General features: G+C 42.8%; 1 protein-coding gene and 1 long non-coding RNA gene across 3 annotated transcripts; one reads left to right on the top strand and one right to left on the bottom strand.

Moving 5' to 3' along the window:
- The first annotated feature begins 28,447 nt into the window (after window positions 1-28,447).
- On the top strand, window positions 28,448-199,113 carry TMEM135 (transmembrane protein 135). 2 transcript variants are annotated; one of them, XM_032219345.1, is made up of 15 exons: window positions 28,448-28,782; window positions 47,836-47,963; window positions 49,454-49,546; window positions 69,219-69,252; window positions 97,026-97,091; window positions 142,640-142,686; window positions 174,271-174,312; window positions 175,997-176,143; window positions 180,777-180,846; window positions 187,360-187,527; window positions 190,187-190,250; window positions 191,403-191,479; window positions 193,237-193,335; window positions 196,081-196,148; window positions 197,862-199,113. In XM_032219345.1, exons 1-15 carry the CDS (start codon window positions 28,642-28,644, stop codon window positions 197,998-198,000), a joined length of 1,383 nt encoding a protein of 460 aa, XP_032075236.1. In that variant the 5' UTR covers window positions 28,448-28,641; the 3' UTR covers window positions 198,001-199,113. The 2 variants fall into 2 exon arrangements, with proteins under 2 accessions (XP_032075236.1, XP_032075237.1); XM_032219346.1 differs by lacking the exon at window positions 28,448-28,782 and adding an exon at window positions 29,676-29,708.
- On the bottom strand, window positions 53,195-67,879 carry LOC116510011. The gene is made up of 2 exons (XR_004255593.1): window positions 67,794-67,879; window positions 53,195-53,369 (listed from the first exon to the last, which is right to left on the bottom strand). It is a non-coding gene; the product is annotated as an uncharacterized LOC116510011 (long non-coding RNA).
- Window positions 199,114-288,358: the final 89,245 nt, after the last annotated feature.

A 288,358-nucleotide genomic window follows, 5' to 3' on the forward strand; every position in this document is an offset into this window, starting at 1 on the left:
GAGCATCGCGCAGGCGCTAAGACGCATGCGTGAACTGCACGCGTGCACGAGGACGCCGCCAGCCCCGTTCCAACTGAACCGGTTGGAACGGGATTAGCAACCCATCCCTGCGGGGCAGGATGAGCGGGGGTTCGGCGATCCAGATGTAAAATTAGCATCCGATTCGCCCGAACCAGTCCGAACCGGCTGAATCCCACCCCTTCACTTATGTCGATTATGGAACGGGTGTTCGTATATGGATGAAAATTTTTCTTATCTTTCCTGGCTGCGTTTTGGTTTTTTGGTTCTTTTATCAGAGCAATCGGTATCCGTTTAAGGAAAAAAAAAATAATCTATTCCTTGAGGAAATAACTCCCTTGCAAATCTCTGGGGGAACGATCCCATTTATCATTATCATCCACGTCTCCTGACCCTTGGGAGGTTAATTGCATTTCCCCTCAGAGGAATTCCAACTGTCAGTTGATCTTCCTTTTTACGCTGCCTTGAGCCGGAACTTTATTTATAGGATCAAACCATTATCTGCATGGTTGCCCGATCCTTGATGGAGCGGTCCTGGCGAGGAGCTTCCACGCATTGAAATGTCCCATTCCCCATAACTGAATCTCAAAATAAACTGTTAACGAAACAACCTACGGTTGCAGTATTTTTCCTAACGGGAGCCCGGCTAGAGGAAGGGGAAAAAAAAGACACCAACAAAAGCAGTTGGGGAAGATAGGAACGCCTGCATGCGGGTAGGAATATCGCCTTCTGTAGTGCAGATAAAACCCATGCTTAATTGCTTCTTTAAATAGATCAAAGCAGGGACAGTGAAGTTAAGCTGCACAATACTGAGGGCCAGGAAGTGTGCCACAGCCGCCCTCGACACATTTAATGCGCGCAGGAGCGGGGGGGGGGGGGATGCTTGGCTATCTCAGAAGACCATGGACGGAGCTCAAAGAGCTTGCTGGATTAATTGAGGGAGAGAGAGACACGGAGGTGATTGATGGCTGCTGATACGGCCTTCAATCTTTCCTTCTGGAACGTGCCAATAGCTTCATTTAGATCTTATCTATAGCTAGGAGAATTGACTTTAGTGGAGGGGGGCGGGGGCTGCCGACTGTTGGAACTTCAAACCTAGGTTGTAAAATCCCCTTTTTGGGGTCAGTCATAACTTGGAATGGTTGCTAAGCAACTGGCTGTAAGCCGGGCACTACCTATACCCCCTTTTTAATCATGCAGAATAGAATAGAATAGAATAGAAAAGAAAAGAAGTAGGAATAGTAGAATAGAATTATTAGAAGAGAAGAGGAAGAGTAGGAATAGAATAGAATAGAAATAGAGTTGAATAGAATTATGAATAGAATAGAATAGGAATTAGAATAGAAATAGAAATAGAGTAGAATAGAATTATGAATAGAAGAAAAGAGAAGAGAATAGAAATTAGAATAGAAATAGAAATAGAGTTGAATAGAATTATGACTAGAATAGAATAGGAATTAGAATAGAAATAGAAATAGAGTAGAATAGAATTATGAATAAAAGAAAAGAGAAGAGAATAGGAAGAGTAGAAATAGAATAGAATAGAAATAGAGTTGAATAGAATTATGACTAGAATAGAATAGGAATTAGAATAGAAATAGAAATAGAGTTGAATAGAACTATGACTAGAATAGAATAGGAATTAGAATAGAAATAGAAATAGAGTAGAATAGAATTATGAATAAAAGAAAAGAGAAGAGAATAGGAAGAGTAGAAATAGAATAGAATAGAAATAGAGTTGAATAGAATTATGACTAGAATAGAATAGGAATTAGAATAGAAATAGAAATAGAGTTGAATAGAACTATGACTAGAATAGAATAGGAATTAGAATAGAAATAGAAATAGAGTAGAATAGAATTATGAATAAAAGAAAAGAGAAGAGAATAGGAAGAGTAGAAATAGAATAGAATAGAAATAGAGTTGAATAGAATTATGACTAGAATAGAATAGGAATTAGAATAGAAATAGAAATAGAGTTGAATAGAACTATGACTAGAATAGAATAGGAATTAGAATAGAAATAGAAATAGAGTAGAATAGAATTATGAATAGAAGAAAAGAGAAGAGAATAGGAAGAGTAAAAATAGAATAGAATAGAAATAGAGTTGAATAGAATTATGACTAGAATAGAATAGGAATTAGAATAGAAATAGAAATAGAGTTGAATAGAACTATGACTAGAATAGAATAGGAATTAGAATAGAAATAGAAATAGAGTTGAATAGAATTATGACTAGAATAGAATAGGAATTAGAATAGAAATAGAAATAGAGTAGAATAGAATTATGAATAGAAGAAAAGAGAAGAGAATAGGAAGAGGAGGAATAGAATAGAAATAGAAATAGAGTTGAATAGAATTATGAATAGAATAGGAATTAGAATAGAATAGAATAATAGAGTAGAGCAGAGTGGAATAGAAATAGAATAGGAATGAGAATAGAAATAGGAATAGGAATAGAACAGAACAGAATAGGAATTAGAATAGAATAGAATAGAACAGAATAGAATAAACAGAGTTGGAAGGGACCTTGGAGGTACAGAGACAGAGGTAGATGGATCTTCATACGTTTCTTCAACTCATGTCAGCCTGGCATGGCCAGGAAGGGGCAGATTTGATTTCACTAGAAACTTCAAAGAACACTGAGCCACTTTCAATTACGTTTCGGTAAAATTGGCTGAAAAATCCTGGATTTCAGCATAGCTGCGATTCCAGACATCCCATTCCCGAAATATAAGAGCGCCATCGATTAAGGAAGATTTCCGGTTCCTTCTGACCCCTCCGTCTAAAAAGCCTTATCTAAATAATGTCATGGTTCAGCCTTCCTTTTTTTATATTTAATTTTAAACCATCTGATGTTTTACTACATTGTGTCCGTCTAATTGGATTTGCTTCACATGCAACGGTCGGTATTTTTAGCCAAGTGGGCAACGGGCCCAAGGGGGCAACAGTCCTGTTGCCCTTGGAGTAGTTGTGCAAGAAATTTAATCGGCGATAGGTTGCAGTTGAATTCAGTCCTTCTTTGGCATAAAGAGAAAATGTGCAAAAGCCTTACAGGTAGTCCTCAACTTACAACTATTCGTTTAGTGACTGTTCAAAGTTACAACGGCACTTTAAAAAGTGACTTAGGACCATTTTTCACACTTAGCAAACATTGTAGCATCCCCAAGATTCAAGTGACTTGCATTCAGATGCTTGACAACCGACTTTTACAAATATTTGTTTATTTTAAATACAAATAATACATAGTACCAGGGGTGGGTTTCTCGCCGGCGGCGTCCTCGTGCACGCATGCAGTGCACGCATGCATACTAGCGCCTGTGCAATGCTCCAGCTGCTCCTGGAGGATCGCGCAGGCGCTGTATGCGTTCTGCGCATGCGTGGAAGCGCAGAACTCGTCAAAACGGGGTAAGAAACGCGGGTGGGCGGGTGGATCCTTCGGCGTTCCCGGAAGTCACTTACTTCCGGGTTCGCCGACCAACCGGTTCGCGGGGACCGCCGCGAACCGCCTGAAACCCACCCCTGCATAGTACGTATATTTTTCAAAGTATAAGACGCACCTTTTTCCCCTCAAAAAAGAGGCTAAAAATCTGGGTGCGTCTTATACACTGAATACAGCATTTTTGGCCTCCTGAAACCCCGGCCCCTTCACCAAAATGGCCATGCAGAGCCTTTAGGAGGCTTCCCGAGTGCTCCTGGGGGCTGGGGAGGTCAGAAATGAGCGAAAAATGGGTGATTTTGCTCAATTCCCCCACCCCAGTCCCCAGGAGCGCTCTATAAGTCTCCTAAAGGCTATGCATGCAAATTTTTTTTGACAAAACGTTTTTGCGAAAAATGGGCCGTTTTTTGCCCCTTTACAGAGTCAGCATATCGCCCCCACAGTCTGGGTCCTCATTTCACCCACCTCAGAAGGATGGAAGGCTGAGTCAACCTTGAACCCGTGAGATTAGAACCGCTGAACTGCAGATAACAGTCAGCTGAAGTGGCCTGCAGTACCGCACCCTAACCACTGCGCCACCTCGGCTCTAGGGGTGGGTTCCTGCCAGTTCCAACCTCTTCTATAGAAGAGGTTCCACAAATCTATAATGCCGTTTAGAACTGGTTCCGGCTCCCTCCCCCTGCCCATCCTCACCACACTTGCCCCACCAACTGCTCACTGATTGGCTGGCTCACCAATAGCCCCGCCCACCTCTAAGAGTCCTATCTAAACCTTAAAATCTTAAAGCTGTCAGGTTTGAACACCCCTGGGGTTTTTTTTCCTAAAGGGTTAGGGGTGTGAGGGTCTTGTAACTTGACAGCTTTAAGACTTGCGTGCTTCAAATGCCAGAGTTCCTGAGCCAACATTACTGGAGGAGGAATTCTGGGAGTTGAAGTCCACAAGTCTTAAAGCTGTCAAGTTTGAACACCCCTGGGGTTTTTTTCCTAAAGGGTTAGGGGTGCAAAGGTCCTGTAACTTGACAGCTTTAAGACTTGCGTGCTTCAAATGCCAAAGTTCCTGAGCCAACATTTTGGTTGCTAAGCATGAGCGTTGTTAAGTGAGTTTCACCACATTTTACAAGTTGGCCACGCCCACCCAGTCACATGGCTGGCAAGCCACTCCCACCCAGTCACATGGCCGGCAAGCCACTCCCACAAAGCAGGCCACACCTACAGAAGAGGTTCTAAAAATTTTTGAAACCCACATCTGGCTCAGTAGGTCTGTTTTCGCTCTCTCCAGGCTCCAGAGGCTTTCTAGGAGCCCAGGAAGGCAAAAAGTGGCTTAACCCATAAACCGGAAGTTTGGGAACAAACTTCCAGGTTGCCCGTTGGGCTGTTTTTCTCCTTCTGGAGGTTTCAGGAAGCTTCCTTGAAGCCTCCAGAGGGCGAAAAACAGCCAAAAATAAGGCCTAAAATAAGCTGGAGCTGACAGGGCAACGCTCAGCATGCCCTTAGAAATGTCTTCATGTGCCATCTATGGCAGGGGTGGGTTTCAACCGGTTCGCGGTGGTCCCTGCGAACCGGTTGGTCGCCGAACCCGGAAGTAAGTAACTTCCGGGAACGGCGAAGGGCCCACCCGCGCCCGCGCGCGCTCGCACTCCCGCGCCCGCTCCTTACCCGGTTTTGACGAATTCTGCGCTTCCACGCATGAGCAGGACGCATACAGCGCCTGTGCAATCCTCCAGGAGCAGCTGGAGCATCGCACAGACGCTAGTACGCATGCGCGCGCTGCATGCGTGCACGCACACACCGTACGCATGCGCGAGGACGCCGCCGGACTCGTTCCAACCGAACCGGTTGGAACGGGGCGAGAAACCCACCCCTGATCTATGGCATGCGTGCCATAGGTTCGCCATTATGGGTCTAGGGTCACTTGAACTGCGACATGGGTGACAAATAAGTTTTATAAATTTGAAAGGGATGCATCTCCCCATCTCTTTTTTTAATGGTGTTTTGAAAGGGCATCCCTCCCAGAATTTCTCAGCTGCAGCAGGAATGGCTCTGCAGATCATTTTAACGTTTTAAAACGGCTCGGAAACGGCGTTTTTCCCACCTTGAGGCACAGAAAGCAAGAAAGCCAGCCAGCTTCGCCAGAGGAAATGATTTAATATTTTCGCTATGCAGATAATGACCCACGCAGGAGAAGTTTCCTGGCAGGAGCAGTTGGTGCGTGATGGAGAAATCATTGCCCTTCAACCGGCAGGAGACCCCCGTTAGACAGAGAGCCACAATTCTTGCTCCCCGCAGCTGAAGGAGATCAAAAACTGGATGACATTGCCTGGATTCACAGTCTCCTTTTCTGGAAGTTCAAAAGATCCCGGTTGTAAATCTGCAGGATTGTCAGGTTGCCAATATTTTTTTTTTTTTTAAAAACCCATCTCCAGTTCTTTGGTAGTGGCTTGATTTGTAGAGGTTAAAGGTAAAGGTTCCCTTCACACATTTTTGCTAGTTGTTCCCGACTCTAGGGGGCGGTGCTCATCTCTTTTTCAAAGCCGAAGAGCCAGCGTTGTCTAAAGACTTCTCTGTGGTCATGTGACTAAACGTCAAAGGCGCACAGAACGCTCTTACCTTCCCACCAAAGGTGGTTCCTATTTTTCTACTTGCATTTTTTTACGTGCTTTTGAACTGCTAGGTTGGCAGAAGCTGGGACAAGTATTGGGAGCTCACTCCATTATGCAGTGCTAGGGATTCGAACCGCCGAACTGCCAACTTTTCTGATCGACAAGCTCAGCGTCTTAACCACTGAGCCACTGTGTCCCTGTAGAGGTTAACAGATAAATAATAGTTGCTTGGGTGGGTGGGTGAATAGTTAGGGGGATCCCCAGGGGTGGGATTCAGCCAGTTAGGATCTGCTCGGGCAAACTGGTAGTGAATTCTGCCCCATGTTACAACCTTTGCTATCAATGCTGTCTTTGACTCTCATCAAACTCGTTGCACACCACTTTTTTCCCCATAGCTATGTTACAATGCTCCCTTACCATTTTTCAACTGAAAAAAAGAGTGAATTTGCTCATGGTTATTGCAGGTCCTGTCCTAGTTCATTCAATGACCATCCAGAGTCACAACCGACTGACAAAAGTGACTTATGACCACTTGTCACATTTACAATCATTGCAGCATTCCCTTGGTCGTGTGATCAAAATTCGGACACTTGACAAGTGACTTATATTTATGACGGTTACAGTGCGACCTTCCGGCAAGCAAAGTCAAGGGGAAGCCGGATTCACTTAACAACCGCGTTACCAACAACAGCTGGGGTTCGCTTAACAATTGGGGCAAGAAAGGTCGTAAAATGGGGGGAAACTTATTTAACTTGCTGTCTAGAAATTCTGGGCTCAACTGTGGTCGTAAGTCAAGGACTACCTGTAATGCCCTGATCACCTTCTGTCTGGATTACTGCAATGAGCTCTACATGGGGCTGCCCTTGCACACTATCCAGAAATTTCAACTGGTCCAGAATGCGGCAGTGTGCACAGCAATGGGGGTCCCTAGGTTTGCCCATGTAACACCTTTGTTAGTGAGCTAGATTGGCTTCCAGATTTTTTCCCTGGATGCAATTCAAGAATAGAGTAGAGGAGTAGAGTAGAGTAGAGCAGAGTAAAGTAGAGTAGAGTAGAAAGTAAAAAGTAGAATGTGGAATATAGAACATAGAACATAGAACATGGAATATGGAATATAGAATATAGATTAGATAGAGTAGACTAGAGTAGAGTAGAAAGTAGAAAGTAGAACATAGAACATAGAATATAGAATATAGAATACAGAATAAAGTAGACTAGAGTAGAAGTAGAAAGTAGAAAGTAGAAGGTAGAACGTAGAATAGAGAATAGACTAGAGTAGAATAGAAAGTAGAAAGTAGACCGTAGATTGTAGAATATAGAATATAGACTAGACTAGACTAGACTAGAGTAGAAAGTAGAAAGTAGAAAGTAGAATGTAGAATATAAGTAGACTAGAGTAGAGTAGAAAGTAGAAAGTAGAACATAGAACATGGAATATAGAATATAGTTATAGATTAGATAGAGTAGAATAGAGTAGAATAGAAAGTAGAAAGTAGAACGTAGAATGTAGAATGTAGAATGTAGAATGTAGAATATAGAATATAGACTAGACTAGAGTAGAGTAGAAAGTAGAACAGAACATAGAACATAGAATATAGTTATAGATTAGATAGAGTAGAATAGAGTAAAATAGAAAGTAGAACGTAGAATGTAGAATATAGAATATAGAGTAGACTAGAGTAGAGTAGAAAGTAGAATGTAGAATGTAAAATGTAGAATGTAGAATGTAGAACGTAGAAAATAGACATAGAACATAGAATATAGAATATAGATTAGATAGAGTAGATTAGAGTAGAGTAGAACGTAGAATGTAGAATATAGAGTATATAGACTAGAATAGACTAGTCTAGACAAGACAAGATAATTAGAATGGACCTTATACCTTTTCAGACAAATATGTATCTTCTTAAAAGCCTCCAGTGATGGAGCACCCACAACATCTGGAGGCAGGTTGTTCCACTGATTTTTCTAACTGTCAGGAAATTTCTCCTTAGTTTTAGGTTGGATCTCTCCATCTTTAAAGCCCCATATGGCACAGAGGCAGGTTATCTATAGGACCGCCGTTTTCTAAGGGCATCTACCCATCCTATCAGGCCAGATAAGGTGGCCACGGTCCTAATCCCTTCCCCTAAAATATTTGCCATCTGATGGGAGCTAGGAAGCTTGCCTTTTTCTGTAGCAGCCTCTGCCCTATGGAACATGCTGCCCTCTGAAGTTTGGCTGGCTTCCACCTTCAATAACATTTGAAAAGCTGGCTTATCCTCCCCCACCCACCATCCAAAAAAGACTTGCTTTAGTTTGACTTGGTGCCAGGTTTTCATTTTCCATGTTTTGATGTGTTTAGTTTTATAGTTTTTATCTGATTTTATATGTTGTTTTAACTTTTGATTGGGCCGCCCAGAGTTGATTAGTAGATGGGTGGCTATGTAAATGTTTTAAATGAATGAAGAATGATACCGGCATGAAGTTTCCTGACTCCACTTATGATCAGATCCTAGGTCCTATCCCTTCTTCTTTGATTCATTGGAAAATGGAGCTGATTTGATTGATTTGATTTTATTATATTTATATGCTGCCCTTTTCCTCCGAAGGGGACTCAGGGCGGCTCACAATTCAAATCAGGGAAGGGGGGTACAGACAGAAAATGAAAAACGAAACATAACAATACATAATTTAAAAACACGCAACAGTCTTACCATTCGAGACGGGGGCAACAGCTCTTTAGCCCCAGGCCTGTCGGAACAGCCAGGTTTTAAGGGCTATGCGGAAGGCCTGGAGGGTGGCGAGGGTTCGAATCTCCACGGGGAGTTCGTTCCAGAGGGTCGGAGCAGCCATAGAGAAGGCTCTCCTCCGGGTAGTCGCCAGTCGGCACTGGCCGGCGGATGGAATTCGGAGGAGGCCTAATCTGTGGGATCTGATCGGTCTAGTGGAGGTGATTGGCAGGAGGCGGTCTCTCAAGTACCCAGGTCCAATACCATGAAGGGCTTTATAAGTGACGACTAGCGCCTTGAAGCGTATCCAGAGACCAATAGGCAGACAGTGCAGCTCGCGGAGGATAGGTGTTACATGGGTGAACCGAGGTGCACCCACGATCGCTCGCGTGGCTGCATTCTGGACAAGCTGAAGTCTCCGAATGCTCTTCAAGGGCTGCCCCATGTAGAGCACGTTGCAGTAGTCCAGTCTAGAGGTCACAAGGGCACGAGTGACTGTTGTGAGGGCCTCCCAGTTCAGGTAGGGTCTGGTCTTGCGTGCACAATGCACATAAGCAAAGCAACAGTATGATGCTTTCAGCTTCCTGGTTTCCCTCTGCATGTCGTTGTCTTCTTCTTCTTCTTCTTCTTCTTCTTCTTCTTCTTCTTCTTCTTCTTCTTCTTCTTCTTCTTCTCCTCCTCCTCCTCCTCCTCCTCCTCCTCCTCCTCCTCCTCCTCCTCCTCCTCCTAGTACTTAGGATGAGACAGGGATTCTTCTTCTTTTCCTCTTCCTCCTCCTCCTCCTTTTCTTCTTCCTTTTTCTTTTTTCCTTCTTGTTCCTCTTTTTCTTCTCCCTTTCTTCTCCCTCTTCTTCTTCTCCCTTTCTTCTTTCTTTTCTTTTTCTCCTGCTCCATTTCTTCTTCTTTTCATCTTCCTCTTTTTCTTCTCCTCCCTCCCTCCTTCTCCTCCTTCTCCTTTTTTCTTCTTCTCCCCCCTCTTCTTCCTCTTCTCCCTCTCTTCTTCTCCTCCTTTTCTTCTTCTTCCTTTTTATTTTTTCCTTCTTTTTCCTGTTTTCCTCCCCCTCTCCTCCTCCTCCTCCTCCTCCTCCTTCCCCCCTCATTCTCCCCCTGTACAGGGTTCCTGCTACAACTTTCTTTTTTTAAAAAAAATAAAACTTTAAATCAAAGAAATGACATGCTCGCCATGGGATCCAATTTAGCAATAGCAATAGCAGTTAGCAATAGCAGTTAGACTTATATACCGCTTCATAGAGCTTTCAGCCCTCTCTAAGCGGTTTACAGAGTCAGCATATTGCCCCCAACAACAATCCAGGTCCTCATTTTACCCACCTCGGAAGGATGGAAGGCTGAGTCAACCTTGAGCCGGTGAGATTAGAACCGCTGAACTGCAGATAACAGTCAGCTGAAGTGGCCTGCAGTACTGCACCCTAACCACTGCGCCACCTCGGCTCAATTTATGATTAAGGAGGCTGCCCAATGGACCTCTTTGATCAGAGGAGGGTGATCTCTTTTCAATGGGCCCACTACTCAAAAAAATTAGAATTTTCTAAGTCAGAGCCACAATACAAAATCTTGATTTGCAGAGTCAATTTTAAGAACATGGGCTTGTCATCCTTTCAACACTGTACTGTTCTTGGACCTTTAAGACTAGCTGGAGGGGCCTTAAATGCAGAAGGACAGGAAGTGAACATTTTCCTGGTGTGGAAATAATAAAAAAAGACAACACTGTTCTTTACAGCCCCAGATTTGGGGATGGGTGGGTGAGGTTGGCAAGGAAGGGCTGGTGTGTGAGTCCAGTTAAAATAAACAAACAAACAGTTGTTAATTTAACACCCAGCCGATGGTGTTCCCCAAGAAGAGAAGCGTTTCACAGCTGAAGGGTGTAACTCATACTGACGTTAGAGGAATAAAGAGTTTATCAGGTGACTTAAGAGGGAAGCCATGCTTCAACTTAGCATGACACCAGCCCTTTGCATGTCAGAGGCGGGGAATGAAATGAAAGATCACACTTTAAATGCACAGGTAGATTCTGGCCATTTTAACAAAACAATGCTGCCTTTAATCCCTCCCTACACTTCCCTCACTGGATCCGTTCAACTGAGTTTTGGAGTGGTTGCACATCACTGGAGTGGTGCAAAGAACATGAAGTATATATACAGCTCTTTCCCTATAGGTCAGAGGGGGTATTCAGCAGGTTCTAACCAGCTCTGGAGAACCAGTAGCAGAAATTTTGAGTAGTTTGGAGAACCGGTAAATACCACCACTGGCTGGCCAAGCCCCTCTCTATTCTCTGCCTCCCGAGTCCCAGCTGATTGGAAGGAAATGGGGATTTTACAGTATCCTTCCCCTGGAGTGAGGAGGGAATGGAGATTTTGCAGTATCCTTCCCCTGGAGTGGGGAGGGAATGGAGATTTTACAGTATCCTTCCCCTGGAGTGAGGGGGGAATGGGGATTTTGCAGTATCCTTCCCCTGGAGTGGGGAGGGAATGGAGATTTTACAGTATCCTTCCCCTGGAGTGAGGAGGGAATGGGGATTTTGCAGTATCCTTCCCCTGGAGTGGGGAGGGAATGGAGATTTTACAGTATCCTTCCCCTGGAGTGAGGAGGGAATGGGGATTTTGCAGTATCCTTCCCCTGGAGTGAGGAGGGAATGGAGATTTTACAGTATCCTTCCCCTGGAGTGGGGAGGGAATGCGGATTTTGCCGTACCGTTCCCCTGGAGTGAGGAGGGAATGGGGATTTTGCAGTATCCTTCCCCTAGAGTGGGGAGGGAATGGAGATTTTACAGTATCCTTCCCCTGGAGTGAGGAGGGAATGGAGATTTTGCAGTATCCTTCCCCTGGAGTGAGGAGGGAATGGAGATTTTGTGCTCTACATGGGGCTGCCCTTGAAGAGCATCCGGCGACTTCAGCTAGTGCAGAATGCAGCCGCGCGAGTGATTGCGGGTGCACCCCGATTCACCCGCATTACACCTATCCTCCGCGAGCTGCGCTGGCTACCTGTTGATCTCCGGATGCGCTTCAAGGTGCTATTAATCACCCATAAAGCCCTACATGGCAGTGGATCTGGATACTTGAGAGACCGCCTTCTGCCAATTACATCCCTGCGACCGATAAGATCCCATAGATTAGGCCTCCTCCGCATTCCATCGGCCAGCCAGTGTCGGCTGGCAACTACAAGGAGGAGGGCCTTCTCAGCAGTAGCCCCGACCCTTTGGAACGAGCTCCCCGTGGAGATTCGTACCCTCTCCACCGTCCAGGCCTTCCGCATAGCCTTGAAGAACTGGCTCGCCCGTCAGGCCTGGGGATAGGATAGTTGCCCCTCCCGAATGATGAATGTATGTTGTTTGCTATTTTATTACATGTTGGCCTACTGTCTGTATTCCCCCCCTTCCCAGTTTTTGTGTGAGCCACCCTGAGTCCCCTCAGGGAAAAGGGCGGCCTACAAATTCTAATAAAATTCTTAAAAAAAAAATTCTTAAAAATTTTTACAGTATCCTTCCCCTGGAGTGAGGAGGGAATGGAGATTTTACAGTATCCTTCCCCTGGAGTGAGGAGGGAATGGAGATTTTACAGTATCCTTCCCCTGGAGTGAGGAGGGAATGGGGATTTTACAGTATCCTTCCCCTGGAGTGAGGAGGGAATGGGGATTTTGCAGTATCCTTCCCCTGGAGTGAGGAGGGAATGGAGATTTTACAGTATCCTTCCCCTGCCACGCCCACCAAGCCACGCCCACAGAACCAGTAGTAAAAATTTTGAATCCCACCACTGCTATAGGTTTATTTATTACAGTTTGACACAATAGTCACTTATGGGAGATTCCATTCTATACGCTATAATGGACGTCTCTGCATTTGTGGAGCGGTAGAGGTAGAAAACCTGGCTCACATCCTATTTGATTGTTGCCTGTATAAGAGGGAGAGACAGGTACCTCAGTCTATATCAGGGGTGTCAAACGCAACTTGCTGGCTGGGGAATTCTGGGAGTTGAAGTCCTCCACGCTTAAAGTTGCCAAGGTTGGAGACTCCTGTCCTAAATTGTCTTATTGGGACATTTCCATGGAGAGAAAAATGTCTGTCCAAATCTTTTCAGTATTGTAAAATTGAGAAAGTTGGTTTTCATTCTTGTGTCACCTTGTTTTTTTGTGATTCTTGCCTTTGGCCGGAGTCCATTGTTTTGCACCACAAACACAATGAAGAGCGACTCTCGGTCCAGGGTGCATTTTTCATCTTGCGTTGCATTTTCTTGTGAGAAGCTGACTTTTAATTTCCACTCTGTAAGTTGGGGAACTGTAAGTTGGGGACGCGGTGGCTAAGATGCTGAGCTTGTCGATCAGAAAGGTCGGCAGTTCGAATCCCTAGGGCTCACTTCTTCAGAGAATGTCTGGAGTTGATCTTTTGAATACACATACTGCCAAATGCACTCCATATCATTCCAATCCTTCACTATACCATGTTCCATTGGGTACCGTATAGAAAGAAGACCTCTATCCTGTTATTTGCTCCAGCTTCTGCCAACCTAGCAGTTCGAAAGCATGTAAAAATACAAGTAGAAAATTAGGAACCACCTTTGGTGGGAAGGGAACAGCGTTCCATGCGCCTTAGGCGTTTAGTCATGCTGGCCACATGGCCACGGAGATGTCTTTGGACAGCACTGGCTCTTCAGCTTTGAAATGGAGATGAGCACCACCCCCTAGAGTCAGGAAGACTAGCACATATGTGTGAGGGGAAACTTTACCTTTACCTTAAGTTGGGGAATGGTAGAAGGGATTACGGAATAAGAACAGAATGAATTCTTTCTCCTTTCTGGATTGCTCTTCTCTTGCTATTTCAGGACTCCAAGGAAAAACCAAAGAGAGTCCACCTGTCATTCCTCCCTCCATCTCTTTTTTTATCTTGCCTTTATTATTTTATAAGTAACTCAAGATGGCATTCATGATATACATAATGTCAGGGTTCCAAGTAATAGTTCCACATCAAACAAAACTCCAAGGCCGGTAGATTCCTCAAAGGATAGCTTTATTGGAAATATCTTACTGGCACAGATCTGGTGAAAACAGTTTTCACCTAATTAAAAGTTTCCCCTCAACCCCAAACAGTCACATGGTCCAATCAACTCGTTGTCTGGTAGTCTGGTGATAGCGCTCCTCTTTTCTCAGGTCAAAACGTCCTTGGTTCCCAAGAGGAAGTATTTTATTTTGACTACACAACCCCAACTATCTCGAATCACCTGCCCCTATCCCCCAGCTCCAGTGTGGCAGCATTGAAAGTCCAAGATGGCTTCAGCCAGGCCAGTTTCAGGCTTGGCATATTCCTCCTCCTCCTATTTTCCCCCACAATAACAACCCTTTTTTGTGTTGCGTTTGTGCTGATAAATAAATAAAGGGAGACTAGTATAGATCTATTTCAAACTATTTAGCTCTCATCAGCTAGCCATACCCTTACTGGGATTTGAACTTGGACTGTTTTTACATACTAGGCAGATGTATTAACCTCTAAGCCACAAGCTCTCCTCCCTTATCAGCTGAGCCTAGGAAATGATTAAGGGTTATGTCAAAGCACCAGGTGTGTCCAAATATGGGAGGGAGCATACTGCTTCCCTTTTGCCTTTCAGCTCCACCCTAGGAGCCTTCCAGGCAGGAAACCATTTTTGTGTTGCATTTGTGCTGATAAATAAATAAAGGGAGACTGGTATAGATCTATTTCAAGCTATTTTGCTCTCATCAGCTATCCAGGCTCTTTGGCTTTGAAACGGAGATGAATACCACCCCCTAGAGTCAGGAATGACTAGCACATCTGTGCGAGGGGAACCTATACCTTTACCTTAAGTCATACCCTTAAGGGAAGCAGGGGCAGCATATTTGGGCACACCGGGTACTTTGACATAACACTTAATTCCAACCCTATGAAGTGGTTAGATTGAGAGTGAATGAATCACCCAGTTGCCTAAGGCTGTACTAGAATTCACTGCCTCCTGGTGATTGGCCCAATGTCACCCAACCAGATTTTTCATGCCTAAGGAGGGACTAGAACTCACCATCTCCTGGTTGACACCATCTCCTCCTATATCAGCACCTTAATCACTACACCAAGCTGCTACAAAGGAATTTGCCAATAAGAGTTTCCTCCTATTTCTATTATTTGTGAGAAAGTTTTGGGGTTTTTTTGTTTTTAAATCAGGATTTCGAGCAACATGTTCATTCCCATTGCAGTCCGAATCCTTGGTTTAGTAAAGTAATGCATAACCTTTTTGTCGCCACATGCCAAAAATGTGCACCCATAATGCAATGCACATGCGCACCACACCCCATGCATGCACGCACATCTCCTGCATCCCCTGCGCATATGCGGCAGAGACCTGAAAACCAGCTGGCTGGCAGGAGGCGCCACGCATGTGCGGTGGACCTGAGCTGGGCCAACGGTTCATGTGCCCGCAGAGAGGGTTCTATGTGCCACCTGTGGCATGCATGCCATGGGTTTGCCATCACAGCTTTAGTATGCTCTTATTTAGTTCATTTGGGACTCAGCTTTGAAAGGAGGTAATGGTACTTTCAAATTTTCAGTATGGCATGCTAGAATTTTGGAACTCAGCCCCCCCCCCCCCAATTCTGTTTCATCTGGAAACTGTTGCGTGTTGACACATATCAGAATTCTGAACAACCTCTTATTTCGAAGAGAGTTTTATTTATGTCAGAAGATTTGGTAAGCCTGCCCAGGAGAATCGTGAATAATGCTGGTGGTGTACGTGAATTTCAGTGTTTGTTTGTCATATTTCTCACAGGAATGTTTAACTCTTCGGGGAGATAACTTTGCAGCCAAACTAATATGGGAAGTAGTAATTTAGATCCAGTATGCCAGAAAGTCAATTTCTTAGTTATTTTGGCCCCATGGATACATCTCTGGGGTATTTTTTTTTTTAAAGGAGCCTGGGAAAATTGTACACACAAAAATGGAAGGTTTGTGATTTGTAGACAAGAGGCATAAAATGTGTTACTCATTATCCCAAGCCGAGACCTGACTCTCAACGTAGGGGTAAAAGTGTTGAATTTAGGCCATTACTTCTCAACATTGGCAACTTTAAGAGGCATGGACTTCAACTCCCAGAATTCCCCAGCCAACCATGCTTAAAGTGTTAAAGTTGCTAAGATTGGATACACCTGTTTTAAATTGTACCACTTTACTATGCAGGTGGGAAAATGCTAGCATTACTCTTTAAAATAATATTATCTGTACAGCAAGAGATGTTGGGGAGATTCTCCCGGTGTGGAGTCCTAGGGCTTTGATATTTGTTTCTATGGACATATTTTATTATTTCTGGACAGCGTCTCTTCCTCTGATTCATTCCCATAGATCTGTGATGATGAACCTATGATGGCATGCACCTATGCAGAGCCCTCTCTGCGCACACGCCATCCATCGCCCCAGCCCAGCTCCACTGTACATGCGCGTGCGCCTCCTGCCGGGCCAGTTGGTCTTTTGGTCTCTGCAGCACATCAGTGGGGGGCAGGGCACATGCGCAGGGGTGCTTTCATTGCATTTTGGGGGCTATCGTACTGCCCCGTTTTGGCTTCCATGTGGGTGAAGGAGGGCTTCCAGTCCCCCTGCGCCCCCCCCCCCAGTTTTGGGCCTGGAAAGCCTCCTGTACCAACCTGGAAGCCAAAAAATGGGTGGGTGGGGGACAGAGGGCATGCACGGGGGAGGGGGTGTGTGGAGTCACATGCACATGGGGCGCAGGGTCTGTGTCATGCGTGCATTGCATTATGGGTGGGGCTTTTGGCACATGACGTCAAAAAGGTTAGCCATCACTGTCATAGGCCCTTAATTATATAGAAAAGATGGGGAAAAAATAGATAAACAATGAAGGGCAGCAGTTCTTCTATTTAATTAGCGAAAGTATTTCATCTGTTCTCAAAAATGGGAAAAAAATACGATTTGGAGAACGAGAGGGAGGCTCTTCACCATTCCTTTGTTGAAAAGGATACACATTTATCATTGGAGAAAATCCAGTTTTCTGCAAAACTACAGGATACTGCTGTGAATAACAATTCGGGCCCTTATTTATTTTGGAAAAACGACATCTGGAAAACGGGAACGGTTCCAGCTTAAATCCCTTACCTTGAAATATCATAGACACACAGGGGTATTTTGAGATCATATTCTACTTTTAAAAGGGAGAGAAAAGAGCAAATAACATACAGCTACTTGCCATAAAAACTGCCTTCCAACCATGTGAAAGGTCTTTGGGGCTTAATGCTGTTATTTGGAGGAAATTCCGAGCAAGGGCTGATTTCCCCCCCCCCCTCCTCAAAGACCCCTTGAATGTACAAGTTACTGGAAAACTACTCCCCAGTAGTGAGGTGCAACAGCCAAATAGCACATATTTTTTCCCTTAATACTATGCAGGTAGTCTTCAACTTATGACCACAATTGAGCCCAACATTTATGTTGCTAAGTGAGACGGCTGTCAAGTGAGCTTTGCCTCATGTTACAACCTTTCTTGCCAACGGTTGCTAAGTGAATCACTGCAGTTGTTAAGCTGGTTGTTAATTGAATCTGGTTTCCCTGTTGGCTCTGCTTGTCAGAAGGTGGCAAAAATGGGATTGCAAGACCACGGGACGCCATAAATACAAGCCAGTGGCCATGGTCAAGAATCATGGGGATGCTGCAATTGTTGTAAGGGTGAAAAATGCCCCTAAATCATTTTTCCCCAGTCCTGTTGTAACTTCAAACGGTCACAAGACAAAAGGTTGTAAAGCAAGGGCTATCTGTATAACGCCGGGATAAGCAATCAGGAGCCCTTCAGGTGTTTGAGACTTCCATAATTCTTATTTGCACAGCTAACGGTAAAAGGTTGCACAACCACATCTGGAATACACCTGGTTGTTTTCCTCTGGATAAAAATACCAATTTCTGTCATTCCTTTTGTCCAGATGTATCAGGGTGTTTTCTCCCAGAGTTTGTGCCTATGCGTTTCACAGTTGGCATTCTAGAAGCAATCATGTGGGGATGCCCCCTTGGGAGATGTCGGGCAAGCCTAACTATTTGTTTTTGGGCCAAAGGTCCCACACAGCCATTGGGTGGTGTGGGTCCTCCTGCAGGAAGTTAACACCCACCCCTCTCCTAGAAAAAGGAAATGTCCTGGGAAATATTGAAAAGGCAGAATATTACATTTCCCTGGATTAGAAATGGAGAAACATGTTTTTAGGCAGGAAACAGACTCACTCTTAATAGCCCCCATCTTTCTGAATGGGCCATTAGGGGCCCTGAACTAGTTTACTCTGCATAACAAAGATAGGATTAGCCTTCCAGAAGAAACTCACCACATGGCATCTGGGAACTCAACTAAACCTGGACTCAAAACACAGCCTAGAGCGTTGCCCCTGCATGTCCTCATGGGAGTCTGACAACCAATCAAACAACATTTCTTACACAGGAACAGGAAACAGAGATGTGGGGCTGAACAGAGTATAAAGCCAGGAACTTTCAGCATCTCGTTCTCTTCTTCACCCAACATCTGGAAGCATGTGATCCCCCTTTTCTGTTCAGGAGCTCAAGCCATGTGATCCTGTCCACCATTAAAACCATCTTTCCAAGTAGCCTCCATGTTTCCAGTGTCTTTTTCCCCACTTGGAGCCGAACCCAGAAAGACATTTCTTCCAACACTCCCAAATGAGCATGGCCAGGCCAAAGGAAAAACGAAATGTGACATAATTTAAGTGTTAATAAAAGTCATCTCCCCACAGTGAAATTAATTTTTAACATTGCTTGCCTCTTTTTGAATTTTATATAGTTTCTTATGTAACGTATATAGTATTTCATTCGTTATGGTGCCCAGAATCCCTCTGTGAGGCAAATGGCAGTTTTAAATTTGGTTAGATAAACAAACAAATAAAACTGCATCCAGTTTTATAAAAAAGATGTGGAGACTCTAGACAGAGTGCAGAGAAGAGCAACAAAGTTGATTAGAGGAAGCTAAAACATCTGAAGAACGGTTCCTGGAATTGGGTATGTCCAGTCTAGAGAAAAGAAGGACCAGGGGGTGACATGATAGAAGTGTTCCAATATATGAGGGGCTGCTACAAAGAAGAGACAGACAAGCTATTCTCCAAAGCACCTGAAGGCAAAACTGGAAGCAATGGATGGAAACTAATCAAGGAGAGAAGCAATCTAGAACTAAGGAGACATTTCCTGACATTTAGAATGATTAATCAGTGAAATGAATTGCCTTCAGAAGCTGTGGGTGTTCCATCACTGGAGGCTTTTAAGATGAGACTGGATAACTACTTGTCTGGAATGATACAGGGTCTCCTGCTTAAGTAGAGGGTTGGACTAGAAGGCCTCCAGGTGCCTTCCAACATAATGCAATGTTTTGTTAAATAAAAGTTCATATGAATTACTCATGTTCTCAATAACAGCTCCCTCATACTGCATTAACATTGCAATGTTTTTATACAAGAAGTAGGGATTTCACCTGATTTAGAGAGGTTTGAGCAATACTTTGGGGCATTAAATGATGAAAGACACAATTGCAGTAGCTGGGATTTCTGCTTTATTGTGCTGGGGCACTTATAAATACTCTAAAATTTAAATGTAAGGATCCGCTTTCCTGTTCTTTCTTCTTCAAAATGCAAGACATTAAGTAGAGAATTGTACATATATAGGAAGGTTGTAATAGCCTAAATAAGACACTATCAGTGCTTAGATAAATGAGGAAAAAGGTATAGTGGTATATATAAATAAATGCCTATATTTATAGTGTGTGTGGAGTGGGAAAGATGAGGCAGGGTGGGAGGGGCCAGCTAGGGGTGGGAATCTGTTCTCCCGAACCTGTGCGAACCCCCAGTAGCCCATCCCTGCTGTGAGGTCAGCTGTGCCAAGAGAGAACAACCCACCCAAAGTTATTTAGCCAGGTTTCAGAGGTGTGACCACTATTTCCAGTCTCCTGATTTCTATTCTGGTTCCTTAATTACTAGACCAAACTGGTACAACCTTAATTAATATCACAAGTTCCAGGAAGAATTAATGTTGGGATTATGTAATGAAGATGGAGCAATAAATACCTCGAGACTATGCTCAATCTTTCCAAGTTTCTCTGGGTTTATAATGTTTATTGTTTTATCAATGTGTAAAATACAAAGAAAAATAAAAATAGGAAATTAAGGGGAGAAAAAAGAAAGGGGGAAATAAAATATCAGGTACAAGGGAAGAAAGAAAAAAACGCTGACTTCCGACTCATTTTAACACAACAAATCTATGTAATTGGCAAAACAGTTTCATTTTTTTCCCTCACAAGCACAAAACCCAGAAGTGATATTCGAACAAAAAACATAAATATATTCTGTGTCATATATTATATGTGAGTATATACAGAGTTTTATATTTATTTTACTTATTTATTTTGTCATGTTTTTGTGGTGTATATTGGAGGTGGTGACCCTCTGAGAGCTTGTATGCAACAAAATTTCATTTTTTGCATGCTGAATTAGTGTACATTCAAAGTGACAATAAAGTATTCTATTCTATTCTATTCTTTCAATCGAACAATCAATTTAAAGTGAAGAGTCCTTGGTGTTCTCTGAGCTTGCTTGTTTTCTTGCAGATGTTTCATTACTCAACTAGGTAACATTATCAGTGCAATAAGGAGTACTGTTTGCTGTCAGTTTATATTCTGGTGGCTTTCCCTATCTCGGTGGGTGGGGGCGGTCTGTTTACTGATGGCTTCTTTGGCAGTTTCAGGCCAACAATCAAGTAAACAATACCTCAATCAAGAAACTGTCAAAAGAGCCATCAGTAAACAGCTCAACCAAAGAATCTCTCAGATTGCAACCCCCCCCCCACCCCACCCTGCCACACAGACAGGGCAAGCTGCTAGGATATAAACTGACAGCAAACAGCACTCCTTATAGAACTGATTATGTTACTGAGTTAGGTAATGAAACGTCTGCAAGAAAACAAGCAATCTCAGAGAGCACCAAGGACCCCTCATGTCAACCCTGAGCTACACATACTCTCATTTATGGGTAATAAGTAGGCGGTCAATTGTAAGCAGTCAATTGTAACTTTAATCATAAGTCGAGGACTATCTGTATTTACAGGTGTGTACAAAATTGGATACAGAACGTGGTAGAATGGTGTATGTGTTGTATGGGACATTTTTTATGTCTTCAAAGTCAGAGCCAAATCAGATGGACCTCACCTGGAAGAAAATGGAAGAGACGCAGGTGCTGAAAAATTTGCGGAATATTCTACATTTGCAGATACCATCTTGGTGGTTGGCGTGTCCATGGCGATTAGCGTGATGGCATATTTAAGAGTGGCAGGGCTTTGTTTGCAACACCCTATCCCTCTGGACATGTGGTGTGTCAATGAATGATGGGAATGATGGGATCAGGGGAAGGGATCCTCCCATCTCTTATTATAGGTAGTCCTCAATGTACAACAAATTGAGACCAAAGTGTATGTTGCTAGCTGAGAAACCTGTGAAGTGAGTCTTGCCCCATTTTATGACTTTTCTTGCCACATTTGTTAAGTGAATCACTGCAGGTGTTCAATTAGTAATACGGTTATTAAATGAATCTGGCTTCCCCATTGACTTTGCTTGCCAGAAGGCCGGAAAGGGGGAATCATGTGACCCTGGGATACTGCAACCGTCATAAATGTGAGTCAGTTGTCAAGCATCCAAATGTAAATCACGTGACTCTGGGGATGCTGCAACGGTTATGTGAAAATCATAAATCCACTTTTATTTGTGCCATCGTAACTTTGAACGGTCACTAAATGGACTGTTCTAAATCGAGGACTACCTGTAATATAACTGTATGCACGTGGAGCGTATACGGAGGGCAGGAGAAGGAATCAAAAGTCTATCAACCTTGCTCTGCAGCACATTATGGAAAGTGAGTGTTAGGTTTTCTCGCCACAGGTAAGCCTCGACTTACAACCATTCATTTAGTGACTATTTGAAATTGCAACAGCACTGAACTTTTGACCATTTTTCACATGACCGTTGCAGCATCCCCAGAGTCACGTGATCAAAGTTAGGATGCTTGGCATCACTTTAACAACCGTGTTACTCCCTTAATAACCGAAGAGATTCACTTAACAACTTTTCTTGCCCAGCCACAGAAATTTTGGGCTCAGTTGCGGTTGTACATTAAACACTACTGATGTGTTAAGAAATACTGACTAGAACAAAGTTTGTTTGGGAACCCATCCATCCCTGTGCTGAAACTATCCTACATTAAATCTTCTACAAGCCGCAACATTGCCTCAACTTGTTATTGAAGTGCCTCTTGGGAGAGGCACCCAATTTATGTTCACTTACTTTTCTGCCTGGTATGTATATGAAGAATGCACCTTAACACAGTCACCTTACGGAACAGCAATATTTAGAAGTTTCATTCATCTCATGAACAAAATTGCCAACATAGCTTACACTAGTGTGTAAAAGGGGGCTAAGTTTACTCAGCATAGATGAACTCCAAGGTTAACATCAGACCAACGATCAAGTGGAACAATACCCTAATCAAGAAACTGCCAAAGAGCCATCAGTAAACAGCCCAAGGAAATAATCTCTAAGACTGCCCCCACCAACACTGACAAGGCAAGTCACCAGAATATAAACTGACAGCAAACAGCACTCCTTGCCAGCACTGATGATGTTACCCAGTTGGATAATGAAATGTCTGCAAGAAAACAAGCAGCATCAAGGATCCCAAAGCAAAAAGTATCTAAAAGCTTCTTTAACTTCTTATAAGCACCTGCTTAGATCATTAGTGATAATATCAATAAAGGAAAATATCTGTGGCTCAGGATTGAAATGAAGAGGTCCTTGCTGTTCTCTGAGCTTGCTTGTTTTCTTGCAGACATTTCATTACCCAACTAGGGAACATCATCTGTGCTGGTAGGGAGTAGGGTTTGATCTGAGTTTATATTCTAGTGATTTGCCCTGCCAGTGTACCTGTCAAACACACACACCACCAGCAATCAGCACCCAGATGAGCAGAGATTAACAACAAGATTAACATCAGACAACAATCGAAAAATAAACAATACCCCAATCAAGCAACAGCTAAACAGCCTAACAGTAAACAGCCCAACCAAAGAACCTGTAAGACCACTTCTACCAACACTGACAGGGCAAGCTGCTAGGATATAAACTGAGAGCAAAGCCCACTCCTGATTAGCATTGATGATATTACCTAGGCAGGTAATGAAACGTCTGCAAGAAAACAAGCAAGCTCACAAGAGCACCAAGGACCCTTCATTTCAACCCTGAACTACAAATATTCTCCAGCTCATTGAAGGTGGTAAGTAGAACAACTGATGTATTTAAATAACCAGGGTGATTTGCATTTACTTGTCTGTTACTCTAAATCAGGGGTGTCAAACTAAAGATCTGTGAGCTGTATCTGGCCCACAGGATGCTTAGATCAGGCCCGTGCGGCTGCCCTGGAAGCAGCAAAGGACCGGCCAATGGGGCCTCTGCCAGGAAAAATGGAGCTCGGGAGGACCAGCCCTCTAGGCTGGTCCAGGGCTAGTAAAACAAACTAAAAACCAAAGGAGAAATGTTTCCCCTTTTGCATTTGAGCATGCAAGAAGGGGCAGGAAAGGAGAAAGGGAAAGAGAAAGAAGGAAAGAGGGGAAGAAAGAAGAATGAAGAGGGAAGGAAAAAGAAGAAAAGGAGATTATAATGAGAGGGAGAGAGGGACTAAGGCAGTGATGGCAAACCTTTTCGGCACCGAGTGCCCAACTGGAATGTGCACATGCGCATGCTGCAGCACCGGAAACCCAAAGACCAGTCGGCTGGTACACATGTATGTAGTAGTCACCTGGGGTTTCTGGCACACGCATTCAGACCGGCCAATTGGTCTTCTGGTTTCCAGCATGCGCATGCATGCTGGCAAACTGGTTTTTGCGTGCACCGGAGCGCTGGAAACCCGAAGATTAGCTGGCCTGTGTGCATGGGCGTTCCAGAAAGCCAAAGACCAGGTGGCTGGTGCCTGCTGGCCATCTGATCTTCAGGTTTTTGCGCTCCAATGCATGCAAAGACCAGCTGGCAAAGACCAGCTGGTGGCGGTGCACGTGTCCACAGAGAGAGCTCTTAGTACTTGGCCACCATAAGTACCCCTGACATGAGTGACTTTGAGTTGGCCACGCCCATCCTGGCCATGCCCCCCCCCCGGTCAAACACAACCTGATGCGGCCCTCAATGAAATGGAGCTGGACACCCCTGCTGATAATCTTAGTCCACTATTATACAGATAGCCCTTAACTTACAATTTGTTTACTGACTGTTTAAAAGTTACGGCAGCATTGAAGTGACTTATGACCTATGTTTTCACACTTATGACCATTGCAGCACCCTCATGTCCCGTAATCAAAGTTTGGATGCTTGGCCGCTGGCCCCATATTTATGACGGTTGCAGTGTCCTGGGGGTCAGGTGATCTCTTTTGGAGACCTTCCGGCAAGCAAAAATCAATGGGGAAGCCACATTCACTTTGCAACCGTGCTACTGCCTTAAAACAAGCGCGCTGATTCACTTCACAATCGTGGCAAGAAAGGCCGTGAAGTGAGGCAAAACTCACTTAACCACTATCTTGCTTAGCAAGAGAAATTTTGGTTGTAAATTGAGGACTAACTGCATTGTAAATTCTTCCCAGGAAAACTGCAGGAACCTGTCCAGGGAGATGCCAAAGTCAACACTGATTTGAAGGTATGCATAAATTGTATTATGGTGCAATGATGGAGAACAGTTCGCTTGGAAAATAAATCTGCTGTCACTGTATTTTAATTTGTATCCTTATGCTACCTTTCCCCAACATGGAACATTCTGGATGCTTCTACCTACACATTTTATCTTCCCCAGTCAGTGATTTGGAACCCACAATGGTTCCAGAGGGTGTGAAGAATTGTTAGAAAGAATTGTGAGTGGCCAGACAGATCACAATACCTTGAAATATTTATAGATTGTCCTTGCCTTACGACCACAATTGAGCCGAAAACTTATGTTGCTAAGCAAGGCAGTTATTGTGAGTTTTTCCCTATTTTATGACCTTTCTTGCCACAGTTAAGTTAGTAACACGGTTGTTAAGTGAATCTGGCTTTCCCCATTGACTTTGCTTGTCAGAAGGTCGCAAAAGGGGATCATGTGACCCTGGGTTACTGCAACCATCATAAATACACATCAGTTGCCAGGCATCCAAATTTTGATCACGTGACCCTGGGGATGCTGGAATGGTCATGTGAAAAACAGTCGTCACTTTTTTTTTATTGCCGTTGTAACTTCAAACGGTCACTAAATGAATGGGTGTAAGTTGTAGTTAAATTATTATTATATACTTTATTCATTAAACATGAAACTCAGCCAACTGAACATTCAAAAATGCATCACAAATACCATTTTCTGATGATATGGTTTGCTGCCAGCGTCCTAGGTATCAACCAAGTATCTTCTTAAAATATAAGATGTTCCGAGTAGCGCAGTTTTTTGCAGTTCCTCTGGGGTTTTTGCAGGAAGCTGCAATTTGTTGATGCATCTTGTAAAATTCTTGGACATGGTGCCAAGTGCCCCGATGACAATGGATATCACTGTTACATGCTTCATCCATAGCCGTGTAGTTTCGATGGCCAGGTCGCGATATTTCATGATTTTTTCTAGTTTTTTCTCTTCGACTCTGGCATCTCCCGGAACAGCGATAGCAATAAACGGTGCACTTCGGACCTCTACAACCGTGATACCTGGCATGTTGTGCTCCAAATGATGATCCGTTTGTATTCGAAAGTCCCACGAGATCTTCACCTTCTCATTTTCAATAACCTTCTCCACCTTATGTTCCCATATCCCACCTTTTCAAGCTTTAGGGTGAACATACCTAAGGATTTCTTCCTCCTCCTATTTTCTTCACAACCATGATTGTGAAGAAGTGAAGGCTGGACTGAGAGTGTGTGACTAGCCCAGCGGCTTTCATGCCTGAAATGGGATTAGAACTCTGTTTCCTAGTTTTTAGGCCAGCACCCAGGGGTGGGTTTCTCGCCCCGTTCCAACCGGTTCGGTTGGAACGGGGCCGGCGGCGTCCTCGTGCACGCGCATGGTGCACGCATGCATACTAGCTTCTGCGCGACGCTCCAGCTGCTCCTGGACGATCGCGCAGGCGCTGTATGCGTCCTGTGCAGGCACTGTATGCGTCCTGCGCATGCGTGGAAGCGCAGAACTCGTCAAAACCGGGTAAGGACCGCGGGCGGGCGCGCCCTTCGCCGTTCCCGGAAGTTACTTACTTCCGGGTTCGGTGACCAACCGGTTCGCAGGGACCACCGCAAACTGGTTGAAACCCACTCCTGCCAGCACCTATTAATGTTATCTATTACTCTGCTTAGACTTTGGATTACTGAAGGCTAAAACATATGAAGAACGGTTGCAGGAATTGAGTATGTCAGGTTTAATGAACAGAAGGACTAGGGCTGACATGATAGCAGTTACTCCAATATTTGAGGGGTTGCCACAAAGAAAAGACAGTCAAGCTATTTTCCAAAGCACCTGAAGGCAGGACAAGAAGCAATGGGTGGAAACTAATCAAGGAGAGAAGCAACCTAGAACTAAGGGGGAATTTCCTGAACAATTAATGAATGGAACAACTTGTCTCCAGAAGTTGTGAACGCTCCAACACTGGAAGTTTTTAAGAAGAGGTTGGATAACCATTTGTCTGAAGTGGTGTAGGGTTTGCTGCCTAAGCAGGGGGTTGGACTAGAAGACCTCCAAGGTCCCTGTCAGAGCTGAAGAAGCTTCTTGGATGAGAAATGAAACATCTGTAAAGAAAAAAAAGAAGACAGTCCCGTTGTCTCCTGAAAAAAAGCACTTTGGGGACTAGCACTGATGAGGTTACCTGACTGGGTAATGAAACATCTGGAAGATAAACTTCCAAGCTCAGAAAACCCCAAAGATAACCCCCCCCTTATTGTTTGTGCTTATTGCCTTCTTCTTTTCTCCTCCTTCTCCTCCTCCATTGTTGTTTGATGTTGTTATTTGTCTTTGATATTGTCTCTCCCTGACTTTCAACAATCTACCTCATGTTCTTTGGCCTTCGACTCTTTTTTGTACTTGCCTTGTATGAGATAGTATCCCAGGACATGGAACATATCAGCATTCTTCAATTCTCATACAAATGCAAGACAAAATTAACCTTGACCTAAAGGGCAAAAAATTAAAAAATAGCTTTGTTTTTAAGAGGTGGGATTCTAAATATTGGGAATAATAGAAAAATTAGATGTCTGGTAGAATGTAATGGAAGATGTATCAGAGGAGGGCCGAGCTGGCTGACTATATCAACTTTGAGGTGGCAAGCAGGAATTAGGGATGTCATTGGCCTTCTTTTTCGTCCTCTTCTTCTTTCTCCTCCTCTTCTTCCCCACCTCCTCCTCTTCTTCTTCCTCCTCTTCCCCTCCTTCCTCTTCTCTTCCTCTTCTTCATCTCCTCCTCCATTTCTTCAACTCTTCTTCCCCTTTTTCCTCCACTTCCTCCCCTCCTCTTCATCTCCTTCTCTTCTTCCTCCTCTTCCCCTTCCTCCTCTCTTCCTCTTCTTCATCTCCTCCATTTCTTCAACTCTTCTTCCCCTCTTTTCCTCTTCCTCCACTTCCTCCCCTCCTCTTCATCTCCTTCTCTTCTTCCCCTCTTCTTCTTCCTCCTCTTCCCCTCCTTCCTCCTCTCTTCCTCTTCTTCATCTCCTCCATTTCGTCAACTCTTCTTCCCCTCTTTTCCTCTTCCTCCACTTCCTCCCCTCCTCTTCATCTCCTTCTCTTCTTCCCCTCTTCTTCTTCCTCCTCTTCCCCTCCTTCCTCCTCTCTTCCTCTTCTTCATCTCCTCCTCCATTTCTTCAACTCTTCTTCCCCTCTTTTCCTCTTCCTCCACTTCCTCCCCTCCTCTTCATCTCCTTCTCTTCTTCCCCTCTTCTTCTTCCTCCTCTTCCCCTCCTTCCTCCTCTCTTCCTCTTCTTCATCTCCTCCTCCATTTCTTCAACTCTTCTTCCCCTCTTCCTCCCCTCCTCTTCATCTTCTCTTCTTCCCCCTTCTCCTCCTCCTCCTCTTTTCTTCTTCCTCTTCTTCTTCTCTTCTCCTCCTTCTCCTTCCTTGTTATTATTATTATGCTTCCTTGCTGGCAACCTATCAATTCCTCCCCCGCATCCCTCGTTCCCACGTTCATCGCGGGTAGAATTCAGCGCAAGGTCAACAAGCGATACCTTCTTCTTTTTGGGGGGCGGCACGTTTTCCGAGTTTGCTCCGCCCCCTCCGTCCCCCTGGCTTCCCCCGTCCCCCCCCCGACAATACAAAACCCACATCCCCGACGGCGGCGGCCGCAGCGGTTTTTCGCAAAACAACCGCATCCACGTGCCGTTCCCGGGCAGGGCAGCCTTAGGCGCCCTGAGGGAAGCGTGGGAGGGGGGGGAGAGGGCGGGGCGACGAAGCGGCGTTGGGAGCGCTCGCGCCAGCTCCTTTTTTATTTTTATTTTAATTTTCTTTCTCTCACTCTCCCCCCCTCCCCCTCGCCCCTTTCCAACCCGGCTGGGCGAAAGCTCGGCTCGGGATTGGCTGAGCGGGCTCACGCGAGCCGGCAAGGCCAAAAGGGGGCGGAGGGAGGAAAAGAGGTGGTTGATCTGGAGTAACCCCCGGGCAGCCGCAGTTGTCCTCCTCCTAGGCGCTCGCTCGCTCCCGCTCGCTCCCTCTCCCTCTCTGTCTCGCGCTGTCGTCCTTCTCGGCGTCGTCAAGCTTCGGGCCTGCCGGGGGCTGCGCGTGCGCGTTCGCGCGCGCCGGTCTCCCACACAACGCGCCCCCTCCCCTCTCCTCCCCCCACCCCCATCCTCCGGGTCCAGCCGCTGGGCCAAGATGGCGGCGCTGAGCAAATCCATCCCCCACAACTGCTACGAGATCGGGCACACCTGGCACCCCCACTGCGGGCGAGCCTTCGTGCACATCACCCAGGGGGCGTTTGGAGAGTCGCTCCGCATCTATGGGACCCTTTACCTGGTGAGAGGCCACCCCACCCCCCTGCCTTGCTGTACACCCTCCCTCCACTTCACGCCCTGGTTATGGAGATGAGAGAGAGAGGTGGGGGGATGAGGATGGACGTGGAGTGGGAGAAGAGGTTTTGTGTGTGTGTGTGTGTATGTGTGTGTGTGAAGGATCAGTGCCAGGTGTGATCCCTGCCACGGCAACCTAGGTGGTACCTGCACCTAGACTAGGAAAGTGGGATTGATCGTGACGGTCAAGGGCACCCCTTAAAGTGTGTGTGTGTGTGTGTGTGTGTGTATAATTACAAGCTTCATCGCTGGAGGATTTTTACAGAAGAGGCTGAACAGCCACCTGCCTGAAATGGTACATAGGGTCTCCTGCTTGAGCAGGGGGTTGGACTAGATGACCTCCGAGGGACCTTCCAGGTCTTATTCTGATTGACTGAAGCCTTGACTGCCACCTGAATTACTGTTCCTCTTCTCATTGTTCCTATTACTCATCTCCTCCCACTTACGGCTGCAGGAGTGTAACCTTGTGGCTTGTATCCTTACGATTTATATTGATATTGATTGTTTCCTGACTGCTTATTTGTACCCTATGGCTATCATTAAGTGTTGTGACTTATGGTTCTTGACGAATGTATCTTGCCTTTTTTTATCTACACTGAGAACATATGCACCAAAGACAAATTCCTTGTGTGTCCAATCACATGTGTCCAATCACATTTGGCCAACCTCTGCCTGCCTGCCTGCCTGCCTGCCTGCCTGCCTGTCTATCAATGTGCCCCCCCTCCCTCATTGTGTTATTCCTATTGGCTGCTATTTTCTAAAAAACGATGCTTCTGGTCATATTTAAGTAGAGACGGAATAGATGGAATCAACTATATCCAATTGTGCAATTCTATGCCCCGTAGCTCTGATAGAATGGCGTCTTTGCCAACGGTGTGTATATTTTTGCTGTATACCTGCATAGGACCAGGTGACTTGAGGGATTGCTTAATCAATCAGAATAAGAGCTGGAAGTGACCTTGGGGGTCATCTAGTCCAACCCCTTGCTCAAAGTAGGAGACCCTGTTTTTGCCCCACAGCTCCCACAGGGAGGGCATGCCACATGTTCTTTCTTTTAAGTCTTGTCACCTTGTGGGACTTGGAAAGTGTGTCTTTCCTGTGGTTGTCCCTGATGCTGCGTATGACAGGCCCTAACTTGCCTTAATTTTGGAAAGACCCCCATGCGTTTGGGATCAGTTGAGTGGAAATCTGCCCCCTCCCCCCATTTCAGAGGTGTGTTTGGTTGTGTGCTTGGTTGTTATTTTATATGACATTCTATGTGGCATTTTATGTTATACTGCTTGTTTGTTGTTAGTTATATTCCTGTTATTCTTACCATTATTGTATGTTTCTGTTTTACGCTGCCCATAGTTTGAATTGGGTGGTCTCATAAATCTGGAAATAAAATATGTCATATCAAGAAACTTAATTGAGGATATGGCTGGTTAATGTTATATTTAGTTGTTGACATGCTCTCTTGCTCTTTTCCCTAAAGGCACATTTAAAAAAAAACACAACCTTTTTTATTTAAGCTGCGCATGAGTCTACAGATTCCAAGGCAAAAAAGTACTTTGAGGTTGTGAAAATAACGCTATACCTGATTTAAAGAAAATATGTCTTTTTTCAGGATCAGTTTTGACAAGCAGCATAACTGCATTTATATCCCAGTGTCTTCCTAAGCATGTTCTCCCCTTGGGATTTGCAGTGCTGCAGAGTCCTTTTCTGAGGGATGCGGTGGCTCAGTGGCTAAGACGCTGAGCTTGTCGATCAGAAAGGTTGGCAGTTCGGCAGTTTCGAATCCCTAGCGCCGCGTAACAGAGTGAGCACCTGTTACTTGCCCCAGCTTCTGCCAACTTAGCAGTTTGAAAGATGTAAAAATGAAGTTGAAAAATAGGAATCACCTTTGGTGGGAAGGTAACAGCTTTCCGTATGCCTTCAGCATTTAGTCATGCCGGCCACATGACCACAGAGACGTCTTCGGACAGCGCTGGCTCTTTGGCTTTGAAACAGAGATGAGCACCGCCCCCTAGAGTCGGGAACAACTAGCACATATGTGTGAGAGGAGCCTTTAGCTTTACTTTAACCAGATTGCCATAGTGGTTAAAGCCTGAGGCTAGAAACCGGGAGACCTTGAGTTCTAGATCTGTCTTGGACACAAAGCCAGATGGGCAACCTTGGGCCAGTCACTTTCTGTAAACCCTGAGAAGGAGTCGATGTTCTGAAAAACCTTGCCAGGAAAATTGCAGAAACTTGCCCAGGCAGTTTTTGAGAATTGGACAAGACTGAACGGGAAGGGGGGGGGGGGGCAAAGGAGTCCTATTATGCTGTTGTTTCAATTTTCCTTCAAGGATGTCGATGTGATTTGGGGCTTCCAGGTGGAATCTGATCTTTTATTAAGCCTATAGCTATTCAGCTTCTATAAGACTACTACAGCAGATACACATGTATTCTTCCTTGTGTAAAAGATATTGAGCAATGTGGGGTGTATATACCAAGCATTTGAATTGAGAGGAGTAAGTAGCTGTTTCTGTGAGATGGACAACTATTTATTAGACAAAGTCACTGGTTATTGGAAGAAAACATACTATTGAAAGAGACAGTTTTGTGTAGTGGTTAAGGTGGTGGCCTAGAAACCAGGAGACTGAGTTCTAGTCTTCCTTTAGGCATGATAACTGGTGGGTGATTTGGGGTCAGTCGTACTGTCTCTCTCAGCCCAACTCACCTGGCAGGGTTGTTGTGGTAGAGGAAATAGGAGGAGGAAGGAGTATCCAGTACTGCGTGTAAGAACCATGGTGGTGCAGTGATTAGAATGCAGTACTGCAGACTGCTTCTGCTGACTGCCGGCTGCCAGCTGTTCAATCCTGACCGGCTCAAGGTTGACTCAGCCTTCCATCCTTCTGAGGTCGGTAAATGAGGACTCAGATTGTTGGGGGCAATAGGCTGATTCTGTAAACCACTTAGAGAGCGCTGTAAAGCCCTGTGAAGCAGAGTATAAGTCTAGATGTGAAGGAAGGAAGGAAGGAAGGAAGGCACCGGGGGGGTGCAGTGGTTAGAATACAGTATTGCAGGCTGACCCTACTCACTGCCAGCAGTCCGATCCTGACCGGCTCAAGGTTTACTCAGCCTTCCATCCTTCCGAGGTGGGTAAAATGAGGACCCAGATTCTTGGGGACAAGAGGCTGACGCTGTAAACCGCTTAGAGGGGGCTGGAAAGCACTGTGAAGCAGTGTATAAGTCTATGTGTGGAAGGCAGGCAGGCAGGCACCATGGTGGTGCAGTGGTTAGAATGCAGTATTGCAGGCTGACCCTACTCACTGCCAGCAGTCCGATCCCGACCGACTCAAGGTTGACTCAGCCTTCCATCCTTCCGAGGTGGGTAAAATGAGGACCCAGATTGTTGAAGGGGGGGGGGGCAATAGGCTGACTCTGTAAACTGCTTACAGCCTGCTTCACAGGCTGTAAAAACACTGTGAAGCAGTATATAAGTCTAAGGGCTATTGATTAGTGCTATTGCTATGTTCGCCACCAGGAGCTATTTATAAAATTGATAAAGATGGGATAAAAATAAAATAAATAATAAACAAGACCTGGTTGATAATGAAGAAATAAATGCGAATGTATCTCAGTTATGTCTGCAGGTTTATTCTTTGCTGCCTACCCCAGACCTTCCTAGGACGACTGTAACATTCCAGTCGACCTTTCCTTTCCTGTCTCTTATCTCTCAGTTTATCTTTGGCTAGCTCACGGGATATTCAAAGTTTAAAGGTATCACCAGATTCAACATTAGTTGTGTGCAAAGACCTTGACTGGATTCTATTTGGCTTCAGTTCATACAAGCAAGATTACGTGTTATAATGAGGACAGAATGTCATAGTGAAAAAGGTAAACTGAGAAATAAATACTGTGGTTAGGAAGATGTTCGGATTATTAATTCCGAAATGATTTATTCTAGCTAGGATCTGCTTCAGAACAATAAGCAAAAGCATTTACTATTTCCTACCTGATTTTTTGGCCATGGATATGCTAAAAATGAACTTTGAATGTAATTGTCAGCCCTTCTTCATTCAAAAATCAGGAAAGAAAACCACAGGACTCCATTGGTAGAAATCAAGTGTACTTTTACTAATTATAAATGAATAGAAGCGAAGCGAAGCGAAGTCTGATTATTTAGGCGCGAAAGTGAATAATATATTGTATAATTCATTCCCCTCCCCTTGGCATCCCGTGCACAGTCCAATCATAATTCTCCCAATTGTCAGGTGTGAGATAACTTCGAAAGGCATCACCAGGATGGAATGCTGGTTCCATTGGCCTTGGCGGGAAACACTCTTCCTCCACATGCGCAGTAAGGTGGACAGTTCAAAATCTAGAATCTTCCTCCAGCACAACAATGAGTCCCCTCCCAAATATCATGCTCCCCCTCCCCGTTTCAATGGCAGCCGAAGCAGCAGCAAAGCGGAGGCTGACAGTAATTTATACAACCTCCTATTTTAAAAAAAAAACTTCCCTCTGTAAAACATTAAAGGACTCAATGCTCGGAATAAAACATAAATACCAAATGATAATGATTGAAATGATGCCCTGCACCTTGAATTGCAACCAGAAAGAAACGGGAAGCCAGTATAGCTTGTGCAACAAATGTGTTCCATGGGCAAACCTACTGACTGCTATTATTGTGTGAGCTGCTGCATTCTGGACCTGCTAAAGTTTCGGATAGTCTTCAGGGGCAGGCAAATGTAGAGTGCATTGCAGTAATACTTTGCAGTAATTGCAATTGTTAGCTATATTGTAGTGGGCTTAGAGGAATTGTAACCTAAAAGAACTGGAAAAGAACAGTTTATAACCCATAATTATATACATACCAGTAGATATCTAGAAATAAGTTTCACCGCACTTGGATTCACACCCATATTAAGCCGTGTAGTTTATGAATTATAATAGCTCTGTTTGTGCAAAATAGCAGTGGAAGCCCAGCAAGCTGTACGAGATAAGAATCCAAACAATGGTTGAGGTTGGACAGCTTAGTGAGCTTTTTTCAGTCATTATGGGAACCGGATTTCCCATTTTGCTAAGGTGTGGAGCATAGCTTGCAAGTCACCGTGGAGGAATTGATGGAATACGTTTAGCTAAACCCAGACCTACTGCACAATGAGGAAGTGCAGCGCATGAACCTATTCTTCAAGATTTAATCTTGAACAAAATTCCCAAGGTTGAATAAATATGGTGAGCTTATTTTAATCGTGGGTTGTGACTTATATTTTGAAGAGAACCAGCACTTTTGAAGAATATATAGGAACCAGCATAGACTTGTGATAGGAGCCATTTCTCTGACTGTGGTTCTCTGAAGGGGATGAAAATAGTGTTGCACTGTCTCTTGAGAGAAAAGTATGGTTTGTGGGGGTGTAAGAGGTTATTCTATTACAATTGTCTAAATATTAATTGAATAGATCACTGTTAGTTGAGTTTTCATAGTCTCTGTCTGTCTCTGTCTCTGTCTCTCGCTATGTCCGTCCCTCCATCCATCTCTCCACCCACCCACCCACCCACCCTTCAGAGAGAGCCTTTGTGCACTGTGCAATATAATCAATCAATCAATTTATCTATCTATCTATCTATCTATCTATCTATCTATCTATCTATCTATCTATCTATCTATCTATCTATCTATTATCCATATATGTATCATATCTACCTATCTACCTATCTACCTATCTACCTACCTACCTACCTACCTACATATCATATCTATCTATCTATCTATCTATCTATCTATCTATCTATCTATCTATCTATCTATCTATCTATTATCCATATATGTATCATATCTACCTATCTACCTACCTACTACCTACCTACCTATCTATTATCCATATATGTATCATATCTACCTATCTACCTACTTACCTACCTATCATATCTATCTATCTATCTATCTATCTATCTATCTATCTATCTATCTATCTATCTATCTATCTATCACCTACCTACCTACCTACCTACCTACCTACCTACCTACCTACCTATCTATCTATCTAAACAAGGACAACAGCAAAGAATGCCCTTAAAGCAACATCGGACTGCACAACGTCATTCCTTGTGGATGAGCAGCCGAACCTGTGCTCGATAGGGGAGGAAGCAACAGGAACTAAACCTCCATCAATTAACATCTCTGAAGTAAAAAACGACAGAGCTAATTACAGGTGGGAGGCAGGCGGATGGGCCTATCACAGGTGCAATGGTCAAATTGATCAATGATGTATAGAGGCAAATATCTCTTCAATGGTAGTTTTTACATTCTGACGATATTAGCAGAGGCTAACGAAAGCTAAGTGGATAATATATTTTAAGTTCTGGAGATCACAATGTCTGTCTCATCTTTTATAACTAGAACTCGTATTTTTAGGATAATTCACAATAAACAAGGTATATAATTGACACTAAATATTTAAATTTAACACAGAGGGTGTGTGTGTGTACGCGCGCGCGCTTGCGCGCATGCCAGCCAGCCCCATGGTTGTATGGTCCTCTGTGCCTCCCACTCAAGGCCACAAAGCCAGGTTTTGACCTCTTTGTGGAAAGGCAAAAGAGTAGGATATGCTAAGACCAGTCAACATTAAGGCTGATGTTAACCAGCTTGTAGACAGTTATCTTCAGTAATCATTTTGCAAGAAATGAGATTACCAGGTGGGTGAAGTGACTTTAATGCTGTGACTTGTGGTGCTAATAGGCTTGCATTAATCTCTTCTCTATCAAACCATGGAGAAATGGCTGTTGGGCATGCATGTTATGATTGTGTTAAGACACATCCTGGAACTGTCAGGACTGTCGGCAATAGGAGTATTATTACATGCTATATCAAAACTGATCTTATACTCAGATCTGACAGCCACATCTGTTCAGTGGAATTGGCTCCTGTTAAGGAGTCTTGTTACTCAAACCTGGCCACTAAAAAGTTTCTTCACTTAACCGAAAAATGTAACAGCAGAGATGATTGAGATCTTTTGTAAAAGGCTTTTGGAATGCCTGTGTGTCCATGTTGAAATTTAGCTATGTAAAATATTTTCACCGCATTGAAGTACAGTAGCTGGCTCTATTCACATAATCTGATCAGATTTACAAAAGTTATTAGCAAAAGATCTGTATTACCAATAGAAGAGAATGATTGAAGCTCAGGGCTGAATTGTGGGAATGTGCTGTCTGAACTTGGTGGTTTTCTTGCAGGTGTTTCGTGACCCAACTAGGTAACATCATCAATTAGTAGGGAGTGGGGTTTGCTCTCTTTTATATATTAATAGCTTGCTCTGTCAGTGTTGGTGGGAGTGTTCCTGATTAGGCTGTTGTATACTGTTAGTCCGCTTGTCTTTAGTTAGTAGTTCCATGTTTGGGATATTGTATACTTGATTGTTGGTTTAGTTGTTGGTTACTTTTGGTGTTAATCTCTGCACAGCTTTATCAAATGGCATGTAGATGTTGTTTATGCCTAGCCTGTTGATGGCTGATTTGTCAGAGTGCCAGGCTTCCAGGAATTTTAGGGCTTGGCTTGATATAAGATGCTCACTGTTTCCCAATTGAAACTATACGTAAGTCTGTCCATGTGTTGTGAAATTAAGGAGTTTTCATCATGTCTTCTGACTACTAGTTGGTGTTCATGAATGTGCTAATCTTCTGTAGATCCCTTCTGCTTTTCTACTGGGAGTTCTGGGTCTTTTGATTTACTTAGGATGTTCTGGAGGACATTAGTTGGTTTTGTGCTACACCAATGTCATATGGTAGTAATAGTCCCTTGGTGGTTTCTGAGATGTATTTGGTGTAGGGCAGTGTTTTCACAGTTTGTATTGATTGCGCTATAGTGGGTTGAGTGGTCAGGCCGCTGTAGAAAACAGTGTATCCAGGTTTCACACTGGTCTGTTTTTCTAAAAAAATGGTAGAAAACAGCAAACGTTTGGTTATAACTTTTGAAAGTTTCTGGAGGTTTCTGTAACATATGATGGATATCGCATGCAGTTCCTATCTAATTTTGTAGGATGAGGCATGATATGCACTGGAATTATTGAGACTTCCCCCCCACAAAAAGAGAGCAAATGTTGTATATTGCAAGAAGCATTTGGGAACTTGCCTGTTAAGGATTTTGAAGAAATAATGGTTAAATAACCAGAAAGAATGCAACAAATTTTGAGGTTCCTTTGAATTGGAGAGATTTTAAAAATGTTTATCACTTTAAGAATAATTTGGAAATACTCAAAAGAGAGGAACCTTCACCTTGTTTAGTTTGCTTTTTCTCACTACCTAAGATGAGAACGGGAACAGGTGAACTTGACGTTTTGATTGGAAGCTTTGATTACAATCTCCTTGTGAATTTATGGAAAGGATAGTAGTACCTGGGTGGAGCCTTTTAATTTCTCCAACCTGTCTGTGAGAAACATTCAGTAAAGATGATCATGGCAGAGAGGTTGTCTAATATATTGTAGAGCTTTCTGGTAGTTTTTATATATGTTCAGCACAAATGTAGCATAGATGATGGTTCAGACCACTGTTTATTATAAACAGATAATTGTGCTCAGCAGGTATAATACTAATAAATTCATCTATAGCAGGGGTGTCAAACTGGATTTCTTCGAGGGCCGGATCAGCATTGTAGTTCTCTGCGGGCCGGGCAAGGATGGGGGAGATGGGACAGATGCCTCCTATAGCACCCTGCCAGACAAAATGGGGCTCGGGGTGCCTCTCACAGTCCCCCCGTGCTCCCTTTTTGGCCGGAATAGTGCTGCAGGAGGCTGTCCAGGCTGAAAATGAAGCCTATCCCTCCCGCATCCCGTTTGACTGTCAGAGGCACCACAGGCTGGTCCTTTGCTATTTCCAGGCTGGCCCTGCGGGCCAGATTCTGGCCCGTGGGCATTGAGTTTGATACCCCTGATCTGCAGTAAATGTTTATCAACATCCTGTGATTCAGGTGGTAGAACATACCAAATTGATAGCTGGATACTCTTCTAAATTATTAGGATGGGCACGGTAATTTTCCTTTTATTGCAAGGGCCAATACATTTTATTGGTGATTTTATATCAAGCCTCTATTTGCCTGCCATAAATATTCTCCAGGTAGTAGTGACATCAATAGCTAAATTGCAGGAAATCTTAATGCTTCTAAAGGAATCTATCACTTTTAAATGGAGGTTTCAGAGCAGGGGTCCTCAAACTTTTAAAACAGGGGGCCAATTCATGGTGCCTCAGGCTGTTGGGGGACCGGGCTGCGGGCTGGGCATGTCTAGATGGTCATGTGATGGAGTGGGCATGGCTAGGCGGTCATGTGACTGTGTGGGCATGACCAATTTAGCATCCCATTAAACAATACACACAAATTAAACTTTAATTTATTATGTTCCTGGGGGTAGAAAGCAGGTTAGTGAAGGGATGTGGCTGCCTTGGGTGTGTGTGAGGGACTTCTGATTGTGTGTATGTGCGTGCGTGCATGCGCGCATGTGGCTTTCTCCCTCCCTCCCTCCCTCCCTCCCTCCCCCCACTCTCTCTCGAGGCTGGGGAGGCAAAAAATGGGCCCGTTTTTGGCCGCCTCGGCCTCCAGAATCACTCTGCCACCCAAAAACGGACCCATTTTTGACCCCCTGTGGCTTCTGTGTGTCCTGTTTTTGACCTCCACAGTCTCCAGAAGGCGGGTGAGGGCTGGCGGGTAGGTGGGGTCATGTGGGCGGGGCAGCCTCATAGTCCTGCGCAGGCCGGATTAATGGCTTTGGGGGGCTGTATTTGGCCCACGGGCCGTACTTTGAGGGCCCCTGTTTCAGACGAACCAGGCTATGTTTAACCAGTGTCCAAATTGCTATGCAGGAGCCAGTGATTACTGCTCTGTAGCTGAATACTGGACAGACCTGTTTTTCAAACTCATAGGTAAAAGTGTGGGAAATAAGGAATTTGTAATAGGAGCAATGGCCTAAGGTCCCCAGCTGATTAGCCAAATATATTACACTATGAAGAGAAAAAAAAGTGTAAAAAAAATCTCCTAATCACAGTATTGGGTTATTTTTTCCACTACTTTTTATTAATTGTATTGAACAAGACTTTATTAAATAACTCCTCCTGATTTAGAATAGAAAGGAAAGCAATGGTGTGGCATATGGAAAGATGATGGACCAGGAAGATCCTGCAACTCATCTTCCTCAGTCCCTGTGAGAAGCTGGCTGATAAAAAGATGAGCAAGCAGTTATCTGTTTTGAATAAAACATTTTGTTCCATTTGCATATAAAAATATTTAAGTTAAAAATAACCTGCATAATAGGTTTACCACACATTATACTGTGAACCATGGATTTGTTCCTGAGGAAACAAATGCTTTACATAATCTCACTGAATTATTGGTTAAGATTCTGTGTTGTTGTAATATTAAAAATGGGATATTTTTCAGATCAGGATAAAGCTATTCATTTATTTATTTGAAGATATTTGCTTTTTTCATGAGCCCCCTTATTAATTAAATTAATTAATTAAATTAATTAAAATGTTTTCCAAGTAATCCTGAGAAAAATAAATTCTAGACATAGGTTGTTTTTTTTTTTGCCATTTCCTCTGAGACAGATATTGGCCTGTCAGCTCTCCAAGCCAGATATGGTCTGTGACTGTAAATACAATACAATACCAGAGTTGGAAGGGACCTTGGAGGTCTTCTAGTCCAACCCCCTGCCTAGGAAGGAAGCCCTGTACCATTTCAGACAAATGGCTATCCAACATCATCTTAAAGACTTCCAGTGTTGGGGCATTCACAACTTCTGGAGGCAAATTCTGTTCCACGGATTAATTGTCCTCACTATCAGGAAATTTCTCCTCAGTTCTACCTTCAGGTGCCTTGGAGAATAGCTTGACTCCCTCTTCTTTGTGGCAACCCCTGAGATATTAGAACACTACATCATGTCTCTCCTAGTCCTTCTTTTCATCAAACTAGACATACCCAGTTCCTGCAACCGTCCTTCATATGTTTTAGTCTCCAGTCCCCTAATCCTCTTGGTTGCCCTTCTCTGCACTCTTTCTAGAGACTTTCTAAATCCTTCTTTGAAAGACTTTGCTGAATGTGAATGAAGGGGATTCATAGTAAATTAATAAAAGGGGTTTTTGTCGTCTTGGGAAGCCTTGGTTAGAACAAGATCTAAGCACCCCATGAGCTGAATCTGGTCCCCGGGCCTTGAGTTAGACACCCCTGTTCTAACCTGATGCCTTAACCACAATTTCTTATTATAAGAAAAAAAAATTGAGGAAGGAAGGCCATTCTACAAATGTTCAGAGAAAATGTTTTTTCAGTGGTTGAACTTACATAATTAGCTGCTTTGTATCCTGAAAGTTTTATTCCATGTGATTATTATACCTAGTTAGAAGACTGTCAGTTGTGCAGGCGGAAATTGAATGTTACCAGGAATATTTTTTTCCTCTTCTCGTTATGCAATGTGAAGGAATTTTATTAAATGCATTTAATGTTTTGCCACAAACAAGAATCCGGGTATCTATTGTTTGAACCTGTGTTACAAGCAACAAGCTGTCCCTCTATGTTTACCTAAGTGATTCAGAAAGCTAGTGGCTTAAACAGTGTAGGGAACATAAATGTCCTTCTCCATTATCTTTGAATGGACAGGTCACGGACAAAGAAACTTAAAGTGATAAATTAGCATGTATATCGGGATAGTCTAAGATGGGAAAGTAATCCATCATTTAAAAATGCCATATAGGAAACAAAGTGCCCTTGTACATGCAAGAAATGTAAAGGTTAACTATGTGAGGCAAACGCTTATTTTAAACTAATGAGAAATGGAAGCATTCTGCTAGGCATGTTAAAAGTACTCTAACCCTCCCGGTGCTCGCATCTCTTTCCATAGAGCAGATCTAATGAGCCTTGCTGAATAATCTTCTCTTTACTTCTTTTCATTGGGTGTGGAATTGTTTCCTCCGCAACAGCTAAAAGAGGTATTGGAAATCATGGTAACTAGAAACGAGAAATAAAGAAATGAAATGATGGAATCAAGATCACGCAAAGTGTTTACACCACTTTATAATGCCTTGGTAAGGTCACACTTGGAATACTGCATCCAGTTTTGGTCGCCACTATATAAAAAAGATGTTGAGACTCTCAAAGAGTGCAGAGTGCAACAAGGATGATTAGGAGACTGGGAGACTAAAACACAGTGAACGATTGCAGGGACTGGGCATGGCTAGTCTAGTGAAGAGAAGGACCAGGGGAGACATGATAGCATCTTCCAATATTTGAGGAGCTCCACAGAGAGGAAGGGGTCAAGCTATTTTGCAAAGTATCCAAAGGCCAGACAAGGAACAATGGATGGAAACTGATCAAGGAGAGATTCAACTTGGAAATAAAGAGAAATTTTCTGACCATGAAAGCAATCAACCAATGGAACAGAAGTTGCCTTCAGAAGTTGTGGGAGCTTCATCACTTTCAAGAAGAGACTGGACTGCCATCAGTCAGAAATGGTGTAGAGTCTCCTTGCTTGGGCGGGGAATTGGACTACATGACCTACAAGGTCCCTTCCAACTCTGTTAAGCTAATCTAATAACTGCAAAGAATCACTTCACTCCAGTGATTGACTTCACTGAGGTAAAAAAAAAACAATTGTAAAATCAGGCATGCCTCACTTAACAACCACTTTGCTTAGCAACTGGTCCTAGTTGTTGAGGACTACTTGCATCCGGTTGGCCGTCATCCTGTAGCTCTGTAGGAAGGTATTAAAGACTAAACACTTTTAGGCATTGGGTCCTGCAATTCTAGGCATTCCTATCTGGAAACATGTAGTAGTACACATTGTGGATCTCTGATTGCTTATTAACAACTGTGATTATAGTTTAAATAATTTGTTTTGTATTGTTTTAAGGTTTCCATTTTGTTGCCACAACTTGCAATGTTTTAAGTTGGGTGGCCATGTAAGTCTCTTCAATAAAATAAATAAAAGTACCCATGTTTCCTTCAAAGTATTCCCTGTCTTATTCTCCCACCATCCCAATGTACGGGAGGATGACTTCTGCTTGCCCGCACCAGTTTACCTCAGGGCCCCTGCAGCCAGGCCACCCATGCCCCGACACCTGCCTTACATCAAGGCCATGGCCCCGGCACCAGCACATCACTCGGCCTCCTGCTCTGTTGCGGCCACGAGTAAGCAGAAGAAATGGGCCAGCGGCCACGTGGGCTCCTGCTGCATATGGCTGCTGGTGCTGCTGCCACAAGGTAGGTGTTAGGGCGTGGATGCATGTGGGACAGCTCCACCCCCGCCTTGCCTTGCGTGCCATGGCACTGCGAGCAACCATATGGAATGGGTGGCCAGCCGGCTCTTAAGTAGGGCTTATTTTGGAGGGGGGTTAGGGCTTATATGGAGATGGAAAAACATGCTAGGGTTTATATTTAGGATAGGTCTTATTTTCAGGAAAACAGTATTTAATTCTGATCAGGTAGTTTGTGAACTCTTAAAATTCAGTGAAATTACTATATTTTTCGGAGTATAAGACGCATTGGAGCATAAGACGCACCAAGGTTTTGAAGAGGCAATTTTTTTAAAAAAAAGTTTTTGCACTCTGCAAACCTCCCAAAAATGGCCCCGTTTTTTTCTTAAAAAAGGGCATGAATAGCCCTTAGGAGGCTTGTAGAGTGCTCCTGGGGGGTGCCCCCCCCAAATGAGCAAAAAACGGTCCGTATTTGTCAAAAAAAGGGGCATGGATAGCCTTTAGGAAGCTTATATAGAGTGCTCCTGGGGGTTTGGCGGGGGGTAAAAACGAGCAAAAAATGGCCTGTTTTTTGCAAAAACTGGCCTATTTTTTGTAAAAAAAAAAACATTAGGAAACTTATAGAGTGCTTCTGGGGGTTGGGGGTTGCCAAAATTGAGCAAAAATGGCCCGTTTTTCGTTCATTTCTGCCCTCCCAAGCCCCCAGGAGCACTCTATAAGCCTCCTACAAGCTATGCACAGCCATTTTTGCAAAGGGGGCAGGGTTTCAGGAGGCCAAAAATGCTATATTCAGTGTATAAGACGCATCCACATTTTCATCCTCTTTTTTGAGGAAAAAAAGTGCGTCTTGTACTCTGAAAAATACGGTACTCAGAATTAAATCAAACATGATTGTTAAATTTAAATAACTAAACTAATATGTCAGTTACTGGCCTGTGTAAGCCCTGTGTATGCCATTGGTGAGATGTTTACTCATAGGCTTTGATTGGGTTAAAATTAGCACTTGTGAAAGAACCTAGTAAAGCTATCCAAGAGTATTACAAACAGCTTTTAAACATGTTCGAACAACATTTAGGCATTCCCCGCACCATTACAAATTTCCCCGCAGTTTGTTAAGGCTGCCTTTTGTAAATTGTTTCTTTCCAGAAGTTGCCACTCAAATTTAACTCATCAAACTTAATTGGGAAACGTCATGCTATTGAGGGCTGCTATTCATTGTGCTAGATCATTGAAAACAACCAAACAACAACAACGATACTTCACGGCACTCCCAATCACATCCTTGTAACAAATAGGTTCTAACTTATTACCTCCCTCTGTAGGATGGTATACTTTCCTACAGTCCCTCCCTCCCTAGGTAGCATAGGAAAGTTTAGTAGCAAGGGGGCCAACACTGTTCCATCCGCCAGTCAGTGCCGACTGGCAACTACGCGGAGGAGAGCCTTTTCAGTAGTAGCTCCGACCCTTTGGAACGATCTCCCCGTGGAGATTCGTACCCTCACCACCCTCCAGACCTTCCGCACAGCCCTCAAGATCTGGCTATCCCGTCAGGCCTGGGGTTAAAGATCATAATCTGTCCCCACCCGAATGATGAATGAATGTTGCTTTTTATTTTTAATTATGTGTTGTTCTCTTTAACTGTCATTGTGTGTATTCCCTCCCTATATGTTGTAAGCCGCCCTGAGTCCCCCTAGGGAAAAGGGCGGCCTATAAATAAATTTAAACTCAAACTCAAACTGTAAAACAACATCTAAATGCAGACATGAATATGGTCACCATAGCTACTTTGTAGAATAGTTTTTGTGTTATTCTTCATCTTGGTGGAGATAGAATCCAGAATTGGACAAAGTCTGTCACAACTGTTAAACCATGCCCTTGTTGCCCCTCTTTTGACTCAGTCTCATCGTGGACAGTTATGGAGAATATAAATTTAATAAATTAAATTACATCTTATAAAACCAGACTGGATAATGATACTTTTCTCACTGATATCGTAAGTTACCCTTTTGAGGAAGTAGAAGAAGTGGAAATGTTAGGAAAAATAAAGGCCCCTTCTCCATTATCTCTTTATACTGGCAGGTTATTTACAAGATACCAAGGTAATAAATTGGTATGCAGGTCAGGATATTTTAGGATGGGGAAAATGACCAATCAGTGTTTTAAAATATGTAGGCAACAAATTTCCTTTGTATGAAAATTTAAAGGGAAAAAGGGCTATCTAAAAGCTTGGAATTTGAGCCATTATATGTTCAAAATGCCCCTTGGAAGTGTGCAGAAGCTCCACACATTTTGGAAATTGTGAGGTTTAAACAAAGCTATTTTGAACATGAAACATGTTAAAAAGGGATCAGAACCAGCCCATTTTTAATACAAACCGGGTTCCAAATACATTCCCCAGTTTGCATAGGAATTTGAAATGCTTTGTACCCTAAATTTGTATTTTCTGGAGACCCTGACTGGTTTGGATAAATGAATGATTCTGTTCTGACCGAGGCTTCCCAAGAGCATGAAGCAAACTCCTTGTCCTGACAAAAACCCCTTTTATTAATTTACTGTGAATTCTGCTCATTCACATCCAGCAAAGTCTTTCGAGGGAGGATTTACAGTCACAGACCTTATATGGCTTGGAGAGCTGCTAGGCCGATATCTGCAAAACATGGCAAGGAGTCTCGGAGAGTCACGAACCAATTAAACAAACTAATTGTCTCCTGCAAACTCCATTCCCCTTTCGCTCCTCTTTTAATTCCTCTTGAAGGTGCCATTCATCATCCACCTGTGGCCTTACTCCCAAGTCGACCCCCATTCTTTAGCTGTTCCCTTCATCTGGCAACTCTGTGCATGTGCACACTGGGAACAGGCTCCAGCTGTTTGTCTGCCTCACTGATGTCTGACTCTGAAGGCAGCTGATAATTGGCATATGGCCCTGGCCCCCTCTCTGCCTCTGACACAGAGCCCTCATCAGAGCCTTTCCCAGACTACAGGACTGGCTCATGTTCCTCCTCAACCGCCTAACTATTTGAATCTGCTGCTAGCTTTGCTGGTCGCTGGCAGGCCACAACAGATTCTTGAAGCCTGTTTTTTTCCCCACAGATGGGTTTTACAATTCAAGGAGAGGCATAAAAGAGTAGGGGAGGAGGAGGGGCCAACATCACGATGTCACAGCATGCGGTCTCAACACTTCGAGATCGCTGTTGATACTTTTGCCGCTGGACGGTCCATTACGACCTAAACCGTCCCGCAGAGATGGTAATCAGGAAGATGAAGCCTTGCTGGTCTCAGGGACATCGCAAAGTCCCTGATAGACCCAAGAGAAGCACTTCAAGCCGGCGGTAAACAGGCAGCTCTAGGCTGATGAAGTTGGGACGGCTCTGGAAGGAAGGAAGTGAAAAGAGAAAGTGAGTCCATTTGGAGAGGTATTTTTTCTATTTTGGGAAAGACTGCCCAAAGAAACTTTTTTTAAAAGCCAAATTAGATCTTTAAGCAAAGGAATTAAGCGGTGAAATTAACTTATTCTGGATTGCTTTGGAAAGCTTTTTTTTCTTTGTAATTATACTTTGTGGATTGAAGTGCTCGCAACGTTTCTTGTTTCTCCTCTTAAAGTGAACGGATTGATTTTTTTCTTCTTCTGCTTTTTGTTGCTTTATTTTTTTACTTTTGGATTAAAACCTTTTTATTTAACAATTCTTCCTTTTACTTATTATTAAATTCCATTAAAGAGATTTAAGGAAATTTGTTTCCTATAAGCCAGAGATAAATATTAGAAAGTGAAAAGTAGCAACACTGCCACTCGGAGGTCAGAGGCTGCAGTTTTTGAAACAACGTATCTCTTCTCTTTCCTTCTTTGATCTCACTGACTTTGTAGCTGAAAGGTTTGCAACTTGTTTACAGAAACTGATAAAGAGCCAAGGGTATGAATTGTTTTCACAGGTGCCTTTGAGAACCTTTTTGGCAGGGGAGAGAAAGTGGGGGGGAACCCTTCCCCTTTGAAGAGCATAAAAGATCTTGTGTTTAAGTCAACCTAAAATAAAAAATAAATAAAAGAGGCCTGTAAGGCTAAAGTGGCTGTGGTTATTAGTTTTTTTTTTCTTTCCTTCTTTTTTGGAAACATGGGTCAATATTCAGATGAGGAAACCTTAAAATTCCAAAATATCTTGGCTGGAATTCAAAATCTATTGGAAGGATATGGGAGAATTGAGAAGAAGTTGGAAAGACTAGTCTTCCCCAAAGCAAAAGATGATGGGGTTGGAGCCCCAAAAATTAAAGGGGAGAATGAAGATATAGAAGATAAAGATAAGACAATAGATGAATTTATTAATGGAGCAAATGTGGGTGAAAGTAGAAAAAGGGGAATATGGAAAAGGGAATTCGACAAACTGAAGCTCTACCCCAGATTCCAAGAAACAGAAGAAAAAGAAATGGTAATGATGATGGATTTAAGAGGAGAAATTCTTTCAGAAGCAGGATTGACAACCAAAGACAAGCTATTTTTAGTAACAGCTGGAGGGCAACGAGATTACCTGAGAGATCCTTCAAGCAACAAAGTGCAGAGAGAAGTTTATAAAATCCTTATAAAGGAGATAAAAAGAAGACTGACACCGCAATTGGCAAGAGAGAGAAGACTATTTTGTTACTGGAAAGATACAGGTTGAAAATGAATGTTGATAATAAAAAATAGTTGATTTTGGTGATCAATAAGTAGGAATTTAGTAATTCTTAGATTGTTTTAGATTGTTATTAAATGTTTATTTGTTAACAAATAATTAACTATAATAACAATAATGAAATTATAATGGATACAGCTTAATGATATATACATGTATTAGCAAACTAGTAAAAGAAATTTGGATTTAAATTACAAATTGCAATCTGGGAAAAAGATCTATAAATTTTGTTAAATTTTTATTTAGATCTTGTCATAAAGGCGTAAGGATTTTTTCCCCCTTGATCTGACAAGAGGAGATGGGATATAAATAGTAAATGATTTTTAGCCAATTATAATAACAACAAGGAAATGTAAATGGATATTTTTAATAATATATACATGCTCTGGTATTGGCAAAAACAACTTGGATACAAATCCTAAACAGCATGTTGGGGGGGGAAGGGAAAAAACGGTTTAGAAACTTTATTAATTGACTTACCTAGAAGATGTCATGAAGGTGTAATGTTATTGGAGGATTTTTTGAAATAGCTAATGAATGCCATTATGTAGTTGTGTTTTTAAGTATGAATAATTTGAGGTAAAAGCACATTCAAATAATTGTAGTCAAATGAGAATTGTGGTGCATTGATAGTAAGAGATACAAAGATTTTTGATTTAAAGTGTATAATCTAATATGAACTATCAGTAATGACTGTGGAAGAAATGCACGAAAGTTACCTGTAACCAATCGACATGCTTTCTACAAGATGTAATGAAGGATGATTCTTTTTTTGTGTTTTTGTTCAATTAAAATAAAAAAAACTTTTTTAAAAAAAAGAGTAGGGGAATAGCAGAAATGGAGGCACGAGAGTAACCATAACATTAATTTTAGTACTGGCTGACTAAGTCATGTTTCTGATTCATTGACCTCAGTTAGTGCTGTTGGAAAATTTGATTTGCTTTCTTGCTGAAGCAGTGTTTTTTTTAAAAAGGTTCATGAGGAATCTGTCTCAGGTATGAAATGGGGTAAGTTAATCTTGGGACAGGTTTTATCTCAATGTCATTTACAGTTTTATTTTTCTCATTTGTAAATAGGATTTGAAAGGGTAAACATGTAACATTTAAACAAATAATTTGAACTGATGCACTGATCTCTTTCAGATTGCTGCAATTCTCCGGAAACGAAAACTTGATTATTATTTGAACAAGCTGCTTCCTGAAATTCTTCAATCAACATCCTTCCTTACAGCAAATGGAAGCCTTTATATTATGTTTTTCTGCATTTTAAGGTGATTTGATTAAACATTTTTTGACTGAATCATTGGATGGTGAAATAACCAGGTTTCATCTTCCATCACACCCAGGCCTTTACTACAGGTAGTCCTCGGCTTACAACCGTAATTGAGCCCAAAATTTCTGTTGTTAAGTGAAACATTTGTTAATTGAGTTTTCTCCCATTTTACGACCTTTCTAGTCATAGTTGTTAAGTGAATTCTGCCCCATCTTACGACCTTTCTTTCTCCAATTCTTAAGTGAATCACTGCAGTTATTAAGTTAGTGACATGGTTGTTAAGTGAATCTGGCTTCTCCATTGACTTTGCTTGTGAGAAGGTAGCCAAACCCCGCAAACGTCATAAATATGAGCCAGTAGCCAAGCATCTGCATTTTGATCACATGACCATGGGCATTCTGCAATGGTTGTAAGTGTGAAAAATGGCCGTATGTCACTTTTTTCAATGATGTTGTAACTTTGAACGGTCACTAAATGGACCATTGTAAGTCAAGGACTACCTGTACTTACTGACTGCCTTATGCAAAACCATTATAGCAATTTTCTTATTTTGTTGCCCTGTTTTGGAAATGCCATCCTGAACAGGGGTACCTACATTTTAATAAATAGTGTAAATAAATAAGTAAATAAATAAATAAGGGCTGTGGTGGCTCAGTGGCTAAGACGCTGAGCTTGTCGATCAGAAAGGTTGACAGTTCGAATCCCTAGTGCTGCGTAATGGAGTGAGCTCCGGTGACTTGTCCCAGCTTCTGCCAACCTAGCAGTTCAAAAGCACGTAAACATGCAAGTAGAAAAATAGGAACCACTTTTGGTGGGAAGTAACAGCGTTCCATGCGCCTTCGGAGTTTAGTCATGCCGGCAACATGACCCCGGAGACAACTTCGGACAGTGCTGGCTCTTTGGCTTTGAAACGGAGATGAGCACCGCCCCCTAGAGTCGGGAACAACTAGCCTTTACGTTTAATTTCATTGAATGCAAATATAAACATTTGGTCAGCTTAGAGTCCCCCCCCCCCATGGTAACAGATATGACCCTATCACTATGCAGATGCTCACAGTCCTTTATATTAAGGCAAACCTTTGAAATATAAGGCAGTAAAACTGAGGTTCCTGCTGGAGGTGTTAGAACTATGAATGTCATGAGGTTCTTTGAAGTGTTGCGAACGGCACTCCTGATGGACCAAAGAGGAGGAAGAAAGCATACTTACTACTTTCCCACTACAGCCTCCCACCTTGTTTCCTAACCTAATCCTTTGCGGACAGTTTTGGGAGACACAAGCGACTGGCCAGGGAAAGGAGGCATCTGAAAATCACATCCTCCTCTTGCTTTCATAGGAGCATCTGCTGAGGATAGTTCTGCTCACGGGAACCTTTGATCCAAAGCATTTGCCACCTGCGGATGTTTATTTATTTATTTATTTAAGAAAATAGGACCTCTTTTTCCCTGCCATGTTGAATGTAACAACCTACCTACCTTTGATTGTTTTAGGCGAATACTGGGAAAATTCTATTTTTGGTCTCCTGGTTTCGGGGCTGCTCTCCCGGCGTCCTACTTAGCTATTCTTATTGAAAGGAAGAGCAGGTAGGTGTTTTTACATCCTTTACAAACTAAACAGAATTGTCTGATGACATAATGACGATGTTATCCATCTATTCGTGTCTGATTCTTGGCGATTCTGTGGGCCAGGTCTCTTCACAATGTCCGATCTTGCACTGCTTCTTATTTTGCTGTTCTATGCGCTGGCTGGTATGAGCTTGGATGGGTGTCCAGCCACCTTGTTTTTTTGGGAAGACCTGGCTCACATCCTATTTGATTGTTGCTTTTTCTAAAAAAATTGAAAAAGTTTTTTCATTTTCATTTTCATACATATAAGCACAAGTATACCATTACATCTTAACGATCACTATTTTATATTATCCAATATTATATCGATTCCTCTTCAATCTACCACCACTGTCATTCACTCTTCTGCTTTCCATACACCATATTATACCTTATTTTCATCTCCGCCCTATCTTCTCTCTCTTTCTCCTCTTCCCTACCTCCTTTCTTCCCTCTACCATCCCTCTTTTCTCTACTTCCCCATCCTCTCCTCCTCTCTCCTCTTTCCACTCCTTCTCTCTCTCCTACTCTTTCTCTCCCTTCCTATCTCCTCTCTTCCTCCTTTTCTCTCCCTTCCTCCTTTCCACTCTCTTCGCTTAGTTTGCATGGCGTATTTCGGCATCTGAACAAACTTTATTTAATATTGTTTGTATTAGTAATTGCATTCTAATAAACATCTTTCATATTAATAGCTTTACCTATGTCCTCCTTTTAACAGTATACATATATAAGAATTTCATTGTTATTCCTCCCCCCCCCCCCAGCATATTTTTTGGCCAAAGTGTGAGCTGAGTTCAAGTTTCCAGCTATCCTCATAGTAATATTTACATAGTTGTACATCGTTAAGCGCCCCAAATTTTTCTATTTGGTTGTTGTTTGTATCAGAAGGTGAGAGACGGGTACTTTGGTCTATATACCAAACGAATGACCCATTTGGATTTCCATATTGAAACAGCTTATCGTATTTTTCAGAGTATAAGATGCACCAGAGTATAAGATGCACCAAGGTTTTGAAGAGGCAAATTAAAAAAAAAAGTTTTTGTAGCAATAGCAATAGCAATAGCAATAGCAGTAGACTTATATACCGCTTCATAGGCCTTTCAGGCCTCTCTAAGCGGTTTACAGAGAGTCAGCATATTGCCCCCAACAATCTGGGTCCTCATTTTACCCACCTCGGAAGGATGGAAGGCTGAGTCAACCCTGAGCCGGTGAGATTTGAACCGCTGACCTGCTGATCTAGCAGTAGCCTGCAGTGCTGCATTTAACCACTGCGCCACCTTGTACCCTGCAAACCTCCCCAAAATGGCCTGTTTTTTCCCCCCAAAAAGGGCATGACACAGCCCTTAAGAGGCTTGTAGAGTGTTCCTTGGGGGGGGGGGAAACAAGCAAAAAACGGTCTGTTTTTCGCAAAAACTGGCCTATTTTTTGTCAATAAAAGGGCATTAGGAAGCTTATAGAGTACTCCTGGGGGCGGGGGGGGGGGGGCAAAATTGAGCAAAAAGCGGCCTGTTTTTCACTCATTTCTCCCTTCCCCAGCCCCCACGAGCTCTCTGAATGCCTCCTCCAAGCTAGGCACAGCCATTTTGGTGAAGGGGTGTGGTTTCAGGAGGCAAAAAATGCTGTATTCAGTGTATAAGACACACCCAGATTTTCAGCCTCTTTTTTGAGGGAAAAAGGTGCGTCTTATACTCTGAAAAATATGGTACCTTACATGGATCCAGAATCTGAAAATAACATTTAAGCACAGTACAGCAGAATACTTAAGCAAAATGGTTCAGTTGAGATTTGCATATGTGGGACTGATTGGGGTAGATTTCAGTTGTGGCCCCGAAATATGCTTTTATCATATTTTATCTATATCTTAAATCACTGTATTTTATTCCAGTTTCATTTTAGACTGTACTTTATTCCAATTTCATTTTTAATCGTATCTTATTCCGATTTCATTTTAAATTGCATTTTGTCAAATTGCATTTTAAATTGCTTTTATCAAACGTTAGCAATACTTTGTTTCTGGAACTTGGCACTTTGATATGGCCCAAGGGCTAATGAATAAAGTAAATGCTAGTGTTCTTTGGAGACCTTATTTCCTTTTATGTTTATGTAATATATCTCCCACTGGGGTGTGATTCAACTGTACTAATCAGTGAACGGGAATAAAACAGTACTTAAAATAATTCAGAATCATCACACTCAGTATATGCTGCAACGTTTTTATAGTTCCCATGAAAATGTTTGTTTGTAGTTCAGGGTTGACATGTGGGGTCCTTGGTGCTCTCTGAGCTTGCTTGTCTTGCAGACATTTCATTACCCAAACTAGGTAACATCATCAGTGCTAGGAAGGAGTGGGATTTGCTCCCAGTTCTTGCTAGCACTGTTGATGTTACTTAGTTTGGGTAATGAAACGTCTGCAAGAAAACAAGCAAGCTCAGAGAGCACCAAGGACCCCAAATGTTTCTCTGATTGTAAAATTCTAAAACCATCAGTTGTCTAACTTTATTAAGAAGGCCATTGGCTTCTGTTCTTCTTCTAGGTGGGACTTATTCTAATCAATTTCACTTTAACATATTCATATCAATTTTACAATTAATGAATAGATACTGCTGCAGGATAAGAGGTAGCATGATTATCAATATCAGATGTTAGGACATAACGATAGGTAGTTACCATCAGGTCCTCTTTGTGGACTTCTCAGAAGCATTGATTTATGGCAGGGGTGCCAAACTCAAAGCCCAGGGGCTGGATCCAGCCTGCGGGGTGCTTAGATCTGGTCCTTGGGGCTACCCTGGAAACAGCAAAGAACTGGCACGTGGTGCCTCTGCCAGCAAAATGGAGCTTGGGAGGGCACAGGTGGCCTTCCCAAGCTCCGCTTTTTCTGGCAGAGGGTTGCAGGATGCTGTTGCAACCAAAAACAGAGCTCGCGAGGGCTGTGGGCGGCCCTCCCAAGCTCTGTCTTCGCTGGCAGAGGGCTGCTGGAAGCTGTCACAGCCGGAAATGGAGCTCAGAAGTCCGTTTTCGATGACAGAGCACTTGGGCCAACACAGGCTTCCCCGACACGAGTGTCATCGAGCTGGCCATGTCCTGGCTCCCTGAGATCAAACACAACCAGGGGTGGGCTGCTATGTGTTCGTCTGGGTTCAGGAGAACCCATAGCTAACGTTATGGCTGGTTCGGAGAACATCCAAATCCCACCCCTGGCTGGCCCCGCCCACTCCGCCCCTCCTAGAAGTGTCCATGCGGCCTGTTTTGGATGCAAGGTAAGTGCAGGACTTGTGGAGGCTTGGGGAGGAGGAAAATGGGCCTCCCAGAAGTTCCAGACCGTTTTCTGGCCTCTGGAAGGCCTCCAGAGCCTGTGGGAAGCAGTTATTGCCCTCCTAGAGGGCTAAGGAAAGTCTTCGGAGCCTGGGGAAGGCGAAAACGCCACTCCCCCGCCATGGTGCAGGAGGCTGACTAGACAATGCCCATCATGGCCACGGCCACCCAGCAACCGGGCAGAGAACCCATTGTTGACATTTTTGAAGCCCACCCCTGAACACAACCCTGATGCATCGCCCCTCAGTGAAATTGAATTTTACACCCCTGGTTTATGACTATAAGCAATACAATATTAAACCATCGTACACTTGCCTCAAATGCTTTGCGGCGAAGATAGCCTGGCCATGTTTCGGCTCAGTTTGAGCCTCAGCACTTATCTTTATTAGCTTCTGCTCGTACAGTTTTGAAGCTTCTTTCGTAAGGTATCAAATTCTTTTCCAGGGCATATGGATACACTCGGCGCAATAAATATGTCAAGATGGTATGGCTGGAAAATAACGTTAGCGAGATTGTAGTTCTAGGGTTGGTCAGTTCAGGTTTAAACGTGTTAAGAGGAGGGAGAGCAAGTTTATGAAGATAGTCACATTCCTAGAGTGGGAAGGGATGTCTGATCAAAAGATACTCCTCCTCCCTGATTTGAGGTAAAAGCACGTTCAAATAATTGTAGTCAAATGAGAATTGTGGTACATTGATAGTAAGATATGCAAAGATTTTTGATTTAAAGTGTATAATCTGATATGAACTATAAATAATTGTGGAAGAAATGCACGAAAGTTATCTGTAACCGATCGACACGCTTTCTACAAGATGTAATGAAGGATGATTCTTTTTTTGTGTGTTTTTGTTCAATTAGAATAAAAAAAAAACTTTTAAAAAAAGATACCCCTCCTTACTCTTATCTCTCCAGTTCCTGGAAGAACCATGGTCTTTTAAACAAACGCTATACAACCATACCTTCTTGCCCCTTGTGATGCATCGGCGTTTCTCGGGCTATACATTACACCGGTCCAGAAATCACTGACACCACCCTTCTCATCTCTGTATCCTGTTGCTCCATTTGTTCTCACCGCATAACTGAGACCAGCCACCCACCCTTCTCCAATCACCTGCTTCTCCTGAGGGCTCCTAAAGACATTCTTTGGAATGAAGCCCTTTTGCTTTTTCCCCTCCTGCCGGGGCTCATGTGGTTCTCATCTCCAGCCGCTCTCTTCACAACCGAAGGCGTCACGAGAGAGGGCAAAAGGGATTAGTCGAGAACAGGTGCTGTACTCACGAAGTCCTGAGAGGTTCCTTGAAAGGAAAGAGCCTTGGCAAGAACCTGGGCATATAGGGATGGGCAAGAATTAAAAGAGGGGGCAAACGGGTGGGCTATCTCCCCGCCCCCCCCCACTCCCCTCTTTGGTTTACCGTATTTTTCGGATTATATGACATACCTTTTTCCCTCAAAAAAGAGGCTGAAAATCTGGGTGTGTCTTATACACTGAATACAGCACTTTTTTGCCTCCCAAAAATCCGCCCCTTCACCAAAATGGCCATGCATAGCCTTTAGGGGGCTTATTGAGTGCTCCTGGGAACTGGAAAGGGTAGAAATGAATGAAAAACAGGCTGGTTTTTTGCTTTTTTTGCTCAATTTTGTCCCCTCCCCAGCCCCCAGGAGCACTCAATAAGTCTCCTAAAGGTTATGCATGGCAATTATTTTGACAAAAAATGGTCCCGTTTTCCTGAAAAATGGGCCATTTTTGCTCATTTTTGGGGGGCCCCAACCCCCAGGTTTTTTATTTAAAAAATGGGCCTGTTTTTGCAAAAAAAGGCCATTTTGGGGAGGTCTGCAGAGTGCAAAAACTTTTTTAAAAAAATTTGCCTCTTCAAAACCTTGGTGCGTCTTATACTCCAAAAAATATGGTAGATTTGTTCTTGCTCTGCAAATACATGTCTGCGAGCTGGAGGAGAGCTCCAAATTTGCTGCATCTGTAAATTGTAGGCCATCGACTGCATCATCCCCTGAGGACAAAGTCAATCTGAGTCCCCCCCTTTTCATCAAAAGCGACTGCAGGGACTTGTGTCGATGCCCCGGTTCTTTCCCTTCCTTCTCCCAGTCTATTTTGGAAGGCAGATCAGAGATGGGTTGTATAGCAATAGCACTTAGCCTTACTGTCAGGCCTGCAGCCATCTTTTCTTTTGGATCTTTGGCCTGCCACACTTTCTATTATTCTACTACGCATTTTCTATTCTGGGAAAATGGGGGGGGGTGTTATAGGAGTGAGACACTTACAGTATATACCGCTTCATAGTGCTTTAAAGCCCTCTCTAAGCGGTTTACTGAGTCAGCCTATTGCCCCCCAACAATCTGGTTCCTCATTTTACCCACCTCGGAAGGATGGAAGGTTGAGTTAACCTGGAGCCTGTTGAGATTCGAACTGCCAAACTGCTGTCAGCCACCAGTCAGCAGAAGTAGCTTGCAGTACTGCACTCTAACCACTGCGCCACTGTGGCTTATTTTGTATCCCAAAATGACAATTGAGAAAAGATTTGGAGCTCCTGTCCCGAGATCTGGAAAATATGCGATGATGGCTTGACTGGGCCCCTTCATTAAAAATCCTTGCCCTGCATTCAGGTACGGAGGAATAACAGAATAAGAGAGTTGGATGGGACCTTGGAGGTCTTCTCATCCGACCCTCTACTCAAGGAGGAGACTCTATACCTGGGATTGCCAACCTGTGGGCCGCACTCCGCTACTGGGCCGTGATCTCTTGGCCACCAGGTCATGTGAGTGGCTGGCCAGTGCACAGGTGTGTGTGGGTGTGTACAATCCCCCACACATACTAACATGAGGCTGTGCCCGGCTCTCCGGGAGCCCGCTTGCAAGAGAACAACCGCCCAGCAACCCCCCTCTCCAGCTGGGCACAGCACCGCTCACTGACCTAGCGGTATTCCGAAGGCACCAAACAACGCGAGCCTTCCCCCCCCCTGTTCCTGCGGCTTGGCGCCTCCAGGATACCACTAGGTCAGTGAGTGGTGCTCTGCTTGGCTGGAGAGGGGGGAGGGAGTTTGTCCAGTGACTTATTTTCGGGGGGGGGGGCTTACATTTTTGTCCACCCGAAAAATGTGGCATGGCCTTATTATCAGAACATGTCGTATTTTCAGGGAAACACGTTATGTTTATGGTGGCACAGTGGTTGTACTTCAAGGCAGTACTTCAGACTAACTCTGCCCACTGCCAGGAGTTTGATCCTGACCGGCTCAAGGTTGACTCAGCCTTCCATCCTTTCAAGGTTGGTAAAACCCAGATTGTTGGGGGCAAGGCGCTGACTCTGTAAACCTCTTAGAGAGGCCTGTAAAGTGTTGTGAAGCAGTGTATAAGTCTTAAGTGCTTTTGCTATTACTAACCTCTGACCATGGGATTCTTTGACCATTGTAACTTACCAAGCATCTGAGTTGCAACCACATGATTGCAAGGATGTTGCTACAACTGCAACTACGAGGAAAGACCATAAGTCTCCTTGCTCAGGACTGACCTGACGTTGAATATTTGCTGAATAAGTGGTCCCTGAACAAGGGCTCTCTGTATTTAGGCAGTACCAGAGAATAAATGATTTAAAAAACTTTAAATCATTCCTTAACAATGCAAGCACTAAAGGTGCTCTCTTATCTACCTTGATCTCTTTAAGTATAATGCATTTCCTCTTTGTGATGTTCCGTGTCGGAGCTTTGTATAACGTAAGGCAGTGAAAGTTGGAACTGGTTGCATTTTCCATGAACCAGTTTAGGTAGGACTTTCATCCGATTGAAGAAGAAGCTGATTCAGAAGCTTTCCCTCAATTAGTTTGCAATGGTCCAGGCATTTATTTATACAGGTAGTCCTCTATTTATGACCACATTTGAGCCCACATTTTACATTGCTAAGTGAGACATTTGTTAAGTGAATTTTGCTCATTTTACGACCTTTCCTGCCACAGTTGTTAATTGAATTGGCACAGTGGTTCACTTAGTAACACAGCTGTTAAGTGGATCTGTCTTCCCCATTGACTTTGCTTGTCGGAAAGGTCTCAAAAGGTGCATTTTGGATAAAAATATGGTGGATTATTCAAAAATATTCTTAAAAAGAGGATAAAGTCCACTCCTCAGTTATTCTTCTTAGGTATAATTACAGACTGTACAGTTATAGAGACTAATTTGATTTTGAACTTAACAACGGCATATAAGTTGGAATGGAGAAGATGGACTGATAATATTCAAAACAAATATGGGACTGAGAAATTTCAGTTAGCTTATGAATGAATGAACAAGGAATGTTATTACCCTTTACAAAAGGGGAGTTAAAGTATAAGTGATGGTACAATGCTAAAGTTAGTTAGTTTATTTTAGTGTATGATTGCTAAATGTTTATATCCTGTATTTTGCTCTGGGAGGTTGGGGGGGGTTGGGGGGTGCGGGGTTGGGGTGGAGGGAGGGAAGGGGAAGGGGAAACGACTGTAAAATCTATTAAAACTCTCTAATTAAAAAAAAGGTGATCACGTGACCCTGGAACACGCTCACCGTCATAAATACGAGTCAAGCATTTTGATTTGGATCATGTGACCGTGGAGATGCTACAACATTCGTAAGTGTTTAAAACGGTCACAAGTCACTTTTTTCAGTGCTGTTGTAACTTTCAACTGTCACTGAATCAACTGTCTTAAGTCAAGGACTACTTGACTTAAGCTAAAGTTAGAAAGAAAGTGAATTTCCTACCTGCTAAATCAGGGTGATCTGGTACAACCTGTGGATTTCAACTCACAAAATTCCCGAGCCAACCTTGCTGGCTCAGGAATTCTGGGAATTGAAGTCCACAGGCCATAAAATTGGCATAGTTTGCCACCCCGGCCTTAAATACTGATAAATTCTTGGTTTGAACACCTGCATGACTTGACTTCTTGCGTCCTTGCTGTGCCTCCCCTCATACCAAAATATTAAGAGCCGAGATGGCGCAGTGGTTAGAGTGCAGCACTGCAGGCTACTTCAGCTGACTGCTAGCTTCAGTTCGGCAGTTCAAATCTCACCAGCTCAAGGTTGACTCAGCCTTCCATCAATTGTGGGCTCCTACCGGTTCGAACTGGTTCGACTGAACCGGTAGCAATTTGGCAGCCTGGGTCACTGGAAATGGCAGCGACCCAGGCCTGCCATGCTCCCAAACTTGTTTTTGTTTTTTGGTGCTGCGCATGTGTAGAGCAATTTTTATCTGCATGCGCGCACAGTGTGTCCGTGAGCAAACCGGAAGTAATGACTGCCGGAACCCATCCCTGCCTTCCATCCTTCCGAGGTGGGTAAAATGAGGACCCAGATTGTTGCGGGCAATAGGCTGACTCTGTAAACCTCTCAGAGAGGACTGTAAAGCACTGTGAAGTGGTATATAAGTCTAAGTGCCATTGCTATTGCTATTAAAGCTCCAAACTTAATTATCCCTTTTCTCTCTTTGGCGTGAGCAGCTGAATGGTGACTATCTCTCCAAAGGGATAGTTCACATTCTAAGTGTGCAAGCATCAAGTGCAAGCTTAATGCAGCGAACGGAACTTGGATTTGCACTGTTTATATTTGAAGTTGCCTTGCATTTTTTCTCCGTCATCAGCAGCTCTTGCAGGGAAGGCAAAAAAACCCTTCAGAATTTCTGAAAGATGAATGGTTGAAATTACCGTATTTTTCAAAGCATAAGACACACCTTTTTCCCTCAAAAAAGGCTAAAAATCTGGGTGCGTCTTATACACTGAATACAGCATTTTTTGCCTCCCAAAACCCCGGCCCCTTTACAAAAATGGCCGTGCATAGCCTTTAGGAGCCTTGCAGAGTGCTCTTGGGGGCTTGGGAGTGCAGAAATGAGTGAAAAACGGGTGGTTTTTTGCTCAATTTTGCCCCCAGGAGCACTCTACAAGCCTCCTAAAGGCTAGTCATGCCCTTTTTTGACAAAAGATGGCCCTGTTTTCACAAAAAAATGGGCCATTTCTTGCTCATTTTGGGTGGGGGCACCGCCCAGGAGGACTCTGCAAACCTCCTAAAGGCTATTCATGTGGGGTTTTTTTGAAAAAAAAAAACAGGCCTGTTTTCACGAAAAACGGGCTGTTTTTGGGAGGTCTGCAGAGTGCAAAAACTTCTTTTTTCTAATTTGCCTCTTCAAAACCTTGGTGCATCTTATATTCCGGTGCGTCTTATACTCCGAAAAATACGGTAATTCCTGAAAATAAGATGTTCCTTCTCTTCTGCTTAAAATGACTGAACTCTTACTTAATATTATTGTGCGACAGCTTTCGAGGTACAGTCATGGATTGTTAGGGCTCTGTAAGTCAACTGCTTAAGATGATGTCACACTGTTGAGCATTATTGTTTCATTCCGTAAGTAGAATTTGTATGGTTTTTGGCATTTCTGCCAAGGACAATTTGAACTTTGTTATTTTGCACGTCTAAAACAGGAAAAAAAAACTTGTGAAAAAAACAAACACCTAAGTTCTTAAGCAGAAAGTAGAACTTGGCAGCAAATTTTCATACTCTTGTGCGTGTGTGAAAGAGTATTAGGACGTTTATAACACTTTTCTGAAGGACATTACTTCACGCCCTTCTCTATTTTTTGAATGTATTCTAGACTAAAAATGGCATAGGTTTCTGTTGGAAATTCTATTCAGCAGTGGAAATTTTGTATGCCTTTTGGTCTCTGCCAGCATTTACGGCTTGTAGCTCTTGGTGCTTTCTTTGTTTCCCCACCTTTTCTATTTTGGGATCAGAAATAACTATGGGAAGGAATAAAGCTCTTTTCTGCCTCATGAATTCTGGTGGCAACCACAGAGCTAGAGGTGAAAAAGTAGATAGGTTTGTGGCAAAGTTTTCTCAATAGAAATACTTAGGCTTATATATCGCTTTATAGTGCTTTACAGCCCTCTCTAAACGGTTTACAGAGTCCGCATATTGCCCCCAACAATCTGGGTCCTCATTTTACCCACCTTGGAAGGAGGGAAGGCTGAGTCAACCTTGAGCCTGGTGAGATTTGAACTGCCAAATTGCAGTCAGCCGGCAGCCAGCAGAAGTAGCCTGCACTACCGCACTCTGATCACTGCACCACCACGGCTCATAGTAGAAACATCCACTTGATTGATATCAATTATAAAAATAGTCTGAAATATATTTCCCTCCAGGGCAATAGCTTAAAATAGACACGTCATTTTTGAATGGTTATCCCCTTCTCCGATTTTGGAGTTCTTTGTAGGAAAATAAGAGTTATTACTAAAAATAAGAGATATCACTGAGGGAATCCAGCTTAGCAGCCTCATGCATCTGCATCGGGAACAAATTTTGACCAGTGGAAAGTTCCTGGGATTTTAGCCCTGGATTTTAAAGAGTTCTTCTGTTGACGGATAAGTTTGAACTTTCTCCCATGGGATATCAATGACTGCACTACCTATAAGGAGGGTGTTTTGGTAAGGCTCTGTAAATATGCCATCCCTCTGTCCTTTCAATAGGGAAGTTTGAGCTCTTGCTTAATAAAGCTCTTATCTACACCACTCTTGGACAGGAGTCTGTTTGTCTAATAGGAAAACCGTCCAGGCACATTCCTGATTTTGTTACTGTAGCTGTAATTTATTAACTATAAAGGATAGCCTTCCCAGCATACTGCCAGCTCTTTTAATCTCAGAATCCCATCATCCAAAATCCCTATCACTCCGTTCAGAAGTTCATGGTAGCTGGGTTCCATTAAATCTGGAAATACTGGATCTCGGGGAAGGCTGTTCGGGAGCAGGGGTGTCAAACTCAAGGCCCGCGGGTTGGATCTGGCCCGCGGGGTGATTAGATCTGGCCCATGGGGCCGACCTGGAAACAGCGACGGACCGGCCTGCGGTGCCTCTGCCAGCGAAAAGGGAGCTCGGGAGGGCCGTTTTCACTGGCAGAGGGTTGCAAGAAGTCATTGCAGCCGGAAACGGAGCTCAGGAACCCATTTTCACTGGCCGCCACAGGCTCACCTGACACAAATGATATCGCACCGGCCACATCCACCCCAGTCCCCCGAGGTCAAACACAAACTGATGTGGCCCCAGTGAAATCAAGTTTGACACCCCTGTTCTAGAAAGTTATTTTTACGGAACAATTTACCTGGAGAAGTGAGGATGGACTTCCTCTAAAAGTGTGGGTCATGCTTAGCAATTATGCAGGAGCAAAGAACATTGTTTTTTAAACGCAATTGGTCTCAGATAAAATACTTTTGCCTAAGGTGATGAGATATAGGACAAGGCCCTCATAAAGGATTTCTTGATGATTTCCCTTGTTTTGCTGAAACTTTAAAGGAAGGCAACACGCAGTATATACATTCAGCTCTGTATGTCCTTCTGTGTATATGTTTGTGAAACAGCCAGGAGTATCACTGTTGCAAAAGCTGTGAATTAAACAATTATGAAATGTTAACATGTGTAATTGCAGATAAAGAGCAAAGAGTAAGAAGTTGCAAAATTTTTGTTAAAGTAATCAAAATAGCTATCCTGTTCTATTTAGCTATCTTGTCCTATCTAGCTAATAGCTATCGTACTTTTTCGTAACAGTAAGTTTTGGAGTTGTTCCGTAGGACTTACTCTTCACTCTGAGAAAATTCTAGTCATAATTGAATTTTTACCCCTTTGGAAACTCTGCAGAGTGAGGTGTGCACAGATCTGCAATTTGCAAGAACTCTGGGCCTGATGTACTTACCGTATTTTTCGGAGTATAAGATGCACCTCCCCCCTAAAGTGGGTGAAACTTTAGGTGCCTCTTACAGACCGAATACGGGCATTTTAGGCCTCCTGAACCCTCCACACATCATGTTTTCACCCTCTCCACCCCCAGAAACATTCTGCAGGCCAAAAACGGGTGGCTTTTTTGGTGAAAATGGGCCCGTTTTGGGCAAAAACGAGCTGTGCGGAGCACTGCAGAGCGCTTCCGTGGGCTTGGGAGAGAGAAAACATGCGTGGAGGGCTTGGGAGCCCAAAAATGAGTCCATTTTTGGTGAAAACAGTCCATTATGGGCAAACACGGGATGTGCAGAGCACCTCAGGGTGCTTTTGGGGGCTGGGGAGGGCGAAAACACAATGCGCGGAGGCCAAAAACTATTTTTTTATTGTTTTCCTCCTGTAAATTTAGGTGCGTCTTATAGTCTGAAAAATACATTATCCATGTCCAGACAGAAGCAAATGCACCACACAGCATGATATTTTGTGGAGTAGGTTTGAGGCTTGCTTCACACAGTGGCCCCCAAGGAATATTATCTGCAATAATGAGATCACTTCAGGTTCTGTTGCTGAAAATTTAATGAATTCCATCTTGAGAAGTAGCTTTGGTCACCCTAGACCAGATTTTCAGTAGTTCTATGCTAAGTAGCCAGTGATTCTGGCTACTTAAGAGTCCTAATTGTGTGTGTGTGTGTTTTTTTTTCTCTCGTCCCCCTTCAAGTATCCTCTAGGTAGAATTAAGTATTTACTTTGTGCCTGTTAACATTATAGTGGTACCTAGTGCATTGCAGAAAAAAATCAATATGTTATTTCTCATTTCAGACATTATAAAATGTAATTACATATCATTTTGATCCAGGAACAGGCTTTTTTGTTGTTGTAATTTGTCTGTCTGGTGAGCTATTGTTCAGCATTCTATACTAAATAACAAATTAATAGATGCTATCGATAAAAACATCCTTGGTGGTGAAGGAAGATATCTCCCTTTCTCTCTCTAAGATAGTATGTCAGACATCCATATTCCCACAGTGGGAATCTCTGTTTTACTTTAAATAAAAATATTATTTTTTAATTAGTGCCTGACGACCTCTTGATGACCAGGAAATTAAACTTTTGTTTTAGTTTCTTATCTTTCCTCAGGAAGGAGAACAAATGTTCCAAAACACAAGCACATTTTTGTAATTTATTGAGACACTTAAACATGCTGTTTCTCACAGTGAACAAAAAATGGTACACAGCTCTTGGCTTTTGTAATAGCTAAGGGTATTTGGTGCCTTGGGGATTATACCTACCATTAAAGCTGCAGTGGAATGGGATGACTCTGGAGGTGACAATATGATATTGTGTGCTTGGCAAAAAAGCAAAATCAGAATGGAAATACACACACACACACACACACACACACACACAGGATAGCTTCCAGGTGGGTATAGTAGTGTGTGTGTAGTGTGTGCGTGTATACATACACCCTCTCACACTGCTATACACACACACACACACGCACACAATAGCTTTCAGGTGGATATAGTAGTATATATAGTGTATACATGTTTGTACATGTGTGTATAGTGTATACAGGCATACACATATACAGATTAACAGAGTTGGAAGGCACCTTGTAGGTCATCTAGCCCAATCCCTCCCCCCTACAACACACACACACACACACACACACACACACCACCTGGAAGCTTTCAAAAAGAGACTGGACTGCCATATGTCAGAAATGGTGTAGGGTCTGCTTGGGCAGGGTGGTGGTGGACTAGATGACCTACAAAGTCCCTTCCAACTCTGTTAATCTGTAATTGTGTGTGTTTGTGTATGTGTGTATATGTGTGTGAGTGTGTATGTAATGTATGTATGTATGTATGTATGTATGTATGTATGTATGTATGTATATACTGGTCTTATTGTATTCGGGTCTTTTCCCGTGTAAGATTGAAATTGTCTTGGCAACGTTTCGGCGAGGTCTCACTCGCCATTCTCAGGCTGGTGTTTTCGGCTTAAAGTGTCCCTTTGGATGGCGAGTGAGACCTCGCCGAAATGTTGCCAAGACAATCTCAATCTCACACAGGAAAAGACCCGAATACAAGACCAGCATACCTACACCCGTGAGAATCTACGAAAACATATATATTATCCGTGAAGAAGAACAAAGGAGAAACGCCTGCATGTTACTGAAAAATACATGTGGGGAGCTTTCAGTCAATTTGTCTTTTCTTTGAAATGCTCCCACTCACTGCCTAGAAGATGGTCAAAAGCCTTTGACCATTGAAGCAGTTTTCGTAAAGGTCCTGGGAATTTTTAGATGATTGTTCATACATCAAAGATGTAGGAGTTTCTTTTCTCATCTTCTAAATATCTTGATTCTTTGGTGGTGTTACAAAAAGGGAAAGGAGAGAAAGTTGGTTGTTTTCACAGACCAGGCTTATTATTATTATTGCCTCTTTGCTTTGTAACCTTCCTCCAATACCCTTTCGACTTTGTTCATCAGTTTTGTACACTTTCACTTAAATATGGATGCATCTATTGGGATGAATTTAGGTGAAACGTCTGGCCGTGTTTCCAGGCCTGTGTTGCAAGTTGCATTATAGCAGTTCTTTCCCCCCCCCATAGAGCAGTATCAAATCAAATATTTTGTCCTCCAGGAAGCGGTAGAGACACAAAAGGAATAAAGAATAATTTAATTTATTTAATTAAAGGCTAAAAACTAATTCAGTTTAAATTAAAACCGCAGCAGGAGAGAGGAACACTGCAGAGGGGCCAATTCTGGGATAAAAGTCATTAGTCGCATAATAACAAATTTAGAGAACATGAATTTAATTAAAATGAGGCAAACCTGTAGTTTATTAAGAAAGAGGACTTTGACAGAAATAGCATGATTATGCTTCTTGAGGAGTAAGGCATGCAACCTTGATGCCATGTCAGAAAGAAAAAAGATAAAGAGAAAAAATGATTACAAAAATCAGACGCAATTTCCTACGTTGGTAATTATGTGATGTCAATTAGGCTGCATAAACAGAGGGATAGAATCAAGATCACGTGAAGTGTTAATACCACTTTATAATGCCTTGGTAAGGCCACACTGGGAATAATGCATCCAGTTTTGGTCACCACAATGTAAAAAAGATGTGGAGACTCTGGAAAGAGTGCAGAGAAGAGCAACGAAGGGGATTAGGGGACTGGAGGCTACCGTTGCAGGAACTGGGTATGTCTAGTTTAATGAAAAGAAGAACTAGGGGAGACATGATAGCAGTGTTCCAATATTTCAGGGGTTGCCACAAAGAAGAGGGAGCCAAGCTATTCTCCAAAGCACCGGAGGGCAGGACAAGAAGCAATGGGTGGAAACTAATCAAGGAGAGAAGCAACCTAGAATTTAGAAGAAATTTCCTGGCAGTTAGAACAATTGATCAGTGGAACAATTTGCCTCCAGAAGTTGTGAACTGGAAGTTTTTGAGAAGATGTTGGATAACCATTTGTCTGAAGTGGTGTAGTGGTGTAGGGCTTCCTATAGGGTTGGACTAGAAGACCTCCAAGGTCCCTTCCAACTCTGCTATTGTATTCTAAATTATAAATAATATTATGCAGCATAACTATACACTTGCTAGCTAACAAATGTATTACGGTTAACAGAGGAGACCATGAGAGACAGTTATACAACTGATGAGAGATCGAATCTGGGTTGGTCACCGGGATCAGGGATGTACCCTTCCGAGCTTTCGGACTCGTGCTGGAGCCCATCTTCAGGGAACTTCTCTCTACTGGAATATATACTTTGGGCTGTTCTGTGAGTCGTGCTTATGTGGTTCCTTCCTATTGATTGGTTGATTAGTGTGTTGAGGGCTGTTGATTGGCTGTCATTTTCTTGGGCTGCCGAGCCCTTGGCGCCTAAGTATTTGATAGGCTGGTGGTAATTCAACACTCCTGTTGACTGACAAGGGGCCCATTTCCCAGGCTTCAATTGTTTTCCTGGCTATCTTTGTACCTGCTCGGCCGACAATCTTAGTGCAGCAAAATTAAATGTGAGTTCTTGTTCATTGCAATGTGAGGCTACCAATGAGTTCGGGTCTCCTCCTCTGCCCGCCCACTTGTGTTCTTGCAATCTGGTGGTTAGCTTTCTCCCCGTCTGCCCTACATGGGGCCATCCATACAGGGGATCTGGTAGATTACATTGGAAGTATCTCCCACCTCCAAACGATCTTTTACAATATATAATTTGTCCTCCTACGGTGGCCTCATTTGCCAGATATACATCTATCAATTGGATAGTAATCCTGTAAATGTTCTGTCAATGTTATCCGCAGCAAAGTTTGGTTTGCGTAAAGTAATGGGCACACTAACAATATCAGGTAGATCAAATTCATCTTTAAATGAAAATTCACGTACAATGCTAATAGGACTCTATTAGATGTAATTATATGTATATGTAACAATGCAGCATTGTCGAGTTTTTCTAATATTTCAAAGACAATACTTCAGTGCATTTTTGTCCTTCATGTTTTGATAAACTCTACAACCCTTTTCAGTATTTCAGGGAGTCCTTATTTCGCTTCATTGCTAAGACGAATAGCTACCTTAAATACATCTTTTGTGGTATTCTAACTTACAATGTGGAGGCAACATTGTGCAAAAGTGGCTTTAGCTGTTTGAAATTGTTTCTTGGATTTACTGATGGGGAATCCGTAAACCATACCTTGTGATAGGTATTTGTTTTCACTACAAGTCCTTTCACTACAGTTTTACTACCAGGGTTCTGTTTGGATTGAAGTTTCCTATCCCTGTCTGCATTTTCAGTCCTCTTATTTTGAAGCTTAGCTGTTCTTGTTGGTTTTTGGTGAACTTTTGCACCGGGGTCTCTCTGTCAGACTTCAGTTGAAAGAAGGAAATAGTTGGGTGTGAGTGATTAAGCATAATCTAAACATCAACTGTAATGCTTTGTTATTTCAGACTTCCCTCCCAACAATCCCATCGCAGTTCCAGATATGGAATTGTGGGCCAATCACTTAGGCAGCTGTCCAGAGGATAAATCGGCAATTTCTTGATTTGATTATGAGTTTGAGGTCACCATAATTTTTTTTTTGCGTTTGATTTAGTTGCACAGGTTAACTTCTATATTTAACTTTTTTCAGCGGCTCTGTTTATAGATTAGATTCTATCTTCTGAAGGAGCCCTGTTGCAAACAGTTTTATTCAATTAAAGTTCATGTTAAAAAAAAAATAGCCATATAAGCTGCCTCCTGTTGGAGCCAATGTATACAAAGATTTGTCCTTGTAATGGGTGCATTGTGAACGGTGTTTTTCTTTAGCAGAAATACAGCATGGGACGGATTTCTGCAGAAGTACAATGCACAGTAACATGGGCATTCAACAGAACCAGAAGGAGTAGAATTGTTGTGCAGGATTTGTAGGTGCTTCCTTCTTGGTGGGGGCGTGGGGGCTCAGCGGTTAAAGATGCTGAACTTGTCAGCTGGAAAGCTGACCGTCTGGGTCAAGACCCAAGCGCCACGCAACGGGGTAAGCTCCTGTTCCTTGCCCCAGCTGCTGCCCACCTAGCACTTCAAAAGCATGCAGATGGGAGCAGATAAATAGGTACCACCGGTGGGAAAGTAACAGCATTCCACGCGTCTTTGCATATAGACATGCTGGCCACATGACCACAGAAATGTCTTTGGACAATGCTGGCTCTCTTGGCCAAGAAGTGGAGATGAGCCTTAGAGTTGGACATGACTGGACAGGGAAACCTTTACCTTATTTGTTGGTACAATACATTTTGCCCCCTTTCCTTTTATCAACTGTAAAAGTTTACAGCACTGCATTGCTGTAAAGGAGCAGTGGTGGCACAGTGGTCACAATGCAGTATTTCAGGCAAATTCTACCGATTGCCAGCAGTTTGATTTTCACTGGCTCAAGGTTGACTCGGCCTTCCATCCTTCCGAGGTCGGCAAAATGAGGACCCAGATTGTTGGGGGCAATATCCTGAGCCACTTAGAGAGGGTGTAAAGCACTGTGAAGTGGTATATAAATCTAAGTGCTATTGCTCTTATTGTATTCTACAATACACAAGCCCTGTTTTGTGAGAGTGCATCTGTCTTAAGAACTTAATTGGATATCTTTGGCAATGAACTTTAATAAATCGGACAACTTTGCAACTGTATCAAGATAAAAATCATGAGATAGGAACGAAAGAAGCTGCCTTACCTTAAATGAGATTACCGCTTCTATACATGCCTGTGTTGTCGACACAAGTTGGCAGCAGCTTTTCAGATTTCCAATGGGGATTTTCCCAGCCCCATCCAGATGAAACTAAGGGCATTCTGTATGTGAAAACAAACAAATGGTTGCCCAATCTCTTCTTGAAAACCTCCAGTGATGGAGCACCCACTGGTGGAGGCAAAAAGGAAGCAAGAACAGTTTCTTTACTGTTGTTTGCCTACAGACAGAATCTTGCCAGACTAAAGCAATTATTTGCATAATTATAGATACACTCTGTGAATAGCTAGGGAAGATCTGTCCTTGCCCTCTTCTGCCCACCACACATTCCAGCTCTGTGTCTCTTTGCCCACTGGGGAAGAGCCTGTCCCTCCTGTGACTCCAGACTACATCCCACCACAAATTCTTACGCTTTGTGTTAAAACTCGTACAGGTACAGCTTAGGGTTAAGTATTTACTGAGCATTCTTTAAGTAAGAATTAACAATAACAACAGCTAGTTTGATCACATCAACCAGCAGGTTTATTGTATATAGCAGGGGTGTTAAACTGGTGACCTGCAGGTATTGTGGCCAGCACAGCTGGAAGCAGATTTGGACAGTGGGGAGGTTGGGGAGGAACATGGGCCAGTCCTGGAGTCTGGGGAAAGCTCTGATGAGGGCTCTGTGTCGGAGGCAGAGAGGGGACCAGAGCCATATACCAGGTATCAGCTGCCTTCATAGTCAGACATCAGTGAGGCAGACGACAGCTGGAGCCTGTTCCCCATGTGTGCATGCACAGAGTTGCCAGACGAAGGGAACAACTAAAGAACAGGGGCCGACTTGGGAGTAAGGCCACAGGTGGATGATGAATGGCCCCTCCCAGAGGAAATAAGAGCGAAAGGGGAGGGGAGTTTGCAGGAGACAACGAGTTTGCTTAATTGGTTCCTGACTCTCTTGAGATTCCTTGCCAGGTTTTGCAGATATCGGCCTGGCAGCTCTCCCAGCCAGATAAGGTCTGTGACTATAAATCCTCCCTTGAAAGACTTTGCTGGATGTGAATAAGCAGAATTCACAGTAAATTAATAAAAAGGGTTTTTTGTCGGGACCAGGAGTTTGCTTCATGCTCTCAGGAAGCCTGGGTCAAAACAGTGGGCAGGATGCGTCATGCGCAGACCATACCCACACCAGCTCCACGAAGGCAAATATTAAGTCACGAAGCGTCACGTGACATCAACATGACACAGCAAGTTTTACACCCGGGGTATATAGTAATACCACTGAAGGAACAGGATGGCATTTCCATTGCTTTGATTGTTAACAGAATTCCCTTTTAAATATGACAGAATTCTTGAATGCATTGTATTTGATATGATAATACTATGAGTTTTGAATGCCCTAATAATTATTCTGTCTTTTTTTGTTTTGGTTTATAGGCGGGGGTTGCTTACAATTTACATGGCCAATTTGGTAAGTAATGCTATTATAATGCAGTATACATAAGCATGAAAGCTAAGTATAAATATGTAGACTGACTCATCTTTTCATCCCATGTGATGTAGTCCCTTCATTGGCTTAACTGATACCTAGAGCCCAAATCCACATTACTTTTGGAGCTGAAAAGACAAATAAGGTTTCTAGGCTGTTGTATTAGTCTTCTTCAACTGATGCCTTCCATCCAGCCCTCCTGATCTAATGCAAATTGAATTTCAGGGAACAGTAGGTTACTTAATTATCATTAAAGTTGTTGACAATAAATTTTGCTTGGAGAAAAAGTATATAGTGTGACTTGCATTAAAGTCAATAATAAAGAAAATCAGAACTATCAGAGAGCATAATCTTTTGATTTGTGATTATTGTATTTTATGATTATGCTCGTGAGTTCTCACTTGTTGTATGTACCCTGAGAGCTTTTGCATTGGAGACAAATTCTTTCTGTGTCCAATCACACTTGGCCAATAAAGAATTCCGTTCTGTTCTATTCCTTTCCGTATTCCATTCCATTCCATTCCATTCCATTCTTAAAGTAAGGAAGTTACTTTTGGTGTTCAGCAAGGTGGAAAAGAGGGAAAAGAAGTTAGAATGAACTGCATAATAGGGTTGTTTAGGACATACTTACTTAGATTTGCTTCCAGTAGGAATAGAAGAACCACAGGGCTGTGCTATAGAATTCTTAGAAAATAGATGGATTGTATGAGAAATCTGCATTCTTGAAAGTATGCATTCACACAGGGCAGCAAGGGGGTGGGTAAGAAGCTGGAAGCCTTTGAATGAAAAACAAGAAGTTTGGTTTAGATGTGACAGGAAGATAATATTTGGATTCTGTGAGGGCATTGTGTGATTAGAATGTTATTAAAAAATAACACAAACAATAATTTTACAAAGTGGTGTAAAGTTAAAAATCATTGTCCCACACCCTGCCCCCATGAGTCATGTTAAATATTTGTACAAAATGTTCATGGATAATTTACAATAGTTAAGCAAAAAGCCTTAAGGAACTGACTTTAACAAGCAAAGTTTCTTTTAAAGTTTTTCAGATATGGCTACCTTAACCGAGAAAATAATGTATTGCTTATATCATTGTTGCTCTAATGATCTCAAATATATATATTTAAATGCCTCTGTTAGTTGAATAAAAATATCTAAATTCATAAATCCATTAAAGTAATATATTTATTAAGCAACCAAACGTTTATAAAACAAGTAGTCCTCGCTTAATGACAGGACTGGAATTTCTGATGCTGAGTTTATAAAGCATGATGTTACATGTATGAGGCACTGTCAGGCTTGCCTCCGTTCAAAACCCAAGAAAGAAAACCTCCAACTCCATTTAGATAGAGAAGGGGCACTTTTACTGAGTTTGAAATGATAGCAGCGAAAGCAAGGCAAGATCTGATTCAAAACACATGAAAGTTACAGATTGAAAGTTTCCCCAGATCCATCCCTCCCCCCAGGGTCCAGTGCTGAGTATCCAATCAATGTCCAGTATAATGTTGTGTGACGCTCATCTTCAGATACTTCACCCATCTGGAGACCTAGGATGGTTGGCCCTGACAGGCTGTAAACAATTCCATTCAACAGCAGAATAATTCTTGAGAGCAAACCTCCCTTTCAGTTCACATGGGACTTCACCACTCCAGCTCACTTCCCCAACCCAAATGCCATGCCCCACTCCCTGTTACAGTGGCAGCTGACAGCAAGCATACTGCAAAGTCAAACCCCTGGAGATCTGGCTGACAGGCACTTAGTAACAGCAATTCCAGTGGTCCCTGGATACCATTGTTAAGCAAAGACTGTGTGGTTCATTAAGGGAAGACTTCAAGCAATCACAATTTTTGACTTCCCGCTGGCTTCCCCATTGACTTTGCTTGTGGGAAGCTGGCAGGGGAGGTTGCAAATCAGAGTCACGTGACCGTGAGACACTGCAGTGGCTGGAAATCTGATATAGTTTCTGAGTGACAAATCACAATCACATGACCATGGGGGCGCTGGGAAGACTAGAACTTTTGAGGATCAGTCATAACTACCCCTTGTTAAGTGCTTTTGCAAGATTGCTGAACAAGCAATTGTTAAATGAGGATGACCTGTAATATGTTTTGGATTTCATAGCATCCTTCTTTAGATAAAATAGATTCATGTACCCACTAGTGGTGGGATTCAAAAAATGTTACTAACGGTTCTATGGGCGTGGCATGGCTTAGTGGGCGTGGCAGGGGGAAGTATACTATAAAATCTCCATTCCCACTCCACTCCAGAGAAGGTTATTGCAAAATCCCCATTCCCTCCCAATCAGCTGGGACTCGGGAGGCAGAGAATAGATGGGGGCGGGGCCAGTCAGAAGTGTATTTAGCTGTTCTCCGAACTACTCAAAATTTCCGCTACTGGTTCTCCAGAGCTGGTCAGAACCTGCTGAATACCACCTCTGATACCCACTGATGGCTAGATAATTGATAAAGTTGCTAGGCAACATAGGTAACTGATGGTTTTTTTAAAAAAACATTGTTGTGTATTAATAGAACAACTTAAATTGCCTCTGGAGTTATTACTCTAGAGTCTATAATATTAGTCTTCCCCAGCCTGAGGATCTTTAGGATTTGAGCTAACTTCCAGAATTTTCAATTGTTGCTACGCTGGCTGGGGAATTTTTAGGGTAAAAATCCTGAGAACTTAGAGAAGGTCCAGTTGTTCTTTATTTGTTTTTCTATTCCCTGGGTGACTCTTTCTTCCTAGGATGACATAAACCTTTCATTGTTTAACAACTAGACTGCGCATTTGCAGAAATGGAGGATCAACAATTTTTTATGTATTCTAACCTGGGAGTGTGGGAGGGCTGTTAATGTGACTTAAAAACACTTCCGCATATCAAAAGATGAATCAACTTTTATTTATGTATTTATTTCCTGCTTTTATTATGTTTATAAACTCAAGTCAACGAATATACCCAATGGTCCCTTCTCCTCCTATTTTCCCCATAACAACTACCCTATAAGATAAGGTGGGCTGAGAGAGTGTATCTGGTCCAAACTTACCCAGTTGGCTCTCTTGCCTAAGGTGAGACTAGAACTCACGGTCTCCTAGTTTCTAGCCTAGTGCATTAACCACTGAACCAAACTTTCAATAAACATATCGAAAGACCACAAAAAACCTTCATCGGTTTTTTTTTGTCCCCTCCTACTCCATCAAACCTTGACTGGTGAAAAATTCTAAGCAACAATACTATTTTTAAAACATTGAATTAGCCAATGAAAATATTGCCTCAATTCTGATTTTGGATGTTGACGTGTTTCTCATAGGTTGCATATCTGCTTTCCCATGTAATACTGAATAAAAAGTGATATTAAAATAAGTTGAGGTTTAGTTCTAAAATGGGAGGGTTCCCCCCCTTTATTATTATTATAATGGAATATATCTGCCCATTATAACATAACAAAGTAAAGTAAAATCTAAGTTTAATATAAGCACTGCAGGATGTTTATTTTTTAATTTGTTCAATATATATTTTTTGTTTCCCCTAGAAGCCCAAGAATGTATACATAATTCTTTTTCTTTCACTTTTTTCTTGGCAACAGCAACCTAGTGGGGCTGGTTGTGCTGAGTATGTTGTGCGGAGAGACAAAAGACTGTCACAAAGTCACTTTATGAGCTTTCATAGTTACTTGAACCAGGTTTTCCCTGTCACCACATGCTTAAACACAATAAAATATAGACATGTAGTTTTTTACTCAAATGAATGATGGTCTATAACACGGATGTCCAACTCAATTTCATTGAGGACCGCATCAGGGCCGGTGTGGGCAGGGCCAAGGCGGTTGTGGCCAGCTTGATGTCACTCGTGTCGGGGATGCCTGTGGCCCGAACGCTCTGCCAGCGAAAAAAGGTTCCCGAGCTCCGTTTTCAGCCGCGATGGCCTCCTGCAGCCCTCTGCCAGCGAAAATGGCGCTCGGGGGTACACACGGTCCTTGCGAGCTCTGTTTTCAGACATGATGGCGTCTTGTAGCCCTCTGCCAGTGAAAACGGAGCCCCCCCAAGCGGAGCTCCCCCTCCCCCAGTTTTCGCTGACAGAGGCACCGCGAGCCGAACCTTCACTGTTTCCAGGGCGCCCCCCCCCCCCCAGCCAGATCTAAGCTGGATGATTCTTAGTATCTTTCGTTGATTTTTTGGGGGGTAGTTGAGACCACTGAGAGTTACCTTGGCCAGTAGAGGTTCCCCATTCTTGAGGTAGGTAGATGTCTTTTGGTCTTTGGTTTGAAGAAAACAGCCAATGATCTCACCAGGAGCCAGTACAAAAAGATTTATGTAAACTAATACTAGATCTAACGTAGGGAGGAATGTGGACTGCAGCATCTCAACCAGTTGCAATCAATGAATCAACATTTCTGCAATACCGAGGAACTGAAAATGATAGTCGCTGGTACTGGAGGCTGGACAAACGTTCACAAGTCTTTCCAAATCTATTTTGGATGGCACATGTTGACGGCAAGACATTTTTAAGATGGCCAGAAAAGGGATGTATTGGTAACATATATGTATATAAGATGATCCTTCTAAAGATATATTGAGATCAAAGAGAAACCCAGATTCCAGCTAGAGGAGAAAATGATATGTGATCACAGCAGTTATTTTTATCTGATAAGATAGGAAAAGTGGGCCTAAGATCACTCTTGAAAATGAAAGACACAAAAGGTAAAAAAAAGCTGGCAAAAAAAAATATTGGAGGAAATACACCATAGAAGATCCCAAATATTTAAACCCAAGGGGGGAAAAAATCAGTAGATGGGAAAGAACAGCGGGGAAAGAGTTCTGTGTCAGTAGTGTTATTTAGTGGAATAATTTGAGATGTGCACATTTCTTTATTAATCTTTTTTGTAGTTCCTAGCCTGAAGCTTTCAAAACAGTTAATAAAACACATAGAAGAGGGATGTCAAACTCGATTTCATTGAGGGCTGCGTCAGGGTTGTGTTTGACCCTGGGGGGGCTGGTGGGGTGTGGCCAGAATGGGCATGGCGAGCTCAATGTCATTCATGTTGGGGGTGCCTGTGGTGGCCCGAGTGCTCTGCCAGCGAAAATGGGCTCCCGAGCTCTGTTTTCAGCTGCGATGGCCTCCTGCAACCCTCTGCCAGGGAAAACAGACCTCCCGAGCTCTGTTTTCACTGGCAAAGGCACCGCGGGCTGGTCCTTTGCTGTTTCCAGGGTGGCCCCTGGGCCTTGAGTTTGACACCCCTGACATAGAATAATTGAACTTCTATAAAACAATGAACTGGGAATAAAGCTAACAGAATGTCTGAAACAAAAGCCTGTACCCCTGTTACGTATTAATGGGTTTAGCCTGGTTTGGAAGTTTTGCGAGACAGTTCTTTGAGAGAAAAGTTGCGGTCATCATCTTTCTTACAATGATAAAGTGCTCGCCCAGCAAGGGAAGTTTTAAACAAATTTTGTATCTGCTGCCTCTGCGTTTATTATTTACGCAAAGCACATTTTCTCACCTTAGTTTTCTTTTTAAAAAATACGTAACTTTAGAATGTTTTGATTTGCCTTGAGAAAAGTTCATTTTGAATATGCTCTACGTTTCTGGCCAAGGCTGGGAAGATGAGTTCTTCAGGCTGGGTTATGGTTATAGATTTCAACCTGTTTTCACTTAGCTTGGTAGCTCATGGCTGCCATGACCGTGATCCAGGTTATTGGCCCAGCACATGGTGGCTATTTATTTATTTATTTATTTATTTATTTATTTATTTATTTATTTATTTAAAACTTTTATATGCCGCCCAATCCCAAAGGACTCCGGGCGGCTTACAAACAAAATATAAAAAACATAAAAACAATACAATTTAAAACAACAATCATCCATCAAATTCATTCTAGTCGGGGCCGAACCTCAATAATGAGGTCAACAGCCCCAGGCCTGCTGGAACAGCCAAGTTTTTACGGCTTTCCTGAAGGTCATCAGAGTGGGTATGGTCCAGATTTCTGGGGGGAGTTGGTTCCAAAGAGTCAGAGCAGCCACTGAAAAGGCTCTCCTCCAAGAGCCCGCCAGCCGACATTATATGGGCGATGGCACCCGAAGGAGGCCCAATCTATGGGATCTTACTGGTCTCTGGGAGGTATGCGTCACACTTCTTCTGTGTCTAGTTCAAACTTTAAACTGCCAAAATGAAGCCACCTTCTTGGCTTTGTTGTTGGCCAAAAATAAGCCATTATTGGTACATGTTTCTAGTAGCAGTTGACATACCAGCACATGGACCAAGCTCTGTGTCTCTCCACGTTCACACAGCGTGTTCACACACCCGTTAAGAGCCTCCACTTGAGTATATTGGTTTTACATTTAGGCACTCCCAACTCTCAACCTATTCTGGGTCTTCCAGGTAGTATAAGGGAGGTCAGATCCTTCAGCCGTATCCTCCTTTAATGTTATCCCTTGCTCGATGGTCTCCATCCTCCATCTTTTAATTGGAGTTTGTTCTTGTGTACCCTCCTGTGTTTGTTTTTGCCATGGAAATGACATTTGTTCCTAGATCTGAGTCAACAGGCTTGGGGCACATGTCTGTTCAGAGGATGTCAAGGATCATTCTCTAACTTATTTCTCTCAGCATCTGCTGCTAGTTCTATCCATAAGTGGGGCAATGACAGCGAGAGGATCTATTTTCTCAATTGGTGTAGGTTTGAGACCACCTGTCACTAAGCGCACTTGATGCCAACTTGTTCTGCATATGCAGATGTGCCCCACATCTGGAGCAACATACTCATCCGCAGCGACATTCAAGGCCAAACGTTGGGGTTGGGTCATACAGTTAGAACTGTTTTGCCCCTTAGGGCAGTGGCAATGTGATTTTTGATTTTGTGCGTGTTGTCATCTTACTGGGGATAGATTACCCCATGTTAACCTTGGAGTTTTCTGAGGCTGTTCCCCACAGCAGGGAGGAGGGACCTATGCGATCAGTCTGTCCCAGATGCTGATGGATTGTGTATGGCTTCTGAGGAAGGTTTGGATAATTCCTGAAGCTCAAATGCCCTATGGATTTAGTTGCTGCTTGAAATGAGCAGGCAACAGTGGCTTTGGATTAGATGACATCGAGGCAGACTTGGTGTGGCTGTTGATCCTTGCGGGTCCCTTTGTTCATGGAGGAGATTTAGGAAATGAAGTGGCTCAAGAGATGACAAGAAAGCCACCGGAGGAAGAACAAGAGTCCAAATTCTATTTAATCTGCTTTCTGGTGTACCACATGGTACTGCTTTGAAGAGCATTTGGAACCATCTGCTAGTTCAGAGAACAGTGACATGTGCATTTTGGATGTGCCACAATACATCCATGTAACTGTGTGTGCTGCACTGGCTCCACGTATACTCCAGGGTACAATTTAATGTTTAAATTTAAGTAGAGTTTAAAGCTCTACATAGCATGGAACTTTATAAGAATGCCTATCCTTGATGGTTTTGCCCATCTCACTCGAGGTGATCTCCTCGAAAAAAGTGTGTGTGTGTGTGTGTGTGTGTGTGTCCGTGTCCCAGCATAACTGTGGAACTCCTTGAGCAATTTCAACCAAATTTGGTGCACAGATGACTTACTCTCTGGAAACAAATACTGTGCTGGTAAGACACCCCTAACACCCCTTAGTGTGTGTGTATGTGTGTGTGTGTCCCCATGTCCATATGTGTGTGTGTGTGTGTTCCAGCATAACTCAGGGGCCTGGGCCGCTGAAATGAAAAGGACCGAATTATATCTATAGTCTCAAGTCACAGTACTTTTGATAGCGACGGTGTGCACTTTGGATTCAAGTTCTGTTAAGATACAGCCTGTTGTGCTTTAAAATGGCTTCTACTGTACAGCACAGTGGAGTTGCCATGGCAACGGCTTCACAGTACTCCACAAGGGGGCTCCCTCTAATACAGGATTGGGATAAATACATACCCGGGCTATGCTGGGTTATCAGCTAGTTGTTTATAGAAAAGCTTTGATTGTGTCAATTATGTCAAGGTAAGGAATGTGCTCAGAAAAATGGGAATACCAAAACATCTCATTGTCTTCATGGGAAACATAAATACAGGTCAGGAAGTCAGTCAAAGAACATGGTGAAACAGATTGTGTCAAGGAGTGTGTCAAGGCTGCATACTCCCCCCTACCCCCCCATTTACTCAATCTATGTGTGGAATATATTTCTAGCCCTAACCATAAAGCTAAATGTATTAACAAGTCCTAATCCAGAACCTTAATTGAAAAGTTAATCATAATAACAATGTGCAGGGTTGCACTGGAAGAGAATAAATGTGTTCCACGTACATCCACATTGAGGATATTTCAATGAAATGAATTAATTCTGCAATTAATTAATCAAATGAAACATCAAAGTGTGTAAGAAAGAGTAAATGGACAACACAATCAAATCTGCTAACTTGTAAGGAATGAATTTTGGTTTACTGAAGTTGTGGCAACTATGAAGAAGTTAGAACATAGTATAAATGTTGATAGAACATAGTATAAACGTTGATGAAAGTCATAAACACATAATAATTTGTGGCTGTAATAAATTGATCTTAGTTCACTAACTTTTTTTAAAAATTCCTTCCATTGAGCTACAGTTTAGGTGAGCAATAAATCACCTTGGTCTCTTTGATCTCACTCTCAACTATATTGGTAACTTTGCAAGGAGCTCACCGATGCTGAGAACTTTCTTTAGAAATGAAATGCATATGTTTAAAGCAATCGCAGAGCAAACATGTTTTACGTTAGCTTGGAAAGGCTCAACGTGCTTTGCGAAAAGTCATTTTGTTCTTTGAAAATTGATGCCCTTATTGGTTAGCTATGTATATATTAAGCGTCTCATATTTTGTGGAATAAGCAGTTTGGAACAGAGCAAGGGCAATACTACCACGAACCGATACCCTTAAAATAAGAAAGATTTGTGAAACATAAGCAAAAAAATTACTTGATAATCCAGTTTTTTTTCTTTTTGAGGGAGGCTTGTAATATGAGCTAATTTGATTAACAGTGCATGGTGTAATCAAATTACAGAAAATGAATAGCACTCCTATTGCCTTCTCAAAGGCCAGAGTCTAAGGTCGTTGCTGCCACTCCACAGTAAATCTTTGCGAGGCAACTTTTAAGAATTAGGAGTTATGTGAACTCTTAACATTGCTGATGTGTTCAGTTTTAAAACTCATACACTAATAATGTTAGATCCCTGCAGCTGGTGTACTTGTGGATTGACATGGCTAATTGGCACTGGCATGTTAGCCCCAGGAAACCCCATCTGTTACTTCAGCACCGGAATTCTGACAGGAGCCAGAGAAATTATTCAAGATTTTCTCTCCTTTGTTCTTACGCAGGGCAGCCTGGCTTTTCCCTTTAGCTTCCCTGGAACACTTTTCTGATTTTTTTTAAAATCTAAAAATGCTTGTGTTCCGAGCGAGGTACTTTTGAGCGTCCGTTTATTTATTTTTTCCTACAGTGAATGAACGCACGACATGCGTGTGATGGAGAAGGAAGGAAAAGCAAAGAGAAATGTATGTCAAGGATTTTTTTTATAAAAGAAAAGATATAACATGTGCCGTATCGAACTGCAATATTCAGTAATGATATTTTACGTCTGTGCTGACTACTGTACAAGATCATGCAGTATATAATATATTCAAATATATTAAAGGTGTGTCTGAGCAATGATTCAGGAGGGCTAGGTATGTTTGGTAGTTTAATTTTGACGTTTCTCCTGTTGCATCATGGATATATTCTGCTATGATGAGTTTCCCAAACAAGGAATAGAATAGAATGTAGAATGGAATAGAATAGAATGTAGAATGTAGAATGTAGAATGTAGAATGTAGAATGTAGAATGTAGAATGTAGAATGTAGAATGTAGAATGTAGAATGTAGAATGTAGAATGTAGAATGTAGAATGTAGAATGGAATAGAATAGAATAGAATGTAGAATGTAGAATGTAGAATGTAGAATGTAGAATGTAGAATGGAACAGAATAGAATAGAATAGAATGTAGGATGGAATGGAATAGAATAGAATAGAATAGAATGTAGAATGGAATGGAATGGAATAGAATAGAGTAGAATTCTTCATTGGCCAAGTGTGATTGGTGCATATGCTCTCAATGTCCATAAAAGAAAAGATACACTTGTCAAGAATCATAAGGTGCAACACTTAATGATAGTCATAGGGTACAAATAAGCAATCAAATCATACTAGGAAACGATCAATATAGATCATAAGGATACAAACAACAAAGTTACAGTCATATGTGGGAGGAGATGGGTGATAGGAATGATGAGAACATTAATAGTAGTGCAGACTTAGTAAATAGTTTGACAGTGTTGAGGGAATTATTTGTTTAGCAGAGTGATGGCGTTTGGGGAAAAAATTCTTCTTGTGTCTAGTTGTTCTGGTGTGCAGTGCTTTAGTGGAGGACCCAGACTGTGGGGGCGATATGCTGACTCTGTAAACCGCTTAGAGAGGGCTGAAAGCCCTATGAAGCGGTATATAAGTCTAACTGCTGCTGCTAGTAACAATTAAAGTAACAATTAAAGCTATAAAATAAAAATGGCAAGACGTGTAGCAAAGCTATCCCTTCTAGGTTTGAAAAACAACAATAACAACAACTACAAATCTTCAAAATTCTACAGTAGAAAAGAAAACCCAACATTTTTACAAATCCTAGACCTCATTGAGAAGAAAGTTGGGAAGTGACCTTCCTTGAGAGAACAACATAGCTTTTGTCTCGTATGTCACTGAAATGTGAATGCTTGACAATTTATTACTTCTAAATAAAGATAGATGTTTAGCTAGTTTCTGTTCGGGAACACCTAGCTTGAAATAAGAAAAAAAATGAAGCGGCAACCTTTCCATCTGTAATAAAATCTACCTGATGCATCTCTATCTGATTTCCTGCTTTGAGTTTCCTTTTTTTTAAGCCAGTCTTCACTGGAGTAAAGCTGGTTCTAACACATCTCTTCACTGATGATATTACCTCATTTTTCCTTCCCAACAAAGAGGCACACAGTAGTTTTGATTTCCTGCCTCCAGGGTAAAACTGTCAATTCCCTTGCTAGGAATGCAGTCTGCTATTGTGAAACCAGAATAGAAAATGTTCATTGAAAACAAATACATCTGTAAATTTGATTGTGTGTGCTTATAACAAGATATGTATGCTTACAATAAGAGGTATAGCTCCTTCCTCCTTCTGATACATTTTACAGAGTTAACCTTCCACAAGTTTAGCTTGGACCAACTTTCACAATTGCCCTGTTTATTTTTTAATTCAACATTTATATTGCATTTTACTTAGTATGTCATTTAATAATTCAAAGTGATGCATTATTAATTGACATACGGTACTAATACCATGATGCTCTTTGAGTCAAGGGTTCCATAGTTCAACCCTATCTTCTCTTCTGCTGGTTATCTTAAACTATTTTTGACCGCAGCATTTACAATCTCTAAACTAAATGCTCTTGAGATATAATAAGCCTGAATTTTGTTCCCGCTTTTAACACAGAAAACATCAGTTCTTCTCGCAGCGTTGTCCCAAGTCTCTCAGAAAATTGACGATTTAAGTAAGAAAGCCGATTTAAAAAAAAAAAAAAAAAGTGATTACAGAATACTGAAGTTGAACCTGTGGGAATTCAGGCCTGTTATGTAAACAGCTTTTGGAATTGACAGACAGAGAGGCTGACCATTTGAGGTTTTGTATCTTCATTGAGAAACTCCTTAGGTCTTCATTAATGGTTAGTTGGGGGGTGGGAAGAAGGTTGGCTCTACCAAAGATTGTAAAAGTCAAACTTGATGGAAGGCAGCTCCATTTTCAAGGAGTCTGGCATTGCTAAGCTCCCTTTTACTTGTTCTATAAAAGGAAAGACAAGCCTTCATCTTATTTAGAAAAAAAAAGAATCCTAGATTCAGATAGCATATTAACAGAGTTGGAAGGGACCTTATAGGTCGTCCAGTCCAACATTTCCCCCCCCCCCCCACAAACAGGAGAGCCTACACCATTTCTGACAAATGGCCGTCCAAGTCTCAAGTGATGAAGCCCCCACAACTTGCGAAGGCAACTTCTGTTCCATTGGTTGATTATTCTCCCTGTCAGAAAGTTCTTCCTTATTTCTAGGTTGAATCCCTCCTTGGTCAGTTTCCTTCCATTATTGCTTGTCTGACTTTCAGGCGCTTTGGAAAATAGCTTGACCCCCTTCCTCTCTGTGGCAGCCCCTCAAATATTGGAAGATGCTATCATGTCTGCCCTGGTCCTTCTCTTCACTAGACTAGCCATGCCCAGTTCCTGCAACCATTCTTCATATGTTAATTCTCCAGTCTCCTAATCATCCTGGTTGCTCTTCTCTGCACTTTTTCCAGAGTATCAACATCTTTTATATAGTGTGGTGACCAAAATTGAATGCAGTACTTTAGGTGTGGACTCACTAGATCTTGATTGTATCCCTCTGTTAATGCAATTTGGGATCTCATTGGCTTTTTGGCTGCCTCTGCACACTGCTGGCTCATATTTAATTGGTTGTCCACTAAGACTCCAAGATCCCTCCCACAGTCACTGCTATTAAGCCTGGTTTCACCCAGTTTATATGTTTACTTTTCTTACCTAAGTGTAGGACTTTACTTTTCTCTACATTGAATTTCATTCAAATCCACTCAGTTTGAGTTTATTTGAAAACTTACGTTTTAAATAATTGTTATAATATTGTTTTAAAAAATTGTTTCTACTTGATTAAGAAACTGAGGTTTCTTAACCTTGGGTTGGGAGATAAAATTCAGAATTAGAATAGAATTGGGTGGAAGTTATTGCCTGCATTGGGGTTGTGGAGACCTAGCACTTAAGATGTTGGGCTTCTCGACCCAGAAAGCTGGCAGTTCAATACCCAAGTACCTGGGACAGGATAAGCTACTGTTACTTGCCTCGGCTCCTGCTAACTTAGCAGCTTGAAAGCATGCAAATGTGAGTAGATAAATAGGTACCACTTCAGTGGGAAAGTAACAGCATTTTGTGTGCCTTGGCATATAGTCATGCTGACCACATGGAAGTTTATTTGGACAATGCTGTCTCCCTTGGCCAAGAAATGGAGATGAGCACACTGCTCACTAGAGTCGGACACGACTGGATAGGTAAAGTTGTTACCTTTTGTTAGGTAAGCTCCCTGTTGGGAGAGCGAGTACGTTCAGAGAAGCATTGTGAGAGTTGTGTTGGAGAACACACAAACCAGCATACAGAGACACTGCAGTTTAAATAGGCTTTTACTTTCGTGGAAATAGAGATATCAGAGTCCATCAAACAGTCCAAGTGATTCACGGATAAGATAGTCATCATCAATGTCTTTCAGTTAAGGGATAATCCAAATAACATAGTCCAGTATCATATAAACAGTACAGTACTCAAAGTTTGCTAGCAGTTGCAAAAACTTACAATAGTTCACGGCACTTTCTAACAGCCAGCTTCCAAAACACTCAGATCAGATCAGCCCAGCTTCTAACAAACAGAGAGCTAACAGTCATTCTGGCTCCCTCTTATGGCCGATTGAGGAAAACAGCAACCAATCACATATTACAGTATGTTTAAAGAAACAGGTACAGCATTGCTATATGGTTTATATATTGCCAACCCAACCGTTAGATTATATTCCTAACACCTTTATCTTTTTTTATTGCCTATATGCATTGCTAATGTTTTGACGTAGACTCTATAAGAATATATTTAGTAGGTCAGATTTGGTACATTAAAAAATCACAAATTGTTTAAAAATTTGGGATCTTAAATAAATAACAAAATAAATAATAAAACATTTGGCATTCAGGTTTGATATGTTAGTTCTTCCTCTTATACGTGCTTCCCACTATGTTCGATGTTTCTCCTTAAACATTCCACTATAATTGTTCAGAAGCTCCAGAAGGCTTGGAGTTGTTTAGTTATTAAAGAACCTTAACTATGGTTACAACATGCAGTTGGAAAGCACACTTGAGATTGGCTCACAGTAATTATAACTTGTTCTATCTTTTTGTTGCAGGCGAGCACCAGACCTTGTAAACATGAGGTGTTTTTAAGCGTGAAAAAATAGGATTAAATGTTAAATCCAAATATTGTGTGGGTTTGGTATGTAAGCTATCAAGGCATCAGTGCAAGGATTAAAAAGTGTCTTTCTAGATGAGGAGATGGACAGTGAGGATATCGACCTCTGAATCTGGAAAGTGGCTGAATTGCAGTTCCTCTCATTTCACAAGCGTAATACAACTAGAAGTGCCAAAATACGTGGATGGCACTAGATCAGTGATGGTGAACCTATGGCAGTGCCTTCTCTGTCGGCACACAAGATGTTGCCCCAGCTCAGCTCCGCCACACATGTGTTTGCGCCTCCCGCCGGCCAGCTGGTCTTTGGGTCTCGGCTGCACATGCGCGAGGAGTGGGGCACAGGCGGAAGCCCCACATGAGAGGGGGGTCGGGGTGCATGCAGGGGCACATGAATGGGGGGGCATGCATGAGCAAATGGGTGGGATGCATAGGGGGCACAGACATGGGGGTGCATGCATTCATGGGGCGTGGCACATACATGGGAGGCTGCACATGCATTGCATTTTGTGGGCTTGCGTACACACACTTTCATTCGCGCACAAACATATCCTTTGAGCACTTGGTCTGGAAAAGGTTAGCCATCACTGCGCTAGCCCTTAATTAAATCTTCAAATATTTAGTCTATTACAGACAAATAATGCTTCAAGGTAGAGTTGATAATAGCAGCAGAGAAAATTAGGCAGATGGGAGGAGACTGACAATTGCACAGTGTTTTCTGGTCTTCAGTCTTTAATAGTCTGTAAATGATAAATGAGTGCGTTAACTTGAGTATCTCTCATTTTAATATTTTCTTTTTATTTTAATGTCGCACGAAAGTTTCTCCCACGAAAATCGTGTAAACATTTTCAGATCCATTTCTCCTAACATATACATTTTTTGCAAGCAATTTCTCATAATGGAACAAATGGCATAAATTATTTCTAATGTATTCATATTCTATGCACAACATTTGACCGAGAATTGCAACACAGTTCAGAAAAATGCAAACAATGATCGGTATTTGAATTTTGCCTAATCTATTCTATTGATTTGGTTGCATTAATTTGACAAATATAAACTAGGTGGGTGGATGTGTATTAAAATACACATTGGATTTAACTTTTCCCTTCTTATGCCTATCTTCCCAGCAATCACCATTGAAAATATTCAGTTCTTTATAGGAAAGCCAAATAAAGTCATCTGATAAAAATCTGCTTAATGTATTTGGGAATTCTCTGCCGCAGCCAAGAATGAGAAAGAGAGAGACAAATAAATACATACTATTTGCTTCTCTCTCCATGCTACCCATAATTTTTATCCTGAGGTCCTGGACAATATGGCTGTTATTTCCTTTTCTCTAACACAAAATAGTTGTTACCTTCTTTAAACCTAAACTTTGGCTAATTTGCGGTGACAATAAAAAAAGAATAACAAATACCGTATATACTCGAGTATAGGCCGACCCGAATATAAGCCGAGGCACCTAATTTTACCACAAAAAACTGGAAAAGTTATTGACTCGAGTATAAGCCTAGGGTGGGAAATGCAGCAGCTACCGGTAAATTTCAAAAATAAAAATAGATACCAATAATGTTTTTGAATATTTATTTCAAAGAAAAACAGTAAACTAGCGGTGTATTCAATGAAATACTTCACTCACCTCATGATGCTGATGTCCCGCTGTGATGATGATGTCCCGTGCAGCCGCGGGAGCGATGTCCCGCCTCCTATGACACACGGCACAGTGATTCCTATCATTGGATCACTGTACCAGAGGAGGTGGGACATCGCTATGTGGCTGCTTGCCATAACAAGGAGGAGGTGGGACATCGTTGCAGAGCGGCAGGAGGGGGAGGAAGGGGAATCGTAAGACAGCCCTGCATTACATTAGAACGTGAGGAGGGGGGATGGTGCGGTGCGCGCTGCGCGGCAAACTGACACAGAGGGAGGGGAAACTCACAGGGGCACTGGGCCATTCACGAGTGTCACCCAGCGGCATGGCCCCGCCCCTTTTTCTCCTCCATTTCGGGCAAATTTTTCACTGACTCGAGTATAAGCCGAGGCGGCTTTTTTCAGCCCAAAAAGTGGGCTGAAAAACTAGGCTTATACTCGAGTATATACAGTAAGAGAAATTTGTTCTTTTTCCTTATCCCAGGAGCACACTGACTCTCTTTGATAGATGTTATAATCTGATACCCTCTCATTGAAGGGTTAGCTAATTTTCTTTTGAAGGTATTCAATTAGGAGCTATTACAATGGCTTATTGCTTCAGGTTACGAAACCTTGGAGCTAAGTTGGCTAAGTAATTAAAAATAAAATAGTTCATGAGGCAGCACTTTCCTTAGCTGTCAGTATTTCAGTAGCTACAAAAATTATGCTTACTCCTGCACTTTTGGTGAGAGTCTTTTAACATGTGGCTTCAATTCATCTCTTAATCAGAATGTGGAAGTCATTACCACGACATCTGAAACTGAGGTAGCAATAAAAAATTATCACAAACAAGACAGCAGACACAAATTATTTTGTGTTTATTAATGGGTGGCCTTTTTGGAAACTTCCCCCACATCTTAATTGATTCCAGATATATATATATATATATATATATATATATATATATATATATATATATATATATATATATATATATATATATATATATATATATATATATATATATATATATATATATATAAAAAAGAAATTGTTTTGATGGATATTCCACCCATGTTAAATTTGAGCTGCCTCAGTGGGAATAAAGTTGTCAGCCATTAACGTCTGTCTTCAAAGATTTTGGTGATGATAATCAGGCTGGTGGGTTTACCAGAGACTGTTTTCAAAACAAACAGACTGACTTGCTGCTTTTCTTCTCCAGTACATTATTTTGCTTTTGTTTCCCCCCCCCAACAACAGATCAGTTTTGCGGGATGAGAGAACTAGAGTTAAATCAGATCAACTGGGAATAGATCACAGGGAGTCCTTGATTTATGACAAATTTTCTCTTTCTAAGCACAACAGTTGTTAATAGCACTTAGCAATAGCACTTAGACTTATATACCGCTTTTCAGTGCTTTGCAGCCCTCTCTGAGCGGTTTATAGAATCAGCCTGTTGCCCCCAACAATCTGGGTCCTCATTTTACCCACCTCGGAAAGATGGAAGGCTGAGTCAACCTTGAGCCTGGTGGGATTTGAACTGCCAAATTGCAGGCAGCCAGTAGTCAGCAGAAGTAGCCTGCAGTACTGCATTTTAACCACTGCACTGTGTTTCATTAAATGCTCCATTTTATGACCTTTCTTGCCACAGTTGCTTTGTTACCATGGTCTTTTTTTTTTTTTTTTTGCATTTTCAGATGCCTTATGTCTAATTGATAAAATATTGTTATTTATCACAGAATAGCTCATGTGTAGTGAGTTCTACTAAGTCTGCCTTAGAAAAAAGCCAAGTTCTTTTTTTAAATTCTTGTTTGATTTTTTTTTTAAAACAGAAGAAAAAGAGCAAGTAAAAAGAGAAAAGGGGGAAAAAGTGATGTAGAAATATAATATTAGTAAGTGGGCAAAGGAGATCCCTAAGATTGTACAGTTCTCCTTGTGATTGATAATGATTAAGCTTAAAAGACAAAGCATGTTAATTTTAACAATATAAGAAAGGATTTGAATTCCTGAGCTAAGTGCTGAAATCTTCATTTTCTTTTGGTTAAAAATACAAAAGAAAAAAACTTGTTAAAACATGATGGATAAATATTTAGTTTACAACTTCCCCTTCGTTGTACATTCTGGCTGATGTACAATATTTATAAACCATTATTTTATGAAAGAAAAACCAGAAAGTCCAGTTGCCTCTTGAAAAAGCACATTTGGCACATTATTTTCTGTGTGTATTTCTAATTTTACTTCTTTAGTTACTATTTCCTCTTTAAAACCATACTCTACATATTTATATTTGATTTGTGTATAATATATAGAGTATATGGAAGCTATTATTGTTTAAATTTGATTAAACGTCTGAATATAGGTTTTGTTCTTTTTCATTTTGCCATTACTGGATATTCTCCTAGTTTAAGTTCCCAGTATAGTATCATTGTTAACATATTTCTTCTTTCAATTTTGTGCTAACTTTATCCATGCAGCTGTGAACATAAATCTTAGTAATTGGTGATATTTTTTGTTAGTATGTTTTGGAATTATGCCTAATGGGAAGCATTGTGGTTTTATATGAAATTTGATTTCTAAAATTCTTCGAATAGTGCTGTGTGTTTCTTTCCAGAACTTTTGAGGTTTTTTTACATGTCTAAAAATGTTAAAATGTTCCTTCTGTCTCATTGCATTTATTTCTATATAATTTGGCTCTCTTGACAATTAATCTCATTGCATTTATTTCTATATAATTTGGCTTCCTTGACGATTATTGGTGGAATTGTGTACCAGCTATAGAATGTTTTGTACATCTTCCTTCTTGAGTTCCAACCTGCAATGGGCTTAATAGATTTCTTCCGTAATTTTTCCCACTGTTGTGTTATGAGTGTTTCTTTAAATTTTGCATCCAAGTTATTATAAAATTTATAATTTGTTCCCTCTGTGTTGCATATCTGAGATGGCTGCCCAGTCTCTTCTTAAAAACCTCCAGTGATGCAGCACCTGGAACTTCTGGAGGGAAGCCGCTCCGCTGATCATTTGTTCTCACTGACAGTAAATTAGTTGTTAATTCTTGGTTGGATTTCTGTTTGTTAAGCTGCATCCATTACTTCTCATCTTGTTTTCAGGTACTTGGGAGAATAGATTGATCCTCTCCCCTTTGTGGCAGCCTCTCAAATATTGGAAGACCTGCTATCATGCCACCTCTTCCTTTCATGAACTAGATATATACCCAATTCCTTCAACCGTTCTTCATATGTTTTAGCCTCCAGCTCGTTAATCACCTTTGCTGCTCCTTTCTGCACTTTTTCCAAGTCTCGGCGTCTTTTTTTCATCACAGCCACCACAACTGGAAACAGTACTCCAAGCGTGGTCTTACCAAAGCAGTATAAAGTGATATTAACACCTCACCTGATAGCAATAGCATTTAGACTTACGGTATATACCACTTCACAGTGCTTTATAGCCCTCTCTAAGCAGTTTATAGAGTCAGCATATTGTCCCCAACAATCTGTGACCTGATAATATCCCACTGTTAATGAAGCCTAGAACTGTGTTGACTTTTTTGGCACCTGCCACACACTGCTCGGTCATACTTAAGTGATGACTACGACTTTTAGGCAGGGATGTGGTGGCTCAGTGGCTAAGACGCTGAGCTTGTCGATCAGAAAGATTGGCAGTTCAGCGGTTCGAATCCCTAGTGCCGTGTAATGGAGTGAGCTCCCGTTACTTGTCCCAGCTTCTCCCAACCTAGAAGTTCGAAAGCAGGTAAAAATGCAAGTAGAAAAATAGGGACCACCTTTGGTGAGAAGGTAACAGCGTTCTGTGCGCCTTTGGCGTTTAGTTATGCCGGCCTAATGACTATGGAGATGTCTTCGGACAGTGCTGACTTTTCGGCTTTAAAACGGAGATGAGCACTGCCCCCTAGAGTCGGGAACATCTAGCAGATGTGTGCAAGGGAAACCTTTACCTTTAGGACTCCTAGATACCTCTCATGGTTACTGCTGTTGAGCAGGTACCAACTATTCTATATGTGGTCATTTACTTTTTCTTGCCTAACTTTTTATTTATGCAAGCCATATATAGAAGTTTAGGAAAGAGAATGTTAATCAGTTTAGTGTGCAATACATTTATAATTCTGTGTCATATGTATAATGAACAGAACAATGTTCAGTGATGTAAAATTCCTACCGCATTTAAAACATTTGCAAATACTTGAAATATTTTCATGGAATTTTTCAGTGTTTGTTCTTCTAAGCCTTGCTATAAAGCCCAGTAGATTAAATAAAAAAAAAGAGGTCAGTTTTTCAAATAGGAAACACTTTTATAACATAGGAATGGGTTGCCTGGCCTTTTAACTATTTTACCCAATTGATTGTAAATCTTTAGTTTCACTTTGAAGGTACTCCAAAGTAAATATTGCACCAGCTAGTTCTATATCAGATTACACGCATCCTTTGTCAGAAATGATTCAGTTCTAATTAGCCATCAGTCTAGACAGAAGGCAGCAGAAACTCCAAGAAACGTGAAATAATTTAAAGTTTTCTTGTTCTGCTTCTGATTAATTTGGAGGCTTTGTGAGGCATATGACTATTTAAAAAAAAAGCTTCATTGGTCACCCAAATTGGATGCAATTTGTAACCCTTATTGTGTACTGTGAAGTTGTAGTAAATCATTGGTAGTTGGACAAGATGCATATTTTTGCAGTTTGAATTCGTATATACAGTAAACGACCTGATTGACTGAGAACCTATCTAGAAAGTTGTAAAACTGATCGCAGCTCTCTTAACCGTCTTGCTTAACAACAGAAATTCTGGTCCCAACTGGGATTGTAAATCAAGGACTACTTGTTTTTACTTTTGCCCTTGTTTGTTTGTTTTCTTCCTTCTTGGGAACAAATGTGCATCTCTCATAGATACAGTATATATTACGTTCCTAATAGTTTATTTATCTAATCGATTTATGTTTCCAACCATTTTATATATGTGACTTATGGAATATACGACACAAACGATATGGAAGCCTGACTATTTCAACTGCTGATACTTTTTGTGTGTGAAACGTCCTTCAAATTATAATTTCTAGTTATTTATTTGTTTTTAAAGAACTTCCCCAGTTTTGCATTCCATTTGGAAAAGTCTCAACTTCCAATCTTTCCTTATCCTGATGTCAGATTATAACTTATAACATGTTGTGTCTTTGAGAGCTGTTGTGTTAGCTTTTTAAAAAATATATATTCTCAGATAATAGAATTAGAGGTTATAATGAGTTTGGAGATACTTGATTGAATTCATGCCATGCCTGATAGGAATCTGATCTCAACCAAATAATTGGCATACTGTCTTGAAAAATAATTGGCGTGCTGTTTAAATGGAATGCAGAAACATTACACTGTCACCTGTTGGCATTTTGCATCTGGTATTTAATGAAGCAAAATGCAACCCTAGGTGAAAAATCCATTTCTATTGGATTTAATTACTGCTTATTTGGCTAATGACTTGGGCTGGGGCCAGGAATGCATAATACGCACGCATCTTTTGGACTTGTGTGTGTTGTTTAAATTTAATGATGCTCTTTGGTGGAAGGGCGAGAATTGGACGATCTGGCTCCTATCCAGAATTTTTAACCAAAATTGTGATTACAGTTGTCCTTAAGACCACATTAAATCTCTCCCTGGGTTTCTTTGCAAGACATGTTGACAATTATTTGAAAGGTAGAACAAGTATTTTTCTGACATTTGTAGGCATGAGGAATGGTGTTGGCTAATACTGGAAAACAGAGTGTATGCCTCAATATATTGTTGAATTAATTAATGCCTAAAACAATATGCGACCAGCCCAGAATGGAAATGGAAATGGGCTGGTCGCACAGCAAGAAGAACTGATGGCAGATGGGCCAAAGCAGTCATAGAATGGATTCCACTTGATTAAAACGTGTCCATGAAAGATGAGCCGCGGTGGCACAGTGGTTAAAATGCAGTACTGCAGGCTACTTCTGCTGACTGCCGGCTGCCTGCAATTTGGCAGTTCAAATCTCACCAGGCTCAAGGTTGACTCAGCCTTCCATCCTTCCCAGGTGGGTAAAATGAGGAACCAGATTGTTGGGAGCAAGAGGCTGTAAAGAGGGCTGTAAAGCACTGTGAAGTGGCATATAAGTGCTATTGCTATTGCTAAAACAAGATGGAGTGATGACATCAGCAAATATTGTGGGTCCAATTGGCAAAAAAAACAACAACTCAGGACCGTATAGGTTGGAAACCTATAGGTTGGGAACATGTGGAAGAGACCTTCATCTTGCAGTAGATAGACAAGGGCCAGAATGATGATGATGGTTATGGATATTTATTATATGTATTCTACAGTGCATTATCTTTATATCAGGGAGCTCCAACCTTGGCCACTTCAAGACTTGTGGATTTCAACTCCCAGAGTTCCCCAGCCAACATGACCGGCTGGGGAATTCTGGGAGTTGAAGTCCACAAGTTTTAAAGTGGCCAAGGTTGGAGACCTCTGCTTTATATAACACAGGACACAGTTCTCATGGAGATTTCCTGCTACTTTCCCATAACCTCATGCTTTCTTTCACAGTAAGGAACAGTTCTGCTTCCTTTTATTTTGCCAAGGTGGGGGATGACCCAAATTAGTTTAGATTTAGGTGCTGGATGGAAACGATTTACAGGCAATCGCTGCTTTTAGGGAATTGTTTTGCAATATTTTGTTTTAAATAATCTCATTTGAGGTTATTCACTATTTATTTATTTGTATGTTTGTCAAACATGGACAAGGTAACAGGTATAAGTATGAACTTAAACATGGACAATGAAGTAAATACAGATAAATGGGGACAGTAAGACAGGGACCGTAGCAGAGGTGGGTTCCTACCAGTTCGCACCAGTTCGGTAGAACCGGTTCGTCAAATCTACCGAACCGGTTAGAAGAGGTTCCACCAGGAAGCAGGCCACACCTACAGAAGAGGTTCCAAACTTTTTTGAAACCCACCACTGACACACACACACACACACACAGACTCACACAGAGAGAGAAAGAGAAAGAGAAAGAAAGGAAGAAATAAATAATGAAAAAAAGAAAAAAGAAAGAAAAAGTGAGAGAGATGAAAGGAAAAAGGAAAAAGGGACAGAGAGACAAAAGGAAGGAGAGAGAGAGAAAGAGAGAGAGAGAGAGAGAGAGAGAGAGAGAGAACACATGGCCGGCAAGCCACTCCCACCAGGTCACATGGCCAGCAAGCCACTCCCACAAAGGAGGCCACACCCACAGAGTAGGTTCGAAAGCATTTTGAAACCCACCACTGGACCGTAGGCACACTGGTGCGCTTATGGATGCCCCCTTTCAGGACCCCTTAGGAATGGGGTGAGGTCCACGGCAAACAGTTTGAGGTTGAAGCTGTGAGGGTTTGAGGATGTAACAACGGAGTCGGATAAAGCAGTGTTTTTCAACCTTTTTTGTGCAAAGGCACACTTTTTTCATGAAAAAAATCACGAGGCACACCACCATTAGAAAATGTTAAAAAAAATTAACTCTGTGCCTATATTGACTATATATAAAGTGTTTTTCCCACGGCACACCTTACACTATGTCACGGCACACTAGTGTGCCACGGCACAGTGGTTGAAAAACACTGGGATAAAGCATTCCAGGCATTGACCACTCTGTTGCTGAAGTCGTATTTTCTGCAATTGAGTTTGGAGTGCTTTACCTTGAGTTTGTATCGATTGCTTGCCTGTGTATTATTGAGGTTGAAGCTGAAGAAGTCGGTGACAGGTAGGACGTTGTAACAGACTATTTTGTGTACTGTGCTTAGGTCCGACCGCAGGCGACGCAGTTCCAGATTGGCCGAGCCCAATATTTTGAGCCTGGTGGGCATAGGGAATTCTATTATGAGCAGAGGAGTGGAGGACTCTTCTCGTGAAATACCTCTGGACCTGCTCAATCATATTAATGTCCGATATATAGTGTGGGCTCCAGGGGAAAAAACTGTTATTCGAGAATTGGTCTGGCAAAGGGTTTTGTATACCCTAGTTAGCAATTCAATGTTCCCGGAGAAAAAACTTCGCAATAAGGTTAACAACTCTTAACATCTTTTTGGCAATGCTGTTACAGTGGGCTCTCGGGCTTAGATCATTAGAGAGAAGTACCTCTAGATCCTTGACAGGGTGAGGGTCGTCTGTTATATAATTATTGGCCATCCTTTTAGTTATAACTTCTATTTCATTGTAATTTTGATGTTCATTGGGGAATCTTGGGGTAAGGTGGGAAGGTGGATACAAATAATGTTAAAATTATTTTTGATGAGCAAAGTTGAAAAAAAAATGCCTTTGGCAAATCTTTAAGATGGAACAGGACAATGTTTTAGGGCAGGGGTCGGCAAACTTAACCACTCAAAGAGCCATTTGGACCCGTTTCCCACAGAAAAGAAAACACCGGGAGCCACAAAGGTCCTAACTGGAAGCCCCCTGTTCAATTCTGGAGCTGACCGGAAGTTCAGTTCCCCACCACAGAGTCTCCTCCTAGTGCGGCATATTTTTTCCTCTACCTGTCATAACCAAAAGCCCTATCAATGGTGGAGAAAACTGGAAAACCCTCCCCCTTGCCATAGAGTCTTCTCCTGGCACACTGTACTTCCCCCCCCCCCCCGAAGCTCCTCTCAAAATTTCGGCGCCGACCGGTGACAGAGCCGCAGCAGAGGGAGGAAAGAGCCACATGCGGCTCCAGAGCCGCAGTTTGCTGACCCCTGTTTTAGGGGAACTTTCTCATGTAATGGCACTCTTCCCAGGCACCTCTAGTATATGCTGTGGAGGGTAGACATTTCCCCCAAATGATACGTCAGGAACTAAAGGAGCTGTCTCACTTGAAGAAAGAAATACTTTCTTCAACAGACATGCGCTTTTGAATTATGTCTTTCGAATTTGCTAGGGAAGACTATTTCTAACTTTTAAGCTCTTATGACTTAATTTTCCCCCCTTGAAACAGATTTGCAGAGCTGCCGCAAACTTGTGCCAGTGTATTATTATACTATTAACACTTGAAAGAGATTTTTAGGGATGTTCTATCTACTGCATGATTATTCCCAGGACCGTGTTTGTTTTTCCCCCCAATATTATTCTTTAAACCCAGTTACTCTTTATTTTTAATCTCTCCAACCCCTACATTGTTTATATATATATATATATATATATTTAGATCTTCTCTCTTAAAATCCGTTCTTCCCATTTTTTGTAATGCAGCCACGTTTCTTTGCATACTGCCTTTCATTTGCCAGAAATTCCATCTTCTGTCTTATCTAATTACATAATCCTCTCCCTTTTTTTTTAAAAAAAAGAAAGCTAACTATTGAGATGTTTTGACTGTGATAAGCCTCCTTCCCCCCAAAAAACTTTATTTTAAACAGAACACTTCAGAAATATACTTAATCTTCTTAGCATATGTGAATGGTGATTCTATCAAGAACGCCACAGTTCTGGGCTCACCCAAGCTGTGAAACATCCTTTTATCTAAGGAGCTTTGACAACTGAGTTTTAGCTTTGCGAGTGCAAGTATATTAAAGGAGTTCTCTTTTATCACTTGAAGAAGAAGGAAAGTTACATAGATCATTGGTTCTCAATAGAGACAAAGGAAGCTTTAGCAGTATTGGCAGAATGCTCTATTTTGCCAAAGCATCTTCAAAATGCCCATAGGAAGAACTGATGAAAGAAATGGGTTTCGAAGAACACAAAAAGGCTGCATGCAGTTGTCACCCTTTTAATCTTCAAGGGAATGTAGAATTAAGTCTTGAGACTGGCTTGCAACTTCTGGTGGGTCTAAATGAGCAAATAAAGATCTCTGAGTAGGCAGATGGATTCTTTGCCCCCCATCACCCACGGTTGAAAGTACAAAGGAATAAAAATGCATTAAGAGTTCCTGAAACTTAGGAGATAAGATACACATGTAATCCATTTTTTTTTAAAAAAACCACTTTAAGCAAAAAAAAACAGGGTTATTATTATGCATTAAAAAATATTTTCCTACGTATTTTAAACATTAACAAACCCACGGTATTCTTAAATATGAGTTTTTTGTAACTTCTAACCACTGAATTCTTTTGTATCATGATCAAAGCCGTGTTTTGTTTGACCATTCTCTGTAGTATTGTTTTCATTAGTGTTAGCAATGTTGAGAAAAGTATGATCTTTGTTGGGAAATTTTGAATTTTCTCTTTCACATTTGAACTTTGTGCTGAATTAGTAGCCAGGAGATAGATTTAAAGCTGGTTAGAGATGTAGTTAAGGGACGTGTTGGCTCAGTGGCTAAGACGCTGAGCTTGTCGATCAGAAAGATTGGCAGTCCGGCGGTTCGAATCCCTAGTGCTGCGTAACGGAGTGAGCTCCCGTTACTCGTCCCAGCTTCTGCCAACCTAGCAGTTCGAAAGCATGTAAAAATGAAAGTAGAAAAATAGGAACCATCTTTGGTGGGAAGGTAACAGCGTTCCGTGCGCCTTTGGCATTTAGTCATGCCGGCCACATGACCATGGAGATGTCTTCGGACAGCGCTGGCTTTTCAGCTTTGAAACGGAGATGAGCACCACCCCTTAGGGTCAGGAACAACTAGCATATATGTGCGAGGGGAACCTTTACCTTTATAAATGTAGTTAATTTATTTCAAGAGGTTTAGGTTCTTCTACCTGGCACACAAATGACACTTGGAGGCTCACCATACAAAAACAATGATAAACAATTGCAACTAGACAATGCACAAAAAATGAATTATGTCCACTTTTCCCCAAAGTCTGGGGAAATATTCAAGGCTCCCTGGAGCATCCTTGGTCTTGAAACTACATGAATCTATGGGGGAATCACATTTCACAGAATAGGCTCTACACGAGGGACAATACAGTCCTGGGTCCTGATAGGGGGCATTGGTTAATCAAAGGGACCCAAAATGTGCCACCTTGCCAATTCTTGCTGAATGGGTAGAAACTATGAGAAGTGGCTGATTCCTCAAGTAACCTAGTTCTATGCCATGTAGGGCTTCATAGCAGCTCCTGAAAGCACACCAGCAGCTAATGCAGCTTGTGAAACAGTGATGCCACATGGGCATACTGCGACATGTCTACCATATCCATCAATCATCTGTGCCTTTTGATTCTGGACCGTGTGAAGTTACTGAGTAGGCTTCCCATGGAGAGTGCATGGCAATAGTTGAGCAGAAAGATTAGGGCAAGTGTGAGTAGCTGAAAGGCCTGCTGATCTATGACAGGGTGTAGCTGTCACAGAAAATAAAGCTGTGTGAAGGCTTCGTTGGCCATAGATGGCAGGTAGTTTTTCAATAGGAGCTGTGAGTCCCTACTGCCCATTAGTCTTCAATGGGAAAAGCTATTTCATCTAAGGTTAAAGGTGGGAAATCCCTGGGTCTGGGGCGAGAAGATCAGTGGTATGTTTCACATTTTGTTACCACCGGTTTGCTGTGCATGCACCTGGCCTTCCACGCATGCACTTTGCTCGCACGTGCGCCCCTATGCATGCGCCCGGCCTAAAAAAACATGCCTAAATAGGACAGCATAGAGCTGGGGTGGGCGGGCTGGCCCACCGATGATTTCCACTACCAGTTTGGATGAACCAGTCCGAATCGGCTGAATACCACCTCTGGAGGGGATGTTGGGCTAATACCAAAGCCACTGGGCCTTGAAGGGATTTTTGTGGGTTTACGGATTGAAATGCATTTTTATTCTTGACAACCCTTGTACCATCCACTCCATCATGTTAACCAGGGGTGTCAAACACAAGGCCCCGGGGCGTATCCGGCTCATGGGGTGCTTAGATCTGGCCTGCAGGGCCGCCCTGGAAACAGTGAAGGACTGGCTTGTGATGCCTCTGCCAGTGAAAATGGAGCATGGTATAAATATTATAGTAGTATGAATAGTAAGGGTTTTTACCAAATTGTTTATTAAAAGAGGAAAGCCCATTGAATTCCACAGTAGGGTGGTTTTTTTAAAATAAATAAATAAATGCCCTGTGAACATTGTAATTTGAAAAAACAGAACACTTTATTTCAAATATTCTCTCTTTTTGCCTGCAGGCCACAGAAACACTATTCCGCATGGGAGTATCAAGAAGAATAATTACTCCGTTAAGACATGGAGAGGTAAAACTTTTCCCTCCCTGCATGTGTGGTGTGGGTTTTTAAAAGTGAACGGGTGAAGCAGGTTGATGAGGGTTGATGGAAATATCTGAACAATGAAAGTAGAAGCATTCTTACGATCATCCTCTCTGCCATTAATTGGTAGTTCAAGGGGGTGAGTGTTATCCTTGTATAGATTATTTTAAAAAGACAAAATGGGCACCCTCTTAAGAACTTAAGGATAGGACTGCTTGATCAGGCCTCTCTGTCAGAACTGCCACCTCCTGCCTGCTCTTTGCAATCACTTCGGTACCAGTCTGCCATGAACACTGGATGAGTCGGTGAGAGTGGGAGCGCTTGGGGCAGTGGTGGGTTCTGGATCCTGTCACAACTGGTATGCTGCGACGGGGCTGGGTGTCCACCACATGCACGCGTGCATGCACACCCACCACCCGCAACAGTCCAGCAGTTCGGCGGAGCGTCACGCAGGCACCGTACGCTCCATGCACATGCGCAAATGGCCTGGTTGGGTCAAATATAGATAAGGGCGGGCGGGCAGGTGGGCCCTCTGAAGCACCGTACTGGAACAGTACCTGGTGCTCCCAGCAGGCACCAGTACGCCCGTACTGGTGCGTACCGGCCATAACCCACCACTGGCTTGGGGGCACTTGCGGGGCAGAGGAAATGTTAAGTAAGTGAAAGTACCTATCCGAGACGGTGTTTCGAGGTTGCTCCACGATGAGAAGAATGTTGCTGCGAGCCAGCCTACAATCAGAGTGGCCATTTCTAAAGCATCTTCTTTGAAATTGATGCGGGGGACGAGGACAGACAACACCAGCAATGGGAAGTGCCTTTCGCTTGGCGTTTTGCCACGCAAATTTCAGTTCTGGCTTTGCACTACTGTATTTCACTTGGCTTCCTGTAAATCATATATTTCTCAACCCAACAGTGCTAAAGATTGTTTTTTTTACTTAGAAGCCTAAGTTGGGGCAAGCCTGGCGCTTTCTGAACCCAATAAATATTTTTCTGGTTGCTCATAAGTCAGAGAGATATAGATATATTCCTCTCCTGCCATTGTTTCTGCAGCAAACATTTGGAGGCATATTATCCCCCCTCCTCAAGATAAATATGGAAATTTCAAAAGTAATAGCCCTTGATTCGCTAGTTCTGTGTGGATTTAGTCATTCCCTTTTTCATCTATCTCTAACACACGCACACACACAATCACACACCAAGTGCACACAGTCTTGTATTAACATTGCCAGTGGGAGAGGATTAAACCCACTTAAAATGATCGTTCCTCCCGATACGTTAAAGCGGTCGTTTGAGTGCATACTAAATAAAGAACAGCAAGGCTGATCTTGAAGTAATAACCGATCTTCACTTTGCGCTACAATGAGCCGAATTTGGAAGAAAATAGCACTCAAACCAAGCGAGTCCGTAAGGGCTCTTCAAACCTGGGCACGTTTCCAGCATCAGATGGATGTGTGGAGTTTTATAACACCGCACATTTTCTTTCCCTTGTGTTCCTTCTCTCATCTTTTCCGTACGCTGGGATAATCCAGTTTCTTCGTCTCCCTGGCTGTATTTCTTTTAGCAAGCTTTCCCTATAAGGAGTCATCTTTTACACCTAATGCGGGGTTGTTTGCTCCTTTCTGCATGGATTATGGGATTATTGACAAGGTTTTGGCACGGGGTGTGGAAAGGGGGCTGCCAAGCGTCATTCATCTAAGCCAGGCAGATAATTCTTGGAATGGCAATCCTGTTCAACAACATCTACTGGAGAATGAAAAATTACTTCAGGACATGTTACAGCCCTGGAGTTGACGGATCTCCAAGAAGTCTAATCACACCAGGGGAGATAATGAAATTTAAGAATATAATTGACCTCATGGCTCAGCGCATTTCTCCCCTCTTCCCTACTAAAGTATTTTCACTGGGAATCCATTTGTTCTAGTGGTTTAGACAGCAGGCTAGAAACCAGGAGACGGTGAGTTCTGGTCCTTCCTTTGTCATTAAAGCCGGTTGAGGGACTTTGGACCAATCACTCCCTCTCTTAGCTCAACCCACCTCAAAGGGTGATTGTTGTACGGAAAATAGAAGGAGGAAGGAGTATTCGTTATTTTTTTCCCACCGCTTTGAGTTCTTTATAAAAATAATAATAATAAAGGCCGGATTTAAAAAAATAACTTTTTAAAAAAGGCTCCCTTCTGGAAAATATTTGTAGATTCTGAGGTCACTTGTTTTTTTTTCCCCTCTGGCTGTTAGAGATCTCAATGGAATCTGGTTGGTTTTCTGATGGTTTTGTCAGTCTTCAAGAAAACCTAAGAGCCCAGCCTCATCCAAAAGGTAGAGGAGGCAACCAGAGCCGTGATGGCGAAACTATGGCGTGCGTGCCAGAGGTGGCATGCTAGCGCTCTCTCTGTGGGCATGCGAGCCGTCGCCCCAGTTCAGCTCTGATGCGCGCGTGCCTATCGCCAGCCAGCTGGACTTTGGATCTCTGCTGAACATGCACGGTGGGCGGGGCATGTGCGTTGGGCTGCGTGCACATGCATGGGAGGAGGGTCCCATGCGGGGGTGCGTGCATGCGTGCATGTGTGGGGGCACATATGTGGGGCACATGCACATTGCATTTTGGGGGTTCGGGTGCTCTTTGGGCACGGTGCGGAAAAGGTAGCCATCACTGAACTTGTGGCTCAGCTCTACTGGACTTAATTCTTACTAACATTTTCCTTCAGGGCAGTGTGACTGTCTTTTTTCATGCTCCAGTTTTCTTCTTTTTTTAAAAAAAAAAAGCTTTTTCACTTCCTTTTTGATGGTCATCAAGGGAATGTGAAAGAGAAAAGAATATAAATTGGTGTTTGTCATCAAGAAGGATGGGTTCATCTCATAAGTGATCTTTTACATGGGACGCAAGAAAGCTGGACATAATTCTGCAGACGACACTTCAGGGATTCTATTTTGGCGGACAAAGGCTATTGTGTTTCCTGTCCCAAATGGTAAAAATTTCAGGGGGGGAAATTAAAAAGGGACAGGAACCATATGGCTTACAGTACTTGTTGCTAAGTGAAGGTTCCCTTATTTATTTATAAGAGCAGCCATAAGCTTTCTTGATCTCCCGAAGGCCCCGAAGTAACAAATCCTGACATACTAGGTATCTTTCTTCCTTCCTTCCTTCCTTCCTTCCTTCCTTTCTTCCTTCCTTCCTTCCTTTCCCTCTCCCCCCTCCTTTTTTCTTTCTCTCTCCTCTCTTTCTGTCTGTCTCTTAATTTCTCTTTCTTTCTTTCTTTCTTTCTTCCTTTCTTTGTTTCTTTCTTTCTCTTTCTCTTTCTCTTTCTCTTTCTTTCTGTCTCTGTCTTTTTTTCTTTCTTTCTGTCTCTCTTTTTCTCTTTTTAATTTCTGTCTCTCTGTCTCTTTCTGTCTCTCTTTCTGTCTCTCTGTCTTTCTTTCTTTCTTTCTTTCTTTCTTTCTTTCTTTCTTTCTTTCTTTCTTTCTTTCTTTCTTTCTTTCTTTCTTTCTTTCTTTCCTGCAAGAAGGTCAGTGTATTTGCTATAAATGGATAGGTGTTTCTGTTAAACAATAACAACCTCAATAGTTTTCCAGTTCATTGGCTAGAAAAGGAGCAGGGCAAAACTGGAAGGTATAAGGTATCCCTAAGAAGAGTGCAAGTTGACCGTTGATGGAGGGAGTGGTACTTTGTTGCTGGGGTAAGCAAAAGTCTGTTTTCCCAAACACTGAAGTTGACTTCTAGAATCTTCCCATTATCTTCTCGAAGGGGACACCACTCTCTGTTTTCTAGAATCAGCACCCAATTCTGTCTTGTGTTAGCATGGTGGGCTCACAACACATCTTAAAATGCCACCGTCTTCAGCCTGCGTGGAGCGGAGATGAGTCTGGTTTATATCTTGGCTACAGCTGATGCCGTGTTTCCCTTGCTGCCTATCTCTGTTGTTAATGAAAACTCTTAATAGCTTTGGCACTGGTACCCGGATCAGATTGCTTGGGGCACTGGGAGGTGGCCAGAGTTGATGCTTTATTTCAGCAGCTATTTTGTGACTGAGTTTCTGCCAAATCCTAGAACAGGTATCTGTGCTTTGGGACTCTGTAACGTCCCCTACAAAGGCATTAACTCATCTCACAGGCAGACTGATTAAAAAAAAAAGGCCTCACCTGGTCAGTCACCCCGATTCTCGCATAATTCTCCTGGGTTCAAACCTAACATACAGCTTGAACTTTCTTCTTCTTCTTCTCTGTTTCCAAAATGTCCTTCGGCAGATTTATTGGTCAGCAAGAGAAGCAAGTTCAGATAATTGCAAGGGCACCCTACTTTAATGGTTATCTTGCAGTAACAATTAAAGGTTTCAACTTTTGAACTGGCAGTACCTGAGCAAGAGAAAATTATGCATTTTCTCCTGATGAAAAAAAACAGGGGGGGCACGATGGCTCAGCAATTAAAGATGCTGAGTTGGAAAGCTGACAGTCGGGGTTCGAGACCCAAGCAGTGTGCGATGGGTTGCGTTCCCATTCCTTGCTCCTGCCCACTTAGCAGTTCGAAAGCATGCAAATGCGAGTAGATAAATAGGTACCACTTCTGTAAGGAAGGTAACAGTGTTACATGCACCTTTGATATATAGCCATTCTGGCCACATAAGTGTGGAAAATGTCTTTGGACAATGCTGATTCCTTCAGCCAAGAAATGGAGATAAACACTGTGCCCTAGATTCAGACACAATTGGATGGGGGAAATCTTTACCTTTTACCTGATGAAAACAGAGGATCAGACTTAGAAGTACATGGGGAAACTTGGAAACATAAATAAACCTTCAGGGTAGAAGTACCTCAATTCCTTATCTAAATGTCTCCTCATATAATAAATTCAGATATTAACATGCATCTTCTAAGAACGTTATTCTGCCTGACAGATTCTCCCAGGAAAAGGACCACGTAGTTTTGAAAATCTTTCCAAGCCAGAATCTTCTTTGTTGTTAGTTGTGAAGTTGTGTCCAACTCATCATGATGACCCCAAGGACAACATTCCTCCAGGCCTTCCTGTCCTCTATCATCCTCTGAAGTCCATTTAAGCTCATGCCGACTGTTTCGGTGACCCCATCCAGCCACCTCATTCTCAGTCGTCCCCTTCTTCTTTTGCCCTTAATCTTTCCCAGTATTAGGCTCTTCTCCAGGGAGTCCTACCTTCTCATTAGATGGCCAAAGTACTTGAGTTTCCTCTTCAGGATCTGGCCTTCTAAAGAGAAGTCAGGTTGATCTCCTCTAGGACTGACCGGTTGGATGGCCTTGCAGTCCAAGGGACTCGCAGGAGTCTTCTCCAGCACCAGAGTTCAAAGGCCTCCATTCTTTGGCGCTCAGCCTTTCTTATGGTCCAACCTTCACAGCCATCCATTGCAACTGGGAAAACCATAGCCTTGACTATGCACACTTTTGTTGGCAGGGTGATGTCTCTGCTTTTTAGTATGCTTAGAATCTAACAACCCTATTTACTATGTTTAGAATCTTAACAACCCTATTTGAAAGTTGCAGATGGGAATGATGTATGTCATTCTTTTAACACTTTTAAAACCTCACCACCAATTAATGCCATTTTGTATTGAGCGGAGTTGAAGAAGACATCGAAATCTAAAAGTGCTTAAACTGCAGCACATTTTTTTTCAAACCGTTTTGGGTATCAATATATTCCTTTTTCTGTCTCTTCTCTTCAAAAACCGGGAGAGGAATGTGAAGAAGGATTCATGCAGTTTAAACGGAGCTGTGGCAAACTAGGTACATGCTGATGATGTACCCTCAGAGAAAAAAAGAATTTTTTTAGTCATGTGAGTTGACAGCGTTAGAATCCCAAATGGGAACAAATCACAGTGCGCATTTCAGTTGTGCGATTGAAAATGAGAAGATTGCCACTATTGTGAAAGGGATATAGGACTGTATTTGAGTATGTGTAGAAGAGAGTGAAGAATTAAAAACTGTGTATAATTCATTTCCAGTTTAGAGGGAAGAAAATAAGAATCAAATACCGAAACTGTTACTACTTCTGAAATGTCTATGGTGTTGTCCTTAATTCCAGTCTTAATGCATTTTAAGTCATGGATAGAGATAGTAAAATTAAAAACACTCATAAATTAAGTCATGCTTTATAGAGACCACTTCCTAGAAATAAATATACATGTCACCCCATCCCATCCTAAGAAGCTAACCAGATAATCTTGGGCAAATGACTGTGTTAAATTCATTTAGTGCATTTTAAATTCAACTCTTACTTCAAAGGGTTAGTGTAGATTTAAAAGGTCTGCATTCCATGGTCAAAAGGTTGAACATAAATGTAAAAAAAATGCCTAGGATTTTGGTGCATATAAATGAAAATATGAGTTTCTTTTTATGTGATGCATGATATTAAAAGGATAATGATGATGCATTACTTTTAAACAAGTTGTGCATTCTTTTGGGAAGGAGGTGATTCTTGATAGTGTTGAATTATTATAATGTTTCTTATTTTTAATTTTTGAATTGTACTTGAGAAAGCATACTGTGCTTGAGAAAAAACTCTTTCTGTTTTGTCCGAAGCAGATAATGAAAGTATCTTAAAAGCTGATTCTAATTTAAACTTTTCAAGTATCTTACTCTCTTTCTCTCTCTCTTTCACCTCCCTCCCTCCTTCCTTCCCTCTTTCTTTTTCTTTCTTTTTTCTTTTCCTCCCTCCCTCCCTCCCTCCTTTCTTTCTTTCTTTCTTTCTTTCTTTCCCACTCTTCCTCCCCCCTCAATCTCTCTCTTTTTCTTCTTCTTTTTCTTTCTCTCTCTCTAGCTTCAGGACATGGCAGGCCCTAGTTACAGGCATATTACAGAGTTAAATGGTGATGTGATCCTAGATATCCGATCTCTTCACCCTTCTCCTTCACATCACAAAGATACCATTATTTCCGTGGGTTCAAAAGTTCTGTTCTCACGGGTAGCTCATCATCTCTAATTTCATTGCTGTTGTCTGACTACTTTGTTGTGATAATTTGTGGAGAAGATAACAATTTTCATTATGCATTTACTTTTTCTTTATCCTGCAATTTTTTAATGGTTATATTAACAATCTATTGCCTAAGAATTGATAAATCTTTTTTTTAAAAAAAAGAGAAATGGGGTAGTTTAGGAACACAACCTTATGAGGTACAATATTTTTTTCTCCTTTCAAAGTAGAACATTCACGGAAAGCTAAGCACTATAAAGAATGCTTGATCAGACTATGAAAATAATAATACTTTCACAGACATCAGTAATACTGTTAATGTTCTTGAAAGTGCTGTGCTCTTTTAATTCTAAAATTTTGTTTGTTCTTACAGCGTTAAAATTGCAAATCTAAAACGATTCAAGCGTATAGTGTAAAATCCCTTTTAATTGCAAATATTTTCACTGCTGGGTACTATTGTAAATTTTGGATTTTCTTGGCATAATCACTTAGGTACCTAATTGGGTCAAACTGCCACTCAATGGCTAGATTTATTGTTGGAGCATAACTGCAAACCTTTAATAGAAATAGAACAGCAGAGTTGGAAGGGACCTTGGAGGTCTTCTAGTTCAGGGGTCTCCAACCTTGGCAACTTTAAGCCTAGAGGACTTCAACTTCTAGAATTCCCCAGCCAGCTGGGAATGGAGAGTTGAAGTCCTCCAGGCTTAAAGTTGCCAAGGTTGGAGACCTGTGTTCTAGCCCACCCCCTGCTTAGGCAGGAAACCCTACACCACTTCAGACAAATGGTTATCCAACATCTTCTTAAAAACTTCCAGTGTTGGGGCTTTCACAACTTCTGGAGGCAAGCTGTTCCACTGACTAATTGTTCTAACTGTCAGGAATTTTCTCCTTAGTTCTAAGTTGCTTCTCTCCTTGATTAGTTTCCACCCATTGCTTCTTGTCCTGCCCTCAGGTGCTTTGGAGAGTAGCTTGACTCCCTGTTCTTTGTGGCAACCCCTGAGATATTGGAAGACTGCTATCATGTCTCCCCTAGTCCTTCTTTCTATTAAACTAGACCTACCCAGTTCCTGCAACCGTTCTTTGTATATTTTATCCTCCAGTCGCCTAATCATCTTTGTCGCTCTTCTCTGTACTCTTTCTAGAGTCTCCACATCTTTTTTTTTACATCGTGGCAACCAAAAAGGTGTAGATTAGACAGAAAAAAACCCCTAGGAATATTATTTTTCAAGATTAATGTCTTCTCCCATGTGAATTGAAAACCGCCATGAAGGGTTGAAGAAGCTATCTCCGCAGGGTAATAAAACAGCCTTAGTGAATATTTAAATATACTTACCTAGTCTCTAGCTTCTATTTTTCCATCAGGCTGGCCTGCCTCAAGATATACAGTTGTGTTATGGGCCTACCACAGAGCACAGAGTACTACACTTACTACAAACACAACAAGCTACAACAGTAGCTTCAAGCACCACAGTGGCTTGAAGTAAGGAAGCAATTGAATTCCATAAACCACCTACGTTGGCATTTCATTTTGAAATAGCACAGGTAATTAGTACCGATTAAGATTATTTGTATTTTTTATAAGCCAGCTGAAAGGCTTTCTCTTCTCAGCCCTTCCTATTGCAGCATCTACCTGTTGGCCTTCTGGGGTAAACCCGATAGGAATTACAAAGAGATGAGCTAATTCTACTTTATTGCAAAGCTACATTGACAGAATTTGCAAACATGAAAAGTAGAGGTAGCCCTCCTCTTACAATCACAACGGAGCCTGGAATTCCCCCCCCCCCTTTCTTCCATTTCCTTTATGCCGAAGAAACTAGGAAAAGTTCCTTCCGAGCCTCTTGCTACACCCATTATCCAGCTGGCGACTATGCTGTCTCTTATCTATCCATTCCCTTGGCAACACCTCTTGGCTAATCTTTCCCACTCTGTGTGCTCCTTGCGACTCTCTCTCTCATTTCTGAATATACAGGTAATCCTCGAGTTACAACCACATTTTCTGTTGTTAAATGACAAATTTGTTAGCAGTGACTCTTACCCAGTTTTATGACTTCCGTTGCCACATTTGCTAAGCGAATCACTGCGGTTGTTAAATTGGTAACATGGTTGTTAAGTGAATCTGGCTTCCCCATTGACTTTGCTTGTCAGCAAATCGCAAAAGGGGATCCCATGACCCCGAGACGCTGCAACGGTCATAAATATGAAGCAGTTGCCGAGCCTCTGGATTTTGATCACATGATCATAGGGGTGCTACAAAGGTCCTAACTCTGAAAAACGGTCATAAGTAACCTTTTTTTCAGTGCCTTTGAATGGTCACTAAGCGAACTGTTGAAAACGGAGGACTATCTGTGTTGTCTCTGTGTTCTATGATTTCTTTCTCTCTTTTTAAAGTATAACTCACATTTTGCTGATGGTATCCGGGTGTATCTTATCCTGGATGATGCAGCAAGAACTTCCTTCTTCTATTGCCTTGCTGGGACTTTCAGTTGGACAGCTTCCCATCCTCTTAAATCTGGAGAAGACTAAACTTTTTATTTATCTACTTGAGTTGAAGGGACGCAGTGGCTCAGTGGCTAAGACACTGGGCTTATCGATCAGAAAGGTCGGCAGTTCGGCGGTTCAAATCCCTAGCGCCACATAACAGAGTGAGCTCCCATTACTGGTCCCAGCTTCTGCCAACCTAGCAGTTCGAAAGCATGTAAAAATGCAAGTAGAAAAATAGGAACCACCTTTGGTGGGAAGGTAACAGCGTTCCATGCACCTTCGGCGTTTAGTTATGCCAGCCACATGACCACGGAGACGTCTTTGGACAGTGCTGGCTCTTCGGCTTTGAAACGGAGATGAGCACCGCCCCCTAGAGTCGGGAACGACTAGCACATATGTGTGAGGGTTCACCTTTACCTTGCCTGATTTGACCTCCCTTTTCATCTTTCTTTGTTTTGAAGACAGCTTCTTGCCTATTTTGTTGGTGGCATGAACTCTCGGAGAAATATTACACAAAGGTTTTCATTGATAGCATTGGAAGAACGGTTGATCGTTTTTCATTGTTGAGGCAAGTAGTTCAAACTTCTGTGATGTTTTCATCCAAGTCAATAATAAGAAAACGACACAAGGCTGGGACCCTTGCTCTTGTTTGATGAAGAACTGTTGTCGAGCATTCTTCAAATACTTTTTCCAAGCCAGCTATGATCTTTCTAATCGATGACCGTTCTTTATAGGCCTAATTAGCTTGCTCATCAGAATGCCATTCGAATACCACTTTATACTCATGACTGCAAAAATGTTGTAGACTGGAAATCCTTTTGAGGAGCTCATTTCAAACCCTCTTCTCTATGTTTTTTTGACAACTTGCTGGAGCAGCCTGCGTGGTTTGCATTCCACCTGTCCAATAAAGCCAAGAAATAATGAGACGTTAATTGGCAGATGTGGAGTTACAAGTCTGTGTTGGTTCTGAGAATGGAAACTCTTGGCTTTTCCTTCCTTCAGGAAAAGCTGCTGAAAGTATTTCTTTGGGATGTGAATTAATTCATCATTGGATCTATGTGCTGGGAAATGCGGTGACCCCAAACACTGAAGTTGGAAGTAAATATATCTGAATGCTCTAGGGATTTAAGCTTGCAACAAACTTGGTCATCTGCAAGTACTCAGCAGATTTGTATGTCAACATTTGGTTCTCCCCCCACCTCCCAAAAATAAAACAAAATAAATAAAACCCGTGTCCACTCTCAGAGCATTAAAATAGTATTAAAGACTCTCATAAAGAATCAGATATAGAATGGAATTATTTATTGGCCAATTGTGATTGGACACAGAAGGAATTTGTCTTCGGTGCATAAGCTCTCAGTGTACATAAAAGAATACATTCATCAAGAATCATAAGGTAATAACACTTAATGATAGTGATAGGGTACAAATTAGCAATCAAATCGTACTAGGAAACAATCAATATAAATCGTAAGGATACAAGCAACAAAGTCATGCAGTCATAAGTGGGAGGAGATGGGTGATAGGAACGATGAGAAGATTAATAGTAATAGTGATGCAGACTTAGTAAATAGTTTGACACTATTGAGGGAATTATTTGTTTAGCAGAGTGATGGCGTTCGGGAAAAAGCTGTCTTTGTGTCTAATTGTTCTGGTGTGCAGTGCCCTATAGCAGTGGTCCCCAACCCCTGGTCCGCGGAGTACCTGGCACCGGGCCGCGCAGCGGCCGGGGGCCATGATCCCTGCAGCTGGGCGCCGTGGCTCTCCTGCTGCGCCAGCCGCTCCTCTTCCAGCCGCTCGCCCAGCGCGCAAAGCTCCCGGCAGCGGCGCCACAGCTCCTCGAGGCGCCGGCGGCTCTCCTGGTTCTGCGCGCGCAGCTTGCGCAGGTCCTCTTGGCCCAGGCGGCCCCCTTCCAGCTCCTGCATCGCCCGCAACTCGGCCTCGTATCGCTCCAGGCTCTGCGCGCAGCTCCAGCTCACCACCAGCGCGTAGTCGGAGGCCAGCTGCCGCTTCTCGGAGCGCCCGGCCCGGAGGACGCGCGGGGCAGACAGCAGCGCGGCTGGCCGCTGCTTGCGCGCTTCCTGCAGCCCTTCGTGCTCGGCCAGGAGCTGCTCCAGCAGCGCCTCCAGAGCGGCGCAGTCGGCCCACAGCCCCTCCAGCTGCTGCCGCCGCCGGGCCAGCTCGGGCTCCAGGCGGCGGAGACGCAGCTCTCCAAGTTGCGCGCTCAGCCTCTCCAAGCTCTCCAACTCGTGGCGCAGCGCGTCCCACTCCAGCTCGCCTTGAGGTGATCTCAAAAAATAAGCTAGGTTGGATATGACTGTGATAAGATTTCCAGATGTTGACTTGGCTCAAGTCACCGGTTCCTTTTTCTTGCTGAATGAAAACTCCTGCATCATGGTTGTATGTAGGATGTATTTAGAAAAATTCAAGATGGGAACCATCTTGGTTTTTATGTGATGCAAATAAAAGAATAAATAGGCTTTTAATTTCATAGTCATGGCTATTACCTTGACATTTTCGATGTCACTCTGACACCCTTGTCCCAGATAATTTGGTGAATGGACAGAGAGGCTACCAGCTAGTAGTAGGCTGGCTTGAATGCACTTACTAAGAAAGGATTCACAGTGAATTCAATGAATAACATTTTTGGGTGATCATCAATCTGATGGGAGCTATATATCTATTGCAGCATTTACCTGCAAATTTAAAGGAAGTCCAGAAAGCGATTGCAATCTATTTGGCATATATTTACAAATACATATTGAAAATAATGCAACATTTAACATTTTCTGATCATGGTGCTGTCATTGGTGTACTATCCTGGTAATTAAAAATGGTGTCTGTAGAAGAATAAAAATGTGGTTGTGTGTTAACAAAAGAATAGAAACTATAAGCATATAATCTTCCATTCAAATAGTTAGAAATTAACTAGAAATAGTTAGTCCAGTTTACAAGCAACAGCCTGACGGTAGATCAGTTTACTGAAATATGGATTACTTAAAGGGGTACTCCGGGCTGGGAGTTTTTTTACACCCCCACCCCCACCCCTGCGCGCGCTCAGCGGGCCACGGTAAAATTATCACAGGCTGACTGGTCCGCGGCGATAAAAAGGTTGGGGACCACTGCCCTATAGCATCACTTTGAGGGTAGGAGTTGATACAATTTATGTCCAGGGTGTGAGGGGTCTGTAGTTATTTTCACAGCCCTCTTTTTGACTTGTGCAGTGTACAGGTCCTCAATTGAAGGCAGGTTGATAGCCGGTGGGAGTCCTCCGGGATTGGGCGGCCTATAAATCAAATAAATGAAATAAATGAAATGAATTATCTTTTTCTGCAGTTCTAATTATCCTCTGAAGTCTTGTGTCTGTCTTGTTGGATAATATTGTTGTAATTGTGCTCAGTATTGTCTACACAGGGAAGGCAACCTGGTACCTACTGCTTTAAAAAACCCTTGATTGTCTCTCTTAAGTGGGGCTAACAGGAATGAAGTCTAAAACATCTCTAGACACACCAATTACATTCGTGTCAGGCTTCCAAGTAGCACACCCATCGCAGTCAAAACTCCAAGGCGTGCATATTCCTCAAAGTGTATATATTTATTAGGCATGTCACATTGGCACATCTGGGGAAACCCGAACACTAAACACCCCTTGGGTTTCTCCCTAATTAAAAGTAGGGTTTTCCTTTCCCTGCTATGTAGTCCATCACATGGTCCAATCAGGTCACAGTCCAAGTTGGTCCCAGATCCCACCTCCTCGCACCCTGGTGGGAAAGTCTTTGGTTCTCAGAGGGAAGAATTTTATGACAGCTACAACCCCCCCCCCCCCGGCTATCTCTACCTCCCCCCTCCTGTTCCCACCAGTCGACTCATCTCCGCTATGGCAGCCCCGAAGGTGCCAGGGAGAAAATGGCTTCAGGGTTGACACTATAGTTAGTCAACAATGGATAGCCAATTTGGTGTAATGGTTAAATGCGCCTGGCTTGAAACTGGGAGATCATGATTTCTAGTCCTGCCCTGAACCTGAAGCCAGCTGAGTGACTTTGGGCACCTCCTAGTAGAAGATGTTAATTGCAAACCATTCTCAAACCATATCCAAGAATATTCCAAGGATTTGCTCAGGCAATTGCCAGGAATGACTCAAATTCACCCCCTCCCCAAATTAACAATGGTTGGTAGAAACCTCCTCAAGATTTAAGACCTGCAAACTTTTGATGGTAATCATATTTGGTATTATTGAACGATGGACTTTTTTCTTGCAAAATGTTCCGACCTAGGCTTCCTCAGCAGCACAAAGCTGAGTCCTCGTCTCGATAAACCACTTTTATTTAATTTACAGTGAATTCCTCTCCAACAAAGTCCGGGCCCCGCAGCCTTTCAAGATATTTTACAATTACTGACCTTTATCAGGCTTGGAGAATGGCCAGGCCAATATTCTTCAGACGCTGCAATACTTGGCAAGAATTCAGGAATGAACTAATTGTCTTTCGCTCCTCTTTTATTCCCTATGGGAGGGGCCATTCACTGTTCACCTGTGGCCTTACTCCCAAGTCGACCCTTGTTCCTTAGCTGTTCCCTTCGTCTGGCAACTCTGTCCATGCGCACACCGGGAACAGGCTCCAGCTGTTTGTCTGCATTACTGATGGCTGACTCTGAAGGCAGCTGATAACTGTCATACGGCCCTAGTCCTATCTCTGCCTTTGACGCAGAGCCTCAGCAGAGCCTTCCCCAGACTCCAGGAGTGGCCCATGTTCCTCTCCAACCTCCTCACCCTCTGAGCCAGCTCCGTTGGCGGGCCACAACAGCAAATGTATCCTTTTGATATATTTGCATACCATTAGCCACCTGCCCCTTTGTAGGGAGTGATGAAAATGATCTTGGCAGAAATATGGAAAAGTGGTTAAAGCATATTTTTTTTATAATCCAGAACTTTCCGGATAACGTTAGGAAGCGACTCAAACAGAGTTGTACGCACATCGTTCTATACTGCCGAAGGTCACTGAATTCTGGCCTAAATTTTATTCTTGCTATATCGAAATTAAACCATTGGTGTTTCTCCCTGGAAACTATGACAACACCATTCCACATTGCAGTGATTAGCTTATTTCTGTAGAAAATAAATATACGTTAAGAAAACAGCAAGAAATGTCGATTGTGGTATATTTGGTAAGATCATTAAATAGCTTTGTTCTTTAATTCATGTACGTTGGGGGCTAAACTGAAATGCAGGTTCTCTTCCTTTTAACTTCAAGGAATACATCTGTTATAGTAATTTACACAACCATATGGCATTAATTAGCATCCTATAAAGCAACTCTATTTATTGCAACAGGTCTGCCTTTCAAATCTTTACGAATGAAAGAAACGTAACTATTAGCCTCCTTATGTTCAAGCTATTGTAATGGGAATCATTCCGTGCTTGCTACCAGTTTTTCATTCTCCAATCTCTTTCTTTTTAAATACGCTGGACTTTTGTCACACCACCCTTTGGCCAGTAAAGCTGGGTATTTTGGTTCAAAGCATCTGGAAGGGTCGACTTGGGGAAAATAAATTTTTTAAAATGCTGCAAAAGGAAAGTAAATACTATTAAAGCAAAGATACCAACAGTAGGCAGAGAGAGGATAAAAATAGCCCGCTCATCAATGGAGCCATCGAAACATATCTCTGGTTCCCTTGGAGCCCCAAATCTGATAACATAACCAGGTTTTGAAGCCTTCAGGACTATCAACATTGACTTGGTTTTACTAGTAATAGATCTGAATGCAGATTGCACTTTGCTTAAACATCCCCTCCTACCCACCTCCCACCCACCCCAATCACCATCAAGATTTTTTTTTTTCTGCCAAAAATATTTACCTCAAATCAGTAATAAATGAAATGGGTAAGTTTTCAGGCTGAAGAATTGGAAGCAAGAGGAAAAAGATGGGGAAAATCTACCAATTTAGCCACTTGTGCTTAAATGATTAAGCTCTTAAAACCTCCAACATTTCTTTTAAAGGCCCACATACATGGAAATATTCAGAGAAGTAAAGGCAAGGCAAAGGCAACTAATTTCTTAATAATATCTATCTATCTATCTATCTATCTATCTATCTATCTATCTATCTATCATCTATCTATCATCTATCATTATATAATTAGATAATTAGATAATATACATATTATATATATATATATATATATGTGTATATATATATATATATATATATATATATATATATATATATATATGTATATGTATATGTATATAATGTATATAATTATATCTAATTATACGTCTATAATTATCTATCAATCTATCTATCATCTCTATCATCTCTATCACTATCATCTATATAATATATAGGATGCAGTGGCTCAGTGGCTAAGATGTTGAGCTTGTCGATCAGAAGGTTGGCAGTTCAGTGATTCAAATCCCTAGCGCTGCGTAATGGAGTGAGCTCCCGTGACTTGTCCCAGCTTCTGCCAATCTTAGCAGTTTGAAACCATGTAAAAATGCAAGTAGAAAAATAGGGACCACCTTTGGTGGGAAGGTAACAGCGTTCCATGTGCCTTTGGCATTTAGTCATGCCAGCCACATGACAAAGGAGACGCCTTTGGGCAGCACTGACTCTTTGGCTTTGAAATGGAGATGAACACTGCCCCGTAGAGTCGGGAACGACTAGTGCATATGTGCAAAGGGAACATTTACATTTATAATAACATAAGGATGAGATAATAATGTCTCATGCTTTCTATTACATATCTCCTCCCACTTATGACTATAACCTTGTTGTTTGTATGTCTACGATTTATATTGTTTTATTTATTTGTTTCCTAGTATGATTTGATTTCTTATTAATAACCTATGACAATCACTGTGTTGTATATTTTTTCTTTTATGTACGCTGAAACCATATGCACCAAAGACAAATTTCTTGTGTGTGCAATCACACTTGGCCAATAAAGAATTCTATAAAAACCTTTCAGTAGGACTTGCCACCTGCAGAAATTTTTCCTCGTCTAGAGCTGGATAGAATTGGCTGCCTTAAAATTACTATACAACCCCCAAATTCTGCCCCTGTCTTCACCAGCCCATGCGCAACAGTGGCCTAGTTTTCCTCCATGAAATACTAGACAGCCTGTTTCGGATATCATTTTAAATCAAAAGTATTTATCATGCTGGCTGGAAGAAGGGCATAATAGAATTCCTTCACTCAAACCCGACCCACTGCGAGTCCCAAGGCAGGACATTGAAAACTATCTTCTCATTATCTGAAGGTAATACTGTGTGAAAAGATGGCAGTTCTCCCAGCTCTTTTCTTTTTTGGGAATACGATAGCCCTGAATATCCACTTATACCTTCGCACCGATGCAAAGAGATGAAACGTGTCAGCATCCAGCAGGCATCGGTCAGATTTCTGGCTGTTGTGTAAGGCCCTGCACAGTGCTCTGTTTTGCTTTGGATTCTGTTGTTTTCACTTTTGCTAATTATTCCCTTTGGCCTATAAACTTTTAAGGTCCTCCCGAGGTCAGGTTATACTTCGGTTTAAAAAAGGAAAAAAAAATCTGCGACACAGATGAAGAATTCTCTGGTGTTTCCTGTTTCCGGCCAATGTTTTTGGTGCTTGGCCATCTCAACTGCGGAGATTGATCGAAACAAAGAGCAAAGTTCAAAAATTATCTTCGGGCTCAGACTGGGATCGCTGGACAGTCTCCCATTGTTTCAAATATTGTCTGAAAAGATGCAGGCTTTTGTGTTTTCCTTATAGGTTTGTCTGTTTCCTTTTGGCATGCGTTTTCTTCTCCGCCTCGTGTTTTTCGATTGAGCAGGGGCTGGCAAGCCTGTTTCCAGTTACGCAGCATTTCTATTCAGTAGTGCGAAGAGGAAATTAGAACAGTTTGGGAATAATATTGTTAGTTAATTGCTGCTCGGAGCCCACATAGGCCCAATAAAGCATTTTATTTAGTCAAACACATCTGCTTGGCGAGGATTTGTGCAACACTATCCCTCTGAAGCAGAGCATACCCTATACTTAGGCATTTTTTCCTCTCTTTTCTCTAGAGGAGAGCAAAAAAATCTCAGTTGCTCTCTTTGTTAGGAAGTACTGAGGCAAGTTGCGGGTAAAACAATACTGTGCGGCAATGTGTTATCCTTGTGCTTCTGCAAGATACGGCTTGCTTGTGAGAAGTAAATTGAGAAACATGGGGATAATAATGTGGGTGCCCGGTTTATAAAATGTACGGCTCCTTCTTTATCTTAAAAAAGAAATGTAAGCATTATATATATAGAGTAGAGCAGTGATGGTGAACCTTTTATCCACCGAGTGCCTAAATGGTGCACGCATGCATACCCAAACTAAAAGGTGTGCGCAAACGCATGCATGCATATGCGCAAATGTACATACTCATGCATGTGCAGACATGCACACATGTGCAGCAGAGATTCAAAGACCAGCTGGCTGGTGGGAGGTGGGGCATCCCAACACCGGCAGCGTGGCAAGAGGTAAGATCTTTTTCTGTCGTGAGCTTCTGTTTCGTCGTTTCCAGGGAAACAGAAGGTCACGGAAGAAACGCCATGGAGATCTGACCTGGGGCGACGGCGCGCGTGCCAGCAGAGAGGGCTCTGCATGCCACCTCTGCCACGCGTGCCATAGTTTCGCCATCACGGGAATAGAGATTATGTAGAGAGAAGCATCCCACATACCAGCATGGTTTGGGTGCCATTCAGTGGTGGGATTCAAATAATTTAACAACCGGTTCTCTGCCCTAATGACCAGCTAGGGTAGGCGTGGCTCAGTGGCCATGTGACTGGGTGGGCGTGGCCAACTCAATGTCACTCAGGTCGATGGACGCTTCACTTTAGCTGTTACAATGTAATAAGGGTTAACCGGAGAGGCAGTTTCTGTAAGCAGGGCAATAAAGATTCGGCTAGAAACAACACCAGAATGTTTCCTTCCTGCCTTCCTTATAGGATTAGCCCTGTAAAGTGGAAGAAAACAAAAGGAGATTTTTTTCCAAAAACCGCCTCTCCCAACTCCTTAGAAAGTTAACAACTGGTTCTCCTGAATAGGTGCGAACTGGCTGAATCCCACCACTGGTGCCATTACTGTTTAAGGGTTAGGTATCTGAAGGCAATTCTTAGCCAAATGTAAATACGGTTTAAAGAAGAGGCATTTAGTGCTGTTCGTGATGAATTTCTTACTCTCTCTTCATGATGGCTTGGAAATATGCACAGGTAGTCCTCATCCTATTTCAGTACTTGAGGGGTTGTATTTGACAAAGAAGAGAAGGAGAAATTATTATCCAAAGCACCAGAGGACAAGAAACAATAGGTGGACACTAAGCAAGGAGAGAAGCAACGTGGAATTGAGGAGAAACTTCCTAACGGTGAGGACAATTAACCAGTGGAATGTCTTACCTTCAGAAATCATGGCACTCCATCACTGGAGGTTTTTAAGAAGAGATTGGACACCCATTAGTCTGTAGTGGTATTGGTTCTGCTGCTTGAGCAGGGGGCTGGAGTAGAAGAGCTCCAAGGTCCATTCCTATTCTATTCTATTCTATTCTATTCTATTCTATTCCACTCCACTCCACTCCACTCCTATCTTGTTTAGTGATCAGTTGCAGTTACAGTGGTGATGATAAAGTAATTTGATGACCAGTCCTCGCATTATAACCTTTGCAGGTCTGGAAAGCAAAGGAAACCTGAAATCAGATCATAAACACAGTCGTAGTTTCATTTTGCGACCACTTCACTTCAAAACCAAGTGACCAGTCTCAATTGTGGTTCGACAGCCACTCAATTCCAACAGACACAGCTGCCTTAAAGCGTTCTAGGCATGTGCTACAGTATTATTTCCATTTCTTAGCCAAGGGAGCCAGTGTTGTCTGAAGAACCATCATGTGGCCCCCATAATTATACACACTGTGGGGCACGTAATGCTGTTACCTTCTCACTGAAGTGGTACCTATTGATCTACTCGCTTTTTACATGCTTTTGAAGTGCTAGGTGGGCAGAAGCTGGGGCAAGTAATGGGAACTCGCTTCATCGCACGGTGCTCTGGTTTCAAAGTGGGAGAGTCACCTTTCCAGTTAACAAGCTCAGCATCTTTAACCACTCAGCCACTATGTCCCATTCTTCATCCGTCTACACATCAAAAACTCTAATCTGAAGACAAGGCTCATAAAAATAAACATTGGATGAAAAATCTGAAGGCCATCTCCACCACTATCGATGGTAGTGCTAAAGCAACTAGTATTTTATTTTATGCGTATAAAATAATAGCTTCCCATTAAGGTCAGTTACCATTCAATTTTATGCTTCGGAAATGAGATATGGAGAATGACAAATTCTGAAGCATGGATCACCCAAGCCGATCTTAGTTCATCTGGGAGAATTACTTCTCTCCTTCTCGGAGATTACTCATGCCGAATATGGCTTTCAGCACATCATTTATACTGGGACAGTTGTTGAGTGACATCCAATAAGTGTGGGAAGTATTTGGAACGTCCCATCAGAATATTTTATACTTAGGGTGCAGTCAGTCTTAAACCTTTAGTGAGAAAGATGAGATCCTGAGGATGATTTACAATGTTGTGTTGGGAGTCTTGGCCTGAACAGTGACAGTCACCCCCTCCCAGAACACAGTTAAAGAAAATTGCCATTAAAGAAACATTTTGAACACAATGCCTTATGTCATTGTTTCTCAACCTTCACCACATGAAGACAGGTGGACTTCAACTCCCAAAATTTCCCAGCCAACCATGCTGCCTAGGAAATTCTGGGACTTGAAGTCCACCCATCTTCAAGTGGCCAAGGTTGAGAAATTATTGACTTAGGTCAAATGAACCCAAAAATATAACTACACAAGTAATTATTTTTGATATGAAAACTGTCAGAATCTGGACCATTTGAAATGCGTATGAATGGCATTTCTGATATTATGAGTGAACGCTGGGTTCTTTGTGAACTAGATACTGTGGTGATTTTTTTTTTTAAAAAATTACAAATTCAGCAAGAATTTAATATGAGGTCAAGAAGAATATAAGTTTGGCTGCCTTGGGTTTAATATTGGATTCATTTTCCTTCAGAGGATTTTAACAAAACAGCAACATTTTTAAGCACGGGAATTGTTCAAATGTTTTGAAGAAGGGGAAGAGAAAGATTTGGATTTTGGGTGCAAGGGTGGTGATTTTGGGGTGAAGTATGATTATGAAAACAGAAGACTCATTTAGAGCTTTGTTTCCACCAATGAAGAATTCAATGTTTGAAGATTACTTACAGTAAAATAGCTTTTCTTCAAACTTTACACCTATTAACTCGATAATATAATTTAACATGATCCAGTGTTCAGGCAGGTTGAACTAGAGTTGAGTTGATACAATGCAGAAGAGTATTTGATAAAAAACATGGTACACAGATTACTTACTCTCTGGAAACAAATACTGTGGGGTTGTGGGATGGGGTAAGACATCCCTAACATCCCTTGGGGTATGTGTTCTGTTAAGATACAGCTTGTTGTGCCTTAAAATGGGTTCTACTATACAGCTCTGTGGAGTTGTTATGGTAATGGCTTCACAGTATTCCACAAGGGGCTCCCTCATGGAAGGAGGGTTGGGATAAATAAATAACCAGGCAACGCCGGGGTATCAGCTAGTGCAGTAAATATAATGGAACTGTTGCTAAAAAAGAAATAGGGCTCTACAATGATATTGTAGGGTTAACTTTCCAGTTGTGCCCAATCATTTAATTTAAGTATAAAGAATCTGAAGCCGAAATGTAAGCCCCAAAGTTAAAGCTGAAAATACGGAAAGTTAAATCTGGAATCATCGTCTGCTAGCCATAATTTAAAAACCAGGGTCTTGTCGTGCCCTTAGAAAATGGGTTTAATACATTTTCAACCTGTTTAAAATATTTTAAAGATATTAAGAGAGGAACACCGCTAAGTAAATATATGAATACGTAATAATATTTATCTTACAGTTTTATTGTAATATTATCCCCGTAAATCTATTGGGATTTTAAACTATTTCTACGTGGATCTTGATCAGAGGGAAGCTATTTGATTCATCTGCATCGTTTGCAAACATTTGCAAAGTTTCCTTGGAATAATTATTCTCAGATACTTCCAAAAAGTAAAACATGCACTTTAAAAAGTTAAGGAAAACAGAGCATACAGGATATTTATCAAAATGTCAGATGAAGAGAGTATATTTTGGAATTACTAGTGATGTAATATGTCTTGTTCAGCTTTGCTGATTAGTGATAGTACAGGGGCAGATTGAGGCTGGACTGCAAACTAATCTGAAAAAGAAATGGGAGGATAGAGAATCTGTCAGAAAACTATGGGGAAATCTTCACATTAGGATACATAAAAGCAGCTTCATTTTTCTAGTTGGATAAGTTAAAAGAAAGAATTTTGAAACCACGTTGTTCGACCTCTGCAAGACAAGGCTATGCTGTCCAGAGCTAATCAAAGCTATCTCCATGATTAATGGTGTGGGTAAATGCAGAGAGCTGTTGTTTTTCATTTGAAAGGAATGCCTTAAACATTTAATGAGGTCCAATATTTTATGGCCAGTCTTGCTATTGTGCAGCATCCACCACACCTCCTCCTTTTCTAGCCACTTTGATTTGGAACAACTTGACTTTTGCAAATGCCAAGGGTTTGCCAATGTAAATCCTAGGTTGCATTCACGGAGGGATAGAATCAAAATCGCAAGGTGCTAGTCCCCCCCCCTCTCTGTAAAGCCTTAGTAAGGTCACACCTGGAAATACAGCATCCAGGGTTGGTCACCGCATTACAAGAAAGATGTAGACCAGGGGTGTCAAACTCACGTCATCACAGAGGTGTCACACGACGTATCACAGCTTTCCCCCCTTCGCTAAACCGAGTGTGGGCATAGCCAGCACGTGATGCATCTGGCTTGTGGGACACAAATTTGACAGCCTTGATGTAGAAACTTTGGAAAAGGTGCAGAAGAGAGCAACAAAGATGATTAGGAGGCTGAAGGCTAAAACATACGATGAATGGTTGCAGGAACTGGGCATGGCTAGTCTAGTGAAGAGAAGAGAAGGACCAGGGGAGACATGATAGGAGTCTTCCAATATTTGAGGGGCTGCCACAGAGAGGAGGGGGCCAAGCTATTTTCCAAGGAACCTGAAGGCCAGACAAGGAATAATGGATAGAAAGTGATCAAGGAGAGATTCAATCTAGAAATAAGGAGAAATATTCTGCTGATGAGAACAATCAGAAGTTGTGGGGGCTTCATCACTGGTGGCTTTGAAGAAGAGATTGGATAGCCACTTCTCAGAAATAGTATAGGGTCGCTTGCTTGAATAGAGGGTTGGATAGGAGGACTTCCAAGGTCCCTGCCAACTCTCTTAATCTGTTAAATGTCTGTTAAAAAAAAAAAAGGTCAACCCAACTTGTACTAATTACAATAGCACAGTCCATACTGAAGGGTAAGGTATCATCTACAGACCTTTCCATAAGAGAAACTTTTTCAGTCATTTAAAAAGTCAAAATAAGAGGCAGATTTGCAGTAAATAAAATAAAATGGGGCCGCATTCTTTCACATTTAAGTGTCCTGAGTGTCTTTGAGCTTGGTAAAGGTAAAGATTCCCCTCACACATATGTGCTAGTCGTTCCTGACTCTAGGGGGCGGTACTCCTCTCCGTTTCAAAGCCGAAGAGCCAGCGCTGTCCGAAGGCATCTCCGTGGTCATGTGGCTGGCATGACTAAACGCCAAAGGCGCAAGGAGCGCTGTTACCTTCCCACCAAAGGTGGTCCCTATATTTCTACTTGCATTTTTACATGCTTTTGAACTGCTAGGTTGACAGAAGCTGGGACAAGTCACGGGAGCTCACTCTGTTACGCTGTGCTAGGGATTCGAACCATGGAACTGCTGACCTTTCTGATCAACTAGCTCAGTGTCTTAGCCACTGAGCCATCACATCCCTTTTAAGCTTGCTATAGTAGTATAACTCTTCATCTAGGGGTACAATCCTAACAAACAGACAAACAAGTAAATAAATAAAAGTTAAAGTAAGAGAAATGTGTTTGCTGTTCTTGTCACATTTCACCCTGTAACTCATGTTCTCTGTCTTGTTAAAATACAGAATGATAATGTTATGCAATTATAATTGTAATGCACTCTTCTTCACATTAAAGTAATAGCTTTAATTATTCTTTTGGGAAACAAAATTTATAGTTCTTTCTAATATCTGAACCATTGCAAATAAGCCTTTTCTTTTAATGTGGATTCAACAAAACTATTCTCCCCAAATTTTCATTTGCCACAAGACATTATCTTGGCTTTCGTTGTTTAAAATAATTATTTCCATCCTGAAGGCTTGCAAAGTGCAATCCCTGGATGTGAAAAGTTAATTGTTCTGAGGCTTCATAAATCCTGGGAGTTAATTTTATCACATGATGACAGCTAACGTCAGCTGTCCATTATGAAGTTTCCTGTCATGGGAAATGTGAGGGGTATTTTAAGTTTGTGCTAACTCTGCATTTTGGGATGTCCCTCACTCTTCCTATATGTTCTCAGGAAGCTGCTACTTAAACAAAAAGTCTGTGGACTTCATGGCTTGGTACAAGAATCTGGTTTATTTACAAGCTTGCATAAAATGTGTTTGGTGTTACAGGTAGTCCTCAACCTACGACCACAATTGAGCCCAAAACCTACGTTGCTAAGTGAGAAATTGGCTAAGTGAATTTTACCTCATTTACCACATTTATTAAGTAAATCATTTCAGTTGTTAAATTAATGACACAGTGGGTAAGTGAATCTGGCTTCCCCATTAATTTTGCTGGTTAGAAGGTTGCAAAAGTTTATCACATGATTACAGGACCCTGCAGCCGTCATAAATCTGAGTAAGTTGTCAAGCATTTGAATGTAAATCATGTGACCGTGGGGATGCTGCAATGGTCATAAGGTTGGAAAACAGTCATAAGTTATTTTTTTCAGTGCCAGTGTAAATTTGAATGGTCACTAAGTGAACTGTTGTAAGTTGAGGACTACCTGTATTTATATGTTTAGGAGTGCAAAAAAACCCCACTTATGTCCAGTGATGGAAGATCTGTAGATTTGCCAATAGTTGGAAATGGCAGCCGTTCTTTATTACATACAGATTTATTTATTTAGCATATGACATATTGTACATGGACTAGCATGATATATTAACACTAGCTGTATACCTGTGCTTCGCAACGAAACTATGTGTCCGGGCTATGCAGGAGAAATTTGGTTCACAATCCAATCTGGTGGCTCAGTGGTGGTTGGTGATTGAAACACATAAGGGCATATCGCTTCCGCCGCCTTGATTCCGAAAGCAGTTCCATAGGTGGAAGGCGTAGACATTTTAGTGAGTTACCGATGTTTAATACTGTAAGGAGTCCCAGACCGCTCCTGAGTGAAGGAGTGGAACGTCTGCCAGTTTGAGCTGAGGTAAAGGAATGTGAGGCAACTGGCAGTTGAAACAGAGTTCTTTTCAGGTGGGGAGGGGGAGTAGAATTCTTTAGCATCAGAGGGTGTTACTTATTGTATAAGAAATACTAATGATCTAATGGTCATTTCCTTTCTTAGCGAGCATTTAGAAGCCAAGAGGAACATACATGCCAACTTTCAAGTTTGTAGTCTTTACGGTTCTGGAGATTTTGTGATGAGTGGGTGGTATTTGGCTTTTATATATATAGATATCACCTAGATTGGTAAAACACAATAAAATATAAAAGTTAAAAGGATCTATATTCAATGTCTAGGCCAGGGTTGTCAAACTGGCAGCCCGTAGGCCGGATGCGTCACACGCAGGCCACGCCCACTCCTCTGTGAAGTGTAAAACATTGCGATACATCACGAGATGGCAACGTGACGCAGCGGGTTTAACACCCATGGTCTAGGCCATCTAACTATTGAAGCACAGCATCGTTTATATTAAGATACATGCTCTCAGGTTACGATCATGATGTGATCTACAGTTTGACGTGGGACCCCGCAGTGACACTGAGGGGGGGGTTACTGTGCCCCATTTATACAAAAAGCCCTGTGTGAAGACCGAATCCTATTCAGTATTGTCCATTGCTGACGTGGTAGCTCAAACCCTGCCCCCCTTTTTGTAGGGTCATTTACATGTCTGTCAATGTCTGGGCGTTCAGCGACCCATTTGGCTTGCCATTGGGAATCGATGTTAAAATTGTTGGCCAATAATACTTTGACTAACGGCATGTCAGAACAACAGAGTAATAGAGTTGGAAGGCAACTTGGAGGTCTTCGAGTCCAACCTCCTGCTTAAGCAGAAGACCTTATTCCATTTCAGACAAATGGTTTTCTAATCTCCTTAAAAACCTCCAATGATGGAGCACCCACAACTTCTGTAGGCAAGTTGTTCCACTGATTTAATATTTCTAATCGTCAGGAAATTTCTCCTTAGTTCTAGGTTGCTTCTCTCCTTCATTAGTTTCCATCCGTTGCTTCTTGTCCTACCTTCAGGTGCTTTGGAGAATAGGTTGACCCCCCCACTCTTCTCTGTGACAGCCCCTCAGATATCAAAAGACTGCTATCATGTCACCCATAGGCCTCCTTTTCATTCAACTAGACATACCCAAGTCCTGCAATGGTTCTTCATATGTTTTAGCCTCCAGTCCCCTAATCATCTCATATTCTGGGATTATAGTGTTTGAATGTACTGTGTAGTACACAACAATTGAAGCTTTGGAGAAAGTGAATGGTCTTCAGTAGAGGGGTTCCCCCCCCCCCGCATCCCCGCAAACCAAAAAAGAAAAAAGAAACAAGCCTTTTCAATCAAAGTCTGTTGAATTAATATTAATCTCACCAGGAGTTGGGCTTTTAAAAGCAGTTGTGATTGACCTACTAAGCAGTGAAGGCTTCAGATCCATAGCCTGGTTTTCTGAAAACAAGTGGTACGTTTGTGTAAGTTAGTGCAATTATATTAAGTCAGAAGAAGGGCAAGCTCAATCAAGTTACTCACGGATGTTGTTGTTCCAGGCTCTAATTCTGGGGTCTAGTTACCATCCAAACAACTCCAACCTCTGTTCTTGTGGTTTGTGATGTCATTGGGACCCTTTGAAATGTATGCTTCACTTGTTGTTGTTATCCTGCAGTAGGGGATTTTATTGCATCATTTATTACCACAATGAAAGGGAGAAAATGTAGCTTCATTTCTTATTCTCTGATTTTCATCTGCTCCCTCTCTTCCTAATATTAATTTAGTATTAATTGCCTAGCAAACTAGAACAAGTTATTGACTGCTCCGCTGTTAATTGCTTTTCCTTCCCTCCACCTCTCCACTCGCTGAATTCGGAGCTACAAGAAATGTTTTATTGCAGAAATTTAACTATTTAAATTCACTTTGCTTCTCATTGCCTACTGCCAGGGCAGTGAGTTATGGCGCTACATTAAAGAATTACTTTAGGGTGTATTTAAATAATTTTTCCCGTTACTTGGAAGGATGGGCGAGTTCTTAAGGAAGCAGATGGCACAGCAGAAATTCAGCCAGCTGTTGCTAGTTGATTTTACATACAGTATACAGTATTTGAGGGACGTGGGGGATAAGTGGCTAAGACGCTGAGCTTGTCGATCAGAAAGGTCAGCAGTTTGGTGGTTCGAATCCTTAGTGCTGCGTAACGGGGTGAGCTCTGGTTACTTGTCCCAGCTTCTGCCAACCTAGCAGTTTGAAAGCATGTAAAAATGCAAGTAAAAAAACAGGGACCACCTTTGGTGGGAAGGTAACAGCATTCTGTGCGTCTTCAGTGTTTGGTCATGCCAGTCACATGACCACGGAGACATCTTTCGACAGCGCTGACTCTTCGGCTTTGAAACGGAGATGACAACCGTCCCCTAGAGTCAGGAACGACTAACACTTAGGTGCGAGGGAAAACTTTACCTTTACCTTATACATATATGAGTTAATGCATGTGACTTTGGTTATGAGTTCAAGGCTGTCGAATGCACAGCAGTTACTAAACATATTTTCTTTCTCTCTCTCTCTCTCTCTCTCTCTCTCTCTCTCTCTCTCTCTCTCATATATATATATATATATATATATATATATATATATATATATATATATATATATATAACAACAAATGTATACAGCGCTCGATGTTAGGTCTATAAAATGGTGTATTTTACTTTCTGGTAGGATCACAATGAAAAATATTTACCAAGCTTGCTCTATTTCCAGAGTGCTTAGAGAGAGCTTTTCCCTCTTGATCTGTGTGCCCTTAAGATGTCATTTGAAAAACGAACTTGCGCTTGAGTGCAGCCAAAACAATAATAAAGCTTTTTCGTCATTCTGCGGTTATTTATTCTTTCTGTTTGTCTTTATCTGGATCAAGAGAGGCAAACATATCGGCTTTAAGAATTGTCAAGTTGAATTGTATTCATAAAAAATTGATTTAGTACCTAAACCTGTATGTTTATGTAAGGTTAGCAAAGCATAAAATCTAGGGATTTAATCAGATGTTTGCTTCTCCCGCCTTTCTCTAATGACAGGTGTTCTCCATTTTGGCTCAGTTGTGTTCTCTAATTGCCAGTTCTAATAATTTCACTGTGATCAGACAACATTGCTTTAACAAGAATCTACATAATCTCTTGTTTAATATCATGTATTAGTCATCCTTTTGATCTTATCTCTCTGCCGTTCACTTGGGGCCTGTTGGCAGATATGTTCAAGAGTATCTTAACAGCTGTGGTGGTGTAGGTGTAGCGGGCTTGGCTGGGAGCCCAATCTATGCTTGACAAATTGTTTTATTCCTTTCCCATAAAACATGCGAATTCAGGAGGCCAAGCAATCATAGATTCCTATTAAATTACTTTGGGCCTGGAAAGCGATGACAAATATTTACCAGAGTGCATTAAGTTTCAGAAAGCTTAGGGCCCGCATTTGAGATACTCCTTTATCAACACCCATCTAGTATTCAGGTGTCAATCCTTGGAGTGAAAAATAATTTATACTGTACACAGTACCTAAGCTTAATTAAGCTACTGAGATATAAGAACAATTTCTGTGATCTCAGAAGTAATCAAGCTTAGTAGTCAGCCTATAGGGCTAACAAAAACCCATCCTTTTCTGGTATTTGTGCAATATAATTTCTCTATATCCTCCCCCCCAAAAAAAACCACATCATGCTATTTTGCCCCATCTATGAGGGGAAAGTACACCCCATCTATAAGGGGAAAGCATGGCACTGTCAGCATTCCAAATATCACCCAGAATTAAATCAGAGTTCAAGACATAATTTTCATCAAAGTTCCAATTTAATAAGGCAGACATGTTGGTATATCTGTGGAAACCCAAATCTGAAAGCTTCCTGGGTTTCCATCCAGTTGAAACTTCATGATCTTGTCCCCACACCCACAAGTCCATCACATGGTCCAATCTTCCTCTGCCACGCTGGCATTTCCATCCATCTAGTTTCAGTCAGGTGCAGAGGTGCAGAGACAATGAATGACCTTGGGCTTCTAGAAAGGGATGTTTTATTTTGACAACAACACATTCTACTCCTTACTATCCCCCCTCCCAATTCCCCACTAATGAAACAGCATAGTAAAGAAAGAGAGAGAGAGTGTGGCAGGCCAAAGATCCTAAAAGGAATATGACTGCAGGCCTGATAGGCACTTGGTCAGAATCCATGAACTTTATGAGGAATGGATTTTCTTTTGATGACTACCCCAGCAGCTTCATTTCTGGCAAGGGGTTGCCAGAAGATTATCTCCCAAACTTTGAACTGGGCTGAGAAGTTGGCTTGCAATTTTGGAGGGATTACAAAGTAAGTTTCATTGTAAGTCTGATGGGAGTTTGCCTTCTCATTTTGGGCAATCTAGAGTCTCTGGACGTGGGAATGTCACATGTAAAGAATGTCATAGTAGTCCAACAAATCCTGGCCGACTGTTACCAAGGCATCTTGGCCCAAAGATTGTTGAAATTCTGTTGGACTGCTCTAATGAGCCCTATCTGGGTTTATCTTGGGAATTGACCTGGAAGCTACAGCAGATACGAAATGCAAATACGAAGACTTCTACAGTACTTAGAGTGCAGCCCTGGAATATAGCATGTATAGATCTGGTGGTCCCATCATCAAAAGAGGACCTGTTGCTGATTCTCTTTCCTCATGAGGTTCTTGAGATATAGAACAGATGGAACCCCTTCTCAGTAGTGGACCCTGCTTTGTGGAATACAGTCATCCTAAAGAAACTCATTACCCCAGTTTTTGTTGTGGCCAACCAGCGGCAGCAGATTCAGACCGTGAGGAGGTTGGGGAGGAACATGGGCCAGTCCTGGAGTCTGGGGAAGGCTCTGATGAGGGCTCTGTGTCGGAGGCAGAGAGGGAACCAGAGCCATATGCCAGGTATCAGCTGCCTTCAGAGTCAGACATCAGTGAGGTAGACAAACAGCTGGAGCCTGTTCCCAGTGTGCGCATGCACAGAGTTGCCAGATGAAGGGAACAGCTAAAGAACAGGGGTCGACTTGGGAGTAAGGCCAAGATGGATGATGAGTGGCCCTCCCAGAGGAAATAAAAGAGGAGCAAAAGGGGAGTGGAGTTTGCAGGAGACAATGAGTTTGCTTAATTGGTTCCTGACTCTCCGAGACTCTTACAGTTCTCCCCTCAAAGAATGCTTGTAGTGGAGTGGACTATAAACATCGCAGAATAAATACTGCTACACCATTTGTTCCACATGGCCTCTAAATGATTTACAGGAATACATATAAAATCCACTAAGCCATTAAAACCTATTTTCCCAAATCCATCACTGTCCCACACAGCTCCCCAATTAATCCAGACAAAACTAACAAATAACTCTGTTAAATTTGCATAGCATCTTCTGATTACGGTAACAAAACCACACATAAAATTTTCTGTGGATTGATCAATACATTAGAAGAGAAAATCATTACTCACAATGACCATAGTGGGTCTAAAACACTGGGCTAATTCCAGCAGAATGATGTCTCTGTTGTGGCAGACAGTGAGGAGATTAGGGAGGAACATGGGCCAGACCCGGAGTTTGGGGAAGGCTCTGGCAAGGGCTCTGCGTCAGAGGCAGAGTTGGGGTGAGAGTTACCTGGCAGTTAACAGCTGCTTTTTGAGTCGGAGATCAGAAGAACAGCTGGAGCCTGCTCCCAGTGTGCACATACGCAGAACTGCCAGGAGAAGGGAACAGTTAAGGAACAAGGCTGACTCGGGAGTAAAAGCATAGTGAATGGCTCCTCCCATAGGGAATAAAGAAGAGCGAAAGGGGAGGGGAGTTTGCAGGAGACAATTAGTTCACTTAATTATTGTGAAGATTTGTTCGTGGCTCTCAGAGACTCCTTGCCTAGTATTTTTTTGTACAGCATTGTGTTTGGAAGATATCGGCCTGGCAGCTCTCCAAGCCTGATAAGGTCTGTGGTTGTAAATTCACCCTTGAAAGACTTTTTCCCGGGACTTTGCTGGATGTGAATGAGAGAAATTCTCATTAGCTGAATAAAAAGGGGTTTTGTCAGGACAAGGAGCTTCATCATTCTAGCCATTATCCATTGCAGGATGAAGGCCTCTTCCTCATGTTTCCAACCAATACGGTCTTGATCTTTCTTTTGCCAATTGGGCCCAAAATACTTGCTGAATGTAATCGCTTTGTCTTGTTTTTAGGCCTCTTTTATGGACACTTTTTTTTAATCAAGTAGAATCCGTTCTATGACTGCCTTGGGGGGACCTAGTCAGTGGGGGCGTGGCCAGCTCAACGTCATTAGTGTCGGGGGCGCCGGTGATGGCCTGAATGCTCTGCCCACAAATGGACTTCCGAGCGCTGTTTCAGCTGCACCGGCCATCTGCAACCCTCTGCCAGTGAAAACGGAGTATGGAAGAACCACCCGTGGCCCTCGCAAATTCCATTTGCGGCTGCAATGGCCTCCTGTAATCCTCTGCCAGCAAAAATGGAACTCGGGAGGGCCGCACACAGCCCTACCAGGCTCTGTTTTCGCTGGCAGAGGCACTGTGGCTCGGTCCTTCACAGTTAGCAATAGCAATAGCAGTTAGACTTATACACCGCTTCATTGGGCTTTCAGCCCTCTCTAAGCGGTTTACAGAGTCAGCATATTGCCCCCAACAACAATCCGGGTCCTCATTTTACCCACCTCGGAAGGATGGAAGGCTGAGTCAACCCTGAGCCGGTGAGATTTGAACAGCCGAACTGCTGAACTGCAGTCAGCTGAAGTAGCCTGCAGTGCTGCATTTAACCACTGCGCCAGGGTGGTCCCGTGGGGCGGTTGTAAGCACCCCGTGGGCTGGATCTGGGCCCCGGGCCCTGATTTAGGCTAACTGTTAGGTAGAATTTTCTGAAGTCAGAACTGCTAAGCAGTATAACAGGCTGCTAAAATAGTGGTTGATTTTCACACAGGAAGTTTTCAAATTGGGATTGGGTAGCTTCCAATTCCTACTTTGCATTTCTAATTTAGTCTGGGTTTCACGACAAAATTCACTTAGCAGAGTATTTCTGTCTTCCAACTTCTTGCTGTTTTTTTAAAAAAGAAATTAAGCAATTTTAGAAATGTTCAGCTGAAGGTCAAGCTAGCCTTTCATGCAAAGGTCAAGAGGCAGCAGTGAATTGTCTCTTGAGTATCTCCTTTCCCTCAGCATGCTACGGAACAGTCTGAGAAATTCTGGACAGCAGCCTGCCTGTTGATCTTAAGAAGTCCAAAGAAGCTTCACAATTCTTACAGGGCAAGTGCTTGCTAACTACTGGCAACAGACACACAAAACATTTGATAGAATTCTGCAGCACTAAAAGAGCTTCCCGATAGTTGAGAAGATGCTAAAGGGGAAAAGTACTCAAGAATTTTGACTTGCGTGCAAATATGTTTCACAAGGGTATTTCTTTTCAGCGCTTTGAAAGTGAAGCTGAATGAATTTTGAAACCAAGTCCTGAATGCAAAGGACCTTCCTATCCTTTTTATGCTATCCAGAGAACAGCAGCACAGGCACCCACAAATTAGGAATCAACTTTACTATTTCCTTAGCCAAATTTCAAGGCTGCTTAACTCCTTGAAGACCCAGGGTAACAATATATTTAAAAATTGATCCTGGCCAACTGGGAGAATAATCATCAACCAGACATAATTAAATGTGGCTTCACAACCACCACGGCTCAAAGCTGGGAAAACAATCGGGTTTTTACCCAAAGGTGCGTTTTCAAAAGGCAACTGGGCTTTGAGACTCTAGAAAGAGTGCAGAGAAGAGCAAGAAAGATGATGAGGGGACTGAGGGGTTTTAAATAAGAGATTGGACAACCATTTGTCTGAAATGGTATAGGGAGTTGGACTAGAAGACCTCCAAGGTCCCTTCCAACTCTGTTATTTTCTTCTATTCCTATTCTACCCCATCCCATCCCATTCTTTCCCCATCCCTTTCCCATTCCATTCTTTGTTTTACCTTGAAAATATTTTGCTTCTCTTCCAAGAAACTTCTTCACTTGCCTTCGAGCTTAAGAAACTTCTTGGAGGACAAGTGAAACATTTTCAAGGAAAAACAAAGTCCAGTTGCCTTTTGAAAAAGCAACTTTGGGACAACCATGACCTGGATGACTGAGAATCTCCATAAACAATGGTTTAACAAAGGTTTTTAGTGGGTTACCTGAATGTCACAGAGGTGAGAACTACACAAATGGGGATAATATTGTTCCATAGGACAGGCATGACAACAGTGGTGCATGTTTCCTGTCTCATATATCAGTGTTTCTCAACCTTGGCGACTTAAGTCCTGTGGACTTCAACTCCCAGAATCCCCCAGCCAGCTGTGCTGGCTGGGGGATTCTGGGAGTTGAAGTCCACAGGACTTAAAGTTGCCAAGGTTGGGAAACACTGTCATATATAATGACACTGTTTAATCAGTGGAACTGGAGTGCATCCACTTTGCTAGATCATACTAGACAGGCATTTAAAAAAAAAACATCTCAATAAGGCCAGACCGAATTGCCTTTCAAATATATGGAGATTGGTCTCCAAAATTCTCAGCAAAAGTTCATTCCAGTTGTGGAATTCTGTAACGTGAATTCCACGCATGTCTGTCTGAGGAATTCTGTGAGTTGAAGTCCACAAGTCTTAAAGTTGCCAAGGTTGGAAACCCCTGATGTAAAGAGTGTTGAGACTGGGGGATGTGTGCCTGATAAGGATTGGGTAGTTTCCCTACTGCTTAGGTCTCTCCCGAAATCATCAATGCATTCCGGAGGATGGACCTTACAGTTTGATACAGAGGAGCTTAGATATTTTGGCTTCCAGAACACATGTTGTTGTCCTGTGTTCTTTTTTTCTGACATTATTCTGACATCCTGACTGAAGAATGTGAGCTTTTCTAGAAAGAGCAATGAGAAAAAGGGAAGACTTATGCGTAGGATCACGGGTGGGCCGCATTATGAGCCAAGGTGGCGCAGTGGTTAAATGCAGCACTGCAGGCTACTTCAGCTGACTACAGTTCAGCAGTTCGGCTGTTCAAATCCCACCAGGCTCAAGGTTGACTCAGCCTTCCATCCTTCCGAGGTGGGTAAAATGAGGACCCAGATTGTTGTTGGGGGCAATATGCTGACTCTGTAAACCGCTTAGAGAGGGCTGAAAGCCCTATGAAGCGGTATATAAGTCTAACGATTGCTTGCGATTGCATTCACATGGGTTTGGGCGATCCTCTAGCTAGGATTCTGCCCAGTTCTGCAAACCCCCAAATGCCACCGCTGGCTGGCGCCTCCTGCCCAACCTCTCCCGCCTCACCCCTCCCAGGAGTCTCCACGTGGCCTGTTCATCATGCCAAGTAAGTGCAGGGCCCGTGTGGAGGTGAGGGGAGGTGAGGGGGAAACGTGCCTACCAGAGGTTCCAGAAGTCTGGAAGGTTTCCAGCCACCAGAGGGCCTCCTGAGCCCGGGGGAAACATTTCCGTCCTCCCGGAGGCTCGAGGAAAGCATCTGGAGCCTGGGGAGGGCGAAAAACGGGCCTACTGAAAGTTCTGGCTTCCAGAGGGTCTTCGGAGTCCGGAGGAAGAAGTTTTTGCCCTCCCAGAGGCTTGAGGAAAACCTCTGGAGTCTTGGGAGGGTGAAAAACGATCCTCCCCTACCGTGGCGGGGAAAGCCGACTAGGCTATGCCTACCATGGCCACGCCCACCTAGTAACAGGGCAGCAAGCCATTGCTGCAATGTTTGAAGCCCACCCCTGTGTAGGATATGGGAATAATGTCCCAAAGGAATTGCAGTTGCTTTTGGCAAAATGTGTAGACATTCTATTTTCCGTTTTTGGTTTCTGGTGGAGAATCATTTCTAAAGTAATTAATTTTAAGAACAGGGATTAGGGTAATAGTGCAGAAAATTGCATTTTGGAACCTCACTACAAAGAACTCAAACCGTATGCAAGTATTATCCCCATGCAAAACCAGGCACACTAACACACACAACCCTTTTGGAACTGCTGGTCTCAAACAATTCTAAACCTCATAATTCTAAACCACCCAATGAAGCTCCTTGGATGAAGCAAAGTTGCTTCTTCTTTCTCAAGAAAAATAGTCCAGTTGCCTTTTGAAAGGGAATAAAAACGCACCTGTGGGACAACTATGACGTTGATTGAGAATCTAAACCTCATACTTTTTTGCAAATAGTTGAATCACAGAAAATTTATTATTAATGCTTGTTCATAGCGTACATCTTAAAGTGCAGATCGTAAAATTTCTGCAGTGGTTTCTCCCTTGCTTTGCATCTCCTACTTAACTTTTAGACAAAAACAGTATGAGTATATTTGCAGTTTTCCTCTCGTTTTGTTGCTTGATTATAGAAGAAAATAAGCATTTCTACGTTGGTTGTGCAGTAGAAGATTGGATACTGCTGTCTCTTTCTTCCTGCTCCTCAATTTTCATATCCAGTTCTGAGGTTTGTCTGGGCCTGTCAGCGATCTACAAAGCAGCTGTTCAGTGATAAAACCAGAACAGCTGCATAATAATATGTGTGTGGGGGGGGGATTAAAAAACCCCCCAACTCCAATAGCCTCATGTGCCCAGCAACTTAAAAGTGTTCCACTTCCTTCCTGTTAAGAGTTTTAAAAATGTGCAATTGAAGTGAAATTGTTACTATGAGCACATGATATTTAGGTCTGATTGATAATTATCAAAATTATGTGCCTAAATTTGTGGAGGAGCTGAAGAGTCAAATAGACTTTCATTGGGATCTAATATGTCTATGCAGAATCATAAATATGTGGTTTTGTTTATTGTACTTTAAATATTGTAATAGTTATCCCCAGGAAAATATTTTTACCCATTAATTTAAGCATCTTCAACTAGTAAAACATATACCAATATTAATATGGGAAAAAATTACCAGATTAATATTGGTATAAGTATAACTAGTTGAAAATTGTCATGAATTTATGGAGAAGAATAAACGGTGTTAAAATGTATATACTAGGAGGGATTCATATGTCTTAGATTCTTGAAAAAAAATTATACATCATTGAGCATCTTAGGATGGATTAGGCAAAGTTCTTATCCATCTAAATTGTTACTTTCCTATCATTTTTATTTTTTTAGATTTTCAACTTTACCTTTAAGGTTATTTTTTAATCTATTTGTGAAAACCATTTTTTCCCCAAAAAAGGTTATGGGCAAAAATACAAAGTTGTTACCTCATTCCTATTTTGCTTGTTAGGTCTTCTTTTGGACGAAATTCAGTTATTTTTTCAGCATTAAAGGATGTAGAACATATTTGTAAGATTTGAGAATGGAAATATGAAGTTGATCTCTGTCCATATAAAAAGTCAACACTTTGGAATATTCCCAATTTAGAAATAAATCTTTTGGTGAAGGCAAAAGAATGCAGGAAAAATGTGTACTGTCTAAATCTGATGAATAGTAGCTAATTCAATTAAGCATTTCTGAATTTTTCAATTTGTATTGATACATTGAACCTTCTGAAGATCCTAAATTACCTGCCCTGTTTCCCTGAAAATAAGACCTCCCCAGATAATAAGCCCAATTGGGCTTTTGAGCGCATGTGCTAAAATAAGCCATCTCCCCAAAATAAGCCCTCCCCGAAAATATTGCAACACAGCAGCAGCCACGAGGTGACCATGCTTGCTGCTTCCTGCATCTCAAAAATAATAAGAGCTCCCCAAAAATAAGGCCAAGCATTTATTTCAGGGCTCAAAAGAAAATAAGACCCTGTCCTTATTTTCGTTGGCAGCGGAAAAACACGGTATTATATCGGAAAGTGTTTTGGAATTCTAAATCTATGATTTACAATACAATGCAATAGCAGAGTTGGAAGGGACCTTGGAGGTCTTCTAGTCCAACCCCCTGCCTAGGCAGGAAACCCTATACCCTATACCGTTTCAGACAAATGGCTATCCAACATCTTCTTAAAAACTGCCAGTGTTGGGGCATTCACAACTTCTGGAGGCAAACTGTTCCACTGATTAATTGTTCTAACTGTCAGGAAATTTCTCCTCAGTTCTAAGTTGCTTCTCTCCTTGATTAGTTTCCACTCATTGCTTCTTGTTCTGCCCTCAGGTGCCTCAGAGAATAGTTTGACTCCCTCTTCTTTGTGGCAACCCCTGAGATATTGGAAGACTGCTATCATGTCTCCCCTAGTCCTTCTTTCTATTAAACTAGACATACCCAGTTCCTGCAACCGTCCTTCATATGTTTTAGCCTCCAGTCCCCTAATCATCCTTGTTGCTCTTCTCTGCACTCTTTCTAGAGTCTCCACATCTTTTCTACATCGTGGCAACCAAAACTGAATGCAGTATTCCAAGTGTGGCCTTCATGTGATCTTGATTCTATTTATTTATTGAGTATTATTAATTTATTTGTGCTTTACAAGAACTTTTAATGTATTGTTTTAATAAGTGTTATGTTTTAAAATATGTTAACCTTTGATCAGCTAGGGTCATACTACAGTAACATTCATTCATATTGGTTGTTATATCAGACACAGTTTAAAGTGAGATTAATTCACAAAAAATTTATTTTTCCGGTTGGACATCTCAGTGGATATTTAAGAAGGGTTGGATGTTGAATCTTTTTGTGTTGAAGTATAATATAATTGACAGGAGTCAACACATGGATTGTCTTATCCTGGTCTCTTTAATACAATTTTGGGAAGATAAATAAGATTTAAAGAAGTTAATATTAAATCTTAGAATTGATCAAGTTATGAATGTTGGACTTAAGATGCTTGGGGTATAGTTAAATAGTGTTGCATTATTAAAAATATTATCACTGCAGTATTAAAACCCTAGAGTGGGTTCACTCTTAAGTCTGTGAATTGGCTTTTTATTCATATTGTAAAGAATGGTCAGTATGATCTTTGTGGTCAAATTCACTTCGAGGTTTAAAAATAAAGCTGTTTTTACATATTTTACATATTTCATCTCTTTTATTTATGATTTCTAAACAGTTCCTGGCGTCTTACATATTTATTGCAGTATCTATGTTTTTTCAATCTTTATTTTTATCTTGTAGATCGCTTATCTTTTTAATATATTGAGCCTATAAAACAAAATTAAACGTTTTCATCCATTTTCATCCATTTTTAGTTCTGTTTCCACTCTCATTCTTTTTCCATGAACAAGCTTGCTTACGTATGAATCATATAATACAAGAACTTCTGCTTCTTTAAGGAACATCTAGTAAAACAATCTAGGAAAAGCTAACCACAAAGATAAGTTAAAAGTAGGCACTAATAGTTCAAAATTCTTCCATTCTTTCTATTGAATGATAGAGCTATTTATACAGCTGGAAGATCTCAAGGAGTTCTATTGCAAAAGTCTCATTTTATTAGGTTTCAGACATCAATCAATTTTAAATGGGTCATGGCAAGGGGGGAAAAATGATGTAAAATTCCAATAGACCATTGGGTCATTTTCATCTTTGTTTCCTGCTGAATACACAGTTACGATTGTATGTGATATAAAACATAATATGTAAGCTTTTTAAAGGAGTGTTCTGCTGGATCAGACAAATGGCTCCTCTAGTGTAGAAATCTTTTCCAACAGTGATCGATCAGTTTACTAGGAGAAGCAGAACAGGAGAAGCAGAACGTGAGTCCAAAAACAACCACTCACTCCTTTGTTCTTCAAACACGTATTTTTTAAGAATACATTTCGCTTTGTTTCATGATCTCTTGGCTTCTTCCTTGTTGAGGCTAACTGAATCCTATCTGTATGTTTATATTTGGGTATTTTACTGAGGGATTCTCTAGATGTAAATAATCAAGAGTCTGAGCATTTTTACATTAGTTTTGTTTAATGTTTCAGGGTGTTTATTCTTAGGGGATCAGATGGAAGCAGAACTGTAACTTTCCCACCACATAATAAGACGTTAGTTAAAAGTAAAGGTTCCCCTTGCACACATGTGCTAGTCGTTCCCGACTCTAGGGGGCAGGGCTCATCTCCATTTCAAAGCCGAATAGCCAGCGCTGTCCGAAGACGTCTCCATGGTCATGTGGCCGGCATGATTCAACCCCCGAAGGCGCACGGAATGCTGTTCCCTTCCCACCATAGGTGGTTCCGATTTTTCCTACTTGCATTTTTTACCTGCTTTCGAACTGCTAGGTTGGCAGAAGCTGGGACAAGTAACGGGAGCTCACTCCATTACACGTTACTAGGGATTCGAACCTCCGAACTGCCAATCTTTCTGATTGACAAGCTCAGTGTCTTAGCCACTGAACTACCGCATCCTTTATATAATAAGACATTATATTCTTGCTATTGTATGGCAATTGTGTTTTGCTAATCCTATAGAAAAAAAGGGTTTTCAGTTTGACAGCAGTAAAAAGATATAACAGAACAGAATAACAGAGTTGGAAGGGACCTTGGGGGTCTTCTAGTCCAACCCCCTGCTCAAGCAAGAGGACCTTATACCTTATTTCAGACAAATGGCTGTCCAGTGTCTTCTTAAAAGCTTCCAGTGATGGAGCACCCACAACTTCTGAAGGCAAGCCATTCTGCTGGTTAATTGTTCTCACTGTCAGGAAAGGGTTCCTCTGTCCATTGATGTCTAGGAGGCAGTGCTCATCTCCATTTCTTAGCTGAGGCAGCCAAAGTGGTCCGAAGACAATTTCCAGGGTCAGGTGGCCAGCATGACTATACACCAAAGGGGCATGGAACGCTGTTACCTTCCCACCAAAGTGGCACCTATTTATCTACTTGCATTTGCATGCTTTCAAACTGCTATGTGGGCAGGAGTTGGAGCAAGTAATGGGAGGTCACCCCATTGTGCGTTGCTCGGGTCTTGAACCTGGACTGTCAGCTTTCCAGCTGACAAACTCATTGTCTTTAACTGCTGAGCCATCCACCCCCTTTGATAGCAGTATATTCAGCCTTCAACAAATATGCACAATGGAGGCCCAAGGATGAGAAAGCCTTCAACCTGATGAGGAAAACATTTTGCGAGGGAAGTTACCTCAGTAACAGAAAATGATGTAAATTAGTTTGGAAAAATTAGGATTCTGAAAGGCAATTTTGTTCACTTATTATTACTTATCTGAAAATAGATCAGACCTTATTGGTCAGCTGTGGTTTAGAGCAGTTCCAAGATCATTTTCTGGTTCACCCAATTTCTTCTTTATTTATATAGGATCACGATAGCGTTCTTGACATACTCTATTTATGCCACTCTCATCTTTCCTGCTCAATGGACATTTGGGGGATGCTTCTAACTCTAGTTTTTGTTGTTGCTATTGTTGCTGTTAATACTGTGTATTAAATTTGTATATCATTTCACCTCCCAACGCCTTAGATTATGTAGGTAACAGTAAAGGAAGGCGCAGTCAAAAGCCACGTTACTTAGAAGGTGGATTAAAAACAGGACCATGGAGAGCTCAGATTAAGATTACTTACCAAAATCTATTTTTTTAAGGGAACAGCTAGCTAGCTATAAGAGGATGTTGTCTCAGCAGAATCCAACTGAAGCATTATGTATGCTGATAAAATCTACTGTAATTGGCACATTCTCTGAAGGAGCATTCAGGATAATCAAACAAGTACATATTTTTGAACAGATTTCAGATTTTTGGGGGGAAGAAAGCTGTCTAGAGATATATCCTCTAAAGGATATATCCATTTTATCAGATATTACATTGTATGTTTTCTAATGTTTCAAATTTCAAGTTGATGCATTTTAGTAATTACATATTCATCATTTGTACACAATTTTATTACATAATAATCTATATATAGTATATATAAAAGCCAAGTACCACTCACTCATCACAAAATCCCCAGAACCGTAAAGACTACAAGCTTGAAATTTGGCACTTATGTTCTTCTTGGCTTCTAGGTGCTTGCTAAGAAAGGATTTTTTGAAATGACCATCAGATCATTAGTATTTCTTATACAGTAATTAACATGCTCTGATGCTAAGGAGTTCTACTCCCCCTCCCCACCTGAAGAGAACTCTGTTCCAACTGCCAGTTGCCTCACATTCCGTTATCTCAGTTCAAACTGGCAGATGTTCCACTCCTTCACTCAGGAGCTGTCTGGGACTTCTTACAGTACTAAACGTCGGCATCTCACCAAAACATCTACGCCTTCCAACTATGGAACTGCTTCCGGACTCAAGGGAGTGATATTCCCTTAGGTGTTTCAATCAACGACCAACACTAAGCCAACAAAATGAACCAGATTTCTCCTGCATTGCCCGATCACATAGTTTCACCACGAAGCATGCGTATCCAGTTAATAGAGTATAAATTAAAGACGTTGGGAAAAGATTCCTAAATTCTAAATTGGCGCACACTTGTTGAGTCCAGTTATGCCTCCACATTCTTTCAGGTTACCATGTATAACCCAAGGGGAAAGAGGGTTAGGATTTAAATTTGTAGAGAAATCTACAAAGCCTGATTTCTAACATAGTACGTGTCTCAGTATGTCAGATTCCTCTTCTATTTTCCCAGTCTCTGGAAGAAAGCTTTCCAGTTTTCCCCATCATTTAATGCAACTATATGATTATCACCATTTACTATCCCTTTACACTCTGCAGTCTTAAAGCCATCCCTCTGTCTTTGGAACATTTCTGATGATATTCTTTTTCTAAATGTTCACATTTAATGATGTTTTCCCAAGAAGTACAGTGGAACTAAAAAAAAAGAACAACAGAAATATTTTTAAATCACATATGCTGAATATATTTAGAAGTTAAGGGGCCTGCTTTAAAGCAATAGAGGAAGAGACTGCTTGCAGAAATAAAGGCAACGGGAAATAACAGGACAATGTGGAGGAAATAGATTTCCCCCCCCTACCTTCTCTCATAATACCAGAACATGGGAGTCATTCAGTGAAATTAATTAGCACTTGATATGGACAGTAAGAAAAACACACATTTGAAAGGATCTAATGACCCTTTTGCCCCGGTTAAAAATATTTCAGATATGTTTGTCTAGTTGTAGTGCAGTACAGCATGCTGAACAAGATGGGCCTATATTTTTAAGATACCTTCAGATAGAAATTCTAACATACAGTATATTGAGCTGGTTCTACGATAGAATTTTATAGAGTCCAGATGATGCTATTTTTATTTGTGTGATTTTATTTGCGTTTTTTTAAATATACGTTTTCTTTCTGCGGGAACAAAACAGGTTTTAATAGAATTGCTTTTGATTATATCATACAACCTGGGATTGCCATATTTTTCAGTCAATAAGATGCACTCCCCCCTCCTTAAAGTGTCTGTATGACCTAGAGAGTGAATGTTGCTGAAGCCCCACCCATCTGCCGGCCCCCACTTGCTGGCCATTTTCAGCCTCCACATGCCTTATTTTTGGCCTCTGTGCACCTCATTTTTGGCCTCTGGATCGCTGCCGCCGTTCACCACCACCATTTGCCACCAGTGGTAGGGATGGGTGGAGGCCGAAAACAGGACATGAGGAGGCAGCGATAGGTGGTGGCGATCCCCGCAGTCTGGAACTGCTGATCAGCGGTATTCCGGGAGGCCGATCCATCCACCAATCAGCTGCTCGTGCTCAATCAGGCTGCGATAATGTGCTGAAGCTTGCAGGCTGTTTGCTGCAAGGACGCTAGCCAGATGAATACTGGATGGTTGCTGGGAGGCAGAGGCAGATTTTTTCTTCTTGTTTTCCACCCCAAAAGCTAGGCGCGTCTTATAGTCCGGAGCATCGTATAGTGCAAAAAATACGGTACTTTGTCATTGTCGTAAGTAAGCCACAACTAATCCCAACCTTAGACTTGGAATTATTTAAAATATGGGTAAGGAAATCATACAATCATAAAAAGTTTTTTTTAAAAAATCTGCTGAGTACTACCTGTATTGCATTACTCTTATAATTTGTTGGACTTCCATGTTTGAAAGCATGCAAATGCAAATAGATAAATAGATACCATTTCAGTGGTAAGGTAACAGAGTTCGATGCATCTTTAGTGACATCAGTGGTGGGATTCAATTTTTTTTTACTACCGGTTCTGTGGGTGTGGCTTGGTGGGCATCGCTTGGTGGGCGTGGCAGGGGAAGGATACTATAAAATCTTCATTCCAACCCACTCCAGGGAAAGGATACTGCAAAATCCCCATTTCCTCCCGATCAGCTGGGACTCGGGAGGCAGAGAATAGATGGAGGTGGAGCCAGCCAGAGGCGGTATTTGCTGGTTCTCTGAACTACTCCAAATTTCTGCTACTGGTTCTCCAGAACTGGTCAGAACTTGCTGAATACCACCTCTGTGGTGACGTATTGCGATGCTGGCCACATGGCGATGGAAATGGCTTCGGACAGTGCTGGCTCCCTCGGCTAAGAAACAGATGAGCACCAGCCCCTAGAATCAAACACAACTGCACAGGAGAAACTTTTACCTTTAACTAATTTTCAAGCTGTGCAGCTATTGAAAAACAAAGGCTTTTGGGAAGTTGGTAAACATCAAATGTTAATCCTATCGACAATGGAGAAAGCGAGAAAGAATTTTTTTTTTCAAATGTCATCTTTCTTTTTATGGACTATCAAAGTAGCACTAACGATTATAAACACATTTGTTTTAGAACAGCAATTAAAAATTAACACAAGTTAGTTTTCACCTTTCACAAAAGGTGAAAAGAGCTTACTGTGAACCCACAGTCTTTATTTAATCACATGCTCCCATGTTGACCAAAAAAGTGCCTTGTAGCCATTTGAACGGCTGCCAACTTCACCCGCTGCTGAGATAAAATGAAATAATTAACTTGAACTGACATGCTGAAACCTAAGTGTGTTAGTGTGCCTCTGCTGAAATTGTGCGAGGGTTTATGCTAGTAGGTAGCAATGGAATGTAACAGGGTGTTGCAAGGAGTGTTTATATGTGCAACTCAAGTCAGAGAGTGCTCATGGTTTGGCCACATCTGTAGACTCTTGCTAATGGTTGCTTAATCTGCAGTAAATCCAGATACAAGCGCCATTGCAGTAGATTGATGGATGCAGGTGGATAGGAGGGAGAATAGAAACAATTATAAATCATTTATAATGCCTTGCGACAGGAGTGTCAAACTTGATTTCATTGAGGGCCGCATCAGGGTTGTGTTTGACCTGGGTATGTGTGGCCAGCTCAGGCATGGCCAGCTCGCCATTACTCGTGTTCGGGGCACCTCTGGTGGCCCTGGCGGGGCTGGAGACATCCTCCTGCAGCTCTCTGCCAGCGAAAATGGAGTGGATCGCCCGAACTCCATTTTTGCTGGCAGAGGCACCATGGGCCGGTCTTTTGCTGTTTCCAGGGCAGCCCTGTGGGCCACTTCCAAGCACCCTGTGGGCTGGATCCAGGCCGCGGGGCCTTGAGTTTGACACCCCTGCCTTATGGTAAGACCACACTTGGAATACTGCATCCAGGTTTGGTCTCCACAATATATAAAAAAGATGTTGAGACTCTGGAAAGAATTCAGAGAAAAGCAACAAAGATACCAATAGCACTTACTTCTGTACCGCTGCACAGTGATTTTACAGCCCTCTCTAAGCGGTTTATAGAATCAGTGTATTGCCGCCACCCCCCCAACAATCTGGGTCCTCATTTTACCCACTGAGGAAGGATGGAAAGCTGAGTCAACCTTGAGCTTGGTGAGATTTGAACTGCCAAATTGCAGGAAGTCGGTAGACATAGCCTGCAGTATTGCACTTTAACCGCTGCACCACCTCAGCTCCTGATGATGATTAGGGAACTGGAGGCTAATACATATGAAGAATGGTTACTGGAATTTGATATGTCTAGTTTGAAATAAAGAAGGACTAGGGGTGACATGATGGCAGTGCTCCATTATGGAAGTTTTAAAGAAGAGATTGGACAGCCATTCGTTTGAAATGGTATAGGATTTCCTGCCTGAGCAGGGGGTTGGACTAGAAGACCTCCAAGGTTCCTTCCAACTCTGTTCTATTCTGTTGAAAGGCTTTTTTGGTTTAATTCGTATTTATTGCACATTGTACTACTTAATGATAGAATTCTCTATTATATTTTTGATGTGTTTATTATAAGAACGTCATTCATGTTGTTATAATACAACACAATAACAGAGTTGGAAGGGACCTTAGTGGTCTTCTAGTCCAACCCCCTGCTTAGGCAGGAAAACCTACACTACTTCAGTCAAATGGTTATCCAATCTCTTCTTTAAAACTTCTAGTGTTGGAGCGTTTGCAACTTCTGGAGGCGAGTTGATCCACTGATTAATTGTTCTGACTGTCAGGAAATTTCTCCTTAGTTCTAAGTTGCTTCTCTCCTTGATTAGTTTCCACCCATTGGTTATTGTTCTACCCTATCTTTTATATACATTTCTGCTTCCTTAACCCCCCCCCCCTTTTTTTTTCCAATCGAATCACATATTTCTAGATGGCTTACACCCATAAAATAACAAAATGTACCTCCACTGACAATAATAGGCAATGCTTAAACAGAAGCATGTTGACTAACCCAGTGGCTGCCTTGCTACCCCCAAATATGTGGCTAAAATATGTGGCTAGAATATGTGGCTAAAATATGTGCCTTAAAAAAAACCTTATTCTTTGTAAATTTGTTATTGACACTGTAAAGTTCACTTTTTTAAATGTGCCTAATGAGGTCTCTGAATTATTTAAAACTTCCTGAAATCTGATTTTGGTTTGGAAGTACTTATTGGGATTAGTTGTCTAAATAATGTTTTTTTCCCCTTTTTATAGGTCCTTTTATTCTGTGTAACAGCGGCCCTGTTTATGTTCTTTTTCAGGTATGTTGCCAATACTTTTCTTACTTTACGTTAAAAGTTTATTTGAAATGGAAAGTGCTGTGCTTTTATATCTTCGCCCAAACAAAGAAGTTCTTATGCTGAAAGAAAAGAAAAAATAAACTCCTGAATTATAGTTACATTTCCTTGGAAATTTAATTTTCTTGGGATTATATTATATAACACTATGTGCGAGAAAGTTCAGGAAACGTTGGGAGTGTGCCCAGTAAGGAGTTAGTTATTCATTTGCTTTTAAAACAATGAAACATCCATTGTATAGGACCATTTCCTACTATTGCAGTTCCTTAACCACCTATTCCAAGCTCCAAAACCACTCAGGGTTGTTAATTTTAACAGGTTTGGTTTGGTTTGGTTTGCCTTTATTTGTATGCCGCCCTTTTCCCTGGGGGGACTCAGGGCGGCTCACAATTCAAAAAGGGGGGGGGGGGAAGACAAACAGTAGACAATACAACATGTTAAAAAAAAGAGCACAACAGTCATACAGTTCGGGTGGGGCTACAATCTTAACCCCAGGCCAGCCGGGACAGCCAGATCTTTAAAGCAGCACGGAAGGACTGGAGGGTGGTGAGGGTCCGAATCTCCACGGGGAGTTCGTTCCAAAGGGTCGGAGTAGCCACCGAGAAGGCTCTCCTCCGGGTAGTTGCCAGTCTGCACTGGCTGGAAGATGGAATTCGGAGGAGGCCTAATCGATTTGTTCGGATCGGTCTAGTGGAGGTAATTGGCAGTAGGCGGTCTCTCAAGTACCCAGGCCCGCTACCATGAAGGGCTTTATAGGTGATAAGTAGCACCTTGAAGCGCACCCGGAGATCAACAGGTAGCCAGTGCAGCTCGCGGAGGATAGGTGTTACGTGGGTGAAGTGAGGTGCACCCACAATCGCTCGCGCGGCCGCATTCTGGACTAGCTGAAGTCGCCGAATGCTCTTCAAGGGCAGCCCCATGTAGAGCACATTGCAGTATTCCAGCCTAGAGGTCACAAGGAACAAATGCGCTGAAGAAAGAAACATTGTGATGACATATCGTGATAGATATTCATATAATGACACCCCACCCCCCCGATGTTCCATTTAAGAGAGTGGCATTTTACAAAGGCATTCTGTTTTTGTTTTTTTTCTAACCGAATTTCTGCAAAAAAAGTGAAAGTTCTAATCAGTGGTGGGTTCCGGATTCTGTTCCAACCAGTACGGTTCCAACAGCCCCGGCGTCACCCCCATGCATGCGCACGTGCGTTGTAGCGTCAAATGGCACTTCCGCAAGCCTCCGCGATGCTCCAGCTGCTCAGCGGAGCATCACGCAGGTGATGTGCACGCCATGTGCATGCACGGAAGTGCCGACAGATTTAAACCACGGTAAAGAGTTCCCGGGGGGGTGGGGGAGGCTCCGAAGCACTGTACCGGAACGGTACCCACTACACAATTAAAAAACTTTCTTGGACCTGAGATTATATTCTCCAGAATCAACTCATTTTACACCCTGGCTAATATTCTTTATCTTTCACATTGTAGTTGGGCCCCATGCATGCTGCATTTCTATAGCAAGGCCTAGCCTTTGAAAGATTGCTGTATATTCATAGCCCAGCTATATATCACTTCAGCGGGCCAGTGGCCTTCTTTGAGATTTCATTCCTGGATTTTTCTATCGTTGACTTTTTGTGGGGATGAGCGCAAAAAAAAAAAAGAAGAAGAAGAAGACTTTCTAAACTTTGGCAACCGAGTTAAGCAAATGGAGTAAACCTTTCCTAAAGTTACTCCTGGGATCCACAGAGGAGAAGAAAAGCAGTCATAATTCTGTCTGCTTTTTCTTTGGCTGACTTTCCTCTCACTTGGCTTGGTCGCGATGATTGCATTGCTTCGACGTTTGATCATTGGCTTCTGGCAACTCTTTCTGTCTGTTTGGCTTAAACGCTTTATTATGCAACTTTAAATCTGCTCTTTAGGCAGTCGGGTGAGAGGCTTAAAGGAGCTTTATTTTTTTAATTAAAACTAAGACAGAAAATTAAAAATTGCAGCTATAATGTATAAGCTAATGTGGAATGTAGACTCGGTAAAAGCAGCAAGGTAAGGAGAGTATATTCTGTTTAGAATAAAAACACACAAATTGCCATATGTTGATTTATATAGTTCAGTGATGGCTAACCTTTTTCTCCTTGCCTGCTGAAATCACATGTGCGTGAGTGAGAGTATGCATGGGCCCTGCCACCTGTGCATGCATGCATGACTCCTTCGCCCCCACGCATGCACGTGACACTCCCCGCTCCCCACACACATGCATGTGACCCCCCCTGTGCCTCATTTTGGGTCTAGCAGGCCTCCCTGAAGCCTCCTAAAAACAAAAACAGGGTGCGAGGGGGGCACACCGCACCCCACCTGTGCTTCCCCCACAACCATGCATGCACATGCAACCCCACACACAAGCATGCACATCTCCTGCATGGGCATCTCCTGTAAGCACGGCAGAGACCTAAAAATCAGCTGGCCGGCAGGAGGCACGTGTACATGCGTGGTGGAGCTGAGCTGGGGACGGCTCACGTGTCCGCAGAATGGGCTTCATATGTCACCTGTGTCACACATGCCATTGGTTCGCCATCAAGGGGAGAGCTGATTCTTATTGGATTGGATAGGCTAGGTTTGGCTTAGGCTAGGTTGGAATGGTATGGAATAGAATAGAGTCTTTATTGATTTAATCATTTGGCCATATTAAAACTATAAAACTATATAAAACAAATATACAAGAAGATACAAATAAAACAGTGGGACACATTCATAGTAAGTCATCATGCCTTCATTTAACACCAATCCAATTTAAATATTTCCTCTCGGGTCTTTTCCCGTGCAAGATTGAGATTGTCTTGGCAACGTTTCAGCGAGGTCTCACTCACCATCTTCAGGCTGGGTTTTGGGCTTAAAGCGTGATCGGAGCTGCCATCTTTCTATAAATCTTGGTGGGAGTGTGTGGAGTGCTGGCTTTGTTTCAGTAAGTGGAATGATTGGTTGTGTGGTTGTATCATGATTGGTAGATTGGTGCTGATTGGTGCTGGCTGAGTGTCTATTGTTGTTTTGTGTTGTAATGGCCTGGGTGGTGGGTGGGGCTCGTTTGTTGACTAGGGCTTGTTTCCAGATGTCCACACAAACACACAGGTTTGGCATATTCAGGTCTTTTCCCATGTAAGATTGAGAGTATCTTGGCGACGTTTCAACGAGGTCCCACTCGTCATCTTCAGGCTAGTGCCTTCGGCTTTGTGCTTGTCACGAAGACTGACACCAGAGCCAGAACAACACAGGATGCAACCACCAATCACCCTCGCCAGACTCAAACCCATCCCATAGACCAAATGCAACCACCATCCAGAAGTCAAACCACGGCGGCATCACCAACTGCTGCACCCCCCTCCGACCCACACACTTAGCAAACTGACACACACCATGAACACATGGCCAGACTGCAAACTCGGAGCCAAAGCCCGGGATGTTACACCTCAGCCAACTGCTCAGGACATTACATAACAGAACTCAGGAATTACAACACAAAGGCTCAGGATGTTACAACGCAGCCAACCTCCCAGGAGGTTGCAGCACAGGACTCAGGATATCACTACAATTGAGCTCAGGATGTCATCACACAGCCCATTACCCAGGTCGTTACAACACAAAAGAACAATAGGCACACAGCCAGTACTTCAGCCACACAGGATGTTACGAAGCAGCCGACTAATCTGCAAACATCAACTCCATCAACTAATCAAGATGTTACAACACAGCCAACCAATCCGCTTACAGCAACAAAGCCTGCACTCCACACCCGCCCACCAATATTTATAGAAAGATGGCAGCTCCGATCATGCTTTGCTCGCACAAGCACGAAGCTGAAGGCACCAGCCTGAAGATGGCAAGTGGGACCTCGTTGAAACGTCGCCAAGATACTCTCAAACTTACACGGGAAAAGACCTGAATATCCCAAAACCTGCATACCTGTACCAGTGAAAATCTATGAAAACAAATACACATACACACACACACACACACAGCACATTTACAGTCATATCTTCAACAACTGGCCCTCCACAAATTCAGCCTTTCCTCAAACAGAACTCCAAGAAACCTCCCATGAGGTCTAGTTGTTCAAAATGTGCTCTTAAAAAAGTTAGAAGTTGGAAGTTAGATCTATTTCTTATGTCCAATAAGAAAATAATAATTGCTTGGCTCCATAATATCCTACTTACTATGCCAGGCCCAAGATCTTCAGAATTGGAACATTTAATAGCTGAAAGCTCCTAAATTTGCAGGTTTTGGAAGTTCACGCCAACTTTTCCCTGGATACCCTTGTTCAACCTTTCACAATATGATGTTTTCCAGTTGTGTTGGACTGCAGTGTCTTTCAATCACCAGCAAATACAGCTCAGAAACAACTTTGCTTCTCTGTGTTTGTTATTCAAAATCAATAGTTACGGAGCTTAATCTGCATATTAAAACAGATTTAATCGTCAGTTGCCAAATTCACAGTACTCTTGCTGTAGCCCACCCACCAAGGATCTTTTAGGCCTTATTGGTACCCTTGGCTCTCTCGTTCCCCAACCACGTATTGACGGGTTCACAAGATCTGGTAGCAACATCATTTTGTGACTTTAAAACAACTTTCCCCAGCTTGACGTGCTCCAGATGTGTTGGACTCCCATTTTCTTGGTTCCCACCCAGGATGAAGCTGTGCTTTCCAACACATCTGGAGGGCATCAGGGTAAGGAAGGTTAATCTAGGAGGTTTCTAGCAGTGGGATGGCCAGCCATATTGGAATAAGCTTTAGAAGGTCTGGTGGGAAATTTAACAAGATTGCTTGGAGGCAAAGTTGGAGAATATTTACAGCATTAAATATTGATATCTTAGGAATGTAGGGAAGAGTATGGCTTTCAACCATGTGGAGGTTTTATATGTGTCTCATCTCTTTTGATCTGTTGCATTTATCTCCCTCCAGTCTTTCCAAATCTCAACCTCTCTGCCTATTTTGATTTTGACTGGAATGGGGAAAATTTAATAAGCAAAATCTCCCACGAAGACGTTCGCTGCTTTTCCATCATTTCTATCTTCACCTTTACCAACTGTTCTTGTTTGCCGAAGCCTGCTGATTTTGATAATTATTTTTGTATTTTTTTGTATCCAAGTTCAGTTTAAACAGTGTACTAATTCTAGCTAGTATTTATCAGAATTAACACTCCCCCCCCCCCCATTTATAGAAGAGTGGGTAGCCAAAGTGATCACCAGGCTTTCGAATACTATCCTTCATTCTGATCTTTTTCACTCTTTCCTTCATTTATCCCACCTCCCTTCTTTCCTTCTTTTTAGTCTGAGGCCAGTAAACTGTTTTCTTTCAATTTTGGGAGGGGAGCTGACTCCTGAAAACATTTTGTTGGAAGAAATGTCCCATCTGCGTTCAGTTTCAAGTGGGGGGAAAAACACTGGAAACACGGAGGCTGTTTTGAAAAGATGGTTTTAATGGTGGACAGGATCACATGCCTTGGAGCTCCTGGGTGAAAAGGGAAGAGATGCTGAGAGTCCCTGGGTTTTATGCCCTCTCTGGGCTTTGAACTTCCTGGGGCACAGGAAGAGTATCCTGATTGGTTGCTGTCAGAGATCATAGCTAGCTTTGTAGGTTGTCAGTGTGCTAAGTTTGGTTGAAACCCGGTGGGTGGTGCAATGAAGGGCAATGAAATGGCTCTGCCTGAAGGGGGTAGATCTTTGTTATGTAGAATAGACTGGCCCAGGCATTAATGGCTCGTTGATAAAGGTGGTGGTGGTGGTGGTGGGGCTGAGTTTCTGCATCTCTGAGTTTCTACTTCTCTTTTTAGGGGAAATATTCTGCCTTTTTAATACTTCCTAAAATATTGCATTTTCTAGGTTTAGGTGGGTCCTTACTTCCTACAATGTTTATGTGTGATCTTCATTAGAATGAAATCTTCATTTGACCCTTTTCTTTGCCCTAATATCCACCAAGTGTCTCTCCTTTCCTTTTTTATTCAAAGCCCTTGAAAGAATAATTCCTTTTCAATTCACACCTCATCCTCCAATAGATACTCTAATAAGAACCTGTTCCATTTGGGTTTTTGTGTCAGATAACCCATAGAGCAGGGGTGTCAAACTCAAGGCCCGCGGGCCGGATCTGGCCCACAAGGTGCTTAGACTGGCCCGCTGTGCCTCTGCCAGCAAAAACAGAGCTGGGGAGCCTCCCGAGCTCTGTTTTCACTGGCAAAGCGCTTGAGCCACAGCAGTGATGGGTTACGACCGGTACGGGATTACCGGTGCCTGCCAGAAGCACCAGGTACCATTCCGGTATGGTGCTCTGGAGGACCCAGCAGCCCGCCCACACTCCTTACCAGTATTTGAGGTTTTCGGGGCTTCCGCGCCTGCATGCGGAGCATACAGCGCCTGCGTGACGCTCCGCCAAGCAGCTAGAGCGTCGCGGGCTCTAGCTAGGCTGTGTTTGGAGTCCAAATTTTTTTGAGCATTGCTTCTTCCCAGGTGCCCTGTGGTGAGATGGGTAAAGGGCTAATACTATCATGCCTTAATCCCATCACCCTGGCGCTGAAGGGGGATCCTTGTTATGTAGAATAGACTGGCTCAGGCATTTTAATGGCCCATTGACAAAGGTGGGGGTTATTCAGAGTGAGTCTGTTTTCTGCCTCAAAACATTTCTTATCCGGGGAAATATAATATTCTGCCTTTTCAATATTTCCCAGGATATTTCGTTTTTCTAGGAGAGGGGTGGGTTTTAACTTCCTACACATGTTTGAATTGCCTTAGTTGGTAAGATCCTTGGTTTGAACCTTATTTATCTCACACAATGTTCTAGTTTCATGGAATGGCCTTTTTTCTTAATCTTTCCCCTTGTCAATGGGTCTCAGGTCTCCCCCTTGGGCCTCTTATTATTCTCTTGGTTCACTTTTCCTTTCATAACTTCCTGTACCTGTACTGATTACCTCTGCAGCACCTTAAATTCCTATCTGGTTTGTCCTAAATATTTTTGCTTTTTTCTTTACCCATCCTTAGAATTTTGGAAGACATGGCAACATGAATTCAGCACCTGTGTGAAACTCTTTAAAACATAGATATCTTTTTTTTTTGCACCTTGAAGCTTTGACATGATTCCAGTCATAGATATGGCTGTTTTAAAAATGGCAAACTGATGTGCTGTTGGCTCTCTCCCACATATATAGCAAATCATCTTTCTGGAATTGAGTCCAAAGAATTGGACAGCTTCTTTTAAATGCTGAATGGTTCCAGTAAAAATTTTATAGGCTAAATATTTCATTTTGTTCATGACACGCACTTAATGCAGATCCATTTCAACATCGCTTTAAGACATCCAGCAATTTTCTTTAAGTTGCATGGACAATAGGCGAGATTAGTTACTATGGTGATAAATCCTTAGCAGTGATTCACAGTGGATGTGTCTGAATTTTGTACTAAACATTGGAAAGGAACATGTAAAGCTAGAGTTGTCCATGGAAAGGAGTCGTTAAAGATCACTTTCTCATGTGTGCAAATAAGTATGTAAAAAAAGAATATAAAAAAGGAGGGGCATATGGAACTTAACCCTGTAGTTTATAATTAAACATTGGGATTTTCAATTTTGCTAACGTTAAATATTACAACGTATTCCAAAATGACTCATTTGAGGCTGAGAACAATCAAATCCACTTTTGTAAATATGAGTTCTCGTTTTACTCGTTTCGGATTTGCTCCCTAACTAATGAGTTTTTATAATTCTAACTGGAATTTGAGATTGGGGTCCCATTTCATGAAATATTTTAATGATAGCGTATTCCCCCCCCCTTCCTACAGTATTTGCAGAAGTGTTTGAATGAAATATGAGCCAAAGCAGTTAAATAGGACCAAATAACCTGTGGTTCAGGTAACACAATCTTTTATCTTTTGTTTTCAAAACCATAATATCTACACAGTCATCTGTTGGAAGAAATGTCCTTCTGGGTTCAGTTTCCAAGTGGGGAAAAAGACACTGGAAACATGGAGGCTCTTGGAAAGATGGTTTTAATGGTGGACAGGATCACATGGCTTGAGTCCTGAACAGAAAAGGGGGATCACATGCTTCCAGATGTTGGGTGAAGAAGAAAAAGAGACTGAGATGCTGAAAGTCCCTGGTTTCATGCCCTCTCTGGGCTTTGATGTTGATCTTGTATTCTGATTGGTTGTCAGACTCCCATGGGGCCATGCAGGGACAACTCTAGGCTGTGTTTTGAGTCCAAGTTTGGTTGAGCATTGCTTCTTCCCAGGTGCCCTGTGGTGAGATGGGTAAAGGGCTAATGCTATCATGCCTTAATCCCACCACCCTGGAGCTGAAGGGGGAGATCTTTGTTATGTAGAATAGACTGGCTCAGGCTTTTTAATGGCCCATTGACAAAGGTGGGGGCTTTTAAGAGTGAGTCTGCTTCCTGCCTTAAAAACATGTTTTTCCATTTCTTATTCAGGGAAATATAATATTCTGCCTTTTCAATATTTCCCAGGATATTTCATTTTTCTAGGAGAAGGGTGGGTTTTAACTTCTTACACATCTTTCACCCTAGATGTTCTGTAGTCCTGTCCCCCCACCAGCTCTGAACACTTATACTTGCTTTAAAAAACCAAAAAAAAAAAAAGAGGAAGATTTAAAGAGTCAGATACTTTTTAACACAATTTTTTTTCTCTTATACCAGGGGCTTTTTAATTATTCAAGTTGTATTCTCTTCCAGACTGGTACAAAAAAGTCTTTCCTTTATGAAAACATAGTGTGAAAAATTCATGGTCTAGGGTGTTGTAAGACTTAACTTTGTTTCTTTAAGATCATGGCTGATAGTCAGATTGCTATCATGTAGTTTAAGAGATTTTGCTGATTTTTTAAACACATAACAAACTAATGACACCTCGAAATATTGTTAATATGATGTAGGTTAAGTAAACATAAACACCCAGACAAACAGAAGGGAAAAATGGAATGTAAATAAAACAAATAGAGCAGAAACATCACCCTGCCAACAAAAGTGCGTCTAGTCAAGGCTATGGTTTTCCCAGTTGCAATGGATGGCTGTGAAGGTTGGACCATAAGAAAGGCTGAGTGCCAAAGAATGGAGGCCTTTGAACTCTGGTGCTGGAGAAGACTCCTGCGAGTCCCTTGGACTGCAAGGCCATCCAACTGGTCAGTCCTAGAGGAGATCAACCCTGACTGCTCTTTAGAAGGCCAGATCCTGAAGAGGAATCTCAAATGCTTTGGCCACCCAATGAGAAAGAAGGACTCACTGGAGAAGAGCCTCATGCTGGGAAGGACGGAGGGCAAAAGAAGAAGGGATGACAGAGAATGAGGTGGCTGGATGGAGTCACTGAAGCAGTAGGCACGAGCTTAAATGGACTCCAGAGGATGGTAGAGGACAGGAAGGCCTGGGGGAATGTTGTCCATGAGGTCGCGATGGGTCGGATATGACTTCGCAACTGACAACAACAAAATAAATAGGGAAGTATAGGACAGAAAGGAAAGATTATAGGAAACAAAGAAACAAAGCATTAGTGGAAAGAATGCAAAAATATAAAAAGAACAAGTAGAAATTATATTACATCTAAAATAAATAACATTAGCTAGGTTAATTTTGATGAAACGGCTCTAGTAATTGCAGTTAATAAAAGCCATGAAAGACCAACTGTATTTTTCATCATATTGTGATGAAAAAAATTATTAGAAAAAAGTCAAGAGTTTAAATGAAATACTTAAAGCATTTGATATTAGATATTTAGGATTTACTAAGAAAAAGGAAAAATAGTTGAAATGTGTTTGAATATTAGTAGCTTGGGCTGGTAGTTGGGCTGTTTGGTTTGAGCTCCAAGCTTGGCAATTTGGTTGCAAATGTTTCATCACTATTAGAGGAGACATCGTCAGTGCACTTTGAAGTGTGCTCGTCTGTCAGAATATTGGCCGTTAAATACCTTTTTATGTGATGCAAATTAATGTGGATGCTGTTTGTTACTTCTGAGTCATGGTCTGATTGCTGATTGGCTGTTGATTGGCTGTTGGCCTGCGGCATGGTCTTTGGCAGTGGTGGGATTCAGCCAGCTCGCACCTAATTCAGGAGAACCGGTTGTTAACTTTCTAAGCAGTTGGGAGAACCGTTGTTGGAAAAAATCTCCTTTTGTTTTTTTCCACTTTACTGGGCTAATCCTGCAAGGAAGGCAAGAAGGAAACATTCTGGTGTTGTTTCTAGCCTGATCTTTAGTGTCCTGCTTACAGAAACTGCCTTTCCAGTTAACCCTTATTGCATTGTAACAGCTAAGGTGAAGTGAGTGATGCTGAGTTGGCCACACCCACCCAGTCACATGACCACCAAGCCACGCCTACCCAGCTGGGCAGAGAACCAGTTGTTAAATTATTTGAATCCCACCACTGGTGTTTGGTGATGTAAAATTAGGGTTGCTTTTTCGATACTTCTGAGTTGTGGTCTGGTTCTGGACTGTTTGATTTGCTGTTTGACAGCTGCTCGGGAATTCTGGGAGTTGAAGTTCGCCCCTGACCTAGACAATGCATATAGTTTGTCTGCTGCTATTTGCCATTCCCATGGTGAATATGTGGGAATGTGTGCAGGTATCCTTTTACCATCATACATAAATTTAGAAATCCACAAAGATTGCTGAAGTGAAGCTGGATGAAATTTAACTGCTGCAGTAATTCCATCAGCTATGTGAGTGAGAAGCACTTTTGATGTTCCCAAGCCAAGATCCATTTTTGGAACCTTTTATTCTGCAACCTCTAATTTAATAAGCTTCCACTTTCTCTGCGGTGGCCCTAATATCAAGCAATTGACGTCCAGAGGCTGTTTTCTTACAATGTGTAAGTGCTACTGTGCATTTAAAAAAAAACCCTTCATAGAATGGAATGGAAGCATATTATATACATTTTTATGGCACCAGTTTTAAATCCATCTGCCTCTTATTTTAAAAACTATTTCTGGAAAATCTAGCACGGAGGTGCTTTCAGCTGGGTTTATGATTTAGATTGTCGGTAAAAGTTATTTCAGCTTGTTGATCATTCTCCTTGGAGCCCTTTCAAAGAATGCTGCTGTTTCCTAGCTTATGGGTCCTCTGATGAAATTCTCACAAGACAAATATAACTTGAGTATAAAATCAGGCTTGCAATGTTGGAAGAAACTTGAAGAATATTTGGCCCCAAACTTTCTGCATTATGGCCCTCTATATTCTGGGATTCAGCTCTGTAGTCCCTTCTCAGCTGCATCACAGCCCTATTTGGTCTGGCCTGATTTGGCCTCATCTTCCTCAGTTGCAAGGGTTTGCTTTTTAAGGGAGGCAGAGTAATAATAATAATACTTTTTTAAAAAAAACCTCTGTGAAAATGTTTTTCTTAAGAAAAACATGAAATTGTGGAATGTAAGAACAGGATCTTTCTACAGCAGCTGCTTCTTTTTCTGCAATTGAAAGGAAAAAATAAAGCTCTTATATTGCATGTATGTACACTGAGAGCTTATGCATTGGAGACAAATTTCTTGTGTGTCCCATTACACTTGGGCAATAATGAATTCTGTTCTGTTTTTTGTTCTGTTCTGTTCTCTGTTCTGATCTGTTCTGTTCTGTTCCGCTCCATTCCATTCTACTCCACTCCACTCCACTCCACTTTGGGCCAATCTCCAAGAGATGATGAGTTCTAGTCCCGCCTTGGGCATTAAAACTGGCTGGATGACTTTGGGCCAATCACCAAGAGATGGTGAGTTCTAGTCCCGCCTTAGGCATTAAAGCTGGCTGGATGACTTTGGGCCAGTCCTTGTCTCTCAGCCCAACCCACCTCACAGGATTGTTTTTGTGGGGAAAAACAGGAAGAAGGAAGGAGTATTAAATCGGTTCACTGCCTTGAGTTATTTGTAAAGAAATAAAAGTTGGGATTTTAAAAAAAATCAACACACAGATAGAAAGAAATGTAACTTCCTCCTTGTCTGACTAGGTGGCTCAGTAGCTAAGACCCTTGTCGATCAGAAACGCTGGCAGTTTGGCAGTTCGAATCCCTAGTACAGGTCCCCTGAGTGAACAGGGGGTTGGACTAGATCAGTGTTTTTCAACCTTTTTTGTGCAAAGGCACACTTTTTTCATGAAAAAAATCACGAGGCACACCACCATTAGAAAATGTTAAAAAAAATTAACTCTGTGCCTATATTGACTATATATAAATGTTTTTCCCACGGCACACCTTACACTATGTCACGGCACACTAGTGTGCCGCGGCACAGTGGTTGAAAAACACTGGACTAGATGACCTCCCAGGTCCCTTCCAACTCTGTTACTGTTTACTGTTGACTTGTTTGGGAGAGACACACACTCCTGAAGCTAACTGTACCTTGCTGGCCTGCATTCATGGCTTTCATTTTGTTGAAAGAAATGTCCTTCTAGGTTCGGCTCCAAGTGGGGAAAAAGACACTGGAGACATGGAGGCTGCTTGGAAAGATGGTTTATTGGTGGACAAGACCACATGGCTTGAGTCCTGAACAGACAAGTTGATCACATGCTTCAATGTTGGGTGGAGAAGAAGAGAAGGGGCCAAGGAGGGGCTTGCTGGGCTTTTTATAATCTGTTCAGCCCCACCTCTCTGTTTCCTGTTCCTGTGTAAGAAATGCATTCTGATTGGTTGTCAGACTCCCACAGGGCCAAGCAGGGGCAACTATCTAGGCTATATTTTTAATCCAGGTTTGGTTGAGCTCTCAGATGCCATGTGGTGAGTGGGTAAAGGCTAATCATGCCTTAATCCCACCATCCTGGAGCTGAAGGGGAGAACTCTTTATTATATAAAGGGACTGGCTTGGGCATCTTAATGGCCCATTGACAAAGTGGGGGGGGGCAATAGCAATAGCAGTTAGACTTATATACCGCTTCATAGGGCTTTCAGCCCTCTCGAAGCGGTTTACAGAGTCAGCATATTGCCCCCAACAACAATCCGGGTCCTCATTTTACCCACCTCGGAAGGATGGAAGGCTGAGTCAACCTTGAGCCGGTGAGATTTGAACAGCCGAACTGCTGAACTGCAGTCAGCTGAAGTAGCCTGCAGTGCTGCACTCTAACCACTGCGCCACCTCGGCTCTCTCTCGGCAAGAAGCTGCAGGGAGCTACTCTGTCTTTGAAACATGTTTCTTCCTTTTCACATCCAGGGAAGTGTAATATTCTGCCTTTTCAATAATTCTCAGGATATTTCATTTTTTTCTGGGAGAGGGCTGGGTGAGAACTTCCTACAATTTCCCCCAGATAAAGTCCGTAGTGATGTTGTCAGAGAGGAAATCGGGGCTGCAGACAAGCTAGTCCTGAATTACAAGCCAGCTCCTCCATTCCCAACCATTATCTCTGGCTTGGAACAGCGGTTTGCATTTCCAATAGGCGGCTGATTTCTCTGCCTCTCAGGAAAGCATTTGCCTGCAAGGTGAGCCTGCAGTAACAGGAGAAGCTTTTAAGGGCTAAAGTTTCGGGTTGTCTCCATTCACAGCCATCCCGGGAAGAATGAGTGAGGCTGCTTGGTTTCCTTTTTAAGATTCCCTCTTGTTGGTCACAAAGCCCTTTTGTCCCTTTGGTGCATTATGGGAACTGGCCTTTAGCTGTTAATCATGTTTCTGTCATCCCCAGATACAAAATAATAGCCCTGGGTAGGGGCAAGGGGGGGGGCAGGGAGAAACAGCTGGTTTGGTTCTCAGGCCTCTGAGGACAAGTTGCTTGGGGCTACAGCAGACCTCTGTGTCCCAGTTGCCCAGAATGGTTAGGACTGGGTCACCAACAACGAGACACATTCCCATTTGCAGCTCTCGGTTCCTGAAACTCCGCTGAGAACATGGCTGATGTTACAAGGGTGATGGTGGGAAGCATTTGAATTTTACAACATTTGGTTCCTTTCTTTCTTTTTGCTCTTGGCCAGGCTGCAGTTTTTTAAAAAAAACTAGAAGTTCCCTAGATGTGAATTGCCTTTTAAATTAAACATCCAGTGCTGCTTTTTCAGGTTCCCTTTCAAAAATAAAAATAGGGCCTTTTTCTTGTTTAGCAATAGCAATAGCAGTTAGACTTACATACTGCTTCATTGGGCTTTCAGCCCTCTCTAAGTGGTTTACAGAATCAGCATATTGCCCCCAACAACAATCCGGGTCCTCATTTTACCCACCTCGGAAGGATGGAAGGCTGAGTCAACCCTGAGCCGGTGAGATTTGAACCGCCGAACTGCAGTCAGCTGAAGTAGCCTGCAGTGCTGCATTTAACAACTGCGCCACCTCGGCTTTGGCCATCATGATTTAGAAGTTTGCATTAAAAGATAGGAGCCATAACCTTGATTAAAATATATGTTTATTTTTAAATTTAAAAAACAACAAACCATATGCCACTCAGAATTTGATTAGATGAATAAATAAAATGTACATAGCTGTCTTCATGTTCATTTAGACCATGAAGTCAATGTGTGTATTTCATAACATCATAATGTGAGTTCTACCCAAATTTTGTTATGCAGTTATCTTGGAAATACAGTTGACATTCACAGGCCTGCACATGTTTCAGAAAGCATTTGCAGGTTTTAAGAGATTACTAGAAATTAGTACTTTGGAAATATCTAGTATTCCACTGCTAAATACCTAGGATTCTGTTCCAGTGAGCTAACCTGTAATGCCAGGGACGGAAAAGAACAGCTATTTTGTGGTTAGATGTTTGTGGTTTCCTCTTTGGGCGTCTTGCCATGAGATAAGTACAGTACAATATTATTGGAGGGTTAATTATATGAAAACAGCTAGTGATATGAAGCAGACTGTTTCCCACACATCTTCAAATTTGCCAAGTGATTAATGGTCATCTTATATATTGCTTTCCCCTGCCCTCCCTTGTTCGCATGCTGACATGTTGAGATGTATCAGTAGGTTTATTACAGCAATTAACCTTGCTATAATATTGGGATGGGGGAGTCTTAAGTACATTTATAACGTACCCCACCCTAAAACTCCTCAGGAATACCGATGACACACAGTAAAATGTAGTGTTCCTACTCCCCAATCAAAAACAATCTCAAGTATGCAGGTCTCTTAACCCTTTTCAGAAGGTTCCAAGCTTAGTTTAGGAGGATTAAATGGGAAACTCCCTAAATCAGGCGTCCCCAACTCCTGGGCCATGCCCCACTTCTGGGCCGTGGCCTGTTTGAAACTGGGCCGTGGGAGAAATGGACTAGTGCACGTGGAAAGCTCCAGTCGCGCAAGTGGAGGGTGCGTGGGCTTGTGGATGAAACTATTTGTGTATGTTAGTGGAGCTTCACACGCTAGCGCAAGGACTGCCCCCCCCTCAATGCATGAAGCTCCATTTGTGCGAGTGGAAGGTGCACACATCCACCGTTCGTACAAATGGAGCTGTGCGCACGCCTGGGTGCTTGCCACCCTCACCCTCCACGCAAGGTCGAGCCGGGCAGCCAAGCTGGGAAGATTGGGCACCACTGCTCTAAATGAATGAAATTAATATGAGTTCAGGTTTTATTTTTTTCACTATACTTACTGTTAGAAGCTAGCACACAAAAAGTATCACCAAGTAGAAACTTGTCAGTTGATAACCTGGGTAGATTTGATTTAAATCAAATTGATTTAAGTCACAATTTAAATCACGATTTAAGTCACAATTTAAGTCACAATTTAAGTCACGATTTAAGGCACAATTTAAGTCACGATTTAACTCATGATTTAAATCACGATTTAAATCACGATTTACATCACTAGTAAAGGGGCTTGATTTAAATCAACTTGATTTAAATTATAGTTTTAAAAGAGTTTTAAAAGGTGTCATCTCTATCCCGCAGCAGCTCATCCTCTGACCTGCTGTTGACTCAGTGACAGTCCCATTTGTTTTAACGGGACAGTTGGTGATGTGGCAGTGACACGAGGTAAGGACATGGTGGGCTGCAGGTGAGCAGATGCCCGCTAACAGGCACTTCCATGATGGATTTGAAATAACAGGTGCTCTTTAAAAGTAAGGGCTCATTTTTGCTGGTAGTTAGAATCTTTAATATTATTATTTGCAAAAAATAATAATGAAGGTTTCGTATTTAGCTTGCAGAGCTTGGATTCATTGGATGAGTTGTAAATTTTGCAGAATATACAGCCTCATGCTACATACTAAGCTCCAATTCATGCTGAATAAACTAAATTAATAATGTATCATAAATAGAAAACTATCTTCAGATATATTTTTACACCAACAGCATTTTATTAAAATAAATTTGATAAAAATAAAAAAATACCTGATTTAAATACAAAAATTCCAGTTTAAATTTTTAAAAATCTGATTTTTTTTAATTTAAGAAAAACAATCTCCGATTTTTTTATCCACCCTGGTTGATACCATGTCAAGAGCAAAGTTATACCAAAGCTTTGTGATGTGCAAGCAAACTACTGTAGTTTCCAATGCTTTTTAGAGATATAAGGGAAGACATCGTACAAAAGATGCTTGTATATATGTCAGAACAAAGGAACTTTGTGAGTTGGATACACACACACGCACACACACACACACACACACACATTTGTTTTCGTAGATTTTCATGGATGTAGGTATGCTGGTCTTGTTGTATTTGGGTCTTTTCCCGTGTAAGATTGAGATTGTCTTGGCAATGTTTCGGCAAGGTCACACGCCATCCTCAGGCTGGTGTTTTTGGCTTTGTGCTTGCGCGAGTAAAAGTGTGTGTGTGTGTGTGTGTATACATTAATACAATAGCAGAATTGGAAGGGACCTTGGAGGTCTTCTAGTCCAACCCCCTTCCTAGGCAGGAAACCCTATACAAATTCAGACAAATGGATATCCAACATCTTCTTAAAGACTTCCAGTGTTGGAGCATTCACAACTTCTGGAGGCAAGCTGTTCCCCTGATTAATTGTTCTAACTGTCAGGAAATTTCTCCTCAATTCTAAGCTGCTTCTCTCCTTGATTAGTTTCCACCCATTGCTTTTTGCCTTGCCCTCAGGTGCTTTGCAAAATAGCTTAACTCCCTCTTCTTTGTGGCAGCCCCGCAAATATTGGAAGACTGCTATCATGTCTCCCCTAGTCCTTCTTTCCATTAAACTAGACATACCCAGTTCCTGCAACCGTTCTTCATATGTTTTAGCCTCCAGTCCCCTAATCCTCTTTGTTGCTCTTCTCTGCACTCTTTCTAGAGTCTCCACATCTTTTCTACATCGTGGCGACCAAAACTGAATGCAGTATTCCAAGTGTATGTATGTATGTATGTATGTATGTATGTATGTATGTATGAATGAATGAATGAATGAATGAATGAATGAATGAATGATACTTTTGGCTCATTCAGATGTTGTGTGTATATAAAACCTCTGATTGTGGTGAAACTTAGGGCGAAAGTGAGGTTTGTGGTTCCGGAATCCAGGTTTGTGTTGCATTGTTTGTAAAGTAGGGGGATTAATCCTGTGACAGCCAGAAAGGCCTTAACAACCATTTTATCAGCCTTCCAGGGACTGCTGTGAAGTTTGTGTTTTTTCAGCAGGAAAGAAGCAGCAGCAATATTTTAGTTCCTGCCAACCCTTTCACAAAAATAGAGACCAGACTGTTGACTTTAAACTACCCAGCTTAATGGCAGTGGAAAGTCTGGTTTCTAGATTACCTTTTAAATTTCATTTCCATCGCCACTTTATTAAGTTATACGTGCGTTGTAATGTCTGACTTTTTTTTTTTCTTCAGTCCCCCTGATGGTTTGCTGTTTGAAGACAGAAATGAGATCTTTGTTCAAGATAAACTAATGCTGTGGCTACACAAAACATTGGATCATTTATATAGGAGAAGCGTCACCCGGCATTTAGTGTAACCTGTTTTACTCTGTTGAGGATCAGAAAGCAATTTTGTGTGTGTGTGTGTGTGTAAAAGATTTTCTTTGCGAGGGTGCCAATTCATCTATTCCTGGACGTTACGCAGACCACCCAGGCCCCTCGTTTATTCTTCGTAGATATAAATGGATCCAGCAAAAACTGGTTATCTTCTTTCCATCCAGTTTTACTTTTTTTTTTTTTTTTTGAATCTGGATGTGCTAAAAGTATGGTTTTCATTTCTTCTGCAGAATGTTCTTTTCAAGTTGACTATATATTGCCTATGAAGTGATAGCTGGAATGAAAATCTCAGCAGTTCACTAGTCTTGCAGTCATGAGCTACTTCATTGGAATTTCCTTGCTTGTGCCGAGCAAGGATGAATCTTCGTGCTTAAGATGCTTGGCTTGGAATTAAATTTGATATCGGCCAATTTTTGATTTCTGTAATTTGATTCATTTTGCAAGGAATTTATATCTTGAATTGGAAATATCACAAGTGGCTACACACACACACATACACACACACAGAGAGACAGAGTCTTGGTGGTCTAGTATAAATTTACAGCATGTAGGGTTTGTGGGGAAAAGGCCCCTTGTTGGGGTTCCAGCTGGACCCAAACACCAGTGTCTGTCTGCCTGTCTGTCTGTCTACTCTCTCTCTCTGTCATCTATATATCTATCATCCATCCATCCATCCATCCATCCATCCATCCATCTATATATCCATCTCTCTATTTATTATCTATCCATCCATCCTTGCATCCATCTCTCTCTCTCTATGCATCTGTCTGTCTATTTATCATCTATTTATCATCTCTCTCTGTCCGTCCGTCCATCCATCCATCTCTCTCTCTGTGCATCTTATCTATCCATCCATATCTATCACCCTCTATATGCGTCTGTCCGTCCATCCATCCATCCATCCATCCATCCATCTATCTATCTATTCCTCCCTCCCTCCATCTATCCATTCATCCATCCATTCATCCATCCATCCATCCCACCAGTATGGATATTTAGTGGATTGGGCAGGTAATAAATGTACATAAAGTACATTTCAAGTAAAGTAAAATAAAAATAGGGAGGGAGACAGAGAGAAGAAGAAGAAGCTCTTCTATAAGAATAGGCTTGCATGAATTGCTAGATTGTTAATAAATTCTATTAAGATATTACAAATCTAAACAACCAAAAATAAACAGATGCAAACATCTACAGCTATTGGAGCACAGGGAAAATGTGAAAAGATACGATATAAACATCATATTATTTCATTCCTACTCCTTTTTTAAATTTAAATATGATTTATACAATAGGAACAACCACTCACAGATAATTCAGATTGCTTGAATCTTTTTGAAAAGTAGTTCCTCCTACACAAAGTTCCCTAGGCATATTATACAGTTGGTTACTGATTGCATAACACTGAAATTCCAGTGGTCCCAATTGTCACATCGATACTCTTTTTGAGTTTAGACATTAATTGGTAACTGACTCCGAGCTCTTTCCAAAGATTTGGCCTGTCACGTTAGGCAAAGTAAATCGATATGCGTTATCCAGGTGATCGTGTTTATCTCCGAGGGTTAACTCTTCATGTTTACAACATAAACAGTAGGGTTTTCTTTTTCTCATGAGTAATTTGGCATCCCGGTGTGTTTCACGGGAGAACATGGGCAGTGAATTGTCTCTGTGTGCTTTCTCAATTACTGAAGTGTCTTAGCAAATAATGACAAAAGGTTTTCAGGGAAGGAGCCCTGTCTCTCTTACGTGATTGATGTGAGGGTAAAGGTTGTGACCTTTCGGGCTGAGGAGATTGTGGTGTGTGTAATAGGGCGGTGGTCTTATCAGCGAGTCCCATTCATTGTGTACTTTCCCATTGAGGCAGCAAAGCCAGTAAACATTGGTTACCTGGGATGTTAATGTTATCAGTGGGATTTCTTTGTTTTTGTCACTTGTGAGGATCTGGGCTTGAGCCTAATTCTTCCAAATCCCCTTTTTCTGACATCGGCTTTTTTTTTTAATGCCTGTGTGGCACTGGAGGATTGGATTGTGGCAAAACAGCATTGCTTGTATGTTTGATTTATTGTCTCTATTGAAGCTGGATTCCAGCTGCCCGACTCTCTTCGAATTGGGAAGCCTGCTCATGGGACAGAATAGCTGAACATGATGTGGTTTTTTTTTCCAAAAGGCAACTGGGCTAGATTAAAGGTAAAAGTTCCCCTTGCACATATGTGCTAGTCGTTCCTGACTCTAGGGGGCGATGCTCATCTCCGTTTCAAAGCCAAAGAGGCACCAGCGCTGTCCGAAGACGTCTCCGTGGTCATGTGGCCGGCATGACTAAATGCCTTCCCACCAAAGGTGGTTCCTATTTTTCTACTTGCATTTTTACAAGCTTTCGAACTGCTAGGTTGGCAGAAACTGGGACAAGTAACGGGAGCTCACTCTGTTACGCGGAACTAGGTATTTCTGATCGACAAGCTGAGTGTCTTAGCCACTGAGCCACTGCTTCCTATACGGGATGAACTGGATGACCACAAATTCATTAGAAGATGGGTAGTCCTTGACTTATGACCCCAACCAAGCCTCAAATTTCTGTTGCTAAGTAAAACAGTTGTTAAATGAATTTCCCCCCGGGGGTGGTGGTGCAGGAGACTGAGTGCTGCCTGTCACATCCCCTGGCCATGCCAACCACGGCCATGCCCACCCAGTAGGTCATTAGGGTAGAGAACCGCCAAAGATTTCTATTTTTCTACTTGCATTTTTTATGTCCTTTCGAACTGCTAGGATGGCAGAAGCTGGGACAAGTAATCTGTAAAGGGAAGAAAGTAACCAAACCTGTAGCGGACAGGTTTAGATTTCATTATCATTTGCATTCTTTTCGATCAGATTTTGCAAGATCATCTTTACCGTTAGGTTGAGTGGTACGGTGGTAGTTTTGGGGATATCCTGAAAAGTAGAATCTTTGGGGAAATCTCTCCTGTTTCTGTCTATACTAATTCATTGGAGGACAATATACTGCATAACTGCCCTGAGGACGCTGTGTCATTATCAAAGTTGAATTACATTTCTTCTCCTAGTCCTAGTTCATTTCTGAATGTGAGATGAGAACAGAAGCAGTCATTTTGTTTTCCAGGGGGCAGTAAAATTTTCCAAGTTGCTTACGGCTTTTTTTTTTTTCATGAGAGCTTTTCTCTTAAACTGTCCCTTTTAAAATTGTCCACAATATTTTAAAAAAAAAAGAAACAAAAAACAGCATCAAAGTAATTTTTTACAGCCACTTTTAAGTTTCTCATTTTAAAATGTGGACACCTTTTGCTTAATGAAATGGTAAAATTCGTTACTTCAAGGCTTAATTGAAGATATATGATTGTAGACAGATACATTTTGATATGAAAGTAATAACGTAGTAAGTATGCTGTCAGGAGTGCTGTTTCCAAAGAATGAATTCCTAAATATACTTAGCTGCTCACTTATTCAGAAATTAAAATGTCGATGTAGAAACAGACCTCCTCCTATTCACATGTCACAGATGGTTACTTAACATCCTAATCCATGTTATGAATCCCTTCATTAACCTCAGCATCTCAGATATAAAATTTACAAAAATAAAAGGGGTTATGTTACCTCGGAGAAATACACCCCTAATGTGATAATCGTTTAACTTTGAAGAAAGAGGCTGAGTAACAGCAGTGTAGTGATGTTTGAGGCTTGAGGTTGGTTCAGATCTGTTCACAGCCAAGAATAAATAAACTTTACTTTGTTCATCCTAATCAACCTGAGGATAAAGGCGGTAAGAGACACATATTAGCTACCCTGAATTCTTTAAAGAAAGGAGGCCGGGATACACATGTAATAAATAGCACTGATAGAAGAGAATATTTGTAGCTCCGGGTTGAACTGTGGAGTTCTTGGTGCTCTGAATTGGGGTGTTCTCTTGCAGACGTTTCATTAACAAACTAGGTAACATCATCAGTACTAGCAGGGAGTGGGATTTGCTCTCATTTTATATAGCAGTGGCTTGTCCTGTCAGTATTGGTAGTGATTGATCAGGTAAAGGTAAAGGTTCCCCTCGCACGTACATGCTAGTCACTCCATACTCTAGGGGGCGGTGCTCATCTCTGTTTCAAAGCCGAAGAGGCAGCACTGTCCGAAGATGTCTCCGTGGTCATGTGCCCAGCATGACTAAACACCGAAGGCGCACGGAGCACTGTTACCTTCCCACCAAAGGTGGTTCCTATTTTTTTACTTGCATTTTTACATGCTTTTGAATTGCTAAGTTGGCAGAAGCTGGGACAAGTCACGGGAGCTCACTCCGTTACGTGGCACTAGGGATTCGAACCGCCGAACTGCCGACATTTCTGATCGACAAGCTTAGAGTCTTAGCCACTGAGCCACTGCGTCCGCAAAAGTGATTGATCAAGGACCCACCAATTCAGACAAAGAAGCTAAACAATAAACAGCAACCCAATCAAGGAAGTACAATGGCCACTCCTACCAAAACCAGTTACACTTTTCAACATGCATAGTGGTTTTCTCCAAAAACAAATATATTTCTCATATTTCATCACAAGCATAGCAAGGGGATTATTTTCTCTGTCGGTTTCCACATCTGTTTGGAGCCATGTCTCATGGCATTACCATATTCTTTGGTTTATTTAATATTTTTCATTTCTCGGGTTTTATTTTAACTATTAAAATAGTTCTCTTTCGATTGGAAGACTCCGAAATCCATTAACATTAAAAAAAAACCTCTAAAAAAACCCCCCAAGTATGGCAAAGATTTAAAATCAGCAGGAAGGAAGCTAGTGTGTCAGAATTTCATGCAGCCACAGGCCATTATATAGCTGGGAATTACGCCTTACATATTTAGAGGGTTCAGACTAGGCAAGTCTCACCCAGGATAAACCCAGTTCCTTCAGAAGTGGGGAAGCTTTGCATGTAACCAAGATGACAGCTTGCTTTGTGTTGGATGGTTGATCTTGTTCCCATTCCTGGTTCTTGACCTCTGTAAGGCCTGTCTCGGTATCTTTATTCAATGCATTTGTCTGTCAGTGTTGTGGCCCGCCAGTGGCCAACGGAGCTGGCCTCAAGATTTGGACAGATTTGGCAAATCACTCCTGACTGATTGTTTCCTGGTTCTTGCAATCGATGGTTTGTTTTGTCAGAAATGTTTACATAGGAACGTTAAAAGCTCGACAGGAAGGAATTGGATATATTTTATGTCACAATCATTTTGTTGCAAATGTAAAGAGCTAAGAAGGTTGCAATGACTATTGGAAAGCGAAAGGCAGGTCTTATTTGAAGTTTCTTAATTTGGGGAAGTTTGTAAACAATGTCATCCGTGCCTCCTGTCTGTAAGGTAAAGGCAAAGGTTCCCCTGGCACATATATGATAGTCGTTCCTGATTCTAGGGGGTGGTGCTTATCTCTGTTTCAAAGCCGAAGAGCCTGCGCTGTCCGAGGATGTCTCCGTGGTCATGTGGCCGGCATGACTAAACACCGAAGGCGCATGGAACGCTGTTACCTTCCTACCAAAGTGGTTCCTATTTTTTTTACTTGCATTTTCATGTGCTTTCGAACTGCTAGGTTGGCAGACGCTGGTACAAATAACTCCGTTAGGTGGTGCTAGGGATTTGAACTGCCAAACGGCCGACCTTTCTGATCGACAAGCTCAACATCTTAGCCACTGAGCCATCGAGTCCCTCTATGTGTGCCTCCCGTCTGTAAAGGTACTAGCAATACTTTGACATCCTGGGATGGCTGTGTGATAATGAGCCAGCTTCTAGGCCAGGGAGTCTCGCTGACTCTCCATACATCCACACAGTCCCCGCTTTTGAATGTCCACATTGTAAATCCAAAATGCCAACAGTTGACTTTTTCGTGTCATTTATTGAGATGGTTGACGAACTCTTTCTGACATTGTTTTTAATTTGCACCTCTTCTGCTGAACGTAAGGAGCCCTTGCCCGATCTTGAAAGCATTATAACAATATAACTTTAGACTTGATTAGTTTGTGCTTATTTATTTAGAAAAATTAAACGCTGTTGCCTACTTTCTTTAGCCACACTCTTTGCCGCAGAACAAGTCGTTATTAATTACGGTAAAAAGAGTTCTGGCAGCTAAAACTTAATCTCTGAAATCTTTTCGAAGACATGGGAACAGTACCAAAACGTTGCAGAAAGTCCTCTCTTAACACAGTGCTTTTGACATGAACCTTTATTATGGATTTCCCATTCCCTCTCCCCTAATCGGAACAGAATGAAAATGCTTGCAACGAGTGCGGAAAAGGACAGGCTTAGAGCTGCCTTTTCTTGAAAAATAACCGCAATGACATCTTTCTTATAAGAAAAGTTACATTTTACTTCGATAATCGTTTCTCTAAAGTTACATCTCCCCTCCCAGCGCTTGTAATTTTTGCTGTTGCGTGTGATGCTTGTTCTCTACTCTAGTGATTAAGCCTCACCGGAGGAGCCCTGAGACAGTCACCCTCTGAATGAGAATTTTTTTGAAAGGTTTACAACAAGGCGCATTTAGAGGGAGGCATGGAAGAGCTAATTGGTGACATTTAGCCCTTACAAAGTGGTGTGGAGACCTCTTGCCTTCACTCACAATGGGGGTGTGGAGAGAAGATTAGTACACCCACATTCACAGCACAAGAGCAATTAGTTTTGGTCTGTGGCTAGACACAAAACGGGCAGATCTCCTTGGCTCGTCGAAGTCACTGGAGGCAAATATAGTTCCTGTAATCAGACATGTCCTCTCCAGCAGCTGCAGATTGTACTCGTATACTTGTCTGTGCATCCTTTGAGTAAGGAAAGTTAGCAAGTCTTTTGCAAGTTTCTTTCGACCCCCCCAGCTCTCCTCCAGTATGGCTAAATTTAGGCAGGATCCCTGCTGGTCCAGTAAGCTTGTGACCACGGGGATATAGCTTTTTCCTGTATCTTTTTACTTGCTTGGTCCATGGGTGTTTGTTATAAATGTGCTCCTTGTCCTCCATTCACATCTGGCATAATGATACTCTTGGGAGAGGAAACAACTGTTCCTAAATGAAATAAAGAAGCATGGAGCTGGGTAATCATCAGATAACTTAAGAGATATACAATTTTAGAGTTGTAAAATCCTGCTTTTTTTAAAGCTTCATTTCATCGGCCTGTGATGGCAAACATATAGCAGGCATGCTACAGGTGGCATGTAGAGCCCTGTTTGCTTTGCTGCGCATTCGCCCGCGCCTCCCATTAGCCAGCTGGTTTTTGTGTCTCTGCTGTGCATGCATGGGGGGGCGGGGTGCATGTGAGAGACATGTACGTATGTGGGGGGGCTGTGGGGGTTGCGTGTGCATGTGTGGGAGGTGGGGGTCGCGTGTGCGGGTTGTGGTGCAGCCCCCTCGCTGCCTGTTTTTGGTCCCAGGAGATTGAAGGGGGGGCCTAACCTACTAGATCCAAAATAGCGTGCAGGGTGTGTGTGCATGCATGGGGGTGGGGGGAGTACTGGGCTGGGTCACATGCACATGCGTGGGGCCCGGGAAGCACAGGGGTTGCACACGCATTGTATTATGAGTGACGGCACGCGGGTGCACTGTCGCGCACAGGCGCACACACTTTCGGCACGCGACAACAAAAAGATTAGCCATCCCGGTCATAAGCGGTACAGCCAGGATCAATGAAAAGAAACGCAAGGGACTGGAGGTGCTTTAGAAATATCTCTCAAGTCATTTGTAGGGTGAAAATCGCAAATCATATTTACAGGTAGTCCTGACTTAAGATCACAATTGAGCCCAAAATTTCAAGTGGCTAAGTAAGACGCTTGTTAAGTGAGCTTTGTTCCATTTTGCGACTTTCCTTGCCACCATTGTTAAGGGAATCCCCGCAGTCGCAAAGTTAGTAACGCAGTTGCTAAGTGAATCCTGACTTCCCTATTGACTTTGCTCGTTAGTTTTCAAAACGTGACCACGTGACTTTGGGACAGTGCAACCGTCATAAGTATGAGCCACTTGTCAGCTGTCTGAATTTTGATTATAGGGCCATGGGGATGCTCGTCAGTGTGAAAAATGGTCATATGTCACTTCTTTCCCTCCATATGATTCTAATGCCTATTTGTTGACAGGGTTCTAGGTTGCCTGTATGTGGCTCATAGGCCAATTTCAGATTCATTTGTTTAAAAAAGAGTGTGCTTTACATGAACCATTCTGCCTTTTTCACAGTTTGCGAAATGAGAATTTCACGTGTGCAAAGAAACTGCTGGCAAATTAATTTTGAACTTCTCTTAATTGAGGATATGACTGCATGGCTTTCAGTAAGAAGAAACTGGGTTTTCGCAGGATTTTAAAAGATGAGTGGGTCCCCTTAAGGTACAGATTCCTTCCTCGATTTAGCAAGCCAGAATTGTTATTTTGCTGATTCAAAGCATTGCAAGGCTAAGCCATGATTTCAGCTTCACTCTTAATTTTCCAGCTGTTGGGAATTCCTTGAAATATAAAGGCTTCTATCTATAGGCAGTTACAGACAAAGCGATGTTTGTTAACTTAGTGATTGACTGTGGAGTGAAACTTTTCGTCTTGATTCTACACTTAAAATAAACTCAGCAGAAAATTAGTTCCCCAGATGGGGTGGAAGAGCAATTCCCAACCTGGAAAATGCTAGGTTGGAGAAGAAGACAGGGATGTCTTCTTCTGGCAGGGGGTGTCAACAGCCCCAAAATAACTTGATTTGAAACCTGAGATATTTTTGTTGGTCATTCTACCCGAAAAAGATGACAAAAAGACTTATGTATCTGGTCTTACATATATTAACTGCAGCTAGAATTGTACCCTGTTTCCCCGAAAATAAGACCTCCCTGGATAATAAGCCCAATTAAGACCCTGTCTTATTTTCAGGGAAACGTGGTATTTGTGCAACAGTGGAAAAATGATGAAATACCGCCAGATGAGAATATAATTAAGAAAATATTAGAATGCGCAGAAATGGAAAGATTAGCACTCATTAAGGATGAAGAAGAAACTGAATATTTCTTGACATGGGAGGTATTTTACCAATGGTTAGACAATAGAAACAGAAGTTAGAAATGAGATAGATGATAGATAGATAGATAGATAGATAGATAGATAGATAGATAGATAGATGATAGATAGATAGATAGATAGATAGATAGATAGATAGATAGATTTAGAGAGATAGATAGATGAAATGTTAATGTGGAGGGAATTTGATGATGAAGATGTTATGTACTATTGTAATTGTATTTTTTTTGAATAGATTTTTATTATTTTTACATTTAAAACAATGCAGTACCACGAAGTTGAAGTGACCATACATTCACATTATATACAGCTAGTCTCAACCATTGACAATTAGCCTACTTAGTACATTGTCTATCCTTCTGTCCAATCACAATATATACAGTTTGTTCCAGTCTTGTCATCTTGTCTTATACCAATCATAAAATCTGTTCCAGATTTCAAAATATTCTGATTGCCCTTTATTTTTAAGTTCAAGAGTGAGCCTATCAGCTTCCGCACAGGCCAACACTTTTCTGATTATATCTAGTTCTTTTTTCTTTTTCTTTTTTCCAATACTGTGCATAAGTTATGCGCACCGCAGTTAGTACATGTATAATTAGATAAAGAATATCTTTCTTAAACCCCTCCGGGATTATGCCTAGGAGAAAATTTTCTGGTTTAAATAAAATTTGGTCTCTCACCATTTGTTCTAACCATGATTGAATCATTTTCCAATATTTTTTTTGCTTCATTGCATGTCCACCACATATGATTAAAAGTGCATGGTGTTTTTTTACACTTTCAAAAATTTGGGGCGAGATTTTTAAACATTTTGGAGCGCCGTGCTTGGGGGAGATGCTATCTGTAGAACATCTTATAAAGATTTTCTTTATACACCGTTTATATGTACTATTGTAATTTTATTGATATGTAGTTATATTATTAATAGTATTGTAATGAATATTATAACAAATATGGGGATTTTGATTGTTTAGAACCCAGATCTCAAACTGTTCGGTGGGAATGGAATATAAATAAAACAAATAAAACTTGGGGGAAAAACAAAACTTGACAGGATCTTTGGGAAATGGCGATGGATTTAACAGCAAATTATAGTTTGATAAATTAATATTTGCTCGGAGCTTCTACAGTATATGTAGTGAACTTTGCTTTCAATTCCACTGTCCTTGGAAATAATTTAGTCTATTCTTAGGTATTCTTAATCTCTTAATAGGACTACAAATTCAAAGTGCCTTGGCTTGAGAGATACAGAATAAAAATACCTCCAGGGTTGGACTTTTTTTTTTTTTTTTTTTGATGCTCACTGATGATATCAGAGCAAAACCCTTTTGACAGGTTTATTCCTCCCACATTTCTCACATTGAAACATGCCTGCTGGAAGAAATGTAAGTCTTACTAAGCGACATCTGGGTTTACAGTTTAAAGGCTATTCCCCTTACAGTACTCTACCCCACAAGCTATCTGTGGCTGAGCAGATGTTGTTGAACCACTGCTCCTAACATCCCCAACCATCGTGGCCAATGAAATTAAATTGGAATTGAAATTCAGCAACAGGACAAGTTCCCATCTCAATCATTTAACCTGGTTTGTGCAGAAATGTGTCTCGCTGTGTATCACAGCTGGGTTCAGGTTTAGAAGGATATACCAGAAGCCGACAGCTACTAAGGTTGCTAGCAGTTTATCTTAGAGGGTACATGACTGGAAGCAGTGCCAATCTCTATTAAAATGAGAACAATCTGGAGTACATAACTTCTTTCCCCCTTCTCATTCATAAGGAGAGTTAAATCCCTTTCGTTTTAGACAGAAGTTTCTTTGTTCCCTAAACACGGTTGTGTTTGTTTTTCGAGACCTTTCCCAAATCCATGTTCCTTTTGTTTATATTATACATTATATCTGTATATATAATAATAAATTAGCATCATGTTTGTACACAGAGGAGGCCCAAGACGGCTTTTTGTTTAGAAATTCCTTTCCAGATTTTAATGTTTGTCACATAAAAGACTTATTTAATTAATTATGAAAACTGCTGTTAATATTACACAGTGGGGCAGATGGTGGTCTCTATCGGATTATTCATGCTTCTAGCAGGCAAACCCTACAAGAAACCCCACAAATTGCACACTGCATGAACATATTCAAGTAACTTTTAAGTACCGTATTTTTTGGACTATAAGATGCACCGGAGTATAAGACGCACCAGGATTTTGAAGAGGTAAATAAAAAAAATTTTTTTGCACTCTGCATGCTTCCCAAACCCTCTGCATGCCCCGTTTTTTGCAAAAGGGGGGGGGGCATGCAGAGCTTTGGGAGGCTTGTAGGGTGCTGGGGGACAACATAAATGAGCAAAAAACCTCCCCATTTTTCACAAAGGAGAAGGTGTGTCTTATATTCTGAAAAATACAGTAACTGGAACTTCCAAAATGAAATTCAATGGTTTAGGCCAGGGGTGTCAAACTTGTGTCGTCACATTGCCGTCACGTGATGTATCGTGACTTTCCCCCCCTCTTCGCTAAAATGGGGGTGGGCGTGGCTAGCATGTGACGCATCTGGCCTGTGGGCTGCAAGTTTGACACCCTTGATTTAGGCATTCAAAGACATTCAGGCAAGAAAAGCCGAATGCACAGGTATAGAATAGGTGATACCTGACTCAATAGCAGTCACTGCGAGAGAGTTCTATTGGACAATCACTTAACTATGAGCCAGCAGTGGTGCTGCAGCCGCTAAAAGTGCCAATACAATTTAGCAATTAAAAGTATTGGAGTGGGCAAGAGATGATGGATGGATGAATTTCCTTTTTTGTTGCTGTTACATTTTGCTTCTCCTTTTCTCTCCCTTTGTTTATTGTTTTTTTTTTCTCTAAGTAGGTGGCATGATTAGAAATTAGATGGGAAAGAAAGGAAAAGTCTTTTAATAAAGGGTGACATGATTAGAAGCTAGAATAAGTGATAGAAATAAGATTAGTGTATACATTTTTATATAATAAAATGGAAGTAATAATAAGGTAAAATGTGGAACAATTGAACAATAATAGATTGTGACATAATATAACCATGTATTATTACTAGAAATACATAAGTTGACTGATTGTAATAACTATGATTAACTTTATTAGTTTTATTTGTATTAGAATATATGACACCCAGCTGCCACACTGTTCGCGCGTTGATTTGATATATTTATAAAAAATAAAAAAAACTATATTAAAAAAAATGCCAATGCAATCCTAGGTTACAGTTAACAGAATCGAGATCACGTGAGGTATTAGTACTTCTTTATAAAGCCTTAGTAAGACCCCACTTTGCATCCAGTTTTGATCGCCACAATATAAAAAATGATGTTGAGACTCCAGAAAGAGTGCAGAGAAGAGCAACAAAGATAATTAGGGGACTGGAGGCTAAAACATAAGAACAGTTGCAGGAATTTGTTTTCAATGAAAAGAAGAACATGATAGCAATGTTCCAATATCTCAGGGGTTGCCACAAAGAAGAGGGAGTCAAGCTATTCTCCAAAGCACCTGAGGGTAGGACAAGAACCTAGAAATAAGGAGAAATATCCTGACAATGAGAACAATTAATGAGTGGAACGGCTTGCCTTCAGAAGCTGTGGGTGCTCCATGTGGGAGCCGAGGTGGCGCAGTGGTTAGGGTGCAGTACTGAGGCCACTTCAGCTGACTGTTATCTGCAGTTCAGCGGTTCTAATCTCACCGGCTCAAGGTTGACTCAGCCTTCCATCCTTCCGAGGTGGGTGAAATGAGGACCCAGACTGTGGGGGCGATATGCTGACTCTGTAAACCGCTTAGAGAGGGCTGAAAGCCCAATGAAGCGGTATATAAGTCTAACTGCTATTGCTATTGCTATTGGAGGTTTTTAAGAAGAGATTGGACAACCATTTGTATGGAATGGTATAAGATCTCTCTCCTGCTTGAGCAGGGGGTTGGACTAGAAGACCTCCAAGGTCTCTTCCAACTCTGTTCTGTTATTCTGATTTGTATTTACATATGTATTTTTACCCTGGTAAATTGGCAGAATAATTACTGAGGGTGAGCAATGGCCCTTTTTTTAAGGAGAACACTAACCTACCGTATAAACAATATCTTAAACACTCTTGAAATTTCCCCTTTAAAACTGTTGGCTCGGCCTGCCTCCAAAATGTATTAGATAGAAAATTGAAATACCCTTTGTCCATCAGGAAAAAGTGGCCTTTAAAGAGGAAATCTGTATTTGAAGCATATTCCCAGCTCTCATAATTGGTGGCTAGTATACTAATGTATTAAAAACATCTCAGAGGAAGCTGCCTTCTGTAGTCTGTCTAAACATGGAATTTATTAGTTCGATGCAATCTCAAGGTGAATTGCTGCCGATTAGAGACACCTGCTGGCAGAATGTTTGAACTCTTTAGCAAATGTTGAAATGAGAAATCAAAACAACCCCCCCCCCCAAAAAAAAAAAAAAAAAGCTGGGCTTTTGCTAAAACTGGCTGAAGCTGCTAATGTCATTTGGAATGTTTTTTTTTTTCGTCCTTCTGTTTGCATTACGTGTATTCTTGAAAAGCTATAACCTATCATAAAACCCCAGGAAATGCAGACATATTATCCTAAGCTGGACTGATTGGAAGCCTGCGAGGAAATAAGCTGTAAAGGCTGCGATATTGGAAATTGCCTCCACAGTAAGGCTGTTCTTGGTTACTCATACCCCAAATATGTGTCTTTTTCTTAATTTCAGAAACAAGGACGGTTTGAAAGGATTTACATTCTCCGCACTTAAGTAAGTGAACCCAAGCAAGTCTCTCTTTTGCAGCCTGCCTGACCAACTCAGATGGAGTGAAATTTTGGACAAATTTAATCTGCAACGCACAAGCAACAACACAACCCATACGGCAGAATGTGGCCATTCAGAAATGGAGAACCAGAGCCCTGGCAAAACTTTTCTTTGAATTGCAGTGTGAATGTCATCAAACCACTTCCCCAATACTAATTGGGTTTGAATTAAATGAAATCCGCTTTAGTTTTCCAGCTCTGTGTATTTTCTGAATTGTATCTGTGTCTCTGCACCTAGCCCTCAATCCAAACAAGATTATGGACGGGGAAAGGGATGGGGGGATTAAATAGTATGCAAGACACGTGTATTTAAGTTTCTTCTCAAAGGTGCCTAGGCTGCTCCTAAATTTTCAAAAGACTAGGAATATCTCTTTCGGAGATTCATTTTTTACTGATGTTTTGAGTGAGATGGCAATCATCTGAATTTGACAGACAAATATTTTGTGTGTGGGGGAGGGAGGTATAGAATTTCATTTCAGGTAGTCCTTGACTTATGACATCATTGAGCCTGGAATTACACTCGTAAAGTGTGTCAGTTGTTAAGAGAGTCAGGATGTGACTATGTCTGAATTTACAACCTTTTTGAATCTGCGTTCATTAAGCAAACACCATGGTCATTAAGGAAAAGCAGTCTCTGCAATGGGTGGAGTTTTTTTTTTTTTGACAGACACCGTAAATACACATCAGTTTCTGGCAGTAGGAGTCATAGATTGGTGATGTGACTGTGGAATGCTGCAAACAGTCCAAAATGCGATCGCTTGACCATAGGAGTAGGAGCATCAGAACTTTGAATCTGGCTCATAAGCAACCCTTGGGAGGTCACTAAGGTTTGAATAGTCACTAAGTGACCGGTCATAAGTCGAGGACTATCTGCATTACGTTCTGGCAATTCACTTTCCTCTTGGTTACTTCATTTCTTGTATTGGATGGCCACAATATATAAAGTTGTTATGACATCATTTAAATGTAATTAAAAATGATTTAAAAACAGACATTAGTATTTGTATATGTTTCATATATAGAGAAGTACCTTCTTTTTTGCTCCATAAGACATACTTTTTTGTCTCCCAAAAGTGGGTGGAAATTTCTGTGTATCTTATGGATCGAATATTGCTGAAGCCCTGCTGGCCCCCACCCTTTCGGCCTCCGCGTGCCTCATTTTCAGCCTTTGCGCGCTCTGTGAAGGAGGCCGAAAATGGGACACGCGGAGGCTGGAAACAGGGTGCGCGGAGGCCGACAATGGGAGTGCATTTTATGCTCAGGTGTGTCTTATGGAGTGAATAATATGGTGCATTCTTTTTTTAACTTTCCAGACTGTCCTGTCATCATCATCAATATATTCACAATAGAATATTAACTCTTATAATAAGCATATAAGGCCTCTTGGCTAAGATCAAGTGTATACTTATAATAAGCGGGGCTTCCTATTTTTGAAAAATAGCACATCGTTTCGTTACGTATGTAAAGCTAACAAGTCAGGCAACAAGCTAATATGTTAAAAACCTTACCATACTAGGTTTAAATTGTAAATATCCCATCATGCAATATAACCAGAAGCCGTTGCAGTGTATGTTATAAAAGGAATAGTGGGGCTCAGGTAGCTTAATAAATGTGTTCTGTTTCCTGATCAGATTCATTGTAGGGAAAGAAGAAATTCCCACCCATTCGTATGTACCAGAAGGAGCTTTTGTAAAGAAAGAAATTGAAGTACAACACTGCGAAGATAGAACACAGCAAATGAATTTTATTGCGACAACAAAAAAAATTGTGGACAACATGTGAGTGCAAAATGTTAATTCTTTCTAATGCCTGTTTTCATCTGTACCTTATCTTGTGCAACGGTAATGTTACACTGCCTCTTTTTTTAATATATTGACCCCAATATTTGTGCTGATTAACTGATTTACACACCTTTCTCTGCTTCTGTTATATAACAGTAGTACTTAGCCATATATACTGCTTTGCAGTGCTTTATAGCACTTTCTGAGCGGTTTGCAATGTCAGCATATTACCCCTAACAATCTAGGTCCTCATTTTACGAACCTCAGAAGCCTCCGGAGGGCAAAAACCTGTCCAACGTGCAAACTGGAAGTCCGTTCCCGAACCGGTTTGCTCATTGGGTGGTTTTTGCCCTTTGGAGGCTTCAGGGAAGCCTCTGGAGGATGAAAAACAGCCCATTGGGCAATCCGGAAGTCCATTCCCGACGGACTTCCTTCCGGATCTACCGGAAGTCGGAAAACCTCCATTTCCGGCCTCTGGGGGGGGGGGAGGCCATTTTCACCCTCCCCAGGCTCCAAAAAAGCCATGTGCGGTGCAGCGGGAGGGGGAGATGTCACGTGCACATGGGCAGGGGGCATGGTGCCGGGGAAGGCATTAAATTATGGGCGTGGGCACGTGTGCGATAGCGCACACATGTGGGCTTTTGGCACCCAAGGCGAAAAAGGTTCATCATCACTGGTCTAACGCTTTAAGGCACAAGAAACCAGGAAAGTGTCAGTTCTAACATTGCTTTATACATGAAATTATGCTGAATGACTTTGGGCAGTTTCTCAGTCCAACTCACCTCCCAAGATTAATTATTGTGGGGGAAATAGGAAGAGGAAGGAGTGCAGATTATCCTCAGTTTTTCACCACATTTGCGTTCCACTTTTCCATTGGTAAGCAACACAATTGTTACGTGAGTTTTGTTCCGTTTCATTTGCCACAATTGTGGAAAAACTGCGGTTCTTAAGTTAGTAACATGGTTGTTGAGGGAATCTGGCTTCCTCATGGTCAGATCACAAAAGGTGATTAAATGACCCCGGGGCACTACGACCGTCATAAATGCATGCCAGTTGCCAACCATCTGAATTTTGATCACGTGACCATGAGGATGCCGCAATAAGTGTGAAAAATGGTCATACACTATATTGCCAAAAGTATTCCCTCACCCATCCAAATAATCAGAATCAGGTGCTCCAATCACTTCCATGGCCACAGTTGTATAAAATCAAGTACCTAGGCATGCAGACTGTGTTTACAAACATTTGTGAAAGGATGGGTCGCTCTCAGGAGCTCAGTGAATTCCAGCATGGAACAGTGAGAGGATGCCACCTATGCAACAAATCCAATCGTGAAATTTGCTTGCTCCTAAATATTCCACAGTCAACTGTCAGATGTATTATAAGGACGTGGAAGTGTTTGGGAACGACAGCAACTGAGCCACGAAGTGGTGGGCCATGTAAACTCGTTCAACATCAGTACGTGATCTCACAAATGCGCTTCTGGAAGAATGGTCAAACACTCCCATAAACACATTCCTGAACCTTGTGGACAGCCTTCCCAGAAGAGTTGAAGCTGTTATAGCTGCAAAGGGCGGACCGACGTCATATTGAACCCTATGGATTAGGAATGGGATGTCACTTACAGTAAGTTCCTACGTGAGTAAAGGCAGGTGAACGAATACTTTTGCCAATATAGTGTAAGTCACTTTTTCCAGTGTCGTTGTACCTTCGAATGGTCACTAAATCGAGGATTACCTGTATTAGGGATGATTGTCACCATATGTTACTAATACAAATAATAAAGGCAGGATTAAATAAAACCTGTGCTCCGGAGTAGAATGGAGGAGCTGAAGTAAAATGGCTCTAAAGTGGAATGGAGGACCAAGGTGGCGCAGTGGTTAAATGCAGCACTGCAGGCTACTGCTAGATCAGCAGGTCAGCGGTTCAAATCTCACCGGCTCAGGGTTGACTCAGCCTTCCATCCTTCCGAGGTGGGTAAAATGAGGACCCAGATTGTTGGGGGCAATATGCTGACTCTCTGTAAACCGCTTAGAGAGGCCTGAAAGGCCTATGAAGCGGTATATAAGTCTACTGCTATTGCTATGTGGTAATGTCTTATTCTTGCTGGTTTCCAGAGCAGCAGAAAAAATATGTCAGACGTGTATTTACCGAATTCTCTTTGCTGAATTTTACTATCTGAAATCTCAAGATTCCTGGTGCTTTCCCTATGAGTAATCAAAAGTTTTGAATCAGCCTGTGAACTTCCAGAAATAATAAAGACCCAGTGTTCCATTTTTAGTAGGCATAGATGGAAGACCTCAATTTGGTACGTGTTTAGATCAGAGGTGGGTTCGGACTGGTTCGGCCAAACCGGTAGTAACTTGGCAGTCTGGGTCCCTGGAACTGGCAGCGACCCATGCCTGCTACGCTCCCGAACCGGTTCTTCTACGGAGCTGCCATCTTGTTTTTCAGTTCTGCGCATCCACAGAACAAATTTTAGAGGAAACCCTCCCCCCCCATTTTTTTTAAGGTTTTGCCTGTGCGCAGACCTTTTTATTTGCAAATGTGCTCGCACGTGTAGTGCACGTCTGGCGTGCGCAAACTTTTGGAGGCACCGAACCAGCAGCAATGCCGGCAGCAACCTACCCCTGGCTTGGACCATTCCAGATAAGAAACTTTATTCAACAGTGGATCGCCCAATGGATAACAAAAAGCTATTGGCAACCATTTAGTAGCTCCATCAGTTCCGTTAAGAAAACCTTTCATTGCAGGACTTTCATTGCAGAGCCAAGGTGGCGCAGTGGTTAAATGCAGCACTGCAGGCTACTGCTAGATCAGCAGGTCAGCGGTTCAAATCTCACCGGCTCAGGGTTGACTCAGCCTTCCATCCTTCCGAGGTGGGTAAAATGAGGACCCAGATTGTTGGGGGCAATATGCTGACTCTCTGTAAACCGCTTAGAGAGGCCTGAAAGGCCTATGAAGCGGTATATAAGTCTACTGCTATTGCTGCTATATTTAAAAAAAAAGAGTCTTGAACATTCAGCAAACAAGGAGAATAAACCTCCTTGGTATTTCTAATGTCCCATTTGCACATGTCCCCCCAAAAAAACTCATTGAGTTCTTGATCTTAATCCTCTTATCATATTTCTCTCCCATGTGTTTCCTTTCAGATACAGCTAAGTCTAAATGTCTGTAACGCGATCATGTCCTCATTATAATTTTTTTTTTTTTGCTACACAAACTGACCTGATGGATGATTTATGACTAATACGCTTTTTGCAACACATAATTCAAAGCTTCCCAAAAAATATTTGGCACAGTGTGAAGATTGAGTAATGTTGTTTTTGTGCTCCGAACGGCAAATATTTGAGCGCAAGAAAATTTAATTTCTAGAACCGGGATCAAATTGATTTCCTTGTAATTCCAGCTGATAATGTCTAACAACTGGACAGCCCTCCCTGAAGTATTTATCATTTTCAATTCCTCTGCCAGTTTTTTTTCCCCCCTGCCATAAAACTGCTGGAATCCTACATTGACGGAATTTGTACTGTTGTAACGCTCATGGAAAGTGAAGTCCCACGAGCTTGGAAGAATATAAATTTGGCAGGCTTTACAGATTCTCTGCTGGATCTGGAAAGGCAATAAGATACAATCTCCCAACTAACTTTTGTGCCCTTTTTTCTGCAATATTTCTTCAGGGAGGTGTATATAACACTGCCAAACACATTCCTGGCTACCTGGAGATCACTCAGCTGATGGGGTCCTCCTCTCGATAAAATTAACCTAGAAATGAGACTTGGGGTTACCTGGTCTTTAAGGATCACTGAGATTGCCCCCCCCCCTTGTCCAGGATGATTGTGTTGTTTGCAACAAGGTTCTGAGGTCCATGTGAGAGCATGGGAGGAAGTCCGAGGCTATTTTTCTGGGGCAAAGTGAACACATACATATTCATGCATACTGCTATTTTTTTTTTTAAAGATACAGACGGGATTGATGTTGGACTCTCTATATATAACAATGGCTGTGTGTGTTCCAGCATAACTCTGGAATGCGTCGAGCAATTTCAACCAAACTTGGTACACATATGACCTACTCTCTGGAAACAGTGGGGGTAAGACACCCCTAACATCTCTCGGGGTGTGTGTTCTGTTAAGATTCAGCCTGTTGTTCCTTCAAATGGCTTCTACCGTACGGCCTTCAAATGGCTTCTACTGTACAGCGCTGTGGAGTTGCCATGTTAACAGTTTTACAGTACTCCACAAAGGAGCTCCCTCTGGTAAGGGGGAAAATCCAACATTAGATATTAAGGTGGTATCACTTTCCTTGACGGTTCTGGGGACATAGGGAAAACATTTGGAACTAATTTAATTGTCACCGAAATCAGGGCTTTTCTGGTCTAATACAGGATTAGGATACATGAATATCGGAGCAACGCCGGGTTATCAACTAATATTGTATAAAATATGCCACGTTTTCAAAACTTACTGTTACAGGTATCCACATCTAGGCATCATAAATAAAAACTTGATAAGTACAAACAATGAAGTACTGATAGGAGAATACTTCATATACGTTGGAGAAAATAGAACATATAGCTGTGGAATGCAGAAGAAATCTAGAGTCAACGTTGTTTTGTTTGCTTTTTCAGATGCAAAAATGGTCCCAGGCACAGATGCTGTAAGCACTACGAAGATAATTGCATCTCATATTGCATTAAAGTGAGTCAACACCAGCCCTTCCATTTGAAGATAGATACCTAAAAATTAACAGGAAAATAAAAGAAACAGATGAAAGTTGCAATGGGTTTGTTCCTGCTCTAATCTGTGGTCTAGAAATAGATGTGATGACTTAGAAAAGAATGTTACTTTTACATGATTCTTGTCAGATAGTCTCTCAAGCCATGCTCTTTTCACTTAATATTATGTCAAACAGTGGTGGGACTCAATTTGTTTTACTACTGGTTGTATGGGCGTGGCTTGGTGGACATGGTGTGACTTGGTGGACATGGCTTGGTAAGCGTGGCAGGGGAAGGATACTGCAAAATCCCCATTCCCTCTCCAGGGGAAAGATACTGCAAAATCTACTTTCTCTCCCCACTCCAGGGGAAGGATACTGTAAAATCTCCATTTTCTCCCTACTCCAGGGGAAGGATACTGCAAAATATCCATTCCCTTTCCACCATTCCAGGGGAAGGATACTGCAAAATCCCCATTTCTTCCCGATCAGCTGGGACTCGGGAGGGAAAGAATAGATGGGGCGGGGCAAGTCAGAGGTGGTATTTACCAGTTCTCCGAACTACCCAAAATTTCCGCTACCGGTTCTCCAGAACTGGTCAGAGCCTGCTGAATACTACCTTTGATGTGGATATCGCAGTTGTAATTAGTAAACCATAGTTTGTGGCAGAGTTAGGTAATAGACCAGGGGTGTCAAACTCAATTTCATTGAGGGGTGCATCAGGTTTGTGTTTTATCTCAGGGGGGCGGGGTAGGTGTAGTCAGCTCAGTGTCACTCATGTTAGGGGCACCTGTGGTGGCCCGAGTGCTCTTCCAGCAAAAATGGAGCTTGTGAGGGCCATGCATGGCCCTCACGAGCCATACACGGCCCTCACAAGCTCCGTTTTCTGCTACAACAGCTTCCTGCTACCCTCTGCCTGGCTGGCTGGGGAATTCTGGGAGTTGAAGTCCACTGGTCTAAAAGTTGCCAAGATTGGACAATCTTGTCCAATAAAGTACTTTAGAGGTATATATTGAATAGAGATTTTATCCCTCATAATACTATAGCCACCGGACAAACAAAATGGTTTCCCTGCCTTTATTAATTTTGGGGCATTTGCTTGGTTGTTGTGGAGAAAATACTGGATTGTTAGCAATTATAGTAATAGTAATTTTTTTTTTGAAGTAAAACATCAGGAGGTATACACCAGGGGTGTCAAACCTGCGGCCCACGGGCCGGATGCATCACATGCTGGCCACACCCACCTCCGGTTTAGCAAAGGGGGGGAAAGTCACAGTACGTCACATGACGACAACGTGACACCGCAAGTTTGACACCCTTGGTATCGGGTGGGTTGCTGCCAGTGTTGCTGCTGGTTCTCTTTGTGCGTGCTTTGTTGTGCGTGCGTGCGCGCGAAGTTGACAGCAAATTGTTCTGCGCATGCGCAGAACTTGAAAAAATTACTAACAAACTAGCTGGCAGCGGGGACTAGGAAACTGGTCTGGGGTGTGGCCAGCTTGCCATCCCTACCGGTTCGGTGACCCAGTCCCAATTTCCACTACCTGTTCACCCGAACTGGTGTGAACCGGTAGCAACCCACTTCTTCCTGGTTTACACTAACAGATGCAGTGAACTAGCAGCTTCTGCAACTCGGGTTATAGCAATTTGTTTGGCAACCAGCCTCCTTAAGCAAGCATTTTCAAAAGTATGTTGGTTTAACAAGTCAACCTTTCCTTGGCTGTAGCCTTGCAGGTGGAAGAAATGGTCCATTAGTGTCAATGATAAGCTTTTAAAGCTGTTTGAAAAGCAAGGCCTTATGTGTCTCCACTAATTGAATTATGACCCAGAAACCATGTAACAAATCCCACTTACAACCGGTCCCCCGTATTGACTCAAATATTTGGAATATGCTGTCCTCAGCAGCTCAAGTTAGTAGCATCCATACAACTGCATTGTCTTTCTATGTATTGGGACAATTATTATTTTTTTAAGCCAACTTGTGAATATAGTTTTAAGGATCATGGGAGAAAATCCACAGTTGTTGCCTACAGGAAGAGCAGTCGTTGCGCAGGGGTATAAATTATCCTCCCCCAGAGTGTGATTAGCGTGTGTTTCCTTTCCGTAACTGCAGGAGAAAATTATTTTGGCTGGAATTTGACTGGGACAAGTGTGAACACCTGTTTCTGCTTTCTTTGGTGATTTTTAAATTTGGATTTTGAAAGTAATATTTATTGGGCAAACTGGCTTTTGAAGAAAAAGGTTGTATTTGCCCCTATTATTTTCTTACGTTCAGAGTTACTGTATTTTTTGGAGTATAGGACACACATTTTTCCCTCAAAAAAGAGGGTGAAAATCTGGGTGCGTCTTATACACTGAATACAGCATTTTTGGCCTCCTGAAAGCCCACCCATTTGCAAAAATGGCCGTGCACAGCCTTTAGGAGACTTTCATAGTGCTCCTGCAGGCTTGGGAGGGCAGATATGAGCGAAAAACAGGGCGTTTTTTTTCCTCGTTTTTGTCCCCCCAGAAGCATTCTATAAGCCTCCTAAAGGCTATGCATGCCCTTTTTTGACAAAAAATGGGCCTGTTTTCATGAAAAACGTGGAAAAAAAAACAAGAGGCATGCTGAAAAAACTAGTGGAAAATGTGCTGTTTTTTTGCTCACTTTTGCCTCCCCCTCCAAGCCCCCAAGAGCACTCTACAAGTCTCCTAAAAGCTATGCATACCCTTTTTTTGACAAAAAACGGGCCCGGTTTTGGGAGGTCTGCAGAGTGCAAAAAAAAATTTCTTTAATTTGCCTCTTCCAATTCTTGGTGCATCTTATACTCCAGTGCATCCTATACTGGTTTGGCTTTTCAACGGTAAGTTAAAAATAATAATAACCCAGCCAATGGAAGACAAAATGCAATTCAGTAGCTTGCATATTTCGACAGTCTGTTTGTTGAGTTTTTGCGCTGAGCAAGACTTGTCTACTTCCTGCGTGTCCGCTCTTAGAGCAGATTACAACCAGCCACATACCAGCACAATCCAAACATCTACACAATCAACACAAGAGGCTGTTGTTGGGTAGCTTTAGTTTCAACTTATGCCTTGACTTTGTTCACAATAGTCTCACGTAAGCGGGCTTAGATTTCATTGCCTAGACATATTTTCAGCAATTACTTCCCTCACGGCTACCAGCACACACTAGCCTCTTTAATCACACCCAGAATTCTTGTACCCTGACCCTGGAAAGTAATACACAGTAATCAGCACTATAAATAAATCATCAAGATTTTTTAAATGCTCCGTTTAAAAATAGAAAACAACCTCCTTGGAAGTCAAGAAATTGAAAGGGTCATTGTAAATGAGGCCGGCGTTCCCTTTCTCACAATAATCAGCCAAGTCCTTTGGGGAACTCTTGAGTAGGACAAGCAAGAGAGAGAGAGAGAGAGTCTAGTTATTCCTCCCCAGTCATTGATTCTGGCGTTTATGGACCTCATGATCCCTAAAAAACTCAGATCAACTTTATCCTTGACAGCTTTACTGCCAATCTGAGTAGTTAAGGAGTGGTAAACTTTGAGTTTCTAAGATGTCTATGCCAGTTGTCCCAGCAGCTGATGCCATCAGATGTTCCTCTCTCTGTACGCTTTTCTTGTTAGCTTGACTAGAAGCGTTGTGAAGTACAGGATTAAAATTTCCATCTTTGCAGGAAATTGGATAGTCCTCCTTTGTCCATGATTTTGGAGACCACACCTGATATTTCTCCTTTGAACTTTTGGTTCCTTTGGAGGGTGGGGTCCTTACTGTCTGGCCAGTTGCCCAGTGGTGGGATTCAAATAATTTAATAACAACCAGTTCTCTGCCCTAATGACCCGTGGGCATGGCCATGGTTGGCATGGCCAGGGGATGTGACAGGCAGCACTCAGTCTCCTGCATCACAACCCCCGGGGGAAAATTCATTTAACAACTGTTTTACTTAGCAACAGAAATTTGAGGCTTGGTTGGGGTCATAAGTCGAGGACTACCCATCTTCTTAATGAATTTATGGTCATCCAGTACATCCCATATAGGAAGCAGTGGCTCAATGGCTAAGACACTCAGCTTGTCGATCAGAAATACTTAGCTCCGCGTAACGGAGTGAGCTCCTGTTACTTGTCCCAGCTTCTGCCAACCTAGCAGTTCGAAAGCATGTAAAAATGCAAGTAGAAAAATAGGAACCACCTTTGGTGGGAAGATAACAGCGTTCCGTGCGCCTTTGGTGTTTAGTCATGCCGGCCACATGACCACAGAGACGTCTTCGGACAGTGCTGGTTCTTCGGCTTTCAAAGTGAGCACCGCCCCCTAGAGTCGGGAACGACTAGCACATATGTGTGAGGGGGAAACTTTACCTTTAGTACATTTAGATAGAAAAATGTAAGGGTTTCCCCCCTGTCCAGTCAGGGCACTTCTCATTTCCGTTTCCTCGCCGAGGAAGCCAGTTATAGATAGGAAGGATATTAACTCTGCGAAAATATTAATTTCTTTAAGCTGTTTTTACATTTACAACATTTGTCTGCATTTTGGGAGTCCCAAAAGGAATTTCCCTTGAGGTTAATGACTCTGAAATTGTTTTGCCTTTTTCTTGGCTCAGTTTGGTAGCGTGAGTCATCTGGAACCGTGTTTGCTTTCAGATAAGTTGTACTAATGCTTGCTCTTGCACTTAGCCATGTTGGCGCTTATGTGTGTGTGTGTGTGTGTGTTTGTGTATGTGTGAAGGTTTTAGAAATCTGATTTGACAGCCTTACAAAGGACTCCTACAGATTCCCGAGAATCACATTACGTGAAGACTAAAAGAAACGTTCAGAATATCAGGCCCTTAGAAAGAGGAGAGCAGCACAAATCTACAATGGTTTTCCAAGCTGGCGACTTTAAGGTGTGCGGATTTCAATTTCCTAGAATTCCAGCCAGCAATTCAAGGAGTTGAAGTCCACGCAAGTTGCCTGGTTTTTAAAATGCTACTCTTAACGCTTAGGCAGACAGCTGAAAGGACGCGTGGCACGACAAAACCGCGCTCAACTAAAGCGCGCCCGATTAAACCGTGTCGCTGACATCATCAACAGGGCGACAACAGCGAGCGCGGAGAAAGAAGGGCGCTTTAAATAGCGCTTTGAAAGCAAGCCGATTCAAGTTAAGGTAAGGGTTAGGTTTAGGGTTAGGTTAAGGGTTAGGTTTAGGGTTAGGTTAAGGGTTAGGGTTAGGTTTAGGGTTAGAAGGGTTAGGATTAGGTTTAGCGTTAGGTTAAGGGTTAGGTTTAGGGTTAGGTTTAGGGTTAGGTTAAGGGTTAGGTTTAGGGTTAGGTTTAGGATTAGGTTTAGGGGGTTTAGGTTTAGGTTTAGGGGTTAATTTTAGGTTTAGCATTTACAGCGTGCTTTTTTCTCCGCACTGTTGTCGCACTGTGATGACGTCAGCTATGCGGTTTCGTCGAGCGCCCTTTAGTCGAACGCGGTTTTGTGGTGGAACCGAAAGGACGTTCCTGAAAACCTTGATGTGATTTGCAGTGATGGCTAACCTGGGGCGAGGGGGCGCGTGCATGCCGGAGCGCCGGAACCCAGAAGAGAGCAGCTGGCCGTTGCGAATGCGTGCAACGGAACCCGGAAAAGCAGCTGACAATGGCATGTGTGCCCACATAGAGGGTTCTGCCTGCCACCTCTGGCATGTGTACCATAGGTTCTATTCTGATTTAGGCTTCCCAAGAAAGCCTAAATCACAGTCCCCTCTTTTATTTATACGGCTGTGAATTACGGTCAGCCATAGCCCATAAAGATTCACAGCCTATGAAGAGTCCGACAGATGTCTGCTTGAGTTGCCACAGTCTTTCAGGGTAAAGTTGATAAGTACCCACCTTTATCTCCCTTGAAACGCTGCCAGAGACCTAATTGCCCCTTAGTTTTGCAAGGCCAAAGGTAGCACAGAGCCAAACAGAACTTCTCAAAGCTCGAACCGACCAGATGAACTAATTGCTTCCTGTAAAGGCTCACCTCCGCTTGCTCCTTTTTTATGTCTTATGGGAGGGGCCAACCATCTCCAAGCCTTACTCCCGAGTTGCCCCCGTTGTCTTAACTGTTCTTGCCTTCTGGCAGCTGTGCGCATGCACACCCTGGGAACAGGCTCACGCTGTTCTGCCGCCCTGATGTCAGACTCCAGAGGCTCCGGAGGCAGCACATCACTACCAGATGGCCTTGGCCCCCTCTCTGCCTCCGACGCCCTCGTCCGAGCCTTCCCTAGACTCGGGCGCTTCCGGCCCCCGACGGACCGCAACAGGTTTGCCATCACGGTTCTAGAGTCTCGCCATCTTTTTTTTTTACATCGTAGTGACCAAAACTGGATGTAGTATTCCAAGTGTGGGCTCACCAAGGCATTATAAAGTGGTATTAACCCTTCACCTGATCTTGATTCTCTGTTAACGCCACCTATTATTCCTTGTGAGCAGAGTTCCCAAGACTGTTTTTCTCTCTCTCTCTCTCTCTCTCATGGCACATTCTTAATATCTTTTCTAGGGCTTCATTAGGATGTTTAGCGTCGGATACCTGATCCAGTGCTGCCTTCGCATCCCATCCGCGTTCCGACATCTGTTTACACAACCATCCCGGCTTCTCTCGCTTTTCTACAACAAAGAAAACTTCCAGCTTGGAGCTTTCCTTGGGTCATTTGTCAGCATATACAAAGTAAGTTTCAAAACGGCTGAAAAATTAGAAGGTGATGATGCTAAGCTCCTCATCTGGCCTCAGCAGCTGCTGCCGCCGTTGCAACTCTTTAGCTTAAAAATCCCTTTATTGTTCTGAAGCAGAGTATCTGTTGAAGCTAAATTAAACATGTTATTTGCAAACAGTTTTGAAGGGGTGGGGAAATACAGTGGCATTAACCAACCTTTTTATTTTTTTAACCTAACTAGCCAATAATCCGGTATTGCCCGGGTATTTATTTATAGGGGGAAAATATCCGGACCAAACGTAATTTCTAATGTTGGATTTTCCCCCTTACCAGAGGGAGTCCCCTTGTGGAGTACTATGAAGCCATTACCATAGCAACTTCACTGCGCTGTACAGTAGAAGTCATTTTACGGCAGTACAGTAGAAGCCATTTAAAGGCACAATACGCTGCATCTTAACAGACCACAAACCCCAAGCGGATTTAAGGGTTGTCTTCCCCCCCCCCCCCCCCCCAGTATTTTTCACAAGAGAGTAAGTCATCTGTGTACGAAGTTTGGTTGAAATTGCTTGAGGTGTTCTAGAGTTATGCTATCTATCTATGGATAAAAAGACGTAATGCTCCTTAGTGAGCATTAGAGGAAAATTGGTGGGTTTCTGTCAGAAATTCGTAACCTCCCTAATATGGGCAAGCTGGAAATTCACATGATTTTGCTTTCTCTGACCTTAAGTCTTTATAACATTCCATTACTCGGTAAGCCAGGAGGGAAAAACAAGGGCAGAAAATGAGTGGCAAAAATGTGAGGGTTAAAAAAATAAAAAGGTCAGTATTATCATGGAATGGAAGTTTAGAATGGAAGATTGGTTACGTGGTTATTATAAAACCACCTCTAATATTTTAAATTAAACTTTAATGAATTAATGTTATTAGTTATCTATCATCTATCTATCTTCTATCTATCTATCTATCTATCTATCTATCTATCTATCTATCTATCTATCTATCTATCTATCTATCTATATCTACCTACCTACCTACCTACCTACCTACCTACCTACCTATCTATCTATCTATCATCTATCTTCGCCCTCTATCTATCTTCGCTCTGTCTCATCTCTCTCTTTCTCTTTGTCTGTCTTTGTATGTATGTATGTATGTATGTATGTATGTATGTATGTATGTATCTATCTATCTATCTATCTATCTATCTATCTATCTATCTATCTATCTATCTATCTATCTATCTATCTCTATATCTATTTTTGCTCTCTATCTTCGCTCTGTCTCATCTCTCTCTCTCTCTCTCTCTCTCTCTCTCTCTTTGTCTGTCTTTGTATGTATGTATATATGTATGTATGTTTCTGTCTGTCTGTCTATCTATCTATCTACCTTCGCTCTGTCTCATCTTTCTCCCTCCCTCCCTCCCTCCCTCCCTCCCTCCCTCTCTCTGTGTGTGTCTGTCTGTCTGTGTGTGTGTGTCTGTCTGTCTGTCTGTCTATCTATCTATCTATCTATCTATCTATCTATCTATCTATCTATCTGGCCACATGACTATGGAGACATCTGGACAGTGCTGGCTCTTTAGCTTTGAAACGGAGATGAACACCGCCCCCTAGAGTCGGAAACGACTAGCACATATGTACGATGGGATTACCTATCTATTTACATCCCACTTTTGTTATTTGTAAAAGTAATTCAAGGCAGCAAACATGCCTAATATTCCTTCCTTCTCCTGCTGTCCTCAAAACAACAACCCTGTGAGGTGGGTTGGGCTGAGAAGGAGTGACTGACCCAATGTTACCCAGCTGGTTTTCATGCCTAAAGTGGGACTAGAACTCACAATCTCCTGTTCCAGGCCAGCACCTTAACCACCGACCAAACTTTCTTAGCTACCTGTCTGATGTTTATTTATTTATTTACAGTTATTTGTCAAACAAGAATTACAAATTTGAACAAGCAGAATGAAAACCATTAAAATGTGATAGGGGCCATAAGCACCTTAGTGCTCTTACAGGCTCCCCCTTATGAAATATGGGGTGAGGTTCACAGAAGTTAAATTAGAAATAAAACTGTGAAAGTCAGTAGCTGAGACAACTGAATCCTGAATTCCAGACTTTGACAACTCAGTTACAAAAATATAATTTCTTTGTAGTCAAGTTTAAAGCGATCTACTGTACATTAAGTTTATTGTTAGTGTTAAAACTAAAAAAAGTCATTTAGGGGTAAGATGTTACTATGTACAGTTTTATATGCAATGCCTAAATGTATTGGTGAAGCAAAATCTCCATAACAGAAGTTTAAAGGAGATAAATATATAGGCTTCTTTGTGTGAGGAAGATGTTTAAGACAACAGTTTGCTAATTATTAAATGACTGAATAAAATCTGAATAAGAAGGGAAGAACATATACATTTGCACATATGCAAACACTCCTATACCTTTGAATTTGGCGGAAGCTTTCTCCTCTTGAACAGCCTTTAACATATATCCAAATACAGTGTTTATTTTATTTTATAAGTCATAGCACAGGGTAGCTATAAAATAGTGACAAAACCTGAAGCCATAATCAGCAATGTTCTTCGCTTGATTAAATTCTAAGTCTGTTATTGGGATCTTGGTTACTAAATTATTGGGTTGCAATGACAAAAATGTTGCCATGATTACTTTAAAAATGCAGGGTACCAGCTGTTTCCTACGATGGATACGGAACCTGGACGATGAAGTACACGCACTCTTTGCAGGTGAATCTACATTTCCTCCCAACAGTCTCTCTCAGATTCCCCAAGCTACCGTGTTTCCCTGAAAATAAGACAGGGTCTTATTTTCTTTTGACCCCCGAAATAAGCACTTGGCCTTATTTTCGGGGAGGTTTTATTATTTTTGAGGTGCAGGAGGTGGCGAGCGTGGGAAGGAACCCCAAGAGAACTTGTACAGGAATTTTTTTAAAAAGTTGACTAAGAAAGAAGGGACTTAGGGTAGAATGGCTACAAGTTTGAATATATTAGTTGAATAGCTGATTGGGGGATATGCTGATCATTGTGATATCTTTTCCTGGTGTTAAAAATCAGCATTCATCCAATGAAGCTGAATGATGAAAATTTAAAACTAAGCGAAGGAATTACTTCTTCACACAGTGCATGACTGAAGTGTGATTCGCTACTGGTGATGTGATATACCATATTTTTCAGAGTATAAGATGCACCTTTTTCCCTCAAAAAAGAAGCTGAAAACCTGGGTGCGTCTTATACACTGAAAACAGCATTTTTTGCCTCCTGAAACCCCATCCCCTTCACCAAAATGGCCGTGCATAGCCTTTAGGAGGTTTTCAGAGTACTCCTGGGGCTGGGGAGGGCAAAAATGAGTGAAAAATGGGGCGTTTCTTTAAAGGCTATGCATGCTCCCTTTTTTTGACAAAAAACGTCAAACGGGCCATTTTTGGGAGGTCTGCAGAGTGCAAAAACTTTTTTTAAAAAATTGCCTCTTCCAAATCTTGGTGTATCTTCTGCTCCGGTGCGTCTTATACTCCGGTGCGTCTTATACTCCGAAAAAATATGGTACATAATTTGCAGTGGCTTCAAAATGGGAGTAGACAGATAGAGCATCAAGCTTTAAGTGACTTCTGACGGTCACAGGGATGTGTTTGCCTGGTTCTGTGGAGCAAATTGGAAAGGGAAGGCTGATCCGTTTTACCTCAGGTACCTGAGCTCTTTATAAACCTTCCATGGGCAAAGATATCTCAGTGACATCAAGTTGAGACAGGATGAACTAGATAAACCTTTTTCAATCCAGCTTTCTCTCCATTTATTTGCGAACTCTGCAATAAAATCTCATGCGGTCCAGTATCCAGAATTTGGCTAATTTGTTTTCTTTCTTTCTTTCTTTTAATCACACAGGGTCCCTAGCAGGCTTGTCAATGATGTTTTATAGAAGCACAACTATTTCAATGTACCTAGCTTCCAAACTAGTAGAGGTAAGCCTCTTTGTGCTGTCAGAATATCTTTTCTTCAGGAATGGCAGAATTAGTTTCATCCAGTGATATGCCGGGTCAAGCTGCCTAAAACCATGCATTTTCTGGATGAGTAGAAAGCAGCTTTCGAAAATATTAGGATCCAGATCTTAGCTGGTCGGTAGAGCTTAGATGAACTCTTGAGAGTTTTAAATCCATTATTATTACTTAGTTGTTTTGCATGTACACTGAAAGTTTATGCACCAGAGACAAATTCCTTGTGCGTCTAATTACAATTGGCCAATAAAGAATTTTGTTCTCTTCTGTTCTACATTTTTTTCTGCATTTTATTTTATTCTATATTCAGTTCTGTTGTGATCTATTCTATTCATATTCTATGCTATTTTCTGTTCCATGCTATGCTATTCCTTATTCTATTCTGTTCTGTTCTATTCCGTTCTGTTCTATTCCTATTCTATTTTATTCCTATTTCTATTCTATGCTATTTTCTGTTCTATTCTATGCTATGCTATTCCTTATTCTGTTCTGTTCTTTATACTGTTCTATTCCTATTCTATTCTATTCCTATTCTATGCTATTTTCTGTTCTATTCTATGTTATGCTATGCTATTCCTTATTCCGTTCTATTCCTTATTCTATTCTGTTCTGTTCTATTTCTATTCTATTCCTATTCCTATTCTATGCTATTTTATGTTGCATACTATGCTATGCTATTCTTTACTCTGTTCTGTTCTATTCTATTTTCTGTTATATGTTATGCTATGCTATTCCTTATTGTATTCTATTCTGTTCTATTCCTATTCTATGCTATTTTCTGTTCTATGCTATGCTATGCTATGCTATGCTATTCCTTATTCCATTCTATTCCTTGTTCTGTTCTCTTCTGTTCATTACAAACTCACTGAAAAAAGTGACTGATGACTATTTCACACACTTAACAATCTTCGCAACCTCCCCATGGTTGCATGATCAAAATTCGGATACTTGGCAACTGACTCATATTTATGACGGTTGCAGTGTCCCGGGGTCATGTGATCACTGGGAGTTGAAGTCCACAAGTCTTAAAGTTGCCACAGTTGGATTGATTTGATTTGATTTGATTTATTGCATTTCTATGCCGCCCTATTCCCAGAGGGACTCAGGGCAGCTCACAAACCAAAGTAAGGGGGAGGGGGATACAAACAGGAGGAAAACAACGGACAAACAACTACAACAATTTAAAAACAATCAACAAGCACACAATTCGAGCAGGGACGGGAACTCGTCAGCCCCAGGCCTGTCGGAACAGCCAGGTTTTAAGGGCTTTGCGGAAAGCCTGAAGGGTGGTGAGGGTCCGAATCTCCACGGGGAGTTCGTTCCAGAGGGCCGGAGCAGCCACAGAGAAGGCTCTCCTCCGGGTGGTAGCCAATTGGCATTGGCCGGTAGATAGAATTCGGAGGAGGTCTAGTCTGTGGGATCTAATAGGTCTGTTGGAGGTAATTGGCAGCAGGCGGTCTCTCAAGTACCCAGGTGGAGACCCCTGGTTCAACAGCGATCCTCATTAACTATGAATGAACCAACCATTCATATGGCCATTGGGGAGGCGGGGGGATATACCCAACTGATTCCACTGCTGCTTTTTAAAAAAGCTTTGCAAGGGTTGACTCGCTGTATGGGTCATTTTTCTGGTGCCTAGCCTTGCATCATTGGCCTTTTTGGAAACTCATTCCCTTGCTTCCTTGATTCTTTTGTTTGTTTGTGTTTTCTTTTTAATTTTATAGACTATGTATTTCAAAGGCATTGAAGCTGGAAAGGTTCCTTATTTTCCTCATGCAGATACTATTATCTACGCTGTCTCCACCGCCATCTGCTTCCAAGCTGTAAGATTTTTGTTCTTTAGGTCCGAACTCTTTTGTTTATGTTTTGTTAATGATGCTGATTAAGTAAAGTCAAAGGCTGTAGGGCGGTTTGTCCGACTTAGACATTCATTCGTACGACGGCTGCTTGACTCTTATTTCACTTTAAGAAGTTTGTTAATGTTTTCAGGCTGCTAGAGGTGATCAAACCTGCCATTTCTGGGGGACTTTTCTGACCTAGGCTTCCTGATACAGTAAAAAGCACACACTTAGTCCCCCAAACCTTGTTTTTATTTCAAAGGCTGTAAGTTGTGTTCATTCACAGCCCGTAATGAGTCCCAGATAGTTGGAAAGAGTCCTACAGTAGGCTGCCAAAGACCTTCAGGATAAGGCTGATAAGCACCCACCTTTATCTTCCATGTAACGCTGCCAAAGACTTAACTGGCAATTAGTTTGGCAAGGCCACATGGAGCAAAGAGTCAAAATGGAGCTTCAGAAAGTAAACTGACCAGCATGAACCAAGTTGCTTCCTGCAAAGGCTCATGTGCCTTTGCTTCTCCTTTATGGCAGGGGCCAATCACCTCCAAGCCTTACTCCCGAGTCATCCCTTCTGTCTTAATTGTTGTTGCCTTCTGACAGCTCTGCGCAGGGGGAGCCTGTTCCTCTGCCTTGCTGCTTTCCAACTCTGGAGGCTCCGGAGGCAGCACATAACTCCCAAATGGCCCTGGCCCCTCTCTATCTCCGACACAGATCCCTCTTCCGAGCCTTCCTCAGACTCCAGGACTGGCCCATGTTCCTCCCCAACCTCCTCACTGTCCGACTCTGCTGCCAGCTCCGCGGCCGCTGGTGGACCCCAACAGGGACATCTTCCAAAAGCCCAAACAACTTCATTGATAAGAGGTAGTTCAGGATTGAATTGAGACGTCGTTGGTGCTCTCTGTGCTTGGTGGTTTCTTTGCAGACATTTCATTAGCAAACTAGGTAACATTGTCAGTGCACGAACGATGTTACCTAATTTGGCTATGAAATGCCTGCTGTCAGGGTTCCAAGTAACATACCCATAGTAAACAAAACTCGAGGCAGACAATTTCCTCAAAGAATAGGTTTATTGGATATGTCATATTGGCACCGGCTGCTGAAAACCAACTCTGAATATTCCTGCGGTTTCCCCCCTAATTAAAAGTAAAAGTTTGTCACTTTCTCAAAGTCACATGTTTCAATCAGGATACTGTCCAGTTGCTAGGTGACATCAGACCCCCTCCTTGCGGACACCTGCAGGAATGTCCTTGGTTCTCAAGAGAAAGTATTTTGTTTTGACTACTACACACCAACTATCTCTATTCCCCCCCTCCCTATCCCTTTTCCCCAGTGTGTCAGTACTGAAGTCTCAAAATGGCCCTAGTCAGGCCAGCTTCAGGGTTGACGGCTGCAAGGAAACCACCAAGCAAAGAGAGCACCAAGGACTCCACCATATCTGTTTGCACCATCACCTTGGGTGAGCTTATTCCACACGCATGCCCTAAAAATGTGGCACACAATTATAGCTGGTTACTTTCAGGTTACACAGCTCACCCATTGTAAGGTAGCATATATCAGTGAATTTGGAAGAAACCGCTAACGTTTGAGCTCTGTATATTTTATTCAGCGACAGTATGATTTAACACCCGAGAAGCAGATCTAGCATAATAGTGCAAATGCTTTGTGTCCGGGCCAAATCGTTGATCTTTTGTGAGAGACGGTGGATTAGTGGTATTATTTATAAGAATGTCTTACCCAACCCAGTGCTTCCCAGTGCGAATTGGACGCAGCAAGTTGGCAGTGGCAAAACAGCCGTGGTGAGTTGTCGTAGGCCTTTCATTTGATGCCCTTGTTTACTGGCAAGCACTGGTACTGTCAGATACTATTTCATTTAATAATCAGGAAAGAAACCACTCAACTCCATTTGCTTGAAATTAAGTGTACTTTTACTAATTACAAACGAAAAGTAGCGAAGCAAAGCTGAATCTGGTTAATTAGGCGCGAAAGCAAAGAATGTATAGTTCAATCCTCTCCCCTTGGCACCCCATTCCATAGTCCAATAATAATTCACCCAACTGTCAGGTGGGAGATATCTTCAAAAAACCTCACCAGGATGGAATGCTGGTCAGTTAACCTTGGCGGGAAACTCCCTGCGCAATGAGATGGTCAGGCAGCATCTAGAATCTTCCTCCAGCACATAATGATTCCCTTCCCAAATACCATGCCCCCCCTCCCCGTTTCAATGGCAGCCGAAGCAGCAGCAAAGCAGAGGCTGACAGGTACACAAGTTCAGTGATTGCCAGTAGGCTTCTGAGTGCAATTCAAGATAGTGATAGCACTTAGAGACTTATATACCGCTTTACAGTGCTTTACAGCCCTCTCTAAGCGGTTTACAGAGTCAGCCTCTTGCCCCCAATAATCTGGGTCCTCATTTTACCCACCTCGGAAGGATAGAAGGCTGAGCCAACCTTGAGCCTGGTGAGATTTGAACTGCCAAATTGCAGGCATCTGGGAGCCAGCAGAACTGACTGCAGTACTGCAACTCTAACCACTGCACCACCATGGTTCATGCACCTATGAAGTCCTTTCTGGCATAGGACCTTATTATGTGGGCAGCCATCTATCTCACCAGCTGAAGGTTGACTCAGCCTTCCATCCTTCCTAAGTTGCTCAGAGTCTAATGGAGTGGGGTGACTATAAGCAAAATATTGAATTCAATTCCCAAGTTAAAGCCAGAGTTTTTCGTTTTAGGCTGTGATGGAAGTCCAGAACCTGCGACCTTCATACTGGAAATTCCTATTGCGATTAACAAAAGGAAGGTGAGTCACTTTCAGTGGTCATATGTCTATGGAGGTTCTCAATCATCCAAATCATGATTGTCCCAAAGGTGCTTTTTCCAAAAGGCAATTGGACTTTTGGGGAAGTTTCTTGAATGAGAAATGAAACCTTTTCCAACCCTCCCCCCACCTCCCGAAAGTCCAGTTACTTTTTGGAAAAAGCACCTTTGGGTCTGGGTGATTATTACCATTGTCCATTTCTGTAAGAAAAATGGTGGGTACAAGACTTTTTTTTAAAAGGAATTTTGAAGGCTTTTTGTATTAAATAAAGAGATGGTCAATGAACGTGATTTTTTTTTAAAAAAATGAAACACATTCTAGGAGTACAAAGCTTGCATGAAGGCTGGGTTTTCTCCTAAGATTCCCAGTTTTGCTGAACAGTTTTCATGAACAAAATTGTCCCTTTAGTACATACGGTTTGTAGTTGTGCCCCCCCCCCCCAAACCAGTGATTCAGACAAAATATGTCAATTTTACCACAATTTTAGTTTGCATGTGTGTTTTTTTAACCTTCATTAGTCCCAAAGAGAAGTAGAATAATATTTCAGATTGCAACCGTTTCTCATCTACTTGGCTAACAGAAATAACATTCACTGAAAGTTAGTTAGTCTTACTGTAGAACCTCTGGTCCAACCCGCTGCATAGGCAGGAAACCCTACACCACTTCAGACAAATGGTTATCCAATCTCTTCTTAAAAACTGGAGCATTCACAACTTCTGGAGGCAAGTTGTTCCACTGATTAATTGTTCTAACTGTCAGGAAATTTCTCCTCAGTTCTAAGTTGCTTCTCTCCTTGATTAGTTTCCACCCATTGCTTCTTGTTCTACACTCAGGTGCCTTGGAGAATAGTTTGACTCCCTCTTCTTTGTGGCAACCCTTGAGATATTGGAACACTGCTATCATGTCTCCCTTAGTCCTTCTTTTCATTAAACTAGACATACCCAGTTCCTGTAACCATTCTTCCTATGTTTTAGTCTCCAGTTCCGGAATCATCTTTGTTGCTCATCTTTGCACTCTTTCTAGAGTCTCAACATCTTTTTTACGTTGTGGCGACCAAGTGTGGCCTTACCAAGGCCTTATAAAGTGGTATTAGCACTTCACGTGATTCATTCCAAAACTTTGGTTGTAACCCGAACCTAATTTTGAAAATTTGGCGCTTACCCCCAAAAAAATGGTGTAGAAAGGAAAATCAGCTGTGAGAAAAAATGTGAATTTTTTGGTCAAAACCCGACTTGGTCATGGTCAGAACCGTTCATGACCAGAGGTTCTACTGTATGTAAGAAGTCTAATAAAATAGTTTGTTTGAAACATTGGAGAAAAGTATATCAAACAGGTGAAATTTTTGAAGGCCTTTAACAGGATACAAATTCTCACCAAGACCTAATATAAGGAACATTTTAATCGGGTTTATTTGAAAATATTTTTGCCATTTCTTATCATTTTACCCTAGCAGTGTATCAACATAGCATGTTTATTATGTTTTTCTTTATACATCATTGCATGATTCTTTTTAACAAATGTATTATTTCATGCTTGTTTTTCAGTGGGATGAACATAGTTTTAATTTCTTAAAGTTTGCCGCTTTAAAAGAAGAAAGTTAAATTCATGCCACGGAGTTCATAATTCCTGTTTCATGTTGCTTCATCCCCTGAGTTATATCGTATATTAATTTTGGATCTTTCATTTTTTTTTTAGATTTGGTGTCATGAACAGAAAAGTATTGGATGCATTTGGTACTGAAGCATCTATGCATTTTAAAGATTTCATTCCACTACTCGACCCAAGATACACAGTTGTCCCACCAGAAAGACCTATTCAAAAGTCTTGGCAGTGATAACGTCTGTTTATGATTCTGTCTTACCACCAGCTGTCCTAAAGAGTTAATTAACTTAACAGTCAAATAGATGAACGGAGCTTGTGTTCCACATCAGTATTGTTTCAGTGAGTTATATTATACAATCAAAATACTGAGACACCGTTAAAAGGTGTGGCTTAATTCTACTTTCCTTCTTAGATAGAAACTCTGGATCACTGTGGCTGGTTGACACAACCTGGTAGATTTTTGTTTTATTTTAAATTGCATTATATATCAACGGATTAATATATGAAAAAGATTTTTTTTAAAAAAAAATGTCCAAATGTGGTTTAAAAAGATATACATCCACAGTTCACGCTGACTCATTCCAGTAAGTAGGGGGTTTGTTTTTTTAAAGAAAAAAAAGAAAAATGATATTTTTACATTTAGAAATAAAGAGACGTAAAACATATATGTATATGTATGCTATAGTTGCAGGTCAGATTCTTGTGGAAAAGATTTTCTTTTAGATGGATTTTTTTTTTTTAAAGAAGATTATTATGGCTCTCGACAATTGTTTAAAAAGGCAATATCGGTACTTTATTTATATAACTGCACTGTTTATATCCAACTTTCGCTTTGAATACTTCTGAGAGCGTCAACTCTCCAAAACCAGTTGCACACCGAGAGATTTTTTTTTTTTTTTTTTAAAGGGTGGGAGTCAGACATTTGGACTTTTCAAGAGGAATGTAGCAGTTTTCAGTTTTTACATCCATGAATTGAAGAAGAAAAAAATTGACACTGTTCTGACAACATTCTTCAGAAAGTGAATAACATGCCACTGAACACACAGTCGTCTTGATTTTTATCAACTTGAATGTTGCTTTCCGGTAACGTTCAAAGTGAACTCAAGACTTTAAATTCAGCGGCTAAAGTAGAACGGAAACGTGTTAAGAACAATACCTACTTCTTACAGATTGTGTTAGCTGATTTTTCTGATCAGCCGGTGACAATGTGAAAGCTGGTCATTGCACAAAGCCACTTGCCTTGATGGATTATCTGATTTCTGCTTTAACAGCCACCTTAGTCATATAGCTGCACGTGAACTGCAAGGAAGGACTTTCAAAGCATTTGAGAGATTAAAAGGAAAAAACCACCAACTATTCAGATCTGTGCGATATCTTAAAAGCTGAAATATCTGTGATCAAACGTACCAGAAAGAGAGAGAGAGAGAGAGAGATTGCTTGGAACTAGATTTAATTTATCTGAAACCAATCCCCCACCCCTATCATATGATTTGAATATGCACACAAATTAACCAGTATTACTTCACTCACTGGAACGATGATGCTGCATTCACAGGACAGAAGCATAACATTTTATTTGGATCCTAAGAAATTTTTTTCAGAATTGCCATTCAGACTAAACGAATGGAAGCGAAGGTGGAAAAGGAGGGCTGGGGGCGGGGCGGAATCTATATCATATCATACCGTAGAGTACCTCTCTCTTTCTAATGTGAAATAATATTGCAATCATAATTTGCACTTACGTTCCGGTTGTTACTGTGAACTAACAGGGCTGATTGTGTTTATTATCTTTATTGGAGAACGAAATCATGCGTCGGCCTTTTAAGAGACTATTGATTATGTTTGTTCAGTATTATCTTTACTTCCCCACCTCCTCCGTAGACTTTGCATCTAGTTTTGTCAAATCTTTTTGAATCTGCTTCTGGCCTTTTGGTGTGGTTCAAAAAGGTTATTTAAATCAGATGGCTGCCCTAAAAAATTGTCACAGCCAATTGTGTGGTACAGGAAGGGATGCATTATCAATTGCTAGATGAGCAGAAAATTTGAATGTCCCAGGTAAAGGTGAGTGGTGAATCTTCCTGACCAATAGCAATAGCGCTTAAGCTTATATACCGCTTCGCGGTGCTTTTCAGCCCTCTCTAAGCGGTTTACAGAGTCAGCAGGCTGCCCCCAACAGTCTGGGTCCTCCTCATTCTACCCACCTCAGAAGGATGGAAGACCGAGTCAACCTTAAGACGGTCAGGATCGAACTGCAGGCAGCCGGCAGTCAGCAGACGTAATGCATTCTAATCACTCTGCCACCACAGCTCACAATATTTCTTATGTAAGGCAATAGAGCAGTGATGGTGAACCTTTTCGACACCTAGTGCCCAAACCGTAACATGTGTGCACCACAGCACCGGAAACCCAAAGACCAGCGCATGCGCATGTCTGTTTTTTGGCTGTTTTTCAGGCTGTTTTCAGGGTCATTTACAGGCCGTTTTTAGGGCTGTTTTTGGCCTGAAAATGACCCAAAAAACAGCAAAAAATGACCCCCCTGTTTGGGGGAGGGGGCATTTTAGGCTGTTTTCTGGCGCTCCGGCACCCACGAAGACCAGCTGTGCATCTGCGCACCAGAAACCTGAAGAGCAGCTGGTGATGGCGCACAGAGAGGAAGTACTTCATGCGTTTGCCTGAGACTTTTGAAATCTGCTGAAATCGTTTGAAGAACCCCAAGATTGGCACAACACAAATACCCCCAAAATAGAAATAGTATAAGATGTGGGGCTGTTAGTTAATGCCTGGAAGAACGAAGAACATAGAATAAGGGGGTTAGGAGGGGACCTTGTTGGTTGGACTTGAAGAATAAATAAAGAGAAGAAATGCCTGGTCAGCATTTATTTTTAATTCTGTCTCTAAACGTCAGTATTTCTTTTATCTGAACATCCTAGTTTCTTGAAACGAAAGGTTTTTAAGAAATTAACTCGAAGGCCGGGAGAACTGAGATGGAATGGAATGGAGGTCATCTGCAGTCAGCATTGAGTATGAAAGAGCCAGAATGATATTCAAAAGTTTGAGCACTTTCCTTTTATTCATTTTTTTTTCAAAAAATATTATTTAGGACAGGATGAGAGATCTAACCTGTAAGTGTGGAAGAAAAATGGGAATTTGGGGAGGGGGCAAAGTGCAGGGGATTCCAATTGACTGGACCTGAGGAGGAAGAGATTTTTTCGTACCACAGACTCAAGATCTGTGAATGTTCAAAGTAGTTGTGTGATTTATTTATTTAGATACCACTTTTATATCAGGCTGCCATCCCAAAGTTCTCCATGATACAATAATAATGATAATAACAATCATTTAAACCGCCAAGGTACTTTAAACGTTAAAAATTAAATCATAAAACCACGAACCAATAACGATCCTCTCGGCCAAAGTCACAGAAATAAAACGAAGGCCACGAAAATAAAAATAGGAATAAAAGAAGATGCAAGTCGTGAACTCGGCACTCTCCAAAGGAACTCAGTTTTTTTTTTAACATCTTTCCAAAAGTCATCAAGGAGGTCTAAACTCTACCACTGAAAATCAGGGCCTTCTGGCTTCAGTTCCATAAGGACCATGAGGAGCTTCTCCCTAAATCCGTGACGGCAAACTTTTGTCACGCGTGCCCAAAGTGGCACATGGAGCAATGTTGCCTGGCATGCGTGGCGTCTGTTCCTCTTCCAGGTTTCTGGGGCTCATGCGCACGTGATGATCAGCTGGCCTTCGTCCGTGTGGCAGTTCCGGAAACTGGAAGAGTTGGTCTTCCATTTTCTGGCATGAGCACGCGTGCACGCCAGTAACCGGAAGACCAGCTTGCCAGCGCGCATGCCGGGAACCGGAAGTTCATTTTCAGGCATGCACATGCCACCTGGCCAGCTCCTCTTCTGGGTTGTGGCCCCAACAAGCGTGCTCTGTGTGCGCTCACACACTTCCTTTTTGGCACTCGGTGCCAAAAAGATTCGCCATCACTGCCCTAAATAATCTGGCCAGTTGGGCTGATTCAGGTTGGTGAAGGTGATTCCATAAAATGCCCAGATGCCAAGCCCAAAAAATTCATTTTGTGTCACATAGCAGAAGGGAAGACAAATTTGAAAACACATGGGTATTCATCCGTGGAAGTATCTATTTCCTAGTTCTCTTCATTTTGAAAACTCTGGGAAATGCAAATAAAGGACTTCAAAGGACTTTGCAAAGACTGGTAGTCTTTGCATTTGGGCTTAAGGTAAATCTTTGTATTCGAGCCTAGATTTTTTTTTTTTAACGTTTCCTCATAATGAAGCTTACTACCTATATTTATTGTTTTTCAGGTAGGCTCAAATTGCCGGTAGATGTTGTTCAGCCTTTTTTTAAATTTATTTTGAAACAGAATCACTTTAGAAATTTAATATCTGTACAACTGCAACTTGCTGAAGATTGAGTTCTAAAACCCATTGATTATTATCCAACACCGTAGAAGTTTCATAGAGCTGTGTCCGATTATGTGTAAGTGAAAAATGACTTTTAGGAGAGACACTTGTGTCTGAAAAACAAGGGCTTTCTCTGGGCGCGTTCCTTTCACTGGAGAGAAAAAAAATTACCTTACTCTGAGGAAAACACTGGAATTAAAAAAAAATGTTGAACTTTGCACATTGTGGCAAACTTTTGAGTGGGAAATACTTTCTGTGCAATACACTTTGGATTGGATTGGATTTATTCGACTTGTATGCCACCATATTCCCGAAGGGACTCAAGGCGGCTGAACAAAAGCCAAGGGGAGGGGAACAAATACAAAAAAGACAAAAAACAAGACAACAATACAACAATTTAAAAATCACAACAAGCACAACCAATTCGAGTAGGGGTGGAACTCAACAGTCCCAGGCCTGCTGGGACAGCCAGGTCTTAACGGCTATACAGAAAGCCTGAAGGGTGACGAGGGTCCGAATCTCCATGGGGAGATCGTTCCAGAGGGCCGGAGCAGCCACAGAGAAGGCCCTCCTCCGGGTGGTCGACAGCCGGCATTGGCCGGTAGATGGAATTTGGAGGAGGCCTAATCTGTGGGATCTAATGGGTCTATGGGAGGTAATTGGCAGAAGGCGGTCTCTCAAGTACCCAGGTCCAATACCATGTAGGGCTTTATAAGTGACGACTAGCACCTTGAAGCGTATCCGGAGACCAATAGGCAGCCAGTGCAGCTCGCGGAGGATAGGTGTAACGTGGGTGTACCGAGGTGCACCCACAATCGCTTGCACGGCTGCATTCTGGACAAGCTGAAGTCTCCGAACACTCTTCAAGGGCTGCCTCATGTAAAGCGCATTGCAGTAGTCCAGTCTTGAGGTCACAAGGGCATGAGTGACTGTTGTAAGAGCCTCCCGGTTCAGGTAGGGACGCAATTGGTGCACCAGGCAAACCTGGTCACAGCCGACAAATGGTGATCTAAAGTCAGCTGTGGATCCAGGAGGACTCCCAAATTGCGAACCCTGTCTGAGGGGCGTATAATTTCACCCCCCAGCCTGAGAGATGGAATGCCTGGCCAATTTGTGGGAGGGAAAAACACAAGCCACTCAGTCTTGTCAGGATTGAGAGCCAGCTTGTTCACCCCCATCCAGACCCTAACATCCTCCAGGCACTGACACATCACGTCAATGTTTCTACAGGCCAGGTCTTTCCCTCTCTTCCAACCTGGCTTCTTTGAGTTATTCTACACCGACTACTGCCCTTTTTGATGGCGTCCAGCCATTGTGTTTCCTTTAGCGACCTGGTTTCCTTTTACCACCAACTCTTCCAAACTGTAACATGTATGCTACTTTATTTATTAGACTTACGACGCCACCCGTCTTATGAAACATCTCTGGGCGTCTCAAGGTGGCCGCAAAGGCCACTCAAAACAAACCTCAATCCCAGTAAAGCCCAAACTTGGTACTTCAATTGTTCTTCTCGCATGTGCATCCAACAAAATCATCCTCTGGGCTTCATCCTTAACCCTATCCTGATTCTTGGAGGAAAAACCAGCCTTCAGGAAGACTAAAAGGAGGGGGACACCTTCGGCCTCAAGTTGAAGACTTCCCAAAGGTGTCCACCCAGAAGGGACACTGTTTCGGGGTATCCAGGTGGCAAGATTGAAAGGAAAGTACTTGGAGCAGGAATGTCAAACTCAAGGCCTGAGGGCCAGATCTGATCCACAGGGGGCTTAGATGTGGCCCGTGGGCAGGGGTGGGTTCCGGATCCTGGTGCAATGGGGTCCGGCATCTCCCACATGCACGCGTGCAGCGCGCACATGCGTTCTTACGCCTCTGCAATGCTCCAGCTGCTTGGAAGAGCATTGCACAGGCGCCATACTCTGCATGTGTGCAGAAGCACCGAAGAGCTCAAATACAGGTAAGCTGCTCGGAAGGGCGGGCCCTCCGGAGCACCTTCCCGGAATGGTACCCAGTGCTCCTGGCAGGCATCGGTACACCCGTACCTGGGCGTACCACCTGCAACCCACCACTGCCCGTGGGGCTGCCCTGGTGTCAGCCAAGGACTGGCCTGTGGTGCCTCCGCCAGCAAAAACTGAGATCAGAAGGATTGCAGGAGGCTGTTGCAGAAAATGGAGCTCGGATGCCCAGTTTTGCTGGCAGAGTGCTTGGGCCACCACAGGTGTTCCGGACACAAGTGACATTGAGCTGGCCACGCCCCCCCCCCCAAGGTCAAACACAAACCTGGTGTGGCCCTCAATGAAATCAAGTTTGACCTCCCTGGAATAGAGGATATCCACCCTATCTTACCTGCTGGATTCCCCTCAGAGAGAGAGGCAATCCCACAAATCACTTGGATCACCCACCCACTGTCTCTCGTTCAATTAGTCCTCGACTTAACAACCATTCATTTAGTGACCAAAGTTACAATAGCACGGCAAAAAACGACATGACTGTTTTCACACAACCATTGCAGCACCCCCCATGGTCACATGATCCAAATTCAGACGCTTGGCAACTGTTTCATATTTATGACAGTTGCTGCGACCTTCTGAGAAGCGGAAGTCATTGGGGAAGCCTGATTCACTTCACAGTTGTGTTGCAAACTAAAACAGCTGCAGTGATTCACTTAACTACTGTGGCAGAAAACGGGGCAAAATTCACTTCACACCTGTCTTGCTTAACATAAAATTTGGGCTCAATTGTGGTCATAAGTTGAGGTCTATCTGTAGCAGCCCCAAAATAGGTGCCATTGTGGTTCTAAGGTGTGTTCCTTTCAGATGTCACTGTTATTCATATGGAGACAAAAATGAGATTATACTTTGCCCAGAAAGCTTTTATTTATTTCATACTAGCTGATAATCCAGCATTGCTCAGGGATTTATTTATAGGGGGGGAATGTCCGGACCAAACGTAATTTCTAATGTTGGATTTTGCCCCATACCAGAGGGAGCCCCCTTGTGGAGTACTGTGAAGCCGTTACCATGGCAACGGCACTGCGTTGTATAGTAGAAGACATTTTGCAGCAGTACAGTAGAAGCCATTTTGTGACAGCACACTAGAAGCCATTTTAAGGCACAACAGGCTGTATCGTAACAGAACACCCTCCCCCAAGGGGTGTTAGGGGTGTCTCCCCCCCCCAATAGTATTTATCCCCAGAGAGTAAGTCATCTGTGTACCACGTTTGGTTGAAATTGCTCCAGTTACGCTGGGGGGAAAACACACACAGCCATTTTTATATAAATAGATGGCATCACAGAATACAGCATTAATGCAACCCCCCACAAAAACAGCATATGAAAAGTGTATCAAAATATAAAACACTAGAACAGGAATTAGTTTAGTTTAGTTTATTTGTCTTGTATGCTGCCCACTCCCGAAGGACTCTGGGCGGCTCACAATAGACAAGGGAAGGGGGGATAAATAGACAAAGACAACACTTAAAAAAAACCACAACATTCACAATTTCCGTGGGGCTGGATGTTTCACAAGCCCCAAGGAAGTTAGAATCCAAGAAGGCACCAAGAACCCCAGAGAAAGGAGAAAATGGAGAAAGAGCGAACCAGGAATACGTAATTGCTTAATTGTATTAAGTTTGGCTTGGTTACAATAATTTTATATAATGTAATAATATACCTAGGGTGGGAAATCAGTAGTCTTCCTGTGATCTGCACTGCCTTTGTTATAACCCCTGAGTTGCCACTCCCCTCATGAGCACACCAAAATCAAAAAGAAAAGATTTTATTGCGTTATCGTTTGTCTGTAATACCATCCCTGAGTTTCAGAGCTGAAAACCAAATCATTTTAGAAATCCAGGAAAAAAAAAACAAAAAAATGGATCCAAAGGCTGACCAGAAAATAAATGGGTTTGACATCTGAACAGACATGTCTATTATGATATATTACGGATGATTCCAAAAGAGAAGATTTACACAAATTCTTACCCATTTTCACCCTTCCATTCCATCCCTTCCCCTTCTCTTTCCTTCCTTTCCTCCCTCCCTTTGTCTTTCTTCTCCTCTCTTTCCTTCCTCCCTTTTTCATTCCTCTCCTCCACTCCTCTCCCATCCCCTCCCTGCCTTTTTCTTTCCTCCCTTCCCTTTCTCCCTCCCTTTGTCATTCCTCTCCTCCCCTACTCTCCCATCCCCTCCCTCCCTTTCATTTCATTTCATTTATTGAATTTCTATGCTGCCCAATCCCGGAAGACTCCGGGCGGCTTACAGAAATGAAAAAAGAATTAAAAGAATTATTAAAAACAATGGAACACAACAAAGTTAAAAAAAGAACACAACAGACACCCAATCAGACGGGGCTGGACCTCAATCAAGGGGTCAATGGCCCCAAGCCTGCCGGAAAAGCCAGGTTTTAATGGCTTTGCGAAAGGCCATGAGAGTGGGTAGGGCCCGGATCTCTGGGGGCAGCTCATTCCACAGGGCTGGAGCGGCAACAGAGAAGGCCCTACTCCTAGGCGTCGCCAGCCGGCATTGTCCCACTGAAGGTACCCCGAGAAGGCCCATCCTGTGCGATCTTATTGGTCTGAGGGAGGTATGTGGCAGAAGAAGGTCCCGTAGATACCCAGGTCCTAGGCCATGTAGGGCTTTAAAGGTAATAGGTATAGGTATAGGTATTTTATTTGTATGCCGCCCTTTTCCCTGGGGGGACTCAGGGCGGCTCACAGTTCAAAGGGAGGGAGGACAAACCAAGTTAACCACATAAGACAATACATTGTTAAAAGCACAACATTCATACAATTCGGGTGGGGTTAAGGTCTTTAGCCCCAGGCCTGTCGGGACAGCCAGGTTTTAAGGGCTATGCGGAAGGTCTGGAGGGTGGTGAGGGTACGAATCTCCATGGGGAGTTCGTTCCATAGGGTCAGAGCTGCCACCGAGAAGGCTCTCCTCCGCGTGGTTGCCAGTCGACATTGACCGGCTGATGGAACTCGGGGGAGGCCTAATCTATGGGATCTAATTGGTCGAGTGGAGGTAATTGGCAGTAGGCGGTCTCTCAAGTACGCAGATCCAATACCATGCAGGGCTTTGTAGGTGACAAGCACCTTGAATCGTGATCAGAGTCTCCTTCCTTTGTCTCCTTCCTTTCCTCCCTCCCCTCCCCTCCTCCCTTTCCTTTCACTTGTACCCAGATTTTCTTTTACTTTTATGGCATCTGTTACGGCATAGCAACTGGGAACTTTTCCTGCTTCCCCAGCCAGCAAAGTTCACCTAAGTTCACCTAAGGTGTGCAATGTTGCCCAAGTGAACTGCTCATCCGTGGCATTGTTCTCTCTCAATGGGTGGAAATGTTTGCCCTCTAATCTCGGGCTGACTTCCTCTTAGTAAATGAGTTATCCAGACTCTTAACTCCACTCGTACCAGATGCATGTAAAAAAGATGTGGAGACTCTAGAAAAAGGGCAGAGAAGAGCAACAGAGAGGATTAGGGGATTGGAACTAAAACATATGAATAATGATTGCAGGGACTGGGCATGTCTAGTTTAATGAAAAGAAGGACGAGGGGAGACATGAGAGCAGTCTTCCAATATCTCAGGGGTTGCCACAAAGAAGAGGGGGGCAAGCTCTTCTCCAAAGCACCTGAAGGCAGGACAAGAAGCAATGGGTGGAAACTAATCAAGGAGAGAAGCAACCTAGAACTAAGGATAACTTTCCTGACAGTGAGAACAATTAATCAGTGGAACGACTTGCCCCTCCCACAGGAAATAAAAGAGGAACGAAAGGGGAGTGGAGTTTGCAGGAGATCATTAGTTTGCTTAATTGGTTCATGACTCTCCGAGGCTCCTTGCCACGTTTTGCAGATATCGGCCTGTCAGCTCTCCAAGTCAGATAAGGTCTGTGACGGTAAATCCTCCCTCGAAAGATTTTTGCATGAGCAGAATTCACAGGAAATTAATAAAACAGGTTTTTACGGGACAAGGAGTTTGCTTCGTGCTCTTGGGAAGCCTCGGTCAGAACAACCCTGATGCGGCCTTCAATGAAATCGAGTTTGACACTCATGATCTGAAAGCTCTCAACTGTGAGGAAGGATATCAGAATCTTACATTCAAGGGAACCTACGTAGGTATCTCAGAGTCCTTAAGGTTCTGTGGGTTGGTCTTCTCATCCAATGCTGGTGCTAAAACATCAGAAAGTGTGTAAATCCTTCAGGATATGGTTGTCAAAGGCAACAGGACTTTCTTGGGTTTTTTTCCCCTGAAAAGATTTCACTTCCCATCTAAGAAGCTTCTTCAGTTCGGAGGTCCAGTGAACCATTCAATCATTAAGTCAACCTGGCTTCCTGGATTTGACTTTGCTTGTCGGAAACCGACTGGGACAGTCACAATTAGCAATGACGTGACCCCAGTTGCTGCAACTGTCATAAATACACACCAACCACCCAAATTTTTACCTTGGGGAGTGTTGTGGCCCAGCAGGAGCCGTTGGAGCTGCCGATGGACTCCGATAGTGAGGGACCCTATGAGTCGGCTCTGGAAGATGTGGAGGACCCTGGGCAGGGTTCAGACTCCGAGCAGGGACCAGAGAGGCTGGTTGGCCACCAGGAGGTGCCTGAGGCAGGGGGCAGAGGTGAAGATCAAAGAGTTTGTCTCTGATGCCAGGCAGAGGAGGGCGGAGAAACAAAGGCAGCAATTACGGAGACAGACTCATAGGAGATAATCAAGCCCAGGTGATTGTGGTTTGCCTCCTCCCAAGAGAGTATATAAGAAGAGACTTTGGGAGGAGACCTTTTGCAGGACCCAACCGTTTATACCAAGCTGGAGAAGCTTTTGTGTGTATTGTATCTCTTATCTGTGGGAGTCTGGGTTGCTGCCAACATCTTGTCTGTGAGTAATTACTGTGAATAAAGCATGGCTAACAGTAAGCTTGTGTTGGTGTTACTCACTGGATGGAGGGGGGGTCAGAACAGGGAGGCTGTGATGATCATGACTGTGAAGACTGGTTGTAAGTTACTTTCTTCAATGTGCTGTATCTTCAAACCAGAGGTGAGTTACTCCTGGTTTGGCCTGGATCAGGCGAACTGGTAGTAGCAGCTGCGGGAGACTCCGCCCACCTGCCTGGATGCTTCTGTGCATGTGCAGAAGTGTTGCGCACCCAAACCGGTAGTAAAAAGATTGGCAACCCACCACTGCTTCAAACGTTCGCTAAACAAACGGCCATAAATCTAGAACGGCCTGCGTATGTGCACACGAGAAAACATGAAAGACTTTTGACTTCAATGTTTTTGCTGTTTCTCCTGCTTGTTTTGCAGCATTTCTCTCCTGTTTTTGGTGAACTTTTCACTGACGCAGCTCAAATTCCATTTGCTGCTTGCCATGAAACAGCTGGCGAAGTTCCTTTCTCCACGCCAGTTAACAATTTCACTGCAATTTAGCTACTTTAACTCTTGGCAGAGTCTCCCACAGTAACTCCCCACGTCTTTGCGTCTATAGGAAGTGTTCAATCCAGCCTCCCCCCTTCTTCATTCTCCCTTCTGCTTCTAGCCAGGCAGGGAAATGAGTCACGCTGTTTTCCCCCTCAGGCTGAAGAGAGAGGTATGAGGGCAAGTTTCGCTACAAGAATTTTGGCTCAGCTCTGGGAATTGTCTCATCCGTCAGAACAGACAGCATGGGAGGCCAACAAGGAAACCTCGAGGGGTGTGTGTGTTACTCTGCCCCTAAACATCCAGACAACAAAAGGGCCACTTGCTTCTCTTGTGATGTTAGTTAACTAAGATGACGATATTAGTTATGAAGCGCAACTAAGACGATTAAAGACCCGGAGACTACCACATATGAAGAACGGTTTCAGGATTTGGGTTTGGCTAGTCTAGAGCAGGGGCGAGCAAACTGCGGCTCTGGAGCCACATGTGGCTCTTTCATCCCTCTGCTGCGGCTCCCTGTCGTTCAAAAACAGCTGCCAATGTGCGACACCCGCCAGAACATGATTTATTGAGCTCTTTGACCCCGGAAGGCCAACCATGGATAAATCCAAGAAAAGAAAATTTCAGAAGAAAACAGAATCTTTAATTCAACGACATACGCTAGTTTTGTGGCTGCTTAGGAGATAGTCAGGCACGGGAAGGGTTTTGTGGCTCCTGGTGTTTTCTTTTCTGTGGGAAACGGGTCCAAATGGCTCTTTGAGTGTTTAAGATTGCCGACCCCTGTTCTAGAGAAAAGAAGGACTAGGTGTGACATGATAGCAGCATTTCCTCTATTTGAGCAGCTGCCACAAAGAGGAGGGGATCGATTTATAAACAGCGGAGGGCAGGACAAGAAACAATGGATGGAAACTAATCAAGGAGAGACGCAGCCTGGAATGAAGGAGAAACTTCCTAACAGGGAGAACAATTAACCAGTGGAACAGTTTGACTTCGGAAACTGTTGGGTGGGTGCTTCAACACTGAAGGTTTTTAAGAAGTGACTGGACAGCCGCTTGTCTGAAATGGTAGAGGGCCGTGACGGCGAACCTATGCCATGTGTGCCACAGGTGGCATGCAAAACCCTCTCTGTGGGCATGCGAGCTGCTGTCCCAGCTCAGCTCCACCGTCCATGTGTACACGCCTCCCGCTGGCCAGCTGATTTTCAGGTCTCTGCTGTGCATGCGTGGGGAGGGGTGGGAGGACGCATATGGGAGAGGTGCGGGCCTATTTTTTGCTCCCAGGAGGCTGCAGGGAGGCCTACTAGGCCCAAACAGGGCGCGGGAGGGTACATGCATGCACGGGGGGGGGGGAGTTGGAGTGAGGGGGTTCTGTGCCCATGTGCAGTGGGGTAGGATGCGCAGGGGTGGGATTGTGCGCACACTGCATTATGGGTGTGGGAACGCTGTTGCGTGTGCATGCTGTTGGCACGCGACGATAAAAAGGTTAGCCCTCACTGGTAAAGGGTCTCCTGCTTGAGTTGGACTAGAAGACCTCCAAGGTCCCTTCCAGCTCTATTCTGATTCTAATTCACCTAGCCCAGCGATGGCGAACCCTTTTTGGCTCGCGTGCTATAAGTGGGAGGAGCGCATGGGGGTCGTGCGCGGGTGTGCCGCACCTTAATGCAATATGTGACAGTCCCCCAGTGCGCGTGCATGCATGAGAGGCGCTCCCCCCCATTTTTTGCATGCCCTTTTCACCCTCCCCAGGCTCCAGAGGCTTTATAGGAGCCTGGGGAGGGCGAAAAAAGCCTCCCCTCGCCCCCCCCCCCCCCCGGAGGCGATCCAGAGGCTTCAGGGACCTTCAGGAGGCTTCCTGAAGCCTCCGGAGGATTAAAAACGACCCAACTCGTAGAGTTGGTTTCAGGGAAAGCCTCCTGAAGGTCCCTGAAGGCTCCGGAGGGCTTAAACCGACCCTACGAGCAAACCGGAAGTCCATTCCCGAAAACGTCCTGTTTGCTCATGGGGCTGTTTTTTTGCGCTCCGGAGGCTTTAGGGAAGCTCCTGAAACCTCTAGAGGGCCTCCAGGTGGGGGGGGGAGGCTTTTTTCGCCCTCCTCGGGCTCCTATAAAGCCTCTGGAGCCTGGGGAAGGTGAAAAAAATGGCTTTTAAAAAGGCTGAACTCCCTGACAAATGGCTCCGTGTGCCACCTGTGGCAGGCGTGCCATAGGTTCACCATCCCGGACCTCGCCCATCCCATAATTATGAACAGGGTTTGTTTGGGTTTTTTTTGCCGTTTTTATTCCCACTATTGGCAGGAGAGGGGAACTGGTAATTTCAAGGGATATTGCAGAGAATTGATTTCAACGTTATCTCACATCTCCGCTTTATAATGTTTTGCTGCGGAATGTGCAATCAAAAGCACCACAGCGCAGCTCTTGTACACAGCAAATCCTGATGATCGGTGGGCGAATGTCTGGATTGTTTGATGATTTTGTCCAACGCTCTCTCTCACCTCATTGTTCATTAAAGAAGACAACCACACCTTTTAGAAATCTTCTTTCATCTTTTAAAGCATTGCAGCATCACTACAGGTAGTCCCGTAGGCCCCTTCCAGCTGTATTCTTAATTCTGATGAAAAAAATTTACAAATGCAACACCAACCGTTGAAGTCTCGGCAAAACACTTAGGGCTGCTGTTGCAGGAAGTCAACCAGAAAAACAATTGACTGAAGAAGGAGCGCTCGATGTTTTTAAGACGAAAACGGTGCTGAGTACAATTCCCGAAGGAACCTGGCTGACTGGGGAATTCTGGGAATTGAAATCCACAGGCCTTAAAAGTTGCCACGGTTGGACAACCCTGGCTTAGAGGAAGGTCCCTGCCCATCTCGGTGAGCAGAAATGAAAAATTTAAATTCCTGGGAGTCTATCTCAAGCGAAGGTCTCACTGGAAAATCAACACGGCTCAGGTAGCCAGAAAGGCCCAACAGACACTCCACTTCCTTAGGGCCTTGCGAAAAAAAATAAAGTGGAACAACAACTGAGCCAAGAGCCAAGGTGGCGCAGTGGTTAAATGCAGCACTGCAGGCTACTGCTAGATCAGCAGTTCAGCGGTTCAAATCTCACCGGCTCAGGGTTGACTCAGCCTTCCATCCTTCCGAGGTGGGTAAAATGAGGACCCAGATTGTTGGGGGCAATATGCTGACTCTCTGTAAACCGCTTAGAGAGGCCTGAAAGGCCTATGAAGCGGTATATAAGTCTACTGCTATTGCTATTGATGACCTCCTTTTACCGGTCCACACTCATTGCATTACGGTATGGTATGCTGGTTTCTGCACTCTGAAGGCCTCCAAACCCTCTGCACGCCTCGTTTTTTGCATACATACATACATACATACATACATACATACATACATATATATATAAATTATAGATCTATTTCAAGCTATTTAGCTCTCATCAGCTAGCCATACCCTTACTGGGATTCGATCCTGTGCTGTATTGCATCTTAGGCAAACGTCTTAGCCATTGAGCCACAGGTCTCCTCCTTATCAGCTGAAGCCAGGGAAGAAGGTATATATTTAGTGTCACAACCCCTGGTAAGCCCCAATTATGGGAGGAAGGCAACAGTAAAAATATTGGGTTTCTGTCGTGATGGACTCTTGTGACGAGCCGATTGACAGATGATGGAAGCAGTTAGCTTCCTCCCATAATTGGGGCTTACCAGGGGTTGTGACTATATATGTATGTATGTATGTATGTATGTATGTATGTATGTAGTGTCACAACCCCTGGTAAGCCCCAATTATGGGAGGAAGGCAACAGTAAAAATATTGGGTTTCTGTCGTGATGGACTCTTGTGACGAGCCGATTGACAGATGATGGAAGCAGTTAGCTTCCTCCCATAATTGGGGCTTACCAGGGGTTGTGACTATATATATATATATATATATATATATATATATATATATATATATATATATATATATATATATATATATATATATATATATATATATATATATATATGTATGTATGTATGTCATGGAGAGCTTTGGGAGGCTATTAGAGTGCTCCTGGGGGCTGGGAGGGTGGCTGGGGGGGCTCCCCACCCCCCAGGAGCACTTTGCAAGCCTCCCTCTACATGTCCATTTTTGCAAGGGGGGGGGGAGTTGGTAGGCCAAAAATGCTGTACCGAGTGTACAAGACGCACCCAGATTTTCACTCTCTTTTTGCGGGAAAAAGGTGCATCTTATACTCCGAAAAATACGGTAACTCTACAACAACATCAAAAGTTGGTATTTAGCAGGTTCTGACCAGTTCTGGAGAACCGGTACTGGAAATTTTGAATAGTTTGGGGAAGCAGTAAATACCACCTGTGACTGGCCCCGCCCCATCTATTCTCTGCCTCCCGAGTCCCCGCTGATTGGGTGGAAATGGGGATTTTGCAGTAACTTTCCCCTGCCACCCCCACCAAGCCACGCTCACCAAGCCGCGCCCACAGAACCGGTAGCAAAAAAGTTTTAAATCCCACCTCTGAACAACATAGTACGGTTGACTTGCAGGCGCGACGGGCAATAAGTTCTCACGTTGCACTAGGACTGGGTGTTTGTTAGTCGAATTCACTGAACTAGGGATTTTTTTTGTCTTTCACTGTGAGTTGTATTGTGTTGGGGCGGGGTCCATGAAGGGAGGCTCAGCCAATCTCATTGTACACACGTTACAACACTCTGACCATAAGGGTTTGAATTTCGAAATTGAAAACTGGGGGAAAGGCAGACTTCACAATAATTTCAGCGATTCACCAAAACCAGTTTCTGAACTGACACAAAGCTAATATGGAACTTTCCAAAGCTTAGGATGCTGTCTAGATAGACTTCAGCTCGTAGCTTTCACTGCAACGGTCATAACTATGAGCCAGTTGCCAAGCATCTGAATTTTGATCACGGGACCACGGGGGTGGCTGCAACGGTTGTAAGTGAGAAAAATGGTCATAAGTCCCATTCACCAGTGCCGTAGCTTTGAACGATTGCTCAATTGCTCAGCCCCACAGGGTGGCGCTGTGTCTCCACAGTGCTATTTCCTCCTTCCTTTTTAAAAAGATGCATTATGCAGGGCTGACATTTCATCATGTAAAAGGATGCAAAATACAGATCTACAAATGAGTTGTGTGGCATCGAATGATGAATTCTCCATGCAGTCGGTTCAACTGTTGAATTGTCAATGATGGAGAGGGAATGAAAGAAAAAAAGCCAAAGTAAAGATCAGAAAGTGGGATAGGGGAGGAAGAGGAAGAAGAGGAAGAAGAAGAAGAAGAAGAAGAAGAAGAAGAAGAAGAAGAAGAAGAAGAAGAAGAAGAAGAAGAAGAAGAGGAGGAGGAGGAGGAGGAGGAGGAGGAGGAGGAGGAGGAGGAGGAGGAGGAGGAGGAGGAGGAGGAAGGAAGGAAGGAAGGAAAGAGAAAGAAAAAGAAAAAGAAAAAGAAAGAAAGAAAGAAGTCTGGGTCAGAATTTAACAGTATAACAGAGTTGGGAGGGACTTTGGACATCCTCTAGTCCAAGCCCTGTTCAGGCAGGAGACTTTGGCCATCCATTCTCTTTCTAAAAATCTCCAGTGTTGGAGCATCCACAACTTCTGGAGGCAAGTTGTTCCACTGGTTAATTGTTCTCACTGTCAGGAATTTCCTCCTTAGTTCTAAGTTGCTTCTCTCCTTGATTAGTTTCCACCCATTGCTTCTTGTCCTGCCCTCAGGTGCTTTGGAGAATAGTTTGACTCCCACTTCTTTGTGGCAGCCCCTGAGATATTGGAAGACTGCTATCATGTCTCCCCTAGTCCTTATTTTCATCAAACTAGACATACCCAGTTCCTGCAACCGTTCTTCATATGTTTTAGTCTTCAGTCCCCTAATCCTCTTTGTGGCTCTTCTCTGCACTCTTTCCAGAGTCTCCACATCTTTTTTATAAGGGTCAGGAGCTGTAAAATATTGTTTAGCTATCATTTTCCACCAAATGAATTTCTCCAAAGTGAGCGAAAGAAGTACACTTTAGGTCTTGCAACATTTAATTAACTTAGGGGATTCACTGCCACTTGATTGTGGGATGAGCAGCAAGGAAATTTGTTTAAGAGGGATTAGACATCCCTGGAACACGTATTGCAGTGATAAAATACTGTATTTTGAGATAATTGTAAATTTGACAGAGTAGCAAATTGGGAAGAAAAACTAGGTATAATTCAAAATAATTGCCTCCTGACAATCTGAGTTGAGCAAGTGAGTGTGTCAAAGGACACTTATCCGTTGTCCTTTCATATTCATGAACTATATTTTATTTATACCTGAACACAACATTTGGGTATCCAAAAGAGATTTTAGCACATTATGCTGATATCTTCCATTCTCCCAAAGCATCCATTCATTCCAACACCTTAATCATAATATGGGGGTCAATTAAAACCCTTTTGCTGCTTTGGAAGGAGGAGGAGGAGGACTGCATGCTCTCTGAACTTGGCCGTTTTCTTGAAGGCGTTTCATAAGCCACTAAGCAGCAGCAGCATCTGTGGTAATAGCAATAGCAATAGCAGTTAGACTTATATACCGCTTCATAGGGCTTTCAGCCCTCTCTAAGCGGTTTACAGAGTCAGCATATTGCCCCCAACAACAATCCGGGTCCTCATTTTACCCACCTCGGAAGGATGGAAGGCTGAGTCAACCCTGAGCCGATGAGATTTGAACAGCCGAACTGCAGAACTGCAGTCAGCTGAAGTAGCCTGCAGTGCTGCATTTAACCACTGCGCCACCTTGGCTCTAGAAGGGAATGGGTTTTGCAGAAAGGAGGAGGAGGAGGAGGAGGAAGAGGACTGTGGGTCCTTGGTGCTCTCTGAACTTGGCTGTTTTCTTGAAGGTGTTTCATGACCCACTGAGTAGCATCATCAGTGCTAGAAGGGAATGGGTTTTGCAGAGAGGAGGAGGAGGAGGAGGAAGAAGAAGAGGACTGTGGGGTCCTTGGTGTACCCTGAACTTGGCTGTTTTCTTGAAGGTGTTTCATGACCCACTGGGTAGCATCATCAGTGCTAGAAGGGAATGGGTTTTTCAGAGAGGAGGAGGAGGAGGAGGAGGAGGAGGGAGCCCAGCATTGCAAACGAGGCTACATAGGACATTTTGGAGCTGGGGTGGGTGGGTAGGGATGGCAGTTCACCACTACTGGTTTGGGCAAACTAGTCCGAACCGGCTGAATACTACCTCTGCACATAATCCATGTATTTGGATTTGGGGAAACACAATTCAGATTTTATTTCATTCAGATTTTATGTATTTATTTAATCTATGGTATCTACAGTGGTCAGGAGATTCCGTGCAGGAGATTAAAAAGAAGAAGAAGCAGGAAGTTGAGATAGGTAAACCATTGCCATATCCTTAGTGTACCACTAGGTGGAGCATAAAGGCCGTAGTAGCATCTGCAAATACAGTAAAATGCATGGCTAAGGATTCCCTCCTGTGGTCGAATTCCCTTTTCTCTTTGAGAAGAAGGGATTCGTGCTGATTTCGCCAGGAGAGAGAAGATTAAGGAACCTTTCACCTCTCTATTGACGGAGAAGAGGCTGTGGGCTGACCCACACTTTCTGCTTAGCTTCTTACCAGGATGGACCCCTCATCATTCTCTGAGTACAAGAACAGATGATGTTGTCCATATGTTCATAACTCATTTCAAGCACTTCCTGTCTGTATACTCCAGGTTCAATTAAGCTGCTGCTTTCTTTAGAACTTGGTTCCCTTCTGATAGGAGCCCCCAGCTCCATGTGGCTGTGGTGCCTGGGAGACCCTCTCTCTTCGTTTCCTTCCCCTCTTCCTTCTCTCCTTCCTCTCTTCCTTCCCCTTTTGTTTCTTCCTTCCTTCCCCTTTTGTTCCTCTCTTCCTTCCCCCTTCCTTCCTCTCTTCCTTCCCCCTTCCTTCCCCTCTTCCTTCTTTTGTTCCTCTGTTCCTTCCCCCTTACTTCCTCTCTTCCTTCAAGCTGTGTTTTTTCTTCTTCCACAGTCTGTTTTACTTGTAGGAGTCCTCAACCACCCTCTGCTCTTGGTAGATATAATCGGTCAACATCACTTTTAGGGTGCAAAGCATGATTCATTGTCATAAGCTTCCTTGTTTTGCTGTCCAAATTGTCCAGCTCCATCTGGGTCTAGTCAATTATTCCTGCAGAGTATCAAATCACAGGTATAGCCCAGGTATTTATGGCTTTTATGATGTTTCCTCCATTCAATTTGGACTTTAATATCTTGCGAATTTGTCAAATGTACTTGGCTGAAGTTAATTCCTTGTCTTTATTATGCATTAAGTCAGAGGCCTCTAAAATCCCTAAGTACTTGTAGCCTTCTTCTGGTTTTACTGCCTTTATCATTTCTTCATTCTCAAATTCTATTCTATCATCTTATATGATCTTGTCTGCTTTGGTTGCCATTGTTGCACATTTGTCAATTCCAAACTGCATACCAATGTCTTGGCTAAATTCTTTTGTGTTTTCAATTAATAATTTCAGTTCAGCTTTTGTTTTACCAAACAGCTTCAAATCATCCATGTACACCAAGTGTAAAAATTTCAGTCCTTTCTTTCCAAGTTCGTATACACAGTTCATCTTCTTCAAAATGGTTGTCAGTGGTAGCATTGAGAGTATAAAAAGTAGAGGTGATTATTATTATTATTATTATTAGCAACAACAGAATTGTATCACAGTGGCCAGTTGTTTCGCCGGATTTGGCATTGGTTACTAGTCGGGCCCCACCCAGGGGCCTAGGACGTTGTAACGTATTTTCGTAATATGCGTGCAGATCCAAGCAGTGCGGCTTTTTGCATTTGACTGATGGTGATTTTGTCAATTTTTAACTGTTTTAAATGTAATTCCAGTGCTTTTGGGATAGCACCGAGTGTGCCGATTACCACTGGAATTACCACTGCTGGTTTGTGCCATAGTCGTTGAATTTCGATTTTTAAGTCCTGGTGTTTCGCAGTTTTTTCATGTTCCTTCTCGTTGACCCTGCTATCACCTGGTATTGCGATGTCTATGATTGTGGGGAATTACAACCTAATGTTGGGGAACTACAACCTAATGTGGGGGTAACTATACTGCCAACCTACGTGTGTGTCTTTCTTCGATTCCTGCCAGAATATCAGCTTTGTGTTCAGAAAAACAGGCCCAGGTTTCGCACTGAGTAAGTAAACAGAAATATGAACAATTATAAAATAATTTCTTTTTGTTTATTTGATTCCTATTCAAGAGAATTACTTTATATATAGTCAATATAGGCACAGAGTTAATTTTTTTTAACATTTTCTAATGGTGGTGTGCCTCGTGATTTTTTTCATGAAAAAAGTGTGCCTTTGCACAAAAAAGGTTGAAAAACACTGCTCTGATATACAAATAGATGTATTGGGTACCTAGTAAATTGGCAGTATGGAGCCAACCAACATAAAGTTTGTCAGAGTTTGTTGCAGAAAAATCAAATCCAGAAAGCACACACAGATAACTGATTCAGCTGGATTCATTAACTTCTTTATACCCATAATAACCGGTGAATAAATGCACAATACCAATAGTAGATTCTTTCAACATGGCAGAAGTTACAAGCAGAACACAAACAGGAGAGAACAGTTTCATCTCAGAGTTCAGAGCAGACAGAGTAGTTTCAGTTTCGATTCTCAGCACAGACTCAGATCTGTTTAAGCTCCCATCGGCTGACTAAATTGCTATGCCTATTCATTGGCTGACCTTGTTCCCATGACTCTCCCAATCATAAATATTCTAACATAGTTTTATGTTCCATCACTTGGATGTGGTGTAGCTCTCATCATGGGACCTTGGAGATAGATTGTTGCTGCTGTGTGGGGTCCTTAGTGCTCTCTGAGCGTGGTTGTTTTCGTGCACGCATTTCATTATCCAACTAGGTAACATCATCAGTGCTAGTAAGGAGTGAGGTTTGCTTTCATTTTATATACTAGTGACTTGCCCGTTCAGTGCTGATGGGAGTGGACTTAATGGTTCTTTGATTGGGCTTACTCTTAGCTTGTTTGTCTGAGTTGGTCATTTCTTGATTAGGGTATTGTTTGCTCCTTGATTGTTAATGTAATGCAGGGGTGTCAAACTAAAGGCCCGTGGGCTGGATCCAGCCTGTGCAATGCTTAGATCTGGCCCGTGGGGCCGGCCTAGAAATATCAAAGGAACAGCCTGCAGTGCCTCTGCCGACCAAAATGGGGTGTAGGCAGTGGTGGGTTCCAGATCCCGCTCCAACTAGTATGGTTGGAATGGGCTCAGCGGCACGCATGCATCTTATCACTTCCGCGAGTCTCCGCAACGCTTCAGCTGCTCAGCGGAGCAGTATGCCATGCACGGAAGCCCCGAAGACTTAAAAGACCAGTAAGGAGCTTGGACAGGTGGGTGGGCCCTCCGGAGCACCTTACCGGAACGGTATCCAGTGCTCAGGGCAGGCTCTGATATACCCGTACTGGGACATACCGCCTGCAACACACCACTGGGTTTAGGGCAGGGGTGAAATTCAGCAGGTTCTGATAGGTTCTAGAGAACCAGTAGCGGAAATTTTCAGTAGTTCGGAGAACTGGCAAATGCCATCTCTGGCTGGCTCCGCCCGCATCTATTCTCTGCTTCCCGAGTCTAAGCTGATCAGGAGGAAAGGGGGATTTTGCAGCAATCTTCCCCTGGAGTGGGGAGGGAATGGAGATTTTGCAGTATCCTTCCCCTGCCATGCCCACCAAGCCACAGAACCAGTAGTTTAAAAATTTGAATTTCACCACTGGTATGCGAGGGATCGTGGCTCCCCCCACCCCCATGGCCTATTTTTGGCCAGCAAAGTGCTGCAGGAGGCTGTAGAAGCCAAAAATGGGGCATGGGGGACATGCAAGGCCTCCCATGCCCCATTTTGGCTGGCAAAGTGCTGTATGAGGCATCCGTCCTGCCTCTCCCCCCTTCTCCCCCATGCTGTCCCACAGAGGAGAACAGCAAGGCTGATCCGGCCCTCGAAGAAGTCCAGTTTGACATCCTTGATCTAGTGTTTAATTTTTGGGGTTGATAGCTGGTGAGGAGATGTTTTGGTACTTTTGTTTCCTTTTTGGCCTTCTTGATTGTCTCTTTTGAGTGGCGTGCAGATGTTGCTTATCTCTATGTACCTGTTGATGGCCACTGGGCCAGAGTGCCAGAATTCGCTAATTATGTTTTGACTTTTTTTGATGCTCACCTGCTGCTACTGTGTGTTTCCAAGGGAGCTCCTCTTAATCTGTATTTTATTTGGTTAATTCATTTTTCTTTCTGTCAAAGGATGAGAAATGAGGATGGGAAGCAGTAGATCCAAGAGAAGGAAGGTTGGGTAGGATGCCACCCTGTAATATACCGTATTTTTCAGAGTATAAGATGCACTTCCCCCCCCCTAAAAGAGGCTGAAAATTTGGGTGCGTCTTATACTCCAAATGTAGCCCTGCCCATCCACCCACCCCCCTTCAGCCTCTGTGCGTCCTCTTCCTGGCTGCAGAGATTGCCACAGAAAATGGGTTGAGTTTTTGGGCTCCGCGCCTTGTTTTTTCAGCCTCCAAATGCTCCGTTTGAGACCCGTTTAAGGCTGCTGGGATCACCAGATCACATCACCACCAATCACTGCCGATCACTGGTTCTGTGGGTGTGGCTTGGTGGGTGTGGTGTGGCTTGGTGGGCGTGGCTTGGTGGGCATGGCAGGGGAAGGATATTGCAAAATCTCCATTCCCTCCCCATTCTGAGGCCAGCCAGAGGTGGCATTTGCCAGTTCTCCGAACTACTCAAAATTTCCGCTACCGGTTCTCCAGAACCTGTCCGAACCTGCTGGATTTCACTCCTGAGCCAGATGAATACCTGGTAGGCAGGATTTTTCCCCCTATTTTCCTCCCCAAAAAACTAAGGTGGGTCTTATACTCCAGAGCATCATATACTCTGAAAAATACGGTATTCTCTACGGTCCAAAGCTTCTCTTAGCCTTCTCAATGTGACAATTGCTTACTTACTTAATTCCTCCCTAGTTTCTCTAGCCCTAACTGTGCAGAAATCAGAGAGGAGCATGCCTTGAGCATAACTTCTTCAGACAGCAGGTTGACTAAGACTTTGAACAGCACTAAATTGAAAAATCTCAAAAATAAAATAAAATAAATAAAATAAAATCACAAAGTAGGCATCGCTAGCTTTGGGAAGTGGGCAATGAATACGATTGGAAATGTAGCAACCCACTTCCAACTTCAATTTTTCATTGTTTATTTTATGCACACTCACAGAATATCGAATAACAGAGAAGGGACCTTGGAGGTCTTCTAGTCCAACTCCTTGCTCAGGCAGGAAACCCTACACCACTTCAGACAAATGATGGTTCAATCTCTTCTTAACAGTGGTGGGTTTCAAAAAATTTTGGAACCTCTTCTGTAGGTGTGGCCTGCTTTCCGGGTCCACTGGTGGAACCTCTTCTAACCGGTTCGGTAGATTTGACGAACCGGTTCTACCAAATAGGTGCGAACTGGTAGGAACCCACCTCTGCTTCTTAAAAACTTCCAGTGTTGGAGTATTCACAACTTCTGGAGGCAAGTTGTTCCACTGATTAATTGTTCTAATTGTCAGTCAATTTCTCCTAAGTTCCTTCTCTCCTAGATTAGTCTCCATCCGTTACTACTATACAACTGAAGTCAAACTGAATCTTCAATTTCTAAGAATGACTCGGGAGATAAGTTGATAGGCTGAGAAGTCTAATGGGTGCCAAGGAAAATGTCACGTCATTCAATGATGGGCATAATGAAAAGAGCTCGACTAGCAGATTTTATATAATTGAATAACAACATGCATGATATGTCCATACTTAATTTGATGGCTGCGTGTTCCATTTCCTCTTATGTCAAAAGGGAGACTCATATCCGTGGATAAAGTCTTTGCATTCTATGCTTTTCAGTATATGCAGTTTTTTTTCCAAATTCACAATTAAACCAAGGACTGAGCTTCTGGGAAGAAACACACACTGGTTTTGCTTGCAACTGATGGAAAGGAGATTTTCCTTGGATCCCCATAAACATGGTATTGGACCTGGGTACTTGAGAGACCGCCTGCTGCCAATTACCTCCAACAGACCTATTAGATCCCACAGACTAGGCCTCCTCTGAATTCCATCTACCGGCCAATGCCGACTGGCGACCACCCGGAGGAGGGCGTTCTCTGTGGCTGCTCTGGCCCTCTGGAACGAGCTCCCTGTGGAGATTCGGACCCTCACCACCCTTCAGGCTTTCCGCAAAGCCCTTAAAACCTGGCTGTTTCGACAGGCCTTGGGCTGACGAATTCCCATCCCCGCTCGAATTGTGTGGTTGTTGATTGTTTTTAAATTGTTGTAGTTGCTTGTCTGTTGTTTTCCTCTTGTTTGTATTCCCCCCCCCTATTTTGGTTTGTGAGCCGCCCTGAGTCCCTCTGGGAATAGGGCGGCATAGAAATGCAATAAATCAAATCAAATCAACAAAGTAAAAAAATTCAGGGAAGATTTCTTGGGACTCTCTGCATGAGACAATTTTGACGATCAACTTGAGGACACAATCAATTGGGAAATCGTAGGGCCATGATGGCTAACCGGTGGCACACATGTCACAGGTGGCACGTGGAGCCATATCTGTCAGCACACGAGCCGTCAGCTCCAGTGCCCATCCGTGCACCGGTCAGCTGATTTTCATCCTTCCGGAGGGCGTGGGGAGGCCATTTCCGTCCTCCTCAGTCTTCAGGAAAGCCTCTGGGGCCTGGGGAGGTCAAAAACCGGGCCTAATGGCCAACCGGAAGTTCAGAAACAATCCATTTCCGGCTTCCAGAGGACCTATGAAGGGGGGGCGAGGGAGGCCATTATTGCCACCCTCAGGCCCAAAATGGGGCACAGGGGCGTTGCATGTGCATGGACAGGGGGGTGGGGGGCATTGAATTATGGGTGTGGGCACGGGCTTGCATTTTCAGCACCCGAAGGGGGAAAAAAGGCTCGCCATCACTCCCTTAGGGTGTGTCTTTCTTGGTTTTGGGAACCTGACATGCTCACTGTATTATGAAAACTCAGAAAGATGACTTCAGGTCATCCCTGACTTACAACAGTTTGTTCAGTGACCCTTTGAAGTTACAACGGCACTGAGAAAAATAACCTTTGACCGTCTTCACTCTTACAACCATTGCCGCATCCCCAGGGTCATGTGATCAAAACTCAGGCGCTTGGCAATGGACTCATATTTATGACGGTTGAAGTGTCCCGGAGTCACGTGATCCCCTTTGGCGACCTTCTCACAAGCCAAATCAATGGGGAATCCAGATTCACTTAACTGCCGGGTGATTAACTTAACAAATGCAGTGATTCACTTAGCAGCGGTGGCAAGAAAGGTCGTAAAATGGGGCAAAACTCACGTAACAAATGTCTCGCTTAGCAGTCGAAATGTTGGGCTCAATTGTGGTCGTAAGTCGAGGACTATCTGTACTACCCTTACTTATTTGGGTTGTTGTGTTGTTGTGTGTTGAACGAACATAATCACTGACTAGTCGTAATTCCAATAGAACCTATAATTCAAGAGTTTTTGTTGATGTTGTTAGTTGCGAAGTCGTGTCCGACCCATCGCGACCCCATGGACAACGTTCCTCCAGGCCTTCCTGTCCTCTACCATCTTCTGGAGCCCATTTAAGCTCATGCCGACTGTTTCGGTGACCCCATCCAGCCACCTCATTCTCTGTTGTCCCCTTCTTCTTTTGCTGTCAATCGTTCCCAGCATGGGGCTCTTCTCCAGTGAGTCCTTCCTTCTCATCAGGTGGCCAAAGTGTAGCAGAAAATGAGACAAGACCAGCTCTTTGTCAGAGGGAGAGGTTTATTTGCGCAAAGGTTCAGTAGCGATTGGTGAAGCAAAAGTCTGAACCCCGAAGGGCAGTTGTTTACAGTCTTTTATACTCTTAGACAACTTATTGATCATCCCAAAGTACCTGGCCTTCCTGTGTCACGTAGACCTCATACACAATTTCCCAAAACAGGGACAGGACATTCATTACTCATTTACCTCCCCACAGGGGGTATTGGTACCAATATCCTCTTTCATTTGTTTTAGTTAGGTGAAGCAAAGAGAACGACTAATCTTAAAGGTAATCATTCCTTTTTCCCATTCCACATGGTAAAGAAACTTTAATACCCAAATAATCTGTCTAGTTATCAAATTCTCTTTTAAAAGTATTTGAGTTTCCTCTTCAGGATCTGGCCTTCTACAGAGCAGTCAGGGTTGATCTCCTCTAGGATTGACCAGTTGGATCGCCGGGTTCCACCACAAAACCGTGTTCGACTAAAGGGCGCTCGACGAAACCGCGTAGCTGACGTCATCACAGCGCGACAACAGCGCGGAGAAAAAAGCATGCTGTAAACGCTAAACCTAAAATTAACCCCTAAACCTAAACCTAACCCCCCTAAACCTAATCCTAAACCTAACGCTAAACCTAACCCTTAACCTAATGCTAAACCTAATCCTAACCTTTAACCTAACCCTAACCCTTAACCTAACCCTTAACCTAACCCTAACTCTTAACCTAACCCTAAACCTAACCCTAAACCTAACCCTTAACCTAACGCTAAACCTAATCCTAACCTTTAACCTAACCCTAAACCTAACCCTAACCCTTAACCTAACCCTAAACCTAACCCTAACTCTTAACCTAACCCTAAACCTAACCCTTACCTTAACTTGAATCGGCTTGCTTTCAAAGCGCTATTTAAAGCGCCCTTCTTTCTCCATGCTCGCTGTTGTCGCCCTGTTGATGACGTCAGCGACGCGGTTTAATCGGGTGCGCTTTAGTCGAGCGCGGTTTTGTCGTGCCACGGGATCGCCTTACAGTCCAAGGGATTCGCAGAAGTCTTCTCCAGCACCAGAGTTCAAAGGCCTCAGTTCTTTAGCTCTCAGCCTTCCTTGTGATCCAGCTTTCACAGCCATATATTGCAACGGGGAAAACCATCGCCTTGATTATACGCACTTTTGTTGGCAGGGTGATGTGTCTGCTTAGTACTTTTTTCCCAGATAACCCTGTTCTAACAGCTCATTTTTGGTCTGATTTTAAGAAGGGGATGGGATTTAAATTAAAGATCATGGCAACACCACGGGCTCATTTAAGACTTTAATCGGATCCATTCATGTTTGATATCAAGGAGAATGGAACCAGACAAAGGTCTAAAGCTTTAATTCCTCTCCCCCTTTGTAGTTTGGGATTTTGTAATGGAACATTTACAATAAGTTTGCAAGCTGGTTAGAAGGTAATTTTAATCGGCATTCAGTCTAGCGTTTCCTCTCAGCCTGTTGTTATTGTTCCCCGTCTGTGATTGTTCAGTAAAAAGCACTGATGTGTGTAAAGCCCAGTTGGAATATTGTTGGCCTCCAAGATGAGCTCCAGAGTCGGCTGCAGCGACGCATTTCAGATTTTCTTTGCGGTTTCTCAAACTCATTCTGGTTTTGTAAAAGAAGCTTAGTTTTTTAAAAAAAAAATATGGATATTTTCAGGAGGCTTTTAAGACTTTCTATGAAGTTCTGCCATGGATGTTTTTGAGCGTGGAACTGGTAGAAATGCCATTGGGAATATCATTGATTCAACTGACACGCGGACACTTCCATTCAGAGAGTCCTTGACATACGACCACCATTGAGGCCAAAATTTCAGTTGATAAGCAAGACAGTTGTTAAATGAGTTTTGCCCCACTGTTAACAACCTCTCTTGCCACATTTGCTAAGTGAATCAGGGCAGTTGTTAAATTAGTCACCCAGTCAGCAAATCTGGCTTCCCCCTTGAGTTTGTTCATCCAAAGGTCTCCAAAGGGGAATCACATGACCTCGGGACCATCATACGCAGATGATCATATGACTCTTGGGGAAAGGGGATCACATGACTAAAAGGGGATCATATCACTCTGGGACACTGCAATGGTCATAAACAGGAGCCACAGTCTGGATTTTGTTCACGGGGAATGCTACAACAGTCGTAACTGTGAGAAATGGTCATAAGTCACGATTTCACTGCTGTTGTAATTTTGAATAGTCACCAAATGAAAAACGGTAAATTGAGGACTACCATTGTCTGTCTGTTTGTCATTTATCTCTGTCTGTTCATCATCTGTTTGTCTATCATCTATCTATCTATCTATCTATCTATCTATCTATCTATCTATCTATCTATCTCTATCTATCTATCTATCTATCTATCTATCTCTATCTATCTATCTATCTATCTATCTATCTATCTACCTATATCTATCTATCTATCTATCTATCTCTATCTATCTATCTATCTATCTATCTCTATCTATCTATCTATCTATCTATCTATCTATCTATCTATCTATCTATCTATCTCTATCTATCTATCTATCTATCTATCTATCTATCTATCTATCTATCTATCTATCTATCTATCTCTATCTATCTATCTATCTATCTATCTCTATCTATCTATCTATCTATCTATCTATCTATCTATCTATCTATCTATCTCAGTGGTGGGTTTCAAAAATTTTTGGAACCTACTCTGTGGGTGTAGCCTCCTTTGTGGGAGTGGCTTGCTGGCCATGTGACCTGGTGGGAGTGGCTTGCCGGCCATGTGTTCTCTCTCTCTCTCTCTCTGTCTCTGTCTCTCTCTCTCTCTCTCTCTCTCTCTTTCCTTCCTTTTGTCTCTCTGTCACTTTTTCCTTTTTTTCTTTCATGACTCTCTCACTCTTTTTCTTTCTTTTTTCTTTTTTTATTTATTTATTTCTTCCTTCCTTTCTCTTTCTCTCTCTCTCTGTGTCAGTCAGTCAGTCAGTCAGTCAGTCTGGCTGTCTGTCAGTCAGTCTGTCTGTGTCTGTCTCTGTGTGTATGTGTTTGTGTGTGTGTGGCAGTGGTGGGTTTCAAAAAATTTTGGAATCTCTTCTGTAGGTGTGGCCTGCTTTCCGGGTCCACTGGTGGAACCTCTTCTAACCGGTTCGGTAGATTTGACGAACCGGTTCTACCGAATAGGTGCGAACTGGTAGGAACCCACCTCTGATCTATCTATCTATCTATCTATCTATCTATCTATCTATCTATCTATCTATCTCTATCTATCTATCTATCTATCTATCTATCTATCTATCTATCTATCTATATCTATCTCTATCTATCTATCTATCTATCTATCTATCTATCTATCTATCTATCTATCTATATCTATCTATCTCTATCTATCTATCTATCTCTATCTATCTATCTATCTATCTATCTATCATCTATCTATCTATCTATCTCTATCTATCTATCTATCTATCTCTATCTATCTATCTATCTATCTATCTATCTCTATCTATCTATCTATCTATCTATCTATCTATATCTATCTCTATCTATCTATCTATCTATCTATCTATCTATCTATATCTATCTATCTCTATCTATCTATCTATCTATCTATCTATCTATCTATCTATCTCTATCTATCTATCTATCTATCTATCTATCTCTATCTATCTATATCTATCTATCTATCTATCTATCTATCTATCTATCTATCTATCTATCTATCTATCTATCTATCTATCTATCTATCTATCTATCTTCTACCTGAATCGGGAGGCCTTCACAACAGTCACTCGAGCCCTTGTGATCTCTAGGCTGGAATACTGTAATGTGCTCTACATGGGGCTGCCCTTGAAGAGCATCCGAAGACTTCAGCTAGTCCAGAATGCGGCCGCGCGAGTGATCGTGGGCGCACCACGGTTCGCCCACATAACACCGATCCTCCGTGAGCTGCACTGGCTACCTGTTGGTCTCCGGGTGCACTTCAAGGTCTTACTCACCACCTATAAAGCGCTCCATGGTAGTGGATCTGGCTATTTGAGAGACCGCCTTCTGCCAATTACCTCCCTGCGTCCCATCAGATCGCATAGAGTTGGCCTCCTCCGTATCCCATCCGCCAGTCAGTGCCGACTGGCGACTACTCGGAGGAGAGCCTTCTCTGTTGCGGCTCCGACACTATGGAACAATCTCCCCGTGGAGATTCGTACCCTCACCACCGTCCAGGCCTTCCGCACAGCCCTCAAGAACTGGCTAGCCCGTCAGGCCTGGGGATAATCTTATTTTCGCCCCTCCCGAATGCTGAGTGAATGTTGAGTTTTACTGTCTAATTTACTTTGTGCACATCTCTTTTTGGTATTGTCCTACACTCCCCTTCCCTTTTTTGATTGTAAGCCGCCCTGAGTCCCCTCAGGGAAAAGGGCGGCCTATAAATAAACAAATCAAATCAATCAAATCAATGTGCATGTCAGCTGGTCTTCGTGGGCACCAGAGCGCTGGAAAACAGCCTGAAAAACAACCCCAAACCCCATTTTTTCAGGCTGTTTTTATCCTGAAAACGGTTCAAAAACCAGCCTGAAAATGACCTGAAAAATGACTTGAAAATGGCCCCAAAAATGGTTTGAAAATGACCCGGAAAAAATGGCCTGAAAATAGGCATGCATGCGCCAGTCAGCTTCCCTTCAGATTTCTGGCTCTCTGATGCACGCACGTGCGGCGCACATGCACACACATGGTCGCGTGTTCTGGTTTGGGTGCTCGGTGCCGAAAAGATTTGCCATCGCTGCCCTCGAGGCCACCAACATTTCAAAATTCCTCTTTACTTCCTGCAGTCTGGATGCTTTCTTTCTTTCATTCTTAAAATTCTTCTTTGGTTCCTCAAAGAGCCCTGTTGGCTCTTCCTCTTCTCCTTCTCCTCCTCCTCCTCCTCCTCCTCTTCTTCTTCTTCTCCTTTTCCTTCTCCTCCTTCACCTTCTCCTCCCTTTCCTTCTCCTCCTTCTCCTCCCTCTCCTTCTCCTCCTTCTCCTTCTCCTCCTTCTCCTTCTCCTTTTTCATCTTCTTCTTTGTCTTCTTCTCCTCTCCTTCTCTGTCCTCTCCTTCTCCTTCGCCTTCTCCTTCTTCTCCTTCTCCTCCTTCTTCTCCCTCTCCTTCTCCTCCCTCTCCTTCCCCTCCTTCTCCTTCTCCTTCTTCTTCTTCTCCTTTTTCGTCTTCTTCTTTGTCTTCTTCTCCTTCTCCTTCTCTGTCCTCTCCTTCTCCTTCTTCTCCTTCTCCTCCTTCTCCTCCCTCTCCTTCTCCTCCCTCTCCTTCCCCTCCTTCTCCTTCTCCTTCTTCTTCTTCTTCTCCTTTTTCGTCTTCTTCTTTGTCTTCTTCTCCTTCTCCTTCTCTGTCCTCTCCTTCTCCTTCTCCTTCTTCTCCTTCTCCTCCTTCTCCTCCCTCTCCTCCTCCTCCCTCTCCTTCCCCTCCTTCTCCTTCTCCTTCTTCTTCTTCTTCTTCTCCTTTTTCGTCTTCTTCTTTGTCTTCTTCTCCTTCTCCTTCTCTGTCCTCTCCTTCTCCTTCTTCTCCTTCTCCTCCTTCTCCTCCCTCTCCTCCTCCTCCCTCTCCTTCTCCTTCTCCTTCTCCTTCTTCTTCTTCTTCTTCTCCCTCTCCCTCTCCTTCTCCTTCTCCTTCTCTTTCTTCTCCCTCTCCCTCTCCCTCTCCTTCTCCTTCTCCTTCTCCTTCTCCTTCTCCTTCTCCTTCTCCTTCTCCTTCTCCTTCTTCTTTGTCTTCTTCTCCTTCTCCTTCTCCTCCCTCTCCCTCTCCCTCTCCCTCTCCTTCTCCTTCTCCTTCTTCTTCTCCTTCTTCTTCTTCTTCTTGTGGTCTTGTGTTCATATTCTAGACGTCTTTCATAGCTTTTTCCTATTTCTTTAGCTCTTTGTTCTTTTCGGCAATGCTGGTCTCACTTCGGAGTGCCTGCCCAATTCCTGTTGCCAAGGTAACATCCTCCCTTCCCTCCCTCCCTTTCTGCTTAGGTTGGTAACAATCCACGCAGCCCCTAAGATCTTGGCAGCCTTAAACTTTGTTTTCAAGATTTATTGGTTGGCTTCCCCGATTTACATGCTGCCTTTTGGCTTGAAGGACACAATCAAGGTGGCTTAACCTTGAAAGCCACTTCCCCTTGGAACCCACCCTAGAAATCCTAGAAAAGGAAATATTTTAGGAAGTGTTAAAAAGGGAGAATATTTCCCCTAAATAGAGAAGTCGAAACTCAGAAAGACAGAAACTCTGCCCCTCCCTCACCTTTGTCAATGGGCCCTTAAGGCCTGTGCGTGCATGCGTGCATGTGTGTGTGTGTGTGTGAGAGAGAGAAAGAGAGACAAAGAAAGAAAAAGAGTAAGAGAGAATGAAAGAGAAATGAAGGAAGGGAGAGAAATAAAGAAAGAGAGAGAGAGAGAAAGAGAAAGTAAAAGAGAAAGGAAGAGAAAGGAAGGAAGGAAGGAAGGAAGGAAGGAAGGAAGGGAGAGAGAAAAAAAGAGAGAAAGTGAAAGTAAAAGAAAGGAAGAGAAAGAAAGAAAGGAAGGGGGAGAGAGAGAAAAAAGAAAGAGAGAGAGATTAAGAAAGAAAGAGAAAGTAAAAGAGAAAGGAAGAGAAAGGAAGGAAGGAAGGGAGAGAGAAAAAAGAGAGAGAGAGACTAAGAAAGAAAGAGAAAGTAAAAGAGAAAGGAAGAGAAAGGAAGGAAGGAAGGGAGAGAGAGAAAAAAGAGAGAGAAAGTGAAAGTAAAAGAAAGGAAGAGAAAGAAAGAAAGAAAGAAAGAAAGAAAGAAAGAAAGGAAGGGGGAGAGAGAGAAAAAAGACTAAGAAAGAAAGAGAAAGTAAAAGAGAAAGGAAGGAAGGAAGGGAGAGAGAGAGAAAAAGAGAGAGAAAGAGAAAGGAAGAGACAGAAAGGAAGGAAGGGAGAGAGAGAAGAAAGAAAGAGAGAGAGAGAGAAACAAAGAAAGAGAAAATAAAAGAGAAAGGAACTCAGGCCATGTATTTCTGGTCAGGACCTCAAACCATGTCCACCATTAAAACCATCTGTCCAAGCAGCCTCCATGTTTCCAGTGTCTTTTTCCCCACTTGGAACTGAACCCAGATGGATGTTTCTTCCAACTCCCTCAACACACAAGCATAATTTAATTATATCAAATGGAAAATTCCCTTTATCCAAGCTCATGGGAACATAGAACAGGGAATAATAGGGTTGGAAGGAGATCTTCTAGTTCAACCCTCTGCTCAAATAAGTGGCCCTATGCTATTCTGGACAAATAGCTGTCCAGTCCCTTCTTGAAGAACTCCAATAATGGAGCACCCAGTACTTCTGGATGCAAGCCATCCCACTAATTGATTGTTCTCACAAATCAGGAAATTTCTTCTTAATTCCAGGTGGGATGTCTCTTTAATGATCATCCAGACATATATCTTGTCCTCATGAGTTCTCTTCTCTTCTCTCCCCTCCCCTCCCCTCCCCTCCCCTCCCCTCCCCTCCCCTCCCCTTCTCTTTGACTCTCAAGTACTGGAAGTGTCAGGGTTCCAAATAGCATCCAAAATTAAATCAGAGTCCAAGGCAAAGCATTCCTCAAAGTTCCAATTTATGAAGAGAGCCATGTTGGCACATCTGGGAAAACCCGAATCTGAAAGCTTCCTGGTTTTCCCCACCCAGTTGAAAGTTCAAGATCCTGCCCCCCACACCCACAAGTCCATCACATGGTCCAATCTCCCACTGCCATGCTGGCAGCTTCCACCCATCCAGTTCTGGTCAGGTGCAGCGGTGCAGAGACAAAGGATGACCTTGGCTTTCTAGAAAGGAATTTTGTTATGGCTACATATCACCTCACTCCTTACAATCCCCTCTCCCATTTTCCCACCATAGAAAATTGCATAGTAGAAGAGAAGTAAAAGAAAAGATGCAAAGCCTGACAGGAAGACCATTATCATGTCACCCCTAGTCCTTCTCTTCTTAACACTAGACATACCTAGTTCCCTCAATCATCCATTTGCCTGCTTTTTATATTTGCTGATGGGTACAGGAAGTCCAGGATGAATGGTGGAAGGAGATAAGTATATCTAGCCTATCAAAGAGAAAGACTAGGGATAGCACGATAACAGTCTTCCGGTATTTGAGGGGTCGCCACAGAGAAGAGGGGATTGATTTCTTTTCAATAGGGCAGCTTATTAAAGAGGGATCCAACCAGTGGTAGGTTGCAGGGAGTACGCCCCGTACAGGCGCCTGGATGGAGCACCGGGTACCGTTCCGGTATGGTGCTCCAGAGGGCCCACCCGCCTGCCCCAGCTCCTTACCTGTATTTGAGCTCTTCGGCACTTCCGCACACGCGCATGGAGCACACGGCGCCTGCGCAACGCTCCACCAAGCAGCTGGAGCATCGTGGAGGCTCACAGAGGTGTCTCAAGAGGTAAAGATGCATGCGGGTGCTGTGCGCGTTCATGTGGTGGACGCCAATCCGGAACTCACCACTGGATCCAACCTAGAAGTTAAGGAGAATGTTCTGACATGGAGAACAATTAATCAGAGGAACGTGTTGCCTCCTCGAGTTGAGAAAAGATTGGACAACCCTTTGCCTTGAATGAAATAAGGTTTCCTGCTTGAGCAGGGAGTTGGACTAGAAGACTTCCAAGGTCCCTTCCAGCTCTGTTATTCTCATAAGTTGGGGGCTACCTGTATATTTTTCCAGAAGTCTGCATTAGTGTTTCATATAGCTTCGAGAAGAGGTGGGTTCCTACCAGTTCGCACCTATTCGGTAGAACCGGTTCATAAAATCTACCGAACCGGTTAGAAGAGGTTCCACCAGTGGGCCCGGAAATCAGGCCACACCTACAGAAGAGGTTCCAAATTTTTTTGAAATCTACCCCTGGTCCTTGGATATGATTATTCTACACTATCATGCTCATATTTATAAAACTCAGTGCCTCTGTGAAAGGTAAGGATGACTACTGCGTTTGTGGTGCAATCAGAACATTGCGTGTGTTGAAGTTGTTTTAACGCAAACCAAAGATGCCTTTTAAAAAACAAGTTTACATCATATTCTTATGCATGCCAGGGCTGTGTGTGAGGTAATTTAAGGTGGTTCTGACAAGTGTCGTTGGCATCTTCATATCCGGTCACATGGGCGGCAAGCCACTCCCATCCGGTCACATGGGTGGCAAGCCACTCCCACAAAGGAGGCCACACCCACAGAGTAGGTTCGAACAATTTTTGAAACCCACCACTGCTTCGAGAACAAAAGATCACTTATCACACACTCACAGTCTATAGCAGAGGTGTCAAACTCAAGGCCCAGGGGCCACATCTGGCCCGTGGGATGCTTAGAACTGGCCCTTGGGGCTGCCCTAGAAACTGTGAAGGACTGGCCCGTGGTGCCTCTCCCAGCGAAAACGGAGCTCGGGAGGGCCGTGTGCAGTCCTCCCAAGCTCCATTTTCACTGGCAGAGGGTTTCAGGAGGCTGTCGCAGCCGGAAACAGACATTGAGTGACATTGAGCTGGCCCATGCCCCCCTGCCCCCCGCTGAGGTCAAACACAACCCTGATGCAGCCCTCAATGAAATCAAGTTTGACATTCCTTCGCCATAGCACTTAGATTTATATACCGCTTCATAGTGTTTGCAGCCCTCTCTCAGCGGTTCACAGAGTCAGCCTCTTGCCCGCAACAATCTGGGTCCTCATTTTACCCACCTCGGAAGGATGGAAGGCTGAGTCAACCTTGAGCCTGGCGAGATTTGAACTGCCAAACTGCTGGCTGCCGACAGTCAACAGAAGTAGCCTGTAGTACTGCATTTTAACCACTGCGCTCTAGTAGCTCTTATAGATCAAATCGTTCTGGTTTTTCTTGCACAGGTAGTCCTTGATTGAGCTCAAAATTTTGGCTCTTCATAAGACAATTGTTAAGCGAATTTTGCCCCATTTTACGACCTTTCTTCCGATTGTTGCTAAGCGAATCACTGCTATTGTTCAGTCAGTAACACAGTTGTTAATTTAATCTGGCTTCCCCATTGACTTTGCTTGTCAGCAAGTCGCAAAAGATGATCACATGACCCCGGGACACTGCAACCGTCATAAGTACATGCCAGTGGTGGGTTCCGGATCCCAGTGTAACCGGTACGGTCCAACAGGGCCTGGTGTCCACCACATGAATGCTTACATCCTTACCTCTTGCAATGCCTCCACGCCGCCTCCGCAACGCTCCAGCTGCTCGGCAGAGCATCGCGCAGGCACCATACTCTCCGTGCACATGTGCGGAAGTGCGCAGAGCTCAAATACAGGTAAGGATGGCGGGCGGGCGGGTGGGCCCTCCAGAGCACAGTAAGGGAATAGTACCCAGTGCTGCCGGCAGGCCCCAGTATGCCCATAATAGGGCATACCGCCTGCAACCCACCACTGGTACATGCCAGTTGCCAAGCATCTGAATTTGGATCATGTGCCCAAGGGAATGCTGCAACAATCGTAAGTATGAAAAACAGTCATAAGTCACTTTTTTGTGCCTTTTTTAAAAACTTCAAATACACTAAATGAATGGTTGTAAGTGGAGAACTACCTATAACGACAGAAAATAAGTCAAGAAATCTTCTTGCTATGAAAAACATCGGGGGTAAATCTGTGCTCGCTTTTGACTCAGTAGCAAAGGCAGAATTTCCCTTCTGAGCAGATTTTAAAATATCCCAAGTAGCTTTATTTTTATTATCCCTTCGCTCAACCCCTTCCACCTTGGCTATTTTTATTTTTATTTTCTCCCCCTGCATCAAACCTGCTTCTCAGACTGCCAGTTTGAGATTCCTACTTCTTAAGTCTTTCCATTTTTCAAAAATGGAAGATGTGTTAATCTCGTCGTTATTATCTGCTAAACTTTGGCAAACATCGGCTAATAGCTCTGTATCAGCAAGTTGCAAATCCGTATTCTTACTGTCCAATTATAGGATGCTATTTTGATAAAAACTCCAGATTTCTCTCTCAGTGATCCTCTAGCAGACAGCTCTTTAGAAATGGGCTATAATCTTTGCATTTCTCTGACCCATCACCAGGTAGATTAATAAGGTCTGCTCCATTTGTGGGAACAAGTTTAATAACGGTGGAAAGAATTTTAATTCAATTATTCAATGTATTATGGTACTGTACCTGACCCTCATTTTTATCATTAAAGTAACCCACGAGTCACCAACGCTAGGAAATCAGGTTGCATAGTTCATTAATTCACTTCTTCCCTTGGTAATTAATGACCAGGCTAAACTAATTAACTTGCACAAATAACAGCAAAGTGGGGAAAAAAAAACCTTTACGCAAACTTCTTTGAACCCACAAATGTATTACCCAAACCTCACCCACAAATGAAAGAAGGCTACAAACATGAGAAAAGTTAATTAAAATATTTTCCCCCCTGGAGTTACACATTTTCCAAACTGAATATCACCAGAAGCATATATAGGTATGTTTTGGAGTATAAGATGCACCTTTTTCCCTCAAAAAGGAGACTGAAAATCTGGGTGCATCTTATACACTGAATACAGCATTTTTTTGCCCCCTGAAACCCCGCCCCCTTCACCAAAATGGCCGTGCAGAGCTTTTAGGAGGCTTCCAGAGTGCTCCTGGGGACTGGGGAGGGAAGAAATGAGTGAAAAATGGGTCAATTTTGCTCAATTGTGTCTCCCCGGGCTTCTAGTAGCACTCTACAAGCCTCCTAAAGGCTATGCATGCCCTTTAAAAAAAAATGGGGGGGGGGGAGGTCTGCAGAGTGCAAAAATGTTTTTTTTCTAAATTTGCCTCTTCAAAATCTTGGTGCGTCTTATACTCCCAAAAATACAGTAGTCCTTGACTTATAACCATTGGTTTAGTGACCATTGGAAGTTACAGCAGCATGGAAAAAGGTGACTTATGACTGTTATCACTCTTAAAACTATTGCAGTATCCATATTTAAAATTGCATCTACTCCTTGAGTTGTGAAAAATACCCGATCTAAAGATCCAAGGTTCTTCTGTAGCTTCTGTTCCATTAATCAAACTCAAGCTGGATCTGGCCCATGGGGCCATCCTGGAAACCGCTAAGGACCGGCCTGTGGTGCCTTTGCCAGCAAAAATGGAGCGAATGAGTGCTGTGTGTGGCTGTCCCAGGATTCATTTTCAGCCACCATGGGCTCCTGCAGCCCCCTGCCAGTGAAAATGAAGCTTGTGGGAGCACCCCACCCCACCCCTGCGAGCTCCGTTTTTACAGGCAGAGGGCTGCAGGAGGCCATAATGGCAGAAAACAAGTCCCAGGAGCCAGTTTTCGTTGGCAGAGCACTCGGGCTACTACAGGTGCCTCCGACAGGAGTGATGTCATGCTGGCCATGTCTACCCTGGCCACAACCCCCCCCCCCCCAAGGTCAAACACAACCCTGATGCAGTCCTCAATGAAACAGAGCAATATGGTTGGAAATATGATATTTTTATATTTGTAAATACGGAATAGATCAAAACTTAAAAAGCTTGGTGGATATAATGTATAACTTTATATCTTAGTATGTATGGCATTGGGTTCCACCACAAATGCGCGAACAACAAAAGCGCGTCTGACTAAACCGCGGTGACAAAACCGCGCCGACAAAACCATGCCAACGAATGAGCGCTGAAGCGCGCCGACAACAGCGTGCCGACAGAAGCGCGCTGTAACATAACCCTAAAAATAACCCTAAACCTAACCCTAAACCTAACCCTAAACCTAACTCTAAACCTAACCCTAAACCTTATCTTAACTTAAATCGCGCTTCTGTCGGCGCGCTGTTGTCGGCGCACTGTTGTCGGCGTGCTTTTGACATCGCGGTTTTAGCGCCACGGTTTTGTCGGCGTGCTTTTGACGTTCGCGCTTTTGGCGTGCCACGATGGCATTGATCTTACCAGGACAGTTACACTGTGTCCGATTTTTTAATTTGTGTTTAAAAAAAACGTTTTCAATAAAAAAATGAAATAGAGTTTGACACGCCTGCTGTAAAGCATTATGAAATGGCATACAAGTCTATATAGTTCCTATATAGCTCCTTGGGAGGAAAGCTAATCTAGACAGCATGGTAAAAAGCAGAGACATCACCCTGCCAACAAAAGTGCATCTAGTCAAGGCTATGGTTTTCCCAGTTGCAATGGATGGCTGTGAAAGCTGGATCATAAGGAAGGCTGAGCGCCAAAGAATGGAGGCCTTTGAACTCTGGTGCTGGAGAAGACTCCTGCGAGTCCCTTGGACTGCAAGGCCATCCATCCGGTCAGTCCTAGAGGAGATCAACCCTGACTGCTCTTTAGAAGGCCAGATCCTGAAGGGGAGACTCAAATACTTTGGCCACCTAATGAGAAGAAAGGATTCACTGGAGAAGAGCCTCATGCTGGGAAAGACTGAGGGCAAAAGAAGAAGGGATGACAGAGAATGAGGTGGCTGGATGGAGTCAATGAAGAAGTCGGTGTGAGCCAGGGGTGGGTTTCTCGCCCCCTTCCAACCGGTTCGGTTGGAACGGGGCCAGCGGCGTCCTCGTGCACGCACGCAGTGCATGCATGCGTACTAGCGTCTGCGCGATGCTCCAGCTGCTCCTGGAGGATCGCGCAGGCGCTGTATGCGTCCTGTGCATGCGTGGAAGCGCAGAACTCGTCAAACCCGGGTAAGGACCGGTTACTTACTTCTGGGTTCTGGTTACTTACTTCTGGGTTCGCCGACCAACCGGTTCGCAGGGACCGCCGCGAACCAGTTGAAACCCACCCCTGGTGTGAGCTTAAATGGACTCCAGAGGATGATAGAGGACAGGAAGGCCTGGAGGAACGTTGTCCATGGGGTTGTGATGGGTCAGACATGACTTCGCAACTAACCACCACCACAACAACAACACATAAGTCTAAGAGTTTTTGCTGTCTAGCCCAACTCTTTGCCCAGTGGAGGGAAGTACATTTGGCTCCTGTAAGATGGACTAAATTTGCTTCTGTAATGATTTTCAGCTGACCATACTAATTGAAACCCTTGCTGTCCTTCCAGCTGTCCTCTCTGGCATTCCTGGCACTTTATTGGAAAGGCAAAAAAAGAGCTTCACATTTTCCAGGGATGCAAAGAGAATCAACGTGACAACAAACTATGCCAATGTAGAAGAAACGACTGGCAGAGTTTCTTGAAGCAGGTTTAAAGGAATATATCAACGGAAGCATCTTTGAACCAAATACCCAGGAGGGGGTTGCTGCTGGCGTTACTGCCGATTCGGTGTGCACACGCATTTCTCACAGTTGCCTGTAAATAGGTCTGCGCATGCGCTGAACATTTAAAAATGCCCCCCCCCAAATGCTGCAGCAACTGGGGAACAGGTTCAAGGGCATGGCCAGCCTGGGTCGCTGCCGGTTCTACAAATAGAACGGGGGGGGGGGGAATCCACTTGCCGCATGATTTAGATTAGCTAGAAAGCAGGAAATCCGATGATTCTAGCTAATATAAATCACAGGTCACAACTGATCGTTGGAAATACTGGTTTGCTCGAACCGGTAGCTTTTTTTTTTACTATTGGTTCGGGTGAACTGGTAGCATTTTTTACTACCGGTTCGAGCGAACCGGTCCGAACTGGTAGCATTTCACCCCTGGTTTCAAGTAAAACAATGTTTCTTAACCTTGGCAACTTTAATATGTGTGGACTTCAATTCCCAGAATTCCCCAGCCAACCTTGGTTCTGGATGGGATACGCTACGCTACCCAATTCCCTGAGTTGGGAATGCTTCTGGCTTCTTGAGTGCAAGATACAGGAAGTCCTGTATCTTGCACAATTGAGCCCAAAATTTCTGTTGTTAAGCGAGACATTTGTTAAGTGAGTTTTGCCCCATTTTACACCTTTTCTTGCCACGGTTGTTAAGCGAATCACTGAAGTTGATAAGTTAGTAACCTGGTTGTTAAGTGAACCTTGCTTCTTCATTGACTTTGCTGGTTTTCGCCCGCCCCAGTCTCCAAGAAAGCAGTGCGTGCATGCGCGGGGCAGCAGGAGGAGGGTGTCACCCAAGGCGAAAAAGGTTCGCCATCACTGCTCTATATAATCCCCCCTCCCATTTTCCTACAGTCGAAAATGTGGCAGGCCTTAAGGCCCGAACGTACAAAATGGCTTCCAGGTCTGGCAATTATACTTCATTTCATTCACCCAAATACTTGGATTGGATTAAAGCATGTCCCTTTTTTTTCAAAAGTGAAATATATCACCATATTCCACCCTTCAATGGCTCGGGGGTGGGGGGGGGAGGGGGGGGGAGGTACTGAAAACCCATTTTACTCAGGCAATTTCCCACAAACACAAATTAATAGTGAAGGGAAATTCATCAAAAGCAGAAAGTGACAAATCTGATTCAAGGTTTCAACATCTGTTCCCTTTCTGGTGCAAGGGAGCTGTGCAAGCCAAAAGGAAAGGCGGGTTTTTAATTTTTATTTTTAATAAAGCAAGAGGCTTCATTTATAGGAGGAAGGGCTTTCATGAATCAGGCCACGACATGAAAAAAAAATATTTTAAAAGGTAAAATATTTAAAAGGTGCACACATATGCTAGTTGTTCCCGACTCTAGGGGGCAGTGCTCATCTCTGTTTCCAAGCCGAAGAGCCAGTGCTGTCCGAAGACATCTCTGTGGTCATGTGGCCGGCATGACTAAATGCCAAAGGTGCACGGAACACTGTTACCTTCCCACCAAAGGGGGTTCTTATTTTTCTACTTGCATTTTTTTTATAGAATTTTTTTTAATTTTTGTTACGTAGACAACATAATCACATAACAGTAGAAAAAGAAAGACAGAGAGGGGAAAAAAAAGGGAAAACAAAGCCCATCATCCCATGCAGTATGTCATTTGATTACAGGTGTTTTAACCTTTATCATTCTTATACATTCATTGTTTCATTTAATAAATTATAATTTAGTATCGTTTCTTATTCCCCTGCCTGTAACAATCCATCCCTACTACGTTTCCCCCCATACACACACCCCGTATCTCTCTGTTATATATTTGATAGACACCACAATAGCCTAGGATTAAAAAAAAAAAAAAAAGGAAAAAACACACAAAAAGGAAAAAAAAACCCATCATCACATGCAGCATGTCGTTTGGTTACAAGTGTTTTAACATCTACATCTTCAAATAATATTTACCATCTCAAATGTTTCATCTAGTATAACTAAAAGCCTCATTTTCATTCTAGAATATATATTCAGTTAACATTAGCATTATTTTTCCCCAGAAAGTATACTTGCATTTTTTACGTGCTTTCGAAATGCTAGGTTGGCAGAAGCTGGGACAAGTCACGGGAGCTCACTCTGTTACGCGGCACTAGGTATTCGAACAATCCGAACTGTCGACCTTCTGATTGACAAGCTTAGCGTCTTAGCCACTGAGCCACCATGTCACGACATTTACACCATGACAAATTTTGTTTTCAGCGTTGGCTCCTGGCAGAGAATCCCCTTCATTCACATAGTTCTCTGCCTCCTTCTATTCCCGCAGTTGATAGAAGGGGTTGCTTTTCAGATCATTGAACGCCATTTTGCACACTCACCTGGGTCTCGAGGGCGCAGGCCCGGAGGCTTGTATATCTTTGTTGTTTTGTGTCTTGCCATCTGTTTTGGATGCCCGCAAGGTTGCCGCCCATTGACTTCTAGTTGGTAGGCAGTGTTGACCCTAGTGGGAAGGTGCTGCTCTGCGGGCATGTCCATACCAGCGGAGTCGGCCTTCTCTTCTCTATTATTGGTGCCACACCAAAATGTTGTCAAATGGTGTCATTTGTGATGCAGCCAAGACAGGGGTGGGTTCCTGCCAGTTCTAACCTCGTCTATAGAAGAGGTTCCGCAAATCTACAGTGCCATTAAGAACCGGTTCCAGCTCCCTCCCCCCACCCGTCCACACATCATCAAGATGAAGAGCGAGAGGAGGAATTCTGGGAGTTGAAGTCCACAAGTCTTAAAGCTGTCAAGTTTGAACACCCTTGGGTTTTTTTTTTCTAAAGGGTTAGGGGTGCAAGGGTCATGCCAGAATTTCTGAGCCAACATTTTGGTTGCTAAGCAAGAGCGTTCTTAAGTGAGTTTAACCCTTTTTACAAGTTGGCCACGCCCACCCAGTCACATGGCCAGCAAGCCACTCCCACCCAGTCACATGGCCAGCAAGCCACCCCCACAAAGTAGGCCACACCTACAGAAGAGGTTCTAAAAAAAATTGAAACCCACCACTGAGGCAAGAAGGGAAATTCCCTTTATTCTCATAGTTCTCTATGTTGTGCATTCTCACCCCCTTTTTAATTTTATCTGGAGGACATGGCAATTAAAGTTATTCGTTAGGCTGAAATTTATTATCAAATGCAGCTATAAGAAGATAACAGAGTCAGAAGGGACCTTGGAGGTCTTGTAGTCCAACCCCCTGAACAGGCAGGAAACCTTACACCACTTCAGACAAATGGTTGTCCAATCTCTTCTTTGAAACTTCCAGTGTTGGGGCATTCACAATTTCCGGAGGCAAGTTGTTCCACTGATTAATTGTTCTAACTGTCAGGAAATTTCTCTTTAGTTCTAGATTGCTTCTCTCCTTGATTAGTTTCCACCCATTGCTTCCTTTTCTACCCTCAGGTGCTTTGGAGAATAGTTTGACTCCCTCTTCTTTGTGGCAACCCCTGAGATATCGGAACACAATAGTTAGCATTTTGGGGGGGGGGTGTTGCACTTATGTCAGACGCGTTGAGGTTCCTCCAGGTTGAAAGGATTTAGAGCTGCAGTGGCGCAGTGGTTATAATTGCAGTACTGCATGCTACTTTTGCTGACTGCCGGCTGCCTGCAATTTATCAGTTCTAATCTCACCAGATTCAAGGTTGACGCAGCCTCAGTGGTTAGAGTGCAGTACTGCAGGCTAGTTCAGCTGACTGCTAGCTGCAGTTTAACAATTCAAATCTCACCGACTCAGGGTTGACTGAGCCTTCCATCCTTCTGAGGTGAGTAAAATGAGGACCCAGATTGTTGGGGGGGGGGGCAATAGGTGGACTCTGTAAACCGCTTAGAGAGGGCTGTAAAGCACTGTGAAGCAGTATATAAGTCTAAGCGCTATTGCGAAGGAAGGAAGGGAGAAAAGAAGGAAGGAAGGAGGGAGGGAGGGAGGGAGGGAGGAAGGAAGGAAAGAGTTGTGCTGGCACACTGGTTAGAATGCAGTATTGCAAGCTAACTCTGCCGACTGCCAGCAATTCAATCCTGACCAGGCTCAAGGTTGATTCAGCCTCACATTCTTCCGAGGTGGGTAAAATTATTGGGGGCAAGAGGCTGACTTTGTAAACCACTTAGAGAGGGCTGTAAAAAGCACTGTGAAGCAGTATATGTCTAAATGCTATCGCTATTTAGCTCGTGACTTCGCTGTTGCCCTGGGGATACCCAGCTCCTTCCACATCCCTGGGAAGGAGCTAGAGCGAAGGATGAGAGCTCAACCCTGCAGTTCTCGGGTCTTGAACAGAGGCTTGCAAACTGTCTGACCACAGAGTACCAAGCCACCGTGCTCTTAGCAGCTGTATTGAACACGGGGATAAAAGCACAAAAGGGGGAAAAAAGCAGAGCTTAATAAAAAATACAGTTGAATTTGCCAGCATATTTAATCTTTACATTGTTCAATTTCCAACACCTGCTATGACGTCTTTAAAGCCCTAATTTGCTTTTCCGGATGCTAGAAGCTTTGCCAGTAGGGCCCATCCGTATCCTGTATTAATATTCAATCTTGTTTTCATCAGAGGGGTGCTGTGGGGTTTTTCTTTTCCTTTTTTTGCAGATTTTTCTTTCTTGATCTGGAGCAGAGCATGCACCGAAAAACTCAACCGTCATCTGAAATTGAGCCACTTCCATTTCGCTGCCATCGGTTTAACCTTGTAAATGTTCGCGTTTTGCAAAGGGGATTTCAGGAAATGACAGATTTTTCTTTTGTGGTTGTGATCCTGTTAGAAGCCATCAAATCACGACCTACTTTGGGTGAGTCTATGGATAAATGTCCATGATCTCCATGGATTCCATGTGGCTTTCATGCAAGGACACAAGGGGATCCACTGAGACAGCATCAAAATAATGAAACAGGCATTGTGATGTTATGAAGCAAGCTCCATTCCTTATGTGCCTGAGTGTAATGTCACAACATCTTGTCTCCCTGCCTATCTATCAGCCTATCGATCAGCCTGCCTGCCTGCCTGCCTACCTACCTACCTACCTACCTACCTACCTACCTACCTACCTACCTACCTACCTATCTACCTATCATCTATCATCTATCATCTATCTATCTATCATCCATCCATCCATCCATCCATCCATCCATCCATCCATCCATCCATCCATCCATCTATCTATCTATCTATCTATCTATCTATCTATCTATCTATCTATCTATCTATCTATCTATCATCTCTACCTACCTACCTACCAGTGGTGAGTTTCAAAATGTTTTTAAACCTACTCTGTGGGTGTGGCCTCCTTTGTGGGAGTGGCTTGCCGGCCATGTGACCTGGTAGGAGTGGCTTGCCGGCCATGTGTTCTCTCTCTCTCTCTCTCTCTCTCTCTCTCTCTCTCTGTCTTTCTGTCTCTTTCTGTCTCTCCTTCCTTTTGTTTCCCTGTCCCTTTTTCCTTTTTTTCTTTCATCTCTCTCTTACTTTTTCTTTCTTTTTTTCTTTTTTATTTATTTCTTTCTTCCTTTCTTTTTCTTTCTCTTTCTCTGTGTGAGTCTGTGTGTGTGTGTGTGTGTGTGTGTGTCAGTGGTGGGTTTCAAAAAATTTGGAACCTCTTCTGTAGGTGTGGCCTGCTTTCTGGTGGAACCTCTTCTAACCGGTTCGGTAGATTTGACGAACCGGTTCTACTGAACTGGTGCGAACTGGTAGGAACCCACCTCTGCTACCTACCTACCTACCCACCCACCCGTCTGTCTGTCTGTCTATCTATCTATCTATCTATCTATCTATCTATCTATCTATCTATCTATCTATCTATCTATCTATCTATCTATCTATCTATCATCTCTACCTACCTACCTAGCCACCCACCCAACCAACCACCCACCCACCCATCCATCCATCCATCCATCCATCCATCCATCCATCCATCCATCCATCCATCCATCCATCTTCGCTCTCTCTCATCTGTCTGTCTCCCTATGTGTGTGTTTGTGTGTGTGTGTGTGTGTCTGTTTGTCTATCTATCCATGCATCCATCCATGCATCCATGCATCCATGCATGCATGCATGCATGCATCCATCCATGCATCCCTGCATCCATGCATCCGTCCGTCCATCCATCCATCCATCCATCCATCCATCCATCCATCCATCCATCCATCTATCTATCTATCTATCAATCAATCATCTCTACCTACCTACCATCCCAGTGCAAATACAGAACAGTTGAAGAGAAAAGATGACTTAGCAAGCATTTATTGCAAATGAAGCTCATGCTGAATGTTCTTCCACTGTGATTGAGGCAAAAGTAGTGCCTTTTGAACCTGGTGGAAAGGATCGTGCGTGCACTCAACAAGTTTAATAAAAATAAATATCAGTGTAGGAACTCAAACAGATGTCTTTTAATCTTGCTTCCTCCCCAGCATTTCTGACCATTGTTAGATCTACAGTATATATCATCTCCTACCAAAAAAAAATTTTTTTTTTCAATTTTCCCCAGGTGCCCCCATTTCCTTGCCTAGAGATACTGGTGGCTCTTGACCCATCCCGTTACTTGTAATCAAAACGCTGTTCAAAATGCAATCGGCTGAGTTAATTCCCAGATGGTCCATGATAATTACTCAAGCCCAGCTGGCCACTCCAGATGGTGTAATATATATCAACCAGCCATGAAAAAAAGCATATATTTCTGAATATGAGGAGTGAACAGCAGACTTCAGAATCATTTTATGGTGACGATGCTTCAAGCCACTTGCCCATCAGATTAGCATTGTGCTCTTTCAGTATCCAAACAGAACTTGCCAAAGTACTGTTGTTGTTGTTGTTGTTGTTGTTGTTGTTGTGTGTTGTTTCTCTGTGTAATATAGTATATGTGGGTAGATACATAATTTTGTGTTTATTTATTTTGTCATGTTGTATATTGGAGTTGGTGAACCTTTGAGAGATGTATGCAATGAAATTTCATTTGAATGTATGCTGATTCAAGGGACAATAAAATTATTCTATTCTGTTCCAGATTCTATTCCAGATTCTATTCCATTCCAGATTCCATTCCAGATTCTATTCCAGATTCTATTCCAGATTCTATTCCAGATTCTATTCCAGATTCTATTCCAGATTCTATTCTATTCCAGATTCTATTCTATTCTATTCCAGATTCTAGTCCAGATTCTAGTCCAGATTCTAGTCCACCTTGAGCTGGTGAGACTCGAACTGATGAACTGCTGGCAGTCAGCAGTCAGCAGAAGTAGCCTGCAATATTGCATTCTAACCACTGCACCACCATGGCTCAAACCATGCTCAAAAGCAGCTGCACAATATGTGGGAGGCATGATATAGTAGTGTGCTGGTGATTGTGCTCTCAAGCATAAGAGAAGAAAAGAGGGAGACGGAGAAGGAAAGGGAGAGAGAGAGGGAAAGGGAGAAGGAGAGGGAGAAGGAGAAAGAAAGAGAAGGAGAAAGAAAGAGAAGGAGAGGGAAGAGGAGAAGGAGAGAAAGAAGGAGAGGGAGAGGGAGAAGAAGAAAGAGAGGGAAAGGCAAAAGGAGGAGGAGAAGTCGAGGGAGATGAAAGGGAGAAGGAGAAAGAGAGGGAGGGGGAAAGGGAGAAGATGAGGGAGAGGGAGAAGGAGAAAAAAAGAAGGAGGGAGAAGAGGGAGAGAAAGAATGAGAAGGAGAAGGAGAAGAAGAAAGAAAGGGACATGAAGAGGGAAAGGCAGGAGAGGGAGAAATAGAAGTTGAAGGAGAGGGAAGGGGAAAGTAGAAAGAGAAGGAGAGGGAGGAGGAGAAGGAGAGAAAGAAGGAGAGGGAGAGGGAGAAGAAGAAAGAGAGGGAAAGGCAAAAGGAGGGGGAGAAGTCGAGGGAGAGGGAAAGGGAGAAGAGGAGAAGAAGGAGAGGGAAAGAGAAAGGGAAAAGGAGAAGGAGAGGGAAAGCGAGAAGGAGAGGGAGAAGGAGAAAGAAAGGAGGGAGAAGGAGGAGACAAAGAATGAGAAGGAGAGGGAGAAGAAGAAAGAGAGAGACATGAAGAGGGAAAGGCAGGAGAGGGAGAAATAGAAGTTGAGGGAGAGGGAAAGAAGAAGGAGAAAGAGAGGGAAAGAGGGGGAGAAGGAGAAGAAGGGGGAGAAATAGAAGTTGAGAGAGAGGGAAAGGAGAAAGAGAAAGAGAGGGAAAGAGAGGGAGAAAGAGAAGGAGAGGAGATGCTGTCTCTCTATCAGATCTCCCAGCCAGAGATCAACTCAAACATCCGATTTTTATGTTTTAGTAACCAAAGGCAAGGTTCATACCACCCACATACAGTGCATAACGAATTCGCCCTTGTTTGATTTAGCATGAGGGCGACCCCAGTTACAAAGTCAACTTCACTGTTTACTTCCTTACCCTCATGCTCAGCATTTCATTGACAGCTAGATCGCCTCGTCTTCTGCATGGTTATTTGAGACAAAAAAACCTCCCCAAACAAACACCAACATATTACTATAATTTCGCCAGACGAATTACGGTAAAAAAAACCCGGCAAACTCTGCGGTGTTAAATTGTAGAGGGTGTCTCCAAGGTGTATTCATCACCCGTCAAATCCACTTAACCAATATTATTATTGATTTCTTCCTCCGAAGAGGTCACTTCTGCGAACAACTCACAGGGAACTGACAGTCGTATTGTCCTTGGTTATATCTGTAATGTAATAAGCTGTCTCTTAAATGATTCATCGCCTAACCTGGAAGATGTCTCTTTTTAAGCGAGAGGAAATGAAACACTTTGCGGAGACGCAATCTTGAAAGTTCTGAAAAGGACACCGAGAGAACAAAATTGCCTCGTAGGAGAACAGTAGCAGTACAATTGGTAAACGACTTAAAAAAAAAAATCCTTCACAAAACAAACAAGAGCACATTTGCAAACTATGGGTAATAATATCATCTCCATGCTGCCTGGAATAAGGTATTTCTTGAATTCATTGATTGAAGAGCACGAAGAGAATAAAGCTAAAGGTTCCCCTTGCACATACTTGCTAGTTGTTCCTGACTCTAGGGGCGGTGCTCATCTCTGTTTCAAAGCTCAAGAGCCAGCGCTGTCCGAAGACGTCTCCGTGGCCATGTGGCCGCCATGACTAAACGTTGAAGGCGCATGGAACACTGTTACCTTCCCACCAAAGATGGTTCTTATTTTTCTACTTGCATTTCTACATGCTTTCAAACTGCTAGGTTGGCAGAAGCTGGGACCAGTAATGGGAGCTCACTCCATTACGCAGGCACTAGGGATTCAAACCGCCGAACTGCTGACCTTTCTGATCGACAAGCTCAGCGTCTTAGCCACTGAGCCACTGCTCAGGAGTAGCACTCTTTAAATCAGGGATGTCAAATACAATTCCATTGAGGGCCGTATCAGGGTTGTGTTTGACTTTGGGGTGTGTGTGGCCATGGTGGGTGTAGCCAGCTCAATGTCATTCGTGTTGGGGGCACCTGTGGTGGTCTGAGCGCTCGGCCAGTGAAAATGGGCTCCTCAGCTCCGTTTTGGCTGCAACGGCGTCCTGCAACCTTTTGCCAGTGAAAATGGAGTTTTCCCGAGGTCCATTTTCTCTGGCGATTGCAGGCCGGTACTTGACTGTTGGGTCAGATCTACGCACACACACCTGGGTCAGATCCGGCCCCCTGGCCTTGAGTTTGACACCCCTGGACTAAACAATCTCCAAGCTCCCTTCCAACTCCATTATTTTGTTATCTTCTGTAATTCTTGATCACGAAACACAGTGTGATTATATGACTGCTTTAAAAGAACAGAATATCTAGTCCGTGATCCTTCAAGGCATAGCAAATTCACGGGCTCTTACTAAATACAGGAAGTTTAAAAACCCCAGCAATTCCAGTACTGGCATACTGGACCAATATCCTTTCTGACTGCCTCTCTACAAAGTTGTGCAATCTCCTCATTAAGGGATGGAAACTGGTGGACATCTTGAGGCAATTGGAGCCGAGGTGGCACAGTGGTTAAATGCAGCACTGCAGGCTACTTCAGCTGACTGCAGTTCTGCAGTTCGGCTGTTCAAATCTCACCGGCTCAGGGTTGACTCAGCCTTTCATCCTTCCGAGGTGGGTAAAATGAGGACCCGGATTGTTAGGGGCAATAGGCTGACTCTGTAAACTGCTTAGAGAGGGCTGAAAGCCCTATGAAGCGGTATATAAGTCTAACTGCTATTGCTATTGCTATTTGGCCAGCAACAAACACTCCTCATAAATAGTCCTCCCTAAGTATGTCCTATTCCACCTAGACATTCCAAGAGGACAATTTTATTCTGTCACGAGGCCATCCACAGAGGTGTGCATCGTTTTGTGGATGTTATATAAGCATTTTGGTGTGTAAGAAAAAGGATGGTGATCTCTGACAGGTGATCTTTGACTGAAGCGTCTTCCAAAATATAAGCTTGACCTCTAAAGAATCAATAGGGTCAGGGGTTCACCCGTGATCATTGTTCATGCCTTCAGTTATACAGGGAGCATCAGCTGTTAGTTTATCTCAGATTTTTCTTTGTCAAGGCTATTGATTTCTTTCTGTTCTTTCAGCCACCCACCCTCCAAAATGGAGTTACAGGTAATCTTTGACTTACTACCTCAATTGAGCTGAAATTTCTGTGGAAAGCGAGAGACCCAAAGGTGCTTTTTTCAAGAGGCAACTGGGCTTTCTGTCAGAGTTTGTTGCATAAATTCAAATCCAGAAAGCACACAAAGAACTGATTCAACTGGATTCATTAACTTCTTTATATACATAAGAAGAGATGAATAAATGTACAAAACAAGCAGGTGGTTCTTCCAGGTAAACACAAGGCAGGAGAGTTACAGGCAAACACAAGCAGTTAGTTTCAGACTGCTTGTTTACTTCTCAGAGCAGCAGACTGCTTTAGTTTCTGTTTCAATTCTCTGCACAGATCCAGATCTGTTTAAGCTCCCATTGGCTGACTTAGTTGCTACAACTATTCATTGGATGACCTTGTTCCCATGTCTCTCCCAGTCATGAATATTTTAACACTTTCTGGTTTTTCTTTCAAGAATTTTAGCTTCTCATTCAAGAAGCTTCTTCAGCTCTGAAGTAGCTTCTTGGATGAGAAGTAAAACATCTTCAACGCCCCCCCCCCCCTCCGAAAGTCCAGTTGCCTCTTGAAAAATAGCAGTTAGCAGTTAGCAATAGCAGTTAGACTTATATACCGCTTCCTAGGGCTTTCAGCCCTCTCTAAGCGGTTTACAGAGTCAGCATATTTTCCCCACAGTCTGGGTCCTCATTTCACCCACCTCGGAAGGATGGAAGGCTGAGTCAACCTTGAGCCGGTGAGATTAGAACCGCTGAACTGCAGATAACAGTCAGCTGAAGTGGCCCGCAGTACTGCACCCTAACCACTACGCCACCTCGGCTCTAAAAAGCACCCTTGGGACAACCATGACCTGGATGATTGAGATCTCCATAGATACTAAAAGCGTGAGAGTTGTTAAGTGAATTTTGCCCCATTTTACGACCTTTCTTGCCGTAGTACTTAAACCAATCACTGCAGTTGTTAAGTTAGCAACACGGTTATTAAGTGAATCTGGCTTCCCCATTGACTTTGCTTGTCAGACAGTCACAAAAGGGGATCACACAACTCTGGGACACCACAACCATCATAAATGTGAGTCAGTTACCAAGCATCCGAATTTTGATCTCGGGATCAAAAAAAAAAAAAGGAGGTTGCTGTAACAGTCGTAAGTTGGAAAAATGGTCATGAGTCAATTTTTTTTCAGTACTGTCGTAACTTTGAACCATTGCTAAATGTACCAGCCGTGTGCAGCAGCTGCCAAAAAAGCCAACACAGTTCACAGTTCACATAAACAGAGGGATAGAATCAAGATCACACGAAGTGTTAATACCACTTAATAAGGCCTTGGTAAGGCCACATTTGGAATACTGCATTCAGTTTTGGTCGCCACGATGTAAAAAAGATGTGGAGACTCTAGAAAGAGTGCAGAGAAGAGCAACAAAGAGGATTAGGGGACTGGAGGATGAAACATCTGAAGAACAGTTGCTGGAATTGGGTATGTCTAATCTAATGAAAAGAAGGACTAGGGGAGACATGATAGCAGTCTTCCAATATCTCAGGGGTTGCCCCAAAGAAGTGGGAGTCAAGCTATTCCCCAAGGCCATGATTCTATCTATCTAGGCTCCAATTCTTTTGCAATTAAGCAGAAATGAATGCAATTGGGAAGAGCTTTCTTTTTTTTTAAAAAAAAACCTATCCAGAAGAGACAAACAGAAATGCAGGACACCGTTTCCAAGTTAGGGGAAATGGATGTGATTAATGAAAGAAAAGCTCATCTGATTTTCAGATGAACGTGGCACCCATTCATTTTGCCAGACTTAGGAAACTGCAGGTCGATGTTCAGCCACAAATGAGCCCAAAATTTCTGCTGCTAAGCGAGAGAGTTGTTATGTGCCACGGTTGTTAAGTGGATCATTGCAGTGGTTAATTAACAGAGGGATAGAATCAAGATCACGTGAAGTGCTAATATCACTTTATAAGGCCTTGGTAAGGCCACACTTGGAATGTTGTATCCAGTTTTGGGTGCCACAATGCAAAAAAGATGTTGAGACTCTAGAAAGAGTGCAGAGAAAGGCAACAAAGAGATTAGGGGACTGGAGGCTAAAACATAGGAAGAATGGCTGCAGCAACTGGGTATGTCTAGTTTAATGAAAAGAAGAACCAGGGGAGACATGATAGCAGTCTTCCAATATCTCAGGGGCTGCCACAAAGAAGAGGGAGTCAAACTATTCTCCAAGGCACCTGAGGGCAGAACAAGAAGCAATGGATGGAAACTCATGAAGGAGAGAAGCAACTTAGCACTAAGGAGAAATCTCCTGACAGTTAGAAGAATTAACCAGCGGAACAACTTGCCTCCAGAAGTTGTGAATGCCCCAACACTGGAAGTCTTTAAGAAGATGTTGGATGGCCATTTGTCTGAAACCGCATAGAGTTTCCTGCCTAGGCAGGGGATTGGACTAGAAGACCTCCAAGGTACCTTCCAATTCTGCTACTGTATTGTATTGTATTGTATTGTATTGTATTGTATTGTATTCTATTCTATTCTATTCCATTCTATTCTATTCTATTGCTGTAAATCAACTACTACTTGTACTAATTTCCTACTGGATGCCCATTTACTGATAGATGGTGTTGAATTTCATCTCCACAAGGTGCTTTTTTCAGCAGGCAACTGGACTTTCTGGTTTTTCCTTGAAGACTTTTCGCTTCTCATGTAAGACATTTCTTCAGCTCTGACTGGATGGTGGGGAATGGAAGAATTTATACTCCTTGCTGGTCATTTGCATCCTTTGAGAGGGTCATTGAGGCCACTTGGAGGTTTATCTGTGTCCTCAGGGATCACCTGAGTAGCGCAAATGGTTCCTGTAGTCTGCAACTTTTCAGGAAATCCATTCATACTCCCACACCATTTGAAGGGCCTTCATCCCAAAGTGTATAGCTAAAAGTCTACGGAGGTTCCCACTCATCCAGGTCATGGTTGCCCCAAAGGTGCTTTTTTTCAGGAGGCAACTGAGCTTCTCTTGGTTTTTCTTCGAAGATGCAAGGAATAGGAATTCCTCCATTCTCCACCATCCAGTCAGAGCTGAAGAAGCTTCTTGGATGAGAAGTGAAACGTCTTCAAAGAAAAAAGAAACAAGAAAGTCCAGTTGCCTCTTGAGAAAAAAAACACCTCTGGGACAACCATGACCTGAATGATGGAGGATTTCCATCGACTTCCGTCTCCAGTTTTTAGGGAGTTGCACCAGAGGTGGGTTCCTACCGGTTCGCACCAGTTCGGTAGAACCGGTTCGTCAAATCTACCGAACCGATTAGAAGAGGTTCCACCAGTGGACCTGGAAAGCCGGCCACACCTACAGAAGAGGTTCCAAAAATTTTTGAAACCCACCACTGAGTTGCACCCAAAAGAAGTAGAAAAGTCACTACTGCAACGTGCTCCTCATGGGGCAGCCCTTGAAGAGTATTCGGCGACTTCAGCTTGTCCAGAATGCAGCCGCGCAAGTGATTGTGGGTGCACCTCGGTTCACCCACGTAACACCTATCCTCCGCGAGCTGCACTGGCTGCCTATTGGTCTCCGGATACGCTTCAAGGCGCTAGTCGTCACTTATAAAGCCCTACATGGTATTGGACCTGGGTACTTGAGAGACCGCCTACTGCCAATTACCTCCACTAGACCAATTAGATCCCACAGATTAGGCCTCCTCCGAATTCCATCTGCCGCCCAGTGTCGACTGGTGACTACCCGGAGGAGAGCCTTCTCTGTGGCTGCTCCGACCCTCTGGAACGAACTCCCCGTGGAGATTCGAACCCTCACCACCCTCCAGGCCTTCCGCAAAGCCCTTAAAACCTGGCTGTTCCGACAGGCCTGGGGCTAAAGATTCGCTGCCCCTATCTCGAATGGTATGATTGTTGTGCTTTTTAACCATGTATTGTTCGTGTTGTTTTCAAACTGTCTGTATCCCCCCTTCCCTTGAGTTGTGAGCCGCTCTGAGTCCCCTTAGGGAAAAGGGCGGCATACAAATGAAATAAAACTCAAACTCAAACTCATTTTATTTTGGAAGAATTGCTGCTGCTACCATGAGCAAATTTGCAGTGACAATATAGCCAAACAGTGTCTGAAGGTTTTTGTTTGGGTCTTTGGTCCTTCCGTGACATAAAAAGAGATACTAACAGTTTTCCATCTGAGCAAGTCGCCTTGCCTTGGGCGTTTCACCATTCTAGCAAGGCACTTGGTAATACTAAAACCCCATTAATAATTGGCTCCCTCTCTTAGTCAGTGTTCAGATGGTGCCACTGGGACCAGTTTTGAGATGCCTTCGAGGCATCATCTCTGCCCAGATGGTACCCGGGCTATTATTCTCCCAGCATGTCAGGTCGAGAGGAACAAGCTGACGTGGGTAGGCAGTAGAAACTGCCAGCAGAACCAAACGATAAACTAGCTCTCCAGCAGGCTTGAAAGGAGAACAGGAAAGAAAATTGAAATAAGCTGAAGAAGCTTCTCGGATGAGAAGCGAAAAGTCTTCAAAGAAAAACCAGAAAGTCCAGTGGCCTCTTGAAAAATCGTCTTTGGGACAGCCATGACCTGGATGACCGAGAATCTCCATAGACATTTAGCAAACTTGAAATAAGGTTCAAGAATTTGATCCCCTCCTTACTATTTATTAGAATTGCAGCATTATTATTATGATGTGGTTAATCTTTGGTGAGATTCACAGCCTTGGGGCTGGTTGGTAGCTCAACAGCTCAAGTCCTAACCAAGGACCTAGGAACTGTTAAGGTAACGTCGGAGGATATAAGCTGTTCCAAGTAAGGTGGTTTTTTGTAGAATCAGAATGTTCAAGTCTGATAAATTTAAAATTTCCAAATAGCGAGGTAGCCCTTTAGGTATTGCTCCAAGGGCTCCAATTACAATCGGGACAACACACGATTTCTTTTTCCACAGTCGCTCAACTTCAATTTGCAAGTCCCGGTACTTTGTGATTTTTTTTCTTGCTGTTTATCTTCAATTCGTGCATCTCCAGGTATTGCAATGTCAATGAACCATACTTTTTTCTTTTCAACTATTGTTAGGTCAGGTGTGTTGTGGGCCAAGAGCCTGTCAGTCTAGATTCTGAAGTCCCACAAGATCTTGACTTTCTCATTCTCTAAAACCTTCTGAACCTGATGTTCCCAGTGGTTTTTGCTGTACTCAGCTGGATTCAGCCGGTTAGGACCAGTTCGAGTGAATCGGATGCTAATTTTATATCTGTTCGCCGAACTGGTAGTTGCAAGGACTGGCAGGCCTCACCAGGCAACCCTATTCAAGTTTAAATGTCTATGGCCATTGTCAATCCTCCAGATCATGGTTGTCTCAAAGCAGTGACGTGCGGTCAGCTTTAGCCCTGGTGAGGCACTTTTTAGACTTGTGGACTTCAACTCCCAGAATTCCACAGCCAGGCATGCTCAGTTCCGATTTAAAGCGGCAGCATTTTTCCCCCTTGCAAAATAAGTTTACCCATTCTTTTTCTTCTCCCTCCCTCCCCCTCCTTCCTCCCTCTCTCCCTCCCTCCCTCTCCCCTCTCTCAAACAGATACACGCACACAGAGAACTTCGATCCCTCTCTCATTCACTCACTCTCAAACACAAATACAAACACAGAAGTTGGATTGGATATATTTTCCAAAGGCTTGAAAGCAGCTCCTCTGCCATATCCCCCCTTCCCCTGCTGCCTTCCAATCAAACTTTTTGAATTCCTCCCCCCTCCCCACACGCACCTTTTCCAGCTGTTTCAGAGACGATTTCAACTCTGCTTCTCCCTGACCTGCACTGCCCTCCCCTCTTGAAAAGCCAGAGCTCTGTCAGACTGAGCTAGTTGCTCCCAGAGAACTCTAAAAAGCCTCTAAAAATGCCCTCTACAGGAGGCAAGAGAATACGTGCCTCATTTGCATAAGGAATTCTTTGCTTTTTAACCCTTGGTTAACTCTTAAAAGGCAAAAAATTCCTTATGCAAAAGAGGCCCCTAGTTCTCTGGCCTCCTCCTAGTTAATACTGAGAGCAGACACCAAGCCACTGTGACTTGAAATCTGATAGCAACTACCCTGGCTTTAATTATTTTAAGAAAATTATTTAAAGTCCTTTCCTTTCTCTGAGGAGACTGGTGAGGCCCCGCCTCCCTTGCCTCTAGTGACTGCACATCCCTGTCTCAAAGGTGCTTTTCAAAACGCAATTAGACTTTCTGAACTGAAGAAGCTTCTTGGATGAGAAGCAAAATGTTCTCAAGGAAAAACAAAAAGAGAGAGGAGTCCAGTTGCCTTTTGAAAAGCAACTTTGGGCTCTTGAAGGCGACCTAAGCCAGCCTGTTGCTTATAACAAGGAGCCACACATGTTCATCCCCCCAAGCGCATGCTACGATTGGCCTCAAAGGTTGCAACTCGAGACCTTTCCCTTAATTAAAAGGAAAATGATTCAGGTGTTTCTGACAGCTGTTGTATTTCAGTCCTGAGTTGGAGCAGCTCCAGGGGTGGACTGCTGCCAGCATTACTGCTTGTTCGGTGCGCACATGCGCATTTGCACCTAAAAAGGTCTTCACATGCGCAAAACATTTTAAAAAAAAGGGGGGGACATTACATTTCTTCAATGAAAATTGTTCTGTGCATGAGCAGAACCAAAAATCAAGATGGCGTCACTGTAGGAGGACTGATTCCAGTGGTGGGATTCAGCCAGTTCGCACCTATTTGGGAGAACCGGTTGTTAACTTTCTAAGCAGTTGGGAGAACCGGTTGTTGGAAGAAATCTCCTTTTGCTTTTTCCCCACTTTACAGGGCTAATCCTGTAAGGAAGGCAGGAAGGAAACATTCTAGTGTTGTTTCTAGCCTAATCTTTATTGCCCTGCTTACAGAAGCTGCCTCTCTGGTTAACCCTGATTACATTGTAACAGCTAAGGTGAAGCGCCATCGATGTGAGTGATGTTGAGTTGGCCACACCCACCCAGTCACATGACCACCAAGCCCCGCCTACCCAGCTGGTCATTAGGGAAGAGAACTGGTTGTTAAATTATTTGAATCCCACCACTGACTGGTTCGGTGGGGGTGGCAGGCCTGGGTCGCTGCCAGCAACCCAGACCACCAGGTTACTACCGGTTCAGCCGAATCGGTCCGAATTGGTAGGAACCTACCTCTGAGCAGCTCTAAACTTGACATGACAAATGAGGTGGGCTGGATGTGTGTCCCTGATATCAGAGATGGAGAATTGAAAAATCCATATGCCAGATTCAACCCACAATAGCAATAGCAATAGCAGTTAGATTTATATACCGCTTCATAGGGCTTCCCGCCCTCTCTAAGCAGTTTACAGAGTCAGCATATTGTCCCCAACAACAATCCGGGTCCTCATTTTACACACCTCGGAAGGATGGAAGGCTGAATCAACGTTGAGCCTGGTGGGATTTGAACAGCCGAACTGCAGAACTGCAGTCAGCTGAAGTAGCCTGCAGTGCTGCATTTAACCACTGCGCCACCTCGGCGCTTCCTTTCTGTCCCAGAAGTCTCCTCGATCACAGAGGGTCTTTTTTCCATGCATGCAGTCATGCTCCATCTTAGCTTCCTTCCATGTGGAGGCCTCCTCTGACCTTCTTCTGTTTGGAGTCCCTGAGGGTCACCTTCAAAATGATCATACAGGTAGTCCTCAGATTTCCTAAATGTTGAAAGGCTCTTCCCCTCAATCAACATTTTCTAAAGTGCTTCTTACCTTAAGGATTTGCAATTTGATAAAGATATTCTCCCTTGTGGTCATCGGGAGTCCATTCATATCCATCAAACATGATCATTTTTATATTAATATCAGCAGAATTTGTTGATGCTGAAGTTTCTGCTTCAGATGACCTACTCAGAGAGCTGTAAAATTTGGAAGGACTGCCGAAACATTTTCTGCAAACCTACAGGGTCAAAAAGGATAAATTCCATCCTGTTTTTACTTGGTTCGAATCCTGTTCATTTTGAGGTGAACAAAAAATTAAGCAAACCTGCAGACAATTCTTTGAAACGTTAGAAGTAAATATATTTTCCTGCAATTCTTCAATGGAATGTTGTGATATATTTGGGGGGGGGGGAAATGATGATGCTATAGAAATGTCCTTAGAACTGAGCTATAGGGTTCCTATTGATTATTAATAGCATGTACATAATATTTATGCACCTGACAGTCATGCAAATATGTGTAGTTAAAGATTATTAAAATTCCCCAATCAGCACTGTCTACATTGGAAAACATGCATAGCATACTAAATTACAAAAAATAAATTACATTAGCTCAATCAACTGGTTGTCATTTATGACATCTGGTTTAATTAAACATCAGTGTGTCCCATTAAACTAGGTTGATGGATTTTTCAGATCAAATAATGCACTGCACTTTAAGCCTGCCTGGCATAATAATCATCACGTGGGATTTCTGGAAAGATTCACAGAATTAAATGTCTATATAAACTTGAGGTCCAGTTTTGGGCAGCCCGATAGGAACAAATATACACGAATGTCCAGGTTTGAAGTATGCTCATTGTAGGACACCACGTCACTCATGGAAAGTTTTAGAGTCTGCTTGTTGAATTTGGAAAGAGATCTTCAAATGTAGAAGGCAAAATTGGCCATGTGAGCTGTGGTGGCCCAGTGGTGAGAGTGCAGTACTACTTTTGCTGACTGCTGGTAGCCTGCAATTTGGTAGTTCAAATTTCACCAGGCTCAAGGTTGACTCAGCTTTCCATCCTTCCAAGGTGGGTAAAATGAGGAACCAGATTGTTGGAGGGGCAAGAGGCTGACTCTGTCAACTGCTGAGAGAGGGCTATAAAGCACTGTAAAGCGGTATATAAGTGCTATTGCTATCAGGTCTCCCGCCTAGGTTTCCAGATGACTACCCTGGACAGGATGAAAAGCAATGTAGGGAAACTAAACAAAGAGAGATCCAACCTAGAACTAAAAAGAAATGACTAGACAGTGAGAACAATTCGTCATCCAAGCCAATATTTGAGGGGCTGCCACAAAGAAGAGGGCGTCAAATTATTTTCCAAAGCACCAGAAGGCAGGACAAGAAACAATGGTTGGATCAGTGGTGGTCGGTGATTGAAACATGTAAGGAAATATTGGTCCCGTAGCCTTGAGTCTGGAAGCAGTTCCATAGGTGGAAGGCGTAGACATTTTGGTGAGATACTGACGTTTAATACTGTAAGGAGCCCCAGACCGCTTCTGAGTGAAGGAGTGGAAAGTCTGCCACTTTGAACTGAGGTAACGGAATGTGAGGCAACTGGCAGTTGAAACAGAGTTCTTTTCAGGTGGGGTGGGGGAGTAGAATGTCTAACTCCTTAGCATCAGAGTGTATTAATTACTGTACAAGAAATACTATGATTTAGTATCAGAAATACTAAATGATCTGATGCTCATTTCGAAAAATCCTTTCTTAGCAAGCACCTAAAAGCCAAGAGGAACATACGTGCCAAATTTCAAGTTTGTAGGCTTTACGATTGTGGAGATTTTGTGATGAGTGAGTAGCATTTGGCATTTATATATATAGATAAAGCTGGGACAGAAATCAAATAAACAAACAAACAAACAAACAAACAAACAAATGAATGAATGAATGACAGGTAAGCAATACGAGATAAAAGTAGTTTTCAAATAATGAAAGATACCTGGGAAAAATACATAAAAGGACCATATTTGAAATTATTATAAAGGATATTTTTTATCCTCCCAATAATGGTATTTAGTCTTTAGGTTTATTTATTGTTGTTGTTTTATGGTAAAGGTTCAATTCGTTAACTAGCTCGCTGGTTTAATTTGATGTTTGATGCTTTCATGTGCCCAGATGCTTTGATAAATATTGTACTGCGCCGAATATGTATCTCTGCTCTGCTTTTGTATTATTCAAGTCTCCTTACATTTTGTTTGATTGAATTTTGAAGTTTGTGCAATGAAATATTTAATAAAGCAGCCAGATGAATGAAAGTGTCCAAGACAGCACAGTTCAAGGCTTAAGCTCAAACTAAATTCTGGAGAAGATTTTTTTCCCCAGACAGATTGAGTTCTGACTTCCCTTCCAATTCCATTTGACTTTGATATTTTTCAGCCAAGGAGCAATAAAGACTTTCAAATAATTTCATTGTGGGTTTTTTTGGAAGCTGTTTTGTGAATAGTATTATTCTTCCAGTCCTCATCACTTTATTTCTCTCTCTATAAATGCAGCGTACAGATGGTTCGATGTGTCTTACGACCACAATTAAGCGCAAAATTTCCATTGCTAAGCAAGACAGTTGTTAAGTGATCATGTGACCATAGGGATACTGCAGCAATGGTAAGTGTGGAAGATGGTCATAAGTTACTTTTTTCAGTGTCGTCGTAACTTTGAACAGTCACTAAATGAATGGTTGTAAGTCATGGAAATGTCAGCATTTCAAATATCATGCAGAATTAAATCAGAGTCCAAGGCAAAACTTTCATCAAAGTTCCAATTTAATAAGACAGACATGTTGGCACATCTGTGGAAATCCCAATTCTAAAAGCTTCCTGGGATTTCACCCAGTTGAAAGTTCATGATCTTATCTCCACATCCATAAATCCATCACATGGTCCAATCTTCTTCAGCCACGCTGGCATTTCCACCCATCTAGTTCCGGTCAGATGCAGAGGTGCGGAGACAAAAGATGACCTTGGGCTTCTAGAAAAGAATGACAACAACACTTTCCACAATTCTACTCCTTACTATTCCCCCCTCCCAACTACTACACTAATGAAACAGCATAATGAAATAATAGAGAGTGTGGCAGGCCAAAAATCCTAAAAAGGAATATAACTGCAGGCCTGACAGGAATATCCACATATATATGTATCCATACATATATATCTCCTATATTCGAAAGGAACCATTGTAGTGTCATCTTTGATTTCCTCAGGATTCAAATTTTAATTTGAAGTTTTGATCGTGAGTGTTGTGGTCCGCCAGCTGCCAACAGAGGTGGTGACAGATAGATGGGGAGGAGGTTGGGGAGGAACTTGGGCCAATGCTGGAGTCTGGGGAAGGCTCTGATGGATGTTGGGTGTCGGAGATAGAGCCAGGGCTGTCCAACATTTCCCAGCCACCGGAGAGGCTGCCTTTGGAAGTTGATATGAGTGAGAAGGAAGAAGAGCTGGGGCCTTTTCCAGATGCAGGTATGCGCAGAGCTGTTGGGAGAGGAGAACAACGGAGGACAAGGAGTTGACTTGGGAAGCAAAGTACATGTGGACACTGAATGGCCCCTCCCTGGCTGGGGAATGAATAGAAGGAAAGGGGAGTGGTTGTCGTAGGAGACAACAGTTCGTATTTCTGAGGATTTTGCTCATTGTGTTTCATGCCACGAAGACTGCTAGCTAGGGAGGTTACAGGTTGCAAGGGACTGATAAGTTCTGTTACTGCAGTTAACTCCTTGAAGGACGATTGCCTGGACTTTTCGGTGGATGATTGCAATTAATTCACAAGAGGTAAATAAAGAGAGGTATTTTTATGACAAGAAGTCTGTTTCTCACTTCTGCTAAGGCTGGCTCAGAACAGTGAACAGCTGTAACAGGACATTGGTGAAATGAAATTAGAATTAGAATTCCTTATTGGCCAATTGTGACTGGACACCCAAGGGATTTGTGTGTCGCCAGTGCATAAGTTCTCAGTTTACATACAAGAAACAAGTGATCATAATCATCATAAAATACATTCATCCCAAATCATAAGATGCAACACTCAGCGACAGTCATGGGATACTAAATAAGTAACCAGCGTAAATCATACTAGGACAGTAAATAAAACAGTTAATATACAAATTGTAAGATACAAGCAACAAGGTTATAGTCAGAAGATTAGGAATTAAGGAATAGGAAAAATGAGAAGGATAATACTAACACAGCCCTACTAGGTAATTTGACAGTGTAGTGCAGGGGATTCAAACTCAAGGCCTGCAGGCCACATCTGGCCTTCAGGGTGCTTAGATCTGGCCCACGGGGCTGCCCTGGATACAGCGAAGGACCAGCCCATGGTGCCTCTGCCAGTGAAAATGGAGCTCGGGAGGGCCGCAAGATGTTCTTGCTGGCAGAGGGCTGCAGGAGGTCATAATTTGGCACTGTCCCTGGTCTCAGCTTCTCCACTGGATACAATGGATCCCCACAGCCCTGCCTGGGCCACCACAGGTGCCCCCGACACAAGTGATGTCAAGCTGTCCACACCCATCCAGTTGTGTGTCCCCCTCACCCCGAGCAGTGGTGGGTTCCTACCGGTTCAGACTGGTTGGAACAGGCAGCATCCCAGGCCGGCCATGCCCCCGAACCAGTTCTTCGGTCGGCACCGTAGGCGCTGCCATCTTGTTTTTTCAGTTCTGGACATGCACAGAACAATTTTAATTGCACTGCACATGCCCACGGGCACGCGGGCGAACGGGCAGTAGTGCCTTCTGGAGCCCATTCCTGCCCCCCGAGGTCAAACACAACCCTGATGCGACCCTCAATGAAATCGAGTTTGACACCCTTGGTGTAGGGGGAAATCGTTCACTAAAGATTGGGAAGGAAACACCTTGTAACAATGGTTCCCATGTTTTAGCAATTGCCCCGAGATTTCCCCAAGACACTGATTTTAGCTCCAGACGGGTCTCCGGTCAAACAGCAAAAAACTTCAGCTACTCAAAATGAACCAGCCTTAATTTATTTCCAAAGGGGAAACTGAACTGCTAGTTAAAATTCCACGTAAGAAGCTTTGCATGCCTGTGCTTTGAAAAAAGAGAAAATTTTCATGCAGGAGGTGTAGCCTCCTAGCCATAATATATAGTTCTCCGGGGAATAGCTTAAGAGCTATGAATTATGATGTTTTTATTTTGTCAGACGGTGATATGATCCTTTTTCCCCCCCTCGCTAAGTCTATTATTTAGAACTGGGACTACTGAGAGAAAGCAGTGAATTACTGGACAGTTTTCTCCTTGGTCAAAGTGAAGTCCTCTTGATTTGATGGCATGGGACCTGGGATAAAATTATGGATTTCTCATTCAACTCCCTGCCCTCTCTTCTTTTTCAACCATTGCTTGCCATAAGAGATTTTCCGCCAAATATTTTTCAAGATCTTTTTTTTTTTGTAATTTGGTGACCAAAACTGGATGCATTATTCCCGTGGCACGACAAAACCACGCTCGTCAAAATAGCAGTGATAAAATCGCGTCGCTAAAGCCGCGACGTCATCACCACGCGTCATCACCGCCGCGACAACAGCGCGGCAACAGAAGGGCGCTTTAAAACGGCACTGCGGCAGAAAGCCGATTTCAATTAAGGTAAGGGTTAGGATTAGGTTTAGGGGTTTGTTTTAGGGTTAGGTTTAGGGTTAGGTTTAGGTTTAGGTTTAGGGTTAGGGTTAGGTTTAGGGTTAGGTTTAGGGTTAGGTTTAGGGGTTTGTTTTAGGGTTAGGTTTAGGGTTAGGTTTAGGTTTAGGGTTAGGGTTAGGGTTAGGGTTAGGGTTAGGGTTAGGGTTAGGGTTAGGGTTAGGGTTAGGTTTAGGGGTTTGTTTTAGGATTAGGTTTAGGGTTAGGTTTAGGTTTAGGTTTAGGTTTAGGGTTAGGGTTAGGGTTAGGTTTAGGGTTAGGTTTAGGGTTAGGTTTAGGGTTAGGTTTAGGTTTAGGGTTAGGGTTAGGTTTAGCGTTAAGTTTAGGGTTAGGGTTAGGGTACTGAGTGCTTGGGAATGCGCGGATTTGCCCTCCGCGATTATGTCATCGCGGTAGGGTCGCGTTTTTCCTTAGCGCTTCGAACGGCGCGAATTAGTCTTCGCGCTTATGTCTCCGCGGATAAGGGCTTCGTGGATTTGTGGTGGAACCCATTATTCCAGGGATAAAACCTTGATAAGTCCACACCTGGAATACTGCATCCAATTTTGGTCACCACATTACAAAAAAGGCATTGAGGCTTTGGAAAAAGTTCAGAGAAAAGCAACTAAGATGATTAAGGAGACTAAAACACATGAAGAACGACTGCAGGATTTGGGTTTGGCTAAGCTAGAGGGGAAAAAAGACTAGGTGAGACATGATAGCAGTATTCCAGCATTTGAGAGGCTGCCACAAAGAAGAAGGAGGTCAACTTATTTTCCAAAGCACCAAAGGACAGGACAAAAAACAATGGAAGGAAACTAATCAAGGAGAGAAGCAACCTGGAATTAAGGAGAAACTTCCTAACAGTGAGGACAATTAGCCAGTGGAACTGCTTGCCACCAGAGGTTGTGGGTGCATATTGTATATAATCACTGGAGGTTTTTAAGAAGAGATTGGACAGTCGCTTGTCTGAAATGGTATAGGATGTCCTGCTTGAGCAGAGGGTTGGATTAGAAGACTTCCAAGGTCCCTTCCAACTCTGTTATTCTATTCTATTCTATTCTATTCTATTCTATTCTATTCTATTCTATTCTATTCAAGATAGATTGCAAGGGAGGATTAGTAGGGCATGAAAACGTGGGAGATTGCCTGTGACCCCTGAGGTGGAGTAGGCTACTGTCCTCATACATATGGGAGGTCCAATTTAATATCCTGTCACTGTGGACCACACAGCCTCTCTCACCACGGCATAGATCTATAAAGTGGTGGGATTCAATTTTTTTTTGCTACTGGTCCTGTGGATGTGGGCATGGCAGGGGAAGGTTATTGCAAAATCCCCATTTCCTCCCAATCAGCTGGGACTCGGGAGGCAGAGAATAGATGGGGGCGAGGCCAGCCAGAGGTGATATTTACTGGTTCTACGAACTACTCAAAATTTCTGCTTCTGGTTCTTCAAAACTGGTCAGAACCTGCTGAATACCACATCTGGATCTATAATTGCTAGAAATTCTGTATGTAGCCCTACGTGTGCTCCTAAATGCATATATACTTATCTTGCCTCTACAAGTGGTTGAAGAAGGGAAACGGCAGCTGAGTAGCTTTTTCCAAACCATCATTGGACGTTATTTGTCCTCCCAAAGTTGATTTCACGACAGATACATTTTCAGCAGGCGAAATCTTAGCATTTCATTTCCGCATAAATTATAATTAATGGGAAGCGCTTACACCGTTGGGCTTGAAAGTTGCCGATTAAACATCATGTGGCAAGCCAAACGCCGTACAATCACGGAGATAATAATGGAATCATAATTGACTCTGAAAATTAGATTAGAAGGCGAAGTGACACCAAGCCACGCTCCTAATGAAAAAGGAAGGCGCTCGGAAGATCACTGGTGAGAAAGAGGCTGGCAAAGAGAGAGAAGGGCCATCAATGCCCAGTACAAAAGCCTAAACATGAATGCATTTGTCACGGAATATGTTTGCTTGTGTTTATGGAAGTAGTGAAATTGCACAGTGAGCCCCATCAACGCATATGGTGCTGTGAATTCATAGCCCCTGAAATGGGATGTATTTATTTATTTATTTTATTTATTTATTTATTTGTCTTGTATGCCGCCCACTCCTGGAGGACTCGGGCGGCTCACAAAAGACAAGGGAAAGGGGGAAAACGAGACAAAGACAACATATTAAAAACAAAACCAACATTCACAATTTCCGTGGAGGTAAATGCTTCTCAGCACCCCCCAGCCTGCTGGAACAGCCAGGACTTGGTGGCTTTGCAGAAGGCCGGGAGGGTAGTAAGGGTCCGGATCTCAACAGGGAGCTCGTTCCAGAGGGCCGGAGCTGCAACAGAGAAGGCCCTCCCCCGGGGAGTCACCAGCCGACATTGGCTGGCAGATGGAATCCGGAGGAGACCTAACCTGTGCGATCTAATTGGTTTGAGAGAGGTAATCATCACGAGGCGGTCTCTCAGGTACCCAGGTCCGATGCCATGTAGGGCTTTATAGGTAGCGACCAGCACCTTGAAGTGGATTCGGAGACTAATAGGTAGCCAGTGCAGCTCGCGGAGGATAGGTGTAACGTGGGTGTACCTTGGTGCACCCACAATCGCTCGCGCGGCTGTATTTGTATTTCAGGATTAAATGTGCAAAGGAAAAGTAGTCTCCCTCCTTCAAGTTTTTTTTTTGACTTTTCGATCTTTTAGTATTATTTGAGGTGGCGCAGTGGTTAGGGTGCAGTACTGCAGGCCACTTCAGCTGACTGTTATCTGCAGTTCAGCGGTTCAAATCTCACCGGCTCAAGGTTGACTCAGCCTTCCATTCTTCCGAGGTGGGTGAAATGAGGATCCAGACTGTGGGGGCAATGTGCTGACTCTGTAAACCGCTTACAGAGGGCTGAAAGCCCTACGAAGTGGTATATAAGTCTAACTAATAAATAAATAAAGTTTAAGGTCTTAGAGAAGGATAACAATAGCAATAGCACTTAGACTACAGGTGGATTCCTACAGGTTTGGATCGGTTTGGCCGAACCAGTAGTAACTTGGCAGCCTGGTCGCTGGAACCGGCAGTGACCCATGCCCGCCACACCCCCAAACTGGTTCACCTCCAGCGCCGCCATCTTGATTTTAGGTTCTGTGCATGCGCAGAACAATTTTTATTGTAGAAATGTCATTTCCCCCCCCCTTTTCTAACGTTTCACGCATGCACCAACCTTCCAACTAAATAGCAATAGCACTCAAACTTATATACTGCTTTGTTACAGCCCTCTCTGAGTGGTTTACAGAGTCAGCCTTTTGCCCCCTACAATCTGGGTCCTCATTTTACCCCCGGAAGGATGGAAGGCTGAGTCAACCTTGAGCCAGGTGAGATTTGAACTGCCAAATTTCAGGCAGCCAGCACTCAGCAGAAGTAGCCTGCAGTACTGCACTCCAACCACTGCACCACCGTGCCTCTGTCTTCTATCCAGTTTGAGAATTTAGCAGTAGCAATAGCACTTAGATTTATATACTACTTTGTTACAGCCCTCTCTGAGTCGTTTACAGAGTCAGCCTCTTGCCCCCAAGACTCTGGGTCTCATTTTACCCACCTTGGAAGGATGGAAGGCTGAATCAACCTTGAGCCTGGTGAGATTCGAACTGCCACTGCGCCACCACCACTGATACCATACTGGTAATTACCTCCTGTAATTACGTAGTTGTTCTTGACGCCGAGTAGCTCTTCGACGGCGTGCATCCCGGAACAACTCACTGTTGGTTTCTGGATCACTCTCCCTTATCTCCTCCCCACTGATCCAAGGCTCAGGCACCACCTGGTGGTCAACCAATCTCTCTGCACCCTGCTCGGAGTCAGAACCTTGTCCAGGGTCCTCTACATCCAGGGCCAACTCATAGGGCCCCTCGCTGTCGGAGTCTGGTGGTAGCTCCAACGGCTCCCGCTGGGCCCCAACACATACCTAATACCAATTATAACAATCTTGCCAAATGAGGGCTATCTAGATGCAAAGATAATACAGCAATTCTAATCCCGCCTTAGGCATGAAAGTTGGCTGGGTGACATTAGATCAATCATTCTCTCTCAACCCAAACCCACCTCACAGAATTGTTGTAGTGGTGAGGAAAATAGGAGGAAGAAGGAGTATTAGGTATGTTTGCTTGCTCCCCCCTTGATTTATTTATAAAAATAATTGGGGTATAAATAAAATATATAAATATCTCTTTACGAGGGAACTCCTCAACTTACACCACAATTGAGCCCAAACTTTATGTTGCTAAGCGAGACATTTTGTTAAGTGCTGTCATAGGAAAATTCCAATAGGAAACAATGGCAAGAAAACAAGCAATAATTGTTAACTTTAAGATCAGAGGTTAGCTTAATGTTGGAAATGTCACCAATTGCTAGGAACATATTATCATATGTGGTGGACGTGTAGGGATTCAAAAAGCTATTGGGTTAAAATACAAACATGATTAGAGAAAATGATACATAAACCCGTGGAGTTTAAGCCAATGATATTTATATTGGGTATTCTACCAGGGAAATGCAGTAAAGAAGATATTTGATTGTACAAATAATAACAGCACCTAGAATTGTGCTCTGACCCCCCCTCCGTCTGGTGAGTAACGCCGACATAAGCTTACTGTTAGCCACGCTTTATTCACAGTAATTACTCACAGGCAAGACGTTGGCAGCAACCCAGACTCCCACAGATAAGAGATACAATACACACAAGAGCTTCTCCAGCTTGGTATAAATGGTTGTGTCCTGCAAAAAGTCTCCTCCCAAAGTCTCTTCTTATATACTCTTTTGGGAGAAGCCAAACCATAACAACCTGGGCTTGATTATCACCTATGAGTCTGTCTCCGTAATTGCTGTCTTCGTTTCTCCGCCCTCCTCTGCCTGGCATCAGGGACAAACTCCCTTTGATCTTCATTGCTGCTCCATGCCTCAGGCACCTCCTGGTGGCCAACCAGCCTCTCTGGTCCCTGCTTGGAGTCTGAACCCTGCCCAGGGTCCTCCACATCTTCCAGAGCCGACTCATAGGGGTCCTCAGAGTCCATCGGCAGCTCCAACAGCTCCTGCTGGGCCACAGCAGAATTGTATTTGCACAAAACTGGAAAGCAGACAGAAGGGGAGGTAATGAAGAAGATATCAGACTGTGCAGAAATGAATAGGTTGACATTGAGAAGGAGGAATCAGTATACTACAGGACATGGGGGTGATTTTATGAGTGGCTTGAAAAAAGATATAAATAGAAAGAAAAAGGAACAAAACATGAAATAAGTATCTCAGATGACACATGATTAATATAGGTGGAGGGGAAATAAGAAAATATCAAAATGTAAATATACAGGCGGAAAAATGTTATGATATGTGTTAAATAATAATTATAAGAATGTATATCTAAGAATGAATTTGAAAGGAAGCATAAAAAGCTTTTTACAAAAAAAAAGATCAGGGGTTTATTGTTTCTAATAATTTGGAACATTAGAAACGAATAGATATAAAAGTTGTAATAGCAATAATACTGCTAATACTGCATTAACAAATTAAAACATATTTCACAGTTAGCAACGGTTTTAGCAGGATTTAGCACTGAGCCGAGGTGGCACAGTGGTTAGGGTGCAGTACTGCAGGCCACTTCAGCTGACTATTATCTGCAGTTCAGCGGTTCAAATCTCACCGGCTCAAGGTTGACTCAGCCTTCCATCCTTCCAAGGTGGGTGAAATGAGGACCCGGACTGTGGGGGCGATATACTGACTCTGTAAACCGCTTAGAGAGGGCTGAAAGCCCTATGAAGCAATATATAAGTCTAACTGCTATTGCTATTGCTATTGCTAGCATATTGCTATTACAAATATTCCTGGTAAATTTTGAAAACATCCTAGCTGAAAACTTTGGTTCATACCTTTTTCTTCTGGGGCCTTTTATTGCCATAGGACTTATTGAATCTAATAGATCATTTTTTTATATAAATTTTTATTTTAAACACATAAGTACATCAACAGAAACAAACACATGACTTAAAAACAACATAGGAACAATAAGTTCCATCGTATATCATACAGCAGTTCTGAATCGGTTTCTTTGCAGTTAATGTTTTCCCTTCTATACATTTCTATCTTGCGTTCATAATCTCCTTATTCGTTATCCATTTTTATGTACAATTCTTTATTTATTTATACTTAGCTACTTATGACCAAATATTATTCACCTTTATTGTGCTTTCTATTTTAACTGTCATTTATTCTCTTACATACAGTTATAGGTATACATTCGCATAGTTATTCTTTTTCTTTGCCATTCTTACATTATTATTATTCCATTTAAAAGGTTATAAGGTATAGTTTGGAATGCTTTGTTTACCATCCTTCGCACCTGCTATGACACCACCTTATTTTCTCTTTCTTTTCTTTTCTCCCTCCCTTCCTTCAATAGGCTATATTTCTTGATTCTCACAGTGTTGTTTTGGCCCATTTTACAATCTTTCTTGACCCCGTTGTTGCAATGAGTTGTTAAGTGAGTCACACGGTTGTTAAATGAACCTGGCTTCTCCTGTTGATTTTGCTTATCAGAAAGTCGCAAAAGGGGATCACGTGATCCCGGGATGTGGCAACCATCATAAATGTGAGGTTTTTTTAATCACATGACTATGGGGGAGGGATGCTGTGAAAAAGGTTCAGAAGCTCCTCTTTTTAGCAGCATTGTAACTTCGAGCAGTCACCAAGTGAAGTGTCGTAAGTCGAGGACTACCGGTAACATAAGATTCCATTCTCCTGCATGCAGATGATGTTAGCCTCACCAGGAAACATCTGCAGATCGGAAAAATAAGTTCCCAACAGTCAAAGCTTTAAAATCTTTTCCCAAAAATTGCTTTTGTGCTTCTCGCCCAGATGGTCTCTGCTTCATTACCCTTCATTATTTTCCTTCCATAATTGCTTCATTCTCTCTGAGAGATTTGGAGAGTAACTTGCAACTCTACGGAAACGAAGAGATGGGTCTTCTCAGCAATTCTTCCTGTTCGCCCCCCCCACTTTCTTTGAAAACATTGCCTTTCTTTTTGCAAGACGAAATTCCCCCCCAGTATCTGCTTCCCTTAGAATGCAATCGGGGAAAATCCTAAAACAATTAAAATACATCCTGTAGAGATGAACGGAGATGCAAGGGGCCTTGTAGGTCATCTAGTCCAACCCCCCGCTCAAGCAGGAGACCCTACATCATTTCTGACAGATGGCAGTCTAGCCTCTTCTTGAAAGCCTTCGGGAATGAAGCTCCCACAACTTCTGAAGGCAGCTTCTGTTCCAGGGGTTGATTGTTCTCTCTGTCAGAATTTTTTTTTCCTTGTTTTGAGGTTGAATCTCTCCTTGTTTAGTTTCCACCCATTATTCCTTGTCCACCTAACTTTCAAATCAGAATATGGATGGTAGTTTCAACTACTGAAAATTAATTCCTAGATCACTCCCTGGGTCATTTTGGAAGGCTTTGGTAGAACTATCTTATCATCATCATTTTTTAACGACCCCATAATCCCTTGTGGGGTGGAGGTAGCAGAGTGTTTAATGCAGTGGTGGGATTCAAACATTTTTACTAGCGGTTCTGTGGGCATAGCTTGGTGGGTGTGGTGTGGCTTGGTGGGCGTGGCAGGGGAAGGATACTGTAAAATCTCTATTCTCTCCCCACTCCAGGGGAAGGATACTGAAAAATCTCCATTCCCTCCTCACTCCAGGGGAAGGATACTGCAAAATCTCCATTCCCTCCTCACTCCAGGGGAAGGATACTGCAAAATCTCCATTCTCTCCCCACTCCAGGGGAAGGATATTGCAAAATCTCCATTCTCTCCCCACTCCAGGGAAAGGATATTGCAAAATCTCCATTCTCTCCCCACTCCAGGGGAAGGATACTGAAAAATCTCCATTCTCTCCCCACTCCAGGGGAAGGATACTGCAAAATCTCCATTCCCTCCTCACTCCAGGGGAAGGATACTGCAAAATCTCCATTCCCTCCTCACTCCAGGGGAAGGATACTGCAAAATCTCCATTCCCTCCTCACTCCAGGGGAAGGATACTGCAAAATCTCCATTCCCTCCTTACTCAAGGGGAAGGATACTGCAAAATCTCCATTCTCTCCCCACTCCAGGGGAAGGATACTGTAAAATCTCCATTCTCTCCCCACTCCAGGGAAAGGATACTGCAAAATCCCTGTTTCCTCCCGATCAGCTGGGACTCAGGAGGCAGAGAATAGGTGGGGACGGGGCCAGTCAGAGGCGGTATTTACTGGTTCTCTGAACTACTCAAATTTTCCGCTATCGGTTCTCCAGAACTGGTTAGAACCTGCTGAATACCCCCTCTGATTTAATGCCTGGATGACCTTCCTGTCGCCAGTGCGGAGTTTGGTTCAGCAGATATATTCTCATTGTGCCCAGAGAGAGAAATATCTGCCTCTAGCCAGGATTGAACTCACAGCCTTCTGATTGTGAGGCGAGAGCTCTACCTCTCGGGCCACCGCATCTCTCCAGCTTTTATGCTGTATCCTAATTGAAATTCTTTGCACTACTGTCCAATGATATTACATAAGATGTAAGTCCTAGAAGTAAACCAAGGTCATTGTGTGTCTGCTGCTTGAAACAATCTTATTTGAAATGCCACACTGATTAGGAATGTGTCACCGAGAGCACCTGTTCTTCTTTCCTAGTGTCATCTATCAGACTTTCTCCCCACTGTCAAACAGACTTTGTCAACAGGAGGGAAACCCTCAGCGAGCGAGGAAATGAGAATGTGCAAGCTCTCTGTTATCAGAGAAGCATTTGAAAAGGGTAAAGTTAGTACAGGTAGCCCTTGACTTACGACCATTCGTTTAGCGACCATTCAAAACAACGGCTTCCCTTCCCTACCGGTTTGCAAATATGAATGCGCGCACATTACGTAGGGGTGGGTGGGCGGAGCCTCCCACAGGCACCGCTAGTGGATCACCTGAAAAGGCTGGTTTTGCGGCTTTTTCAGGCCTGTTTTTCAGGGCTGTTTTCAGTCCATTTTGGGGCCGTTTTCAAGCTGTTTTCAGACCATTTGGGGGGCATTTTCAGGGCCAAAAATGGCCTGGAAAATGTCCCCAAAAGCAGCCTGAAAATGCCCCCAAAATGTCCTGAAAACAACCTGGAAAATTGCCCCAAGACAGCCTGGTTTTTGGCCATTTTTGGACATTTTTCTGGCTGTTTTCCAGCACTCTGGTGCCCGTGAAGACCAGCTGATGACAACACATGTGCCCACCAGTGGTGGGTTTCAAAAATTGTTCGAACCTACTCTGTGGGTGTGGCCTCCTTTGTGGGAGTGGCTTGACTCCCATGTGACCGGATGGGAGTGGCTTGCCGCCCGTGTGACCGGATATGAAGATGCTGACGACACTTGTCAGAACCACCTTAAATTACCTCACACACAGCCCTGGCATGCATAAGAATATGATGTAAACTTGTTTTTTAAAAGGCATCTTTGGTTTGCATTAAAACAACTTCAACACACGCAATGTTCTGATTGCACCACAAACGCAGTAGTCATCCTTACCTTTCACAGAGGCACTGAGTTTTATAAATAGGAGCATGATAGTGTAGAATAATCATATCCAAGGACCAGTGGTGGGTTTCAAAAAATTTTTGAACCTCTTCTGTAGGTGTGGCCTGCTTTCCGGGTCCACTGGTGGAACCTCTTCTAACCGGTTCGGTAGATTTGACGAACCGGTTCTACCGAATAGGTGCGAACTGGTGGGAACCCACCTCTGGTGCCCACAGAGAGAGCTCTGCGTTCCCCCTCTGGCATGCATGCCATAGGTTTGTCATCATGGCACTATGGGGTGGTATGTACGTAAGCCAAAATGCTATTGCTTATTGCTATGCTACCCTCCAAAGTGGAAAGAAACTTTCTGTCTCTCACTTACGCTTGGCAAATCTGGTGGGGCTGGTAGATTGGCAGCTAGTAAGGGAAGTATTTGGGGGCCAGTAGACAATTACAGGTTGCAGCGTGATACATATTTTATGTTCTAGTTCAAAATAAGCAGTTGGACAAGGGAAACCTTTCACATTTCTGCAGCTCTCAAAACACAAAGGAATCAGAGCTGTATGCGATCTGAATATTAAAATGGATAGGAAATGATAGGTTCTATTTGCAGTTATGTCTTTTTAGCACTAAACCATGATCATAAACGAAGGTTTCTCCGACACCTTCTTTTTTCTTGCTCGTGATCTCTCCCCGGATCCACTTTTGTCCAACCTTAAAAGCAGCTTTCTGAGCATCTCAAAACTCTGATCGCGCTGCCAATGAAACCTGTGGTTTGGTAGTAATTGAGATAATATCCTATACTTTAACAATTTTTGCATAACGCTTCAAAGTTAAATCCGAGCAATTTCAAAAACATCTGTTTCTATAACCAATTTCCCAGCTGAAACCGAAATCTTAATTAGGCGTAATTGAGTGAATCACGTAAGCGAATGTAGCATTTTACTAATGCGTGCAAAGTGGTTTTCCCCCCCAAATGTGGTCTGCAATGCGTTAATCCATATGCCAAGGTCTCTCTCTCTCTTTCTCTCTCTTTCTCTTTCTTTCTCTCTCTCCCTCTTTCTCGCACCCAATATTGAATGGTGTAATATGGGAAGGAGCAAAGGGCTGTAGGAAGGGAATCTGCAATAAATGTATTCCTTAATGTCTATGGAGATTCTCAGCCATCCAGCTCACAGTTGTCCCAAAAGTGCTTTTTTTCAAGAGGTAACTGGGCTGTCTGGTTTTTCTTTGAAGACTTTTCGCTTCTCATCCGAGAAGCTTCTTCAGCTCTGACTGGATGGTGGGGAATGGAAGGATTTGTACTCTTGCAGGCAGCATTCCTCAGTTGTGCCATTCTGTGCAAATGGGAAAACAGCTGAGAAGAGTTTGCTCTTAATAATGGCTAATGAAAAGATAAAATGGCGCCTTTCCCCCAATTCTCCCAGCAGATGGGGAACAACAGAAGACCCAGGGGTTGGCTGCCGGGGCCTCGGGGGATCCTCTAGCCAAGATTCTGTGCTGTTCGGCGAAACTCCACATCCCACTCCTGGGCTGGCCCTTCTGTCTCTCTGTCTCCGTCTCTCTACGTCTCCCCCTCCCTCCATCTCTCTCCCCCTCTCTCTGTATGTGTTTGTCTTTGTCTCTGTCTCTCTCTGTTTCTCTCTTCCTCCCTCTCCCCTCTCTCCCTCTCTTCCTCAGTGTCTCTGTCTCTCTCTGTTGCCATTTGTCTCTCTGTCTCTCTCCCTCTCCCTCTCTCTGTATGTCTTTGTCACTGCCTCTCTCTCTCTGTGTCTCTGTCTCTGTCTGTTTCTCTCTCTCTCTCTCCTTCCCTCCCCCCTCTCTCCTTCTCTTCCTCAGTATCTCTGTCTCTCTCTGTTGCTATTTGTCTCTCAGTCTCTCTCCCTCTCCCTCTCTCTCTCTGTATGTCTTTGTCACTGCCTCTCTCTGTGTGTGTCTCTGTCTGTCTCTGTCTGTTTCTCTCTCTCTCTCTCCTTCCCTCCCCCCTCTCTCCTTCTCTTCCTCAGTGTCTCTGTCTCTCTCTGTTGCTATTTGTCTCTCTCTGTCTCTCTCCCTTTCCATCTCTCTGTATGTATTTGTCTCTGTGTGTATGTGTGTCTGTTTCTCTCTGTGTGTGTCTGTGTGTCTCTGTCTCTCTGTCTCTCTCTCCCTCTCTCTGTGTGTGTCTGTGTGTCTCTGTCTGTCTCTGTCTGTCTCTCTCTCTGTCTCTCTCTCTCTGTTTCTCTCTCTCTCCCCCTCCCCCTTCTCTCCTTCTCTTCCTCAGTGTCTCTGTCTTTCTCTGTTGCTATTTGTCTCTCTCTGTCTCTTTCCTCTGTCTCTCTCCCTCTCTCTTTCTGTAAGTATTTGTCTGTGTGTGTGTGTGTCTCACTCTGTTTCTCTCTGTCTCTCTCTCCCCCTCTCTCTCTGTATGTCTCTGTTGCTCTCTCTCTGTCTCTCTGTCTCTCTCTGTCTCTCTCTGTCTGTCTCTCTCTGTCTCTGTCTCTCTGTCTCTATCTGTTTCTCTCCCCCCTCTCTCTCCCTCCCTCCCTCCCCCCTCTCTCTGTCTCTCTCTCTCTCTAGCTGTCTGAAGTGTTTTCATAAACTACATTCTTGGCTTGGACTCAAATCTTGTTTATCCGTTTGTTACCGCAGTGGAGATCTTCCCTCTGACCTTCGAAGCCACTATTCCCTGCACATTGTCTGTAAAATCCTGAAACTTTGTAAGAATGGATGGATCTCAGCATCTGAATCTCTTTTCCAAAGCTTCCGTGGCTCCTCTGTCAAGTGCTAATCTGTGGCATATTTCTTGACAGCCAGTTCCTCTACTGTCAATAGTTGATTCTAAGAGCCAGAAGCCGTCTGCCACTTCAGTCTCTCCATTGTCAGTTCTAAAGTTGATTGCTCTAGCTGGTGTCATTAGCTTCTTGGTGAGCCCTTCCTAAGTGTTCCAATTATTCTCACTCTTGCCTCGCTTCTGACTGCATTCGGCGACCGTCCGTCAACCCCATCACCATGCGAAGCATTCCATAACTCAGGTTTATTCCATTTACAATATGCTTTTGCTAAATCAGTAAATATTGTAACATTCCTACATTCCCCAAGGATAAACTAAAAAATCTGGTATGTGCATCCATGCTCACATTGCAATTGCCAAATTATCCCGCTGTCACCTTTCATACCCTTGAAATCAGAATTCTGCCCAATGCATTTCCTTGAACATTGAACCAACAGTCTCTGGGAATTGTTGCATTCGTGTTTCCTATTTTCCCCCTCTCTATTCAAGAGAGCAAGAATGGCATTTTCCCAATCATTGGGCATATACTGTTGTGGCCTGCCGGCAGCCAGCAAAACTAGCAGCAGAGAGACAATGAGGAGGTTGGGGCGGAACCTGGGCCAGTCCTGGAGGCTGAGGAAAGTTCAGATGAGGGCTCTGCATCGGAGGCGGAGAGGGAACTAGACAGCAGGGCGGCTGTTCTCCAGTTCTCCTCTTTGTCTAGTTAGGCTGCTGTGAGGCCATTCTTTGGCCAGTTTCTCTACTTGTAACAAAATATATCATTTTTATCCTCTTTCCTGGAAGTTATTATAGTGTTATGCCTGTCAGCGTTCCAAATACCATGTAGAATCAAATCAGAATCGAAGGCAAAACTATGCTTAAAGTTCCAATTTAATAAAGCAGACATGTTGGCACATAGCTGTGGGATCCCAACTCTGGAAATTACATCAGAATCCCACCCAGTTAAAAGTTCATGATCTTGTCCCCACACCCACAGTCCATCACATGGTCCAATCTTCTCCTCCCATGCTGGCGTCCATGCCCAGCTGCTTCCGATCAGGTGTGAAAGTGCGGAGACAAAGGATGACCTTGACTTCTAGCAAAGAATGAAAAACAATACATTCCAAAATCCTACTCCTTCTAATTCCCCCTCCCATTGACTATAGTTAAAGAAACAGCATAATGAAATAAGAGAAAGTGTGGCAGGCCAAAATTCTAAAAGGAATATAAATACAGGCCTGACAATGCCTCTATCTGCGGAGAGAGCTCAAAGAGGAATGGAATCACTTAGTGATGTGCAAGACGGCAGGACACGAAATCTTTACAAAATGTTGTGATGCACCTTCCCAAACTGAGACAGCCTTCCATACTCCAGTGTTGTAAGTGCCAGCAAAGGGTTTGGTGGGGGGAGAAGGGGCAAAGGTCATTGCATGTTTTATGATGTCACATGTACAACGTTGTGATGCAGCAAGGAAAATAAATCTAAAAATGGCTTTGTTTTCCATTTCCATATCTAACAGAGAAGAGTAAAAGGACGTGTTAGAATATTTTTTTCCATTTTTTAAAATTTTTTGAATAAAAAAAACAAACAAAGTCATCCTCCATTACAAATTGTAGATAGCGTGTCAATTGGTTACAAAGAGTTTTCGTGTTAGAATATTCATGACTGGGAGAGGCATGGTAACAAGGTCAGCCAATGAATAGGCATAGCAACTAAATCAGCCAACAGGAGCTTAAACAGATCTGAGTCTGTGCTGAGAATTGGAACTGAAACTAGTCTGTGCTGAGAACTAAACTACTCTGTCTACTCTGAACTCTGAAATGAAACTAATTGTTCTCTCCTGCTTGTGTTCTGCTTGTAACTTCTACCATGTTGAAAGAATCTACTATGGGTATTGTACATTTATTCATCTATTCTTATGTACATAAAGAAGTTAATGAATCCAGCTGAATCAGTTATCTATGTGTGTTTTCTTGATCTGATTTTTCTGCAACAAACTCTGATAGGATGCAACTCTTGTTTTTTAGATATGGCCAGGATGAAACTCACTAAATCTCTTGGCTTAATCCCAAAGACCCAAATTGATCTTCCCTACCCTACCCCCTACCCCACAATCTCATCAAACCGAAGAATAGAAGTCCCATCACCAGTCGATACCATAGATCAAGAACAGCTCTAGCAAGGGAATCTCAACCTAAAGAAACACACCCTTCCATCTTCCATCAGCAGATGAGTTCGACATTCCATCTACTTCACAAGGATGTTCCTCAGCTCTGCTGTCCTCCTGAAAGGTCCGTGTTGCCCAACAATAGAACTACCTCCAGCTACGGTGTCATGGCCTTCTTCCTCATATTAACCAGCAAATCATGTCTCTAGGATTTCCCACTTTGTAGCCCTCAACTTCTATAAACATCTTTTTGTTTTTCTGATGTTCAGGGTCCTTCCTCCCTCCCTCCAATTAACAGAGTTGGAAGCGACCTTTTAGGTCATTAGTCCAACCCCCCCCCGCCAAGCAGGAGACCCTACCCCTTTTCTGACAAATAGCAGTCCAGTATCTTCTTGAAAGCCTCCTGTGATGAAGCTCCTACAACTTCTGAAGGCAACTTCTGTTCCATTGGTTGATTGTTCTTGCTATCAGAAAATGTCTCCTTATTTCTAGGTTGAATCTCTCCTTGTTCAGTTTCCACCCATTATTCCTCCTCTGGCCTTCAGGTGCTTTGGAAAATAGCTTGACCCCCTCCTCTCTGTGGCAGCCCCTCAAATATTGGAAGACTGCTATCATGTCTCCCCTGGTCCTTCTCTTCATTAGACTAGACATACCCAGTTCCTGTAACCATTCAACATACTTTAGCCTCCAGCCCCCTAATCATCTTGTTGCTCTTCTTCCCTCCTTCTCTCCATCCCTTTTCACCTTCCTTCCTTCTTTCCTTCCTCCCTCCCTCCCTCTTCTTTTTCCTCCCTCCCTCCCCTCCCTCTCTTCCTTCTATACCTCTCTGGCACTTAATAAAAAAGCTCAGGCATTTGAGCAAGTCAGCTGAAGTCTGTTTCAATACCCGTTCCATTTATAAATCACTGGGAAATCATTTCAGCTCCACTAAACTGAGAAATAAAAGTGTGCAAGAAAGAGATTGGAACCTTATGTGAAAGGCCATATCATCCCAAGCAATGCCAAAGCAAACCTGTCAATTCAAGGATTATAAAAAAAAAAGGAATGTTCAGCTTCACCTTTTAATTGGGGAGTCCCAAATCTCCTATAAAATTCAATCATTGAGAAGACCCTCCGTTATTCGAGGGTCAGAATTGTTTGGGAGGGCAGAAGGGTTCCACAGCAATTATTGACATGAAGATATTTAAATAAAATGCAGATTATTTTATCCAGTCTAGTTGAATTTTAATGCTTCCAGTCTTATTGCTGAAGATGTTTAATGTTCTTATTGCTTTATATTGTGTTTTTATATTGTTGTCAGCCATCCAGAATCACTTGACAGAGACATGATAAGCATATAAACTTAATAAATCATATTCCATTCAGAACAGACCAGTGTGACAACAGGAAATGATTTTGGCATATCCATTGCATTATGAGTAGAAAATAATACAAAGGAAGACCCACTTGTTAGGAATATAATCTAACGGTTGGGTTGGCAATATATAAATCATGTAGCAACCTGTTTCTTTAAATCATGCGGTAAAATGTGATTGGTTGCTGTTTTCCTCAATCAGCCATAAGAGGGAGCCAGAATGACTGTTAGCTCTCTGTTTGTTAGATGCTGGGCTGATCTGATCTAAGTGTTTTTGGAAGCTGGCTGTTAGAAAGTGCTGTGAGCGATTGTAAGTTTTGCAACTGCTAGCAAACTTTGTATATCGGACTGATTGTATGATTATGGACTATGTTATTTGGATTATCCCTTAACCGAAAGACACTGATGACTGACTGTCTTATGCGTGTATGACTTGGACTGTTTGATGGACTCTGATAACCTCTATTTTCCATGAAAGTAAAAGCCTACTTAAACTGCAGTGTCTCTGTATGCTGGTTTGCAGGAACGAATGTCGGAGAACATTGTTATGAGCTTGGCAGGCTGGATTGCTGCCAAGCCTTATCTGTGCTGGATTGCTGCCCAAGCTTGTCTGTGCCGGTTTGCTGCCAAGGACCTGTCTGTCTGTTAATTAAATGCCGTAACTTATCTTTGGCTCGGAGTGTGCTTTGGTGTGGAACGAGGGGGGTCAGAACAGGGAGGGGGACTTCCTACATATTTATGACAGTTGTAGTGTGCCGGGGTCATGCCTTTTGATGAGCAAAGTCAATGGGGAAGTCAGATTCACTTAACAACCATCTCACTAACTTAACAACCACACCGATTCACTTAAATAACTGCTGTAAGAAAGGTCGTAAAATGGGAACAAAGCTCACTTGACAAATGTCTCACTTAGCAACAGAAATTTGAGGGCTCCTTGGTGGTAAGTCGAGGACTACCTGTGCTTATAAGAGCCGAGGTGGCGCAGTGGTTAAATGCAGCACTGCAGGCTACTTCAGCTGACTGCAGTTCTGCAGTTCGGCTGTTCAAATCTCACCGGCTCAGGGTTGACTCAGCCTTCCATCCTTCCGAGGTGGGTAAAATGAGGACCCGGATTGTTGTTGGGGCCAATATGCTGACTCTGTAAACCACTTAGAGAGGGCTGAAAGCCCTAGGAAGCAGTATATAAGTTTAACTGTTATTGCTATTGCTATTGCTATTATAAAAACACCGAAACGCATGACTGTTGACTAAGTTTTACTGACTTTGCACCTAGAAATGTTCATTTCTCGGGGCAGACGGGACACATTGCAGCGACATTAATGGAGAAAGGTTGCACTACGATGGAATCAATTAGAACTATAGAGTGATGAAGTTGACATAAATCTGCCACAATGAATCCTATTTCTGGAAATGGCCCCTAAAGCATTTTTTGAATTCAGCTGTTTCTGCAGCTGCTTTAAAAAGTGGGGGGGGGGGAGTCTCGCTGATTTTGCTTCTGAAAGCTATTTCTATCTGGTTGTTTGGAAGATGTTATTCAGCATTTATCACCTCTTTCTAAGCATGTGTGTTTAATTATGGACTTTGCAAGGGGTGACCAAGCTCAAGGGTGTATGTAGTTATGTGTGTGTATATACATACACATGCACAAACATGACTTAGAATAACTTCTAAAGAGCCGAGGTGGCGCAGTGGTTAGGGTGCAGTACTGCAGGCCACTTCAGCTGACTGCTGTCTGCAGTTCGGCGGTTCAAATCTCACCGGCTCAAGGTTGACTCAGCCTTCCATCCTTCCGAGGTGGGTGAAATGAGGACCCAGACTGTGGGGGCGATATGCTGACTCTGTAAACCGCTTAGAGAGGGCTGAAAGCCCTATGAAGCGGTATATAAGTCTAACTGCTATTGCTATTGCTAACTTTATTGTCACTTTAAACAAACAAGTTCCATCTTTCACCCAAAGTTGGGGGGGGGTGGATTAAAAAAATCACAGAATAGAATTAGAATTAGAATAGAATAAGAATAGAATAGAATAGGTGTCAGCCTCTGCTTCACTTACTTGCTTTCAGCTGCCATAGGAAGAGGGGGAGGGAATGGTATTTGGTATGGGAATAATTGGTACAGGAGGATTAGTCACAAAGGAACTTTTGTTCTCCCCATCTTCTGCGCATGCTGATGGCTGATGTTTGGACCTGGTCAAGGCCAACCGTCCGGCATACCAACCTGATGATGCTTCTTGGAGATGCAACCCACATGACACCTAAGGGAATTGCAGATCGGACATTGGGCTGGGGGTTGTTGGTGGGAGGGGGCTGGGCAAATGTTTGATATGGTACTTTTCTGCCTTGGACCATCCTTTACTTCGCTGCTATCTATTCATAACCAGTAAAAGTACTTTTAATTCCACAAACAATGGAGTTGAGAGGTTTCTTTCTTGGTTACTGAGGGAGGCATGCCTGACAATAGGATTAGAATAGAATAAAAAAATGGAATTAGAATTAGAATAGGAATAGAATAGGAATAGAATAGGAATAGAATAGGAATAGAATAGGAATAGAATAGGAATAGAATAGGAATGGAATAGGATTGGATTGGATTAGAATTAGAATTAGAATTAGATAATTTTTTATTGGCCAAGTGTGATTGGACACACAGGAATTTGTCTTCGGTGCATAAGCTCTCAATGTACATTAATGATATAAGTGAGGAATCATACTCATCATAAATATACATTCATCATAAATCATAAGATACACTTATGATAGTATCATAGGATACTAAATAAGCAATCAACGTAATTCGTACTAGGAAACTAAATAAACAAACACAATAATAAAACAAATAATTAAAATAAATAAAACAAACAATACCGGTATTTATCTAAATACACACACATACACATATACATACAAATACATTCACATGCACATACACTCAATATACTGTATAGTACATACATTAGTATATTATGTAGTGTATAGTATTATATGAATCATACACTAACCCACTAAGCATAACTAAGCTACCATCCCACCCAAGAAATCTTTAATGTTAACATTAAATGAACTCACCAGCTGTACAGATGCAGTGGCAACTGAATTAATTTAGCATGATGTGTGAAACCAGCCTCTCTGAAATATTAATTTAACTCCCCCCTCCCCCCACCCCGATTTAATGGACTTTGAGTGCAATAAACCAATTTTCTGTCTGAACATCCTGGGGCTAGCCTGTTGCATCCAACGTGGTCCAGACAAGAGCATTAAATTATCCTTAATTTTACATAATGCACGGTGATTGACATCGCTTATTGCATTTGCAGCAGGAGGCTACTAACATCAATCATCATGACTGACAAAGTTACGGATATTAAAGAGTAACAAGAACACCGTCAACTGCCAATTGGTCTGTTACACTGTGGTTACACCCAGAGGTGGATTCCTATTGGTTCAGACCGGTTTGGCCGAACCAGTAGTGATTTGACGGCCTGGGTCGCTGGAACCGCCAGTGACGCAGGCCTGCCACGCCCCCAAACCGGTTCTTCTACCGGACCGCCATCTTGATCTTCAGTTCTGCGCATGCGCAGAACAATTGTAATTGTACAAATTTGATTTTCCCCCTCTTTTTTTTAATGTTTTGCACATGAGTAGACCTATTTTCATGCAAATATGCATGTGTGTGGAATTTGCACCTGGTGCCTCTATCACTGCACATGGGAGCATCTGTTCTCTTTGTTAGTACCATTTTATAATGCCTTGGTAAGACCACACTTGGAATATTGCATCCAATTTTGGTCTCCACAACATATAAAAAGATGTTGAGACTCTAGAAAGAGTGCAGAGAACAGCAAGGGACTGGAGACTAAAACATATGAAGAACGGTTGCAGGAACTGGGTATGTCCAGTTTAATGAAAAGAGAGACTAGGGGAGATATGATAGCAGTGTTCCAATATCTCAGGGGTTGCCACAAAGAAGAGGGAGTCAAGCTATTCTCCAAAGCACCCGAAGGCAAGATAAGAAGCAATGGGTAGAAACTAATTAAAGAAAGAGGTAACCTAGAACTAAGGAGACATTTCCTGACAATAAGAACAATTAACCAGTGGAACAACTTCAGAGGTTGTGGGTCCTCCAACACTGGAGGCTTTTAGGAAGAGATTGGAAAAACCATTTGTCTGAAATGGTATAGGGTCTCCTGCTTGAGCAGAGGTTCAAGGTACATTCCAGCTTTGTTATTCTCCACAATCAGAGTTATTAGATAATCATTTTAGGCTAACACATCTTCAGAAGTTGTGCTCCAACACTCAAGATTTGTGGAACTACTGAACAATGATAGTTTGCAACCTAAGGGCTTCGGGGGGTGGAGCCTGCCGCCGTCGGGAGCTCAACGAAGCTCCTGCCAGGACTCTGGTTCGTATATCTTATAAGATCTATAGATATCTCCCCTTTCTGGCAGAAAGGGGCAGGGAGAAGGTCAGTCGTTAGGATCTCTTTGTAATTCATAGCTTTTTTTTTTTGCTGTGAATGGAGAAGAGGTTCAACATTAGCTGAGCCTTTACTCCGGCCAGTTTTCCGCGCTGCCTTTTTTGCAGCCTAGGCAGATTGCCCCCCCCCCCAGGACAAAGCTAAGCTATTTAAAAGTCAATCCGGGCGGGGACCATTCCTGAGGAATTTCTTTTATTACTATCTAAAATACCGGCTTCAATTTCGCAAAAGGCTCCCTTCCTTTTTTAGCTGCGTCACAAGATGGCGATCTCGTAGTTTTTGTGTTTGATGTGACGTACTTAGCCAGCCCTACCCTCCTGGAGGCTTCTCTGTACTAATTGCTAAAAGATTAACTGAGGGGAGCAGAGACTTTGATTTTTGGCTCGCTTGATTGCTTGTCTTTTATTTCTACTTTGGAATGGCTCCCAAATCTAAACAGAAGCGCTTCCTTAATAACATATCTCTAAAAACTGCTATGAAGCCGCTACCCTTGCCTCCCACACCCTCCACGGGAGATTTGTTAACACAAGAATTTCTTCTCAAAACGCTTAATGACTTCAGACAGGAAATTAATCAACTGATATCGGATTTATATGATCAATTTGATGCTAAAATTGCTCAGGCAAAGAAGGATATGATCGGAGTAATGACAGTCATGACAGATTATATTGCTGAAGCGGAGGACAAATTGGAACTTTTGGAAGAAACTAACCTTAATTTGATATCCAAAATTCAAACGTTACAACAGGAAATGGAAAATGCTCAAAAACAACTTGTCATGATAAATTATAATAAGACTGCCTTTGCAATAAGGGTTAGAGGACTGCGTGAAAACCAACAGGAGAATTTGAAACAGATCTTCTTTGAGGCTTTCAGCCGCTTGGTGGGAAGTCCGGGATTTAACTTTGATTGGCAGATTCAAAGAATTTACCGCCAGAATTCCTGGGTAGCAAAACAGCGACAGCTTCCGAGGGACATAATAATATACTTTACCACAAGGGAATCCAGAAATGAGATAATACAGAGGCTTTACAGCAAGAGGTTGAGAATTGACGGACAGGACTTGATTGTTTTTAAAGAGATACCATTTCAATTATTAAGAACAAGGAAAGAGTACGCTTTCTTAACCGAAGAACTCAGAAATTCTCAGATTCCATACAAATGGGAAGTCCCAGCTGGTATTACAGTTACATTTGGCAACCAAAAACACCGCATTAACTCTGTCTGTGAAGCCCGAGAATTTTACTACGAGACCCTGAAGGCGGGACTTCCTGATTCATCCGGACCTGGAGAGAGACAAGGAGAAGGAGAAGACAAACAGCGAGACACGTGGCTACAAGGCGGAGGGTGTTGCTTTCTTCTTCCGGAGGGGCAGAAGACTAAAGAATAAAGACTAAGCGATGTTCTTAAAGCTTTATGATTTCCGTCTGGGATAAAATGGAAAAGTGGTATATTGATGATGAGACATGGAGACTGAAAGAAGCGTTGCTGATTGTGGACACATATTGTATATAAGATTTGTCTGAATTCTAACTCAAATTGCGCATGAATTATTTTCTTAGGTGAGGAGAGCGGAGATTGCGATCTTTTTGAGTTGTGGTCTGGGACGAACGGAGTTGGGAGGCGCGTGGGAGAGGGAAGGGTAGCGAAAGCTTAATTAGACTACTTGGGGCTAGAATGCAAGCTGATATTTGTTTGAGTTGCTATTTCAATATAAGGTCAAGAAAGATTGGTCGGAGAGTCTTCAGGAAAGTGGAGTAAATATGGGAGGAGCAATGGACGCGGATAAAATATATATATGGACATGGATAAAGGCAGGGTGGAAGGTAAAAAATTTACATGTGGAGGTGGGTAAGGATAGAAAGGGAGGTGTTGGAAATGAAAAATGAAAGAAGTACTTGAGTTTAATGGTTTTATAGAAAGGTTTGGATATTCGGATAAAAAAGAGAGAAATTAAAGGTTTGAATAGATAGACAAAGCAATGAGACTTTTAGTTGGGGAATCCTAATTGATCAACTTACCTGGCTCTAATATAGTTTGAAACCCTGCAAGTAGTAAAATAATCGAAATTTGGAATGAGCTACATTGTTTAAGATTTACAGATAATGGGAAGCTGTGTTAACGTAGTGGGTTTATTGACCCTTCTCTGTTTCCCCTTTCTTTTTAGGTGTGTGTGTATTTTTTATTATTCTCTTTTTTTTTTTTTTTGGCTTTTCTTTTCTTTTCTTTTTTTTAATTTTAAAGTTAGCTGGCCTTATTATACTCAAATGCTTGTTAAAGAATTATGCCGGGCATGGGACCTGCGAAGCCGTAAGGGGGTTAGGGAGGGGGGATTATAGGGGGGAGGGGGGAGGGTGGAATTACAGTTTCAATTCTTAGAACAATAAGAATTCACTTGTATACTGCGGCTCGTTTTCCTTCTTTTTTTTTTTATTCTTTAAAAAAAAAAAAAAAACTGATGGATACACCAAAGCGAGGAGAAGAGGGAAAGAGGAGGGAGAAGTAAAGAGGGAGTGAGAGGGAATGTAAGGAGGGTGAGATGGAGGGAGGGGGAGATGTCTGAGGGGGAAGGGAAGTAGAAGAGGGGAATGCTGGAGGGCTGAAATGAAAGTTGGAGGGGGAGAAGAGAGGGTGTATGGGGGATTGAAGTGTTATGTTGGGGTTTTTTTTTTTTTGTTTGTTTGTTTGTTTTCTCTTTGTTTTTTTGTTACGCACAGTATATAAGTGATTGTATAAAATGAAAATGAAAATGAAATAAATAAAATGTATTTGATAGTTTGCAACCTAAGATAAATGTGTATTATTTGCTAGAAATATATACATTGATTGAATGTAATAGTTATGATTAACTTTATTAGTTTTATCTGTATTAGAATATATGACACCCAGGTGCCACACTGTTCAGGCATTGATTTGATACATTTATTTAAAATAAACCTGGAGGGAAAAAAAAGATTTTTGGACGGAGAATGGACAGCCATTTGTCCAGAATAGGGTGCAGGGTCTCCTGCTTGTCCAGGGGGTTGGACAAGAAGACCTTCAAGGTCCTTTCCCACACTTGTTCTGTTTCTCCAACTTGACTAACTTGTGTTGCAATGTATCATAAATAACCGAAGAGGGCAGTATTTGCTTTTCCTACATTTTATCTTCTTGTGCACTAAAAACAAACACGGACAGGCTAATTGCTGGATATGGGAACAACTTGGCTGCCGGTGAGTTGGGGATGGGGATGCGGGGGGGGGGGGAGAGTGGCATTTTAAGAACATAATACTCGTCATTGGTCGTGTAAAATGGTAATTTGCAGCCAGGTGCAAAGAGAAGTGAATGAAGCAATGTCCAATAATGTCAATGATAGCAGAGGGATGCAGTTCCACGACTTCTACAGCTGCATAAAGTGAAAAGAGAACAGACTTTTTGTATGAAGAAGAATCTCCTTAGTTTTTCCTCAATGTTTTCGTTTGATTCGTTTTCCCTTCGTTCTTTTTCTTTCGTAGGATGGATTGTTCTAGATCCAGGTGGGAGAATATATTATCCGGGGAGCAGTGGTGGGTTCCGGATCCTGGTGCAAGCGGTATTGTACAAGGGGCCCGGCGTCCACCACATGCCCGTGCACAGCGCACGCATGCATCCTTACCTCCTGCGACACTCCACAAACGCTCCACGATGCTCCAGCTGCTCGGCGGAGCATTGTGCAGGCGTCGTACGCATGCACGGAAGCACCGAAGAGCTCAAGTACAGGTATGGAGGGCAGGTGGGCCCTCTGGAGCACTGTACCGGAATGGTACCCTGTGCTCCCGACAGGCACTGGTACGCCCGTACCGGGGCGTACTGCCTGCAACCCACCACTACTGGGGAGGTCTTATTTTTAGGGAAACAGGATAGTGGGTCTACTTCCCTGTTTCCCTGAAAATAAGACCTCCCTGGATAATAAGCCCAATTGGGCTTTTGAGTGCGTGCGCTAAAATGAGCCCTCCCCTGAAAATAAGCCCTCCTCGAAAATATTTAAATGCATGCACAGCCGGTCCCTGCCATTTCCTGTGGTTGCTTGCCATGCAAACAACACGAGGCAAGGAAGCCAGGTTTGGGGGGGGGGGGGGGGTAGCAAGGGTGTGGGGAACTTGCCCCATACACCTCACATGCCCTTACCTAATGGCCTCTCCCGCAACCCTAGCCACCGCGCCCCTTCGGTCACGCTAATGGCTGCCACAAAAAGAGCGGCAGGCCCAGCGATTTGCAACGCAGCAGCAGCAGCCATGCGGTGACCACGCTTGTCTCCTCCTGCACTTCAAAAATAATAAGACCTCTTCGGCTATCTCCACTTGAAGAATTCACTTCAAGAATGCAGAATTAGGCTGACGTAGTTGCTATGCTGACCTTGTTACCGTGTGTCAGCTGAATACCATGGATGCTGTTAGGCAGAGGGAGATTTTTTTTAAAAAAAAATTCTTATTTTCCTCCCCAAAAACTAAGGTGCGTCTTATACTCCAGAGTATACCGTATTTTTCGGAGTATAAGACGCACCAAGGTTTTGAAGAGGCAAATTAAAAAAAAAGAAAGTTTTTACACTCTGCAAACCTCCCAAAAATGGCCTGTTTTTCACAAAAATGGGCCAGGTTTTTTTTAAAAGGCATGAATAGCCTTTAGGAGGCTTGTAGAGTGCTCGGGGGGGGGGAGCAAAACATGGCCCATTTTTTGTGAAAACTGGCCCATTTTTTGGGTCAAAATAATTGCATGCATAGCCTTTAGTAGAGCTCTCTGAAAGCCTCTTAAAAGCTATGCACGACCATGTTGGTGAAAGGAAGCAAAAAATGCTGGATTCAATGTATAAGACGCACCCAGATTTTTAGCCTCTTTTTTGAGGGAAAAAGGTGCATTTTATACTCCGAAAAATATGGTAATATGTTAAATATGGTACCTTCCTGATTACTGCTTGGGAAGGGGTGGGCGAGCCAGCTCAGCCAGTGATCATAACTACATGGTTCGCCCAAACCAGTCCGATCAGGCAGCAATCCACCACTGATCCATCCTCTCTTCATGAGAGGTGCATTATGGTGCTCATCAAGTAAAATCTCTTGGGGAAGCCACAGCTATTTAAATAAACAAAGTCACAAAAGGCTGCAATAAAAGCACTCTCAAATGCTCTGCAATAAAATCCATGTCTCTAGGATTCCCCAAAGCATCACTTGGGAGCACAGCTAGGAAAACAAGATTGTCTTTATGTCCTCTTTAAGGGCTTCCCAAAGGTATCCATTTGTTTATTCCAGAGGATCAGCCTTTTCCATCTCTCAAAGACCTCCCATTTCTAGTATAAATTCACCTTAGGATTGATGTTTTAGCCATAGTAAGACTATTACCCGCCTTCCATTTCTTGCAATTATTCTGGCACATTAGGTGGCCCAGGGGAAATTAACGAGAGTTAGTTAATGATGGTCCTGCCAGAATTGCCTACAGTCAGACTAATTCTACAGTGGACCAGCAATATATGGTATTGAACAGCCTTGACTAAGAAACTTGTGCTCTAATTGTGAGTCATATTGAACTGTTATAATTGCAGCTATTATCCCAACCACAACAAAGAGAAAACACATAATGATTTTAAACAGAGAGAATTCCTTATCAGTATTCCAACATACAAGT

The sequence above is a fragment of the Thamnophis elegans genome, chromosome 6, assembly GCF_009769535.1.
Source record: "Thamnophis elegans isolate rThaEle1 chromosome 6, rThaEle1.pri, whole genome shotgun sequence".
In the NCBI taxonomy this organism is placed as follows: Eukaryota; Metazoa; Chordata; class Lepidosauria; order Squamata; family Colubridae; genus Thamnophis; species Thamnophis elegans.

What these genes read in the sequence shown, in the direction of transcription:
- TMEM135 (XM_032219345.1), top strand. Translation starts at nt 28,642, where the DNA reads ATGGCGGCGCTGAGCAAATCCATCCCCCACAACTGCTACGAGATCGGG. An exon ending in TCTATGGGACCCTTTACCTG is followed by an intron (nt 28,783 to 47,835) that starts GTGAGAGGCCAC and finishes GATCTCTTTCAG; the next exon opens with ATTGCTGCAATTCTCCGGAA. An exon ending in CTTATTGAAAGGAAGAGCAG is followed by an intron (nt 49,547 to 69,218) that starts GTAGGTGTTTTT and finishes TTTGGTTTATAG; the next exon opens with GCGGGGGTTGCTTACAATTT.